The following is a 286,960-nucleotide window of genomic DNA, read 5'->3' as shown; positions in this document are numbered from 1 at the left end:
TTAATTGGGCTTGGACACGTAAATAATCTCTTTGATTTGATGTGGGAACTTACACATCCATATCCCACCATATCCCATGTCCAAATCAGAGCATCCCACCCACCAGGATAGTGACATATGTCTTGGTGGGTCTCCTCTCTTGGAGCTGTTCTGTGCAAATAAGAAAGTGTTCATTGGGCCAAAAAAAAAAAAAAAAAAAAAGACAAAGATGCTCTCCAAGGAAAAGTATGGGCACTCACCAGCAGCATAGGTTCAGCCCTTCGTCCATCTAGGAAAAGTAGGTACAATGGTGGCAGATTGGCTCCCTCCTTTTCCCAGTGAGTTTATCCATTTCTCAGAACAATGAGTTCTTTACCTCACCTGGTTTTTGGGGTTGAAATCAAAACGCACCACAGAATAAAATCTTACTTGGAGAAGCCAAATGCAGGAGTCCGGACAGGTCTGTCTCACTTCTGAAGTGTTGTGGTCCGGGAGGAAGAAAACAACAGGGGAGGAAGAAAATTTAAGACAAGACCAAAACAGTTGGCCTGGAGGCTCAGAAGTCTTCTGCGACCATCAGTAGCTTCTGCTGAAGTCAGAGAGCATCTTGTAATAGCTAAAGCCTGACTTTGGTGTGTTTCTGATCTGAACTGGAAGGCTTTGTCTACAAATGGTCTATGGGTAAGCACAAAAATGACAACTACTTTAAAGAGAGGGAAGGTTAATTCCCTACAGATGGTGGCCAGCACCAGCTTATTGCTCCTCTCACTTCTCTAACAGAGGCTGCCAAATGAAACCCTCCACAGGGATCATGTGTGCAGATTTAAAGCATTTAGCATACAACCAAAAGAAAACATCCCAGCACTGTTTGGGGAATGACAGAACACACAAGTAATAAGAAAGGAAAGAGCCATATTAAAGCAAAGCACAAGGAGGGAGTTAGTGGTATCTCTCCAATCAGCATCAAAATTTCTACTAGCACAAGAAAATGAACTTAGGCTGACTGTATAAGTCATAGCTGAGTGAGATACTTAAGGCAACAGGCTGAACACCTCCAGCAGGATCCCAACGTGATCTTCTTTCCCAGCAACTGAGTATGTTTTGCTCGAAAATTGAGTGTTTTAGGGGCATCATTCCTGACCAGCCACTCACAGTGGGGTGGCTGGTATAAACACTGTATTAAAGTTGTGAACTATATGGTCAAACATTCGGAAATGCCCAAAAAAACATAACTGAAACTCCAACAGAGGCTGAAAATAGAAGCCTCCCACTTCTTCCCCAGCTGCACCGTGCGGTCTGACAAAGCCCATCTTTCTCAGCCTTTGTTTCAAGATTCGCTTGCACCGGGGAGGTTTGGAAGCAATTACAATGGCTTTCACAAACCTGTAATTTTTATATTTAGAGTTCAGATACTGATAGTAAGTATGACAAAGGGGCAATAAACCTTTAAGTAATTCAAAATATTGCAGTGCTCAGAGTAAGGGAAACTGAATAAGGAGCCAGAAGGATTCTTATGCAGACCGTGTTATCAGAAACATTTACGGAGACTGCATTTATAAAGGAAATTCTTACAGCCAGTTATTAGTCAATAAGTGGAGCAGTTCATTGGCAGAGACACAGTAATACACAGCAGGCTGCTGCAGCTCTTAGGGAAAACACAATTAACTTGATAACAAAATTAAATATAGTAGAACTATAATAAGCGCGAGCAGCTTATAGTAAACCCAAAGGGAGTATTAAGAATTCAATCCATCAATCATCACAGCACGTAACCACCTCTGGACAACATTTCTGAAAACCCGTTTGCAATTTTATGCCTGTTCCAGTTACCATGCATTTGAATAAAGCTGATCTTTGATTTACCTGCTACAGCTCCTTAAACTTTAACGCGGAAATGCTCCTTCATGTTCATCAGTTTGATATTCTCAGTCTTCATATGCGTGTTAACTGATGCAGTCTACAGCTATACCACCGGACTGTTTTTTTAACAAGATTTTCACCAAAACGTAACTGTCTCCATCTATAAGGTATGAATAATAGCATTCCCTTCACTTATGAGTTGACCGGAGCCCTAAGGCTGTTTAACAGAAACATGTTGGTAGTGCTGCAGCCAAGTCTCCTTTAACTTAACCTACAGCAATCATGAGTAATGCCATGAACTTATTGAAGTTATTATGGTAAAACCCCAGCATGAGGAAAGACTGTCTCCAACCATTCTAAAGAAAATCAACAAGAATATTATTGCAGCTTACAGGAAACAATCTGATGTAAAGAATTGTTGCCTACCCTGTCTTACTATGATAATCACACTTAGGCTCTGCAGCGGTGATTTGAATTTACAACACGTCCATTCAACAAGCCATCCTTCTTTGCAGCCGCTCCTCACAGGACTTGTGTTCCAGACACACCACTATGTCTAACAGAGTTGTGGCTTTCAAACGTTATGGTGATTTTCAGAAACAGCACCTGGATCACTGACCACGTCTTCTCAATGCTCCCCTACACGACAACATCGCCCACTCACTGCTGCTTTCACCTCCCCCGGGACTCCTGCCAGCCCAGCCATTCACAGCCCTGGCTAAACTGAATTTTTCCATGAGTTTCCCTGGAAAATATAATATCTTCTTCTTCTTCCTCTTCAAGATCACATTACCCCAATTAGTCAAAAGCATCTTTAAGTGGAAATCTCAAGACACTGGCAATTGGTCATAAGACCACCTTGTACTTCTGAAGCTCTCCTGAGGTGGACAGCCCTGGCACATGCTGGCTCCCTTACCCCTAAAACGGCAGAGAAACCTCAGTTCCCAGGAATTTACACCAGGGCGGGGAGACCTTGCAGGACCCAGGACCTCCAAAAAAGCAGGGAGAGGCAGAAAGACAGAGCGTGCATTTGTAAGCGGAGGAGCGCTGCCAGTGAAACGCTTGGGGCGAGCCAGGCCTGAGAAGCTGCCGCTGCCTGCATCCCCAGCGAAGATGAAGGCCGACTCCAGCTAGAACAGAGTGGTGGACAAGGATTGCCTCCAGCACACAGCTTTCCCTTCCCCAGGGGAGACAGACAAGCAACAGCTCTTGGTCTGGGCATATTTGCCCAGACCTCACATCCCCAACAACTTCCCACTGTCCTCCCCACGGGCTGCACCTGTCCTGTGACCAGGTAAAGCGCTATTACCAGGTGAAGTGAAATTCCCACAGCTGGAGCATTTTACACTCAGTTTCCACCCAAGGCAATTACAGAGGGGAGCTGTTAATCAGCATGCAGAACAGGGTAACCTATGAGAACCGTGCGATGAGAATTTGAGGGGCTGGAGTAAAAGTGTTTGCTCACACCATTTTGATTCCAGGACTGCTTTTTCCTTCAGAAATATCAATCTAAGGTGCACCTCCCAACATTTTCCCTTCTAGGCCAATTCAGCCAGACAGAAATCGCCAGAGACCACTAACCGGATCACCACCAAGGAAGGGCGATATGAAAGCCACTGTTAACTTCAGAAAACACGGCATCAGCTTTCATTTTGCTTCCGCTCTCAAGGAGCACTTATTCAAGGGCGGAGGCAGGATGGGTCAGCACATTTGCCACGAGCAAAGGATGGCCAACAACACAGAGCCTATTTACAGCTGGTGATGGAGAAGTTTGTTACCTGGCTGTTCTCCAGAGTGCAGCTCAGGTGAGGTACTCGAGCAGAGCAGCCTTTCACGTTTAGCACTAGCAGCTTAATCACCGAGGAGCCCCTGGGCCCTGAACATGAGACATTCTGATTTAAATAGCCCTGCTGCCTGGCTACAGAGACTTACAGATGCTCTTCCTCTCGCTGCTGGCCATAAAGCTGGGAAGTGCCAGCAGAGATAACTCACGTGCATGTGGGAAAGGGGGATGCACTGCTTCAAACAGGCTTTGGATCAGTCCATGAATACGCTTAGTTAAGCTAGCTATTTCATTAAATCACCGTGCCAGCACATGCGTGCATGGATCTTGACAGCTTAGGAGAAAGATATTAATTTTTGATGTGGAGCTGCAGCTTCATCAGCGGAGAGCCATCTGTAATATTTAGCAGCGCCGCCATGCTGCAGCTCCCCAGTAAGGCATTATGTGGGATCCCGACACCAAAAGCTGCTCCCCGTCTTGCGTTATTGCTCTTTTTGTTGTTCATTGCTGGCAAGTTTGCATATGCCTAGTGCAAAGTTCTCAGCCCTGTACAGAAAAGAAAGCTAAAAGTGGGAAAAACTCCTCATTAAAAAGTTTATTTACTACTTACAGTGCATAAACCAGAAATTCGTTTCATAGAAAATAGAGGCTGTCCAAAAATTCCCTGAATAAGACAGAAAGCTGCATGGGTGTTTCACAGGTACATCTACATAAGGTCACAAAACGTTGCTGCTCGCTGGCTTCAGAGAACAGCCATGGTGCTGCTCAGGGCTTGGGGCTCTCCTGGTCCTGGGAGGGCTTCTGAGAGCAGCAGCTCCTGCAGCCAGAGCAGATCTGCTGAGACCTTCGGCTGCTTTCAGCCTTCGTGGAGATGGGCCTTGCTCTCCTATTTGCAGGAACCGCTGGAACTCACAACAGGAGAGAACAGGATCTCAAAGGGAAATTAAAAGATGTTCTTCCCCTGAGTTTGGTTGTGTTTGTTTTTTTGTTTGTTTGGGTTTTTTTTTGTTTGTTTGTTTTTTAAGCTTGCAATGTAGGGGCTGGAGAAAGTTTTCTTTTGATTTTTAAATATTTTTGGTGGGCCAAACAGTCAGCGTGAAGGCACTTATTCTTTGTCAGGCTTGAGATAGAGATTGGTTTATGAAGAGCTTACCATGGGTTTAAAAAAAGGGAATTTGTAAAAATCCACCTTTGTTTGACCTGGAAACAGAGGGACCAGCTGTAACTCTTCTCCAGGGAGGGCCAGGCACTGGCTGCATCAGTCCTGAAGTCCTGTGCTTCTTCAAGCACCCTCCTTTAAACCAGCTACAGCTGAGGGAAAAACAACCTGCCCCTAAAGCAGCCGGGACAATAACACCCAGCTGGGTCTCTGCTAGTGTGAGTTGTGTCCACTCCACCACGGCTGATGGAGCTGTGCTGGTTAATGAAGCGTGAAGGGAGCTGAGGAGCCTTAGTTCTGGTGAGCTTTGGTTTTTTTTTTTTGTGAAGAAAGGCGCAAGTGGGATGGGGGCTGAGCTACACCTGGACACGTGTGGGAGGGCAAGCAGGGAGCCACCAGCTGGTGGCCACGCGACTTCTTATGGCCAGACGCAGAACCCAGCTGAGGTCCTGTGCCCGCAGCCCCTGCTGCCCAGGCCCCCGGTGCATCACCCTCCTGCCCAGGCAGCCTTCTGCAAGGAGCTGCAGGCAGAGGACATACTCCTTCTGTCAAAGTCCAGGGCACAAATCCAATTGCCTTCAGAGAAGGCACATGAGTATTTATTTTAAAGAATTAATATGCATGCTCTCAGGGCTTATCAGCCGTCAGAGCAGGGCAGGTCACAGCAGCGTTTGATCTATAGGCTCTACCAGTGGACAGCATGTTCTTTACGGGCAGCCAGATGCCTCTTTTCGTCTGTGTCAAGCAGATCTTTGCACTTGCAGCCATTTTTTCTTCCCCTTTAAGGACTCTGTGCTTTTAAATAAACCATTAAATTAATGACTCAGGCCCCAGCATCACCCTCAGTGGAGAGATGTGCTGCAAGGGCAGCGTGAATGGCACCTGTGGCTGCCTCGAGCCGTGGCAGTGGTTTGCTGGCGTCCTGCAGCAGTGTCCCCATCCCGAACCAGAGCCTGGGAGAACGACGGAGCAAAAGGGTCCAAAACGGGGGGCAGCTGATGGGCTGCCATCAAATGGGGGAGCCGAGGCTGTGTTTAGGCACCAGGTAGATCTGTCTGCCAATGTGTCCACCCAGGGCTGGAGGGTTTTCCCCGTCGTTCAGGCAAGAATTCCCCAGTTTCTCCTTCTGCAGAGGACAGCTGTGTCCACTGCTTCCCCATCACCTCAACACCACGCTGGATCCCAGATCGGCCACATCTAAAAAAAGGCTGGGATCCCCGGCCGGGAGCTGCCGTGGAGCGAGGTGGAGAAGCAAGGGGCAGATCCGAGCTCCCCCTCTCTAGGCAAGACCCAGCAAATCTGAAAGTCGTGCTTCTGAGCAAAGGAAAGGGTCTCGCTTGCCTTGAAGCGGTGGGAGCTTAGGTTTTGTTCAGCCTCTCTCTTTCCCGTGAAAAGCAGCTGGTGGTAGAGGGGAGCTGGGGGGAGCATCAGGCAGAGCCATCACAGCCACGATCCTCCCGGCACTGGAACCGCCGCGTGCCGGGAGGGTTTTCCCGTGCAGCCTGTGATGTGCTGTTATACCACATGAAAAGGACAGAAAATGTCAAGTTTAAAGCAGCTTGGCTATTTCCAGTGGATTAATGCTGTTTTGGCTCTGAGGTGAAGCGTGGTGCCGTTCCTTGGGCAGGCACACTTCAACATCCAGCCATGGGGCGTGCAGCACCCGCCTGCGGTGCTGCTCCAGGACATCACTGCAGGGCTACTGAAGTTATCCTCCTTTACTCAGCCCCCCCCCCCCCCCCCCCGTCTTCCCTACGTGCCCCCCTCCCAGCCTCCAGGCACCAAGGGAGCTGCCCTTTGGGGCTTTCAGAAGAGCTGCAGATGTGGGACTGTTTAACTGTAGCTGCACCAAAATCAGTGCCACAAAATCGACAAAATCAGAGGGAGGGACGGGCACCTCCAAGGGGCAACTGGGCCCCCCGATATGTTGGAAGGAGTCTGCACAGAGCAAAAGCTGGAGACCTGTGCTTAGAGAGGGTCAATGCGGATCACACGGCATCCGCAGCAACGTGAAGAACTGAACATTCGTCTCCTGCATCCCAGGTCAGTCCCCAGCTTCCGAATCATCATTTCCCCGTGAAAGGAGCTCAAAAAGATCCATTGAACCAGCTCCTTTGTCGTCCTTTATCAGACGATCCCAGTTCAGCTTCCAGCTGCTCAGGACACCAGCACTTCAACAACTTCCATCTCATCAGGGATATTATTTTAAAGGGCAGGATAATCAAAAGTCGCACACAGCTTTCCCTTGCAGCATTTGAAAAGAAAGTCCCTTTAATCTGAGATATAACACATCCTGATCAGGTACAAGGAAAAAAAAAAAAAAAGCCACAACAAAACGGATCAGAGAGATTTTGCTTCCATGTGGCTCCAAGATAAATCATCGTCCAGGGCACCAGGCAGTAATTGTAACTCCCCTTTGAGTTTTACAGAGCATCAGAGGTCTGCAAGGGCTGAGATTGCTCGATAGCTACCGCTCCTTCCAGGCTCCAATTACCCTCCTGGCTGCTTCCAGTATCAAAAGCAAAAAAATTGCTTTCTTCACGCTAAATGATCCACGGAGTGGAACCAGACAGGCAAAGGGACTTGGAGAAATTACTGCGGGCTCTGCTGTGCCCAGGTCTCATCTGTTGCTCCAGCTCCTGTGAGACGAGGAAAGGCTGCGCAGGAGATGTGGGACAGGAGGTGCAGCTTTCTGCACATCTTGCTCTCCCCTGTGAGCTGGTCATGAGCTTTAGGCAAAAAGAAAATTCATCTCTGCTCAGGGTGTTTGTTGGACACCTCAATATATCAGAGAGGAAGAAGCAAACCCTGGAGAAAAGCCATTCTGTCTCCCAACGCTGTGTTTGCACTCAGGAGCAACGCCTGCCCTGCAGCAGTGACCGTCAGAACTCCACGTGTGAGCCGCTCTCCCTCTTAAAGAGGGGAAACTGAGGCACGAAGCTGGTGAAATGAATTTGCTGGAGCCTCACCAGCGTGTGAACAGCAGCCTGCAGTGGTCCCAGCCCGCTGCTCTCCAGGAAGCAGAGACAGCCCCTTGCCAACTCACCATCCCCAAACGGGGTTCCCCCCTCCCGTGCAGAGCAGGACCTGCCAGGATGCTCAGCCTTTATCCAAATTGCTGTCAGGCATTGCTACTATCAAGGACACATCCTTCCTGTCTACTAAACCAACGTACAATGAATCTGGGTGCAAGCTGGCTTGGCTTTCAGCCCCCCTTAATGCTAGCTCCCCCCATAGCAGTCGGTGGTGCTGTTCTGGCCTCCAGGCACCTCGCACTAGCAGTGCCTCCTGCGTACGCACAGACACACAAATGTTTCCCAGCACCACCAAAAATGCTGCTGCTCCATTCCGGTGTCCTGCGTTTGGTGGGCCCAGACTTTGGTTAACCGGTGGCATCAGGCAGTACGTGCAGCATTCGGTTCGCTTGCAAAATCTGGGCAACCAGCAGCCTGGCTCAGAGCATTTTGCTTTGCTGTAAGGTAAATGGTAAATACGAGGATGCTTTTCGTGTTTCCTTTCTCATGAAAGTCCATGCTTGGCCATCCAGATGTATGTTACTTTTGGCTTATTGTTTCCACTGCCTCATCTCCTTCCTACACCCAATGTGATCATTTCACTGTTTCAGGGCAATACCGTATATTTTTAATCCCAGTAAGCTGACTGCAAAACAAATATCTAATTAAAGCTCATTTTTAATAGATACTGTACAGCTTGCATGCAGCCAAATCCCTTTACTACCCTTCTGTTTTTAATGCTATTAAACTACATACTTTGGTTTCACTTTTAGAGGAATGTCTTTAGTGCATCCACCAGCATATCCACCACCACTGAGCATTTAGCAATTCGCTGCTTTGCTGTAAATAAGGACGGACTTGGGTTACTTCTACTCAATTTTATTATTATTAGTTTTGTTTTGTTTTTATTATTATTATTATTTTATATATTATGTATTTGTTTATTTTTCCACCCACATGGCATCAGGGCCACCACCTGTTCCACGGCCTTATCCCACTCAGAGACCTCAGCGATGTGTCACTGCCAGACTCCCCAGGGTAACAGGGACGGTGATGGTGACACTCATGTGACAACACCTCCCAGAGAATTGCTACAGACAGAGCAGCTTTCTGCTTCCACGCGGGTGAAGCAAGGCATGGGGTTTTAAGCATCTTCCTCTTCCTGTTCAAGTGCCTGGGGGAAAAGCATTTGCCTCCCAGCCATATTTATTTATTTGGCTTCATTATTTCTGGCCTATTTTGGTCACCTGCTGGGATTTGGGTGCCCTCAGCTTCTTGGGCTGTTCCTGGATGTCCCCTCCGGCCTCCTGCATTGCTGGTTCTCCTGTCTCCATCCCTTCTCCCCTGACAGAGACAGCACCAGCACGTCCTCACTGCCCCAAATTTGTCCTGTCCTGATCTCTCCTGCAGATCCGGCACCACTGATTTATGCACCGATATCCACACCGGCACCTTCTCTGCAACCCATTTCCCACCTGCAGGCCCAGCACACGGACGTGCCATCCCTGTCATTATTCCTCCCTTACAGCACCCTGGGGCTGTAAAGCAGCTGCATCCAGAAACCCATTTAGCACCTGAGTATATTACCCCCCGTAGAGGAGATTAAATGTCATTCTTTAGATTAAGTTTGGCATTAAAAACAATTACACTTGGCAAGGCAGGTTACAAAGTGCTTTTATCCCGCACTGCCTACAGACAAGCTTCGCTTGCCTCTTACAGATAGGATTGTGGTCCTTGAAGACACGTCCAACAGCCCATACTAACAGCCTTCAACCACCAGTTTTGATGTAACTCACCCAAACACATGGTTCAGAGAAGCCAGAGACCCAGAAAGAAATTTTATGTACCCAGCACAGCTTTCTCTCACCAGAGCCCTGACGTGATGCATTTTACTACGGTTGAGTTTCAGTCTGTATCCAAGTGAGATTTAACCTGGCTGGAGTGAAACAGAAAAGCAATCAGGTGGTGGATTGGAAAAGAATCATATGCTATTTTTCAATATTAAAAATGCAAAAGGTAAATAATCTAAAAAAAACTACATCGGAGGCCCTGAAATTGGCTAAGCGCACATAAATGCAGGGTAAGTCATAGAATCACAGAAAAATTAAGGTTGGAAAATATCTTCAAGATCACCTGGTCCAACCATTCCCCTACCACCAATGTCACCCACTAAGCCATGTCCCTAAGCACTACGTCCAACCTTTCCTTGAACACCCCCAGGGACGGTGACGCCACCACTTCCCTGGGCAACCCGTCCCAACGCCTGACCGCTCTTTCTGAGAAGGAATGTGTCCTAATTGTTTTAACTGTTGAAGAGTAGTGCTCTTCGTCCAATTCTTTGTTTTAATAGTTGAAGAATAGGGGCATGACGTTTCCATTTTTCCACTCGCCATGAACATCGCCCGACTGCCAGGACTTTTCAGCTATGATGGAGAGAGGCTTGGCAACTCCATCAGCCACTTCCCTCAGGACCCTGGGATTCATGTCATCAGGTCCCACAGACTTGTACCTGTTTAGATTCATCAGGTGGTCTCGAACGTGCTCTTCACTTACGGTGGGTGGGACTTTGATCCCCCAGCCTCCATCTACGGGTTCAGGGAAATGAAAGACTTAGGAAGCCCATCTACCAGTGCAGACGGAGGAAACGAAGTTGCTGAGTACCTCAGCCTTCTCCATGTCTGTCGTTACCAATTACTCAGATATAGAAACTATCTCTTAATATAAGAAATTAGCCACCTATAATCGCTTACATGCTACTATTTTCACCCCTCGGTCTATTTTAACAAATGTTAAAGGCGCATGGTGGCCCTTGGGGGGGACTCCTGTCACCCCAACGCAGCAGCCCGAAGGGAGCTGGGTCCTCTCTTGTGCTCTTCCTCGAGGCTCTGTGCAGAAGGGCTGCCACCTCTCACATAAGGGCTGGCGGATGGGAAAGAAGCACTCACACAACCCCCGAAAATCGGCAAGAGTTCTTTATTGCCGGGTGTTTGGTGGCTCCAAGCTAATGCCTGGGATGGAGCCTGAGCGACGACGAGTAGGGAGCTCGCCGGGCCCTGCTCTGTAGCTGTCGGTGTTCTCTGATGGCGCGGAGCAAAGACCTGCCGGGGTAGTCCCAGGTCTGATGTGGCTGAGGTGGATCCACTTCCATGGGTTCCTCCGCCTCTTCTTGTGGACCCACCTCCATGGGCTCCACGGTGTTAGGCAGGAGGACAAGCCAGTCCTTGCCTGGGACTGCCCACACGGGATGCCTTCCATCAGGTATGTTCTCCGGCCAGGGTGCCGAACCAGGGGGTCGCCCAGTTCCACGTTTAGGTCCCATGCCACTGTCCAGTTCGTTTCCAGGGATGGATTCAACGCTGGCGCCTGTTTTACGGCCACGGCTGGGTCCCTCGCTGCGTTCTGGCCGATGGGCACGCCTCTGCTCCCCACGGCTCCCCGCCTCACGCTCCCGCCTTCGCTCCACACCACCACTGCACCGCTGGCTAGGCCCAGGCCCCCTGCTGCTGGATGTCTGAGGGGCCGGCCTGTTCGCCGCATCGCTGCGGTGCCAATGATATCTCCGATACGTGTCTGCGGGCCGGGCACCAGACGTCCCCCGGGCACTGGTGTCTCTTGTGCCGGAGGTGCCTTCCCTCTGCCCACGACACATCTTCCTCTTGCTAGCTGCCATCCTTCTCGGTGCTTCCTCAGACCGCTTCGCTGTCCTCACACCGAGGAGGGCTGCCGCTCGCCTTGCTCTTTTCTCTGGCCTTCTTCCTGCCGCGTGCGCTGGCTCTCAGAGGACCGAGTCGCTGAGCAAGTGGCGGGCCAGCTGCAGGGGGCCTCTTTTATAGGGCCCGGGGCAAAGGCGGGGCAGCGGTGGCCACTGTGACCTCAGCAAGGCTCTGTGATGCCCAACATGAGTGGCCCAAAGGTGGCTGTGCTGGGAGCAGCCTGGAAGATGCCCTCACGTGGAGGAAGGAGGAGGGTTGGGGGGGCTGAGGGCCCTTTTTCTGGGGCTGGCTCTCCCAGGCCCAGGCAGGGAAAAAGCAAAACTCATGGGCACAATCTCCAGAGGCAAATAAGTGAATGTTAAAGGGCGTACTGACCAGTGGGAATGAAACTTAGAAAAATAACTAAAATAATAATAATAAAAATTCTAGTCAATCGATTATTCAAAATAAGGTCAAATATTCAAAATAATTCAGCTTCCACTTTTCAAGCATGATTAAATCCAATAATGAATATTTAGACTGCAAAATCCCAAGTCTAAATTACACCCTGACCCTGGCAAATGATCTCATCTAGACTTTGCTTGTGTAATAGCAGCTGTTTTAATTTTCCTGCAGAAATTTGTGATTTATTTCTTAATTTATATGAATAGGGGCACATTTTTTGCATTGTTGTTGTTGTTGTTTTTAACCTCTTTTTTTACCATATTACCAATTTGTTCTCTGTTAAAGGAAAAACTGAAGTGCAGAAAAACTCTGTTAATATCAGCTTTTTCCTTGTAGCTTAATTCCGTTTTCTTCGCTTCAGGTGAAAATGAATTCATTAGCAATGATCCTCAATGACTGCAGCCCCTGCAGCTCCAGACATTTTGAATGAACGCAGTCCCAGTCATTCTGCATGTAAAACCCGGAAAATTTATCTTGAGTGAACTCCCACCTGCCAGTCCCTTTCCAAACGCCCCTGGAAATGTATTTTCCTGCCAAGCCCATGGGCTCTGCTGTGAGGATGCTGCAAGCAAGAGCTGCAAACGCCCGTGGAAAGGAGCCACCACGTTCGCCTGACACAGCACCCCCCTGGATCTGCCCCCCGAGCACTGAATTTGGAAAAAAACCTTTACTGGGTCCCTCCAGCACCCTCATTATACATCCTGCTGAAATAAGAGCTTTGCCAGGAATCCCTGGCAGCCTCCGGGAAGGGTGGGCGACTTTGCAGCCGGTGCTTGCTTTGGATCCCTCCCGTGCCTCCTCCAGCAGCTTTCTGCGGGCAGTAAGCCTTCTGTTAGACGTGGGGTAAGTCTGCTGGGAGCCAGACTGAGAGAAGGCAGAAGGCAAAGGGACTCGGGGTGAATCACAAACCCCTCTGTGATCTGGCAGGTGGAGAATGTGTGTCACAAACTCCATGCACTTATGTGTAAGTATAGCCCACCGGTTAAACTTCTCTATATCCATATATATATTAGTACCTATGCACGCCAATAACAAATTGTGTTCCCAACCAGCCATGTGGGTGCCAGCCACAGGGCGCCCAGCAGTTAGCGTTGTGAAGGGACTCCCTGGTGGAAACATTTCTGCTGGGAAATGCCCCTATCGCCCCCGCTGGCTCCCTGTGCCAGCTCAGACCAAATCCTTTCCTTGCAGACAGCGGCTGTCCTGCTCCCGAGCCCTTGGGAGAGCATCACGGGGCTCCCGAGCCCACGGGAGGCTTAACCAGCAGAGCAGGGAGGCAATGCCTTTTGCTTTGTCCTTCCAAAACACATGGATTTAAACACCCCCAGGCTGGGCTGTCCATGCTGCTCTGCACTGATCGTGGCCTCACACCCGACTGCGTGCTCGTGATTGAATTAGACCCACTCCAGCGTGACCTTGGGCTTTACTCAGCCCCGGGGAGTCCACACCAGCAGTGCAGGGGAGGTCCAGCTCATCCCCTCCACCAGGACACATATAACCTTGGTCATGTGTTTTTTTCTGTGGCCTCAGAATGGCTCTGCACATGGTTTTCTGGGGCAAGAGATAAGGGGGCTGTTTTAAGATGACCTATCCCCTCAAATCCATGGTTTGCTAGCAGTCAGGGGCATTAGGAGACCTAATGGATAGAAAGACAGAGGCTTACAGCAAAGCAGTGTGATCACAGAGTCATTTCCTTAGGGAATAAACCTATGGGAAAAAAAAATAAATAAAAAAGAACATTGTCATTGTTTATCTTCTTTCAGCAGGTTTTGTTTTTTCATCGGAAAAAGTCAGCAATGCAGCAAACAGCTTCATGAATACACAGATTGCTTCTGGCAGCTACCAATTAACAAAGACTGGGCTGGTTCAATCCCCATGTGGCCACCTCCCTGGGAGTTTCTTGTTTTGTACAAGCCATTTTTCATTACAGAAAATACACACGCTTCACCCAACAGTTCTGGCTGGCTCCTGCTGTGAGAGGGAGCCCGATGTGGGACGGGCAGCGCCAAGGGCTGGCTGCGTGCCCCGCTGTGCCCAGCCCTAGGACCTCCATGCGGGACCATAGGACGTGTGTCTGGCCCATGCAGTGAACAAAGGTGTGCCAGGACACCTGCAAGCAGGACTGGGAAGGCCACTATGAACCCAGCCCATACACCTCCTGCTCACTCTCAAGCCTTTCTGATGCTTCTGCAGTCAGCCTGTGCTTCTATGAGCCATTGCAGCACCTACACGTGAGACCCCAGACTCACCTGTGCCATAGAACTGAGGTTTTGAAAGGTTTGTGCACAGACCTGTGCTCATGAGTCAAACCAGGGAGGAAAAGTGTCCTGGTATGGACAAAGAAACTTCTGGCTATATGTAAAGATCTACATACACACATCAGTGTTGGGTCCCATTACAGCTACTGGAAATCCAGCCAGAGGAATTTGGGATGTTATTCATTGTAGCCTAAAGCCGACACCTACCTCCAGGTAAACGTCCTACCCAAAATGTCCCAGAGTGAGACTCCTCAGTGTGCCCCACTGCAAGCCCAGCAGTAGTCCTTGCACCAAACATGGAAGAAGAAATGCAACATTTGAGTCTCCAAGCAATCACTTTACAGCTTTACCCAAGAGACAGTGCATGCAATGAACCACAGATCAGGGAGACACGGTGCTTAAAGTCAGCTATGATGGACAGCTTTTTATTTTCCAATGTTTTCATTTAACAAAGTGCTACATTCCATAGTTACAGTATGAGGAGTTGGTCTCATCCAAAATAGAAAACCACAAGAAAGCACAAGGACTGCTAATATCACTCTATGGAAGCAGTGCAGTCCAAAGGAACCTCACCCAGGGTGAACATCTGGCCTTGGAGACACCTTTAAAAACCAGCAGCTGTGGGGTGCAGGACCACTTCAGGGCAAGAACTGCGCCCCAGGTGGGCTGGTTCCTCCCGCTGGAGATGGGGCTGTACATGCTGAAAGGGTGGCGCGACACCTACAACAAATTCTGGCTTGTGCTATCAGGAAATCCCAAACTGGGCATCCACAGGGAAACAGAGGCGAGCTGCTCATCTTGTGCCAAGCCAGGAGATGGTTATTGCTGCAGCACAGTCGGCGTTGCAGCTGTGCGGGACTCGGGCTGCATTAGCAGTGGCATGACCCACCTCTGTGTTCAGCATCTCATGGGTCACCCAGCACGGAGCACGCAGGGGCAGAGGGCACTTCTCTGCTGATTTGCTTTGTCCTCTGTTTTTCAAAGGAATCTGCTTGTTTGGCTGTTAATTTTAGAAATGCGGAGGTATAAATTAAACAGTAGAGCTTTAAGAGACCAGAGGCTTCAGCTCCCACCTGAAACCCTCTCCCTGCCCCATCAGCAACCTGACAATTTCAATCAAATGAATCTAACTCCAGGAACTGCGTATAAAATATTTTCAAGAGCCTGGTCCAAAGTCTACTGGCCATGGATGAGAGGAGAAGGAGCTGGGAGATGTTTGTGCTTTAAGGACCTGCAGAAATTTCTGACGTCAGGGGCACTGCAGAAAACCCTGTCTGTGCTCCAAAAGCTCCTACATGTTTCACTGGCACCTACAGCTGGTTTTGGCTGTCCCTCTTGCCTCCACTCCAAGGAGAACTGAATTGGAAGATGTGGGGAGCATCCAGGCTCTGGGGCAGATGCCTAACCAAAAGTAACTATTAAACACCTGTACTTCAAATGGACGTTGGTTGGAACTCTCTGCACTGCTGAGATGCCAGTAAAGTTGGCCAACAGAAAAATTCTGCCAACCAGCAGCTCCCAACCAAGCCACCATGCTCTTGGATAACAAACCTGGGAGCGACGCCACGGCACAGAAGTGCTCAGAGCCACAGCCAGGCCTGTGAGTGAAGCTGGACCGCAAGCAAAGTCTTTGGGCAGCCCTCCCAGCCCACAAACTGGGCTCCAGCACAGATCACAGAGCCAAGAGTGAACCGTGCGTTTGGCTGGACATCCCTCTTGGCTGCAACTTGCCCAGTTCATCCCACCGTACCCACAGAACAGTCGCTCAGATAGCGGCAACGATGTCAGCCCATCCGTGGCACAGCTGATGTCCGGCATCACAGCCACCCACGCCATGTCCTCGCTCTCAGAGACACCAGGACAGCCAGCCGATGCACCCAGACGCCGCCTTTGTCACCCTGATAGGCAGCACTGCCTTTAATTTCAATTCGTTACGTTGGGGAGGGAGAAGAGAGAGAGCGAAACTGATTGCCACTGTGGAAAGTTAGCGTTTCCCAAGCTAAGGATTTATTAGCACAACGAAAGGCCGCGGTGCCTCCCCACCAGCCTTTCCCATCCATCAATTTGACAACCCGCCCAAAGAGCTCTGCCAGGGCTGCGGTGTTTGCATTCAGATCAGCGCCTCGCTCAGCCATCCCTCCTCCTCGCTGGCCAGGAGCCGGGCGTCTCGTCGGCCATTAACGCAACATGTGCGGTAATCACAAGCCACACAGGCACGTTACCCTTAGCAGGAAAGCGAGAGGAGGCCGCCCTTCACGGGCTGCTGCTGCACCAAGCCCCGCTGATTCCCAGCTATTCGGATCTCAGTGGTACTATTTGGCAGCAACACCAGCAGTTCCTCTTTTCCAGCGTTAGCTCAGGTCTCTCCTTCAGGCTGCAGTTGTACGCAGAGGCCTCGGCCCCCCCAGCTCCATGACAGACCCCCTCACGCAGGCAGGGCAGCGCCCGTAGCCACCGCGTGCCCGCCCAGCGTGCCGGGCCATGCTCCCCAAAGCACCTTACAGCTGCCTGCATGGCCTGGCCTGCTTGGTGCTGTACCTCATAAGCTTTTCTGGAGGTGATCTCAAGCAGAGCAGAACCAGTCGCTCTGCCTCACAACCCCTGTCAGGAACAGGTCGTCAAAGAGCCCAAGGGAAAATGTTTCCTGGTTCCCCAAATCCCAGCTGCCAAGACTGGACAACAAGCAATGCTAACCGGGCTGTTAACACCTCCCAAGCACCTCCATGCTCCAAGAGATTTAGAAATGAGAAGAAAACAGGGAGAGATAAGTCCAGAAGGAAAGCTCTTAGCCTGGACCTTTGTTGAAAAGAAGAGGCTTCAGCTTTGGATTGGGGCACCTGGATTTAACGGCGGGCTGCCAGTCAGTGGTTGTTGGGAGATCTGGGCTGCTTTTTGCAAGGCAAAATCCTCCTGATGAATTTTCAGGAATGAGAAGGTAGAGAGGAGAAGGGAGCCCTGGCTGGGAGAGCCTGTCCTAGAGGGACTGGGGAGCGGAGACAGCCCGGTGTGCTGAGGGACGGCTTTGTCCTCTGCCTCCCCCAACCTGCTCCCCACGCGCTCGATGGGATGGATGTGAGGGCCTTGCACAGCTCCTGGGCTGGAAGACTAGCATCGGTAGCAGCACTTGGAATACAGGTGGTCCCACCTGGCCTTCTCACTGGATGTGAGGAGCAGGCCTACAGGAAAGGCCCTGGGCTCTGAAGAGCGTTGCTTGTCTGGAACCAAACATCCATCTGATGACTTAATGCCCAAGAGGCCCTGACCCTCTGAAGAGAGAACTGAGCTTCAGGCTCTTCTGGTCTGGTCTTCTGAGTGTTGTCTCTACCATGCAAACCCACGAGACATTTGCTTACCATCACCTACATCTGTCTTTGCAGCCTGACAGGCCTCTTCACCTTTACAAAGGATGAAGCCCTGCGTGGGTGCTCCTCAAACACACTTCCACCTCCTCAGAGGCTCAGCGGGACTTGTCTCGGTACGCATGCTGTCTGACCTTTTTTCTTTAATCAAGTCTCCTCTGGTGACAGCCGCTGTTCCTTGTATGAAGGATGGTTCCCCACAGAACAGTGATTTCCACCTTGGAAACATGAATATTTTGCATAAATGTAAGATTAAAGAGTCATTGCACAACAGGCGAGAGAGAGAAAGAAATGCAGCCCTTCGTTTTTAGCTAATTTGACTGTGCAAAGCACCATTACCTTCCCCTGCTTGGTTCCTGGAAGGTAAGGCACTGACTGTCCCCCTCTGCACCCTGGTGCCGGCAGCATGGAGGCTTGCCCTCACCCCATGCTTCACCTCCACAGCCTTCTGCAGCTGTCCATCCTACAGCTTCATCTCTTCCCCCACGTTCCCACCTCGACCAGATCCCCTGCCCGGAGCAGATATTGCTCCGGCCGGGGCAGCCACTGCTTTCCAAGCATCCCCTCATTAGCCGTGAGTTCCTCGGCAGCTCAGCCACCTTTGGTGCCTTCCTGCATTTGGTGGCACAGAGACGAGACCCGCCAGATCTCTCAAAGGTTTCACGAAGCTTTCAGGGGCTGAAAACGCAACTCGCAGTTGGGAAAGGAGGCAGACGCTCCGCTTCCACCGCTGTGTGAACGCAGCCTTGGGTTAGGGGTGAAGCAACCACTAGTGCCTACGGACAGGGGGCAGAGGCTGAGGCAACCTCTGCCCTGTCTTTCCTTTTACCTACCTGCACACTGAACAAAAGCTAAGAGATCCATGCAAGACTACCCATCAGTACGTGAGCGCTGGTATTTATTGTGCTGTAACAGACAGTGCTGGTTGAAAATGGACTAAGATTTTTGTCGTGAACCAAGTGTTGAGGCCATTCCCGTGTGTTTCCAAGAAGCGTGGAGCAGAGCTGAAGGGAGGGCTTGTAAAAGAAGGGGCGGGAATCGGGGAACAGAGCGTAGAAATGTGCTTCAAACTGTATCGACAACACGGTACTTGGGCACTTCTCGGGTGACGAGGGATACAGTTCAAGTGGATAACTCATTAATTAAGCAGAGCAGCTAATCTCAGCACTAATGAACTCTAGCTCAGGTAATGTAACATTTAAAATTAACAAATTGGACAGAAGTCATTCACAGCAAAGATTTCCATTCCCAGTTTAGGTGAGAGCTATTGTTATGATTGGATTACTGCCAGCCAAGGACCGAAATAGTACACCGGGGTAATAGGAAAATAATCATCCGTACAGATCAGCTCCCGCTGTAACAAGACGCGCTGTGGATCTGAATGAGGCGCCGGGTGCGAATGTGAAATCTCACTACGGTACCAAAACAAACATCACTGCGCGGTGCACGTAGAGCATAGCATGCCTGGTTCGCCGGGGTGGTACCAACCACTGCTTGGTGTTCGGGGTGGCTGAGAGCAGCGATGCAGCAGAAAGTCCTTCCTTCTTTTCCTCCCCCTCCCTCCTTTTAAAAGTCACTGGATATCACAAGGGCACTGCAGTTCGATTCAAAATTCATCTTCGGAGCTGTCGGCTAAGAGCATTACTCGGTCTTGCATGCTGTTAAATTCCCTCTGCTAGGGGAAGAAAAGAAATGTTAAAGAGCTCAATATGCAAACCAAAATGAGCAGCGTCTGGATCCCTCCCCCAGTACTCCAACCAAGAAGTCCAGCGCACGTCAACCCAGAGAAACCACTCTCCATAACCTGATGGCGCTTACATTACAGCCAAAACAGTTAACTGGGGAGTGGTGGGAACAGGCCGGGGTTTTTCCTTTGCAGTTGCTCTACCTTTCTTTTATGCCTCTTCGAGCCATTTCTCCTCCGGCGATTCATAATCTTAATGCTGTAGAGCGCTCCGAGGATGAAGAGGGCTCCAGCTATCCCGACTCCTACAGGAACCAGCATCCCCGACATGTATCCTGCCTGCGTTGGAAAGAGACAAGCAGAGCAGAACTCACAACAGCGTCCTTTCAGAGGTATTTTCCACTACGCCAGGTGGAAAATACGGTTGGACCAGCTGATCTTGGAGGTCTTTTCCAACCTTAATGATTCTATGACTGCAACACAACCCTACGCTTTCATCAGACTTTATTGTATTTGAGTCCTTCTCCCACCTGCATAGGATGGGATCTACTTCCAGGATTCCAAAAAAAGCCTCGAACCAGCCCCACTGCAGGACCTGGATGGCCACCACAACTGCTCACTCACGCTCAGCTTTTGCTAACAGATACTTCTTTCCAATAACAGAGCTCAGCATTTGCTCCCTTTGGCATGGAGCTGCAAGCGCGGGGGTGACGTGTCTGCTAATACACTTAGCAGCATCTTCCTGGCTAGCTCTTATTGCTAGAACATGTCTTGCCACAACCAAACTGCTAAATATACCCTGGTTGAAGAGATTTACGGAGCTCCCATGCTCCCCAAACAGAGACAGGTGTCATGGGAGAGCAAGTACCCCGGGACCTGCCGGAGCCCCCTTGGCTTCATACTCAAAATCTGTGAACCAAACGCTTTTGTTTTGCATGGGAAGGAGGCACTTTGAGCAGGACAAGGATGCGGGGGGGCACTCGTGCCTGCAGCCGGTCTTGTCGCAGATCAGATGCAGATCAGCCTTAATTCAGTAGTTATGATCCATATGTTTGCATTGCCAAGAGTTTAAAATGCCAATAAATATATATATAGCACGAATAATTTGCAAACATTTAAAATCCTTTCCAAAATCTTCCCAAGTGATTATTACTTTACTGTTTAAATGAAAATTAAGCCAAGCTTTAAAGTGCCAACTTGCTCCAGCATCCTCGCCTAGCTCAGGCTGGGGTCTCAGTGGAGGAAGGGCAGCAGGTACGGCTCCCCCAGGTCACTGCTGCCTTCATTCACGCTGCAGCAGCGCCGTTCTCTGCGGCTTTACCCTTCTCCTACACACCCCGAATCAGATTTTACACCTGCCGAGGGACAGATGCGCGATCCAGAGGATTACCAGGCGCCTCTTAGCAAGACTCAGTCCAGTGCTCGCAACCATGTTCATCTGCATTCCCAAACTGCAAGACGACCTAACAACACATGCTTACGCTGTAATTGCTTTTCTTCCGTAATCCGCTGAGTGGGAAAAACAAAGGCAGTCAGTGCGTGCTGCCCTGGCTTCACAGGCTTATCCGGAGAACGAAAATACCTGCTTTCACCTGGGACAGACACAGATGAAAACGAGGGCTGTTTTGCCTCACAAACCCCTCCAGATCCCGCTCGGCTCTTTAAATAGTAACATCTTTGTGTCTGCATTGCAAAGCTGGAGGGCTCAGGGCTTCAGCTGCATCCTGCAGCTTCCCCGCGATGCCTCCCAGGAAACCCAGCCCCGCTCGGCACGCGTGCTGGGGGGAGCTGTGTGTGGCACCCGCGTCCCCAAAAAGGAGGTTAGTGAGAACACAGCTAAAAGGCTGCATCTCCGCGAGGCGATTAAGGTGCCTTAATTGGGTGACCTAATTAGCGCAGCGTGGGTTGTGCTATTTCTGGAACTTTGCTGCTGGCACAGGCAGTGAGGGGAGGCTGGCAATGCCTTTTTAGCTGCTGCCCCGTTGAGTTTCCATACCAGAAATCGCTGCCTTTAATACAGTGAATTCTCCTGTCTGCCCGTGAGCCCTTCCCAAGCCTGGCCAGCAGATGCCCTTTTGCAGCATTTCCCCCCAGGCTGGGCCATTGGTTTATACCCCAAATGCCTGTGATGTGAGCCAGGTGCAGGACCTGTCCTCCCAGCCCTTCTGCGTCATGTAGCCCAAGCTGTGAGGGCTTTTGCACTTGCTTGATACAAAATCCCATCTCACAGGCAGCTCCAAAGCCACTTTTTTTTTACCCCTTGCCCATGGGGAAGATAATGCTTCTTTACAGACCCTAGGGATGCTTTTAGTATACCCAGTCTGTCACTGTGACCTTCCTGGCTCTGCTGGATGTTGAGATAACAGCAATAGAGGACTTCAAAGGAACTCATGCCCATTATTTTCTATTCCTAATGCAACATTTGCACAGCATTTGCAGGAGACGGGACATACATACCAGCTCACTGCCCCATGCTCCTGGTCCCACACTCACCACACAGTCCCCTCTCAACAAGGAAGATGAGGAATCGGGGTGAGCAGGTTAATCTGTGAGTGATGTGAGTGGGTTTTGCTGGGCTTTTCTAAGAGAAAAAAATGATTAAGGAAAACGAGCAAGGTGAAAGATCTGCCTCCACGTGTCTGCCGTACCCTGCAGGAGGGAGACGTCTCTCTGGTCAGAGGACACTAGGAGGTCCCTGGTTATACCAACCCCACAAGAGGTTCAGACCCTACAGAGCAACTCCGCTGGCAAGTTGAACATGCACCCCGCTCATGGGGAAGGAAAGAGGTGGCCAACAAGATGCCAAAAGGGATGAAGTGAAAGCTCTGGCTTCAGTGAGAAGACGCCCGATGCGCCCAGGCTCGTGTGGTGCTGGCAGGGTAGGCCCGGCGTGAGCGGGTGCCACGCATGCATGCTGCATGCACCCCGGGCACTCTGCCGGTCTCGGTGTCTGCTTGTTACCTTCGTCAGGAAAACCATTCTCTGTCCTTTCAACGCTCGCTCTGGCTGAATCCCAGGCCAAGATGCTCTGCTATGAGCAAAGATGGTGCTAGACATGCCTCCTTCCTAGTGTGGGCAGAATACCAACTCAACAAGGGCTGGGCAGAAACCCTCCTCAAACCTTCCACCCCCCCGTCCTTGAAACAGGTGCCCAGAGCCCTGCTCTCTTTTCAGACTTGGTGCTGCTGAAATTTGGTGGGGGTGATACTGGAGGGCTCTGCTCGCTGGGTGACAATCTGCTCAAACTTAGCCGTGTGTTTTTAGGGGCTGAAGTTTCCTATCGAGTCATCATTTCTTGAGTTTTTGTTTTTTTTTTTTCCTATATTAACTCTAGTCCTATTCAAGAGTTTCTAAGCCCCGCTGAATTACAAAATGTTCTTGTCTTAAAACACTCCTGTCACCTCATTTCTAGCTTCACTGCTTTGCCGTCGTCAACATAGCATTTGGAAGGTTTCACAACCATTTCAAAATGTTAATATTTGCCCTAGGGTAGCAGAGCCTGAAAATCCATCAGAGTCTGTGCCTGGTACAACTCCTGATTCCATGTACCCTCGCTTTGTAATGTCAGGGAGAAAAGATCAGGAGCTGGTATCTTTTCATTCTTCCTGTGTTTGCTTTTTGTCCTTCCAGGAGCTTGCAGCTCCTCCTGCACGGGGGGCAGGAGAGGTCTGGCCCAGAGGCGATGCACTGAGATGCACAGCCAAGTTTTGGGCTTAAAGAAAAGGGGTGAGGGCAAATTAGAGGGCAATAAAAAAATGTAACTTGGGTAGTGCAAAGAGAAGGCGACTTTCGGGTGCAGAGAAGACCCTCAAACACCCCTGTCCCTCGTCCTGCTCCCAGCTGCTACTCCTCAGGGATGTGCTGTGGATTTACACCAATACACGCAGCAGCAGCATCTGGTTCACTGTATCCTGGAGAAAAATTTAAGCCCCTTCTCAATCATCTTTGTAGAGATAATGAACTGCACTGGCAAGAGCTTATTTATTCCTGCAAGTAAAAACGGTGTTGCTTTTAAAGTCATTGAGAGAAACACTGAGCCTCTTACCTTATCTTTCAGCTTCTCCATCCAGCTTCTCACTGAAAAATAAGACAAAAAAGCTGTAATCATGTTACTTATACTAATTAGTAACAAATGATAATGATAGTATTGAAATAGACACTAATTAACTTGACAAGCTGATAACATTTTTCATTAGATCTCCTCTTTTGTTCATGAAAAAGAGCAAATGCAGCAAATCAACAAGAGAAACTCTTTATGTGAGTTGGCAGGCAAGAAGTTTGCTTTTGCCTGTGCAACCCACATCTTTGGAGTGATTAAAAGAGGAAGATGTGAAACAGGATTTCAGGTTGGGGGTTTCGAACCAGTACTTCTCATACACACACCGGGATGGCTGATAAGGAGATCACCTTACGACAGGGCCATCCCCTTCACTGGCCAACTCTACGTCAATATTGCTCTTTCTGTTAGGCATAAACCTGTACAGATCCCTAAAAAAAGCAGTATTCCCTGTCTTTTATTCCCTTCCTTTTCTGGAAGCAGCGACTGCCTGCTCGGGGAAGTCACCAGGTACCATCTGAGGACGGGGAGAGCACTGGAGGTGCTACGCTACTAAATCAAGGAAAATTGTGCTGCCATCACAGAGACTTTCAGCTCTAACAGTCACTTTGAGTCCCATGAAATATGGTACCCGAGAGTTAAACGTCTTTAATGGCATCTACTTGGGGATGAAATATTAAGCTGATCTCAAAGAACTGCAGGCACTTGGCAGGGATTCCAACAGCAGCTCTGCATTTGCCTGCACTGCACGGAGGACCAAACGCTCGGCATTTAAGGTATCAGCTGTTGTTTCCAGCAAAGAGCTGAAGGTATCAGGGCTCAGCAACTGTGCTTTAAGCCCTAAGCAAGGATCCTTGGTGCTCCAGGGGGACAGCGCTACAGGCACGAGGGGGATCTCGGCTACACCAATGTCTTTCTGAGGGTTATTTCTCCCAGGGTACATCAGATCCCAAACGTAACACGCTGTTTATGGTGGGAGACCCATTTCCAAGCCTGCTTTCTTACAGAAGCTCTCTTCAGAGCTTTTGTTAGCAGCATTAGAGCCTGCCTGTTGGTGTGCCACTCAGGGTGGCCATTCTGCAGTGACAGCGTGGCTGCGAGGGTGCAGCTCCAAGGCCGTCAGCAAATTACCTTTTTATGTCTCTGACACAATATTGAGAAGCACAGCCGTAAGGAACCAGTAAGACTCGGCCCAGACATCAGCACCACTGAACTAAACTAAGAATTTGAACAAGTTTGAAGGGATTTGAATACTCTCTTTTTTAACTGTCAGTAGCATGACACTTTCCAACCAGAGGATCCTAAATTATCTAGAGGTGAAAAAAGCATGAAACAGGCAGAGGAGCATACACACAAAGTCAGCTAGCTCTGAAGGTAACTAAGAAAAAAAAAAACTACCAAGGAGACATACTCGGACACCCACAACACTAGAAGAGGACGAGAGGACTTCTGTGACCAGCTCTTCCCACCGGTTGCCCTGACCTGCATGGACTAGCCCGTGGTGGTACAGAGGCACCACGCAAACTAGGAGGGTTTAACTCTGTTGATGAAGATGCCTTCACCGCCATCCTCTGCCAGGCCAAGACTGCCAGCCTTGGATTTCACTCCCATGGGAACACCAAAGAGGGAGGAAACGCATGGTTCCCCTGGGCTGGGTTTCTCAGATGGGTTTCTCAGCATAACACCAGAACAAACATGGTTTAAGTGTCACATAGACTTCAAGTCTAAGTCACTCATAAGCCCCAGCTCTGCTGCCTTCCTGACTGGCATGGGAGAGACCCAACACCGGGAAAATTCTGCTTAAAACCACAAATACCCCAAACCAAAGGAAGCCATCCCAAAACTCTGGCCAAAGAGCCTTCTGATGACTCTCAGTTTTTAATGATGCTGTTGTGCTGTATTCCAGGCTCCCAGGAGGAGCGGTGACGGTGACTCAGGGGCACACAGCAACAGCCACAGCTTCAAGACTGCACCGCATGTTTGGAAGCTCTCGACTGATGTCCTCCATGCACACGTACGGACAGCTACACGTGTACAGAGCCACCTAAAGCTGCCACGATGCCCACTTGGCCCCAGCTCAAGCTAAGCACAAAGCCTATTTTTGTGCCTTTCATGGTAACTGTGTCGGATCAGTGATTTCATCAATAGCCCACCCACTTGCTCGTCGCTGAACAACAACAGTGCCTCTAAAGCAGCAGTTAACTCCGGAGTAGCTCTGACAGTTCACATGTAGGGCTGCTATTTCCACCGGGGAGATGATCTCATAATACTCTACTCCCCGCTTTCAACAAATACAAGTTCTGGCTTCATTCCCCTCTGCTCCACAATACGACAGCAGCACATCTGTTGGGACTGAAGGACACTACGGTACGAACCCAAACTTGCTGTTTATACAATCGCCTGTTATTAAAACCAACCTCATTTTCAGCAGGGTAGAGCACGTGTCGGATGCCTTCAGGAATCAGCCCAAAGCACCGGGCTGGCCGTCTGGATCTCGTGACAAGTCAGTGAGCATCACATCGAGCACTTTACAAACACTCCCAGTGCTGCTAAGGCACAGAATTATTTTAACACCTTTGAGGAAATGACAAAGCGCTGTGCCATTAAAACCGGGCACTTTCTGTTCCAATTATTCACATATATGAGGACACTACATGTGGGGAGGAAATAAGGCACTTTTTGAAGTTAGGCTTGATATCCATGCTAAATGGCTACCATCAGTTAAATCTGGACTGCAGCCTGTCATTAGGGATAATTATACATAATTAATATTCTGAACTTAGTCTTGGAAGAGGAACACTGTGGATAGCATCACCTCAGAGAAACGAAACACTCTCCAAGAACACCAAGAGACTTGCCAATGAGGCCAGGCAAATAATCAGTAACAAATACTCCATTCCATGTGTTTTTCATCATCCCCCTTTTTTCTTTCCTTCCCCAGACGCTGAATGTCCTGAACAAATGGCAACAGCCTCAGGGTGTGAAATTACTAACAAGGGCCTGCAGTGCCAGCCCCTATCCTGTGGCATTTTAAGGATCACAACCAGTACAAACTCTGCCTCAGCTTAATTTTGAGCCCCGGGTTTCAGAGGGAGCTGAGTTAGACCAATGTGGAGCCCTTCTGAAAACCGCGTGCATAATCTGACATTTCCTCAGTGATTTATACAATGTCTGCACCTCTGCAAATTAATTTTAAGTAACACACAGCTTAAGATTACTGACACGGGTCAGCCTGAGCACTGAGTTGCACAGGGGGAGAAACGCCTGTGCCAAACACAGAGCACGTCTGGAACTGCCATCGGAGCAGCCCGGGATGAGTTCAAACAGTTACAGATGCACGGAGCTATTTTTAGTCATTTTTACCCCTCAAAAGCGTGCAGACAGCTATTAAGAAGCCACGGTGCCAACAGCAGGGAAGTTACGCTCACTAAACGAGGTCCAACAACCCCTTTCACCACTGGGCTTTGCAACGCTACGTATCCAAACCAGCCCTTGTGGGAGATGGCTCTGGTTTCTGCATCAGAAACCTGAACGTCCAGGTGGCCTGGGGTGAGTTGCTCTGCTCTAGTACACGTTTTCTAACTGGCCTTCAACAAGTGGCTTGCAGCAGAGCAGCTCAGGTAAACGCACCGCACCTCACCCATCAGCTACCAGCACCTTTTCCCACCTCATCCCATGTCTTGGCTCCCTGGAGAGGGCTGCAGCTCCTTGCGCCTCACCTGAACCTCTGGACTTCCTCCCACTTATTTAAGCTGTGGTTTCAGAGGAAAAAACGAGCAGTTTAAGACTACAGATTATTCTCTGCCAAGATATTTCTGGCTGTGTGTTCCCATCCCTCAACTTCCCGTGTCCTCTGCAGTGACTCCCGTGGCTACCACGCATCCCCACCATGGAAAAAAGTGGGTCCATAGGTACAGCTAATAGCTGGGCTCCCCTTCCCTCAATCTTATGGGTGGCCTTTGCTCACAACCTCACTTGTTGCTGCTGTTCAGAGGACTGTTCAACTTCGAATATGTTCTTCTCTGTTGGTCAGGCCTTCTGAACCTCCATTTATTCTCACCTCAAACCCGAAGGCTGCAGGGTACCAGGGCCAGGCTCTGGGTTTCCACCCGCTGTAACGCACTGCCAGATCTCACCAGAGCCTTTTCCTGCCCTCGGGAATCAGGAGCACAAGTCCTCCAGGCTGCACGCTTTGTCAACTTGTTGTAATCCTTGCTGCCTAATTATCCACTCCAACGCAATGATAAGGCTGCTTAATGATTCTGTTCGTTCGTTCATTCATTCATTCTCTCCCTTCTCCAGATAAGAAAATGCAAAAACTGCACCTTCTGGTGACGATTGTGATCAATAATTTGTGCCCTCACACCATCAGTTCCAGCTCTCCCTTCCTCTCTTGGAGGCCCTGCTATTTTATCTTGTCACTTCAGTTTCCATCTTCTTAGCTTGTTTTAATCGTATTCCTTTTTTTAATCACCATCTAAAGCAACTCTGTTTCTCCGTGACAAAATGGCACATTATCCCTCTGCCCGGCACACCTTACTGCATTTTCAGATCCAGCGTTTGCATTTTCATCCCAGAACCGCATGTTGATATTGATCTGCACGTCCAGCACCTTCTCTTTCAACAGTTCTCCATCGTGACCACAGAGACCGGTTCTGAAAACGCAGCACCCAAGTTCCTACATACGCCCCAAAGGGAAATTCTGTCCTTAGGACAAAATTCTGACCTGACAATTACATCTGTACCTCCTCAGATGCAACAGGCTGAGAGACCTGCACAAAGTTTAATTCTGAGAAATCAGAAAATATCAGCCGCTTGTATTCTGTCAGGGCATGAAACGATTTTGCTCCAACAGCTACCGGTAATTGCTTTCACCTCTGTCTGAAGTCAGAGCGCAGGCCTCCCTCCCTCACCCAGCTCTTTTTATCAGCTCACAACCCAGGTACGACATTTCAGAACAAGACCCCTGCTGCAGCAGATGCTGTAGAGAACAAAATGACCAGCTTGGCATATTTGCAAGAATGTGGGCTTTTTAAATGTGTACTGGTGTGTGTCACTGCAGGGGAAGAATTCACTGCGCTCTGCAACCGATGCAGCTCATCACAACTCTACCAGCACTTTTTTCTCTAAAACAAATGCATTCACCTGTTCCAGGTCTGCACATCACCCTGCTCTTCCTCGTCACCAGATGGCTGGGGTTTGGTATTACTCCTGGCCAGGGCTAACAACGGGTGGTGGGCAGAAGGAGCAAACCTTGTCCTTAACGTTAAGACTTTGCTACGGAGACCACCCTGGCAAAATAGTTGGCTCATCTGCAGTGAGAAAATGGGATGTTACAGTCCCCTAAAGCACCTGCAACACCTCCATGGCATGCACCGGGGCCAGCAGCTTGCTGTAGGAAGCTCTCCTCCTCCCTCCCTGACATACCCAGAGGCACACACAAACCCCAAGCTCCGCACCTCGTTCCTCTGCAAGAGGTATAAAAATAAAGAAAAAGATTGATTGCTTTAAATCAGCCTGGAGACACCAGGCAATCTGTCCTATTACGTTACAGATTTCATCTCTTTCAGGTAAAACTTTCTGGTAAATGAGGCTACAGAGAACGATTTTGCAAAAAATGCTCCGTGCTTCGTCTGCTCAGCTCTGACAACTTAATGGCACAAGGCTGCACCAGCTCCTTTTCCTTAGGAAACACAATGGCCAATTTACTTACTAGCACAAATAAATAACACAGAAAATAGCATTTTGCTGGGAGGCAGCGTATTTTTAATTCCAGAAGAAAAACTATTTCTACTTGATGGGAAATTTGATGAATGCTTTTCTCTCCATGCCCGATTCAAAAAGACTTGAAAGGCAGATAATCAGAGTCAAATCAACAATTACCATTTATGGTTTTTGGAAAAAAAAATAATAATAAACTTCTCCCAGGCAAACTTTGAATTGACCAAGGTAACTTCTACAGTTCCCATGCAACAGTCCATTTTTGCAAATTAAAACTGAATGTCAGGAGGCTGTGATGGGGGGAGCGAAAAAGCCAGACATGCTGCAGCTGGAGAGAGCCCCACGCATCCTCTCTCCTCTCTAACAGCATCCCTCTGCTGCTGCGGGACGGCAGCAGAACAGGCAGTGTTATTGGGCCGAGTACCTTCAAAATCTCCAGCTGAGGCCATGTGTTCCTCCTGTCTACGGAGAGGAGAGGTCGTTTGGCCATGCTGCTCCTCAATCCACCCGTTCACCTCAGCCTTCTCTAAATGCAAGCCACATAAACTCCCATATCTTCCTCACATGTCCTTAGCTATCTTAAAGGATCAGCAGTTAAACAGAGAAATTTACCTCTGTACCTCGGTTTAAGTCTCATACTCATCAGGTTCTGAAAAAAAAATCTTGGCTTGTTTTTTTTTTTTCCTTCCATTTAGAGCGAATGACTTTTCAAAATCATTTTTCCTGGGGACGCTGTATGAGTGATCTGTCCGCAGCAAGCAATACTGAAATGGGCTACTTTCCATTTTTGTATTTAAGACAAATAACGTATTTTTCTTATTTTGGCTGGAAAGATGCAGCGCTTGTCATGAAGTGACATAAAGATCAATAAAGTACTAAATGGCTGGAAATAAAAATGATGGAGTTGACTTTCAAAGGAAAAAATAGATATCGAACTCTGTTTTCAGCAAACAATTATTCTAGTAATTAAACCACAAAGCCCTGAGCATCGATTAGATGCTAGAAATAAAATCTGATTATCTCAGAGACTCATGTTCATGCAAATACTACAGAACATCAGCAGACTGCGCAGCGTGCAGCGCTAATCACAAAAGGAAGATGTATTTGCCTACATTTGCTAACAAAAAAAAATCTGATTGCAAACTCCTCGTGCATCAAGAACCGAACACTGATTCTCACCGCGATGCAATGCTCTTGGGCTGCAAATAGCCAAAGAGGGGCTTAAGGTTCCTGGTTTGAACACCGGTTCGATAGCCTTGCAATCGACTTCTTGTATAACCGCAGGCAAGTAAATTAATCTCTGCTACTCCATTTCCCATCCTTACTATGGGAATATTACAGGCATAACGGATAATGTTTAGTTTGTCTTTTCTGTTTCTCTTGCTTGTGTCAGACTCTTCCTACATATTTTAATGGCCTTTACTGTAATATCGCCATCTTGGTGTGGGATGTTTTAGGGTTTAGAAGCTAATACAATACAAATAAATCTACCAAATAAATCACAGTAAGACAGTGTTATTCAGAAACAAATGCTCTTTAGGAGGCCATTAGTTTGAGTATTAAAGTATCTAAGGTGCTAAGGAAAAACAAATATATTGACCTTTCCCTGTTCTCATTAGCATGCGCTCAGGCAGAACATGGTAGTACTTATTCTTGAATGCAAAACATGCAGGGAAGTTTTTAACAAATGCTTGCGGGGAGAAGCAAACTGTCTTATAAATATAGGACCAAAGAGAGAAGAACTTTGCTGCTCAGAAAGCAGCTCTGCACATGTATCAGTGACAGTGCTTAACTGAGAAACTGATCCTGTCCTCACTCCTGCTCCAGGAGGGGGATAACAGACCAAACTCAGCCTTCTCCTAAGTGGTGAAACTCTAGTGAATTCGGCAGAGCCGCATCATTTCTACCACAGGATGTGCCCTGTCCAGGTGTGCTGCCACATTTTTTGCCTGTAGTGTCCAGCGATACCTGCAAATAACCGAAGCAGAATTCTGCGTGGCAGCAGGAGAAGCCCAGCTGCAGAGAGGAGGTGATACACAATTGCTACTCAACGATCTGTGCACAAACTTCCTACCTGGTGCTAACGAAGAGTCCACGAAAAGACGCTGCTTCATTTAATTCACGTAGTGCCTTACCTGCTCTCCACTAAGGTCAACACGACCCTGACTGAAGACCATATATATATGGTCTTATATATACCTTATATATTAAGTCCCAAATGGTCAATACCCATCTCCACTTACGGTAAAATTCACAGGTCATTTAAAAAGGGACAATTAAATAATTAAGTCAAATAAAGGCTGACTTTTTTAATTACTTTTTGCTTGGAGCCTTGATGGGCAACTCATCCCTGCAGAGACTTAGCAATCACTTAATATCTCTCCAAACAACTTCTCTTTGAATGCGACAGGAGGATCACAAAGTGCAAAAGGGAGAAAAAAAAATAATGTAGTGCTACAATTGTACAAAAATTTAAAAACTTCTGATCCAAATCATAAATAACTCAAAGGAGCACCTTGAGCCCTAGGAAAAAGGAACACCTTGCTCAGCAACCTCCTGACATGCAGAAAGGGTGCCAAACCCTTCAGCTTTGCTGTCGCTAATCGCCACCGCGATGAAATATCTAGCAACGCCACATGTCAGTATTACGTTTTCAAGCACTTTGCCAAAGGACAGCAAGGAAATTATAGCGCGGAACAAGCAAACCTAGGCACTGCTGTGTCTCAAACACCATCCCGCAGCACGGAGCTGTTGCACCTCCCTGCTGCTTCCCAGGCCAGCACGAGCTGAGAGCTCAAGGCAAAAGCAGGCAGCACCCCTCGGCCAAGGCTCCTGCTCGTGGTGTGCTTTGCTGGTGACTGCAAACTCAAAACTGACCCGAGAGGACACAGCTGTAAAGGACTTGCAAGGGGGAGACAAGTCTGGTGGAGACAACACGGAGGGCTACGCGGACATGGTCTGACTGTCACCAAACGTTCCTGCAGCGAGGTCCCATCACAGGTGCTACCACGCTGCCAAGGAGCACAAGGGCAGAAGATCTTTCCCTGCTCTTCTCCAAGCTGGGCCGGCCGTGGGACAGGTCTCCTTGGTGGTCAAGTCCATAGAGGTGTTTAGGGATGTGACCATTCAGAAATTAGGTGCATGTAAGGGGAGATCAGACATCGTCCTAGGAAAGCTGAAAAAGGGACAGGCCCTAGGTACAGTCACAATTTCTAAGCCCACTTCTGAGCCAACTGCAATTGCTGCAGCACTGCAAATGAGCACTTACACCAGTGTAGGCTGAGCAGAAAACACTGTGGTGTTTGAACACAGGAGGAAATGGCTGGGATGGGGGCAGGACACAAGTCCTCTATCCCAATTTGTGTCCTAGAGCCTTACTGATGGCATTACTACCAAGGGGCAGAGTTTCCCTCTCCACTGTGAGATGAGCGATGCTGTCTCGAAACAAGCAGCTCCAGGACATCCAGTGTTTGACCAGAAAAGCCGAAGTGGATCCAAGCACCAGCTGTAGGACCTGCTCGAGGCTTTCAGCAGGGACACGACAGCAGAAACCCACACATCCATGCCCCCCTCCCTGCACCTCAGCACTCAGCATCCCCAAACGGGGGCAGTCGGAGCTGTCACAGGCAGGCACTGCTGCTTGTTGCAGGCACTACGCTGATGCCTGCCTGCAGTTAATGCTCTGGCAGCTCTTACACCTTGTCAGGCCTTCCGTATTTCACAGGCTGCCTTGTGCAGGGAACAAGCCTGGGTTGGGATAATTGAAAGCGGAGCCCGCTGATTTATTCTGCTTCAGACACATTATGTGCCATCTCCTGGGCCCTCAGCTTCCTATCCAAAAGGCAGGAGCTTAGAGTATGGAAAGGAGTGAAAGTTTGCCCCATTTTGGGAGTTTGGAGGGAAATAAATCTCTAATTTATGATATATCCTGACATTGAGGATCATACCCTCGCACTCTGCACTGGAACATCTGTCCTGAAAGCTGAGCACGTGCCTCTGGCCCATGCGATGTGCCAAACCCTTATGATGTTTGTAAAGCATCTCCTTGTTGCTGGTTTCCCATGATCTTTCTCAGAGAGTTGCATCCACGTTCCCTAATGGGCAATGAAAAGCCACATACAGATGTCTGTAACAGGCTCAGATGGTCTCAGTGCTAGGATGCAAAAGCAGAAACACTCTTAAAAAAAGTAGAAACACAAGCAGCTTGGCTTATTCAGCCATAATAAAGACTGAAAAGGAACAGCATGGAACAGTGTTAACTTCTTTAAGTCCATCCTGCAAGCACCAGGACAGGAAGAAGAGGTATGGAGAAGAGGTAGTTAAGCTAAATAACCACGTTGCTCCAGAGATAAAGGGACCATGGACACTCGAGACTGGAAAATGAAAGGTTTCTCATGACCAGAATAACAAAGCTCTTTTCATTTCATTGGCCAATTCTCAAAGTGGCTCTGAGATGGAGCTTGCCAGCAGAGGAGAATGGTGTGGGATGGCTGCCCATCACAGAGAAGTGAGGTGGTCACCAGCATCTCAAGTCAGTGAGCTGGGACCCCTCCCTCTCATCGCTGTACATCAAAGCTTCTCCGTGGTGTGGCAAAATTGCCTTTTGCCACCCCATGGAGAGAAGCCCAGAAATGATGAAACTTTCCCATCTCCACCAATGGGAGTCAAACCTAGCCTTGATCAAGCAAAATGAAGAAACAGTCTCAAGTTGTGCCAGGGGAGGTTTAGATTAGATATTAGAAATAATTTCTTCATGGAGAAGGTGGTCGAGCATTGGGACGGGCTGCCCAGGGAAGTGGAGGAGTTCCCATCCCTGGAGGTATTTAAGAGATGTGGGGTTGTGGTGCTAAGGAACAGGGCTTAGTGATGGGACTCGGTAGGTCATGCTGATGGTTGTACTTGGTGATCTTGAAGGTCTTTCCCAGCCTAGATGATTTTCTGATCCTATGATTCTGAATTTTCTGCAATATGCCCGTGAATGGGGCTTGGGGATCATCTTTGTGACTGTGGTAACGTCTGCTATATCACTGACCAGAACAAGCCTGGAAACCTAGTTAGAAAATGATAGCTTATTTGCCATCAGCACAGTAATTATATCTAAAACTTCATTAACATGGAAAAGACAAATAACAAATTAGAATCAAGCATCTACAATTAAGCTAAAAAGCCATAGCAATTTGTTGTTCTTTGCAAGAAATCATTTTTCATACCATTTACTGCGAATGAGGTCTCATTACGTTACGGTATTTAGCTCTTCCACCACTTTTCGGCTTTGCAGCTCTATTAATTGCATTGTCAACAGTTCTCTAACATAAGCAAGCAGTGTTATCTTCATCTACCAACTGGGAGTGCAGACCTGATGGAACCAAATACAGGATTTGGATATCTACAGCCAAAAGGAGGCAGGAAGACCCAAGGCCAATGGAGAAAGCAGGGCCAAAATCTGCAAATAACTTGAGCACAGACATAATCCTGTTCCAGCTGAGAAGAGGAATTTCCATTTCGACACCAAGAGGTTCAGACCAGTGCTGAGCTCTGCCAATCTCACCCAAAGCCCTTTTTTTACTGTCATAACAAAATTACCTAGATGACACTTCCCATACAGCTAATAGCAAAGCTTCTTATTGCAAGTTGGGCCATATGAGGCAACGAGTGCTCAAAGTCAGTGGGTATTCCTCAGTAATAATGACTCATACACACGATGACAATCACCAAAATGGTTTCACTCAGCCTGTACTGGCTGAGGATAAAGCAAGTCTGACAGATGAAAACTCTGCTGGGAGGCAGAACGTGACAGCCTGATGACGGGTTATCCAAATGAAGGAGCCACAAATATATTTGGTAGATAAAGCTGGAGAAGGCAGCTCCCTTTTCATGGTGGGAAATGCCTGATCTCAAACACGTTCACATTGAAAAGTCTCTGAAAGGGAGTGCATTGAGGGAAAGGAGCAGTTTTCATTTCTGGCTGCACTGGCAACTCCAAGGTATGCACCTTGGGAGGCTGCAGCTTTCTTTATTTGGCGTTTTGAACCAGCACGAGGCCAAATTCAACCCCCAAACATGCAGGCCTGGTTCCATGGGGCTGATGGTGGAAGCCCCTTCTGACAGGCCTCGACACTGTGCAGGAAAGCGGTACAGGGCCTGGTCTTCCCTTGGGCCCAGCATCTCCTGGATCCCCCTCAGATTGCACCTACGTCCCACAGAGGTGGTGTTTATTGGAGACAATAAACTCCAGACCAGGCACCAGCCCTACCTCCCCATCCTTCTGGCCTTGCATCCTAGGCCTTATCCTAGGTCCTCATATACAAAGTTAATTGCTGCAGAGTGGAAGTTTCAAGGGCTACGGAGAAGCGAAATCTCTTTTCTCTGCACCTCCCGGCCAGCTCTGCATGTTCCTATAAGTGAAAGGGTTAACTTATCCTCAGATTGCCTGTTTTCTGCATTTTCCACTTATTTCACTAATGGCACAGAGCACTGTTCCTGCCCAACTGAGAGGCTACATTAAAGTCTGGGTGACTCCGTTCTCCATGGGGTTTGCTGCTGTGGCACACAGTTACTGGTGCTCCCTCTGGAGAGCCCAACCTGAATGATGGCAAACCCACCCAGCTCCCCAGAAAACACGTTTCAGAGCATCAAGATGTGCTTCATAACACCGAGAGATGCAGTTTTAGCAGCAAGGCTATCTGCAGAGCACGCCAGCTCCCCTGGTCTTGCCCATGCCTGCCTTTCAGAAGAGAAAACCAGGAGGACGGGGATACAGAAAACAGGAGAGGATGCTCCTGCGCTGTTTACATCGATGGTGGTGTCCTTGGTCTTCAAAATGCCTCAACACAAAATCCGTGAGTTGTCAGAGGATGCTTTATGGCATTTTCTGCCCCAGTCCTTCTGCACAAAAATGAATGGATCTGGTGTTTCTCCAAGCAGATTAAGATAATCTCTAACAATTTACTTACACTGAAAGGGCATTACCTTGATTGGAACTGGTCGGAGACCACTCTCTGATGAGGACAGCAACAAGGTGAGGCTCTAAGAAGACATTTTGGAAAATGAACATCCCTGAATAACTCCTGATTTTGCTGCCATCATCTGTTCAAATAACAAGGAAATGATTTGATATGTGAGAACCTTCATGAAATTATCTGGATAAAGCTCAGAACTTAATCTGCTTTCAAAGCAGCAGCAAATGGTTATTGTCTAAACGCTGATGGCCACTCTGTGCAGCTCAACGTGAGACAGAACAAAGTTTTCTGTTCACCTGACAGGTGTATCAGGGTCTGATCAAGGCTCCCTCCTCCTCCATGGCCCCCTGCACCAGGCAGGTCTCATTCAGCCCGCGCTGATCCGGTGCTTCGTGCCCACCGGGTGAGACTTGAAGAGGGGCAGAGCTCAAAGGGGGCTTCCCTTCTAGCTGCGGGGCACGCACTCCTCCTGAGACCTCCAGGTCCTTGTCAGATGATGGGATGTATCCTGCTCATGTGCTCCATCACACGCAGAGACTCACTCATACCCTGCTCATAGCGGGGAGACCTTTGTCTGAACTCACCGCGGTCAACTCTCACCTCCAGGCTGGAAGGTCGGTCGGGCACAGCAACACCCACCAGGGGAAGAGGATGAAACAAAGGTCAGAAGAGACAAGAAGCAGCAGCAGGGGAAGGCACAACGAAATATTGAAAGACTTTTGCCAGGATTCTGTGTCTCCTGGCGTGCAGATAAATCTCCACATTACATGCTAAAAGTAATCAGCCTGGAGAAAGACACAGGCATTTCATCAGGCTTCAAGCAGGGGGCTGCTCGCTTATCTTCCAAAAAGTCTCGCAAAATCCTGCAAGTAAGTCAGTGAGCAAGCTCTAATCTCAAAGTCAATGCTAATAGCCTTCCCTCAGAAAGAAATTATTATCCAACAGCATATTTTAGAAATACACAAAGCCTAAAAAAAAAAAAAAAAAGGTTAGTAACCAGAATTTTCTTCTGGCTGTTTTGGAAGTATCACAGCCCCTTGGTCAGGAGAGCTCTGGATTGCATTTTCTTTTTCTTTTTTTCATTTAAAACAGCAAAGAATATGCACAGGGAATTTCCTGGGGAAAGATTTCCTTTTCCACAGCATGAGCAAAACCTCTCTGGATCACCTAAAATCTGCGATTCTTTGTAGGTACAGAAAGAGTAAAACCGCAGAGCACTTCTGAAATGTAATTCTACACGTGAAAGATAAATTACTGGCCTTGTCCTGTAATGCTGTGAATTGGTTGACAGATTCAGGCAATTACTGATCAAACCCAGTTAGAGGTTTGATCGACAGACCAGGTGAACTGTTGACTCAAACCAGTTCATCACAACATCCTGATTTATAAATCCGTACACTTACTGAGAAATGCTATTTGTCCGCATTTATTTGAACTCCCCCTAGGCATACAGGAGCTTAAGTTTCATTTTCGAAGCCATTTTCTAAGAGATAACAAACAGATCCACGGAAGCCAAGAGCTGACAGACCACACGTCTCAGGATGAGCTTTTGGACCCACAACCTAGGCAGCTGTGGGAATCCACAGGCATTTTATGCATACAAGAAAATTTCCATCCAAATATCCATGACAGCAAACAAGACCCTGCAAAACAGAGCAGAGAAAGCCTACCTGGTGGCTGAAAAGGCCACTGCTTTCTGTGCTAGCGCACCAGCTTTTCTGCTTTGAGGACTCGAGACACGATCCTGCCTGTGCTGCAAGGGAAATTAGTTCAGCCCAACAGTTGCAAGCACTGCAGGCAGAGCAGCCAAATACAAAAATGAGTCCTCAGCAAGGGAAGGGGACGACGAGAACTCACACTGATGTCTGTACTCTGCTGCACGTCTGGCCCCTGAGCTAAATTATCAACAGGCTCATGCCTCTGATTTCAGAGTAACAATGCTTTATGTGAAGCTCTGTGAACCTGAAAGACACTGCACAACAAGAGCCTAGGGAGGTGCCTTGGGTTACTGAGTCACGTCTCCCTGCAGCGAGCAAAACCAGCTGGTTGCTGGGGTTTCTGTCCTTGGAACAAGGCTAAGGGCTTCAGGGCAAAGCTTGTGCCAAAGGAAAAGCACATAAGAGTGGCTGTACGGGATCAGCTTCATGACATAACCCGTCCCTGACCGCTCACTAGACAGCATAAAAGCAGGGCAAACTCACAGTGACACCTGCCTGGCTCGCTCTCCAGCCCGTGGCCATTTACTGCTGATCCAGGGGCCACGTTACCTCTTCAGCCAGCTTCAGCACACGCTTTTGTCTCAGCAGCTATCAATATTTTTGTTTATCAGCCAGAAATAATACAGAGAGGAAAGGAAGGAATTTCTTGTGAATTATTCCTATCACTGTAAGCGCTGAAAGCCCACCTGAGATGCTATATTCATGTAATAAATGCTCTATAAACTCATAAAGAGAGACGGTATCTGCTCTGAAGAACCTGAATGAACAAACCACATAGAAGCACTGATACCAGCCCGTTTATGGATGCCAGGACTCAGGAACAGGAGAAGTAAGGGATTTGCTCAAGGTCACATAAGAAAAATGCAGCACTGCTTCTTTCTGAAATTAAGCAGAGGAGACCAGGCTATCTTTTGGATTGCCTTTTGGTTCTTGTTCATCTTCCATGTACCTTTTCCAGCTCTCCTACATCCTCATCTAGATAGGTAGAGCAACACATTTATGGTCAGAATGACGGCTGTTATTCTGCCCTCTGTTCCTTTGCTCCCCCCATCCCACCAGGCCAGTGTTCTTACTGTAACATCCTCCTCTTCCTCTCAGGAGGATCTGGAGCAGAGGATTTGTTTTAATTTCTACTCTCTGCCAACCAAGTCTCCAGATGATCATCCCAACTCACTGTTACAGTGGTAGGACTAACAATAAAAATAACTCTCAGCTTAAATTTTCCCCCTGGAACTTGACTGTCCCTAAAAGTTTCTCAAGGATCTGTTTCGGAAACATTCTCCACGCTTTCCTCCTCACCCAAGCATAAATAAATCCTGTTTTCTTCCATGATTCAGCGAGGAGCAAATCAGGTTCCAGCCGGGCTCTGGAGCGTTCACGCCTCATTTGTAAATCTCCCCCGTTACCTGCCAGCAGGACCACAAGGTCGCACACAGAAATACTGAGCCCATGACACAGTTCTTCTCTGTGCAGGTGTTGGTATCTTCAGAATGGGATACGAGAGTGAACGCTGTAACGGATGCCTTGAAGCAGATTCAGAATACATGAAGAATTATGAGTTCCACTGGCTTTTCAAACCCTCATATTCATCTTCAGAGCCCACACATTAGTGACTACTCGGTGCTTAATAACTACTCATTGCTGCTGTCAGTTAGCACCACTGAAGCGTGCTTTCCCTGCAGCAGGTGATTCAGAGCTGGGGACGCCAGCTCTAGGCAGCAGATACCTATCGGAGGACTATACCCCTGCCCACTAAGCCCCAGAACATCTCCTAAATCAGCAGCATATTATTTACAACCAAGTGAAACCCACCCTTCATAAATAGCACCCCCAGGAGCGTGTTCCAGCTACGGAAGAGCACGTCTCCAGAAAGCACTGCCTCATCGGGGCTCTCCGTTCACTCTAATGCACACTCGACCCTCTATACAACACTCCCTACAACCAAAAAATAGAAAGAAACTGCATTTAGCCACTTCTTCCAGATACAAGAAATAATAACGCCCAAGAGGACGGTATTTTCCTGGCAGGCTGTCACCTGCCGGGCCATACGGGTGGTGTGGGGAGAGGGAGGTGACCCAGAGCCCTCTGAGATCCCCCATGGGTGTTAGAGCACACCACAGAAAGAGCATCACGACCCCAGGTGTGCAAAACTGGTCTGTGCAAACACCTGAGCAGCCAGAGGGAAGCAGGGGAGGTGTGGGGAAAGCAGCCTAGAAAAGGAACAAAATGGAGAAAACTGGGAGAGCTCCTGGGCTCGCTTCACGTTAATAAATCCTCAGGCACTGATGGCATTGCCAGTATATTAAAAGAAATGATAGGTTATTGGGAACAGCTTTGCTGAAACCCTTTATTACATCCCAGGCTTGGATGAGGCTGTGATTAGAGTTATTCAAACACAAGGCAAAAAAAATAAAAGCAAGCAAAAGCCTCCAGTAATTCTCACCGTATCGACCCCTCTTGGTGATTAATGCTGATACACAGCGTTTTCGCAAAACACCAATTGCTTGCAGTTTGAGGTAATTATTTTATTGTCAGTCAAAATCCGAGCAATTTACTTATTTCCAATACGTGTCCCTAACTCGCTCTCAGGCAGGGCAGGATTTATATGTTTATCAAGAGAGCACCCTTCCAGGAAGGAACTTAGATCTCCTTTGATCCTCAAGTCATCTGAATCTGAACAAACACCAGCGGGGAGGCAAGTTTAGCATCAGTCATCTGCGGCTTGCACTGCCCAAGCGGACAGAGAACATATCTACTTTCTCATTAGAAAGGAATATTTTAGAACCATCTTCTCAATACATTACCACCGCTCTTTCTGGTACTAGTCGCAACGAGCTCTTTTCCTCCATTTTTCTCTTATCACTCTGCGATCGGAGGCTGCATTTTAACCCAAAAGATCAGGCTCTGACGCAAATCCCCAGAAGAGGAGAGGAAATTCAAGGCCAATGAACCTTCACATTCCCTCTCTCTATTATTTTTTTTTTTTTGAGGGCTGAAATGTCATGATAACAGATTTTTTGCACTGTAGTATATATGTATCGCTATTAGAAAATAAATCTGATTGCTCCAACGTAAGGACAAGTCCCGTTTTACGAGGCGAAGGCCACCTAGACAAGGACATCAAGCGCAAATTAATAACTCTGGCCCAGGGAGAGCTGCTAGCCTGCCTGCGTTCTTCAATCAAGCTAAGTGATTGCTGCAGCCCAGTGGGAGAGGGGGCTGAAAACCATCTCCTCTGCCTGAACGGAGCCGGGATTTCTGACATATATAAGCCGGAGGATAGAGGGCGAGGCAAAGCACGCTGAAATGTGACACAACGCAACTGCAGACTTGAGAAGGAACCGGATTACTGCAGATTAAAAAGACAGCTGAGATACTCGGGTTTCTGTTACAGCGGGGCTGACAGACAGCAGGATGGACAGACTGTGCTCAAAGTCGGTGACAGCCTCAAACGGTGCCAGCCTGACAGCCCCATGCAGGCACAGATGGTGCTGGGCTGGTCCAGCCTCTGCAGCACGGAGCAGTGCGCTGGCTAACGGACCCTACCCCTTAATTCAGGAAAAAAAAAAAAAAAAAAAAAAAATCAGATAAATTACCTGGAGTAGTCAGTGCCAATCCACATCAGAGACATCTTAACTGTAAGAATGCCACTAATGGATGGATGGAGCCAGACAGCTGGAGGTCAAAATGTCCAGCTGCTGGCGGGATCCCACACTTTTTGTGGGCAAGGAGAAGGAGGGCAGAGCCAAACCTGGCCCCACACGTGAGCAAAGCCCTCTACACCTGCCCCTAGCTCCTGGAAGCAGCCCTTGAGGACTGATAACGAGTAGGCTTAGCTAATCTTACCCTGAGATGGTTTTAACCAGAGGCATAACACTCATGTCAGGGCTGCTATTTCAAAGTGATGTATCTGAGGCGACAGTGCTGCTGTTTCTCAACATATGCCAGCAAAAACGTCAGGGCTAAAATATCAGCTGAAGCTTCCTGCTAGAAGTTTCTGTGTAGCGAGGCCCCTGCTGCCTTCCCCTTCCTTATGATAAATTGCAGGCACACTTTCTTTTACCGTAAGCAACAGCTTTTTTTCACCTGTTTCTGACAACTGTTTGCTTCCAGAGCCAGGTATGAGCGACCAAGTCTCATATCTTCTGTTCCACTCATTGCTGTTCCCTTCTCTTGGTCTTTATTTCTGCTCTGAGGACAACGTCTGAAGAGCTCCCAATAGGAAGAGCGTGGCACTGCCAGCTTCTCACCTTTAAAACACGCAGGCTGCATTGGCAGCGGCACATTGGTCTTATGCTGGACGTAAAAATGCAGCAGACACGATCCTTAAAGCACCTCGGGATGAAATTTGACAAAAAGAAAAGGCTGACTGATGTGAATTATTCTCTTTTGGGAGCTGCTCTGTCATTATAAAAGCGTATGTCACGACAAGCCGGGAAAGAGGATCGCTGTTGCTGAGAGGTATTTGGATGCAAAATTTCCCTTGACAAGGCAAACCTGACTGAATATCAGTCTGCTGTAGGATTGAGGTACAACCATGAGCAAACTCTTAAAACAGTTAAAAAGAAGTAATTCCAAACAGTACACATCCTTATGAGGAACAGAAATAAGAGATTCATGCACAGGCTGATGATGGGAGCTTTATTACTGATTTGGAGAGGGAAGGGAAGCTGCTGGGGAGCATATGGAACCGTATAAATTACTTGAAGCACCCAGGAAGACAGTAAAAATAATCTATATTTCCGAGACTGCTCATTTAAGTCTGCAGCCGTCTGGAAGACAGACCTCGCGTGGCCAATGCTGTGCGCAAAAAAACATCAATAAACACACACGAGGCAAAGCTAAAGAGGGCAGGACTGCTGCTAGGAGCCACGCTTTGAACAAACACACCACAAATTACAGCTGCTGCTTATCCTGGCTCCTGTCGGCCACTCTCATCTGGGACTCCTGCAGACCCGGTCCCTTCTGTTGTAATGGTGGCTCTGTCTTATCAGTGCTTTTTGTGCCGTGTGTGATCCCTGGCACTTATCCAGGGAGAAATGCAGGTGCAAAGTCCTACCTCAGGCACATCAGCCAGAGAACGGTGATGCCCAGGCATTGCTTCCTTCACCTGAAACAAATCCCTGCTCTGCTAAAGGCTCCCTGTGAAACCGCTGGGGTCACTCGGCCTCTCCGTGTTTTTGCTTGGCACCTGTAAAACATGGATAACCTCTCCAGGGTAATTAAGAAGATAAATGCATTAAAGATTAAAAGGCACTCTGATATTCCAATAACGCGAGCTGTAAGAGTGCCTAAAATAGATCCGTTTGGGGCAGCAATTAAAGAACACACTACTAACTTCTGAGTCTCAGATTCTGTCTGCCTAATGCTGGTTATTTTTGCCCACAAAAGCATTAATCCCGGCTTCCTGTAAAAATGTCATTTCAAAATTTTACCATCTTGCACTACTCTGCTGCTGCGCCTTACCACCACTAATCAAAGTGATAGAGGTTACATGGTTTATGTAGTATAATTTGCAGCCACAGATCTGCAATACGGCTATTTTCTGTTAGTCAGAGCTGAGAATATGTTTATCCCTTAAAAAAAAAAAAACAAAACACATGCTTCCAAAAGCGTGTGTTTATTAGGTAGCGACAAGGCACTTGCATAACGGAGACAGTTTTATGGCTTTCCATTATCGTATGAACCAAGATCATACACTCAAGTACATGAAACACAGACTGGGTGTATATTCTGGAAACTGCATGTTGAGAATGATGTTGACACTTCATAACTTCTTTATAACTCTGCTGATTTTTTTTTTTTATATGTTTAATTTCCCATCTACAGTGATGGTCCAAACTCCACCGTGTACAATACCTACATGGGTAGATGGAAACCAGTAACGCGTGTTGTGGAATCTAGCAACTCATGGGACTTCTTATGGGCTACAGCATGATCACACAGCCCTGTAACGTGGTACTGCTGTCGCCTTGCTACGAGGTTGTAAGGCCTCAGGACGGAGGCTTGTCAGTCTTTCTCTGTCTGACATTTCCTTGACCTACCTACAGCTTTGTTTTTCTTGATTTAGCTGCAGCAGCATTTTTTGTTTCTAACTGATGGTGCCTATGGCTATTGTGTTTTACTTTTGTTTATTTTTGCACAGTACTGAATGGTTTTAGGACTCTAACATAACGGTTCCATACGGGGAAACACATGCCAGGTATGATAACAGAATCCTCGAGCAATGGAGATACACTGCTGAGTACTGCCATACGACAGGACAGTGCTGGCACTAGAGTCCCCGTGTCTATAAGCAACACACCAATGGTCAGTTAAAGAAATATAGACCTGGACAAAAATGTTTTTGGGTAAAAAAGAGAACATAAATAGTACCTAAAATACATAAAAGCCACCATAAATAGCAAACTGAGATGTAATATGGAGCTGCAGATCGATAAAGAAAGGGCAAGGTGAAAAATTGTGTCAGTAAACACATAAAAATGGCTTTAAGTGTATCCTAGAGTGAGGAAGAAGAAACTATCATGAACATCATATTTCTCCCAGCAAAGGACTCCAGACTATGATGACCCTACGCTAACGAGCCCACCACCAACCCCAGAAGGAAGCCACCGACCTTAATGCTAACAGATGCAAGGGAAGGATGAGCCTAACACCAGGAAAAGGCCCAGAAACTAAGAAGTGTAGGTACAGCAACTGTATCAGCACAATTATTTCCTCTTTTTTTTCTGTTATAGTAGCTATATATAGACTAATAATAATTAGATTTCAATTATATTAGCAGTAAATTATTGGTTTTAGGTATAGATGCGATATGCCTTCTCTTTGCACATAAAACAAGATTTTGAGCATAACAACAGGTTCCTCTGTTAAGATTTCTGGCTCATATCAGTTTCTCCTCTGTTTACTGTTATCTCATGTTAGCAGTGGCTTAGGATAAGCAACTCTTGGGTTTTAGTCAACGTATTGAAGAACCAAATTCCACCATAACCCTTTATGTAGACGATGTGAGCCATACATTCAAAAAGTCACAACCCTGTAAGCCTCAAAAAGCAAATCCCAGTGTTGCTCCAAACAACTGCATACATTTTGAATGCACAGAACAAAATAACTTTAAGCCCCAAAGCAGCAAAATTAGAGGACTAGCAAATTGCCCTGGTCCTCCTCCCCCTACCTGACAAAAAATGATAAATTTTCATTCATTCCCAGAAAGCCCAAGTTTCCTGCCCCTCTGATGTTCTCCAAACAGTTTGTGTTCACCTGCTACATGCCACCCCGGTACAAATCCAACAAGCGGAGACAGGTCATCTCAGGGGGATCCCAAAGTACTGCCAACATGTCCTTTGCTAGCAACATCTGAACACAAAGCATTTGAACAGGACACCGACAGAGATCCCAAAGCATATTCAGACCTTCCTTCTCCAGAGACACATGCCAACAGAGCAGCGTTTGGAGGATCAACTTCTATTTTTTTTGTCTAAATACTGCTGTTTAGAGAGTCAGCCGACTGACTGTAAAACTGACAGCCTCATTACTGGTGCATATAAATTGCTTTTGCTCAGCTGGAGTTAATGTAGGACCATCTGACTTCCCAGAATTGACATTTTTAATGATTCTCTTTCTCTGGCATGTTTTCATTGACCACTACAAAAATCCAAACCGTCTCTTGCTTTGCCAAGCTGTCTGTGGATCAAGTCACTCGTTCTCTATGGATTTGGGGCACTCAGCTATCAGACAAAGTAAACTCAATAATAACTGACCTGAGTATAGCTACTCCGATACTTCTGGACTCTTCTGTGCTACAGATTTTAGAGTTAAATCTCAAAATTCTGAAGGCCAGAGGACAGATGCACCCCAGGAGAAGGATGTATGTGCAAAGAATTTACAAAATGGAAGATGCCAACTGTAAGTCTGATGCTTAGGGAGCAAAAAAAAAAAAAAAAAAAAAAAAAGAGAATCCAGAAGAAATAAGCCCATTCCTCTTCTCCATTTAACAGAACAGTGACAGAAACAAACACAGGTAGAAAAATTGACTGCCGTGTGTGTACTGTAATTTACTCCAACCGAAACATCTTCAGTTATCTCCTAGAGAAACCAGCCGTTAATAAAGCAGACTGCAGTAACTTCACAGGATCTGTTGCAAGCTATTGAGCCAATAATGTGCAAACTAAAGCATACAAATTCATGTTGTCCTGGTCACAGGACTGCATTGCCCTGTCTCTTCTTGTGCCCTTACCTTGTACCCCACTGGGTGCTGTCACCTTTCTTCAGGACTTCCTTACTGTGCCATATCCCAGGTTAGGCAGAATAACCTCCCCTCTAAGCCATATTTCATTTGCAGACAACGGGAAGTTCTTCACTCCTCAGCGCTGTTTGTGGATCCCAGGGAAGAGCTCTGCACCTCCCTTCCCACTCCTAAGACTCACCATGGGCTGAGACAGGCAGGTGGCACCATGCCCTGGCCCAGGTGGATTCACAACTGCAGCCCTCCCTTCTCCAGAGCAGTGACTAGGGACGTACAGTGGTTATGAAGCTGTCTTAAAATGAAAGTCGAGTTAATTTTAGCTGTAGAAGAAAAGCACTTAAAGGAAATGGATTTCAAAGAGCTACCTTTGGAAGAAAAGCACTTAGAGAAAAAGGGTTTCAAAGAGCAATAGTCTATGCACGTGTCCAGCACATCTGAAGTTTTACGAGCCCTTCACAGTACATCTGGTCTCTCCACACACTCCAGCAGAACAATGTGGGCAGCTCTTTTGGCCTCTCGTCAGGTTTGGGATACTTCTTTTCCTCTTAACAATCCTCCTCCTGCTGGCACAAGCTATACACTTTTTTCCATCCCGTCTGTTCTCCTTTCTGAGCACCCCTGTTAACACACCCCGTAAAGAAGCATGTAACCAGGACCAGGTGCAGACAGAGCAACAGCTCAGGCTGTGCACGCTCACCCTGGACAAGGGACACAGGACAGAAACCCCCAGCTGGCACAAATGGGAAGAAGGAGCCCAGGGAGGGGAGAAGGAGCCCAGCACTGCTCACAGCTGCCGTGGAGATGCTCCAGCCTTGCTGGCATCTCCTGCTCCCCATCCACCCCCAGCAAAGGACACTGTGAACACCTGGGTTCAGTTCCGTGTGTGGCCTCGGGTTTTCCAGGTGAGCTCATGCAAGTCCTTGTTTTTCTTTGTGCCTCTGTCTAAAACACAGATAATTTCCCTTCCTCTTAGGAGCACTGCAGATGGGGAAGATGAGCACATCAGCACACTCTAGATGGGGAAGGAGCCAGTATCAAAGAGACATTTAGGTCATCCAGCCAGAAAAAGAATAAATGGCTCTTTATGACAGTGTTTACCTGGTAGAATAAGAGAGGTGGGTCAAAGTCTAGAGACTGATCCCACCGCTCCCCCTCCTTTCTCCCCAGCATCTCAGCACAGAAGTCCCACCCGGCCCCTGAGGACGAGCTCTGCTCACTCCCTCCCTCGTGGCTGCTTGCGCAGACTGCAACAGCTTCAAAATGAAGGCAGGCCAAACTTTTTGGAAGCGGTGATGCACAACCCAGTCGTTAATAAGGCACTTACAGGGAGAGCAGAAGTTCACACCTGCCCGGTCCTTCAGGTGCCTGGGCTTGGCGCTTTGCAGCTGGACTAACGCGACAGACCTCACAGCACGCTCCTCCAATTTGCGTGAGGGTAAATAAAACACACGTGAGGGACAAAAACCTTGTGTTTTGCTGCACAGTCAACTCATTCCATGTCTGAAATTTTTGGAAAGACAACCTTTCCAAGGTCTAAGACTGAGAGAAGGTGGTAGAGGATGAAGGCTGCACGATGCAGTAATAATAAACATCAGAAACAGAACTGGGTCCCATATGTTCAGAAAAAGATACCGTAAGGAGCATCCTGTTCTAGGATAAGGATCCCTCATAACAAATAACAACACAAGGAGTGTTAAAGCTACGTGTTGTTTCATAGCCTAGGTCTACTTATTTTCTGTGCATAGTTATTACAGTCTCTCCAGGCAGAGAGGTTTGTCGCACACCAGGGCACCTTCAGCCTCTGGCCACTGCTTATTCTCCTGCCTCATTACCAAGGTATGTGACAGGTACCTCCCACCCTGAGCCTTCTCCTCCAGCAGTGAAGGTGGCAGGGCTGGAAACACAGCCATGACCCCCCTCAGACCTGCATCAGCCTTGAACACAGCTGTGCCTGATGCCTTATGCAGAACAACCTCCTTCGTTGCCTCCTGCTGAGGATATGAGGATATTCCCCATGATAACTCTGTGTTTCCTACGCTTTTCCTCCTAGCACTGCCACTTATCTCTCTAATCCAGCTTGTCAAGGCCTACCAGAAAGCCACTAAATACTAGAATTATTCCCCTCACACAGCTCCTGTCCAGCCTGGTGGGACAACAGGACATGTGAACCAGATCTGACATGAACCACCCGAAACAATGCTTTTCAGGCACGAGTTAGCGGGACTGGGAGATCCAGACCCAATGCAAACTCAGCCTGCAAAGAGCAACCTTCCCATGGGGCTCTTGAAATACGTTCTTTGATTCATTTCAAAGGAAGCAAATAACACTCAAGCGGGCTGAAAATAGGACTACATAGGGAGAAACACCAGGTTATGTCAGAATTAAAAATCCAGAGGAGGTGACAGTTCATATAACTCAACATATAAAAGAGTTTTGGGGTTTCTGTGTTTGATGAGCCTCTCAAAAGGAGCTAGATCACTACTAGTCACACACAGAGACTTTCCCTACAGATGTGGTTCAGCTACCACTGATTTACCTGAAAGGTTCCCACTGCTTTTGATGGAGTTTGGCTAGGAAATTGAATTTGCTACAAAATGATCCCAGTACTTTTTCCAAGTAGCCAAACTGGGCAAGTTTCCTTTTAAATTCTACCTTGTTCCACACCAGCTTTGACTTACATCAGATGGACAGCACACATGCAAACGTGAATCAGCTAATTCCAGGCAGAATAAATTAGGCCTAGCCATAAAGCACAGGGTCTATACATACAGTGGGAATAAACTATATAAAGCTTTATACAGGCCTTGCAGGTCTGTCTTCCTTAACCACCACGGGGTCCCACGCCTGGACATGCAACACTGAAGAAATGTCAGAAAAATGGCACAAGAATGCTGCTGCACTAGCAATGGGCTGATTAGCAACTACCCTATTTGCTTCATCCTCGTGGGACTTATATCCCTGCACCAACCCAATTCAAGCAAAGGGCCCTGAAATTTCCCCAGGACTCTCACTTGAGCAGTATTTTTTTGTCCACCCTCTGAGCCACGCAACACTAAGCTCTGGGAATGAAGGAACAGGTCTGGAGTATTCAGAAAGGCTCTCCCCGAACTAAAACCTCACTCAGGGCACATCACCTGGGACCCATCCCAGTTTGGCACTGGGGGACGGGGTTTCCTCAGAAACACTCCCGCTCTGTGTTTAGCAAAAGATCTTGAAGGCCAACCCATGAGGCCTTCAGCATGACGGGCTGTCCCACACAAAGCGAAGAGCAGGAGACGTGTCTACCATGAGGATAAGGGAAGAAGGGACTTTTCCTCTTACCCAGACCCTGGTTCTGCTGCTCCCACTCGATGGTGTCGGGAACCTGGTAGGACACCCCGGCCAGCTGGGCCGCGGGGTTTTCCAGGCCAGCTATGGGCTCCTGGGAGGTCTCGCCTGGAAGCGTGAAACCCGGCAGCTCCGTGTCACCTTCCAAGCTTTCATCCATTGAATCTATGTCTTTGTCCTCTTCATCTTCCTCTTCCTCCTCCTCTTCTTCCTCCTCCTCTTCATCCTCTTCCTCTTCCTCACCCTCTGGACAGGGAAAGACAAAAGCAACATCAGGAAAGGTCCCACAAGGCAGAAGGTTCTTACATCTCTACCAGCGAGCACCAAGACGGCCCGCTGCTACCACCTCTCCAAAGGCTAAGTTGTGCCTTCCCTTTTAGTTATAAAGACTCAAGGACTTCTCAGGCCAGAAGTTTTGTCCCAGCTATTTAATAGCTACAAAAGAGAACCACCCACTGTGAAAAAACAGTGCCTGGAATAATGACATAACTGAATTTTCAATGGTTAATTTTTCAAAGCCAAAAAATAATGCATAATATTCAAGCGCTTTGCCTAATTTACATGATGCTCTGCTCAGCCCTTTAACAAAACTCTGTCCTGGTGTACCCAGCCTGGGAGAGCCATCACCCAACAGCTGAGGAGCTGGTTTAGCTGGGGGGCCGAAGACCACATTAACAACTAATGACCCAACCAAGGTAGTGCAATAAGTTGGAGCAGCTTGGGTAGGACACTCCAGGGGCTGGATGTGTTGTACCTGTTGTAAGCAAAGCAAGCTGCACCTTAGCAATTGTGTGATGTTTCACCCTTTTCCCTTCTGTTCTGGGATGCAGTGGCACTCCAGAAAGGCTGCTCCCCAAAATAACCAAGAAAACTAACTAGGGAACTTTGGGGAATCTATTTAACTGGTGGTTATCCAGCTTAGTAATTAACGGGGGGAGCTGGCCTCTACTTCAGAGATCAGAACACCTAGAGGAATCAATGTACATCATAAAACCAAGGCGTTCACAGTGCTGTTACATAGCATTTCCTTTCCTCCCAATTCAAGGATTTGCTTTAAAGCACTGCATGTTTTTTCCAGCTCACGAGACAGGACAATTCCTCTTGCCACCTTTCAGTTTTAGCCCTGCATTTCATACAAATGAGCTGCTACTTGAATTCCGCTGCATCATTCTGCTACAGCATGTCTTTCGGTATTTGGAAAGGAATGATCACTCCTGTAAACAATTACACCATGCAGAGCATCTAATGGAGCCTACAGGGATGTAGTTCGCCACTTAAATTCCCATTACATTTTACAGACAGCTTTTGTCTTATAACGTGCCCATCATTTCAAACCAACGTCAGAATTTTCTCTCTCAAACTACATGTTTTCATACAAAACACACAGCCTCTGTACACACAAGAACAGCAACCAGAGAGCACTTGGCAGGAAACCTGCAAAGACAAGTTAAAATAGGTCTTTTGCCTCTGCTGAGAGCAACACAGCTATAAACAAAAGATTTCCAAACTTCAATAGCAAAGATGCTAAACAGCCAACACAATGGAGAACAGGACCACGAACGCATTTTCCCTAGATGGACTGGATGAAAAAGCAGTCAATAGAAAACAGGGATCAGATTTTCTCTCTGAAAAACTACCTTGGAACAACGTTTTCAGAAGGTTCTTGTGATTTTAGCAAGCTAATTGGAGACACCTGCCAGGAGCTAATTTTGAAGAAGCAGATATCCATCTCTGCACCTCCAAACTCTAGCAGGCAGTCAAGCTGAACACCTGAATCGAAGTGCCAAGACTACTTATCACATCTGAAAATCACCCAGCCACATCGATCATCCCACAGCCACAGCATAAGGATGAGAATAATGTATAGCCCTCATAGCACAGCTGCTGCGAGGAGGAAAAAAGGGCTCTTGACTCGCTGCTTCTTCTTCTCTCCAGCTCATTCACATGTCTGAAAACAGCTTTTGAACCCCCATCCCAAAATGCTAAGAGTTTGCCTTCCTGCAAGGTGCAGCACAGAGCACCACTTGGTGGTCACGAACAGGAATTTATGCTTCTAAAGAAATGCAGACTTCACGAATGTCGGATTTCAGGTGCGGAGGCACACCAGGAACCTGGCAGGCATGGACATAGCACCCAATGGTACCGTGGGATAGGAAAGGATGCACACATCACACGGCTGAACCCCAAAAGCTGCAGCTTTGTGCCTCGGACCAGAGCCTTTTTACAAAATTACATTTCTCCTCCTAAACCACCCTGCTTGGACATTCAGAGCTCTCAGTGGCTGCTTCAAAGATAAGAGACTGAAAGGACCAAAACTGCAAAGGCCAGCAGATTCAGAAGGCATGTGGGTTTCCACATGCATGTTCAAATCCCTTGTGAATTATTTTGTGTAGCATGCTTGTATATACTCGTAAGCCTTGGCTAAGGTTCTTCTCGCAAAGGAAGCAAGATAAATGTACGATGAAATGTATCTCATGGTCAAGGCACTAATTCTAACAAAAAAAAAAACATGTAAGTATGGTTTTCCTGGCTGCATGTGAGTCTATCCAAACCAGGCGCTTGGGTATAGCCCAGGTGTTTGAGCTCTTCTGAACATCTGGCACTGGTCACAGACGTCCCCTTGCCCACTAGAGCAGACAGGCACACCGCACACAGCAGCTCCTACTGGGAGCTCTTTGCTCCACAGATCTTCGCAGCGTTATGCACAAACTTTATTTTCTTTGCACGCATCAAATTCTAGCTCTTACTTGTGACATGCAACTTGAATCTAACAAAGCCCTAGAGAGACGATATCCCATCTCCTCTCCCTGCAACCCCGTGGCTTCAGCACCAAAACACAGTTCAAGATGCCCGTAGTTTCTACTCTAGTAAGGAAAAGGTATAAATAGGCTAGGAGTGAATTAGCATTATCTTCAAGAGTGGAAAAATGCAAAAATCGTCACCCTGACAGACTAAATAAGCAATGTATTCTGTAACAGGGGCTCAGTTCTTCCTTCTTCGACACATGAAGGAAAAAAAATAGAGATATTTAACACCTCCCTGCTGTGATAACAGTGCAACCTAAGCAGCAGGAATCCCCATAAAAATGAGATTCCAGCTTCAACTGTCAAAGATTTTGGTTTTAAAGGACCTGACAACCCTGTAACAGGCATTGAAGTGTTTGGTTTTGGAGAAGGTGTAAGAGAGCACCAAGAAAACACATTTGAGAGAATAAAAAGTTTTTAGGAGTGTTTTGGTGAGTTGCTACCTTTATTAATAGTCTGCAGAAACAGCAATGGCTGGGCTTTATCATGGGGTCAGGGGTGATCCATCAGCACCCCTGCTGAAATCCACAGCATGGGATTTATTAGTGGAGGCTAGTAGCCAAAACTCCCCTGTGCCCTCACAACCCCTGGGCAAAGAGGGCTGGGGGCCCAGGGCCCATCCCAGGACATGGGGAAGGGGAGCATTGGGCCAGTTCTTCCTCCTGGCCCTTCAAAGTGGCAACAGCCCCTTCATTCTTCACAGATAGCTTCAGCCAAGCTTTGCATTTCTTTGCAGTCGTCATACAGCTGCAGAAAGTCCTGCTCCCCCTGAGCAGGAATAGATCCATATTATTCAGTGTTACTTGCACAGGGCAGTAGCTATAAGCCCAAGCTGCTGGCAAGCACCATGAGCAAGGCACTGAAATGCACCACCAGCCCTCCCAGCAGTAGAAACAGGGTTTGGGAATGTGCTACAAACAGGCTGCAAAGGCAGTGAAGTTGTTTTTTTATTTTTTTGTATAATGCCATGTAACAAGCTGGAACAAGCTTGTCATAATCCCACTGAAGTCAGGGAAGTCAACGTTTGAGGTGAAGAGATGTGCACTGAAGACAGATGTTTAGATATTTTCCATTAACATTTGCAAATTGTTTTATTCATTAGAAGACTTAGGAAACCATTATTTGTCAGAGTTTGTGCACACGAGAAGTATTTCACTATGCCCTGAACAGCAATACTCACTAGACAGTGATAGTCTTAGGCTGCAATTTTATCAGGTACCCAGCACCATGGGGTCTGAGTGCCTGAGAGCATCTAACAAGTGCCAACTATGTTGTGATTAATCAGGAGCCACTGCTAATTGGTTTCCAGCTGTGAGTCCACTTTTCACATGACTTCTCAGGAAGGTGGAGCCCCCTCCTGTGCAAACACCAAGCAAAGCAGCCCAAGAGCTGAGCAACTGCTGCAGAGAGCTAAAAAGGACCTAGAACAGGGACCTAGCACCTACCTGCACAAGGTGCCTGAGAAGAACACATGCCAGGGAACCCAGGGGCTGCTTTGACATCTGCAACTGCCCCAAAGACAAAGGCGGCATGGACCCCACAGCTCATTTTCTGCCCTCATCCACTTCCATCCACACGACAGCACTGGGCCTCGGTCACACACATGCAGTATAGGAAGCAGAAGTTTGTAAATAAGGACAGGGTTAGGGAGGCCCACAACTACCTTCTCTTGCCAGAACAGGAGGAAGAGGCATTAAGAAGTCTCCGCCAGCTCTTCTCTTCCCATGTACTCGCAGTATTGGAACACGGCTCATTTTCTGCACTGCTTTGATAATCACAGCTGACTGTCAATCCACGAAGACCTTTCTAGGAGAACTTTCATTATTAATCTGTTGCTTTCCTGTGATCAGTAATAATGTCACCATCTGATATTTCCAAAAGGCTGCCAGGAACAATCAGTTGTGACAGAACCCAGCGTGGAAGGGGAGGGCTGACAGGAGCTGGGCTCTGCCCTGCCCAGACAGCTTCCTGAGCAGGGCAGGGGCGCCCAAGCCCGCAGGGTTTTTATCCTGATAGTTCAGCTAAACCCATCTACTTCCAGTGGAAAGCTGTCGAGGGTGCCTGCAGACTCATTGCAGGACTGTAGCCTTAAATGTTTTGCTGTAGACGAGGTGTCCACAGGAGGAATTCAACACCTGGCCTGCTGAACAGATAAGGAAAGGGAATACTGGGAAGAACACATCTATCGAACGGGATCCTATCTCACAAGGCAGGGCACTAACCCTACTATCCCAAGTGTCAAGAGGAGAGGAAACATTCTAAGTTTTTCTGTAAAAGAAGGATGGTCTTGCTACATCTAGGAGAGGGAACAGGGCAGCAGTGTTGAAGTTCAATGTTTCTTTACGAGCCCCAGGAGGTCTTCAGCATCTACCAGCCAAAAACCAGGCTCTGCAGAAACTGGTCCCCAGCAGAGGGCTCTGTGACATTGCAGAGATGGTAAGAGGAAAGATTTGGGTTCTGATCCTAACCTACCCCCACCCAAACTTGAGGGACTTCACACTTATATTCAGTCCTGGCTCATCTCATCGCAGTGGAGCTGAGGCACTGAGGAGCTCTTGAGGTGGAAAAAAGGCAAAAAAGGTCCAGCAGGGACCATGGGTCTGCTTCTGTATTAAGATCAGAAATGACCATTCTTAAGAGCTGTATTTCCAGCAACATTCACCACAGAATTGCTTTCACTCTGAGCCAGGCTAAGAAGTAGATTTAGCCATGCAATGCTATTTTTTGAGAAAAAAATGAATACTGCAGAATAAAACAGCACTGACTTTAACAAGAGAGCTCCATAGTTTGCTGCAGTAGAGCTCCTATAGCCTGGGGTAGGCAGTTGCTGAGCTGCCGTTAAAAAAGAAAGGTGATTTAATAAATTTTATCAAATGAGGGTATGTGAATCAGTCCAGATTTAACTACTGTGACCTGTAAGTGGATAGACCGGAGGAAGACAGATACAGAGTTTACTTCTCTCAACAAAATGCTTTTATTGTAAAGAGGGCTGTGGGCATGGTATCCCCCTATCCCCAAAGGGGTCTCAAGCAGAAATATTAATCACACTTCTTAAAAAAGTTTTGATGGTGTCTCTTTAGAAGTCTCCAATTCAACCACACTACCTGGGAAGGGAGCTACTAAATGCTTTCTCAATTCTTGGGCTGTTAAGCTTCATTTTCTAGGCAAATCCACAGGTACAACCAGCAGGGATCCACCACAGATAACATGAACTAGGGGCTGGGTCTGTTATTATGGGCAACAGCCTCCAGGATACTAAAGTTAACTCAAGTCCTATCCGATGCCAGAAGGGAGGATGACTGCAAGCCCACTCAGCTCATTTCTAGTCAAAGCTTCACACCACTGAGCATGAAGCTCTAGGATTATCCTGATGGAGGCCATAAACTGCCTTGGAAGTTTTGAGAGAGCTAAGCCAGTTCAGTGTGGTTTGCCTTGCACCTGATGCCCAAAGCTCCACACAGAAGCCTCATGAGCAAGCCTCCTACTTGTGCTGATGGACCCCAAGCATTAGTGGCTCCAGAGAGAGATTGCATAAAAATGTTCCTTGCAAAGCCTTCAGAAGAAAATGCCATATACCTGCTTACCTGAATCCACCTCCCTAAAGCTGTGAGGGTGAACTAATCCCCAGATTAGAAAACAAGACGTAATTAAAAACTTTCACCCACACACTCCAATTACCTCTCAATAGCAACTGCAGGGGGGTTGTCATTTTTGTTCTAGCTGAAAGATAAGCATGGGAAAGCTACAACATTTAGCTAATGTTTAAGTGAACTCCCATTTTTTGGACAAAATGAGAAGTCAGATAAAGTTAAAAGGTTTCAAGCATGGCCTGGCCAGAACAGCAAGCAGAGAGGATCAGACTGAACCAGGCCACCTAGGCAGCAGGAGGCAGAACAGTGGCAACCAGGATCAGGTCAGGTCTCTAAACATATGAGAACGAACACAGTAACGAAGACACTTTTTCCTCCTCGAAAGGAGACTGTGCAGCTTATTTCTGCCAGAGAGCTGGGCAGACACGTGCTACCTACCAGACATCTGGGAAAAAGCAGTGACATTAAACCATTCCTAGCAATTTTTACAGGAGTTGCTGTTAAACTATGAAGCACAGCAGATACAAACTTCTTGTACTTGGAGGTACAAAGCCCTAAAGTGCATCTCCTTTGGCATACCCAGTCACTTAAGAAAGAAGAGATGCTGTGGTTTTAGTTACTCCAGGGCTGCCAGCACACCTGCAGTGGAGCAGGACAGCTGGACTCATGTCTGCCTCCCTCTGCAGGGAGTCACCAACAAGGCATCACACAGCAGGAGTTTCCTTGCTCTTCTTCTAGCTATCCTTCAACTAGCCTAACACTCTCTTAGCTGTTTACCTAAGAGTTTCCAACTTTAAGGGCTTGATCACCCTCTACACCCCTTGATTTCATGAAACAAAACAAGACATCACCAGATCTGGACAACATTGCTGGTGCTTCGGTCAAACAATGTACTTGGGGTAAACATTAAAAGGCTTGGTTTTGATTTAAAAAGCTGTCACAGCTTTTTCTCCTCCCCAGGTTTTCACTACAAAGGAGAAGCAGGGATGAACTACCATCTACTGTGAAAGACATCAAGGTCAACATACAAAGGGACAGTTCTCATTTAGTAGCAACGATAAACTAGAAGCAATAGGATGCGTGTACTAAAAACATTTAGTTACTAGTTTATCTTGCATGGGCTTTGTCTTAAATCTTAAGATTCTTGCCAATTTAGTTGATATCCAGATGATCATATCAGGCTAGTTAACATGCTGGGCTAAGTACCCTTCTTATTTACACCCCTGCAACCTCATTTAAATTTTTAATGGGGCTGCAGAAATTTAATGAGGCATGCCTTAATCCATGCAATCATGATCCACTCAAAGCCTTAATTTTCATTAAAAATTCTTCTTCACATCCAAAAGAAGGTTCCATGTACTGCAACACAGCTCAGAAGTAAGTAGAATGAAGGTGTTTTTTTTTTAAGATGTAAAAAACTACAAGTTCTGAAGTATTTTCCTCAAATAAAGGCAACTGCTGCCTTCACTTCTAAGTATTATGCACAGCTTGGATGCCTCTGCACAGGAGTAAGACCAAGTGGAAGCACAGAACTGCCAAAATAGGTAGAGAAAGGGGAAGAGTACAAGAGCTCTTACTGAGATTAGCTAAGCCCCAATGTATGGGGGAAGGATAAATACAGGTACACAGGTCAGAGCAAAGAATGACAGGAACCACTGAAACCCAAAGACCAAGGGGGCATCATTAAAATATCATGAATATGGTAAGGTCAAAGTCTAAAGCTTCATACTGACCCTGTTCTGGAGCAGCCTTTGTTGTAGACAAAGCAAAAGAGAGTTAAACCTGCAGCCAAGATTCAGCAATGAGGTGCCCTACAACTGCTGGACATTGGATTTGCTAATCCCAAAGGCAGGTCCAGCCCCTTGTCTCAGGACAGCCAAGGGACTTTGCAGCCAGATGTGGCATTAGGCAGGCGTACAGCAGCTCACTGGGAACACTGTGGGCTGTCCTACACAGCAGGGACCTGGTACTCGTGAGATGGTTGATCCAAAAAGAAGCCTACCAACTGGCTGGTGATTACCTATACAGGTCAGAAAGCTTTTAGAGCAGGTTGAGAACAACACTTTCCTTAGTTTTTGTTACAATGCCCATGAGTGCAGCCTCCCCATTACTCAAGACAGGTTCCTCAGTCTGTAACTGGCTTCTCTTGTGGCTACCACCAGTAAGGGGCTCTATACAACAGACCCAACCCTACTGCTCATTGCACTTTCACACCAGCACTTGCTGGTGTTAGGAACTGTGTTTGATGCTATGAAGAGCAAGGTGAAATTCCACCCTCAGGCTGTTGTTACTCAGCCCTGACTCACAACTGAACTCCAATACTTACACATTCAGACTCACCCAACACAGCTCTTGGCTGAACCTTAGTTTCTCAGCATGCCTTCCCAACCCTGGGATCACTCCTCCACACTGTTGACAAGGACTTTGCCAGCTACGTGGTGAGAGCCAGCCTGATTAATCAGGAGCACCTCCTATTCAAGAGCTGCATGGCTAAATTCTCCTCCCTCTAGAACAGAGAATTTCAGTTGCCTATTTTCAGAGATGTTCCTGACACTATACAACAGGCACTAAGTAGAGCATCTTCCAGAAGTATCTTCCCCATCCAGCAGCCTACGTGAAAAGCTGAACTGCGAAAGCAGCTCAACCCAAGCAGCTATACTTGAAGCAGCCTAGGTGACTGAACAGAAACCAGCCCGAGGGCTTACACACTGCTGTAGTCATTTAGACTTCTTTTTGAAGGAGTGCCTGAAAAAATGCAATGGACATATTAGCCTGCAGAAACACCTACATAAACAGACCCTTCTTTTTAATTACCTTTAAAGCCCCCATGGGAAAATAGTAAGAACCAGATTGTGTCCCCCCTTCCATCCCAAAATTACCACCACAAGTGAACATCCTCTAAATCCCCAGTTAATACTGAAGTGGGACAAGCTGGAGCTTATTCAGCTGCAGGAGGTGGGCAGCACTGAACTTGGGCTGGTTTTCACCATTAAATTTAGACATAACAAGGGTGGGACTAACATGCAGGAGCCTAACAGCTGAAGAACTCCCAGGGACTTGCAAGTTAAAACAGCAGCAGCCTAGGAAGGCATTGACATGTCTGCATCTCCAAGATGTTAAACTTCACACAGTCGGATGAATATCAAGACATTGCCACCTTCCACCCTGCATGTCTTGCTTCACAACCCCCCCCAGCTGCCTAAACAAGGTGGCAGCATGCAAGAAAACCCACCCTCACCAACAGCCACAGGCAGTGGTGCTGCAAGCTGTGCACACTGAACTGTTTTTTGGATGCAGGTTGTGACAGGCAAGGCATTGCTCTTAGCAGCAGGCTAGTTCTGTACCTGCTGGTTTAGGATTAGTACGGGATAACATGACCTACAGAGTCCTCCTAGGATCTTCTGCTTAGCTTCAGTGCATCCCCAAGTCACATCCAGTGACAAAAGCTGCTTGATGAGTTGAGGGGCGCCAGCTGATGTTGTGCTCTGTCCACAAGGCTTCAACTAAACACTGCAAGGACCTTGCAGAAGAGAGGATGTGACAGACTACTTGCCACTTTATGAAGTCATATCTGCCAAGTGCTGCCATGCTGAAGGAGTACAGCATCCCTGCACAGGGCTGATGTTATGGCCAAGGAATCTAGTCCTAAAGTAAAATAGTTCGTTTTTAAAAGAGCCACTTCAAGAAGTGTGTTGGGAGGTTTACACAGTGCTCCTGAATAAGTAAGTTAAACTAGATTTTCTCTTTGGACCCTAATAGCCCCACAGAGAAAGCTGAAGTGTTAAGCTTCCCAGAGAGATGCTCAAGTTCTGGGCACAGAAACAAAATATAGAATTAAGTCTCCCAGACAAGTAAGGCTCATCCTCTGATGTGTCCTGTTCCCATACCCTGTAATCTCTTTATAGGATTTCCTTGGCTAAGAAGGGCAAGTAAAACCAGTCTTACTGCACAGTCAGGATAGGAAGATGCTCGTTACTCAACTGATCTCTCCAGAATCCACTAGAGATGAGGATAAGCTCATCTAGAAAGCTATTCAAAGCACCTCATGTTTGTCTGTGCAACTTTTTTTTTTTTAAAAACAGTTTTGCATCCAAGCCAGGCAGGTGAATATACTGAGGCAATTAACTGCAAGCAGTTTAGCACAGATGGTCCCCAAGAAACCACACTAGCTGCACAGCAGGAATCCATATTTAATGATGAACCAGGCAAATCAACAAGCCCCACTGAGGGCTGGGAGGCCAGCTGATCTCACTCAGCTCCTTGCACTTCTTTCATGGGTCAGCAAGGCACAGCCTCCCTGCAGAGGGCCAGGACCTCTCCCTGGGGACTCCACTGTACACGTGCAGCAGTGTCCAACCTCACATCCCCCAAGAGCCTGGGCTGGAGCTCCATAGGAAAGCACTCCCAAGCATCTCATCTCTGGCAGCACAGATATTTGAGTAAGCACTAGGTACTGAAATTCAGGAGGGAACAAACCAAACTTCCAAACACCACTCCACCATGAGAGGGAGGTATCCACTAATTGCCATTAGAAAAAGAAATATTAGAAAAAAGAGTTGCAGCTCAAAAGTTTCCTCTGTACTTAATTGGAGCAGTAGCATCCCCAGGCAGTAAGCCTATCCCCAAGTGGTAGTTGTCCCATTTTACAAGATGTAGATTGGTGATGATCCCTAACACCAGAGAAAGTTCTGGCTCACTGCACTAAAGTCTAGGTTGTTACGAAGAGTTTTTTGTTATGAAGAGCTTTAGACCACAAGAACCTGTGCCAGTTGTAGTTGTCAAAAGAAACACACAGCATGCCAAAGAGCACCACGTACCTTTGATGACAGGCACCTACAGAGCCATGCCTCTGAGCCAAGAAACCCACAGGCTCCAGTTAGAGTCGTCATTTAGGAAAGCTGGTCCTAGCCACAGCCTGCACCTGCCCTTGCAGGGGCTGGGGGCTTATTCAAGAGCAGAGGAAGCAGGCCTGCAGCTGCATAAGAAAGCTTAGTAGGAATACAAAAAAGTTATATTCCTACATATGAGAAGTTTTTTTTAAAGGCTATGCAGAAAGCCTCATTAACAGGAGGACCAGTGTGCAGTTAAAACAGAAATCCTCTTATCTTCTAGTGCAGAAAACCAGGCTTCCAGAGGAGATCCCAGAGGGCTCAGGAACTGTTTAGCTTCCTGAATCACACAGCTCTGGCTAAGCAGGGACTTCACTTCCCAGTCTGAAGATCACATTTTCTTCACACCTCCCTCTCCCCCTGATGCCACCATCAGGGACACATCCCTGCATTGCTGGATGCAAGGAAGAGTCATCAGGGCACAGAGCATGCGCTGTAATTCCTGGCAGGTTTCAAAGAAACACTGACAAAGGGCAGGAGCTGCAGCATCTCACACATGCAGTGGGGAGGGCTCCCTGCTTCTGCTGCCCTCTAAACTTAACAGGAGTTAGAGTTATCACTTCACGTGGAGAAAAGATGCTGATTAGCTGTTGTCTGTGGCACCCTACCTCTAATCAGAGGAAAAATACCATCTGGCATGCCACCCCTGGAGGGCTGCCAACCTTTGCAGTAAAATATGAAGGCAGGAGAAGGTCAAGATAAAGGAAGGGGAGCAAAACAGGCAGAAAGATTAATCCCTGCCAGGTGGTGTCAGCCCAGACATTGGAGTACAAAATTGTAGATGGATGAGCAAGCAGAGAAGAGTTCAAGTAGGAGAAAGAGCAAGAAGCACAAGCGAAGAATTCCCTACAGGAAAGTTAAAAGTGAGCTGAAGAAATATCAGGTCTGAGTTCCAGACAGGCTCCAGAGTAGAAATCACTTCAAAAACCTGCCTGTCAAATATTCATCAGGAAAGAATTTGCATCACTGAGTTTCGAGCACCTGAAGGCTAGCAGACAGGGAGCTGAGACTCCAAGCCCAGCAGCGGGCAAAAGCAGCTTAAGAGAAGGGAGACCAAGGGGTGAGGTATGACTAGAGGAGCCAGGGGTGGGAGAACAGCTTAGCAGGCAGTGCCAAGATGGGAAAACATGTCAAAGGGGTTGCATTCTTTGCCCCTCCCAGCACAAGGACACGAGCACAAATATTGTACCACTTGCTCTGGCAAGGTGAGATCCAGCTGAACACAGGCAGCCATCTCATGCCAAGCATCCTGATTTGGGAATAGGGCTTCAACAGCCGCGTGGCAGGGCCTCTCCATCTGTCTGAACGTGTTTCTGTGACTGCCTGCCTGGTACAGAGGTTCTGCAGTGGATGTGCACACCAGCAGTTAGTGGTGCACAGACCCAGACCCCACTGCAGCTCCTTCTCCAAGGAAAAGTCCACCCCTCCCACCACAACCACCTGAATTTCAGATAACTTCCATGACACTGTTCACTGCTAGCCTCCTGTACCACCTGGAAGGGGACAGGTTGTCCAACAACTTTATTAGGAACACTAACATATGTGCATAGCTGTGTGCCAGACAGACCAACCGGGGAGCCCCCGCTGTCAAGGGAAGCGTGCCTCCCCACACGAAGCCTCCTGCCTTTTCAGCTGGGGAACAGCAGTACCTTCTGACTCCAGCCGGTCCAGCCCATAGGTTACAGCAGTACTGATCTTCCTCACGGCTGGAAGAGCTGTCCTCCTGACAGAAGATGCCACTGATGCTGGAGTTACCAGGACCACCGTTCGGCTGGATGGTTCTTCCGTCTGTCCAGGCTGCGTAGCAGACAGCCCGCCAGGAGCTGAAGCAGCCTTCTCACTGGTGACCAGGATCACGTCCGCAAAGTCTACACGGGACAAGAAGCAGCAGCATTTTGGCACAACACCATTACGAAAATCACCATTTAAGAACAAGCTCCTTAATGAAAACTTACTTAGAAGCTCATCAAATGCTTGCATCTTTTGATGTGACTCTACTGTAATGAAAGCTTTTCCTCCAGGACAGCCAGCTCAGGAGGTTCCCCCTTCGCAAGAACTCAGCTAGGATTTACTCCCATTGCTTTGAGGACTGCCAGTCACCACCCCACAGAAAGGTCAGAGCACTGAGACACTGGGTGAGTTCTGAACCAGTGACAGATCTAGATGTTTATCACAAAAGATAAGAATTTATAATTAAATCCCAGAAGCAAATTAGTGGTAATTGCTGGAAGAGCCTTCCCTCCCCTGCAGAGCAACTCTACTTCAAGGGATACATTGCAAGTGGATTTCTTCCTTTGATGCACTGCAATAAAAGAACTACCAGAAAAGTTGCCCAGCAGCTGTTTCACTGCAGTGGGACCTACCACAACAGAACTAATCTCAGTCAGTTTTGTGCCAAGGGAACCCTTGCTATGCTCCTGTCAAGGCTCCTACATGTACCTCTCAAGGTGACACCAAGCTAGTAGGCAGCAGCTGGAGGAACATGACTGCTTAAGCTATGTCTGTATGAGCTACATCAACTCTGCACACAACAGAATCAAGAGCTCACTATTGCTCAACACAAGCGGCTATAGTGCAGACTTCCCCAAAGGCTTGCTAGATTCTCACAAGAGAACCCCCTTATACCACTTCCATATTCTAGCCTAGCTAAACTTCTTTGCTCCTTTGGATTGAGCATCAGCAAGCCAGAAGTAATCCCTCCACAAATAGGAGCTGGCTTAAACGATTAAGGCCAAAAGTCAATTTGTTAGCAAGAATAGATGTGGAGTTTTGCTTGGTCATTTGTGTTCTTTTTTTTTTTTTAAGATCTCTACTTCACTGTTATTTGGAGCAAAAATTCTGCCCTGCTGGTGTATTTCAACATGATGGATCTGCACAGTCAAAGAGCAGTGGCAGCCCAAAGCTAGATGCAGCCTGCAGAAAGCTAGGGAAAAAAAGCAAGTTTGAGTCTGGATGCTGTGTGTTAAGACTTCAGTGTCTAAGCATCGATACTGATTTCAGACGCGCTGTTGTGTCTTATGGGGGAAGAAGCCCGCAGAGCAGGAGGCAGAACCCTACCTTCCACATCGGGAGGTTTCGCTGTGGAGCTGCCAGCTGCTGTCAGCATCTGGGTGGCACCAGGGGCAGTTGGCATCTGGGTGTCCTCCCCACTGGTTTCCTGGGGCAGGCTTGAGGCTCCTGTTCCCTGGGGAGCAGCAGGTGCCAGCGTCACAACTGACAGAGCAGCATCAGCCTCCTGGGCAGCAGTTGTCACCTCCTGAGTAGCACCTACAGCAAGAACAAGCATCAGCACCAGCTCATAGGACAGCTGCTGGTTTGTGATCAGGCAGGAACAGAATTAACACTCGCAGGATCTACCCCATGCATTAGCACTTCCAGAGCCACAGTACAAGCATGTGCAGCTGTTTTACAGTGTAGAAACAGAATAGACCCCCGTATAACAGAAGAAAAAGCACCAGAATTAGTCCTCACTTGGTTAGCCAACCCTTAGGGACACATGGACCTACAGGCGAGCACAGCACTGCAGGCCCATGGTGAAACACCCCTCAAAGCAAGAAAGGCTGCCAGAAGGGTACTTTTGGTGGCCAGTTCTTAGAGCTAGACTTAAGCTTTGTAGAAGGGTTTATTTTCACTATACAAGCCTTATTGATAACTGCTGTTTCCCCAACACCTGGGAATAGCGCAGGGGAACCTGCTGACAAGTCAAGTGGTTATAAATTAATCTAGAAATTAATCGGTCTATTTTCAGCACCAGCATGCAATTAGCTTTCCATCTTTTACAGCAAGAGCTATATTTGCTGGATGCAGCAAGGGGAAGTCCGCCCTTGCTCTTCCCTTTGCCCCTGCAGCCAAATAGGTGAGATCAGAGATGTTTGGCAATTAAAACAAAGTCCTAAGCCACAGCTCATGTCCCTCACCAGCCTAGAAACACATTACTGCCCCACAATTGCCCAGACAAACATTTTTCCCAGCATTTTAAACACAAGTGGAAGTGTTGTCAGTGGGATGAAGGTACCATCTATATGCATGTAGGGCAGCACAAGCACTGTAGAGTCAGAGCCTGGCCACAGCTTTTCTCTAGGGCAAGGAGACAGAACCAGGAACTTTTGTTACAAAAGACAAAATAAGTCTCTGGACAGATCATATAATCCACTCTGGTCATCCTTGTATTGTCAAGGAAGACCTCAGTCACAGGCTGCTGGTACAGTTCGCCTATTCCTCAGCTTAAGAAGCATCTCCAGCCGCCTCCACACTGACATGTGCTCCCTTTTCCTATGGGAGGACTAAAACTGAAGGCCCTGCTTTAGGGGGTATGCCACACATGCAGAGCTTCTCTAGGTCATTAAAAATAAGCTCTTTAGCAAGCACCAAGTCATTAAAAATAAGCTTTTTAGCTAGCACCAAGTCTCTGCTGTGAGATAACTCTGAAACCTATTCAGACATCCTATATTCCCAGCTGCCACAGCCTTTCGAAGCCCAGCTTGCCTGTTTGGTGCTAAAGCTGTCCTCTCAGCTCAAGGAGAGGGAGAGCAGGCAGCTCAGAGCAGTGGCTTCACATCGCTCAGGGCACTGTACCACCCAAGTGACCACACCAGCCTGTGCTCTGGGTGTAGGAACACCCTACACCAGGAGCAGGCAATGGATGCAAGTTACCCATTCAAGCTGTTACCCCCAGACAGAGGTTCACCTCTTCTGCAAGTAGGAAGATCGCACCTTTCACTGCTTTATCTCCACGAAAGGAAGCACAGGCTCACAGGAGCATCCCTCCTAAGCCTACACATAAAATCAAGTGCCTGTTAACAAGCAGGTTTTACCTTTCAGTGAGCTTTCCAGAGTAGAAGAGAGATCAGATGCATCTGTCATCACAACAGCCTCTGGCTGTGATGGAGGGATGCTCTTCTCCTCTGCTGTGACCACATTTATGTTTTCCAGAGAGTTCAGACCAGCAGTGTCTACACCTGGCAAGTCCACTGAGAGGGGAACATTGCTGCTGGCTGTGGAAGTGACCAGCACACCATCCCCACGCACTGCTGGAGCTGTGCAATTGCTCTCCTTGGCGAGCCCTGGAGTTGGTGGAGCAGATGCTGGGGATGGCACCACTCTCATCACATCCTCCTCCTCACTTCCCAGTGGGGTTTGGGACGCTTCCATTGCCACTCGGTCCTCTCCCACCTCCTCATACAGCATGCTTCCCCCTTGACTTATATTCCCCGGTTTTGTGTCATCCCAGTCAGGCAGCACGGAGCCGGTAGGGTGGCTGGTGACGGTGCTAGCTGTGGTGGGCAGCTCTCCTTGCCCAGCACCCACATCTGCTTCCAGATGGACGGAGGCCTCAGTGGTCACAAGGGGGTGGCTTGCAGCAATGGTTCCTCGAGCAGACAGTAGCCTCAGTGCACTCCCTGTGCTTGTTTTTAGTGCTCCCACCTCAGAGCTTGCACTTGAGGCCTGTGGAGTTGGGATGAGGTGGTCACCAACCGTCTCCAGGCTGGGAGTGCCAGGGTGCAGCGTGGGCACCCGCTCGCTGTGGGGTTGGGGTGCCACAGAGGGGTGCAGGCTGCTCTCTGCTGTCCCCTCCTCTGCTGCAGCTGTCACCGAAAGGGGGCTCGCCAAGAGGCTGGCAGAGCCCTGCCCTACCTCACAGTCCTCCGTGGTGGCCTTGCTGATGGGGCCGCTGACAGATTCCTCCTGGACAGAGGGGTTCAGCGTGGTCACAGCTGTGGTCAGCATGGCCTTGAACTCTCCATTTTCATCCAGCTCTGACTTTGCGGGGCTGAGCTCCTTCTCTTCCTCGGCAGCCACTTCCCCAGCAGGGGTGCTAACACCCAGGCTCTGGCTGCTGAGGGAGACATGGCTTGGGCTTACAGGCCGCGTTTCTCCTCCTGCAGTGAAGGCTTCATCTAAGGGCATCCCAGATGGCTTTGCTGACACTCCAGATGGCTCTTCAGAGACAGTTGGCTCAGAAGGACCCAGGTTATTTAAGTTTGGCATGCTCGTCCATTCATCTTCTACCCCATTCCCTGCCCACAGGCCTTGCTGGACCTTTGTCATGTCGCTCTCCTCCGGGAGCGGAGAGGCAAGGCATGGTGGCCTGGAGGACAGGAGCAAGATGCAGCAGGTGACCACGCAGATGTTAAATCCTATTGATCTACTCATCGCTGAACAGAGGTGTGTGCAGAAGTCCACAAGGCTGACAAGTCCAGAAACCAAGACCTATGAAGGGGAAAAAAGAACCCAGATTACACACATCTATGTTTGGAACTTGTCATCCAGTTATTTAGGGCATGGGGTCAATAGATGGTTATGGAAATCCATGGTCAGTTTCGTGCAGATCCCTCCCACACATCCCAAGCAATGGATCCCTGTGTCTCATTTTATTTTTCCTAAAATACCAATTCAAGGTCTTACATAGGCAAAACCAAATCTCAATCTGAAGATCAAGACAGACCTTGCCAAGCTCTTGCCCCCATGGAGTGCTATGTTCCACCCAGCAGGCATCAGACTTGCAAGTAACCATTGATGATCAGTTTGTCTTTCTGGACTTGGTGAAGGGAGACACATGAGGCTTGTCAGGGCTGACCTGTTATGGCAAATCCTGCCTGTAAGAACTACTCTTCCCTTCAAGCTGCAGGGGGATAAGGGATATTAGGAAGGAAAAGCTGTGGCTGTCAGAATCACCCCCTGGTTCTCATTGAACTAGGCAAAGGTTACCTTTGCTCATGGACACCAGGATGAGTCATCTTGCCCAGCTTGCTATACTCCTCTTTTCCACACACAAACAGTATGTAGGCAAATACTATTTACATTTCAACACAGTACAGTAGCAAGCTGCCTAGCACTGCTTTGTTGCACAAGGGTGCCTCATCCCTCCATACCCTGTCACACAACCTTGTGATGCTGTGACAGAGGCAGCCTCTGCCACAGGGTGAAGGACTTCAGAAATACCACATTAGTGCTAATGCATCCAACACAAAGACCCTGAGCCCTGCTGTTCATGTACATTTGTCTCCTCTCGTGGAAAGAGTTATTGTATGTAACCAATCAGCTAAACACAACCAAGATACTAGAAAGCTTATTATAATAGGTCACTCAGCTCTCTGTGCATTTCCATCATCAAGTGTACCTCTTACTCCACACAGATTCCTCCAGCTGAAGGCCCCCACAAGGGCTATGCACCTTACAATCTATACACCTGGCTGTAGCATATGCAATAACCTCAGCATTACCAGCCTAGAGACAGGTCATTAGAGTTAACTACTGCAGGCTCCATTATCTGATTGAGCCTCCTGGGCAGAGACATTTTCCCCACTCTCCTCACAGCCCTGTTCATCAGGGGTTGGAGCTGCTGGAGTAATTTGCTGTCACAGGCCACACACATGCACCAGGTGCTCAGGCTCCAAGCAGAAGCCACCAAGAAGCTGTCCACCAGCAGCAGCACAGATCTCCCACAGCACAGGTCTCCCACCCTTTCAACAGCTCTTTTCCCTGGAGGATGGGTGGCCACCCCTCCATCTCCTCTACCCTGAAGGGAAAATAGTTTAAAACTGACAGCATGCAGCAACTCTTCCAGGTTAATCCTTTGTGCTTTCATAATTCAGAAGCACTAAATATATTTTGCAAATTAGTAGCGCTCAGTAACATGCATCAGCCTCACTGTATGAATTTAAGTGATATTCACCTCACACCCCTTTAGCAAGTGCCAACTGAGATCAGACACTGTGAAATAAAGACGTGGTTTTTTACCCACTACATGGATAGTGCTCAGTACAAGCCTGACAGCCCAGTTCCTGGGGAACTTCAGACAGCCTCATGCAGTTTCTCCCAAGCTGAAAAGTGCTGCTGGCCACAGCTCTGTATTTGTAAAGGGTAGAGATAGCAGTGGAAAGTTATTTGCTCAGGAAATCCACAACATCTAGATCTAAGCTAACCTAGACCTCTGCACTCAATAAGATCCAGAGACAGTGGCACAGAGCTTGCTGCAGGATAATGGCACAAGTTCATGCTTCAAAGAAGATTAGTCAGAGCTTAAGATCTACTTAACTTTAGGAAAAGGCTGGATTACAGTGTATGAGCAGTAGTGACCTAGCTATCTCCTTAAACAGAGTTTAACACCTTGCTGTAGTACTTCCACTCGATACAAGTGATCCAGGATTTAGCAGCTGGCTGCAGCAGCCTGTTACTCAAGCTGTTGGGCTACACATCTTTCCTCCTGTCTGGCTGTGTAAGTCAGCCTGCTCTAAACAAGTAAAGCAAGCTGGAGCGTGCTGCTTTCACCCAGCACCTCTGCTATAGTGGGCTTAAGGCATTTCATTTCTAGCTTGAAGCTGGGGATAACCCAGTATTTCATGCTGCAGGAGCTCTTTGTCCCCAGATTTCACCTGCCATTCTCCAAGCTAAAGCCTGGGAGGATAGCTACCAAGCAGTGGTCGGGCTCTGGGGAAGTCTAATCCTTGCTTCAAGTAGGAAGCACACCCAGGGGGCAGGGGACACCACCAGCTACTTCCCTGCACATAACACATCCCAAGAGATGCAGCTCCCCTGCCTGCAGAGGCAGCACAGCTGCAGAGAGCCAAGCAGCTTCACCTTTAGCACAGAGAAAAATTCTTTTTAACTCCTGGTGAGCTGGAAAGAAGCACAAAGGGCTGCTAGGCTAAGAGAAAAAAAAAGGTGCTGGAACTGAGCATCTCTGAAAGATGCCCTTCAGACAAAGAACTGCCTGCTATTGTTGGCTAGTCACCAAGCCGGGGGACAATAAATACAAATGCTTCACGTGGTGACAAGTCTCACAGACTCAGCTAGATCTTCCTGAACCAGGCTGCTTCCTTTCTCTATACAATTAGCCTTAGCAGTAGCTATTTAACCATCAACTCCCCTCCATCAAGTTCAGAGAGCCATTTGTAGAGTCAGCCCTCAGGAAGCCTGACACAAGCGAGCTCAGGAGGAACCCCAACCTGTTATTATCGCTCCAACAGCAGGCTCGAAGGGGACAAGCAGAGATTCATCTAGTTCAACAGCTGATCCTGACAGGGAACAGCAATCAGTTAATGCACACTGCAAACGGACTAAACTTCCCCCTCTGCCCAGCTGCACACAGCCGTTCCCTAGGATGGCTTCCTAGGGTTTTGCCCAGTTTACTTGATGAAACACAAGAAAACCGTTTGCTGTTATTTTCTGCTGTTGGAAAAATATAGCCAGAACTTGCCAAGTTGTTGAACCAGCAAGAGAAAAGGATCAAGCTTTTAACTCACTTGAATTAATAACCCTGTTCTGGCAATCCCTCTCCCACACAGAGAGGACACTTGTACTCCAGAGCTGAAGAGGCTGCATACATCACATAGAGCACAGGAGATTAACAGGTCAGCTCCAGACACATCGCTGCCTGTGCAGAACACAGCCTTTCGCACCTCCAGTACATGCTTGGATACACCAGCTTTGGCCAGCTGAACAGTTGTAGATGCGCTCAGCCCTGCAATTCTTCCACCAATTGGTATGGGAAGTTGGACAAAAACACTGCAAATCTTTTAATGCGAAGATTTAGCCAAAATGTCCAAGTCAAGCAACTGCCAGCAATCGAGTGGTATGTTACTGGAGTGCTAATGTATGCTATCCAAGCCTTATTGCTTGAGCTGAATGCAAAAGCCAGCAGATAAATGATCCGACACTGCAGAGCTCCAACTCCTACTTTTGTGCACAAGCTGAGAAAACTGCCTTCATTTCATCTTACATTGTCCTCATCCGGTTGAATCAAGTGAATTGCAGACCGGTGCTCTTAGAGCACATACTTCAGATAAACAGACCTCAACCACCTCCAGCAGCTCACCACAAAACCCCAGCAATAACCACCCCACACCAGCCGCTAACACAAGTCGGATGAGCAAAAACCACGCAGGCACAACTGCTTACCACTCAGAAGGGCACATCTTCCTCTAGCTTTGAGGACAAATTGCTATAAGCAAAGAAACGAGATTATTCTGTAGAGCCAGCTTGCTGCCAGCCCTAGCGAGGCACCTTAATACATAATACATTACCTCCACTCGGAGCATTTGTGTTCCAGCGGCAGCTCTTTGAGAAGTGAGAGACATGGTTCAGGCATTATTCCCCCCGGCCATTAAGCGACGGCTTTGTTCAGAAGGGCACAGACCACCTATGTCAGTCCCCGCTCGGATTTGTGATTAAAAGCCATGCACTTCTTTGGGGCTTCTGACCTGTGCCAGGTCCCCAGCACCACACAAGTCAGAGGTCTGCTGAACTGCAGAGCGATTAAAAGGACCGGGAGGAGGGGTGTTTTAAGGGTGAGCCCAAAGGGTGGAACAGTTTTCAAACAGCAAAAGCACGGAGATGTCACTCTCCAGATTCACTGGGACCAGAGAGGTAGCGTTGGGGTTCCAGCAAGCAAGAAACACTCGGAAATTTCAGTGCCCAGCTCACACAGGCAGCGAGCCCGCACAATAGACCGCAAGTCTCTGCGGGTGAGGATTTTAAATACGAAATACACCCCGTCTGGCCCTTTTTAGGGTTGATCTGGCTCTTCGGTGAGGGAACGGGATTCGGGGTGGCTCGAGACCCGATGCCACCGCCCGCTAGCTGCGGCCCCGTCCCATTGTCCCCGCCTGCAGCCGCAGGGCAGCGCAGAGCCCCCCGCCCCAGCTGCCCACCGCCGGGGCTCCCCGGGACCCCCCCGAGCCGCCCCAGGAGCGCAGCAGGGGGGTACACACACACACACACCCCTCAACGACGACTGGGCCACCCCCGACCCCCCCCCCCTTTGGGCTTTCCATACGGGGGTGCTGCTGACCCCCCCCCCAAACAAAGCGAGTGCAAGGCAATCCCAATCAATTAAAATAACTAAAAATAAATGAACACAGGGAAAATCCCCCCACCCCCTCCCCTAGAACAAAGGGGTTTTTATTTAATAATTTTTTTTTTAGGCACCCTCCATCACCCCCACCCTCAGCATCACAGCCCCCCCCCCCCATGTCCCGGGGCTCACCGGAGCTGCTCCGCCCGGCCCCCCGGCGCCTCGCCGCGCTCCCCCGCAGCATCCCGGGGCCGCACGGGGCCGGGGCGGGGCGGCCGCGACACCGCCCCCGCTTGGGGAGGAGGAGGATGGAAGGAAGGAGGGATGGATGGAAGCAGGGAGGGATGGAGGGAGGCCCGGCCCTGCCAGCACCGAGCCGCGCAGCCGTCGTGCTCAGGTCCCCCCCCAAACCCTTCCCCAAGGGGCAGCTGTACCCCGCCCAGAGCGAGGGCTGGAGGAAATAAGGGGAAAAAATAAGAAATTATTCGCTCAGGAAGTGGGGAGGCACTGGGAGAGGCTGCCCAGAAAGGTTGGGGATGCTCCAGCCCTGGGGGTGTTCAGGAGCAGGTTGGATGAGGCCCTGGGCAGCCTGGTCTGGTGGGTGGCATCTCTTCCCCCTGGTTGGGACTAGATATTTTTAATTTTTAAGGTCCCTTCCAGGCTGAGACATTCTATGACTGCTTCAGGAAATCAAGCAGTGGGGGGTTATTCAGGGCTTGCCACCCACACAGGTGTGCTCCAGCATTAAGACAGGGGTCTTAGGGCTGCCTGCACCCCTTAAGGCAGCTTGAGAGAGATCAGCCACTGCCCATCTGCTATTCACTCCTTGCTGAAGGAAGTTTGCATCCAGCCTAGCAGTCCACACCATGCACAAACCAAGCACTGACTTGATTTCCAACTCCTGTGCAAGAGCCAGGGTCAGAACCCAACCAGGCAGGCTCCCTCCCTTTGCAGGAGGCTTGCAAGAAAACCTAAAAGCAAGGCCTGCAATGCTCTTAGCAGTTTTCTATCCATTAGAGATGCTCCCCCACGATCTTCAGCTTTAGAGGTCACCTTCCCCTAACATTCTCTCTGCAGAGTTTTTTTTTTTTTTGAAAACAATACCTCACCTACACACATATTAGAAAGGGCTTGTTTCATTTTTTGTTGTTGTTTTAAACACCTATTTGGCTAGGGAGAAAAAAAGAGTAAACAATTTTACTCCTGCTTTATTCCCAGATGTTTTTTCCACAGGGATCCCTGCAGCTAGACCATCACCAGAAATAGAAAACCTTTACACCATCAGCTCCCAGGGTATACATGCTCACTTCATCAAATAACGGAGAATTACTGCAACTCAGAATTCCATACCTTGTCTCCAAAAAATGAGGAAAGCAGCTTCTCACCTTCCCTTCAGCTAAGCATCAGGGGCACCTCAGGGGCCCAGCTGCACTCCCAGGATTTTATACACTCCTGGGCAATGAGTCATTGGAAGCGGTGCTGCAGCAGGTGCAAGCCCTTCTCGTTGGGCAGGGACAGGTGAGGAGAGACGAAAAATAATCTTCCAGAGGAAAGGGCTAGGGCAGAGAGGCTGGGGGGGGATAGCTAGGAAGGAATAAAGAAATAACGCAGGAGATGACAAAGAAAATCAAAATCTTGACTTTGCTGTGAACATGAAGCAAATGAGCAAATTCCTCTGTACTTCCACCTATAATAATCTATAAAATGAGGCTCCGTTTTTCAGGTGGGGGTGAGATTTCACCTGCTTGCACCTGCCAAACGCTTGACTCTCCAAATACATAACAGAGAAGAATTGATGAAGGAAAACTGAGATATTCCTATTCCTATATTCAATAAATCCTCTGGTTTTGTTTATTGTTTTTTCCTGTTTGTTGTGCTACTGGAAATACCATTTATATCAGTGGTTTTTTCTCTTTGCTACACTCACCCCAATGCTTTACCTATCTAATTTTACACAGTGTTTTCTACTGGAAGGCAACCAAACTGGAAGCAACCCAATTCATTTTGCTAGCATTCTGCATCCAGTATTTAAACTTTCAGAGACAGATTTGTTGTAGGTCAGGGCAATTTCTTCCAGAGTAATATTGCTAACCTCTGCATAAGTTGAAAATAAAGTGTAAAAATGCCTGTATCAGCAGTAAAGACAGCCATTGCAAAAAGGCATCAAAAAGAACTCCGGAGTTAGGCTTGGCGGAGCTAACGGTCACACAAAGTGATTGGAATAGTCACTTCTGGCTTTCCATCTATGAGTTGTAAAATCTGGGAAGGTATTCATGAATTAATATTTCTAGTGCTGCAAAATCTTTAATTTAAAAAAAAAAAAAAAAAGGAAATACGTGAAAAGAAAGGATGTTTACTTTCACCTATAAGGGAGATGGGGAAAAAAAAAAAAAAAGGAAGAGACAAGTTTTGCATTCTTGTGGCCATTTTAAACACCATTAAACACCAGATTAGGGATCCAAAACTTTCTGCAGGTTCAACTTCATTCTCCTCATTTCGTTTTGGCTGAGGGCTCTGCTTCAGCAGAGGGGATAGCTCGGACACAGAGGAGGCACCGGCTCTGGAGTTACCGGTGTAGCAAGACCTTACAGCAAGCTGAAATCAATGAGGGCTTATTTTAAAACACAGAAGTGCATGTTGTGGTGGTTCAGGGATTGATTCGCAGGCAGCTCAGTCACACGTGTACGGGGAGGGGGAGATGCCCCTTGCAGACAGCAGAGCTGCCGGCGAGGCCACCAGGCTCTAGCCAGAGACTTGGCATCGGTAGCTACAAAATTCACACTCAGTGTGAACCTGTGAGTCCAAAGGAGGGGTTTATATTGAACCCATTCCACTTTTCTTCTAACCTTTAAAGTTATCGGGACAATGTTAAAATTGTAAAACACGTGTAGCTGGTGCCCTGCTGTTCTCTAAAGCTCTTACCAGACTGGAGAGGATTTTCCTTTCCCCTTGTTATTCCTCTGGGTAACTGACTCCGCACCCGGATTGTCACTGTGTACTGTCAAGGTTAAATATCTCACTGATAAACACTGTAACCAAAATAGCTGTTTTTCCCCCATCTGAAATTGCAAATTCCCCATACACTGCAAGTTTCTCTACCCCGCATAACCTGCCAAAATCATGTGTTTCTGCATGATCAACAAAAATTCTGCAGACTGAAACGTGATGGAAGGATGCATGATGGAACAGGCAGAATTCAGCTCAGAAAGCAACGAAGAGCACTGTTTTGTTATTCATTTCTATGGTTTATTAATTGGAAATGCTATTTTTTTAACTCAGCTCAGTATGCTGCAGAGCATACACATAACCAAGCAAAACCCACCCAGCTTCCACAGCAAGTTAAGAAATTTCCATTCCTTCCCCTTCTTACCAGTGCTCTGGTTTGAGACACTTCAGTTCAAGTCTCTATTTATTGGTCTCATCCTTGAGAGATTTCCCACAGGCTCAGGTGAAATTCAGAGGGATGTAAGCTGTTTTGTTCTTCCATGCGGGTAGCGTAGCTATAAAAATAGCACGGGACTCCTGTCCCATCCCTGGCTCTGACTTGTTAGATGACTTTCAAAACTCACCTTCGTCGCTCTCTGCCTTCATTTCCCTTTCTGCAAAATGGAAATGGCAATACGTAGTTTTTGTCAGAGTCCCTTGTAAGATCTGCATATTGTTATAATTGCAACCCCTGTTGTAGGAAGCAATAACACAATGCGGTAGATTTCTTCAGAAGGTGATATCCCTGTTGCAGCCTTATTGCTCAACCCAGAAAGTTTGTACAAAGAACATGTCCTAATTAAGAGACTGGGTCGCCTCAAAATTTACATGAAGACACATTTTGTATGCGTATGTACAAAATGAACTGAAACATCATTGTCCTGACATCAGAGTACTGCACCTTACAGCGCAGCTCCTGGCATCTGTGGTGAGACACTGTCAGGTATCCTAAGTATGTCAGGACATGCCACAGAAGGTAAAGGCAATTTTAAAACAGTTAACACTAATTTCTCTGCTGAACGATGTTCCCAAATTGAATATTGGGGACATTCAGCACTCAAAGCAGCGCACACCTCCGTCTGTATTTTTACTTCACAATCCACCTTTATGTCAGCTGGTAGCACCTGTTTAAGGGGACCTGCTCTGCCCATTAAACAGGAGTCACTGGAACAGAGCAACAATGAGTCTAAATCAGGCTGATGTGAAAGTGAGAACAGTATCCCCATCTTACAGGCAGGGAGGTATGCGTAAAACAAGCCCACGTTGAAAAACATGAGGAAGTTTATGGCCAATCGATGGTTCTGTTTGAAATGTGATCATCTTACAGATGAAAAGATTTTATTTTATTTATATTTTGCCTCAAACTGCAAACCCAGTAAATGCGATCTGCAGTCAGAACTGAATCCACAGGATCCCCTTGGATCCCTTTCTTCCACGCTCATCACCATTGGCACTAACAAAAGCTGTGCAAGGCCTCGCGATGCCAGAGCAGCCCCACTGCTGACTGTAATTTATAGCAATCCATCCTACACGAAGGCTCAGGATCCAGCTTCTGCTTTCCCAGCTCTTGAGATTCTGCAGTGCTCAGGGAGCAGGAAAGCCGTAAAAAACTTATTTTTGTCACTAAAGTCAGCAGATGTGACTTGGAGCACACGCAGCGCTCAGATCTGCTGAGTAGGAGAGTGCCATTTTTACACAGTCACTTTTAAGGGCAGAACCACGATTTTGCTGACTTGTCCAAGGTCGCTGGAATCAGTCGCAGTTGCTCTGGGAATACAGCCCAGGAGGACCAGTGCTCATGGCCATAACTGAATGTTGTACAACCCTCACTCTTCATACCCTTTAACAAAATCAATGCAGTTAGTGCACTGCCTGTTACAATTTTCCCAGAAATAAAGTGCTGAAGAAGCCATCCCCATGGATATTGGAGCCTCAGCTAAAACGTGAACCATCTGTCAATTCCCTGTAGCGCTTGGATATTTTTTTCCCCCGTCCTACATACTCCACTATGAAATTAGGCTGCTAATAAAAAAAGCAATTGACACGCCACCCCAAAGCAAGCTAACCCTAAGCAATGCTCTGACTTTAAACTCCCTGCTTCTTGATAATCTTAAACGGAGTCACTTTGAGAACTTCAGCTTTGTTTTGCTTCCCAGAACTTGAGGTTACACCAAGAACCTGCATCCCCAAGTTTTAAAGACCTGCAGCCTGAGTTTGAGCCCTGCCACCCCATCCCTTGGGGCACAGCCCTCACTAAACTAACTCAGAGGGGCTGAGGCATGCAACCGCAAGGACGAACAGGAGCTTTGCCATGGGTAGGTTGATGGTGTCAGGGTGTCTGGGTGGGAGAAAGGCTGTGTTTTAGTGAGAAACCACAGTTTCAATCCAGACACCATCAGTGTTTTCATTATTTCCCCTTTGGGGGATTTTTAGAGTAATGCAGACAACTTTTTGGGTGGTTATGAGCAAAATATATATATATATATGTTTTGGAAATTAATATTCAAAACAAGGTGAAATCCTACAGCAGGAACCAGTTCCAGCTGTTCACAAAGCACCAAGCAGTAGAAAGACTGCGGGGTTTCTTCCTCTTTCCCTCTTTGAAAAAGAGATACGTGGATCTCCATCAATCCTTGTGCTGGGAAAAGTTGAGGAAATGCGAGCTCCAGGAACTAAACTAGACCTCTGAGCAATTGCTTTTTTACTGTGCTTAAAGCTGCCTCTAAGTATGCAACTATGTGATTTTGTGAGAAAAAAATGGGTACGTGACTCGGTTAGCTGGTATATAAGGATTAAGAAGGCTTAAAGGCAAGCACACAGACAAAGCCGTCCAACGAGGGGACACAAAAGACTGTTTATTTTGTGTCCAAGAAAAAATTATTCTTTGCCAATGAAACATGCATAGGGGTTTACTGAAATCTGAGTCTCTGCGGGGGTCCAGATAGGCATTTCTGCACTAAAGGCAGCAGAATATTAGTTGGGCAAGGTGCCTCCGTGCTCTACCCACTTGGGCCCGCAGTGTTTATGCTGGAGGACACGTTCCTTTATGTCTGCAATGTTTGCAAGGGCACTGTGGGGATTAATTCATCCAAGAGCTGCCGTGTTTCAGGACTCATACAGAAAAGTCATTTTCTTTATGAAAACTGCTCCCTTTTAATCCTCCGGGGCAGTTCTTGAGCTGCCACCTCGAGGCACCAGCTTCGCTTTCACCACCGCTCCCCGCAGACGAGCGCACAGCGCTGCGTGTGACAATAACTTGTCTGCAAGATATTCAAAAAGATTATTTCTGCCAATGGCTTGAATACTAACAGAGTCTTAAAAAACTGAAAAGCACTCCACTAGCCAAAAGAAGTATCTTATATATTTGATATAAACTGGATACTTGATATTTTCACTGATTTCAGTAGACTACAATTCATTCCCTGTATTTTTATATATTTATGCAAGCTCTTCCCTGCGTATCAGAGCATACCACTACTTAACAAGAGTTATAGGAGCCGGCTGCATTCAGGGAACATCGTCTTACTGCGTTAAGGAGATCCTGTGTTTTACTCCCCTCAACCTCCTGCTTAGCAGCAGGCTTAATTGTCCTACCATCTCCTTAGATTGTGAATAATTATCTTCATTTATATTGTTATCTTGAATGTATTTATAGCCTGATTCTTATGGGTTAGCATCACCATCTGTTTCTTCAACAGTTACATATTCGGGATAGCGAGCGCGCTTTCCACATTATTATGCAAGCAGCTTCCTTGATTAAACCAGCACGATGTGGATAGATTTTGTTATGAAACACTGGCACACTTCTAGGCTCTCTGGCTTCTATTATCAATAACTGCTAGGCTCTGGAAAGACCATCCATTAAATTAAGCCACTTCTAAGCTGCAGCTTGCATTTCAGAGCTCGTGTTAACTGTGATTGATTAATGTAATTTAAGGAAAGATTTCCAATGGACTATAAAGGCAGTGATGTGATTAGCAGCAAGCTCTGATCTTTCCTAACCCAGCGATAATATGTTTAGGAGAAAGCAATGGGCTATATATTTCAAGTAGGGCCTGTGACCTCTAAAACATATCCAAGTAATTTTTTTATTTAAAACATAAGTGTGATGTAGGCATAATTATGACGCAGTAATACACCATAAAAAGGTGAGATCTGGGGCTGGAAATGGTCATGAAAACATCATGCTCAGATTTGACATTAGTCATCAAATTAATCACATATTATTTAATTTTTTAGTCCAAGTTTCAAGAGCCTCAACATTAAGCATGATAGGTTACATCTTTATAGGATCCTTGTCACAGAGATATGCAGGAGCATTATATGGAATTTAAAAGAATGAAAATTCACACATCGGCGTGAGCACATTCTCAACAGGCCCGGCAACCTCGTGAGCTTCCTCCCACTGTCCTCAGAAGAACCCAGGGCAGCAGGCAGCACTCAGTACATGAGCTTGGGAATTCCAGGATCGTTTTCCTGACAGGAAGCCCAAAGAGAGAAAAGCATCTGGCAGGGATAATTCTAACTGAACGTGGCTTCTTGGTACACTGGGGCATTGCTCAGACATGGTAGAGCTAAGGCTCCGTTGTGAGAACGACATTTTAACATATTTTCAGGCACGGTTGTTTGCATATGCTTTAAAGGTCAGCTGCATTTCCATATTTTGGAAGGGCATATAATACTAACTATAAAATATAATAATAAAAAACGTTAATAACATAAAAACACACAAAATCAGAAGGCAATTTGAACTGGGTCTTGGAGCATTTAATAGCTAGAGGGTTTTGTTTGTTTATTTTTTAATGTGTTGGCATCCTCCTCTGCTGCCTTGGCAGCGCTTCCTCCTACTCCAAGAGCCTACTGGTTGTGTGCTGGTCCCTTTGCTGTTCCTGCATCCCACATCACCACTACAAGCTTCTTCCTTCTCCTCAGTTTTCCTCCGCAACAAGAAGGAGCTGACAGGATATCAAAATGGCGATGGGTCGTATGAAGAGTGCAGGGGCTTATACTGAATTATGGGACAGAGTTTGAACAAAAGATATACAGGCTTTATGAGGAAAATACAGGCTTTGCGAGGAGTTTCCCCTGGGTTTGTCACTGCAGAGTTCCCCTTCTTTACACCTTTCTTGCACTCCCTCTACACCGCCTGGATTCCTTGTGTTTCCTCCAAATATACAGAGCCCTTCCAGGATGCTCCAAGTGCTTCGACTCCTCAAGTTTCCAGTCCTCCTCCACACACATGGACTTTCTCTTCTCAGCTCTATATTCCTGACTCCACTTTGTGACCCAGTTAAATTTAGGGAGGCCAGAAGCGGGGGCAGGTGACAGGGCTGTGACAGGAGCAGAAGAGCAAATGGATTTGCAGAGCCGCTAGTCCAACGACGGGCTAGTGCTGAGGTTTGCTCAGGCGATAGAGCAGATGGTGGCAGCAACAGCTTTTGGTGTCTCACATCACTCCTGTTTATCGTCCAGCTCTACCACACAGCTCCACCTTCACAGATCTGAAATAGAAAGTGTGGATGTGGGACAAACAGCACTCCGGCAAAGTACGTGAAAAGCATCTAGAAACTAACAGCAGCTCACAGCTCACATAGCTTGCGTTTGGGGCTACAGAGCACACCAGTATGAGCCCTTGAGTTCACTGTGACAACAGCCTACATTGAAATCTCACTTCATTGAGAGCCCTTGTCTGGCTGCACATGCACACTTCAGCCTCTTTGGTTTGCCTATCCGGCATGAGCAAAAACACAACCCACCAGTTCATAGCTTTTCAGTATTTTTTTTTGAATATTTATTTTGTTTCCCTGAAAAATGAAATGGGTCCCATGCATTCCTTTGGTACAAATACCCTACAACAGATCTTTTGGGGATGTGATTATGCGTGACACTCCTGGGCATGCATAAAAATGCCTGAAAAGCAGCTGATTTTATAAGTCTGGTTATTGTGGGGAAAGGAGATGATAGGCAGGGGAAAGGAGGTTGTTGATGGTAGTGGGATAAACGTTGCTTTAGGAATTTCTTTCTCAAGTGATCCCAGATTTGCCTTACACTAGCCAACATCTGTTATAAATTCCCTTTTCTCAGAAAAGGAATCAAGTCACAGGGAGTCATATATCACAACCAATATTCATTAGAACACCTTTTATTAATTAAGCTCTATTTATAGTGCCAGGCAGTTATTACTAATAGTAGATAACTAATGACACACTTCACTCGCATGCACGCATGCTCTCATAGGTTTCCAGTTGGATCAACAGTTGGAAGGACCAGCTGTTTATCCAGAAAATGACAGCTTGTCAAAGGACACCTTCTTTCTTCGGGTATACAGATAATCCTGTTGTCTCTCTCAGCACAGAGCAGCCTTTGTGGACGCTGCTGGATTTATACAACCCACTGCTGATGTTGGTGTGTGCTGGGGGCCTTGCGCAGATGCAGCAAACTCTTAGTGTCCTGTGTTATTTCTTGCAGATTCACATTGCCTTTCAGCATGTATTTTTCCTCTCTTTGGTCTGTTTCTGGGTAACAGCTCCTCCATCCACACTGGTAGGTACCTACAGAACCCATTCATTCAAACACACTAAGAGGCTTTCATGACACGGCTGTTACCAACCAGAAATGCCAAGACCGTCAAAGCAAGGCTGCGTATTTCAGAGACGTTAAGTAACTTGTAAACAGAAAGTGGTGACCGAGCTTACCTACCGCAGAGCTGGCATCAACCTACAACACAAAGATTTAGGATTATTTAGAATAACTTAACATTTCCTAACCTTGATGGAGTTAAAGCCTCAGTACTGTGTCAAAAATATTTTATTATATATAGTTATATACAAACTTGCACACATACAAACACAATTTTTTATTTTCTCCAAAACTGAGGAAGGTGTTGGTTTCAATGGCTTGTCATTTTGTGAGGACTTGAGGCAATACAGGGTTCCTACAGATTCTGCAAAATGCTGATGTGGCTCTACGATTGAGGCTGGACAGTAATTCACCCCTTCAAAAAAAAAGGCTGATGAAGGTAAACCCCAACTGTACTGGCAGAACGATATACTTTCATGAAAGGAAATAAAATAGAACTAAATCGAATTACATCTTTAGCACATGGGTCCTATCAGTCAGCTCCCACCAGAGCTCACCGCCATCTACTTCTGACCACCAGGCACAGGCAACCCAGTCCTGGATGCATGGGGTGGCACGGTGGCGTTTGATATTTCTACCCTCGGGGTATTTGCAAGTTATCTTCACTTCCTAATGGTCATTTTCTTGGGGTAAAGAGGTATAGTTTGTGTTTTTGGTTGGTTGGTTGTGGTTTGTTTTTGTTTGTTTGTTTTCCATGAGAGATCTCTTATAGCAGTAAGGAGGTATGGTGATTTTTATTTGCTTTTTGTTGCTGTTGTTTTTCCATGACAGACCTCTTATTTCTGGTGGAGAGCAAGGCTGTTGCATCCTAAAGGGTTACACCTACCACTTTGGTATATTTACATGTCATCCTAATAGCCTCCGAAGCGATAGCTTCCTATAATTTACTTCATTTATCCCTGCCCACGGCAGAGGGGATGGATCTAGGTATCTTTTAAGACCCCTTCCAAACCGTTCCGTGATTCTCGGATTTCTCCTGCCCTCCTCCGCCCTGCGCTCAGCGGCACAGCGCGCCTTGCTTCGCGCCCCGGCCTCCATTTGCAGCTCCCGCCCCTCCGCTCCCCGTGAGGGAGCCGCAGGCCGCCACGAGCCCTCCCCTCAGCCTCCTCTTCCCGGGGCTGACAGCCCACGGCCCAGCGGGCAGGGCTGCGGGGCGGAGCGGCGGGGAGGAGGAGGAGGAGGGAAGGAGGCAGGCAGGAAGGAAGGAGGCAGGGAGGCAGGCAGGAAGGAAGGCAGGAAGGCGGCTCCGCCATTGTGAGGCCGCGGGAGGCGAGGGGGAGGCCGCGATGCCGCTCTACGAGGGGCTGGGCAGCGGCGGGGAGAAGACGGCCGTGGTGATAGACCTGGGCGAGGCCTTCACCAAGTGAGTGGCGTGTGTCGGCGTGTCCCCGGCCTGTCGCGACACGCCGGGGAGTCCGTGTCGCGACCGCGGGGCGGACCTGGCGCCGGGCGGTTGCTTCCGGCGTCCGCTGTCGGGAGAAATAATTAGTAAATAATGAGTTTGGTGGTGGTGTTTTTCCCCCCCCCCCCCCCGCCTCTTTTCTATGGCGATTTGCTTTGTGCAAAGCTGACCGGAGCCTTGCTGTCTGATCTCGTGTTTTGGGTTAAAAAAATAAAAAAGCGACGTCTCCCATGGGTGTCGCAGAGCCGCGGCCCCCCGTGTCCCGGGCTAGAATAGGCTGCAAGTGCCCCTGAGGTTTCAGTAGCCTTGCACAAAGGAAAAACAAACAAACAAACAAACATTACATTGCAACAAAACCGTCTCTTACTAGTCCCCTGTCTGTGTTCTTTCGGGGCATTTACCTGCTCAAAACCCTGGTGCTGTCTCTGCCCCCCTGATGAGGCACACTTGAAGCAGGGTTTCTTGCCCAAATGTGTTTTTGTGTTTTGTTGTACTTGCTTTTTTTTTTTTTTTTTGAAGTGACTGTATAATTACACACCAGCAGCCTGGCTTTGTTACCTGGAAGTCACTGGTTGTGGAAAGGACTTAATAAAACCCAGCCCAGATGGAGACAAGTAACTCCACGAGTGGCCTCCTGTGGGTTTGCCGTGTCACTGATCACCAGCTTTTCCCAAATTTGGGATGCTTTTGTACTTTTGTCCCGTGCTCTCACACAAAAGCGTTTCTCTTGAATAGCATGCTTTTAGGCTCTGTTTCCAACCTGCGTTCTTATGGAAGTGGTGGCAATTTCATTACCTCTGAGTTACCCGTCCTTTTCTAAGTATGACTGAAATTAACAGGAAGTTCAGAAGTCATTAGGATGACAGGTAAACACAACCACGTGTACACGCTGGGACTTCTTCAGAGTTTTTCTGAAATGATCTGAAGAAACGTGTTTACAGTTGCCAAATACCAGAATAAATTGTTAGTTGACCTTTTGTATTAAAAGTTCTTGAATTACACCAGTTTCAAGCTTTCTACTAGTGTCTTCTACCATAGTTTTCTTCTGATGTTTGTACTTAATCAAATCTTGAATTTCTTTTGTTTTTTATTTGCTTTCTTCAATCCATGCTGCTTATGTGTTTTAGGGTGTAATCTATTTATGAAAACCAAATAGGTTTCCAAGAATTTTGGAGTTGTTACTATTTGTATTGTTGTATCTAAATTGGATGCCGAGTTCTCCTGTTTTGTCAGGAGTCCTGCAGCGGTGACCAGCCATCAGGAGGCGGTAGTGCCTAAAATCGCCCAGGATACCTGTAAAGGGAGTGCATTACAAAGTATAAAACAAGCTGGAAAAAAGAGTCCATGGGCCAGTGCTGGTCAGCAGTGAAATGGGCTGCAGGACCTTTTTGATTGCGGTCGTCAAGTCTGTCTTCTGTTTCTGCCAAATGTGCAGCCAGCAGGGCGAGGGGGGGGGGAATCTAGATTAGCTATTAGGAAGAAATTCTTTACTCTGAGGGTGGTGAGGCCCTGGTGCAGGCTGCCCCATCCCTGGCAATGCCCAAGGCCAGGCTGGATGGGGCTGGGGGCAGCCTGGGCTGGGGGCAGGGGGCCCTGCCCATGGCAAGGGGCTGTGAGGTCCCTTCCAACCCAGACCATCCTGTGATTACATAAACATGACAAAAAGTGAGGATCTAAAGAGGACATAGTGACTTGGTGCTGCCTGTGTTTACTGAGAGCTTCAGTGAAAGCTGGGCTGGTATGGAGGATGCAGGAAGGTATTTCTCTGGAAATTTAATAGGCGGTAAGAAAGGTTGTAGGTGGAGAGTTGTCAACAGAAAGTTGTATTCAGTCGAAATTAGGAGGCACATCAGAGTTGAGCTTTACAGTCCTTACAGAAGCGAAGAAACCGTATTTCACTTAATGCAGCTGAGAGGGAGTCAATAAAAAGGTATACAGTGTTTCTCATTCAAAATAACTAGATAGAAAAGTCGTATGTAAAACATCTCCTTGCAGTTACAGAAATACTCCTAATTAATTACTCTGATTCATAGGCTTGTCTGCTAATAGTGACTTCCAATGATAAAGTTTTCCATGTTTTCTTTTAGGTGCGGTTTTGCAGGAGAAACAGGACCAAGATGCATTATTCCTAGTGAAATAAAGAAACCTGATGTCCCCAAGGTAAACTATTTTAGCTTTGCAATGTTTAGTATGTTATAATTTTCAGGGGGAATTTTCAGATACATCTTCTGTTCATCATCAGCAATTTTTCAACAGCTGCTATTAAATATTGTAACTAGATACAAGTAAGTGTGATACCAACATGTATTAGTTGGTACTCATTGCTCACCCATCTTATTTTGGGGGCATTTATTGAGACATTTCTTTGTCTGTGCTCTTTTTTTAGTAGAAAATGGCAGCTTTGGAAAACTAATATTGAGATAAGTTACCAGTATGAAAAATTAAGATCAATAAACTCTAAGAGTTTAGTTATAGGGTGAATTATGAGGTACATTGTTAAGTATATATAGCAAAACAGGCAAAAGTTAGTATTTCTTTATATGTATCACATTATATATATTCAGATGTATGATAGGAACATTTCTTTTTATATTATCACTGTTTAATATTTATGCTGCTGATGGATATTTCTTTTCTTTACAGCCTATCAAAGTAGTCCAGTATAATATTAATACAGAAGAGCTATACTCGTATCTGAAGGAATTTATTCATATGTTGTATTTCAGGTAAGGGATACATGGATGTTAATTATTCGTGCCTTCTTGCTGGAGAAATTCAGTGGTGCTGAGATTCAGGTGTTATTACAAAGACTTGGTGGCCTGCAGCATTAGCCTCTCTCTAGAAATAAAATATATTTTGTAATTTGCCTTTTAACTATGCAACTCATAAAGGACTCGATGGAGAAGCTGAAGGAGAACCTGAGGAGTTGTACTGATTTTGGCAGGGCTGAAGCTCATCCTACATCGGTGCAGAGCTCATTGCCACATGACCATGGTTATAAGGAGGAATCTTAACATATAGGACACTTTTGCCTGATTAATACATCTTTTTGTTGTATTTCTAGTATCAGTGAATAATGAACTTGGAGCTGGTAATTTTCTCTTTATTTCCAGTCTGTACTTTTATGCAGCAGAAAACATTGTTTGACCCAGGGCAAATGAGTACTTAATTTCTGTACCTCAGATCTCCAGCGTTGGGTACTTTTTTGTGTCCTTTATCACTGATTTGTAATTGAAATCAGGACATTTGTATCCTCTCTTTTATGGATATACTGTATGACACTGGACAAGCCATTAATGACTACCGTGCATGCCTATTTTTGCATTTCTTTATGTTGCTTTAGAAATGTATAACGTTTGTAGCTACAGGCTGCTGGCGGAGAGCTCTATAACTTGCTTTCTGTAACTTGATTTCCTAACTTTCTATTAGGAATTTGTTTTTTATACTTTAAATTTGGGAAGAAGACTGAGATCTGCCATGGAAAATGCTATCTAAATGCAAATTATTAGGATTTTCAGGTAGAATGGAATATTAAAATAAGGTAGGGCTTGTAATATGTGCATAAACTTGCCAGTTTTGTTTTACACATCTTGCCTTTTTCAGACATCTGCTGGTGAATCCCAGAGACCGTCGTGTTGTTATCATAGAATCTGTCCTCTGCCCTTCACACTTCAGAGACACACTCACAAGAGTCCTTTTCAAGCATTTTGAGGTATGTGTTTCGCATAATTACTGTAAGCGTAGCACTTGACAGTAGAACTCTTACTGATGATCACTACCGTGTGTGGACAGACATGGAAATAATGCCAGAAGAATGAGAGAGACATAAAGAAGTTGGAAAAAAATCTTACTGGTCATTTGGGAAGGTGGGGCTTGGAGATCAGACTAAAGCACCTTAAAGGCTGCAAAAACCAGCAGCTATTAAGAATCTGAAAGGTTTCTCTGGCTTGTATGAAACTACAGCTCACATCATCCTGTTCCAGACAGATCCAATAATTTCTATTGAGCACTGCCGGAAGCCAAAATTTATATTTAAACACTTCTTAGTGCTCTGTCATCAAATCTCATGACTTCTGTCAGAGTCAATATCTTTGTCTAGCACATGATCTAACTTTCAGCTGTACTCATTTAGAAATGAGAGCTTACCAGAAATTCATTATCTACTCAGCTTAATCAGTCTTTCTGGTAGAGTCAAATAAAATCTGAAGCTAACTCTTGGTTAGTTCTAAAGTAAAAAGTATTGGAAGGTGGTTCCATAACTTTTTCAATTCAAATAGAACAAAAGTTGAAGTTCTTCTATAAAAAGCAGTGAAACTAGTTTGTCTGCAGTCCTACTCCACTATGCTTCCACAACACAATTTAACAACTGATCTTGAAATTCTGCATAATTCTTTCCTATGATAGATACAATTTTCTGACTTGAACTCGCTGAAATATTTGTGTGTTTTTTTGTCCCAGTCCCTCCACCCCAAATCCCTTCCTGGGGGAAAAAAATGTCTCCCAAAAAAGCACTTGCATGCAGAATTGGTTGTCTAAAGTGACTCGTGACTTGGAGAATCATATTTTGATGGAGAGGCTTTGTAGCATGTTAAGAAGCCAGTTAATACTGAAGTGAGGTTAATTCCCTCTGGCTAATACTTCCATCTGGTGCAGCGCGTAAGAGTGGCATTTTAATACACGGTCAATATTGTAACTTGTCTCTGGGCCAAGTACCAGTAATGTTGCCCTTTAATGCAGGCTTTATTGAAATTGCTTCTTTAATTCACGCTTCAAGGCATGATATTCGGTAAAGGAACAGTCACAGTCTAGGAAATTTGTTTTGCAGAATTCTAGGGGAAGAAAGTAATTCTCATGTAATTATGACCTGAGTTTCCACGTCGCTTTGGGAAAAGCATTATAAATCGCTTCTCCTGTGCGGTTGTGTGCACAGCATGTTGTAGGGCACACTTTCATGGTTTTTCTGTCGCCTTTAATCACATCTTCAAATCTTTATGCAGCATTCCAAGTAGTCGTGTTTGTTTCTTTAATTTCTTTACAAATGACAATAGGAAATCTGAACTATGACTGAAGATTAGTTCCGTAATTGCCATTTTTCTTACGAGTCCATTCCAAGATTAATTATTACTGAAATGCCTTGCATGTACCATAAATTAGACGAATGCAGATTTTAGTATCCTGTTGTATTTTGTTAATTACTACACTACCTTAAAAAATAAATTAAAAATTGATAAGATACAATTGTTTGGATTTTGCTTTTAATATAACATTTAGGGAAAGCATCGTTGTTTTAGGTGTTTTATGGGTTTTTTTGTTTGTATTTTTCCCTCTCCTGTCAATTGCCCTCTTGGTTTCCATGTAGGTACCTTCTGTATTGTTTGCTCCAAGTCATCTGATGTCTCTCCTGACACTTGGGATCAATTCTGCCATGGTGCTGGACTGCGGATATAAAGAAAGCTTGGTGCTGCCTGTATCCTTTAATAATACAGAATGAACATTTTCAGCAGTAAGGCTATCATGACAAGCTGCTATTTTGTAGGCTTTCAGGTGTGATAAAAAGCAGTAGAAACAGATCAGCCAATCCAGCTTTTAATTATAAGATATCATCACTTGGGGAATCTCTTCACAGCTGATATGTTAAGTCCGTGTTCCACTGAAGTTTGGGAAAGGTGGTATGGGATTCTTAGGTGGTTCCTAACTCCGTTGTGTATATATTAGTAATTAGTTTTGGAGAAAGGCAGCTAATGTAAGAAAATGTTGAGGAGAAGAAGCAGTTCCAGCAGTCTGAAAATTCGTGACAACAAAGGAGAATTTCCTGATCTTCGTGTAGATATATGAGGGAATTCCGATTCTGAGCTGCTGGGGTTCTCTGCCGTTGGGAGGAAAGGCTATCCACAAGTAAGTTCACTGTTACACATCCCAGGCTACTGTCAAGTGATTTGTGGAAGTTACGCTTTGATCAATGACCAAAGATTCCTACTGAACATTACTTAAATCGTAACTGTTGCTATGCCAGAATTCCATTTTGAAAGTTACCACTTTCTGGCTTTTGTTGATGCAGTAAAAGTTGTGGAAACCCGATCTACTTCAGCCTGTATTTAAAAGAATCTAGCTGAAGGGGGTAAATACTGTCCCTTAAGCATGATACAGAGAATTGTCCTGAGTTAATAGCTGCCTTTACCTAACTTAATTTGCAATGTTCTAGGGAGCTGGAATATCAGTTGTTGGAACAGTGCACAGTTGATACAGGATTAGCCAAAGGACAAAGCCTTCCATCTGTGATGGGTAAGGTCTGTTTGCTGCAGTGTAAGTGCTGTAAACTTCCACTGGGGAAAGGGGATTAATACTGATAGTGAATGAAAAATATGTATATAGTATTCATCATACCTTACGTGATCTTCTCTCATGATTTCTTTCCGTATTAAATGAGTATATTACTTCAAAAGTAAGCCACTTAGTAAGTTTAAATGAAAGCGCAGATAAAAGGTCAGTAGTATTTTTTCGGTCTCTTTTGAGAGAAGGCTTCTTTCTGTAATATTCTTCTACTTAGAAATCTTTAAAAGCTGCTGTCAAAGTGGAACTGTCCTAAATGTAACTCAAAGTTAGTTCAATTGTTAAATTCTCTTTCTACTTAAAAAGTTTTTGCTCTAACTGATTTTGTTGTTGCTGCAGGCTCAGTTCCAGAAGACATAGTAGAAGATATAAAAGGTAAAACTTTCTTTTTTATGAAACCCTAGTTTATTAAATTGTGCAGTAGAGGAGAGAATGATAATAACAAGCATGCAAAACATTGTATTCAGGTACTAATTTTGGCTTCTCTGTGTATCGTATTTCTCAACCTACCAGAAGAACTTGCCTTGTTCTCCCTCTCTGAAAGCAAACCCAAAACAACGTTGAAGTTCTCTTTCAGGTTTAGCCTTTGTGCTGTCAAGACAGCTCGTATTTTGATAGAACAGTGCAGTAGGGGTGTTACATGTTACACTATTGCATATATCCTATGATCAGCAGGTCAGGTTAACTTGGTGTTGCATTTTTTTTTTAACTACCAACACTTTGTGTATGAATGTGTACAGTGTGTACTGCAGATGGTAGAAAGTTAGCAGATCTAATTTCAAAAATTACTATCATAGAAATATTTTGCTTGTAAATGCAGCATTTAAGTAATTTTAATATCATGAAATATGAATATTTTAAACTGATTTTGTTTAGAAATTAACTACAAAGTGTCCATTTGCCTCAAGATAAACTTTGCAAAAAAAAAAACCAAGTGTGTATAAAAGAGATGTTGATACATTAATTAAGTAGGCAGGAGGAGTTGAGGGCTACATTTACACCAGAAAGAAAATAGGGTATCTCTTTAGGCAGAACTTAAATGGGCTCCTATGTTATGTTTCATGTGATATAAAAATAGATATAATTGCAGAAGATAGTAACTAGTATCTATCTTCTGGACCACATTAGGAAGAAATCCATCAGTGAAATGCAAAATAACTGAAATAGAGCTGGTGCTTTGTCAAGTGGAAGCTCTTTTTCTGATTCCTGGACTTGGATCACAGTTTCCTGATTGGTTCTGGTTTTGATGCAATCTCTTGGCATCAGATACAATGTGTTAGGGTTGAAATTAGGATTGCTTGTGTATTAAGGGTTGTTCCTTTGTAACAACCATGTATGAAGAAGATTCTTATTATATGCATTATATTATTATTTTAATATAGCAAAAATTAATTGTAGTAGGCATACAAATAAAATTGTGGTCTGTCAGTGCTGCTTAGAGGAAAAAAAAAACTGGATTTCTTAGGAAGCTGAAGAGTTGCATTAGGAAAAATATTTACATGATCAGTGATTGTTTAAAAGAAAAAAAAATACAATGTCTTACTTGAAGCCATACTGCAAGACCAGGAATGGTGTGTTTGACAGTGGAATTCAACCTCTGCCACCTTGTGGTAACCAAAACCATGATTGATAGCATCTTTTGTCTTTAAATCTTATGTAGCTTGTTTGAGAAAGAAATCTTGCCTGTTCTCACATAGTTCTGGTGTCATTTTCATTTAAATTTATGATCTAGATACATCTGAATTCAGATGGAAGTGTAGAGGCTTGTGTTGTGTTTTTTTTGTTTGTTTGCTTTTTTGTTTTGTTTTGTTTTCTACCAGCAGGGCCTAAAATGTGTTCTCTAAGTTAAGCAAAATTGTCTGTTTTATTGATGAAAGGGTCCAACAGTCTTTCTTCTGTCCCTTCCTTTTCTTCTATGAAGTTCGCACTTGTTTTGTGAGTGATCTCCAGCGTGGACTGAAGATCCAAGCAGCCAAGTTCAACATTGATGGCAGTGCTGAGGTGGGTGGAGAATGAAACTTATCCTGGTCTTTTGGAGTGGACGTAGCCGTTTTGGCCTTTAAAACAATGCTCATGTTTTTATTTCTAGCGTCCTCCGCCACCTCCAGATGTGGACTATCCTTTAGACGGAGAAAAGATTCTCCATGTAGTTGGCCCCATCAGGTGAGAAATACTGTAGTGAAGTGTTTGTCTTTAGGAGGACGTATTTTCAACTCTGAGAGCACGTACATTTTCGTAAAACTGAATTGTAATGAAGCACTTGCATTTTTTTATGTCTCTTAAATAAAGCCTTTGCGATAGGCACAGCGCAAGGCCTATAATAAGAGGTTTCTGCTTCCCCAAATTGCTCACAGTTGAAGACGAGCCAGCAGATCAGAGGGGTGGGGGAAAAGAGAAATGGAGTGTGAATGCATGATGGTGAGACAGGTTTAAGTGGAGTGAATGAGGCTGTTGCCTCCCCTTTGGCACTGCCTGGTGCATGCGCTGCGTGACAGAAGAAGCTGTGACGCTGTGACGCTGTGACGTTGTGCTGTCAGCAGGAAGTCTGTAGTTATTTCCAGCCCCGCTGTTAGCTCACGGGGTAGCATTGCTTCTCATTAACACTCATTTCCTGTCCTTTCAACAGAGACTCAGTTGTGGAGATACTGTTTGAACAGGATAATGAAGAGACATCTGTTGCCACTTTGATCTTAGATTCGCTCATTCAGGTATCTTTGTCTTCTAAACAATTGCTTGCATGTCTCCAGAGTTAGGGAACCTGCTCTTAGAAACGTCTCTTTTCAGAGTGATGCCCCCCTGACTGCAGGTTACAGTTGGTTTCAAAATCTCAGCACAGCATGACTCCTCGCGTTCTGCCACATGATGAATTACTGTGGGGCAGCAAGTCACGGTGTGTCATCCGCTCTGTGATTGTTTTTGTACTCCTGGGTGTACAGCAATTTATTTAGAGCAGTTTTCAGTCAAGAAAAGAAGCAACACTGTGCGTGTTCCTCAGCAAAAGGGAGAATCCAGCTGCGTTTATTTTGGTAGTGAAGCTCAGTACATACATATATGCGTACATACAAAGGAGTAGCTAATGCTTTTGTTGTTATAAGAATTACACTGCTTGAGCCAAAGTAATAGGTATTCTATTTCTTCATTTTAAAGGTGTTTTGCTCACAGCTAGACTTTCTGCATCCTGCAGACTGTTTGCTTACCTGAGGTAGAATAAAATTAATTTGGACATCTCTATTACAGGCAGTATTTTAGAAATAGTGTAGAAAGTTTTCTTGGCATATACAAACACTTAATTTCTTACTAGGTTTAAGAAAAAAATTATTAGAAAACCAAAATAGATGGAAATTTTCATTATGATGTGGTGTAAAATTCACTTCCTTCCTGTAGTTACTAATGTTATTTAAATTAGTTTGCTGAGACATATTTTATTGGGGAGTGACAGACTTAGATGGCATGACAATCAGTTACAGCTCCTGATGTTTGACAAGATCTGTTCCTGGATCTGTTCCCTCCCCTCTCTACCTCCAGGCCTTTACCTCACATCATTCTTCGGCTAGCAAAGACAAATGTTAAATTTACAAACGTCAAAGAGTGTCCAGTGACTTCTGCTGGACAAGAGGAGCACAGCGCTCTGACAATAGATTTTTTTTTTTTTCAAAGGGGTACCACAGGTCTGCTTGTTGAGGGGCAGAACTGACAAAGCTTGGTGTTCTTGTACCCTTGTGTCTTCTTGTTAGATTATCTGGTACCAAAGGCATGCTCTAGCTTTTCTGCCACGGAGGCTTCTGTAGCATCTTTCTCCTGTATGAAGCTAAAACAAGTCAAGCTCATATTTAACAGTTTTCTCTCTGAGAGCACTGGTTGAGGTTTTGTGCGTCTCTTCTGGCACATCTTCTCCCAGAGCTCAGGGGAATTAGTCACTGATACCTCTGTCCTCTGTTGTCTTGGCCCGTCTCAGCTACAGGGCTTTACAGCGACTCACGGCGTGCTCATGCAAGCCCCAACTGGGCACGTCCCTGAGCCTGGTTTTCTTGGGAAGTCTGGGTAAAAACCGATGTAGATTATTTTTCAGAGAAGTAATAGAAAACGACGATTGACATGCACAGGAAAACTAGCTGAATTTTGAAGAGACCTTTGAATGCTCATACATGCAATTCCAATTAGTGTTGGTTTTTTTTTTAATTTTTTTTTTATTTAATTCTCTTTTGCTTTAGTGTCCAATAGACACCAGGAAGCAACTGGCGGAGAACTTGGTAGTTATTGGTGGCACTGCCATGTTGCCAGGATTCCTGCACAGACTCATGGCTGAAATCAGGCACCTGGTAGAGAAACCAAAATACAAAGAAGCACTCGCCACCAAAACCTTCAGAATTCACACTCCGCCTGCCAAACCCAACTGCGTGGCATGGCTGGGAGGTAAGAACGAAAATGATTAAGCACAGGTACAAAGTGGGAAAACAAACTTCCCAGGTGGGATTTGTAATGAATAAATAGCAGTAAAATTCAGATGAAGTATTGAAAGTAAGCTGCACCTGAGCTCTGTGGAATTGTTCTGCCCTCCTGGAAGAAATCTTGCAGACCGCAGCTCCCTCGGGGACACTTGGAGGGCAGAATGGCACCGCGGTTTGTGGGAGCTTTAAACAGGTGCAATTTGAACCAGCGCCGAGTTGACTCGAGTGCAGTGCATGGCTACTGCCATGGGGTGGCACCAGTGAAGAAATTGGGGAGAGCAGAGACCTGCGGCGTGCCTGAAAATCGCGTTTGAAAATCAAGGAGCTGCTGGCTGCGGCGAGGCTGCGGGCTGTTACCGCGCTGTGCTGCTCCAGGGTGCCAATAACAAGTGCTTCAAATGTGCAGTGGAGTTCGGATGCAATACAGACAGGACAGGGAAAAAGGGTGGTCCAGAAGGGCTTTGCGTTGTTAGGAAGTCTTTCCAGGAGGATTCTCAGGTTGTAAAGAATTGTTGCTTCTCTAAACTTCTGGCTGGTAAGCTGAGACCATCCGATATGTATGAGGAACTAATTTTAATATTATTTCTGTATACTTTTGGTATGTGTTTATCATATTTTAGTTTTAAAACTTTCTGAGTCTCATTTTAGGATTAGCGAACAGGGAATGACTTTTATGCACCAAGTTCTCTGACACTTACTTTCACTGGCAGCGCTAATCAGCTGCTGTGCTCTAAATCTTCTCACAGCTTGGGGGAACTTCTTGTGCTGCATCCTTTTTTGGGAGAGGAAAACTCCTTAAACACATGAGGATTTGTTTGAAGTGCTTAAAATCAAAACTTGTAGAAGGCTTATCATAAGAAGGGGGTCAACTAGGCCAGTTTTGTTCTCAACAGAAACTATTTTTTCTTGTTTTCACTTACTTTCAAGGGACATCATTGGAAGCAATTTGAGTCTAGCTACTAAAAAGGAAAGTGACTAGATCCTTTCATTCCTTTGTTTGTTTATTTTGGACAAAGCTAAAAAAAATTAAGATTCTTGACGAGAAGTAGGAAAAGAAGTTCAGTACACCAAATAAATGCTTTTTGTTTTTTTTTCCAACAACGTAGGAGCCATTTTTGGAGCACTTCAGGACATCCTTGGGAGCCGGTCTGTGTCCAAAGAGTATTACAGCCAGACAGGCCGCATACCTGACTGGTGCTGTCTCAATAACCCTCCACTGGAAATGATGTTTGATGTTGGAAAAGCACCCCCACCGTTGATGAAGAGGGCTTTCTCTACTGAGAAATAAGCACCTAAATGCTGCGCAAGGATTCTCCTCATCTATTTCAAGTACACACACACACGCGCATTGGGAACTTTTTTTTTTGTATTAAGTAATTTATGTAACACTTAAGTATGACCAATGTGGATGGTTTTGGGGAGTAGCATGGTATGTACTAACACTGTATTTAAAACCGTGTCCAGTAGTTCAAAAAATTAACTTTGGCAACTACTGCGCTATTCTGTCCTCTTCTGATAAAATGTATAGTGATGAGATGTAGCTTACTGAGTTTTGTTGTTTGTCTGTACACTAAATGACGTGGTTGAGATTTGTTTTAAGATATTTTGGTTTAAAGCATGCTCAGAAGAATGACAGTCTACTTTGGGAAACATCTGTGAAAGCTTTTCTGCCACATTCTATATGAAGTATTCCACCCTTGAATCACCTGTGAGGACAGTTAGGAAATGGTTTGGGGCTGTTTAGCAAAGGTGCTGGAACAATATTTCCCCTGCACAGAGAGTCCTGCTTGCAGAGTTTTAGCAGAGAACTCGTCTGCCTGTAGTTCTCACATAGCTCCCCCAGTGCCTCTCCTCCAAGGAAGGATTCGGCTATGTAAGGATTATAAACAGGCGGAGGAGGAAACCTTGAACCTGTTACTGAAATGCCCCGTTCAGAAGTCACTTCTTTGCCCTCCTTCCCCCCATCAGAAATATTAAAACCTCATTGTACTGCAACAATATGTATTAAATGCAAATGCACTACAAAGTTCCTTGCTCCGGAAAACGATGTACATTTTGACATGAACACTGCATTTGGGAAAGATGCTTTTTGAGGCCGATTTCCCCATGATGTCTGCTAACTACCTGCTGTGGTTCTCATAGCACGTTTCTAAAATTTAAGCATATGTTAAAAGAAACATTCTGGTGGTGAAACTTAACACGAGGCAGCATTTAAAGAAGCTTCTGCATGACTTTGCTGTTCTGTTTCAGATATTTTATTTTAGCATGTTGGGGTTATTTGACACATGGTAGATGTTTCTTTTTATCTTATTGTTTTTGAAATTAAAAAAAAAAGAAATCATTGTTTGAAGTGTTATAGTCTGTCACGGGGGAGATTTTGCTGATTGGTAACAGAGGTCTGATAAGCATTACAACAAATGATTTCTCTCCGGTGGTGTTGGCAGGTGTATTTTTAAATCGCCTTCTTCCTACTTCAGATGAGCTGCTTGGCTGTTGTACAGGAAACAGGAAAATAAACAGACATCGCTGTGAGCAGTTCTCAGTGCTTGTTGTGTACTCCCGGGACGAAGCTGTTTTTTAGCAGTGATTTCTCAGCCCTTGGAGCACGATGGGGCCTGGCCGCTGCCTCTTTGAACTGACGTGAGAGTCTCCAGTCCAAGCAGTGGGTTTCCAGGTGAAGCAGTTTGTGATCACCACGCACAGGAGTTTTTCCGTGGCAAGCTGAGGGCAGTACTGCTCTGCTGTGACGGAAACAGTTCTTCAAAATACAGTGTGGGGTTTTACCTGTCAGGCCATAGCCTGACATCATGTCTGATGTTTAGCATTCTTTTATTTCTTAGGCTTCTTGCTCCTGTAAACCTCCAATCGTTTAATGGTTTAATATCCTTGGGGCTGCTTGTTGCTGAGCAGATCCTTGAAATACCGGCATTGCCCTCGTTTTCCTACGGGTTCGGTACCTTCGCTCTAACTGCTCTTGTTCCAGCCTACCAACCCCTTTCTCTCCCTCCTGCGCCGACACCAAGTACACTGGGTTGCACACGCGTTGGAGAGCATTCCCTCCAGCAGGCCTTGCTGCGCCGCGTGTGGCTCTGCCCTAACCTCGCTCCTAAAGCGTGGTGCCTGCGGGGCTGGCTGGGAAACTCCAGGATCTGACGGCTTCTGGCATGGAAACTCGGGGTGAGAGCTGCACGAGGGAAGAACTACTGAGGACGTGAATTTGAATTTTCCTAGCCTTTAGCAAGTATTTGGGATGTCAGCAGTTTTCTTGACTTCATAAAGCATGTCTGATTGCAGCAGTTATGCTTAAAAAATAAAAAGCACAGCAGTAAAAAATGCAGTTTTTGGAGAGGTTCAGACCCAACTTCAGCTCGTTTTCATTTCCAGCGTGAATAATTGGGATGCGGCTCCGTGACACAGGTTGTGTCCTGCCCGGCAAGAACTGAGGCAGAGCCTCAGGCGCTCCACAAAGCTGCTGGGTTCTGCCGCCAGAGCTGGTGGGTTCTGCCACCTTGTCTTCCTTCTGCCCGCTCTGTCCCGTGGTGTTTCCGATCACCGGACGGCTCTGACGGCGCTGTTCCAAGCGCACAGCCCGAGGTAGCGCGTCCCGCCTTACCGGCAGGTTTCAGAGCAGAGCCCCCCCGCCCTGTTCAGGACAGAACCAAGGCTTCTTATTTCATCCAAGGGGTGAGCTAAGTCTGTGCTCTGCTTTTTAGAACACCTAGCCCTGGGGAAGCCCTTCATGTTACCACGTAGAGAGAGATTTGGCACTTTTTTTTTCCAGATTAAATGTTTTAATCCTTCCTCGGCATGGCAGAAAAATTCGCAGTGTAACTTGCGTTAGTGACAAACATGAACCACAGCAGCACGGCTGGGCTGTATTATTTTTCTTCCCCCCTCTGAGGTTCTCGGATCTTTACTGGGTGCCATTTTTGACGTTTTGCTGTAGCCGAGTGACCTGCCTGAGCCAAGCCAGGTGCTGGTGGAGCAGGCACCGATTGCCAGTGCCGTGCTGTGTCTGGGGGCGCGACACCAACACTGGTGGCTAGGGCAGGGGTCTTAGCAGCTTCCTGTTACCCAGGTTTTGCTGTAGCACAGCGATTATCGCGATAACCGACATAATTGCACGCCCCGTGCCCGCACCGCCCCCGTGTGCTTTGGCAGCCCCCGCAGCACACCCCGAGCCTCCGCCGTCGGGGTCGGAACCCCAGCAGCGTCCCCCCGCCCGGCGGCTTCTGCGGGGGAGGCAAAAAGCTCCCCGCCCAACGTGGGGCTCGAACCCACGACCCTGGGATTAAGAGTCCCATGCTCTACCGACTGAGCTAGCCGGGCGCTGAGACAGCGCCTCCCGCCACGTGCCCTTCACCGCCGCACGGGCGCGTGCGCGCTGCCCGCGGGTGACGTCACCACCCCGCCGCGCCTCTCCGCCCGCCCAGCCCTCCCGCAGCGGCGGCCAATGGGAGCGCGCCTTGTTGGGCGGTGGGGAGCGCGAGGGGGCTCCGTCGGGCTGCGGCGCCGCCATGAGCTCCATCGGCACCGGGGTGAGCGGGGGAGGGGGGGCACCGGGGGGGGGCGGCGGCGGCGGTGGCGGCGGCGGCCGCGGGGCCCCGGGGCGGCTGTGAGGGGAGCGGGGGCCGGGCCGGGAGCGGCGGGCCGGGGCCGTGCTGAGTCACGGCTGGGCCTGCAGCTCCCCCAGCCGGAGTGGGGCCGGCCCCGGGGCTGCGTTCGGTTTGGGGCCCTCGGTACCGCAGGGACGGGGAGCTCGGGTACTGTGAGGGGCGGCTGGGGGGGCTGGGGGGGTTGGGCTGGGGAAGAGGAGGCTCAGGGCAGACCTCATTGCTCTCTGCAGCTACCTGAAAGGGAGGTGTGGGGAGCTGGGGGTCGGCCTCTTCTCACAGGTAACTGGTGACAGGACCAGAGGGAATGGCCTCAAGTTGTGCCAGGGGAGGTTCAGGTTGGAAATGAGGAGACATTTCTGCTCAGCAAGAGCGGTCAGGCGTTGGGACGGGTTGCCCAGGGAGGTGGTGGCGTCACCGTCCCTGAGGGTGTTCAAGGAGAGGTTGGGCCTGGTGCTTAGGGACGTGGTTTAGTGGTGACATTGGTGGTAGGGGGGTGGCTGGACCAGATGATCCTGGAGGTCTCTTCCAACCTTTGTGATTCTGTGATTACTGCACTGCACGGAATGGAGCAGCCTCCTTATAGTACCTCCTTATAGTACTTAATACCCATGGATGTCCCACAAGTGACAGTCCTACATTTTTAAATAAATAGACCTGTTCTGAAAATAATGGGATGCTGTAATAATGCTCTCTTGCTGAGTACCATGTTTTCTTCCTCAGTATGACCTGTCAGCTTCGACGTTCTCTCCAGATGGCAGAGTGTTTCAAGTTGAATATGCGATGAAAGCTGTGGAGAACAGTAGGTAAGATACAACTGCCTGCATTTCTGCTTCTTGGATGGCCGTTATTAAAGCGATGTAATTGGATTAGCCAAGCATGATGGCATTGCAGATGGAAATAATTTTAATGTCTTTTTAAGCAACAGCGTCCCTAGCTTCATTTTACAAGGCTTCAAATTAAGCATAAAAGTAGTATAACAGCTTCTGCTTGCTTTGCAGTTTGGTGGAAATTGGTATTTTGTGGAGAATGCAAAGGCAGGCAGTAAAATCACTCATCTGTGTTAAGGACAACAAAATCTTCTGCTTTGGGGCAAAATCTGGATGCAAACTGAGTCACTGAAAGCCTGGCATGCTCAAAGCCTCATTAATTTTTGATGACTTCTTTGCATTCGTGAAGAACTTGAGGACATCCAAGTTCTCTGAAAGCTACTTCAGCTTCTCTGAGAGCGTCTGTCTTCCTTCAAGTATACACGAGGCAAAGCTGTAAGGCAAAAACCCCAACTGCGCTGTAGCAACGAGAAGCTGATGGATTAGCAAGGCATGGGCTGGATCACCCGAGTGCCAAATAAGGAGCAGTGAAACGTTTGTGTGGGGACTTGTCAGCCAGCTCTGCCTTCGTCTGAGGAAACGTTGATGTGTTTGGTCTGCTCTGTTTTCCCCCTCCTCCTCCTTGTTGTCTTCAGTCGTGGGGTTGTAACTTCTGTGGAAATAATGTCATAGTTTCTAGTATTTTGCCAGTTCTTCATTAGTTACACTATGGTTCAGTTCTGTGTGAGAAACTTCCATTTATCTTGTCTTTCAGTACAGCAATTGGGATAAGATGCAAGGATGGTGTCGTCTTTGGAGTAGAGAAACTAGTTCTGTCCAAGCTGTACGAGGAGGGTTCCAACAAACGTCTCTTCAATGTTGACCGACACGTTGGAATGGTGAGTTACAACTTCTCATAGCCTGAAAGGGACTTCCTGCTCAAAAGTAGAAATATATAGACCTGAGAATCACTAATGAAGAGTGTAAGTAAGTTATGCTAAGATTTGCGTGTACATAGAAATGCTATAGAATTTTTGACTATTTTTATGTAATTTATTCTCGATTGCACACACACAAAGTTCTAAACTTAAAATAGAAGATATGTACACATTTTGAGGCTGCTATAAACTTCATGGAAGTTTTTTCAGCAGTCCAGTTGCTCAGACTTGAATATGAATATAAACACGTCCCTTTTTTGTAGTAAACAAATGAGGTGTGTTAAGAGGGAAAATACTGCAATAGCACTTGAGTACAAGATTATCTTTTCCTTCTTAACAGTCTGAGAGTCAACTGAATTCTGTCAAGGCTGACATCAGTTACTGGCTAATCCGTACCAGTGATGTCAGGATGACACCAAGCAGTGGCTGCTGGGTGACAAAAGTGCGTGAAACTGTATTTACTGGTGATGTCACCGGTATCAGGGAGAGAACTGGATTTTCTTGTAATCTAAGCAGCCATACAAAATGGAGGCAAAAAAAGGACATCGCTATGGATCTTTTGTGAAGTGTTACACGAAGTATTACACCAAACTATGTGTCATGTATAATACATGACATGTTCATAACTAATACTCATGTTATGAATACTTCATATGAAATATCAAGTATAAAATATGAAGTATTGCTTGGATTAATACAGCCCTGGCAAATCAGAAGACGCTACTTAAAATGAAGATAATTTCAGTTATTGATTTTTCCTAGAGAAAAATTCTATACCATGTTAATATCTAATCATCTTGACGTGGCTTGATTGAACTCACCTGTAATAAATAATACGTAGAGTTCAGTAAAGATCTCGGTTAAGTCATGTGGTTAGACTTTTCAAGAGTTTTCTGTAAGAAACGTTTGGACTAGCTGATGGTCATTCTTATTTCAGGCAGTAGCAGGACTTCTGGCCGATGCTCGTTCTTTGGCAGACATAGCTAGAGAAGAGGCTTCCAACTTTAGATCTAACTACGGCTATGATATTCCACTGAAGGTAAGAAATGGGCACGGCTTGTGTAGGGTTCTTTGTTTTCTTAGTCTTGATTCTGAGAATTAAATTTTACTGCTTGAGGCTTGCTTACTTCTTCAAAAAAAGACATTAATTTTTGTTTCCACTTAGCATCTTGCAGACAGAGTGGCCATGTACGTGCACGCATACACTCTGTACAGCGCTGTCAGGCCTTTCGGTTGCAGGTAGGTCTTTTGAAAACGCTTGTTTGTAAGGATCTTGTTTCACACCTGCTGGAACTAGTTAGATCGGCTAAAGTCTCTTTCAAATTTGGTGTTAGTAACCTAGGAGTCATTTGGTAAACAGATCCCTTTTTTGTATGTGTGGAAAAACTTACGGGATAAAATTCATGTTTGCATGAGAGAACACCAAGCTTCTAGGTGGATCACATGCCTGTCCCTCAGTTTTAAAGCTGAGGCAGTTTAAAGATTTAAATCCGGGGCAGTTCTGAAAGCAGAACTTTTCCTCTGTGATGATCCTGCTTACCCTCATAGCTAAAGAAGAGGGTAGAGCTGCCATGCAGCTACAGCACAGAAGGACTGATAAGCTGAGATCTGCTGTCTAGTTACAGATCAAGCACAATGTTTCTTGCGCACGCTTTGGTGTCGTGATCACGCTAAGCCGTTCAGACAAACCACTTAATAGAATGTAACAGAACAGTAGGAGTTAGGCACCAAGAATGTAGGAATCCTGCTTTAGTCTTCATAGTTGTGTGTGCATCGGTAGAACAAATGTTTTTAATTTCCCTTTTTCTCCATCAGTTTCATGTTGGGGTCCTATGATAACGATGATGGCGCACAGCTGTACATGATTGATCCGTCAGGAGTTTCATACGTGAGTGTGTCAGAAATATTTCCATCTTAGCGTAAGTTCCCCCTTTAAAAGCTCCTAATTTGGAAACCAGTAAGTGCCATTCCAGAAGTGCTCTTAATTGTTGTTCTCTTCCCCTGGGAAGATCTCCAGTGAATCGTTGCCTAAGATGAACAGAGCTGTTTTTTTTTTTTCTTTTGCATGCCTTTGTTAAACAGACATTGTCTATTTATTGGAAGTAGCGCAGTCTCCATGAAACTAGTTTTTTTAAGCTTGTCTCTCAGAAATTTGGGAGTTCACTCCACCTGATTGTATCCAGTGAAAAGCCCCATATGTTACCCCAAAAATGTGAGTATTGTAGTGATGCCCCGTTCACAAAATACTTTGTGTAAGAGAGAGGTTTAGATAAACAAGGGCTGCTACTCTGATGCTGGCTGCTACCAGCAAGTCAAATCAAAATGGGTACTTCTGTTTGTCTCTTCAGCTTTGTGTTACACAGGATGGTCCTCTTTTTTTTTATTTCAATATGTCTAATACAGTAACTCTTGAGGGAAGCAAAAGTGCTCAGTTTTTACGTGCTTACACTTCAATGTATTTTCATGGTAGGCGGGGCTTTGGGCTTTTGTGTTTTGTTTTTTTTTTTTCCCCTGCATGGATCCTCTCCAATTCTAGTTTGCTTTTCTTTTGTTTTCAGTTACAGTAGATGATCTGTTGCAAGAAATTGAGCAGATGCGTTTCTGCCCAGAGGAACTACTGAGTGCTTATCTATCAATGGTGGCAGTATTTAATCTAGTAATTGGGTTCTGTTCTCCAGTTTAGGAATCTTACTTGAAACAGAATACCAACGTTTACTGTGCATTTGCCTTATTATTATGGGATTTGGGGGGGGTTGTCATATGTAATGGTAAGAACCGTAGAGGACATAGTATTTAATTAAACTTTTTGTTTCTTTTTTTTTTTTTTTAGGGTTATTGGGGGTGTGCCATTGGTAAAGCCAGGCAGGCTGCAAAAACAGAGATCGAAAAACTTCAGGTACGATGTTCCAGTTCTGTTGTGTTGTTTCAAGGCAAATATTCCTACGTTATAGTACTACTTTTTTGGATGCCTAAAATATGTAAAATACAAGAGAAGCAGAAGAAATGTTTTGTAGATGGTTTTAGCCTCAATGATAGTATTTCTGAAGTCTTGCCCCTGGGCAACGCGTAGTCAGTAGGGAGTCCGTGTTTTTAAAACAGGAAGCATGAACATATGCTGCCACGCATGCCAGTAAACAAAGTCATTGAATTCATATAAAAATGTCATAAAGTTTTTTTAGTTGTGAATGAAAGCCTTAGGGCAGCATTGTACAGGGTGGTATATCTATTTTTTCCCAAAGGTTTTAGATGATCCTTTTCTTAAAAAGTTGAAAAAAGCTGGTCTTGTTAAGGACAGTGAGTGAAACTGCAGAATACAGAGTGACCACTGGAATATTATGACTTTGAAAATGTTAATGGAGAAAAAGAAAATCCTTGCTAGCTAAGACAGTGTTTCTCAGCTAGCTGATGTTGAGGTACTGTCTCTTTTCCCTTTCTGTCTTTTCTCCTTTTCTGTCTTTTTTTCTCTTCTCCTTTTCTGTCTTTTCTTTTCCTCTAGCTGCTTGTTGTTGCTGACTGTAATGCACCCTCCAAAAAATCTGTTACATCTGATGAAGAGCACTTTAGTGCTGTGAATGCTAGAGGGAGTAAACTGTATGGCATGCTGTCACGGAAAACAAAAAGGGCAGTTTTTGTTCAGCATTTCTTGCTTGCGCAACACTGTAATTAATTTTGTGAAGTGTTACAAGGAAGTTCTGTGGATGCACACTGAGAAGTTGTTTCATAGCCTTCTGAATGAGCGTGTAGACAGTTAGCTGTGTGAAACTGGTCCACTGAGAGAAGCTGACCGAAATGTATCAGCGTGCCTTAAGCTGACTTAGAGTAAGGTTAGAACCCTGGAAGACTTCTGTCCTTCTCTTGGGTTGTAGTGTTTGAATCACTTGGAACCAGAGACAGCATGGGGCAGCCCTGCTCTTGGCCTGTTTGTTGTAATTCTTACTTTATACTCTTCTTGAGTGTTATTTATAGTTTTGATCTACAAAAGTACATCACAGCTGTTCATTGAAAAACTCAAGTTCATCTGGTTGTTAGACTCTTAAGAATAGTCCATTTATGGTGGTGCAGCATCACATCTGAAAAATTACAGGAAAATTGAAAATATTCCTAGACACGATTCATTCAGTCTTGAACGTGGTCAGATGCTTGAACACCAAATCAAAGGTTGGAGTCCTACGAGATGATCTGATCTCGATATTGAAATCTTGGCGTCTGAGAAATCATCATTTCAATTTCCACATGTGCAAGCTGACATAAAGATAATATGTTGAGTAATAGATAATTTACTGAAAAAAAAAAACTTCTCTGCAGTTCTGGGATTTTCAAAACCTTTATTGCTTGCTATTTGTGCAGCTAATTAGTATGTGTATTGCTTGAGCTGTACAGTAGGGCCTATGAAGTGTAGTACATGGGAGGAGTGGTGTGCCACACAGCACAACGGCGTTGATTTATTCAATGGCTTGTTTGCAGAATGCCGTCAGTAAGGCGTATGATCCTGTCAGAGCAGTGTGAAGCAAGCGCAGTCTTGCATGCTGATGCTTTTTGTTAACCGTAGGCTGGGCAGGTTCCCAGGGCAGAGTTAATTTTGCTAAGATGAATTTCTGATCGAATGACAAAACTGAAGTGGGAAAAAGACAGAAGTGCACAAGCTTTTGTGGGGCGATTTGCCTGTCGGGGCCTATTGACTAAAACTCTTACCATGGAAGAAATGACTACAGGTGGGAAGAAAGAGGCACGCATGTAGGCATAACCTGAAAACCTGCCTTACAGGTACTGCGGAGCAGAAGCTGTATCTGGGAGGGGACGTAGCATGCGAAACCCTCGTGTGCAGCTTACACTGCAAGTGAAAAACACTGCAGGGATCACATCTGTTGCGTGTTATGCAAACACTTCCTATCTTGAGCTGCGGGGAAAACTTGTAGTCACGTGGAGAGGATTTGAATCTTCTCATCTCTTCTGCAGCGCTTCTCACGCATCTCCAGATACTATTTAAAATCTTTTTGATATATAGACGTAATTAACCCTTGTGATAAACTGTTACGGTGTTTCCTATTGTTGTCTGCAGTTAACATTATCTAGGATGGGAAAAGGATCATGGCAAAAGATAAACTTAACCTCCAAGTTTTGACTTGTAAACACGCATGATGGTAACAGAATCACAGAATCATCTAGGTTGGAAGAGACCTCCAAGATCACCGAGTCCAACCTCTGACCTAACACTAACAAGTCCTCCAATAAACCACACCACTAAGCTCTACATCTAAACGTCTTTTAAAGACCTCCAGGGATGGTGACTCAACCACTTCCCTGGGCAGCCCATTCCAATGCCTAACATCCCTTTCGGTAAAGAAGTTCTTCCTAATATCCAACCTAAGACCTTTGGGTTCTCCTGGTTCACTGCTAAGTTCATACACGTAAACGTACATAGTCATTTAAATGTTCATGTGACACAAATTGTACTTGTAAATAGCAGCGAGCGTCAGCGGCTGCGTTACGGATTAAGTGTCACAAACGTAAGGGCTGGCACAATGGGTCTCTGTTTAGGAAACTTCTTGGAATGCAAATATGATGGCACGTCTGTCTGACCAGGCATGTTCCTTTCCCTGCCCATTGCTTACTCAGGCATGTGCTTTACGCCTAGAAAGTGCAGTGAGACTCAACATGAACAAAGGACTGTTGTCATCTTAGTTTTGAGCCATGGGTGAAGGACCTAACTTCTATACTGGGGCTTAGAAAACTTTTTGAAAATCTGACAGAGATGGTAAACTGCATAATTAGTGGGTTTTACTCTGAGCTCAGTGTAAATAATGGGAAAAGAAAGAAATAATTTTGAACTTGAAAATCACTCTATGCTAGGGAAAGTGAAAGTGTTAGTAAAATGTATAACATATTGGTCTGTATCCTGTGACTGAGGGCCCGTTGGTTTCAATTAATAACGGCAGGTGAGTTTTTGTGAGTGATAGATCAAAGGCTGATGTTTGTTTGTTTGGTGCAAATGAAACATTGAGAAAGTAGGTAAGATTAATCTTGTTTCAAACCTGCATTAATGAAATACAGTGGTCCAAAAGAGTTGACTGGCAAGAGATTTGATCTGCAAAACTTGAGTTTGTCACAGAAAGTGGGATGAGACTTCATTCTGATTAACTGTGAAGCTGTCAGAAGACTGAGATTTAACAGTGGAAAAAATACAAAATGAGTTGCTGATACCTTGCTCAGCCATGTAGTTGGTTGCTAACACGCTACCAGTATTCCTCTCTTTAGGCATCACTTACAAGTCAGACTTGCTTGCAACAGTATGTTGGTAAGAGCTAAAGTATTCGTATGCTACCTAGAAAGAGTGTGGATGTTGTATGTGAAAATACAGTGCCTCCTCCATACTGTACGTGTGGGTATTTTTACAGTAGTTTATCAGAAAGCATCTAAGAATGAGTCAAGCTTTGATGATGTTACAGTTAGCTGTTCAGTTTCTAGGATTCCAGCTGGTAAGTGCTTTAAAGTGGGGAGTCTTTCACACTGACACTTTATTTAAAGAACCATTCACATATAAAATTCTTCACTGGAAGATGGGCTTGCATGTAGTAGGATGAGCAAAAGTGAAAGGTGCGTTTGTAGAGAATAACAGCAAGCTCATCAGGTATGTGCACCCTCAGTTTCAGGCCTTGTGGAAATGGAAAACTGGACGTTCTCTTACGCTGTGTATTTTTTTGCCTACAGATGAAGGAAATGACCTGCCGTGACGTCGTTAAAGAGGTTGCGAAAATGTAAGTCTCCAACCTGTTTTTCCAACTTGAGAGAAATTGGTACTGGTGAACTTGCTATGGTTTCAAACTGAGACTGTTCCTTTTATATTAGGTACCAGGTCTCACTTCTCTTAGATGCGTGCTCATGTTGACTCTAGTACATTACTATTTGTCCTCTTGTGAGGTGGGATATGCTACCCAAACACTGCAAAATGAGAAAGGATGCAAAAAATACACTCATCTCATCTGCTACTCATTAAAGGTGCAGTTTTGTAGCAGCAGTGGGTTGAAGCTTAAAATGTCTGAACACAGTCACTGGTTTTAAAATATATAAACCAAGTGACAGGTGGGAGAAACTCATTGTCTTGGTCCTGCAGAGGTGCATACTGTGTTGTGCAGATCGAACAATCACCTGGGGCTTCAGACATGAAGTAGCAGGCCAAAAATGAAGCTGAGGTCTCTGACCTAGCTTTCCTATTTTCCTAAAAGATTCAAGTGCTTGGAAAAGAAACACGGTATAACTCCTTGTTTAAAGAGGCATATAGAATATAGCTGTTTTCATTTCACTGATTCGGTTCGTACCACATGAAGATACAGGAAATACTGAATTTGCTAACCTGCTGGGCGGTTTATTTACTGATGCAATTTAAGATGATGCATCAGTGCCCTAATCACCTGAACTTGCTAATGCCATCCCACAAACTCCGAGTGTAGCTTGCTGGCTGAGTGGCATGATGCAAATCACATACTAGTAAGGGGAGAAAAGAGACCAGGAAGACTTCTGCTAGGTAGAGCATGAATTGGCCAGTAGTAATCTTGAAAATACTTTGTGAATTTAACATTGTCAAACAAATACAAGTATCCCTCAGCTACCTACAACACTTGATGTTTTCCAGGGACATTTCTGTGCTTGTCACATCTGATACTGATCTCAGGTGTTTTATGGCTATTATTTAGAAGGTTATAAAGAAGGAACAAATGTTTCCATCGTTGGTGTTGCAGCCTGTGAGTTTATTTCAGAGTTTGTGTCAGAGGCTATGGTGGTAGCAGCTAAAGGAAAGAATGTGTGGACTCTTCTTTAAACCTAACAAGGACCGATTCTAAAACTACAAATGAGGCACAGATTCTCAAGTGCTCAGAAGCCTCCTGTTCCTTAATTCAGCCTCAGCTCAAAACTTAACAGCAATTCTAGATACAGTTCTGTTTTCTTCTAGCTTAAGGCTAGTCCCTAGTAGCATTTAGCAAGATACCAAACACTTTAATTATTTCTTTAAAATCCTAAAGTACTTGCCAGAGTCCACAGTAATGATTTCTTCAAGAGCTTGTAGTAGTACACTTTATATATATATTTTTATACAAGATATGTTCATATTTAGTCTCAAGTGTAAACTAAAGTAAGACTTACAAGAGAAATATATGATGCTGCTGTGACTGATCCAGCAGGAGCAGGCCATGATGCCTTGGTTCTGCAGTTTCTGAATCTTAAATAACACTTATTGTAAAGGTGCTGCTGTTCTGTTTAAGATATCTCAAGCATCTCAACTAGATAAATAACTTGCATCTTAGCTGTATTCATTTAACATCCATTTATACTAACAACCCTAGAATATTCTCTGGTGTGCTCTTGGTTTTGTGGGGGATACACATAAGGGAAGGATAAGGGAGAAAGCAGAGCTTGTATTAACTATAAGAACAGTATTTCAACAGAATAAGAAATCTGTGAAAGGAGGAGAGTATATTTAATCTGTTGACAAATCTGTTGTAATCTGTGTTTCTTTACAGAATCTACATAGTTCACGATGAAGTAAAAGATAAAGCATTTGAGTTGGAACTCAGCTGGGTCGGAGAAGGTAATGCATTTCTAAACTTCTATAAACACTATATAAAACTTCTGAGTTCCTGTAACTGAAGTAAAATATTTGCTTCTTAACTTCTTTCTTTATATGAATTCTGCTTCATATGTACTTTTTATTTGCAGTAACCGGTGGAAAACATGAAATCGTTCCCAAAGACATAAGGGAAGAAGCAGAAAAATACGCCAAGGTAAGGTCCAACATCATTGTTGTCATCTCAGGGCTCACTTGACAAAGCTGGAATGGAACGAATCACCAGTAGGATTCCAGCACTGCAATGGCTGGAAAATGTAGAGTCACACATCACTTCGGTAGTAGCTGATATTATTCTGAAGAGAATTGTGAGTTTCTCAGTGTAATCCAGAGATGACTCTTACTTTTAAAAACCATACTTCAGCAGGTTTGCACAGTTATCATTTCTCTTTAAAAAGTAAACATATTCCTCTTCAATAATGGTGTAAGTAGGAAAGGTAAAATTATTGCAGTCAACATGACTTATTAAAGACAAGCAGCTGGAGAAAGTTAGCCCTCCAGCATTTAACAGCTTTAAATTTGTTTTAAAAGTAGTAATAGTGCTCAGTGTTAAACTCCTAAAAATAGGAACTAGCCTGCTGAATACCAACCTTTGTACAGATTGAGAGGATTGTAAAGCAACAGCAGAACTCCCTTTGCTTGTTCCAGGCAAGCTGTAGAACAGATATTAAACCATTCTTTTCATTAATCTTTTTTTAAATAGGAATCTTTGAAAGAGGAAGATGAATCAGACGATGACAATATGTAACACATTGTTACTTCAAGACAAGTTCAACTTTTTTTTTTAAACTTAGTACAAGTTTGTTTATAATGTATTAAGTATGGGATGCTACTATGTACTTGCTGGAAAAACCTGAGTGACCAACTTGCACTAATAAATTTTCCATTTTACTGTCTGCTAGCTGTTATTTCAATATAGTACAGGTCAGCATTATCAAGAGGCAACTGTGTTCCAAACTGTACAGTACTTCAAAACAGCCACTAGAAGGAAAGATGTTATCAGGTTGGCGTTGCTTCCTCTCACTTTAGAGTATTGAGCTAGGCTAAGTACAGAAGAGTCATCTGCCTAGAAATCTGACAAGTCTCCTGCTTAGTTACCTAGTTTAGTACATAGTAGAACTTGGTTATTCCTGCAAATCATGATGTTAGTTAATCAAGTCCATCTGTCACCATAGTCCCTGATTCTCCTTGGCAGGAGACAACCTACCTAGCTGTAAAAAAAAAAAAGCTGGCTGCCAGTTTTGGTGATATACACAGCTGACAACTTCAAACAGCCTATGTAACAACCAGAAACGCAGGGGGAGAAAAAACTTGAATCTGTAGTATTAAGACCACACTAGGAAAAGTGAACAATATGAAGCACTTGAACAGTGCTTGTGTTAAGTTGTAAGTCTGAGATCTACTAAGCTGTGTGACTGGAATAAAAAGAAGTTCAGTTCAAGTACTCAGCTTTATTCAGCTGTGGTTTCTCAAATCAGTTTTGAATCAATAGTTAACTTTCCCAGGAGCTGCAAACCAAACAAAAAAAACTATTCCCCGCCTTTCCTAGGAAAAGGGGCAGCATCTAATCTAGTCACTTCAAAGTCTGAAAAGATAAAGTCTATTCACCACTTTAAAACTTCAAATGCAAGTCTTATACATTGAATTAAAATTGAGGTCATTTTTAATCTAAAATGCACACTTTCCTCCTAACAAATCAAATGCCTCAGCTTTAGTACTACATATTAGTAATGACAAGCCCATTAAAAAGTTTCCTTCATTTTCTTTTTTTTCTTTCCATGCTTCTGCTTTCTCTTTTCTAAAGGGATTACAGGATACAGGTAGTGTTTCCTTTTCTTGGCAAAAGAAAGAAAATAGAGATAGATGGGTCTGTGTCAGTGCTTAATGACCATCTCAGCTTACGCCTCTGCTGCAGTCAAGCTACATGAACCCTTGCTTCTCCAGCTAGGCGCAGCTTTCAAACTCTGCTAGAACTGTCAGGCCTCCCTGCACTGACATGAATGGTGACCATGATGGATAGCTTCAGTCAGCATTGTCTTCTGAGGCAACAGTGCAGTTGTTACACTGAGTCAGGGCTTAGTTCTGTATTGCATTCAGCTGGAATTTACTACTGAAGCTTACTGCTGATTCAGCTCTTTGAGTCAGTGAGAGCCAGTTAGGAAACTAATCAGCAGTCTAAAGCATTTGCTGAGGGCTGAGCTTCCACTCACCATATGTAACAGGACTCCTTGATTCTCTTCAGGCTGTCTTTATTCTGCACCTGAAATATCACTAAAGGAAAATTAAAAGCCATCCTTATGTGGCTACAGCTATCCTGCTAATCCTTTCATTGAGAGCCATTCAGAACTAGGCCCAGGCAGTACAGCAGTCGTACAAGTTAGGTTTCTGGGTTAAGTGAGAAGAACAAGATCAATCCTGCATGAGAAAAATATTTCACCATGTTAAGATATAGGCAGGAACATAGCTGCCTCCTTTCTTACTCGAGTTTCAAAGCAGATACTTATCAGAGAACATGACAATCTAAGAAGTTCCTTTGAAAAAGCATGCTCTGGTTTGTTGCTTGGTGTGTAAAAAAGCCCAACAAGAAGCAATTTAAGAGCTTACACGTTTCCAGTGAACTTACTTGTCATGGCAACATTCAGTTAAACAACACCAAGCTGAGTGTTACTGTCAGGTTTTAAGTAATCGGAGTGTGAGAACTGACCTTCACCTATAGTAAGGAAAAAAGCCACTCTTATTTTCATTGGCTGCCGATGGGGAAAGATAAAGAAAGCAAGAATTAGAAGGATCTTTTTTGGGGGAAGAATATTTGCATTTATTCAGGGGTGGTAAAAAAACAGGAGGAGAGGTAATTACTGAACAAGCTATTTTAGTACTGAAGTTTTCCTTAGCATTTAAAAGGGCAACAGTAGAAATCTAGCAGGCTTCCAGTGCATTACGAATTGCTACCTTTTAGCAATAAGACTTGTGGAACTTCAGAACTCATTTCTGCACTAGGAGGATCCTTATTTCAGGAGAGGAAATGGTGCAAACTCATTACAGCTACTGTTGTAGCCTTCATCTAGTTGCAGAAGTGCCCACTGGGATAGCCAATGAGACAACCATTCTCAAATTAATAAGGTATTAAAGTGCAAAGATGTTACTTAAGAACACATTTATATTTGCGCAGTATCACTTTTCACTAATTTTAGTCTACAGCTGATAGGCTAAATGCCAGCCTTTGTGAATTTTGCTGCTAAGAATTAGTGTTGCTGTGTCAAACAGCAAGTTGATCACGGGAAGAAGTCTTCCAAGAGAAGGAAAAGGCAACACCAACTACATAAAAACTTGCAAATGCTGTAGGACAGCACAGCATCATTAAACTTTGATTAAATGAAGACTGTGTCCTATTTCTAAACATACAGAGCTGAGGCAAATCACTTGGTTGGAGCTAAGCTTGAGAAGGGCTAAAACTAGATCTGAGATCACCACGTACACAAGGACAGGATTTGTTACAGAACAAGAGAGAGGAATATTAAAAAGAAAAAAGCTTCCCTTTAATAGGGGCCATTTCTTAAATACAGGCCTGGAAAAAACAAGTATCTAGCTGTATTATAGAACTCAGTGAGAGGCCTGGAAGTGGTTGATTGTAGTTTGAGTTTAACATTGAAATGTAAGAGTACATTGCAAGGCTAAAAAAAAAAAAACTTGTCCTTGGTAAGGTAAATTTCTGAATCACAGGTTTAAGCAAGAGACGATTCTTAGCACTCATTTTGAGTATTTCTGCCAGGAGTACTGGGAAGTTTCAGTTCTGAAGATAGCAGAAGAGCCTAATTAGCCCACACCATGGCAGCATTTCTTGCTGCGGGCTTAACAAGTAACCTTCTTGGTCTGGGCTCTGGCCATTTATGGGAATACATAATAGAGCAGAAAGTCAGATACGCATTTGGAATGCATAACTGTAGTTCTTGCCATGCTGGAACACGACTTCGGAGCATTCATGGCAAATACTGCTGCTTGAGACCCAAAGCATATGCCCTAACAGCACAACAGAAAAGAGACTGTACAGACCAACTCATTTCTTAGCTTAAAGTCATCCTTCGCCACGGAAGGTTTTAGAAATACACAGATCTAGCAATGAACGAGGAAGGATGTACATTATAATCCTTCCTCTTGCGTCTCACACACCCACTGATAGTTATTCAGCACCTGATGAATCACTGCTCTGATATTTAGTACAACTGGGTACGTCACATTCCCTGTTACAATCAGTCAGCGAGTCCATGCGCAGAGGCCTTGTTTGAGGAAGTTAAGGGGACTGCAGGTGACAAGTTTAAAAGTAATCCTTCCAGTTTATATTTATCTCCATGACTGCACCAAAACAGGTTTTAGAATATGCAAATTCACTTGAAACGTTCAAAAATGAGATTTAAACTGTAGCATCAGGGTAATCAATTATTTGTACTGATTTACATGGCCATTAAAAAAAGTGTTTTCGGTATTGTCTTCATTAAAAATGACTGGTGTTGCTGATTACACAAAGGTAAGATTGAGCTGTTTGAACATCTCCGAAGTAACCCATACATAAAATCCAGCATAGCAGATATACATATCTCCCTAATACCTATTACTGCTCCATAGTTGGTGTTGACTCAAAAGAGCACTTGAAACAATTAATTCCATGCAGATCTGGAGCGTGCCAAGCATCAGGTCATTTGTTACTTCTCATAACCAAAAATAGCTTGATGGCCTAAGGTTAAAAGCCCCCCACGCTGCAAGTTTTGCTGTCTGTACAGACACAGTAACGCTTGAGATGCTATTTGGCTCTGCAGTCCAAGTCACCCTTAAGGAAGGAGCTTTGGTCTAACTACGTAGGTGATACTGCAAGTCTCTTCCTTAAGACAAACTGTAACCATACAACAGAACACCAAACAATGATTTCCACAACATAGCTTAAGCATTTATCAGCAGGAAGGCAAAATAATCGGACTTTTAAGTGCAGAACTTCAAGATACTGAAGAGAAAAGTAGCATTAGTTGTCATGAAAATTTTGAGACTGTACCACCACCAAAAATTCAGTAAGGAGTGTTCTCTCCCCCTTGTTTTCTTCTTTCAGTTGCCTCCGAGACAAGGACTAGTTTTTCCTCCACCCACCAGTTTTTCAAGTTACATACAGCAAGGAAGTTACTTTTACCTAAGAATTGGGAGCTATTTTGAGACATTAACTGCTCCTAACTTTCTATATTAGATGATCTTCTACTTACACCCTATTATAGAGCTGCAGAAACCACACTGCAGAAGAGGTAGGGGTGTAGCCTTGCTGTCTATCCAATAGATAGATGTTGGTATTTGAAAACACCAGACCTACAACCGAGTTCAGACCAAGTCTCCCATTTCCAGGAGGCCTAAACCACCATGCAGTGCTCTTCATCTTCAGCACACTGCTATTAAAGGACTCTGAAACAGTTGTTTAAAAACAGTTCTTACAAATTGCTATGCCAACCAAAAATGGACAACTAGAATAAAGCAGGCAGCAGCCAGGCATAGTTTATAGTCCAAACATGTGCATATGATCAGATACAGAAGAAAAAATGGAATCCCCTGAAGTTTCCCCTAAAGACAATATAAGAACTACCCACCAAAAAAAAAACCAACCACAAACCACCAAACACATTTTGATTGACACAAGATGAGACAAGTAAGAATTTAGAAAAAGTTTTGTTTATTGTTGTATAAAGTTAGACATCATCTGATATTACATGTATAGCCTGCAAGCCCCAAATGCATGCATTAAGAGTCCACTTTCAGCAACAGATTGCTAATCCCCCCATGGGAGGGTGGAATCAGCTCATCTTTAAGACCCCTTCCAACCCAAACCATTCTGTTACTCTAAGGGTAGGTTAACTTACAGTGAATTCACCCAGAGGCTGATACATTCTGAACACACACAGAAAGCAATGCTTAAATTAACACCAGGAAGCTTTTGAAAGTTTTGTTCGCAGAGCTTTTAGAAAATTTAGAAAAGCAGGAATCTGCTGCGTTCATTATTTGGGGTAGGAAGGAGACTACGTTAACGGGTTCCAACAGCAGCAAAGGAAGTTTCAGGTGAATTTAACAGCATGCTTACATAAAGCGCAATTCCAGCTCTCTTTCTGCGCATTTCCACACTAAAAAGATGGCCACTTTAGGAAGCTGTTTTTCCCCAAACTCATTTCTCTATACATCAGGAATAGAAGAAATCTGAAATGCTGTCTCAGGAAGCAGAATGAAAGCATAGCTTGATGTGTTTCCAGTAGGAAAGTCAGTTTAACAAGCAACTATTTCACCCAGCCAAATGCTTCTTTCCATTCTCACACCAGTTTGTCACCTCATTTTGCTGCTCGCAAGGAAGAGACCAGTACCACACTAATAAGACACATTTCGTTGACCCAAAATAATTAAACTCACAAGAAGTCACACATTTTGTTCCTTGACAGTTCTGTACGTCAACACAACACAGCTCATCTCAGCAGTTCTGTTTACGCTGTGCTGGTGTAACTAATGGGGTGGCAGAGTGCACAGCAGAACTGCAGCTCCTGACAGGAGAAAGCTCATCCCTGAAGGTACCAGCAAACAGCGCGATCTTGCAATTAATTCACAGCTTAGCTGTGCTAACACAGTGCTGGCTGGTCAGCTAATTCCCTCACCACTTGGAAGTTAACTACCACTAATATCCTTCAAGCAAAATACACAAAGGAGAAAGTAGCTTTTGAAAAAAGGCCTAAGCAGGAGGAAAATCAGAAGGTAATCACTGGCCAAAGTGATTCTCACTAACAGCAGCTACTTGCAGCTAATAACATTTAATTCAAAAGACTGAGGGCATTAATGCTTTTAGAACAGAATCAATACTGACGAACTGCAGTCTTGTTAGCTGAGGCTGAAAAGTAAATTAACCAGAAGTGATTAAAGTAATTTGGACAAGTAAAAGCCCTAGAAGAAAGGGCATAACTACTGCCCTCACAGGCTTTCTTTTGCTGAATATCCCTGCTTGCACAAGTAGTTTTACTTCTTTCTGCTGGGCTGCATACTAATAGTGGCATACGCATTGCTTTCTGGAAGAGTGACAAGGAGAGAGCATGCAGCCCTAGCCCTAAGCCAGCTGGGTGATGGTGCTCGACAGACTGCATCTGAAACAATCCCCCATTTTAATCAACAGCTCGTCAGTGCTGACAGGCTTGGAGGGGACACCTGTGCTAGCAGGTTGACCACATCCAAGGACTCACCTTCAGTATCAAAACAGTATTTTCTTTCTCTGCAAGTATGGAAATGTGTCTTAGTAAAAATCCAAACTGAGTAAGAAAAAGGCTGTGCATATGAAAACACAGCTTTTAAGTTTTATTTCCTCTTATACTTTTTAAACTACTCCTTCTGCAGACGGAAAAAGACAGTCAAGATGTAAACTGGCAACAGGTAGCATGAGCAAGGAGGACTCTTACTTCAGATTGGCTGTGACAAATCACTCTGAAAATTACTTTAAGAACAAAGAAAAAAAACAACACTATCCTGAATATTCTAACACAGGTATTGAGAAAAATAATCCAACTAGAGTTACTTCTCTTTACCAAAAGAAAAACAACTGATTTTAGCTCTCCAACTTCAGCATCAGTCAACATCTTAGATATGAACAATGTGGACACACATTTAATGTATGTTTACTCCCAATCTGGTTTCACCAAAAGCTGAAGAAGTGAATCCATAGTTGCTTCCAACCAGGTTCCAAAAGTTCAGTATTTGAGAAGGAGTCTATTCTACCAGAAATTTAACTTACTTGGAAGATTGCAGTAGGATTCTTCAAACACAGCACGCAACCTCATTTAAATGTTTAAGTTTAAATTATGTAACTACAACTCCCCAAAGTAGTTTTTGCATTCAAGTTTCACCCCGCATGTTTGATTTAGATGGGAAGCTACTCAAGCACTACTATTTATAAACAAGATTTGACTCTGTTAGGAAGAATTAGAGTTAGGAGTATCTAGAGTTTCACATGGCAGTTTAAAAGTTTTCAACTTGAGTTTATTTCAGGAACACTAAAACCATATTTGCTCTGTAGACTAGTGACTGACTATATTTACAGAGAACCACTCTTCCAATCCCATAGAAAACATCTCTTCTCACTTTGAAAGATCAAAAATTGCACAGGTAAACTGTTTAGACCAACAATAAAGCCTACACATTGGAGGCCAGGCAAAAAAAAAAAGCTGCATGCAGTAGAAATGCTTTGGAAACCAGTTAATTTTATTTTAACTCTGTGCTCATTAGGTTTACTGTGCTAGAATGGTTGATGCACTTGCACAGCCCACGTGGATATACGCACTGGATACATTTCTAGTACCAAGTTGTGCCTGTTGCAAACAAGTTACATGGAAGGCTGAAACAAAGTTTGATGACACATGAATGACAGCTAGATCTAGTCTTTCACCTTTACTCCTGGCATTTAAAATACCAGTTAGCCTGTGAAAACGTACGTAAGAATATTCTCCTTCAGCAGCCATGTGAAGTAATGTTACCACCCAGAGCAGTAACAGAATCCACACTTGATCTCAAGCACTTACTTCAGGTTTTGGAGGACAGACTGATCACTTGGTTCCAGGTGATGGCAACCAAAGCTCTCCGCCACACTGAAACAGCAGCTGCTACACAAGTCTTCAGCTTCTAGGATGAAAGCAGCAGTTCCATCAGTTGAGAACTAAAACTTCTCTTGTACTACGCTGCTAATAACAGATCGGCTGATGCGTCACTAGTTTCTGCACACATCTTATAGCACACAGGATCGCATTTACAAACTGCAGCCACAAGCACAACAAAGTCTGGATGTAGTTTATTCAGGAAGAGCAGGACCATTTCTCCCTGGAGATCTCTGAAGCCACTAACAAGATACCTGCTCAGCTTGTCAGAGTGTATCAGCACTTTACTCATGTTACTGGAAGGAGAAACTGCAAAGTGAGTACTACGGCTAGGTCAGAGCTAACAGGAAAGCTGACTTTCAGATTTTTTCCCCTCTCCCCTCATACAAAGTACTATGTTAGAAGCATTTTCATAATTATTCATATCCAGAACTTACTGCACTGGTGTAAAACATGCCTCTAACGGGTTCAAGAAACCAGTAGTAAGACTTGGGGAACATAACGCACTAATTCAGGTTGAAGGGTTGCTATGCTTTCTCCAACAACACTCATAATGAAGTTTTCAAAGATAGCATTCACATTTATGTTTGAAAAACTGAACACCCATTTTTCTGAACATGGGAACCAGAAAGTGCCAGTTCTAGGGTAACTAAGCAGCCAGTATTAGTTTTTTTTTTTTTAAATAAAACATACACTTTTTATATCTACCTCTATTTTATATATAAATAAAAACATGAAGGAACTTGTTGCTGAGAGTTAGCAGTAAAGCACAACTTCTTCCATGACAAGGAAAAAAGGAAAAGTTTGACCTTTCATTTTTATGATGTAGCTATTAACAACTGATCCTTCTGGTGTCATCACTTTCCTGTGGGGTTTGTTCCTCTCCTTCCCCCCCCCACCCCCATTTTTTCCTTATAAAAGTATACTAAGTACTCCAGAACTCCTTGACACACTCTTTTGAGCCAGTTACAGAGAGTCAGACAGAGCTCTGTGGCAAGCACACATTTGACCTTCATTTATGCAGAAATACAGGAGTTCCACACAGACAGATTTTGAACCACAAGGCAGATGCTTGCTCAACCACTGCTGGAAAAATATTGCCTACTTACTGGCAGCACAGAAACACCAAGGGGAAGGGCATCTAAAAAAGGAGAACTGAACACTAGAAACAAAAAATAAAAGCTAGCGGTGTCCTGAACATCTGTGAAGTTTGACAAAGTAACATAGTGTTTCACTTTATACAGAGAAGCTCAGTTTAGAACAAGAATCAGTATTTTTAACACTCTTTGAATGTTTTGGCTCTTATTGTATACATATTCTGAGTTTCTAATTACATGTAAATGCAGTACATCAAGAGCAGTGTCTGACTACTGAACAGAATTAGAACACCTTACTTATCCCAGAAATCTCTCTTCTCGTTATATTCTCTTTTCCTAAGGAATCCACACTTTAAAAAAATTATATTAAGATGCTACTCATAGTACTAAGGAAATTGCAAGACACAGAAATCACTGTATTTGCCTTTTCTTATTGAGTGCCACGTATATGCAAGACTGAACAAACTTCCTGTGAATTCTGCAACTATTACACCAAAGAAATTTGAAGGAAGTTATCTTTTCTAATTTACTGACAGGACTGAGCCATCAAGACCAGTTATGCATTTAGAGTATCTTGATGCCTCAGCGTTCATTGCTCTGCACGAGCTAAGAGTAAAACACAGAAGGTGATTATTCTGTCCTACAAGGCCTTTGGTACTAACAGAGTACACATAATACAAGCGCCACTGCTTTGAACAATGGTGTTAAATATTTTTCTCTTTTAGCATGTCTATTTACAGAGAGATTAGATAAAAACCCCTACTGATTGTTTCATACTATAACTCAGAAGACAGTGTTAGCTTTGTAAAGTTAAAGCGGCTCATGATAGAGTGGCTCACACCAGAAAACTGCTGCTCATTTTTTCCATTCCTGTCGACTGTTTCCCTGTAAGAGATCACACAGTGGGGGAAGGGACACAACTGCAAGGATACAGTATAGCCAAGCTATATTTAATCCTCAAGGGCTAGTCCACACTGACATACTTTTAGATGCAAAACTTCAATATCCTAGTGCTGCTCCGAGTTTGGAAGTTCATGTTTCAATGAAAAGTTACTTTAAACCAAAAATAGGAGTTGTCTCCAGCTTGCCAGAAGCGCAGCCTTTTCATTCCATTATACCAGACATCATCCCCAAGTTGCGTGTGAATGTTTAGGCTCTTTGGTGTGCTGCCTAGCTAGACATTCTTAGGTGCTTTAAATGCCATAAAAGCACAAGTCACCTCCTCCGATGACTAACTATATAGAAAAAAAAAAACTTGCTCACAGTAGTTAGATGGATGATGTGCCAAGAACTTCCAAGGCACGCCAGCTGCAACAGATACATCCAGGTGGACAGAATTTTTCTGCTAGAAATCAGAAACAAGACTGATTAGTTTTGTCACAAATTTATTTATTGAGTGGTACTCTACTTAGTACAGAGATATAAGCCATTGCTCCAAAATCTCACAGTCTAAGTCATGATTCAGCTAGTACAATCCACAGAGATATCATAAGTTTACATTTGAAGTAAAGGCTCAAAGTTTTGCTAACAGCAGAGTTAAGTTTGATGTATTCTAGATAATTATCTGCTCTTCAGTTTATTCACTGCATCAGCTGGAACCACAACACAAAATCAAAATTCCCTCGGCATTAAAAGAAATGCCCCAAGCCTTCCTATAACTTGTACGTCTTTACAACCAAGATCCGAACATCAGAAACCTGAAGCTATGCTTCAGATTTGTTATACGTGATCTGTAGTCAATTCTAAACATTCTTTGCGTGCATTAATCCTTACTACAGATATTATACTGTACTATAGTATACTACTACACTATTAACTGGCACTTAAACCCACTACAGAATTGTCTCTTTGCCTGCTGCTTCCTAAAAAATCAAGTTTAGTTTAAAAAAAAAACTTCAAGTCAGATGTCACATGGAAGCTATGTGTAAGCTAACAATCCATTCCTTTCAGCATTAGCAAAGCAGGCTTTGTAATTACACTGATAGGTCCCATCACTGATGCTTTAAATAAGCCCAAGATACAGATGTAGCTGAGAGAAAGCTACTGAAATCAAATAGATTTTCGTTAACGTGAGGAAAAATAATGGATCTACGCCAGATCTGAGCACAGAACAGGCTTTACACACAGAGTCAAGACGCGAGGCTGCCGTTAAAACACGAGCACGGCCGTGTGTAACCGGTTCCTGTCAGTAACCGGCACTAGGCAGCACCGCCTCAAGGCGCCGGGAGAGCCGGCAGCCTGTGGCGGTGCGGACCCCGGTAACAACGAGTTACTCCTCCACATATACACACACACACACCTCCCCCTTCCTCCCCCCGCTAACCGCCCCCTACCTGCAGCCGCCTCACAGCCCCGCGGCCGCCCGTTGCGCCTCCCGCCGGCGGGGCGGCCCCGCCGAGCACCACCAGCAGAGGCACCACCGCCGCTTCTCCGGAGCCTCCCCGCTGCGCCACGGCCGCTGAGGAGCCACCGAAACCGAACCGCGAGGCGGCCCCGGGGCGCTGAGGGGGCCCCCGCAACCGCCATGTGAAGGTCCGGCCCCGCTGCGCCGCCACCTACCCCCCGCCCCGCGGCCGCCTAAAATGGGAAGGAGCCGCGCACAAAATGGCGCCGGGAGGCTGACCGCCGCCGCGCATGCGCGCCGCGCCGCGCCCGCCGCAGCCTCCCCCCTCCCTCCCCCCGCCCCGCCCTTCTCCTCGTCCCCCCGCCCCTGCGCGGCTCGGAGAGGCGGCTCCAGCCAATCGCGTCGCGCCGTCGCTGTTCCTCGCCTCCCGGTCTCGGCCAATCGCCGCGCTCGGAGACACATCCGGCTCCGCTTCTCGCCAATCAGCCGCGGGGAGGACGGTGACTTCACTTCAACTGCTACCAATCTCATCACTCCCCGGTGGAAAGCCAATCAAAAGTCCCCGTGGCTCTACCTGCGTCGACGTCTGACCAATAGCCCTCGCCGTCCTCACCGCGACCAATAGCAGCGCCGTCCGCGGCGCCCAATCCGGGCGGGGCAGAGCCCCGGGGGCGTGAGGAAGGGACCAATGGGAGCTCGAGCAGGCCGGATTCTGCTCAACAGCTTGTTATTGGGCTCGGCGCTGCCCGGCCGCTGCCAGTCCGGGCGGGCGGGCCGGGGGGGGGCGGAGTGGGGCCGCGCTCAGCGCCGCCGCTCGCGGGGGGGGCGGGGGGGGGCGTCGGCGTCGTCGCGGCGGGGCCGAGCCGAGCCGGGGGCAGAGCCGAGCCGAGCCGAGGCGGGCGCTGCCCACTTCGCTCCGACTTTCCAGGTACGAGGCAGAGCGGGGCGGGCGGGCAGCCGCAACTCCGCCGCTCCGTCCCCGGGGGGGGGGAGGGGGGGGCTCGGGGAGGGGGGCTCGGAGGAGGGGGCTGCCCGTTGCTGCCCCCCTCAGACTCCCGCAGGCAGCCCGAAGCCCGGCGGTGGGGGCGGCTCGGCGCGTCCCCCAAACTTGCGAGGGCCGGGGAGGGGCGGGGAAGGCGGCGGCGGGGCCCCGGTTCCCCCGTTCTCTCCCCCCTTCCCCCCCCCCCCCCCCCCCCCCTCCTTCCCCGTGCGGTTCCGGGAGCGGGAGCAATGGCGCCGTGACACACCGAGCGGCCCCGGGACGGCCCGGAGCGCGCCCCCCCCCCCCCCCCCCCCCCCATCCACCGCCCCCTCACGGGCAGCCCCCCGCGCCTCAGCCGCTCTCGTTGTGTTGCAGCCCTTCTCCTCCTGCCTGGCCGCGGCCGAGAGGAGTCCCGGAGCTGGAAGCCCTCACGTAACGGCCGAAGATGAAGGTAGGCTGCCTCCCGGGCCGGCCCCGGCTCGCCTCTTCTCCTCCTCCTTCTCCTCCTTCTTCTTCCCCCGGAGGTTTTCGCTTCGCTTCTGCCTCCTCTCGCCGCCAAGCTGAGGGGGGAGAGCGGAGGGAGCTCCAACCTGAAGGTCCGCACGGTGCCTGCGAGTTGTTGTCCTTCATGCTCCTGCCCCGAAATGCTTCCTGTACCAGCAGCCGCTGTTGCAAGTTTGCAAAACCACAGCTTTTGTCCTCTCTTTGCTGTTGCCGGTGTTGTTTTTTCTCCGTACGTAGCCTTAACTACTGCAGGATAACTCACAAAAGAGAGAAAAACTTTTCTTGCCTTCGCAGTCGAAGAAATAATAGCAATTAAAAAACAACAACAAAGCGGCGTCTTAATATTCCACGCTGATTTTCTGTCCTGATGGACGTTTTCAGCACGGGGGTTTTGTCCTTGTTTATCTGTTGCTACAAGCACGATAAAGTGAAACGTTAAGTAATAAGATCCAGATTAAGGAAAAAAAACATGATGACAAATATTTCTTTCTCTCAGAATGCAGAAGCGGCTGAACTTTCATAAAGGCGTTCCAAGAAAAAAAATAACAGTTAACAACTGTTTGAAAGAGCAGAGCAAATTTCTCTAGAGGCCTCCTTTCAGTCCGCAGGAGAAAAAAAAAAGTCCTATATATAGAATGGTACAGACTTAATTGTAGGTATTGGGATGATAACAGTCTCAAATGCTTTAAATAATCTGTGTCATTGAATTGCTTATAACTGAGAAAAGTGCAGCTATCTTTTGTACTGCAGTTCTGCAGCTGAAGTATTTTCCTTTTGTATGTTGTACGAGAGTAACTTGAATTAATTGTCATTCTTGCACATTATTACCCTTTTTATAAGAAGATGTTTGAAAGATCAATTTAAAAGTCTCAAAGATATTTCTGGGAGAGTAATTAGGCTGACAGAATCGGGGGTCAGCGACACTATGTGAAACAAAACTTCCTGTAACTTGTTTGTTTGTTGTTTTTGTTGTTTTTTAATTATTATGGGAAGAGCAGTCTGATTGCAGACATTGTTTATCACTTAAAGATCAATAAGTCTCAAAGTTTAGATGGAAAATTAAATATATGGTGCTGTAGCTGTAAAAATAAATAAGAACTAAACTTTCTTCCTATTTTTTGTTTCTTAATAGGCAGCGGATGAACCTGCCTACCTGACAGTGGGAACTGATGTCAGTGCCAAGTACCGTGGTGCCTTCTGTGAGGCAAAGATTAAGACAGTGAAAAGGCTTGTGAAAGTCAAGGTAGTATGCTGTGGTTGTTGGTAGTGGTATTAAAACACTGTGTTGAAAGGGTTATTAGAAAAAATAAAAATCCTGAATATTAGGAAATGTTTATCAATTTAGTAAATGAATTTTAAGAACACTTGAATGCTGGTGCAGTTATGATTTTCATGTGTTTTTTTTCATATTTTTTTTGGTTTGTTTTCCAGATTTTTGAGCTCACTCCTGTTTCAGCAGGAATGGGCTTAAAAATTACTTATTTGTGCTACTTACTTCCTGATCACGGTTGTCTTCTGTTTTGAATGCATCAGTTTCACAGCAATCAGTTTTGATGTTACGAATAGAGGCTTATGGCTTTACATGAGTAATGAGAGATAAGAGCAGATTCTTCAGAAGCAAAAATTACATTTCCTTCCAGCTGACGTTGTCAATTTTACTTAAGAGACAATGCCAAAATAAATCAAGGTTAGAATGAAAAAGATGGCAATAGCGTTTTCGGTCAGGTTTTAGAAATGTTTAGGATGATACTTGTTAGTTTTGAGCATCTTGCTGCCACTTCTAAAGTAGTGTTCTTTAGCTGTAGCTGACTTCCTATGCTAGTGTAGAACTGGCACTGAATACTCATTTACATTTACAGGTCTTATGCCAAAACAACCAAAACAGAAAGTCATTATTTTGATGTTGTAGTACTGTTGTTAATGTTAATGTGGGAAAACAAAAATAAAACCTAGTTAAATAGAAGTTAAGGATGCAAAGTAAATATAGAAGTCGTTCTTGTACTTTGTTCTCTCAAATTCTTCCCACTTCGTACTTTCTAGTCTACTGTCCAGGATATGTAAATAAGGCACTAGTGACCCAATAAAACTTACCACATAGAGATGAAAGCTTCTTTTTAGAATGCATCTAAGTTTTCACGTGCTTTAATGCTTAGATCAAGTAGAACAAGCTATCAGTCTCTTCAGTTACATATATAGATCATATCACTTTATCAGAGTTTTTTCATGATTTAAAAAGAAAAAAAAAACTATTCAGATATTTCAGTTTTTCCCCCGTTCTTAATGAGTACTTCTAGAAAATTGCAATGTTCTTTGAAATCTGTGTTAATGAGGTGCTCTGTAGGAAGCAACGTGCTCCCTTTCCTCGTGTGATATCCTTGATTTTTGTATCTATTTCTTTGGTCTGAGCATTTAGACTGTTCGTGGGTGTGAGTTTCTTTTACTCTATAGCTTTTAAAGCATTTAATATGCTTTATTGCTCCACGGAAAGACTTATAAGTATAGGAGGCTGCTCTGACTTGGTGGAAATTCTTGTCACTGTATCTCAATTGTAAAATAACAATTGAAGTTTTAGCAAGCTAAGCCTGATATTGTAATTAAGAGCGTGCGGGCACACCCCGGCGTACTTCCCAAGTGCAAAGAGTCCAGCAGTCTCTTCCTGAGTAGCAGAACTACCTGTATTTATCTCAATGCTGATAAAAAAAAAATGCAACTAAAAACTGCATGAACTGTGTTATTGTTTGGAACTCATAGTACTGCAAACTGCATGTTGGCATGCAGCTGCCATGTAGGCTGTGGTTGAATGATATAAAGAGGGAGCTGGATCACTGGGAATCTTTATAGGTAGAAAGGAAGTTCCTTGAATTTTTGGATCCTGGAAAGAAGTAGGAATTTTTGATTAAAACATGTTCGACACTTAAGTAGCTCTTTTTGCTATAGAAAATGGCAGAGAAACAGTTAATAACCATTAACATTAAATATTTGTTTTTAATGTTTTCTAAATCCGAGTCTTTGCAAACTTAGGGATTCAAATTGCATAGGCTTATGTTGATTCTGTGTCATCAGTATTACTCTCTCAAACACAGGATTTTAAATGGAAAAACATGGCTTACTTACAGTGTAGCTGGTCCTTATTTTAATTACACTTTTACTGGTTCACATCTTTACCATAGAAACTTTCTCGTGTTTGAGATAGCAGAAATGGTGGTATTGTGGTCAGTTCAAAGATTTTTTTTGATATGTTTTAATATAGAGAGCTTTGTATTTTGGTTGCAGTTTAGTACTCAAATGATGTGTTGTTAATGAAGTGCTACGGTTAGAGAGAGAGAGAAAAAGCCCATTAATCTTCTGGTCTGCAGACCCGGTTCCAGGTATACCCTGGATTGCATTGATATTCAAACTCCCATCAAAAAGTTGATATACCTGGTGTTTGATTTGCCCTTTTTTTTAATTATGATATTTCAGGTTGAGTGTTAAGTGTGGTACTTGGGGCTTCCTGTGAGTAAAACCATCCATGCCAAAGGTTTTGCGTTCAATAATGTTTGAGTACATTTGATTGATAAAGATCTTATTTTCCAAATTATAATTACACTTTCATATGCTTTTTATCTACCATTAAAAATAAGATACGTATTGAAAAGTTTATGAATATCTTCCAGGTGGTTCTGAAGGGGGATAACTCAACTCAGTTAGTGCAAGATGATCAAGTGAAAGGACCTCTAAGAGTATGTATACTGCATGCCTTTTTTTTCTTAATCACATCGTTGATTCGTAAAATAGAAAGTTTTGATGGTGTTTATCTGGGTACCTGATCTACAGAATTGAAATCAACAGGAGGTGGCCCATCGCTTTCAATCAGATTGATTCTGAATAGTTAGCATCAACTCTTGTAATGTTTGGAGGCTGTTTATGCTTCTCTGTAGAATATTTTGTATGCAAACAATATCGCGCACACTGATTTTTCTAAACTTCTCATAAGTAATGGAGATCTTGATTCCATGAAGCTAAATAGAAGCCTGTTAGATAATAGCAAATATGATTGTTCTAAATGTGTTTTTAAAGTAGTTAATATATTTTATATAAAAATGCGTGTTGGTGTGTGTTTTTATGATACCTAATAGTTGTCTGCCAGAACAGCTGTATTATAGAGCTCTTCATAGATCACCTTTTTTTGTATTTTTCTTTGTAGCTAATGCAAGAACACCAGTACATGTTGTAGGCTGATACTTAGATTCTGATCTAGTTGACGGTACAACAGTGAATAAACATGTTTGAATTTAGAGAGAATGGTATAAGTGTTTTAAAATATAAAAACTAGTAGAGATTGTATGCACATCAATAATAAAGTACCAGTTACTTTGATTGAATAGTTGAATATTTATTTCCAATTAGCTTTCTATTATTTCTTGTAAGTCATGCTGAAATTAGATGTTCCAAGTTTTTTACTGCTTTACTGTCTACTTAGAGTTCAGCTTTCACGCCTAGGAACCTTTGTTCGTACCAGCCATGTAACTACATTTCACAGAGTAACATATAGCTAAAATGCATCTTAAACAAACAAACCAGCTTAGTGGAAGAATTAATGCTTACATGAGTTTTACCTCCATTATTTGAGTTAGAGATTATATGTAACCTTGAGATGCTCCCTTTCACAGGTCGGTGCAATGGTTGAAACAAAAATGCCTGACGGATCCTTTCAAGAAGCTGTTATCAGCAAGTTGACAGACGCTAGTTGGTATACTGTAGGTGAGTAGCCACATGTTTTAATTTATGGCCTCTAATCTTTGAACAATGTATTTCTAATTATAGATAATAATGTAAGTAATTATATCCTGTGTCGTAAAAGCTGAGATTTTGGAGGGGACTTTGTCTTCCAGGTCTTGTTGTCCTTTTCCTTTTAAAATAGGATAGTAATTATTTGACGTTGAGGGAGGCTGTTGCAGAGATAATTGCAGAGCTCAGCAGTCAAGTGTTATTTGGCACAATGTCTGTATACTGAAGCTGGTTTCACTCATTGGAATTGAGAGAGTTTTTGCCAATTTTAAGACATAAACTTCAAAATTCCAGTTCTAGCTGAAAACTCGTGACATGTAATGAGTGACTGACATGCAAGCATTCTTTCACTAGATGCAATCTTATAAACATGAAAAACATTACTCCTACCAATAGCTTCTATGTCTTCTGAAGTTATTTCTCCATTTTGTGTAGAGTTGAGAGTCATGTTTTGTATGAAACGACAGCAGAAAGTATTTTTTTTAAGGAATTGCCTTTCAAAGAAAAGAGGATGTTCTTTTGTGACTTGAAATTAACCATTGGTTTAAATCATTAGCAAGTAATGAGTATATCTAAAGTAAAATAGAAAACAACTTTGCCTCTTGTGCTGAATGCTCATGCATTTCTCAGTTACTGAAACAAACCTCAGAATGCACTGTCAGTGAAATTTCAAAGTTGAATATGGATTTATTGCAAGAGAAACTTCATTATTTTCCATAATTAGTATCGCTCATTATGATATCTAGATTTTTCTGCAATAACTTTTAACAGTAGAATGACAACAGCCAGCAACACTCAAGTAATAATACTAGATAAGCAAATATTTAAAACCACAGTAATTGAATCAAATAGTTTTGCAAGTACCTGGCTGAGAGGAAAAGCTGTACATGATAATTTAGTCCACTGCTTTTGAGATAGGTACTTGTAAATTTAAATTGGTATTTGTTTCTTCTTACTAGTAGTGTTATATATAGAATGTATTCAGGTTTTACTGCATATGCTTCAGTACCCTGCTGAGGCATCCCATATAGCATGACGTGTCGATTATTTTGATTCAGTAGCCCTTTTTTCTTTTCCTAAAGTTAGAAGGAAGGTATTTTCAGTAATCCAACCTTTCCATTGCGGTAGGCGAGACTGTGTAGTCTTTGATGGGATCAGGATAAGACTCACAATCTCAATAGAAGTAATTCGGAAGGATTTATCACTACGTGATTATTATTATTGCACACTTTAAATGTAAGCCAGTTCACTTACCAGTTGACAAAGCCCCACTGCTCTTTGCATATTCATATCATCATATATCATTATCTCAAATATCAGGAAGCACTTCTTTACTGTGCAGGTGAAAGGGCACTGGCACAGGTTGCTCAGAGAGGTTTTGGAGTCTCCTCTTTGGAGATCTTCAAAAGCCTCCTGGATGTGGGGTCCTGCGCACCCATTCTCTGGGTGGCCCTGTTTGAGCACAGGGTGGGACCAGAAGACCTCCAGGCCCGCCAACCTCAACCATGCTGTGATTCTGTAATTTTCCTTCAAGGATACACCACTACTATAAAATTCTAGATTTAGCTTTAAAATTGTAGTGTGTGTCAGGTCAGGGGGAAAAGGCAGGCTTATTTTGGAGTGCAGATTTTAAACCTGCTTGGCTTTGCACTATAATGTAACATACTTGGTGAAGAACATTGGACCTTTTCTATATGAGACTTAGACTTTCACCGTTCAGATCCAGAAGAGATAAGAAACACGTTTCTTGCACTAATAATTTTGTGGTTAATGAATTAGCATTTCCATTTTGAAACTTCTCCTTATTTTAGTTTTAAATAGCATTTTTTTTGCTAAATCTGAATTTGAACTGGAAAATTTAAATCAGTAGACCAACCCTCCACATTCCCACTTCAGTGATTAAAAATTATTGATACAAATAATTAAATTTCTATGCCTTTTTACATTTGACAGGTGAACTTCAAATCCCATGTTTTGGGGGGGTGGGTTTTTGTCTGTTTTCTTTCTTCTTTTGAGCAGAACACTTCTGTCAAAAATCTTTACTTGATGAGTGGATAATTTGAAGTGTGAATACATACTTTGCCTTGTTTTAGTGGATTGTTGTTTAGATTTAACAACTTTTTCAACACTCTACAATAACAGATAAATCATGCATGTCGTGATTTTTACCTTATACATTTATTAACTGCTGTTTCTCAGAAACTCGAAAGAACGGCTTGATTTATTATCCCTTTTTTTTCCCTGAAGAAATATCTTTTGACAGCTAGAATAGAGAAAATAAGGTCATATGTTTTCCCTATGCAAATGTATTAAGACTGCTAGGACTTTGTCAAAATTTGTAACTGTTGGGAGTGGAAGGGGATTTAAGTAATTCTATGGTAAGTTAACATGCAGTACTGTAGTATGGCCCATAAAAGTCTATATACCTTTGACTACAAAAATACAATTGTAGCGCACTGGAATTGTATTTAGATGTTAAGAACATTTTTATGAGCAGTATGTGGTGGCAGGTTTATAGGTATTGTAAGCAGAGGTAATATTGTCCAGATTAAGCAGATTATGAAATACCTGTATCTTAATATCTGAGTATCTTAATAACGTGGTTACTTTAACTTTTAAAGTTGGGGAAATGCTCTAGCTTGAGTACAGAAACACTGAGGTGTGAAAAATAAGCCTTGTTTTTAGCCCGTTTCTCCCATTGTATCCTTGTAGAAAGCTTTGGATAGATATTGAGTGTATGTTTATGTTGCTGTCAAGTAAACAGAGTTGAATTGGTTCCTTTTTAATAGATGGTGGCCATACTGCTTGGCAGTCTTATTGATGGATTCAGTCAAAGCTAAAAGCTGAAAGGAAGTGGATTAAACAGCTTTTCCAGTTGGAGAATGTTTTCTTGAATGCGGTCAGGCTTGAGTTGGAAAGCACAAGGGAAAGCTTGCTTTTAAGTAGTGCTTTTCCTGTGCTATTTATTTTCTGTTTTATGTAGCATCTCGTTCTCAGTGATTTAAAAGTAGTCTGATGAGGATAGAGAAATCAGTAATAAATACTCGTTAATAAATAAATAAATAATTTGCTGTGGTTGGCTACTTTGTCACCAACATAACAAGAGAGACACAATGTCGATAAGTCTATTTTAACAGTACATCTCCTGTCTATTACTGGTGTTCTGCCCAAAATAAATCAAGGTTTTCTTTCTTTGCTAGCTGCCGTGGAATTATTTCACCTATTATTACATAGTAATGGTGTTTCTGTAGCTGTTTAGTCATATTGAAATTTTCAAATGTGATGTGGAAATACCTTCAAAATCCAGCTCTCTAAGAGCTTAAGTAGGTACAGAAGTATAAGCAGGTAAAGAAACAAAATCTGTTTGGAGTGAAAGTTTAACGTCTGGAAAACTCCATCACGCGTCTCTGCCCTCTCGTCTGCTCAACAGAATCTAAAGAGGGATGACAGTAATAGCAGTTTAAGTTCTCTGAGTAACAAATGGCTCAGTTGGATGTTTTAATCTTTTAAAACTTAATTATTTTAAATGAACTTACTTAAAATTTTTGAAGTGCTGCCTTGATGCTTTTGAAGTGCTGAATATTTTACTAGGTGATAATTATACAGCATTAGAACAGTCCATCAGATCTGTTTTCAGTGGAGCCATGTTTGAATTGCTGCTCGCTTAGTGTACCATCTACCCGATTCTCTGTTAATCTGTAAAATGCTGCGGGTAAATACTGCAGTAATGTCTGAAATAACTTTAAAATAAAAAAGAAAGAAAATGGGCCACACCTAACAGAGTGCATGGTTATATTTTCCTTCCTTAACCTTCTCTGGAATCTTAGAATTGTTACCATAAGTTCAGAAAACAGAAACCCCCGTGTGTAAGTTTGTTAAGGAAGTACTTTTATAAAACCTTTCAGAGGTGAAAGCAATGCGGTTTTTATATAAAAGTGCAAAACAGTATTTTCAGGAAGCATCTGAAGAGCTGCTGTTAAATCAACCCTTTTTTCTTGTCTCATCAAAACAAGTATCATCTTTCTTTTGACAAGGCTAAGGCCAATAACGTGCGTGTGCTTAGATCTCTTGTTGAGGATGTGTAATTTAACCATACCTACAACTTTAAATGGAAGTAAAAACAGACCAAATCCGTTGTATACAACAAGCCTTGTGCCTTGTCTTTTGAGAGATAGTCATGGAAAAGTTATTCTGAAGAAAGAGAAAACGTTAGTTAAACGGTAGTTAAATCTCAGTTATTTTTCCTCTGAAATGAAAAGGAAATAGGAAATTAAAAATATTGAGGGGCTTTTGCAGTTTCTAGCAGACCTTGCTGTCCGTAGTAGGGCTTATATACTAGTCAGAGTGCAAGAGAACATGATGTCTTATTTCTTTGAGAACTATGGTTTTCAGGCAGAATATTTTATTATAAATAGTAAATTATTTCTCTCATTCTTTTCAATACCACATGAGTATGCAAAGCCAAAAGGGTTTTCCTCTGGCTCTGGTGCCGTGTTGTACATCGACATGGCCCAGCTTTAGGCTGGGCACCGCTTCTGAGACCTCCGTGAGCCCCCGGCTCCTGCTGGCGCCGCTCTCCAGGCTCGTGTGCTGGTGGTGGCGGCGGCTTCCTCGTGGCGTGTGGTCGCTGCAGGGTTCGCAGGGAATGCTGTCGGCTGAGGGAGTGAGTGTGCTGGGAGGAGTTTGGCACCTGATGCTCGTCCTTGTGCAAGTGGGGTTTGGGGTGGCACGAGTTGCTGTGGAAATGAAGTACAGCGTGAGCCACAGGTTGTGTCACCCAGGGGTATCACGCTTAGGAGGGCAGGTGACAGAGATGTCAGGTGCTAAATATGTTCTGTGGGTTTTAAAAATTCCAGTTGACAGTTCTGAAAACATTTTTCATAAAATGAGCTGTGATGTCCTAGGACTTGCAGTAGCAGGAGAAACAGGAGCTGTCTATCTGTAGTATTTTCCTCACCTGTTGTTGAGTGGGGATACTTCTGCTTAGAGGAAAAATTCACTTGGTCCTGTCTCCACTACAACTTGAAGCTCCTAACTTGCCCTATTCCTCTATGAAGGGTGATAAAAGCTATCAGAGCCATGACAGACACTTGATTTTATCCATGCCAGAGTCCTGCTAGTTTGCCTTTTTGTAACATCAACAGCACGCTTCTCGTAGTTATGTGCACAGCACAGGTCATGTTTGTGCGGCTGGTTCGACCAGTCCGTCTTCCCTGCATCCTGTTGAGTACTACATCCCAGAAGCATCACTTCATCCTCTGGCTGTGTGTGTGTCATCCCGGAATCCTAAATGACAAGTGTGGCAGGGAAACTGTCCGGTTGTCCCCACCTAGCTAGTGCTCCGGACTTCTCTCACCCACCGTGAGTTTGCTCTTTCTGTCTCCAAAATGTTGCTTGGGTGGATTTTGAAGAAATCCCATATTTACCTGGAATCCTTCTGTGGGGCGTATCATGAATTTAGTGTATCCGTGGCACATATAAAACTGCATTCGTTGCTTTCTGAAGAAGCCGAAAGGAGAATAGCAGCACCATGTTTTGTACTGGGACATGTTCAGGAGGTAGATTTTTTTTTTTTAAATCTCTTTCTGTGTTACAATAGTAAGATTACTGTAACATCTCAGGAAAGAAGAAACAGTTTCAGGCAGTAGGTTTTTGTGAGGTGATAGTTTTATATGAGTACTCTCCAAGTTCATTCTTCTGTGCCTTCAGCTGTATTTCTATACGTTTCTGCAAAGGAACTGAAGCTCATTTAAAATAGTTTTCTTTAAAAAAAAAACACAAACAGAACACTGAATTCTGTAATCTCTACGGTAGCACAATACTCTGCAGCGTCTTGTTACAAAGATGAATCATTGATTAGTGCAATCCTTGGCTCCAAGGTCATTCAACAAGTATTGCCTGAACCCTGGTACTTCCTATATTGTTTCCACGGTTGAAAAACAAAAACTACGGAGCTTTCACAGGTTTGTGGATGCATTCTTGGATAGCATCTCTGGTAGCTCACAAACTATTATTTTGTCAGGCAGCAAGTGAAAATAAGTAAGTGTGCGCAGTGGCACAAGAACAATTCCTACTTGTTGGTGTGCTCCTTTGTTGTCTTGGTATACTTAAAGGTTTTTCAGTGGGAGGGGGGAATGAGATGAAAGTACTTGCTATGCTGTATAGAACCTCTCCTCCTTTGGGCAACAGCAGTACCAGAACTTGTTGGATTTGAAGTCAGCAAGCAGATGCAGCCTTGAGGGTTGTTTTCCATATTCTCTCGTCTATTACAAGACTGCCTTGTTCTGGTAAGACTGATGGCTCTATGTACGAGTAATATTGTAACTCTTATGAGGATGTTATCACTAGTCTCCTGCTTTGTTCTGCTTTTTCTCTCTCTCTAAGTAAAGGAGAACAGATGTTGAGACAGCATCTTGGTGAGAAGAAGATTAATATTATTTTTGTTAATGGCATATGTAGGCACATACAGGCCTTCTACACTGCTCATCCGTAGCGTGTGGAAAGTTACACTGTTTAATGCATTTTGGAGGTACTCAGTTTTTAATCAACTGAGAAGTACTCATCCTGGTACTCCCTATATTTTTTGCGCAGTTGAAAACCAAAAAGCTACAAAGCTTTCACGGGGTTGCGGATGCGTTCATGGATAGCATCTCGGATAGCTCACAAATTACTAGCATTTTGGAAGCATTGCATTGATTCCCAGTGGAGAGTTGTGTTTTTCTGTCATAGCTTTGGCTTGCCTAGGCTTCCACAAGCAGGAAAAAAAGATGATTTCTGTTAATTTACTATTATTATTGACAAGGGATGCAGTGAAAGTTTGTATTTTTCCATTTTGTTTCCACTGTTTAAATATGCTCTGTGTGGAGCATATTGAGTTCCACATAGGGCATCTTGGGAATGGAATTAGAACAAACATTATAACAGGGACAGTTCCTCCAGGCTGAGCTGCTTAGTCATCTTTTTTTTTCTTTTCTTCCTTCTGTCGGTGTTCCTCATTAAATAACACGTATTGGAAGAAAGGCCTCTTGTCCAGCTTTTCCTCTTGTCATCCCTACTTTGTTAGATTGACTCTTCAGTAGTAGGTTTAGGTTCCTGCTCGTGTGTCGTTCTCTCTCCAGACGTACATGCTGCTACACCCCATCGCCACAAGTACGTGCCCGCTTCGTGGTTAGGCAACAGTGGTACGTAAAGGGCTTCTGCTTTTTCTTACTTGCGTCTTTGGAAGGACAGGATTGTAAGTTCCTCTTCTAAGATAAATATTGTGGCCCTGTAAATACGTCCTCTGATGACTAAATTACATGTGTATGGAGAGAGAGCTCCCTGTCTTCCATCCCCGTTTCCATCCCTCCTTTACACAACTGATTCTGTTCAGTAAAGTCTTTCTCATGGAGAACAACCTGTAGAATTCCTGCTGGCAGAGAATTTGGAGTTATAACAACAACTTCTTTGGGAAATGATAAAGCATTAATATTAATACAATTAATTTTATTATTATACAATATATACATATTGTATAAGAAACTATATTGTATATATATTGTACAATATATATAATTGTACAATTAATACAGGTCATTCAACATTAATTTATCATTTTTTTTAATTTGTCTCTTTGTTAATAATAAGCATTTTAACTAGAGTTAAGCACTTTTACTTCTGGGTGTGGTTTAACAGTGGAAGGAATTTGGAGCTTATAGCATATCCTGAGCGCATTAAGTTCTGCCACGACTGCTGTCAGACTGTCAACGTACTGAATAGCCAAAACCACTCTGCTGTCTTACCTACTGCTCCTATTCATGAAATCCCTAATATACCATCCCATACGTTGAAAAGACAAGCACCTCGGACTTGCTTTAAAATGTCGTGCAAAAGGTGGCAGTAATATGAGCGGTACTTCTTGTAAAGTAGAGTTTTCATAAATAGCAAGTGAGGTGGAAACCACAAGGCCTTTACTTAGTTTTGGAAAGGTATATATATTAAAGGTGCTAACAATATCGATGCGTGGTTCTGGTTACCTTTTAAGTAAGACTTAAATACTTTCACTAGAAGGGAGGGAAGTTTAAAGTAGCTACAATTACAAAATATTTCATTTATTGCAGTTAATTTGTGAGACTCGTTTTGCTTCACTTTAGAAACTCAAATTATATTTTTGTATGGAAAAATGGTTCTTTCCTTCCTCTGTTGACACTTCATAAAACATGACGGCTGATTTGGTTAAGGAATTCTTGCTCTTTCTGATTTTCTATAATGTACATTGTTGTTCTGCAAGGATATTGCCTTGCTCTGAGTTGTCCAACCATGTGGTCAGTTGCATGTGCTGTTGCATGTGTCCACAACATAAATTGCTGTAGAATGAGCAGAGAATTTCTTAGGTATCTAAAAAAATCTTGTATGGTCAAAGGAAGTTTCATTTTGCCCTTGAAGCAATTAAATAAGTGTGGCTTTGAAACATGAAAAATGTTAGGGCCCTCTCATGCCTTGTCCTCATTTTGAAAATTGTTTCAGTTTATGAATGGTTTGCTTGATTTCTTCGTATACTATACTAGTTTTAATTAAATAGAGCTTCTGAAAGTGGGGAGAAACTATGCTGATTTTTTTTCTTCGCTGTCATGTATCAGATTCTGTTTGCGGTTTCCAATAAAGTTACCTGTTTCTAATCCCCAGACTTCTGTCCCCTAAAATTTGTGAAAAATGAGTTCTGAACGTGTTTGGTAAAGGATAATGATGATAATCTGCTTTTAAACCTCTTTAGACCAATGAGAAATGACAAGCACTGCAGGGTCCATAAAATATTTTTGTTTTGTTTGCTGTTTTTTTTGAACACCCTAAAACTTAAAATATCCTGATGAAATATTGATATCAAAGTATACGTAGAGAGATCATGAGTGATACATTTGGATTGGGTAATGAAACTCAAACTTCAAAGGAGTGGCACATATATATATATATATATATATACACACATATATACATATATTGTGTATATAGTGGCATATATATATATATACACACATATACACGTGTTAATGTACAGTGCTGAGAGGAAGGCCTCATATTTTGTTTTCCCTTTTAGTGCAAAGTGTATCAGCGGTGGTTTCCTGAAGCTGTAAACCGAACTAGAGGATTTTGAGAGTAGTGTATTGACACTGGGGTTGACAGGTCTTTGTGGTATCTCTGTTTTAAAGTTTTCGAAAAGATTATTGACTAGTATGGCTAATTAGGCTTATAGCTATCTGCTGGTTTTAAAATATTATGGTTTTGGAGGGGAAAAAGTTACTTGTTTCATGTTTGCTATATTATGGTTTAAGCCATTAAGATTATTTGGTAGTGGAACATGTCACAGCAGTATCTCTACTCTGAAGATCTAGGAACCTTAAAGCTTATCTTAGCTTTAAGGTCCCTGTAAGTGGAACTGAATCTGTGCTCATACCTTTTTATATAGCTATTATTGTAGTATTATTCCAGTCTAAGGATTTAATCTCAGATTTTGAGAATGTGGCTATTCTATTCTTTTTTTTTTTTTTTTGACAAATAAATTAAGTGTTTTTCTTGCTGTAACCAAACCGTTCCTGCTAACAATACCCATGTATTCCATGTTCCTGCTAGATCATGGGATTTCTTATTTTTTTTTGCTGGAAGTCAAAATTATCATATTGATAAGCACAACAATCTTTAAACTTTTTTTTTTTTTTTTTTTTTTTTTAAAAAAGAGGTTCACTACTGGACAAAGCGTGTTTCAAGTAGTTTAAATACAGAATTGTATTCTGCACTTTGACCCGGACAAATAAACTTTTACCTTACTGGAATGCCAGACTGCAGCCACCTGGTCTCTGCTCTCTGCGAAGAGCTTGTTTGTGTGGCTCAGACAGAGGGGTCTGAACCAGAACCGAGGGATGTAGGACTGCCAAAACATCATGTGCATCTTAAAATACAAACTCTTTCTGTGACTTACTTAAGTTAAAAGGAATATTATTGCTGACTACAAATTGTAGGTACCAAACCATTTAAAAATCTTCAAAATAAAATTTGGGGTAGGGGTGGGGAGGATGGGGAGGGGATTAATATCTTTTCTTTCCTTCTCTTAAAAGAAATCTTTGTGAAAATGTTTTATTTAAACCTACTAAATAGTAGATGTTTCTTGGCCAAAACTCGTTGTGTCCTAGACTTCTTTTGCTGCATGTTGTAAATTAATGGAACTTCCTTTGACTTACCCTGTTCTGTTAAAACTCATGTTTGTCTGACTATTCTTTCTATACTTTTTCTGAATCGGTTAGATGTACAGTTGCAAGTTTGTAGTACTCTCAGGCTGTTGGTAGCACAGTACTGACAGTGTAGCAAAAACTATCACACTTGGAATTCTTTCCATTGATTTGTCTTTTTGAGGAGTCGTTTGTAGGAAGAGAAAGAATTAAAATGAAGAATGTATGGAATAAATGGATAGGCTAAAAACAACAATCGTAAAAAAAAAAAAAGATTGTTACGTAATAGTAACTGGTGTGCAGCCAATAGCTATGTTACAAAGAAGTGCAATGTATTGATAAGTAGGACATCTAAATTAGACTGAGACTGTTGCCTCCAAAAGCCTTACTTTGAACTGACTTGAATCTCTTTGTGAAAATGTTATCTGTTCTGAGACTGAATCTTGAATACCACCCTTCCTTTTGTTTGTGAACCAAAGAAACATTAAAATGAAGGTCTTTGAAATCATGTTTTAGAGAATATTCTAAATCGTGACATAAATAGTAGCTGACTTGTTTTGTCAGCTTGGGAAGGAGATCTGATCATCTTCTGCCATTGCGTTTTCTTGACTTCATTCTAGTTTTTGATGATGGTGATGAAAGGACCTTGAGACGAACTTCATTATGCTTGAAGGGAGAAAGGCACTTTGCAGAAAGTGAGGTAAGACAATGATGGATATACTTTGAAAGCTAAGTAGTACAAGCTTTTTTTTTTTTTTAATATAATAAGAAATTGCAAATTAATTTTGTTTTCTCTTTATCCATGTAGACACTTGACCAGCTACCACTAACCAATCCAGAGCACTTTGGAACCCCAGTTATTGGGAAGAAATCTAATAGAGGAAGGAGATCTTCTATTCCTGTGTGAGTAGTGCTCTGTTGCTTTCTTTTCCTTTAGAGTCCTTTGCTAAAACTGTAGTAGTACCATTGAAGCTGTAAAGGTCTGAAAGCTTTATCGTGCAAGCTGCTTGCACACATTATGGACTTAAGTAATTCAGTTCATTCAGATGTGTTCATATCTTAGCAGTAATAGGGAATTGATGTTTTTTTTCCCTGTTAGTAGCCTTCAGAACGTTTATACTTCTTTCATATAATAGGAATTTTTGTCAAGATATATAGGATTTTTAACCTTCTTTATACTGTGCAAAGTAGGAAAAAAGATGCTTTTAAATTTTGAGGGTAGAGACTATTTATCTTTGTTTCTTATCTATACACAATCAAACCTGATTCATGCCTCCAATTCCAACATCTGCTCTTGCAAAATGCTACTTCTTGGAAAGAATTTCTACCAAATTCCTCTAAGTAAGATCACTTAATATTCAGGAATATTTCAAGCAATTTCAGCTCTTAAAATTCTGCTTGTGAAGCTTTGCAGACGAGCAAGAAAGATCTGGCTGTAAGCTGTATTTGCTCTCAAATGTTAACTTCAGTTGAAAACTTTAAAATACCGTGTCTTTTAATAATTCAGTACCGAAGATGAAAAGGAAGAAGAAAGTAGTGAAGAAGAGGATGAAGATAAAAGGCGTCTCAATGATGAATTGCTTGGCAAAGTTGTGAGTGTGACTTGTAATTCTGAGAAGTCAGACTGGTATCCAGCATTGGTAAGTGATTTAAAGCGTTGACATCTCTAATGTCATACTACTTAATTTATTTTATTTTTACAAGAATGTCATCTTACTTGTTGCACTGTTCTTATAGTGCTTTTCCTGGATAGGAAAGTTTGCAGAATTCACAACTTTCATAGCGAAGTTGTGAATGCAGTCAGGCTAAACTCTGCTGCTTGTATTCTCTAAAAATCCGAATATTCTGCAGTATCTGTGAACAGTAGGAGAGTAAAGATGATCATTTGTGTATAACTTACAGTTTAATGGCTCTTAAGTCTTTCAAAACTGCACATAAAATGATTGGTATGCAAAGATATTTTTCTACTAAAAATAGAGTAAGTTAGGACTTGCACTCCCAGGCAGTTAAAGAGCAACTAGGTTTATGAGTCTTAAGTGCAGTGGAATTTTTATCTTTTTGTGTTTAATGATTGCCTTTTTCCTTAGACTTGCATTTTAAGTTGAAGTATTAGTTCCTTTCATCCTTACATTTACGTGAATCGCTAGTTTCTCTAGCTCTAGAAATTGACAGTCAAATAAAAATAGCAGTCAGTGTAGGATACAGATGTTCATTGCTATTGCTAACAATAAATATATTTTGAATAAATTCAAGTGACTAGGCTTGTACTGTAAAGACAGACACTTGGAGATTGCTTGTAAACACAAAAAAGTTTATAGATATATATATCAAAAGTTGCTTTCTTTAGTAAACTTTTAGTAGACAGCTTTAGTATTCAATTTGTTAGACAAGCTGAATATGCATCTTCTGTCATCCATCAGGGATGTGCGTATTTTAAATTAAAAAAGTACTTGGAATACTAAACAGACAGCAGGTTTCGTTCACTGATTTTTACAGATTTCATTTATGTAACTGAATATACTATAGTCCTTTGTTTTGAATCTTGATTTCCTTAGATGGAAAGGGCCTGCCTTTATAGCAATCTTCCAACTTAGTTTAACATTTTATTCCCTACATAAATCTAATATCAAAAGGTAATGAACTAATCACTGGCTAGTGGTCTTCCCTTCCCTGAGAGAACATAATGATGTAATGTAGGGTGAATAGCTGACACTGACTTAGCCAACTATACCACAGTTAAAAATGTGAAATGTGGTATTGTTACAAGTGTTCTCGTTGCTGTATATCCCTTCACTAACGGCAGATTTTAACTTTACATGGTTCCAGGCAGGGGATTAAGTTACGCAGAAGCCGTGTACCTGCTGTGTTCTTTGCTAGCTGAGAACCGGTAATGTCTTGTCGTGGTTTGGGGATGAATTCTGCCTCATTGGAATGGGGTGGCACAGCTTCCACTGAATTCTGGTAGATCAATCTGCATTTCATGGTTTTTGTCCATACATGGTGTAGAACAGAACATAAACGTGTTTGTGGTAATACAAATACTGCAAACACATTTTTATCACATTTTTAGACTTCTGGAGATGATAGTGCTGTGAAATAATGAAATCTGTACTGGTTTACATTATTCACACCCAAGAAAAAATTGCTACTTAGCTATCAGTTTGAGTGCTTAAGATCAGATGCTGGTATAAAATAAGTGGGTTTGTGACTTTCCATTTTAAATAGATGCTTTAAACGGTTTTTGTACGAACACGAGAAAAAAGCTGAGTGCATTAACAGGATTCCGTGTTGTCACCCCTGTAGAGTACTTTTTGAGTTTACAAATGAAATAGTAAACTTTTCTAGCTTGTACATGACAAGTAGAGTAAATAAATAGTTTGTGATAAACTGCTTCTTGAAATTTGTTATTGTTGGCTTTAGTAATGCATATTGTAGTACGTTTCTTTTCTCAGAACTGGTAACTATGATAGAAGAAACAGGAAAACAGCTATTTTCCTGCTGTCAGTCCTTTCAAGATAAGCTTTTTTTTTTCTTTTTTGCTTAAAAAAAGTGTTTTATTTGAAACTTCAGGTTGTATCTCCCAGCTGTAATGATGACGTCACTGTGAAAAAGGACCAGTGTTTAGTTCGATCCTTTGCAGATTCCAAATTGTAAGTAATAGCTAACTTTTATTAGACTTATCATTTTTTTATAAGACATTACTTCTGAAGACGTTAACATTTTTTTTTTCCAAAATTTCCAAAAGGGTGCAATTTTGTATGTTGTTGCTTGTAGACTGTTGCAGTTTCTTAGTGAAAAGTGCAAGCAAATGGCTTACCACTTAAGGGCTAGAAATATTGTGTGGTTTGAGAAACACACCTGGTTAATGACTGATTTCAATTCAACAGAATTGAAATACTTTTTTTTGTTAACCCTTGTCATTCATAGTTCAACTATTTTCTTCTTCTGTGTTCCCCATCTTACCCTTTACATTGTGTTTGTATTACAGATTGGTACAGTTTTGGTGTCTTTAAAATTAACAAATTCAAAAAAACCAGATGTTAACCTTAAGTATTTCCTGTTCTGTAATGTGTTTGTATAATTTGTGCTTTGGTTCTAACAATTACCCTGAAAGTCTTAGTTATTACAACTTTACAGGCCCCTGTTGCAGTAGTTTCAATATCTGATTGTCCCATTACCTTGAGTGCCCAGATACACATTGCTATTTAAATGGCAAAAATAAAAAACTTTAAAAAAAATCTACTTTTTTTTTTTTTTTTAAAGTAGTGAATGTAAAGTAACTGTTTAATTAAAATGTTTATAGAATCTGGACCAAGAGTTCTGGGAAAAGAAAGAAAGGTCCTTTTAATCTTACCTTTTCCGTTCCCTCTCCATCCACCCACCCCACCCTCCAAAAAAAGGGTGGGTGGAAGGAGGAAAGAGAGAAAGAGAGAGATGCGTGTTACTTAAGGAATAACAAATTCAAAAGAATACCAAATCTGTTTTCCAAAGCTGTTTCCCCTTATTTGTCATCTTCTTTCTAAAGCATTTCTAATGCATCTGTCTCAACATATTGTAACTAACATCCTTGGTGAAGGCCACCTGTCACCCCCCTTTCTCTCTTTCAAAGTGAACAAGTTGTGATTTTTAATAGTCTTCATGTTGACTAGCATGTGAGGTTTTGGTTACTGAAACACGTTTCAGGTAGCTGAAGGCTTTATTCAGTCTGGCCTCTTAATGTAGACTTGTATCATCAGCCTTCTAGATTCGTATGGTTCCTTAAATACCAAAGGTAGAGTGTTATTGGAAAAACATGCAGCCTTGCTCTGTTTTACTTTTTTCCCATAGTATTATGGCTTTAACTTCAGAAAATGGTGGCCTCTAATTCCTGAGGTTTTACTCCAGTTTTTCTGAATATAGTGAAAGAAGAAAAAAATCTTATTATAATAACTCACTAGTAAGGCTTTCCTTGCAGGTTGGTTAGCATTTCTATTGTAGTAATTCAGTAACTGAATATTTATTATAATTTTAGAACAAAGCAGCTTCCGTATATTTTGCTATAAAAGCACTTTTTTAATTTAAAAATAAACATCAACCATGTATCAGTGCAGATATGTGAGTTTGGCTTCACTGTTCTTTTGTGCTACTCGAAATGCATTTTGAAAATGGAGGGTTTGGTTCCTTTTAACTCAATTGCTATTTTGGGTAGCAGCTGTTGAATGGTGTGAGCATTTTAAATCTGGAAAGTGTTTTCAGCCTATGTCGGGTATTTTAACTTTTCAAATTTGTGCAATTTTTTTTTTCTTTAGATACAGAAACTTTACAAACTTTTCTTAATTTTAAGAGTTCTTTTAGTGTCTGAATTTCAGAGGAATGTTGGAAACTATCCTGGTTTTGAATCTTATATTGTGGCTTACAATGACAAATGCCCTACACATTTATTTGTTAGGAGCTTGAAAGCGAATAATACATTTCAAGAATTTTTAGAAATTGCTATTTTTCGAAGTCAAACACTTGCTTTACTGTGTTTGCTTTACTGTGTTATGAAAATAACAGAACCTTCTTCTTTTTTCAGTTACGCAGTAGCAAGAAAAGACATCAAAGAACTAGATGCTCTAAACTTACCAAAATCCGAGTCCTCCCCTAAAAAAGGTAAATTAGAGTAAATTCTAGATTTACAAAAAAAAAAAAAATCATACAATAGTAATTTACCTTTTGCAAATTAGTAACCACATGTTGTTTTGAGATGAATGCTCTTGGATATTTCGTAAACAATTTTAAATGTAACAAATTAGAGAAACTGTGGATACAGCTGCCTTATCAATAGAGCAACTAGTAAAAGTGTTGTTTACTTGATTTGACTTTCTTCTTTTGTTCTGCTCCAAATTCATGCAAATTGAAGAGAATATTTTGAAGGTACGGTATTTGAAATGTCATTAAACAATGGAATATTTAGTTACCTCTCCTAAAACCACAGTTTTGTGCTATAGCTCAAAATACTTTGTCTTTACGTGAAAAATACCCAGGCATCAAGGTGTAAACTTTATTAGAATAGCCTCTGTGAATAGCCTGTGATTAATGTTTAAGAGTATAATTACAGAGGTTGGTTTTTCTGAATGCTTGGATGATGTGACTACAATACTCATGTTTTTAGTGAGCTTGTAAAAGGCCAGATTCTCACCTTAATATACATCATTCTTAAAATTTTAGTGCTATTCATTCCAGTCGCACCTCAAAACATAACATTTTTTAAGGAAAAAAACTTAAAACATGTATTAAAAAAAACAAACCTGCCACCAACGGTTCCTCCATTTTGAGTCAAGGTGTGGAACAGCTCCTTTACAAGTAAGGATTTAACATAATTCAAGTAAGACAGTTTGAGGTGGTTTTGATTAAGATTTCCCATATATCTTACTAACTATTTCAGAATACCGGAACTTCAATGCAGTCAAAAGTTTAAGGTAAATTGAAGAAAGGATTGTGTGTTTTGTTTTTTTTTTTTTTAATGCAAAACACAGTTGGCTGTGAGGGACATTGAGAAATGAAATGTAAAAATGGTTTCAAGAAGAGAGCAGACAAGTTTGTAAAGGCTACTCTTTATCAGCAGCTGTTGAATATGCTGTTAAATATTTTATTCTCCAGCAATATTGTGAATGGTTCATTGCAGTATGTTCCTCTTTTGGATGCTTTTCTGATTCTTCTTCATTAAATAATTTGGGGTATTCCCATTGAAATATGATATATATATATTATATATAATATAATATTGAAAAATAATTTGGGGTATTCCCAAGTTTGACCTCTCCCCATAGCATCACTTCCGTATTCATTATTTTTTCTCTGTTCCAACGCAGTTCTCTTAAACAAAGTATCTGTATATCTAAACTTTAAGATGCAAATAACTTGTAAACAACAAAGAAATTTATGGTACTTTAGCTGTGATTTTTTTTTTTTCATAGCTTTATTCCAGTATTTGTTACTTTCATACAGAAACAGAACAGCTTCACAGTTGCACAGAACATATGTGAATAAGTATAGGTGATTGTCTTTGCTGTGTAAATAAACAGGTGTAAAACTAGTGTTCATGAGGACATATGCCTTGAAAATACAAATGGATATTCTCGATCTAAGCTCCTTGACTTACTGGTACTTGATTTTTAAAATTTGACTGTCTTGAAATATAAAGCATGTAGACTGATCTTTTAAAACTGAAGTACCTACTTTATCATTTGGTTTAAGTTAACATTGAAATGTACAAGAACATGAAATTCAAAAATGCTTTGTGATTATGAATACTTTGGATGAGGTAAAAACAGGGCCCTTTCTTCTGCAGGGCTACAGGAAGCAAGCACGTTTCTCAACACAAAGAGTGTTCCTCGGAACTGGAAAATGGACATAAGTGAAATTATGGAATCCTCTAGCAGCGATGAAGAAGGAGCTACGGCAGAAACTGATGAGGAGGAAATAAAAAGAGAAGAGAAAAATGAAGAAGTAATGGTAAGTCTGGACAATTTCAGTCATTCCTCAAAGGTAGTAGAGTAATGTGCATGTCCAACATTTTACCCTCAGACTTAATCACTTTGTGTTTTTAAACCTATTCATCTTCCCTTTGCTCCCATCCTCTTTGTTGGTACTTGTGAACAGTGGCAGATTTCCTGCTGTTATCTGCTAGGTAAAGAAGTATGTAAAGTAAAGAAAAAAAAAATCAAGGCGGAGAAGAGTGATAGAAAGAATCTGGGTGAAAGAGAAACATGAACAAGAAATTGACGCTGAGCCAAATAGTAGTAATTATAGTATTAAGTAAAAGTAGCTTTGTATTTTTTCTTCTGTAGTTCATATGTAGTTTACATAAAAAGTAGCTTGTTTCTGAAAATTAGTTTGATAAAAGGTCGAATTAAACCACTGAAGCAAAAATAGAAGCTTGACAAAGAGTGAGGTAGTGCATAATGGCTGTTAAAGCTATTTGCTTTCTAAGACACTGAAAGCAGTGCAGTACTTACCTTTGTAAGTGAGTCACAGTGGGTTTTCTTCTGAACATTACAGGTTATATTACAGGTTAGGAATGGGACAAAGTGGATGAATATTCTGGTTAACGTTCAGTTGAAACTTATGGTAAAATGTTTTTCTGTGTTGGAATATTTTGAGTTGTTCCTTTCTCGTGAAGGTTTCATGTCAACAAAATGTATTTGCATATTTTCCTTTCATTTCTTCTACCTGTTTTTAACCTTGATTTTAAATTTAGAAATAAAGTGTGTGTGGAGGGGGGAGGTGGGGATGGGCAGGGCATCCTCGGTTGCGTCTGGGTGCGTTTTTTCGCGTTTTTGGTGATTTTCACAATGCGCTTGGCAACGTTTGGTTCTTTTCTCTAGAAAAACACGGCGAAGTTTGTCTTCCGAGGAAGGTCAAATATCGTTTCCCTTTCACTTCCCCTGTAGTATGCGGTTTGTCACAGCGAAAACAGAATGGCTGTTCATACTTGGAGGCTGCCTACGGTGTTGCCTCAGCAACACTCTGTTGGTTTCCAGTGAGCATGCTCGCCCGGAGAGGGAAGATTTAGCCGAGCCTTGGCCGCCCGCCAGGGGAGGCTTGCCAGATGCTTTGAAATGGGCTGTCTCTTTCTTTTTTTTTTTTTTTTTCCTTTCATGTAATGTCTGATTTTTTTATATGGAAGAGAATGTAAGTAATGCCGTGTAACTGCGGATGCCGTGCAGTGCGAGAGAAAGCAAGCAAATATTTGGAAGGCAGGCTGAAATTATGTCCAGGCACTGGGCAGATTAGATAGAAAGGAAATAAAAGCATTTTTACGTTTGAAAGAATGCAGCTCATAGGTAAGGACGTTGTGTTTTAATCGGTGGTGTTAACATTTTTGTTGAGAATGGGGGTTTGAGGTAGATTTTACAGCTTTCTGATCTGTGAACTGTCTGGTGGAGCATGCAACCAGGGTAGATCTTTCCACGTAAAAAAAGACAATAAGAATCTATTTTTGGTGCTAATTTTATGCCTTAATAACAGTGTTCTGCAAAATGGAGTGGATGTCTGTATGAAAATACTGGTCTGGTTAGATAAATGTAAGGCTAAATGTGTGTAGAATATAAAAAACCTTTGGGTTTTTTCCTCTGTTTGCAGTGAAAAGGACTGAATAGGCCACATTTTGCAGGGTGTGAACTGTTGCAGTCTGTACTGGTCTGTTTGTATTAACATTGGCTAAAATTGCAGAATATCAGGCACTAAAAGTCAGGGATTGCTATACTGGTTTTCTAGTATTCGTTTTTAAAATCATTTTTCATGGCTATTGCATAAAAGTGCTGTGTGTTTCAAACAAAGAAGGGGGAGGGGGAGCTTGGTGGCTTTTTTTTAAAGAAAAAAAAAAAGCATTTCTATAAAAGAAATAGGGATATTTTTAAGGAATAATCTAAAGGTAGAGTAGTGAAGCGAAGGATTCCAGACAGGTAGGTGTGCTGATAGGAAAAGCTGTGGAATCCATTAATTCCAGGTGACAGGCAGAGATATAAAAATAAGGTGAGCATCTTCATGCTGAAGCTATGTAGCAGGGGATAGATATTAATCTTTATAGACTGTCAGAGCAGAACTGTCATTCTGGCCCATTCAATCAAATTCCTGATTCAAGTGTTACCATACATAATCTTATTTTAATTGTGGGCCAAGCTAGATACTGCAGTTAAAGATCATTTCGAGAATTTTGTCATAATTTCCTTTTTTCTTTTCCCTTAGAAGGGCAGTGATATCGGTTGCAAAGAGAATTGACAAATGAATGATAGTGCCTTGCCTGTATTTCACTGCAAATGTTGAATTACTCAAATTTTGCATTTACCTTTTGTAAAGTTCCTCCTTTATTATCAAGGTCAAAACAGCTTCTGTCCATCCTCTGCCAGAATACTCTCAGCAAACCTTTTGTTTTAGAACTGCAAGGTGCAATGTAGCTGGAGATGTGACGGAGAGATTTCCAAAATGCTCTTTTTTCCTCCACGCCCTGTGCTCCCACCGTCTGAAATGCACAGCAGCTTTGCTGTCAAGGCTTGGCCTGCTGCTGACCAGCCACGATAGGCCTTCATCACATCAATCAAACGGACCCAGGCCTACTTAATATATAATGAGAGCATAAAGTCAGTCAGAAGAGCCTAATTGTGAGAATGGAAGGGATCCTGTTTTTCGGGAGTAGAATCTTTTATAATGATAATGGAGCAGAGACCTGCTGTAGCTGGTGATAATAGATCCTACTATTTTTCCAGTAGCTGGGTTAAAATCTGTAACTTTGTTTTGACAGAGACTGTCTTTCTAATTATGCTGCCTTCCACGAAATATGCAGAGTGTGGTAGAATTAGCACAATTAGAATTATTATTTTCAGGGTTTACACGGTTGTTCTGTGATGTCTTTCATATTCTGAGGAATGGGAACAATATGGTGGTGGTGGTGAGATGCCAATCCTCGTTGCTGGTAGCTGACTTGGGTGGCCCAGAGTTGACTGTGACGGAGGAAAACGTGGAAATTGCTCGTCATCGGCTTTACCAAGGGCTGTATTACAGTGAGTTGCTCAGCATGTTCAAATGGCTGGATTTTTGGCAATAATTGCAACATATGACGCAACTCAGGATTACTTTTGATTCACAATGTGAAGTTTGAGTAACAGAACAGATGTTGCTTTTGTCACAAAAGATGAAAAATGAGGAGGTACTGTAGAAAAAAATCTTTAACAAATGGAAGTTTTTAAAAAATCACTCTATTGGGTTGACTCCAGATAAGAATCTGGATATCTCTTGGTTTTTCTCCAATTTTCAACATGGCAGAATAAGAGGGATGGCTGTATTTTCAGGGAACGTTTGGTAGTCAAAGAATACACTGCAGTTAGAAGGAAAGAAAAAATCTGAATTCCAGCATCTCCACATGGAAATAGAAGCTTTTGGAGTATTACTTGATTTTTATTATAAATCCTATTACATATATTGCTGTATTTGTTTCTACTTTAGTTGTTCTGTCAGGGAAGAAATTATACCTATTTGTTTCTCAGGATTAAGTAATTAAATACTTGCCATTTTACAAGGGAATATATAGGCAACGTCTGGTCCTCTTAGTCTCCCTGTTGTAGGCCTTCCCGTTTCTGAAGGAATCAAGATTTCAACCTACAGTTATTTGAAATATATTTTCAGTACGTGCTCTTAATAGACCTATTTACGTAAGATCAGAATGAAAGTAAGGAATTTGTTCTTTAGAGTTTGAATTTTGCAAGTTTCGAAACTGTATCTTATAACATCATGAACTGGAAAAGGGGATTTCTGTCTTAGTTGTAGAATTAGTTATAATACCATCTTTGAAAGACTTCCAACTTGTTGCTTTAGTACAGTTTTTTCTTCTTTCACTTTATCCCCTCCTAATTGAACATGCCTAACGTGGTCAGAAAAAATAATCTAGCTAGCTTATCTCCATGCTTCTCTTGCTGTTGGGGGGAAAAAAAAAAAAAAGAGTTGTAGCACCTCCGTGTGTGTGCTTAGGGGATTTTTCTTTCATTCTTCATTTTGACTGTCACCTGACAGACACACGTGTAGCAGGTTTAATAGTGTGCATTAACTTAAAGTGTTTAGGGTTCTTCTATCACAACAGCAGTCAGAATTGCTTTACGTTTTTGAGCAGGGAAAATGCCAGAAGAAATTCCAATGTAGCCATTCTGCAAATGAGCAAGGATTTGAGTTCTCACGATAATCATTATCATGTATTTCATGAGCACTAAGTTCATAAAAGAAGGATGAGTGTATGAAATCCGTGGTGTGTTTTAGGAGCCTTGAGAATCCTCCAAATGACCAGTGGTGGTCATCTATTAGTTATAATACTTAAGTTTCACTTCAAAGTAGTTCTTGGTTTCCATGTAGCCTTTTCTCTTTAAGTGACCAGGTAACACCTTACCTCAATTGTGCGTTTCTGCTGCATCCTATGTGTATGTAACAAAATATAGAAAAAGCTAACTGCGTACAGAAATATTGTAACTTCAAAGTTAAAGAAGTCTGGCCTTCAGAAAGAAGTGGTCTATGTATTTAAAAAAAAAAAATGAACTGGCATGTGTAGGAGTTTGGCTACTGTGAAGCACGGCCTGTTATACCACGAGCAAAGGTTCTTAAAAAAGAATTTCTCGCTCCCAGTGTCACGCTAACAGCCATTCTCAGAATATTCTTCAAAGGTGAGTGAAAAGGTTACAAACTGAGGTGTAGCTCTTGGGAGAGCCACTGCTGAGGATGATTGGATTCTTGGTTCTTATTGATAGAAACGAACATTTTAAGACTTCTCTCATCTTCACATGGTATAAAGCTGTTAACTTGTTGCAGTCAGTTTAATTCTTTTCATTTCCTTAATTAGCATTCAAACTCAGTATCAGAAAGCAAATATGCAAGTGACAAAAACGTAATTAAATACTCTGAAGCAACAGAATTACGCTGATTCTGGCACCTTATCTTGATGGCATACTGTTCTGAACTCCAGATCCTGCACACATTGTTCTTCCTCTTTGATTGCATTTCTTTCACACGAGTTTATGGTATTGTCAGCCGTTAATAACATAAAAGAAAGATCTGTCCCTGGTACCTCGGCTCAGTGGTGATTGAGTATATCATGTAGGTAGGGATTCATTCTTTGTTTTATAAAACAAGCTGCTGCTTCCTTTCTGCTCCCACTCAGCTCCACAGGTTAGCATCCACAGAAGCTTTAACAGCTTCCTGGAGAGTAAATGATGAGTCAGGGTAAGAGAGCTGTATTCTTTTTTAAAATCACACTAAAGATAGAGGGAAAGCTCCTGGTAAATAAAGGGGCTTGAAAGTAAATGAAGCAAAGCCAATTACAAGTTTTCTGCAAGTTTCAGTGGGTTTTATGTTGTGCTTATTTTGATACCAAGAACCACCAAATACTTTTACAAGATACTTACAAGTGCTATTAGTATTAGTTGGAAGGTCATATGAAATGGAAATTTGGAAATCCATTATACAGAGATCCTGTTTTTATTGCTGCTCTCATTTTTCAGTGTTTACAGTATTCTCTAACTGATGGGATCTGCTAGTTAGAAAGGAAGAACAACATCTCAAGCACCCTAATTTTTTTTTTAATTGAAAATGGACATTTTGTTGTTTTTGATGAAATTCAAATGTGCCTTGCCCTGAAACAAAACAAATATTTTCATGTTGCATTTAGTTATGGATATTGGATGAACAACAAAAAGGTCTCACTTTTGAACTTCTGCCACTTAAAAAATTCATACTGTTTTGCCTCTCGCTAGAACTTACCTTTGGGTAGTGCCTCTCTTTTTTCAACATCTATATAGGGAAAAAATGAATGGAGAGACAGAATGCTCTAAAGAAAACTAATTTTGAAGAATCATCACCGTGAACTTACTTATGCCCAACCTAAAATGGGTATAAGTGCCTGGATACAGAAGTGAGTTTTGGAGGGGAGAAGCGTTGCCCCAGTGCTTGCTGGAAAGACATTTGGGGAATTGTAGCTCTTCAGTCCCTCACTGATGGCAGGTTGTGGCATCAGTGTTTCTCAGGGGTTTTCTTCACTTCAGGTGCAGCTTTGAAGAATGCTGATTCACCATCTTGGATGATGGTTTGTATAGTTAAAGAAAACATCAGACACTTCTGGGAGGTCATATGCCCAGTTACAAATACGAAACAAATAACCTTGATGAAAAAAATGATCGCTTAAAAAAATCCATGTGTCTCAATGTTGCAATAATAATGCATGTGAAGGGTTGATCTCTCTAGTGAGTTTCTCATCTCTTTCTCTTTTTCTTAAATACAAAATTTTGGTCACTAGGGAAAAAAAAAAAAAGTCCATGACTTATTCCTCTGGGGATAGCATTCAGGTCATATTCAAGTCACCTCTCAGAAGGAGTCAGTGTCTTCCCTGGCGTGGGCACCAGGCACGAGTCAGACTCTTGCTGTCGAGGGGTGCCAGCCTCGCTCGTGCTGTCACCAGAGAGAAGGAGGTGCAGCAGTCAGGGTGTCTCACGTGGATGAATGAATACTGCAGGCAGGTTTTCTGTCCTGCTTCTATAAGAATGTAAAAGCTTTTCATCCTTCCTTTTTTGTTCTTCTTCAGGTGAAAAGTCATGGTGTCAGTGAAAAGGTTAACGTTCTGTCTGCAAGAATGCTATTCCTAACCTCCGTTTCTGCTGTCTGACCTACAGCTCTGGTTTGGCATTATGCCCACGTAAAAGAAATGGTTCGAGTTCAAGTATTCAGAAATATTTCTGAATGTTTACAGTTATTTAGATAGATTGAGTTAGTGTAGTGTGAGTTGTATTGCCTTCAATCGGTAAACATTACAGTAGCTGTTAGAAATTTCTCGATCGTGAAGTTGGTTCACAGTCTAGATTGTTAAGAGGAAAAAAAAGCTGTGGTTTCTATAGCAATAATTCATTGCTTAACCTGGAAGAACATAATAATTCTTGAGATAACTGTTTCTCTTTATGTAATCCCTATAATACACAGCATGAGTAAATGGTAGATGATACTGTGCAGTGTTCTGATTCTTCATTTAATTTCCTCAAATTATTTCACAAGAAAAAATGGGAAAATAAGAAGCAGATACCGTCTCTGCCTGACTACAGGTGATCCCTGTTGGGCTTTGAAGCTTAGAATTCACTGAAGCAGAGAGGGCTGAGATTCACGATGCTTGGCAGATTGCTTTCTGGTTAACAAGGCAGTAGCATATACATTTACATTTTACTGCATATCTTCCTGCCTCGAAGCTTAAAGTTTATAGAATGCAGAGAAGGCTGAAACTGAAGTTACTGTTCTGGTTTCCTTCTGGAACTGCGTGTGACTTTGCTGTCATTTTTAATAATGTAAGGGTAAGATTTTTGACACGTACTGTATGTCTTTCCTTTCAGACAGCTGCAGTCTTCCCTGAGCAAACTGCCTTACCAGCAATCCCTGTGATTGCCAGGCTGGCAGGAAGAATGTGGCATGCGTAAAGTGTTGCAGGGAAAAGATATATTTTTTTTTTTGGTCTCTTCTAGAATCTCAGAATGCTGTTGAGTTTATGTAGATACGTGGAAATTATTTCCTCTTGCCTTCTGTCTTCCCCCCTTCTCTCCCCTTCCCAAATGTACTTTATTTTCACAATTTTCACCTGCAAAGAATAAAATCTTTGTTATACAGTTTAGGTTCCTTCCCATAAAGTTTGTAAGAGTTTCTTTGAGGAGTTAAGTTTTAAAGATAAGATCCAGGAGTTTATAATACTAAATTATGGAAGATAAGTGGTCAGAGAATTGTGGAAGTGACTGTAAAAGCATTTCCAAATATGAGCTTTGAGGGGAAAAAAAAACAAAACCTAGCATTCCTGTGAACTGCTCTGGTCCTGTAAATAAGAGATCTTTTCTGTATTAGTATCAGGTATTAGGTATATTTTCATTTTGAGGATCACACTCAGGCTCTTTCTGTCACGGATTGAGGTTTTCTCTAACCTGCACTTCCTTTTTGTCCTCTTGAGGTACCCACTTCAGTCTCCTGAGGAGATTTTGTCTTCTGGATGTTTCGCCATCCTATGACTGTAGGGCCAAGTGGAAAGTGGTTTTGATTTAGTTTTTGCCATTATGCTTTTATACAAATAAATTGTTGCTTTGCATGCTTTGTTTTCATTATGACTGCATTTGTTTTCACAGCCTGAGGAAGAGCTTGATCCTGAAGAGAGGGACAACTTCCTCCAACAGCTTTATAAGTTTATGGAAGACAGAGGTAATAGCAAATTAATTATTTAAAACAAACAAACAAAAAACTTCAGTCCACGTTTTCTAATAGCTTTTAAAAAAAAGTATAGCTTTTTTTGCTCTTGAAATGTAATGGATGTTGTTATGAGCATATTCTCACATCAGTGAACCGGGGTAAGAGCTGGTCTGGTCAAGGATAAACACTTCTCATTTTCACATGTGGCAGATCTACTTCAAATACTTTGAAGCACAGTGCACAAAGGAAACATAAATCCCCCCTGAGGTGTTCTGGTTTTGTTTTGCTTTTACAAAACCTTTTTTGTGTTAACAATCGCTGTTAAATAAGCTCTTGGTTGATTTCTTGTTGTGACAGCCACGGCTGGGAATTCTGCTGCTGTTAATCTCAGGCTGGAACCTGAGGCAGCTATTCACGGATGATGAAATTCAACCAGCAGATAATAGGAGATGTGCCATCTTCAGCTCCTTGCAGAGCTGTCTTAATCATGATACTCACCTGAAGAAACAAAATTCTGCCTTGTCCAGTAGCTAGAACAAGAAAACAGTGTATTTTAAATGCTTTTCTTTACAGAATTAGGTGAGACTGTTATAAATTGGAGCAGCTAAAGTTGTGGGGTAAGACATCCATTGGTAGTACACATGCAGTGTACAGATAGAGAGCAGGATGTACCTGCTGACTTGGGAGGACTGTTACATAAGCTGTTCATATCTGAAGTTGTGATGAGACTGACTCTACAATGAAATGTATGTAGCGTCAGAATATTTCTCCTTTATTTCCTTTCAAAGTACATTTTCTTGGGTTTAAAGTGAAAATAAAAAATCAGGTTAGCTTTGTTAAAGAGGCTCTGCATCCCTATGGATGAGGTCTGTTCTCGACCACTCAATAATAAAAGAAGAGTTCCAAGTCTGTTCAATATTGCCAGGTGCTTATCACAGATCGTGTATTACAGCAGGGTATACTGCAGTACAGCATTTTGAGGCCATTTGTGTAGAATCAGTGTTTTTAGAGACAGCTTGTTATTCTTCTGAGGCAGGTTATTTCAGGGAAAAAAAAAAAAAAAAAGAAAAGAAAAAAAAAAACCTATGTTGGTTGTGTAAAATCCAAATTTCTAGTAGGCTGGTTCTTCCCCCTTTTCTGTTTTCCCTGCTCCCTTTCTTAAACACTCTTACCAAACCTACTACGAATCAAGTAGAGAGATGATGTCAGTGATCTGCAGAGGAGAAAGAAGTGTTTGTGCACTGAATTTGAAGTCCCAGTCTAGAAACTGTTCTTTAAGCTAGCATGTTGAGTGAGCAGTATGCATGTCTTCTTCAGGACTGGGTCTTTCTCCCTGCCCATCTACGTTTTTTCCCCCTGCTCTTATAGCAACATTTGTTCCCACCAGATTTGTTCTACATTCTCTTCTCTCACTAAGAATATTTTGATTCATATAATCATGTCAGCATTCCCAAATAAAGTTATTTTCAAGATTCCAAATACAATTGCGTGAAGATGAAGGATGATGACAAGCAGCAGGGAAGAGTTTTGATACTCCTCCATGCTGGGATGAATACCATCTACACAGGCAGCTGCTTTCCCCAGTCACTTGGTTTCTCCTTTTGAAATTATTATTTTTTATATAATTCCCACTCATCTGAGTCAAATTCTTTCGTTTTCTCAGAATTGTCCCAAATATTCACGTCCTGTTAGGACCATGCTGTTTCACATCCTGCCTGTGTATCTTTTCATAGTTCAGCATTTCTGCTTCTTTCACATTCCTTTCAGACCACAGTGTTTTGAGTTACTGTCTTCACACATTGCTATATTCCAGCATTTATCAGGCACTCTGCAGAGTTTGCTGCAATTCTGGCTGCCCCCACCCTCAAGAGAGGAACAGTGGGATGCAGCCAGCTGGATAGGGATTATTGCACAAAACTGGAAAGGAGATCAAGAAATCAGAGTTATCAAGCAGCTGGTGGCAGTATGCTAATAAACCACCCAGAAATATGCGATGTACCCAAAAGAGGGGTTGGAAACTACTAAACTGAAACATACAGAACTATTAAATAGAGATGTTAGAATGTAGAAAGGTGTCAAGTGTGAAGAGTGTGTATCCAGGTAGTCAAGTGGACTCTATAGGAATGGAAACAGCAGTTTTCTGTTCTGTGTGATAACATTTTATTTCTATCTTTGTTTTATTTAGGTACTCCTATCAACAAACCACCTGTTCTGGGCTACAAGGACCTTAATCTCTTCAAACTTTTTAGACTGGTATATCAGCAGGGTGGGTGTGACAATGTAAGTGTCGTATGTTTCCTAAACTAAACATGTCTCATCGTTCTTAAAGGTTGTGAACTGTGTCTGTGTTAAGTGTCATTCCTTAATGTTCTTGGCTAACAAAACCTGAGAACTTACCTTTTTTTTTTTTTCTTTTTTCCCCCATCAAAGATTGAGAGCGGTGCTGTATGGAAGCAAATTTATATGGACCTTGGCATTCCTATTTTGAACTCGGCTGCTTCCTACAATGTAAAAACTGCTTATAGAAAGTAAGTTCTCCTATTGTATAATGGTGAAAACATTCTTAGTTGTTTGTTTTTTTTAATAACTTGAACAATATTAAAACAATTTTTGATAGTTTAATGAAACAGTAGTTGACATTCTTCAGTTAATGAGGAGTTTTGAGCGTTTTCCAGTGCCAAGGATTGAAACAATGGAGAAAAGGAGGAGTGGTCAGGACTGGATAAGTTCTTGCTGCTGTAAAACAGTAGAATCCTGCTCATTTTCTTATCAAGAAGCATTTATTTTCAGCAGGTGATGCTGCCATTTCAGAATATAACAGTCAGTTATTTAGGAGCAAAAAGGTTTGGGCAAATTCAGCTTTGCAATTTGTGGTTATTGATCTCAGTCGCATGCTCTTTGAAGCCTGTAGATGCTGCATGCTGTGAGCAGAATTTTATACCAGTTTCTTTAACTTCCTCACACATGTTGGTAGACAAAGATGTGTTCCAGGCAGCATGTTTAAATGTCATCTTTGTGTGGCGTCTGTAGAGTAATAGCTTTAGAGCATAACCGATGTACATTGCTATGGTGATGTGACGGTATTGAGTAGCAAAATTACTACTGTAATTGAAAATGCGTAACACTTTTTATTCTGACCCCTGGTTTTCAGTGAGGCTATAACTGTTGAAGTGGAAACCTTTTAGGAATTACATTTTTCAGTCTCGTTTTCTACATAAAGATTATTTTAATTATTTATTCTCCTGAAATTTTGAGCGAGAAACAATCGGGCTTTTTGAGTAAAAGAGAAGAATGAGGTTCTCTTGACTCGAACCTAAGGAAATTTGGCTGATTGAATAGGGATTGCTAATGACTCAACTCATGTTAATGTTGATGAAGTTGAAAATATTCAGACTATCTTCAGTGGGATTTGAACCGGGCACATGTTTAAGGTCTGTATTTTACAGAGAAGAGTATGTATGATTAAAAAAAAAAATAAATGTATGCAAAGTTGCTATTACAGTGGAGGTAATGATGTTGTATGGACACATGATGGTGTGTTGTGATTTACATATTTATTCTTTGAGGGATAAGCTAGTTCATACTTCTCTCACCTGTAACTGGATTAGAGTGTGTGCACAGGCAGTTACCAGAGGACAAGTTGATGCACGACGATTTGTTACCATGTGGTAACTTGTTTGTATGCCCGTATTATAATACTGGGCTGATCTTAGCTGTCAGTGTATGTTTGCAAAACAGTGTACATATTCGTAAGCTTTACTGTCATGAGTTCTTAATTGGACAGAGATGAAGTTAAATGTGTGAGAAGCACCTGTGTGTACATGCAGAGTTTTCTTTTTCGCTGCTTGACTTGTGTGCAGAACTGTTTCATTTCAAAACCTCCTCTGGCTTTTTTTTTCCTGAAGTTGCTACTCCTCCTGCTCTTCCCTACAAGCACAAAAATAGTTTTTTTTGCACTTCAATGAATTAAAAAACAGAAGGTGAAACGTATAAATGAATCTTTATTTCTACCTGTAGGTATCTTTATGGTTTTGAAGAATACTGCCGTTCGGCAAACATTCAGTTCAGGACCATCCATCACAATGAACCAAAAGTGGTAGAAGACATACAGAAACACGAGGAACCAATGGAGGAAAGTGTGAAAGAGGAACAAAAAATGCCTCCAACAGAAGTAAAAAAAGAAGCAGAAGAAAATTATTCCAGCAGTGAGAGTGAAAAAGAAGAAATAGAACTAAGATCCCCAAGGGTAAGTAGTTCGAACTGATTTCTATTTAGTACTTAACAAAACCCCTTTGTATACTGAACAGTTTACATAATGAGTTTTCCCTTGTGGAGCAACTGTACATTTGAATTAATGTGCTTGTACGAGAGTAGGACAACGTTCAGTGAACGAGTTGGTGTTCAGTTGTTAATTACATTCTACCTGTGAATAGAATCGGTTTTCACTATTTCTTTGTGTTCTAAACCATCCATGGGATTTGCTAAGGCTGTGTTGATGTCAGTCATGTTTCTATTCAGGGATAGTTTGAGAGCTACTGAGAGCTGTATATCATCAGAACAGAGAAACCCAGCAGGACAATCCTGGTGGTGGGTGGGAATTTCCACAGGCACATGGAATTCAGAGCTGTGCATCAAGAAGCAAGGATATCGAGGGACTGCTACAGCCTAAAGAATCAAAGGAAGTCCCATTTTGAGTTGATTTTTAACACAATATCTCTTTTAATTGAAGAAAACATACAATTTTACAGCACATAGACAAAACAGGAGAGGGAAGATATCTTTTTTTTTTTTTTTTGTCTTCCTCTGTCTTTGAATGCTGTATAGGTGAGGGTTGTGTTAGTAGTTACATAGATAAGATCAGTGACCCATCAGCTGGTGGAAACTGAACCTGATGGAGAATACAAGGATACTTTTAAGGTATTTGAATATGACTGAATTAGGGTGCTGTAGTATTCCTGTTGGATCTTTTAAAAAGTCATTATGTGCTCCTTAAAAGAGAAATATTACTGAAGGACAAGGAAATGCAACTTTTAAAATCACTGAAGTTGTAAGCATCCTGTTAACTAAAATGTAATTCTACTGAAGTACCTCTTGTAAATAAATTTTTCAAACAAGGATATAGCCTTTAAATCAGTAGTTGAAAGACATAGTGTAAACATAAGTTTAGATTTGCATTATGTATTCTATTTCTATCTAAAGGGTTTTTTCCAAACCTATCAGCCTTGATGAAATTCCTGACATGACACTAGCTTTGTTTGTTTGTTTTACCTTGACAAACTTTTTGGAGAAAATTAGTTCTTGAGATGATAAAAGAATCAAAGATTTTTTTTTTAATCGTTTGTTGTTGATGTTAATTTGACAATAACTAAATATTACTTGATCATATATTTTATTACTTTATTAACCCAGTCAACAACTGTCTGTTTATGAATGATTTCAAAGTATTTACCGATTTACTGTGAATCATAATTATAGTGCCTTCACTACTGTTGTCTTCGGATAGCCTCCAAATAACTAACCTTGCATTCATAATGTATTTTAAATGCTCTGGTTGCTATGCAATGTCCTTATCAAAGATAATTCTAGTAGTTAGTAAAATTGTTAATCTGTACTAGACCCCCAAGAACCTGTCAACAGTGCCAGACACCAATTGACCAGGTACTCAAAGTACCTTTTAAAAATTTAGTATTTCTAAAGCTGACAGATTTGTTCTGTAAAATCAACAGGTAGCTATCCGGACAGAAGATGCTAAAAGGAGGGTGTCAGTATTAAACAGATTTAAACAAATTTTGTTTCTGTTCTAGGGACGAAGAAGACTTGCCCGTGATGTAACCCCTGCTAAAAGAGAGAGTGAAGAGGATAAAACACAAGATAAATTAAAGGACAGTAATAAGGAAAACAAAGATGTAGAGGAAACACTTGAGAATGCAGAAAAGAAAGAAAATGAAACTCCCCTGGGGAGAAAAAGTACACCAAAGCAAAAAGAGAAAAAAATTAAAAAACAGGAAGAGTCTGATAAAGAATCAGATGAAGAGGAAGAGAGGCAGAGGGAGAGGTAAGAATTAATTTGTAGCACCTTCTTAGGAGTATATCTGTGTCCTGATAGAGCCATACTCCAAGCAAGGGTAGCCACAGAGCTGGAGATCTGACCAGTTTTTAAAACGTGAAAATCAAAGACCTTAATTCACTCAGCCAGACAGGAAAAAGAAAATAGTATTTCAAGCTTGGAGAGTTTACTATACTTTTAAGGAGTGACCTTTTTCTGGGAGATGGCAGGCAGTATTTTTCACTTCCATTTCCTTGAAGGTCCTGCCAAGGTTGTCTTTGTGTTTTATCACCCTAGTACGTATAGGTGCTAAGTAGAGCAGGCTGCTATACGGATGGTGAGCAACTGGGCAGTTAAAATACAGGTGGAAAAGAGCCCCTCTTCTTCTGTGCTGAATGCTGAGCACTGAACCTGCAGCTTGCTTGGTTTTGTTGTTACTTAAATGTATTGTAGGTAGGTAGGAGAGGATCTGCCAAGAAGGCAAAGGAGGGAAAAGGAGTTTGAATGAAACCTAAAGACGGGTTGAAAAGGATGGCACGGAGATACGTGGCAGGGCAACAACAGAGTGACTGAGTAGTGGATGGGGGAGGAGACAGCAGAGGAAACAAACCATCTGCAGAGGGGTATCGGGTCTGGCTGGGATGGAGGTAACGTTCCCTGCAGCAGCCCCCGCAGTGCTGTGCTCTGCACCTGTAGCTGGAACTGCACTGGTATCGCACCAGTGTTCTGGCTGCTGCTGAGCAACACTGGCACCGCATCAGGGCTCCCTCCAACCCGGGGTGGGCAAGAGGTGGGGAGGGGACATCACCAGGACAGCTCGCCTAAACCAACCAAAGGGATATTCCATGCCATATGGTGTCATACGCAGCAATAGAAGGTGGGAAAGGAGAAAGAGAGGGGAGACTCGTTATGAAGATGTCTGTCTTCCCAAACAACCGCTACGCCTACTGAGGCCCTGTGTCCCAGGACATGGCCAAATATCGCTTGTTGTGGGAAGCAGAGAATCATTTTTTTCCTCTCCTTGTGCTTCTTCACGGCCTTTGGTATTTTTTTTTTCCCCTCTTCCTTTTCCCTTTAATTAAATTCTTCCCCTCTTCTTCTGAGGGGGAGTAAGAGAGCAGCTGTGGTGGAGTGTGGCTGTCCAGCAGGATAAAACCACCACACGAGGGAAAATTGCGTCCAAAGTCTGACAACTTGAAATGGATTTACGTTCCTGGTTAGAAACAAGCTGCGATCAGGTGTCTGAGTTTTTACCAGAGTAGACGTCTTCTTAGCTAACAGCTTCTGGCTGTGGTCAAGGACAGGATTTTAATTGTTTGAGCTGGTTTTCCTACCTGTTTTGCTGGTGCATGTGGCCAAGGTGTGTGGGACACAGTTGATAATGAATAGGATTTGTTGAGTTAGGGGTAGGGATATTGCATCTTTTCTGCTAAAGAGGTTTGAGGAGTGGAGGCAACGCACAGTTATTTTAAAGAAAATGTTACTGTGCAGCCCAAAGAGAAATCTTGCAGTAGACCGTAGCGTGCAAAAATGCCTCAAATGGAGGTACAGTGTGGGTGTGTAGCAGGTTGCAGGGGTATGTCAAGTGACTAAGACATCAAAAATAGTTTTCTTTTAAGTGATACAGGTGGTGCTTGTCATCTTTGTTTTTCTTCCAACTATTTGCTACAACAGGATAGTTCATCCTTCACTGAGGGCCAGCAAAAATATTGTATTAAAAGAAATCCACAGTCTTTCAGTATTTTCTTTCCTGGTGATATTTTTTTTTTAGTTTAACTTTTACATTACTCTTAAGTTCACCCTAAAAATAGGTTAGACTGTGATTGTTGGAACAATGTTTTGATGCTGTGTTTAAATATTGGATACAGCTAATAAGATGTAGATACAGCTAATAAAAGCTGCGTAGACACTTCTGAACTTGGTTAAAAACTGTTGTAATCAAGGTTTGTTTCAGATTTATTCACGATTTGTTAGAACACCATTCCATGGTGTTTCCAACCATGAGAGGGCCACTGGGATGGCCATCCAAACTTCCATACGCTGTTAGTAAACTATAATCTATTAAGCAAAGTGTAGATGAAAAAAAAATATTTCAAAGTAGTGTGTCAAAAGCAAATATGTTTTAAAAACAGCACAGGATGCAAAAAATTAGAAAATTTTTGACACAGCCTTCTTCTTTGTAGTACCTTGGCTGTGTTAGTTAAATGTTAAAACTTTGGTTGCCACTAATTAGTGGGTATTTTGAATATACTTCACTGCAGGGAGGAAATGGAGAACAAAGGAGAATCAGAAGGTGAAGAGGATGAGGAGGATACAGAACCCTGCCTGACTGGAACCAAAGTAAAAGTAAAATACGGACGTGGAAAGACTCAAAAAATTTATGAAGCCAGTATTAAAAGCACTGAAATTGACGATGGAGAAGTTTTATATTTAGTTCATTACTATGGTTGGAATGTAAGGTGAGAACACATTGCCTTTCGCTTCTTGTTTTGTTAAAAAGATTATTACTTCCAAAACAGTTTTTGTTTTTAGGAAAAAAAAAAAAAAAGAGAAAGATAGTCGGTGACTTGGCTCTGAGTTAAATTATCAACATGGTAACAGGATCTGACTCTTCTTTTTTCAATGGTAGTAATTTTGTTCATGGTATGACGCCGTTGCATTGAAATCTTAGAATAGACTTGTATGTTTCCAAGTTTCCACCCTGCTTGAAGTGAGTAATCCTCTCTCCTCACAGGAGTATCCCTGTAATTTATTGTGTCAGCTAGCGTTAGCAGCATCAGACTTTTAAACAAGAGTCACTGGGAACGGTGAAGACGTCTGCAATTAGAAGATTATCAAGCACTGAGATTTTGGCAACAAAATTTATTCTTGCGTTCAGTGTTAACTGTGATTATAAAGAACGGTTGTTACATGTAGAGAGGGTAGGAGAGAGCTAAGCAACAAAGAACTACAGGAAAAAAATTATCAAAAGCTTCTCTTGGCAGCCGCGCTAACACTGCTGTAGAAATCGCCGGGGTTTGTTGTTTTTAAGAACATTGTGATTATATAGGCAAACGTATCACAAAAGTGATATTTTTTTTAAAAATAAAACACTTCTGTTGTATAACTTGAGACATGATAAATCCGTAAGTTTTTAAGTAAATTAAGCAAATCTATTTTCGAGGCAACATTAAGTTTGGGCGGAAGGAGAGGGTGGTATTCTCCCAGGTACTTACAGGTTTCCCTTTATCTTGATAATAAATCAGGAAATTTTGATAAGCACTAGCAGTATATTTTGTGCTTTTCATAATCTCATTCTGTCTGTTGCTATAATTTAAAAACTCAATGAAAGAAGGTATATTTTGTTGTTGATGCGTGATTTGGTGAAAATGGACTTTTGGTATATCATGTGAAATTATTCAGAAATTGCGTAGCTGTCTCGTTTCCCTGACTTGTAGTGCTTTGCTAGCAAGAGACGGGGAACTTTGTACCTCCATTCCCCCATGCCTCTGTTCATCACAAATTTTCTTAAGATCTTAGAAGGTAAATTTTTAATGGCAAATTAGAAATTATTATTAGAAGAAAAAATAATAATAATAACATTTATTAGAAGTTTAATCTTTCTAATGGTAGATACTGCGTGTATTTGTAAATACATGCTCTACTCTTCTACCTTCCCTTGATAAATATTTTCTGTAATTCAATCTTTTAAATATCATATTGCAACCAAGTTTTTATATGCCATAATAAAAGTATGCTGATGCGTGCTTTCAGGTATGATGAATGGGTGAAAGCTGATCGGATTATCTGGCCTGTGGACAAAGGAGGACCAAAGAGAAAACAGAAGAAAAGAACAAAAGTAATACTGATTATTTCAATAAGTTTCTTACAGTACCTTACTTTATGACTATGATTGTTCCTAATTTAAAAAAAATAAGATTATTTAGTCCATAGTCTAGCTTTTTAACTGATGTATAGGGTAAAATAAGAAAAGGTTTCACGTTAATAAATACCTAATTCTCTCCCTCAGAATAAAGAAGACAGTGAAAAGGATGAGAAGAAAGAGGAGGAGAAACAAAAATCAAAGCGAGGGCGGCCCCCTCTGAAATCTACTCTTCCATCAAACACGTCTTTATCCAAAACACCTAATAGCGAAGGTAAATCAGGAGCCAGGAGTGCACGGAACAACTTGTCAGATTCCTCACCATTGCCAAATGGAACAGAAGGTACCTCTGATACACTCTTGTTCTGGCATGGAAGTGCATGTAAACAGTGATGTAATGCAGTGCATTAACATGACAACTTCAGGGAACAGAGTGCTTTCAGCAGCTTTGAAGTCCTACTTAACCAGTCAGTGTGCAAGCAATAAAACAAAGAATTCGGTGCAGATTTTACTCTATAAAAATTAATATTTTCGATTTTGATTTTAGCAACACCCCGCAGGCAGACGAGACGTAGCTCAGGAATGTTTGATTCTGATAGAGGATCAAACGGTGAGTGATCTCAGTCCTGTGTATGTTTTTCAGGTTTTTTTAGTACCTTTTTTGAAAAGAGGTTTTTATTTATTTATTTACTTTTCCTTCCCCTCCTTGTGAATTTTACTGAGGAAGTAGTTGAACTGAAACTGCTGAAGAGCACAGTTTGCTCACAGGCAAGCTATGGCATGGAAATGACAGTGCAAGTCATCCTGTCTTCTTTGGCCAGAGCCTTTCAGTCTTAATCCTGAACAGACCAAATCTAGGGGTATAATAATAGTTTTTGTAATGGCAATTATGTCCTCAGCCTCAGTAGTGCATCATCCAGTAAAGAAGTTAATTATATACAAATTACAACGATATTTTTGATATTTCTAAGCCTCTGTGAACAAGAACTGAAGTGAAGTCAACATCTTCTTTTAGTACAGGTCCCTTGAATAATCTTCTGGTAACATAATAGTGCTTGTGTTGTAAATGGTGTGTGATGGGCGCAATAGTTTAGCAATGGACTGTCCATATTGTGGTGTGGGAGGGATGTTTGTTTTTTTTTTTTTCCCTGACTGGGGGGGTACGTGGAGAGGGGAAGAGGGGAGTTATGGTTTGGTTTGGCTGTTGGTTGCTTGGTTTTGCTGATGCCAGATAGGGTGACGATATCTACAGGTCATGCAAATACGTAAAATCATTTTTGCTAAACTCATTTGTTCATACCGGATAATTTGGGGAATAATACTTCTACTAGTACAGCAGTTAATAAGGATTTTGAGTAATAATAAGACCTGTAATAAGTGTGTTCATTAATACACATTTTTGTTGTTGTTGAAGTTTAGAATTGTTTATTTTAAATCGATTTTAGTAGCATAGAATACTGGTAAAAAGGTTTTGTGTAGTTGACAAAAGTAATTGTAATTGATGATTTAGGGTGTTTTTCCATTCTGTTTTTTTTATTTTTATTTCTGCAGACTCTGGCTCATCTGACAGTGAAGCAGATGAGTCATCTGAGAAGAATTTGAATGAAGAATTTTCTCCAGAAACTTCAGAACTGGAAAAAAATGAAAAACTAAATGATGAGAAGCTAGATGAGGAAAGCCCAAAGATTCCTCATGCACTGAGAGAAAATGACAGGAGTCAAGTGCAGCCATTAGAAACACTGAAACTGGAAGTTGAAGAAAGCGAACAAATTGTTCAGATTTTTGGAAATAAATCAGAACAAATGGAAGAAATCAAGAGAGAAGCTGAAAAATCACCTAAAGGAAAAGGGAGGAGGAGCAAGACAAAAGATCCCTGTTTAGAGAATGCAAAGATTTCACCAGGAAGTCAGGAAGATGTGGCAAATGAATCTCTTACAGAAACTGAAAGATTAGACATGTCTTCCTTGGACTGTAAAGAGATTTCCAGCACTACTGAAAGTGAAATGGAGCCTTCTACAAAAGATAAGAAGCTTTTGAAAAGGAAAACTTCGGAGCAGGCTTCACCTGAGAAAAGGAATCGACGGGAGAGTGAGATGGAAGTCCCAAATATTGTATCTGATGAGAGGACCAATGAATGTACTGGGGCAGAGGAATGTAGAGGGCTGAATGCTGAAGAGTCGCTCAGAACTGAAAATGAAGAAATGCCATCCCTGGTGGCAGAATCGGTTCAGCATGGTCAAGAGATGAGGAATGAGAACTTTGAATGTCCATCTGAGGAAAATGATAACGTTCCCTTAAAAGATGAGGATGATGCAATGCCTCAGATTGGTCCGGAAACTTTGCTCTGTCACGAAGTAGACTTGGATGACTTGGATGAAAAGGAGAAGAGCAGTAGTGAAGATACAATATCAGAAAAGCCAGACCCGAATACTTCAAATTCAAACCCGTCTGCCTTACCCCCAGCTGCCCAGTCAAGCTTTTCAGTGGCCTCACCTCTTACTCTTAGTCAGGATGAGTCCCGCAGCATCAAGAGTGAAAGCGACATGACTATTGAAGTCGACAGTGTGGCAGAGGAATCTCAAGAAGGGCTCTGCGAAAGTGAGTCTGCTAACGGGTTTGAGGCCAGTACTACGTCAAGCAATTGTAGCATAGCGGTGCAAGAAAGAGACATCGGAGAGAAGGGTGAGCGTTTCCTCTGACAAGTCAGTCTAATGGTTTCTGAAGTCATCTTAAGTCTGGCATTACTTTGCTAAAATTGACTGGTTTGTTTTGTCTTCTAGCTTTACGTTTCTTTCTTGCTTATAAAGAGTTTGTAGCAGAAATATTGGAGGTGCATTTTTTTTTTCCCCTCATGTAGGTCAAAAAAGACCCAGTGACAGCAACAGTGGAACACTGGCAAAAAAACAAAAGCGTACTCCAAAGCGATCAAGTGCTGCAGCCAAAAATGAAAAGAATGGAACAGGTACGTTCCTGAGGGGGGTGATGGGGAAGGGTGTGCTGTCATATAAACATCTATAGGGCCCCCTGCTTTCGTTGTTACATACAGATTATTTCTGTTAGATGGAATTTAGGTTTCTATACCTCAATTTTGGTAATCATTGTTACCTTGATCAAAATTTGAAGAAGCTGAATAGAATGAGTCAATGTATTTGGGCCTTGTGAAAGCTTTGTCATTTTTTTTTTAAATATCAACCTAAAATAGTTAATTATCTGACATAGAATATTCAGACATATTTTCCGGCTAATGTAGAATATTGCGATTATTGTGTGAATCTAAAATGTTTGCATACTCTATAGCTTAAAATGTTCTGTTTCTTGTTAAAGCTTCTATGCCATTAGTTTCACAAGTGTTCTTTTAGGTGTTTGAAGCAATTTAGTAAATGTATAAAGCAATATACTGTATATCCAGAATCATGTGTTAGCTATCTGTATTAATACAGTCTTAATCTTTAAAAAGGGAGTTCTAGTGTCTGCTTTGTATTAGAACCCCAAAATATGTGACTTAAGATAGCTTATCATTGTGCTAATGTCCGTATTTTAAAATAAGCTTCCTTATTACTTCTGTAGAAAAAATTGATTATTGCTTCTTAACTAATGGGCCTGGTCAGCCCTTGACTCTGCTGCGTTAAAGAGCAGTTCACTTGAGAGTTCGGCGCATGTTGTATCTGATTGTTATGTAGTGAATCTGATGATTCAAATTTTCCTGTGTGTATTTTGGAATTTTCCGAGCAAGAAGGAGCAGTTCTTTCTTAATCCTTTTTGTAACTTTAACATTTATATAACATTTTTAAAATGCCAGTGTTTTGTTTTGAAGTCAAGTACATTTCTCTTACTGCAGGACAAAGCAGTGACAGTGAAGACCTTCCTGTCCTGGACAGTTCCAGTAAATGTACTCCTGTAAAACACATGAACTCTTCCAAACCACAGAAGATTTCTCGATCACCTGCAAGAGTGATGTCACCTCACATCAAAGATGGAGAAAAGGATAAACACAGAGAGAAGCACCACCACCAGAATGCTTCTCCTAGAGTACACAAATGGAGTTTTCAACTCAGTAAGTTGTTGTTTTTTTTGTGGTGGTGTTTTTTTTTAGTATCATCTTAAACAGTGAAGCATAAATTTTGAGGCATAGGATCTTCAATATTTTAGAAAAGCTTCAGCAAAGTCTTCAGAGTGAATGCTTGAATTCCATAGCTGTATTCACTACTATTTCTGTACTTTCCAGCTTTTTTTTTTTAATAGACAGAAATTTGATCTCCCCCCCCCACCCCACCCCACCCACACACATCACTCACCCCTTCCTCTGCTTGTTGATCCCAGATGATTTGGGGCGATCTTCAGTAAATTTTGGGGTTGTGAAGCATCTGTACACTACAGTCCTAACTCTCTCATGTTCCCCCAAGAAGTGAATGTAGTGTGAAATCCCCAGTTTTTGATGCCATGGTCAAAATATTAAATTAAAGTTCAGGAGTCAATGCTGCTAAAATTGAGGTTGTGATCTGAAGAGGTGGTGATTGGATGAACAGACTGATAAGCAATTATTTGGTGTATTTTATCATGCTTTTCTTTTGTTTCTCTCACCTGTCATTTAAAAAAAGAAACAGCCTAAAACTAAGGAAGATAAAGAATTTTTTGAGTGTTACTCTTCCCTCCTCCACTGATGCCTTGTTGTTAAAGAAAGGTCTTTCATTAAGAGTGCAAGGATTCTGGAAAGGATAGTTGAATATCTAACTTTTCCTCATGGGCAGCATGACTCTTACTAATGTTGTCTGCCTGATTTAAGTGACTTGGATTAGAGGGAATTTACAAGAAATTTTTTTCTGAAAGAAAAATATGTGAATTCTCATATTCTAAATCAGTCACAGGCCTTTTTGGTGTAGTGTTACGGAAGTGATATCTTTCACACTGCGTCTTGTATATTCTGAAAGTTGCATTCATTTTTCTAAGATCACCTTAATGAAGCTTTTATTCCTTTTCTTCCCACTTTTAAGATGAACTGGACAATATGAGCAGCGCTGAAAGGATCTCTTTCTTACAAGAAAAACTACAGGAAATCAGAAAGTACTACATGTCTCTGAAGTCAGAAGTAGCAACCATAGACAGGAGAAGAAAGCGATTAAAAAAGAAAGACAGAGAAGGTAATTTTCAAGTTTGCTTTATGCTTCCCCTGAGATGTTCATTTTCTTGAAAATACAGAATCTGAAGCAACTAAAGTTTGACAGTATTATTTTTTGGGGAAAAAAAAAGTGTTATCTGCTTATTCTGTTCATATATATGTATTTAGAAAGAGCATCTGTGGCTTTTCAGAACTTGAACCTAACAAAAACATTTACTGATTTATTTTTTTTTATAATTGTCCATTGAAAATTTGGACTTCCTAGTTGTAAGCATGGTCTGAGTATATCAGTTTCTGTGACATGCCAAATCTTTGAGGTCTTTTTAATATAATAACTACAGAAACCTTCATTCTGATACATACTTGGACAATCTGATGCTGATAGGTTCTGTATATTCAGTGTCTCATACAGGAGCGTCTATGTCATCTGCTTCATCAGACACTGGAATGAGTCCGTCGTCGTCTTCTCCTCCCCAAAATGTGCTTGCTGTAGAATGCAGGTGATACACATTTCTCTGCCTTGCCAGCAACTTGCTGCCACGGACTTAAATCCTGAAATTCAACCACAGAAAGCACTCAACTGGTTTGACATTGCCAAGTATACCCTGTACACACTTCCACTGCTGGACTATCTGTTCTACCCTCCTACCCTCCTTTTTTTTGTTGTTTGTTTGTTTGTTTTTTAATTTACTGTTCAGAGAAATTAAGCTCATTGATAACTGAAGGTTTGTAGGCACAATGTGACATGCTTGTCATTGTGTGTTTTTTTGTTTGCCTTTTTTTTTTTTTTTTTTGTTAATTCAGAGAAAGGGCACTTATCAAATTTGAAAAGTTATGTCCAATGAAGCATTCAGGTGTTCTAGGGAAATCTTAGAAGAGCAAGTGCACCAAGTAGACATCAGAATATTATCAAAATGAACTGAGAAACTGCTGCACTTTCACCGAGCTGTATGTTAACTCTTGGTGAGTAGTTCCTCTTTGTGGAAGCACTTGCTATACAGAACTGCCAAAGTATGTGTTCAGCAATGTGCCCAGTTTTAAAGATGTAAATGGGACAAAATAAATTGTGAAAGGAAGTGTAGTTGACTGAAAACTACAGTTGTAATAAGTCTTCCACTTTTTATAGGATTTTTGAGCACACAATTATGCAAATATTTTAATGTTTATTAATGTTTACAGTGGAATTGTGAATAGGTTTTCAGTGGACTATCTTATCCCTTGACAAAAATATTTTGTCTTTTTTCTATGTAATTTCAGAGTTTTTATTTTGTTACAAAAAGACAAAAAATGAAATATATAACAACGATGAAGTTATTTAACAAGATTTCTAAAGCTGAAATTTTTGTGTAAAATAAGGTATCTTGCAACTTGTTAAATATATTTATTCAGACATTGGATGTTGTATTTTTATGTATTTTTTAAAATATTAATAAAATTGGAAAAAAAAAATCTAGGTTAGTTCACTCTTTCGGTAAAACATACCTATCAGTTATGGCTCTTACAGGAGGTTTTATCCAGTGGCCATGCCTGTATTAAAAGTGGGTCCGTCGATGTGTCCTCTACAATATAGATCTGTAAGCGGGCATCTGGATTAAACTATGACGTTATTTGGAAACTTTGGCAGTCCTAGTACTTACCTTGTTTTGAGGAACAAAATTTTTTGGGTTGCCCTTAAGATCCTTTGTCACAAGTTCTTGTGTTTGCTATACTGCCGAATGAATTTATATCTCCCGAAGTTGAGATGCAACAATAAAGTAAAGCAACTGTGTCTGCTTTGTCTGTGGATTGTCCCACAGACAGATACATTTTGTAAATAACTCTTCCAAAACCATGTATTTAAAGCAGTTTGCATATACATTATGTATAAAAGTGATTTTTTATCAATTTTTTTATTCATGTTTGTACATTGGAGGGGGTTCTTAACCCCTTTTTCTGTGTTTAATATGCTGTAGAGTAATAACATAGATGCTCTAGACTGTATATCAGGATATTCTGGTTCACACAGCAGAAAGTCAGAACGAAACACTAGTGATGGAGTAGCATTACTAAAATTGATGTTTCTTGAAATCTCATTTTACAACATTTGTCAACTTGTGATTCCGATTCCTTCCATTTTCGCAGAAAATTAAAGAAAAAGTACTCTTGTAAATGCACTTTTTCTGTCTTTTCTTAAGCAAAGCAGAACTCTTTCAATGTAAGATAAATATGGAGCTCACTAGACAGCATTAATAAAGGCTATGTTTTAAACATAGGCTTTAAATTCTATTTTTATTTAAATGATTGTTCTTGTAAATGTCCGGACTTCTCTAAATAGGGAAATTATTCTCCATGAATTGTTGTAAAGGCTCTTTTTTCAAAGTTAGCTTTCACTGTTAACCTCACAGTAGCTGTGAATAAAATAGCAATACTCATTTTAAAGGAAATAACATGGGTCACGGGTTATCAGATTATCTTCCATGATTGGTATTTATAGAAGTAAATTTTAAATTCAGCAAAACAAGATTATATTTTATGCAGATATCTAACCTCTGTCTACATACTGTGTGAAGGTTTAAACAGACATATACACACTCAACATGCATAAATGATGGATGAGCTCTCCGTTTTGGCATTGATATTGACTGTATGTACACTCACTGCTTCTCCTTATCTCTTAGGAATGTTTAAAATAGTGCATGGAAAACTTCCATGAGACGTGGAAATCCAGTCTAACAGATTGCTGCTGCTTCATATAAAGAAAACTTTCTTCCCCGTTCCCTCTTTCCACCTGTTTACCTCACACTAGTACTCATCAGAGCCCTGGAATAACAATTAACATTGTTATCCTGAGAGAAAGTTAACCAGCAAGAAAAGGTGGACGAGTTTCTGCCAAGTCACCAGCAAAACCTCTCACGTGTCTCTGGTTTCCTAGTTCTGTCTTTTTGGCAAGAGGTATATCAGTTAGCCATGATTATTCAGTAGATTTTTAAAGTAATATTTATTAATGTCATAAGAAACTATAGGGAAAAACAGATGAACTATGTAATATGGGACTATGCTGCTCTAAAATCGAAATCAACAAGACCCTAATAGGTCTTTTATTTCTTAACTGTTATAATCCATTCATTTCTATTTTGTTGCCATAAAGCGAACCCCAAAGTGCCTTCTAATGCCTTGAGTTAAAGTTCATACTGTTGAGGACACAGTAATTATGATTACACTGAATTGGGATTTTTTTTTAACAAGAGATTACATATCATGTTTGCAGGAACAATCAAAAATAAAGCACCCTCTTGGCAGTCTTCCCTGTTCTGCCTTCTAATCTGCAGTTTTTGACAAAATGATACACACTATTTCAAGCTTAGTTAGGAGGTAGCAAAATTGCAAAGGATTAAGGGATCAAACTTAACAAACAACTACTAAAAAGAGCAGGTCTCTTAAGAAAATTCAGACCTTCCCCTCCCACCTACAGCTGATAGGAAGAACTTTCAGATTTCTGGCAGACTTATTAGTTTAGATTGTATCAGTAGATAATTCGAAAGTTAGAAAACAAAAATTTTGCATGCAAGGACAAAGGGTAAGAAAAGGTTCACTTCTTTACTTGAGTTTTTACTGTCTTTTCATGAAAGTGTGTACCAACTACATGTATACTACTGAGTTTTTATTTTATCTCTAAGGTGTAAGTTAGGCAACACCCGGTTTAATCTCCTTGTTTCTGGTTCCTCTGTCAGATTGCTTGTGTTCGAGAACCCACTTAATCACTTTGCTTCTGCCTGATCTGTTCGAAGATGTCGGAACAAAATAACAAAGCGTTATTTCAACAGAAGTCAAACAGGCTTACAGTAATAACTGGAAGTAAAAGCACGAGCAAATAAAAGCGTGTATCTTCATGAAACATAATGCATTTGACTTTCACAAGGAGCAGCAAAGACCTTTAATTTGAAGGACGGCAGTAGAGGAGAAAAAGTGAAATCAGTTGCTCGTTTTGAGGTATTTCGTACAAGTTCCACTGAGATTCTAAATTTATTTTAATACATCGTAATAGATTAATGTAGGCAGCAGTTTTTGAAGTGGATTCATATTCTTATTTTACATGGTAATGGATACCAGAATTACACAGAATGTTTTTGGTGTAGAGCTGGATGGAGAAGTGGGATCTTAGGATTCTCAGCTTGTGTCTCAGTCAGACTATCCACTCGACAGTGCCTTCTTTCTCCAGATAGGTTTGTCAAGAAGATGGCATTTCACACAGAAAAGTCAATGTTAAATTCTTCCAATGAAATGTTCTTTTCCCTGTTAAAAATGCTCTTGGATATCTGAGGTGGTCAAATGAGTTTTCTGGGCAGCATTTACTGGAATTCTTTTACAGCAGTAAGTCTAAGAAACGCTGTTGTGCTCTTTTTTAAGAGCATGTTTGGTTTGATCACTTGAAACAAATCTGACAGTTGGACTAGAAGACTGATTCACAAGTTGAAACAGAAAATGAGTGCGTTAAAAGTATGTTGAGCTGTTTATTTCACTGTGCCCTTGTGTTTTGCAGATATTGTGCACTAAAACCTTGTTTATTTTTAGTTCTCTGTACTTGGAATTTTATTATTTGCTACAATGTGGAGGATAAAGACTACCTCTGAAGATGTAAAACACGACAGAGCAGCATAACCAATGGGGATGTTGCCAGAGACTGACTCACTTTAATTCCAGGGCTTAGGGAAAAAAAAAAAAAAAAAAACTTTTTATAATTAGCTCACACTCCTACCAAGCTGTTGCCCTCAATTTTGGGGAAAATCTGTCATTCTACCATGTTGTCTTCCTACAGCCTGATGACAAATACTCACTGCACTGTCATTTAAAGAGAGCTGTAAAGATAAGACAATCTTAATTATGAAAGCAGACCACTTCTCAACCTTTCTAAGAATAGGACTTTTCTGGCTTCCTCCTTGTTTTGAATTATCTCACCCCTATTTATGCTGTTATTCCTCCTGCTTCCCATTTCCAGAGATCCCACTTTCTGTTTTGGAGTGGGACTGTGCTGGTTGGTTCTGCTTTAGGTCTCCAACTGCCTGCTATTTATATTAGTACTACCATTACGCTGTTGCTTGTCCTATAGTAATAGCTTTTGAAGGTGAAAAAGTGTCCTGGTTTTATGCTATTTGGCTTTAATTTACCGATACAGCTCATACATTGTGACAAAAAAGCAAGTACTGTGACTGTTACTTACTTTCTCTATATTTCGTTGTTTGCCAGCAAAGAAAATCGGAACTAGAGCTCCATTACAGCTGTGAAAACCTGCAGGATGTTTATCAGCAGTGCATTTGCTTAACTCACATTGTGAGCCTTGTTCTCAATAGACACAATTATTATGTGTTATTGGCTCCGTCTCTCTATTTCCCTGGTTTTCAGAGTAGCCCAGCAATATTTCCATTCCAGCCCTGTCAGTTTCTTCAGCTATTTCTAAACCACTCTGTTTCTAATCCCTCATCTGGGTACAGCTTGACCTAATTTGCCACGATCCTGCCAGCTATGCCAGTTACATAAGGAGGGGCAAGATGTGGAATTTGTATGAAATACATTGTTTGTTTCGCACAAGGGTGATTATTTCTTTTTTTAACAAGCCACTTGTTTACATCTATGGCCAGCTTAAAACCGTATCTCTTGATGCTCATTCATTTTGTGAAAATTACTTCCTCTTGGGATTGGTAAGGTTTAAAGCTATTTTTGAAGAAGAAAAAAAAACAGCTTGATTCCTTCTGCTTACACTCAGCACAGAGGAGTGGGGGGGGGGACTATCTCAGCAGCTTCCTTTCATGTGGGGTACAGCTTTTCATAGTGCAGCCTCTGATCATCTTCTCTGTCTGCCTACGTCAGGCCCAGTCTCTTAAAACTGATATTTATTATGCTGTTCATTCTTTTCCCTTTCAGTTTATTGCCCTGTACACCCAGCAGCTCTGCCTGTGCTGCCTTTCCTTGCTCCCTGCTCTGCCCCCGGGGCAAGGCCACCACACTCTGTCACCTGCAGCATCTCTCTGCCCTCCTCCCTACGTCTCTTGAAGGCAATAAAAAGCAGTATGAATGTATTTTTATTATGCTTTTCCTCACGTACTGACTGCAGGACCTTTCCCCTGCACAGGGAGGCCCCACCGGCCTGCAGCACCTCTCAGGCTCCACACGCATGAGGGGCCAGTTATCAGCAGGGCTCCCGCCCTTCCCTCAGCCTTGCCATCGCCTCAGCTCCTGCCCAGGTGGTGTTTCAAGGCCTAAATGGAGGTGCAGGAGCTCAGATGCGGTGGCTGAGGCAGCTTTAACCATGGCTAAGGCGGCTTCAACCACTGCCTCCGAGATCAAACTGCCCTGAGGCGGGCGGGTGAGCCTGCCATGGCGCTCCAACCTCCCGCCTGCTTCCCACAGGGCAGAGGCGCTTTTTCCTGAAGAGATAAGCAGGCCCCGCTGTGCAAACATGGTCGGAGAGGCAGCCAACACCCCTTTCCTTACCGATAAGGTGGTTACAGTGCGCCCTGTGGCTGAGGAGGCTTGAAATCCTGTCAGCAGTGGCTCCTGGAATGTCCCTGGAGCCACAGCGCGCACAAATCCATCACACGCTTGGGCAGAAAGCGAGGCAAATGGGTGTTTAATTCCATACCCCAGTAAGGGCAGGATCTGTCAAACAGAGAAATAGCTACCTACTGGATTTCTGCTTTGATTATTTAAAATTCAGATATTCTCCCCTTCACATTACATAAAGAAATGACAGTATAGCAAGTATGCTACCTTAGTAAATATTTACACAGTAAACCCAGCTTCCTCAGCGTTCCTCTCACTTTCCCTTAGAGAGGACCCAAGTTACAGAATAATAATAAAAAACCAGCCATGGTCAGTTCAAGCATTGTGTGATATTATCCATGAGGGTAGTCAAGCACTGGAACAGGTGTCCTAGAGGTGGTTGATGCACTCTGGGTGCCAGGGTTCAAAGGACCTTTGGACAATGCCCTCAGTAACACACTTTAACTTTTGGCTAGCCCTGAAGCGGTCAGACAGTCGGACTTGATGATTGTTGCAGGTCCCTTCCAACTGAATTATTCTATATTTTTTGCAAATGTAGACTTTTTGAAGAGCAATTAGTGTGTTTCTTGTGTCTTTCAGTTGCATCTGTTTCTATATTTGAGACATCTTGAGCAAACAGACTCGCCCCTCCTTTTACAGTCCTAGTCCTGAACTACAAAAGCTTGAATGCTGCCTGCTCTACTTAAAGAAAGAAGAACCAAACACCAAAAGGCTAAGGAGTATGATGTTAAGGTGAAATACAATTTTTTTTAATCGTGATATTTAGTAGAACTGTAACAATTTAGAATCCTTTTGATGCTGTCTTGAAATTCTGGGTATAAACACGGTGTAATTTAAGTGTCAGATTTACAGATTTTACAAATTGGGCCAGACTCATTCAATAAATTGGGAGCCGAACTGAATGGCCTCCCCAAGATTGGAACGAGATCCCTCAAGTACTGTGTGCTGACTTCCTAACCTAGCTAACAGAAAATGCTGAGAAGAATTGTTGCTTAAACCCCATTTCTCTGAGTTTCAGTATTTAAGAGTAGAGAGGAATGCCTCCGTGCACTGAAGCCACAGCCACACTCCTCTTGGCATTATTGTTTAGCCCCCACTTTTCTTACAAAAGATGGCTTTTGCATCCTTTGCCTCCCTTCCAGCTAAGAGCTCAAGCACTCAGTGGGGGTTACAGAAATTAGGACTTTGCTCCCATCCCTGAAAGAACCCAAGGACCTGCTATTATAATCTTCCAGATGATTGATCTGATCACTCTGCCAGTACCGCTGATGTACAGGGCATTCTGCAGCAAGGCTCTTATCTGACCTTTCATGTTGAAATTGTTCCATTCTCTGTGGGCTGACTAGTAATTGCATGATTTTCTAGCCTTTTGGTTCAACACTCATCTAAAGAGGAAGGACCTGTGTTCCTATCTGTGCTGCAATGAATGTCACCTCCAAAGGAGTGTCCATTCACCAGCCCAGTCTCATCAAATCACTTTTAGGCAGACTACTCAGCTGTTGCCTTCTGTCCCCTCCCATCTCCACTCTGGCTCCTTTTTTCAGTTTTCTCAGTACTCCCTCCTCAGCACCGCTCCATTTTTCATCCTTTCTCCTCCTTCCACCAGGATTGTTTCCATTCCTGCACTTAAACTAACATGCTTTGTCACGGTGATTCACTTACCCTCCACACTGCACCTTACCTTTACTCTTGCTGCCTTTCAGTTAGGAGCTCAGGTAGGAACCAGAGACTATGCTGTAGTCTCTTTTTTTTATTATTATTATTCTGATTTAGGCTGTGCATGTCACTATCCTGTGCAGAGCTGAAGCTCTTCAAAAGGAGGGATGGAGAATATATGTGATTAAGCTATGTCATGGAGGTTTAAATACTCTGCTGGGAGAGAAAACGTGGATTAAGTTCCCACCAGCAGAAACAGGATCTCTGCTCATTGCACTTAATCACTGGGATAGCTGAAAAACCTGCACCTATCATCCATATGCAGTAGGCAAGCCCCAAAAATGCATACCAGATAATCTTGCTGGCAGAATCCTACCACATTTAGGTACAAGATAAATACCAGTGCTATCAGAAGCTAGGCAGTTAGATATATGACTAGCGATACGCTTTATCATTACACACAGAAGTGTATTGCAATTCAGTGGGCATTTTGTGAAAACCAAAGGAGACAACTGCTAGAAATCTAGCCTTTTTTTTTTTTTTTTTAAATGTTTGTCCCTTTGAATATCTTCCTCTTTAAGAGAGGCTTGGGAGGTACAATACCAAAAGTAATTTAAATGAACTGTTAGTTAATTATACTTCAATTTAATTCTATCCTTTAAAGACTAACACATGGTTAAATCCAAAGGTAAGGCTTTGAGTCAGCAAATCTGTAACCGTTGCAGCAGCTCATCTTCAGGTTATGAGGTTCTGACCTGCTAGACGTGATGAAGGAGGTAGGGCAGGACTTGTTCCCTTAAATGATAAACTGTTGATTATGAGAAAAAAATTTAACCTAGCTTGCCTTTGTAGACATTCCCAGCCTTCACTGTAGGTATCTGTCCAGGCACTCCTGAAATACTGATTTTGTCTTTGCAGCTTTTTGAGAAGAGTACTGGCAGCAACCTGGTACCGAGGAGGAAAGAACAGCTACAGCCCTTTGCTAATACACGATAATAAATACATGCGTAATGAAAAACATGTTACTAAAATGTATGCAAGACACTGAAACAGAGTGACTCTTTTAGTGTTGTGGATCATTCTCAAGCCACAAACCCAGTTGACAAAGGCTTACGGGATACCATTTTCTGAATAACATCATTTAAGCTGTTTGTCAGGTAATGCTGCCTCACCAAGGGAGCAAAGGGAAGTCAAAGTTCAGCAAAACAAAGTAACCTTTTAAGAAAATTTTCACTGTTGCTCTGTGCGCACCACCCCAGTGGCTTAGTTACATTGATGCACTTTATTTCCAAGCTAAAATATATTTGTATCATCATCCTTGGGTCCAGATACCTGGATTGAAAGAGGTGGAAGCACTGCAACATCCACTAAAGGAACCGCAGTCGGTATAAGCATACTGTTCCTGCTGCAGTCAGTTTTTATCCAGGCAGGATCATTTCAGGGTAGCAGCTATCAACAAAACGTTCAATCAGCGACACTTTAATCCCCTGTTTGCTTAGGGAGCATGGGGAGGGCGAGGCAGGGAGAACTGGTGCCTGACTAGATTTTAAGAATGCATGTTTTCCCTGGATAACAGGGAGTTAAGGTGGCTTTAAAACTGGAGTCCAAGGAAACTGGGGAACCTGAAAGTAATTTATTAACTAAGTCTCTCTAATACTTACCTAACCTTTAGTACAATAAATCTGTCTTAACAAATATTTACACATCTTCCTACCCCCAAAACCTGAAACACGAGGGAAAAAATATGTATTTTTTTAATCCTCCTCACTTTTTTTTAATCCTCCTCACTTCAGCCTCAAGGAAATTTGCCCAAAAGATACGAACATCCTCCAGTCCCATCACTTAAACTCTTAAATCACTCTTCCGAGTAAGTGTCTTCTTTCCACACTAAAATGCGAGGAGAAAATGGAATAATTTCAATTATGTTACCTTAAGTCTTTTTGTTAGATATTTAAAGGAAAGCCTTAAATATTTAAGATGGATACATTGCTTCTAAGAGCCATAGAATTTATCATCTAAGTATAGCAAGCAATCTGGATGTTATTAGTCTGTTATTCCTTTGAAAAAACCTGGACTTTCCAGTCTTGCTGCCTTATTTGGGCTATTTTTCAGCCTTTACCATTTTAGAATTAGCTGTTAGCCATCTCCAAGGTAACAAGGCATGGGCTATGTAGGAAAAAGCAGTGATGTGGATACTACAAAACACGTCAGTGAGAATATACGAGCATATTTGTTTCCTCCACCTTTGAAAGGCATACAAACAGATCTCTGTGGAGAGCTGGAGCAGCTTTAAACAGCAGCAAGCAGAGCAGTGTCCAGTGGAAGGGGCAGGTGTACTGTGCTGCAGTCAGTGCCCAGTAATCCACAGCCTGGACAGCTGAGAGTTATAGTAGTAAAGAAAAAAAATACGTAATTTCCTGCCTTTCTTTTTTTTGTTTTCAAACTGCTGATGGAATTCAAAACCTACAGACAAGCCAACAACAACAAAAAAGCACGCAGGCAGGCCTCCTGCCATTTCTGTTCCTTGCTGTTGCCTATAGAAGAAGAGCTATTTCACGTCAGCTGCCAGGTTCTGTGTCAGTCTTCATTGCTTGATATCTCAACGTATATACTAATTCTGACATTCGTTTCCATTTGTCACTGTGTTTTATTGCTTAAAACTAAAGCAAAATGTGCTTGCTAGCTATCAGGACGTTACAGTGGTTACTGACGAAAGTGCACTCTATTTTTTCTCTATTCTGTACTCCAGAACGCAGCTATTTGATAACGAAACAGGAATGAGCTGTCATTCGACTGTACTAACAGTCTGACTACAGAATCTCAGCTATCAGGAGCCTTTCAATGGAGCACAGTTTTTTTCCCAAACCAAAACCACATCATCAGAACAGCCTTCACAGACTCCTCTGTACGCATCCAGCAGCAAAAGAGGCACCATCCTGTGCTTACCTTGTACTTCAGTTGCGTGAATGCCACCGGAGTGGAGCAACCTGCCAGCAAGCTCAGTGCTCGGAGTGCACCACACCTGCATCAGGCAACGAAGCCAGTTTTACAGGACCCCTGGGCTTCCCAGAAGGAAACGAGGAGAGCACAGAAGCTGCCTTGGGCACAGGTGCTGCTAATGACACACTCATGTTGCTTGTCAAGGAACGAGCTGGTGAAACATGAGGCAAACATAACCTAGGGATAAGCTGGCAAAGCATCCCTGCCTACCTGAGCTCATTAGTTGCAGCAGTTGACTGCCATTTGCAATAACCCTCGGCTCCATGCTCTAATAATCACCAGCCAGCGCTCCAGGAGACTCCGAATGATCACAGGGCTCTGAGAGGGCGGCTGGTAATGAAACAACCGAGTTCTTCCTGAGTTAAGAGATATAACGCATCCACAAATACCTCCCCGCTGAAACGAAGTTATCAATCTGGTTATCTATCAGCAGCTTCAAGCAGCAACGAATGAACGAGACTCCGTGAGAGAGGATGAGGAATAAGGCTGCAAACGAAATGCGGCTCCCAAGCAGCGTCCTAAAAAGTGTCTTTGGAAAGAACATACATACAATCATATGGGTTCATTCATTTTACTTGAATTAAATAAAAAAGTGCATTTCCATATTACACTTTTATTTTGCCTCTGAATCAGTCCTAACAGAAGAAATGCAACTTTCCCAACCCCCCCCCAAATTTAAACATACCAGTCTGTAGGCCCTGAAAGAGGTTGTATTAGTATTATGTTGTTGTAGAGTGAAAAGGACCTCTGAAGCAGACTCCATTGCCAGCCAACACTTGCTAACTTCATGCGTAACCCTTCATGGTTTCCACTTTCCAAACAGCACCTAGAACTCTCTTCGGAGTTGCTGGACATGCAACTTGACAGTAGAAAATCCGAAATGTGTTCCTGCCCAACGAACACTGGCACTGCTTACAAAGTCTGAACAGAGGGCTCTTGTCTAACGAGGCTGGCCAAGCAGTCCTGCTTTAGCTGCCAGAGCTTCGTTCTGCTGAATATGATACTCCTGGAATCTCATGGAGATCCTCTGTGTCATTTTTAAATACTTCTGTAGGCAGTGGTCTGAGCAAGTCATCTGAAGGAAAAGGAAAAGAGAAGGCTTCAAACAGCAAGTCAAACACCTCCCCAAACAGGACCCAGAATACAATCATCTACAGGGATGTAAGGTTCAGTGAGTGCATCTCATGCCTGTGTTTAGTCTCAAGCTGAGGACCTAACTGGTCACGGTCTCTCTGTGCAGTAGAAAACAGTAAGTTTAGCTTTCAAGGAATGCCTGAAATGTCTTTTAATACTCATTCTTAATAAAACATCTTAGATCTAGGAGATATTACCATTTCATCCTTGGACCACTCTTGTGAGACTTAAGTATATAAAACATTTTATTCTGCAGTAAATACTAAATCTATTTTTCTGTTGTTGTTTTCCCTTTTCCTGAATTTGGTTTTACAAACCCCTATTTTTGACAGCCAAGTATGGTGCAGTGTGTTAGCTCAGTTTAACCTTTTTTTTTGATCTTGTTCCTTTTAGCTTTATCATTCTTCTTGTACCTGCTTGGTTAACCTTCACAGAAGCAACCAGAAACCCTCTGAAGCTCTGTCAGCCAGCTAGCTGGACAGGGACAGGAATAACAAAGCCTATTCCACTGGTACTGTTATTTATTTTTTCCCCTTTCTCTAATTGTAGAGAAAAAGCTATGAAATCTATTCCTGAGCTCCAGTTCTACCAATCAGATATTCTGTGTCATGGTTGCAAACCTTGCTCTCACTGTCAAAGTCAACAAACTCAGATAAAAAGGAAAGACGACCTCTTTGCACGCTTACTAGAAAATCAGAAATTGCTTTGATTCTGCTCAGTATAAAGGGATGTGAAAAGCAGACGGGCTGGAAGCGAATGAGACAAAGAACCTGCAACTAAACACCCTCTCAGTTCCACTCTTCTCTCTCTGCCTGACCTGGCACCAGTTAGAGCAAAACCTGCTAAGCAGGAGTTAAGTCTGACTAGGAAACAAACGCTGCTGAATTCTGGAACTACCCCAAGCCACATCTTCCCGAGGGCGTGGTATTTGTGATACGGTGCCTGGGGAAGTCTGGACTTGCACTGGAGACTGCTGTAAGGAAAGAGGTCAGGAGCTGCTTTAACAAACGCAGACTCTCAAAGGAAATTCACGGAGGTATTTGTCTTAACTATTCAATAAGAAACTACAACTTGAAATAGGACATTAGGATTAGATCAGACCAGTGACCCATCTAGACCAGTCTGCTGTTTCCAGCAGGGGTCACAGCCAGATGCTTAGCAAGAAAATCCATAACAGATAAGTATGGAACAAGCTCCCCTTCTGAATGTTTCTTCCTAGCCTCCACTCTTAAACAGATGGCTCTTCTACAGCCAAACACGGCTCCTTTGCAGATCATAGAAGGGGAAGCAAAAAACAGATGATCAGAAGCTAAGAATATATTTTTTTGGATGAGCTAAACAACCTTTACAATTAATTCCTCTCCAACAAGCATTCTTTGGTTTTGAATCCAGGTCTTTAACAAAAGACGATACAAACCCGTATTTTTCAAAGAAATCTTTGTAACTCTTTAGCAAAAAAAAAGAACTTCAATCTTCTAGTAGAAATCAAATGCCATCCCCCCCCCAAAAAAGAGGTTGTGCCCCTAACACTTCTGTCACGTCTCATACAATTCAAAGCAATTCCAAATGAGCTGGTAAAAGACAGTGACAAGACCTTACTCAGAACTACTCTGATCACCTGTAATCAAGAAAAATTCCACTAAAGCAGACACTGAGATCAGGGTAACAAGAAATGTGTCTTGGAAAGCTAGGAGAGCTTCGCTTAGTGCAGCAAAACAAAAGCTGGAAGGAGCCATGATTTTTGCCTGCACCGAGGGGCAGCTGTTAAACTGATTATTAGACTTGTAACCAGCTTAATTAGGAAATGCTGGAACAGCCTCCCAACAGGAGAGAAAAGGTAGAAAACACACAACTCATTTTATCCAGAGCCTAATCTTTTTTGCAGGTGACTCTATGACGGAGCTCCCTGCAATGCAGAGAACTGGATTAAGCAGCCAGAGTTCTGAAGGCCTGCGTTTCTTCGACTCTACAATGCAGCAAACGTGGGTAGGATTCTGCCTGTGGGGAAACGGGTGCAGACTGCAGAGGCAAGCAACTTCCACGCCCCTAAAGCTATCATCCATCGGCACAAGAACTTCCTCTGATAGCTCAGGGGATAAAATGCACTGAACTGCACGAAGCAGCCACTGCTCACAGTGAGACCAGGAAGGTTGCCTCTGTGTACATACACTGAAGAGAAGACAAGGAAAAACATAAAGAGGCCCTGGTTCATTATTTGTGTGTAGCTGATGACGCAACACAAGGAAAGCATTTGGCTTTTTCTTTTTGTTTGTTTTGGCTTTTTTTTTTTTTTCTCTACAGCAGACCGTTAGGGTGCAAAGAAATATTGTTATCACCTTTGGACGTGTTTACAAAAGCAAAGCTACAGACAAACTATTTCCTTTCCTTCCACTAGCATGCTTCCTTTCTCACTTGGAAGCTGCACACCACAACACCTACACTCCTCCAAAGACTGCTAGCTTGCTTTTTAGCTAGTTGAAAGATCAAAACCTTCTAAATTACTTTTGAAACTTGAACATTAAACAGCAATTCTACCAAAAGGTAATTAAAATCATAGGAAACATTTACATACCTCTTCTGGTTTAACCTCTCTGCTAGTGAAATCCTTTACACAGTCTAGGAAGCAGTTTTCTGTAATTTTATTGTATGTTCCCAGGAACTCCTTGAACTACAAATAAAAATTGAACACACAATGAGTGTTTAAAAAAAAAAATCTACATCAATTTTTCTTGCACACAGCTTCACGAGCCATCTGGTGACATTAAGATTTAAATGACAAGTCACTAGAAAAGATCTTACTGTCAGTCATTAGATTCGGCACAAACTGTTGTTAGTGCTCAAATCAGATGTTACGCAGTGACAGTGGTCAGACGTTTAAACGTTGGTTGTTACAGAACAGATCTCATCTCAGAAGACAACTGAAAGAACCTTGTCTCCTTCTCCAGGCCCTGTGACTTCTACTCTGTGTGACAAAGCAACACAAGACCTTCAAAGCCACTGCTCGTGAATACAGCATCTTACCTGCTTGATCTGATCAGATTCAGATATTTGTCCAGCCATATTCTACTGCCTGCGATTCAGTCACCTGTTCTGAAGACAGAAGTTGAGTTTGACATGAGAAGCACACATCCCGACTGCAGCATCTTACAACAGAATGGAATTTTATACGTTCCCGAAATGTATTTACACGCAACGTTGGTAGCAAACTTTCAAGCCATCCACTTGAAGGAAAGTTATCTCCTCGAGACATATTCAAGTTAAAAGAACATCCGAGATAATTCCAGATACTGAATCTTCACAGATTCACCTCGAACTGCTGTCCTTTAAACACTTTTAAAGCATTTCAAGCAGTTAAAGTGATGATGCAGGGAAGAGAAAAAAAATCACAAATGTTTTCAAACACAAAGTAGAAGTGGAGTGGGGGAGAAGCGAGCAATAACACTATCTAGCCTTGTAATTTCAGTGACTTTAGATGTCATTTGTGACAACTGTAAGGAGAAGTATAAAACTGTAACAACTCTGAGTAGGTCGGCATGGATCAGAGAAGCAGACAAACTGCTTCTGTGCAGCTGCATTCTCACCAAACCCTTTAACCAGAGCAAACGTGCCGGTCTTTTATACAGCAAGTTAAATGCAGGAAATCATACAGGAATGAGAACAGCCTTAAATGAAAACTAACAAATCAAAATGGAAGAGTGAGCAGCCAGGGATGCAAGAATTTAAGCAAGCATCCTTACGGAAGGCCCACATTCCTAATTCAACACCGTAAACAAGTTAAGGCTTGAAAGTGAACCTCCAGGCTTCCTAGAATAGTGAAACCTAGTCTTCGTTTTCCTTACTTTACAAATTATCCAAGCCCTGTCACAGATGATAATGAAAGTTAATATTACACCTTGAAGAGAACAAGCTCCTTCAATTTTATTTGCATTAACCAGCGGAAGAAAAATTAGTACCAAAGTGTAATTTGTGAAAAGAGTTCATCTAGCCCTGTAGCAAGGGCAACTTGTGATTATTCTTGCATTATGCATTGTCAAATTTTGAGCCAGACGTCCACGTTTTAGAAAGCTTAAACTATTCCAGTCCCTCAGCAGGGGCAAGGGAGACGGTAAGCAAGCCTTCTGAAGGAGCACAAAAAGACAAAACTTCTACAAGAGAAAGAAAACCAAGCAACTAAACAGCGCTATGGAGCTCTTGCAAGCATGCAGTCTCCCTCCCCCTCCCAGTAGCGGAATAATTATGATGTTTGCCTGTTAAAATTCCACTTTATCACTACATAGGAAGTACGTGGTGATAGAATTCAGGGACTGAAGATAAGGAACGCACATGAATTTTGGATTTAAGATACCTGTCCCCATGACCAAGAATTACCATGGGTAGATAAACTACACAGGCTATTCTTTTAAAAAGAATCTGCAAAATAAAGTTACTGAGAAGAAACAAAGCTTTGCTCGGGTTAATGTAACCTCTAACTTGTTTTAAGAGAAGAGGACACGATTGTCATCTGGGACAACTAGTGAAAATGGATGGCATCTCCACTCTCTCATTTCTCAGTCTGTTACAAGAAAAAAAAATAAACAGAGACAATTCTGGCAAGTCACTTTAAGGAGATTATTAAACAGGCAACTAAAACACACTGAGAACAGAGAAGACTTTTGTCCTCTCCCAAGCACAGAGAGTGAAAAGCTTCAGCTCCTGTCAGTGCCGTTTTCTCACGCTGCGTATTGCTTCACTGTTTGTTTATAACAAACCTGATCTTTTGTTCTTCTGTCACTGCTTTGGCAAGCTTAAAGTTCCACCAAGCTGTCACACTTGGGAAACAGCTCTGATTTGAAGCAGCCCAATGGCACTATCTGATTGTAAATGTCTGAAGCACTAGTCCCTCTACAGGTATTTTACACTTTCTACACCGCAGACAGTGGAATTGTATGGCTGTAGTGCACTTCTTCAGCATAGCTACAAATTACAGGCAGTTCCCTTAACATCTAAAAATGTGCTGCCCGCGTATTTCCAGAAATGTGCAGATCTGGTTTATTCTTAAAGGACGTTAAATGCATCATTTCAAGTTCTCCCGTTGTTTGTTCCTTTCCCCCTCCAGCCTGTGAAACACCAAAAAAGCCATCCCAGAGCCCAGTGAAGGGCTGGCACCTTAACTAACTTTGCACCCAGCTTCCTACCTAGCTGCCCAAACAGCTCCAGCACGCCTCAGGTTTAAGCCCACGTAGCCTGCACTACTTTCCTCTGGGATAAATGCAATTTCAAAATTCAGCATTGCACTTTTCAACACCTCACACCGAAGGAAGCAGACGGCTCTGAAGGACAGTGGGTGATGGTGTAAGAGGGCCTCACGGTCCGTGTGTTCTGGGTCACGGGGAAAGCAGCAATAGCTGGGGGGTCTCCCTTCTCAAAGGGCCCTGGTGCTCCTCCAGACATGTTTTTACGTACAAGAGAGATGTACTTTGAAAATGAGACTCTCTGAGCCAGATTAACAACTAAGGAGAACTTGGGGTTCAGCCCATTTAAACCTATTCTCCATGAAAGCCAAATCCCAGCTCCCCGCCCTGCTTTAGAACCTGGAAAGCACTCCTAATATTTCCTTCTGCTGCTGCCATGGAGACTTGAAATCAACAGATAGTCACAACTTCTCTTTAAAAAGGTAAAAGTACTTTATTAAACAAAAGCAGCAGTTAGGATAAGGATTGCTAGTCAGTGTGGGTCAATCATCTACCAGGAGCCAGAAATACAGATATCAGAGCTCTCCTAAAATTGCACACGTGGGAGCACGATTTCCCCAGCTGTATCTGCAGACTTTTAGAAGCAGAGGGCTCACAGACACAACTCCTAAATGATAATAACCAAAAGCTGCGTTCCAATTATCATTACTGTACAGCTGAAGAGCCTGCCTCCATTTAACAGCCAGGCATTCCTACACACGAGACGCACGCTGCAAACTCCATTGAGGAACTTGTTGTTTTTTTTTTTTTTTTTTTTTCCCCCACTGATGTAATGAACATTTGTGCCAATTACCTAATCGTGAGTCAACAGGATCCTTCCCATGGAAACTAAACAAGCCCAGCGTTTTGATTTTGATTTTTTTTTTCCCATCAACCTTTTTGCTGGGAGCTGAGCACTACTGGGAAAGGTTGGATGTGGTGCTTAGGGTCACGGTTTAGAGGGTGACATTGGCAGCAGGGGGATAGTTGGACGAGACGATCCCGGAGGGCTTTTCCAACCTTAATGATTCTGGGATTTTACTGAGGGCGAGATCCAAAGACAACGTGAGCGCGGGGCGGGCACCGCACGCACGCGGCTCTAATTTTATTTTTATTCCGCTCTCTTCCCCCTCTAAGCACACAACGCCGCGGAGGCGCCTCGGCACGCGCATAAACGGGACAAAACGGAATAAAACCCCACAAACAGCGGCGGGGCCCTCACAGAGACCCCCTCCCCATTCCCCCCCCGTCCCCTCACCTCAACGCTCCCCCCTCCCCCCCCCTTCCCGCCGCCCGCGCGCACTCACCCGCCCGCCACGAGCCGGCCACGCGGGGAGGGGAGGGGAGGGACAGCCGCGGGATCCGCCGATTCGCCACCAGGCGCGGCGAATCAGCGAGCGCGGCCCCGCCGCCAGCTTTACCTTCCCGGCCCCGAGCGCGGTGCAGCGCCTTAATGTGTCCTCCTCCCGGAAGTGGGGCGCCATTACGGGCTGCACCGGGCGCTGTTGCCATGGTGACCGGGTGCGGGCTGCGGCCTAGGCCCGGCCGTGCCCTGAGGGCCGCGGGTTGTGCCCGAACCCGCTTTTAGCCTCTATTTCTAGGCGTAAAGCGCCGAGAGCCGCGCTGCGGGAGCCTCATGGACGGGGAAAGCGACTCCAGCGTCAGCCAGGGCTCCTCGGGCAGCCTCACGGCCGGCGACGTGCTCGTCCGCTCCACCAGCGTCCACCGGGAGCAGCCCCTGGGGGCCGGCGGCCGCCCTAAAGCAGTGACGGTTGCTGTGAAGAAGCTTCGCGGAGTGGCTTCTGCCGGCCCCGGGGCCCGCGCGGCTTTGGGGAGAGGCGGAACGGCGGCTGCTGCCCCGGCCTCGCTGCCCGGCAGGGCTCCGTGCGGCCGGCCAGCTGGTGCCGTGGCCGGCAGCGCCGCACGAGGTACGGCTGCGGTAGGGACGCTCGGGTTAGCTTTATGACAGAATCCTACTGCATTGGTTCCAGTTAGATGGCTCTTTATAATTTAGGAAGTCATTTCGTCTTCTAGTCCTGTCGACATCAGCGTATAGAGGTTGGACTAAGTGATCTCAGAGGTCTCCTCCAACCTAAATGGTTCTGTGATTTCTGCAGCACTTTTTCAAAGGTGGTGTTTGTTTTCTCAAACTTTTGTAACTATAACCGTGTTTCCCCTGTGGAAGGGGACTCCTGCAGGGTCAGAGCTCCGTGAACTGAGCTCCAGTCCTGACCCTGCATTCAGAGTCTGTAGAGATGAAGCTATCTAATCAGAAAAATCATGACTGTAATCAGACCATCACATTTCGCAAATGCCTTAGGCAGGAAAGGTGTTAGGCAGCATCAGAGGGTAAAACAGTGTGTGTGTGCAGGGACCTAAAGACGAAACTTAATCCAGCTCAACAACTTAACCCAATTCAACCCTACCACCTTGGCACAAACTACATATACTGATCAAGTGTCTGTACCAATGAGTCTTGTGTAGATGAGGTAAACAAAATCAAAAAATGAATTACGTCCTCATCTGTAACTTTTTAAAACTATTTGTGCTAGTATTAACTAAAGCATTCAAATTTCTCTTTTTTTCTTTTTTTAATAAAATCATCTTTTTACCTTTTCTTTGTTACAAATTTTATAGTTAAGATGTCACATTCCCAGCATATAAGAAGCTGTAATGATGTACCTTGTACTCCTCAAATTCAAAACTGACGTATACGGTGCTGCTGGATCTAGCCAGCTAGACTATTCTTTTTGTTTCTTTTTTTTTTTTTTAAGTCAATTACAGTCTTTAGAGTTCAGAAAGGATTTTGTTGTTGTTGTTGGGTTTTTGTTTGTTTGTTTAGGCTTTGGGGGATAAGGGCTCAAGCAGCTCCACCAGATGTTAGTTTCATAGTGCTAGGAAGACAGACTAGTCTGACATTAGTAAAACGTGTACTGTACTCGGTGTCATTCTGTAAGATGTTGACGTATAAGTGTCTCTCTAAACAAGTAATTTTCTGTGTTCCTATGATCCTTAGACTTGATTTTTCACTAGTCATTGTTGATTTTTCAGATACTCTGTCTCTTCAATGAGTTTTTAATGTACTGTAGAAGAAGCCTATAATTCAGTTTCACAGAGTCTGTTAACATTTGTAAGTTTCACGTTGATGACTGTGGTCATTTGTGTTAGGAAAGTCATTATATTTGGGTATTCAACGACACAGAGAAAAGATTGAGATTTGAGTTAGGGGACGATGAGAATGCATTCAAAATTATTGTAACTACAGTAAAGTTGCTTTTATTTTAGGAGTCCAGAGTGCTAAAGGACACCCAGAACATCTTCCTTCAGTAGAAACTGCTGCAGAGCCCCTGTTTGTATCACAAATGGTAAGAAAAGTTACTGTTGCTTCCTGCAATCTTGGAGTAAGAGAGCAGTGTTTTTCTCAAAAAGTTGTAGCTTCTGTAAAAGCTTAGCAGATCTTCATTCTGAAGCATTTGGAGATTTATTTACTGCACTGCTACCCGTTGCATGGTTAATACCCAGGTATGGTTTTAAATGTTAGTGCAATTCCTCCTTTGAAAATGCTGTTGCACATTGCACAATATTTGTTATAAAAACCTAAAGCTTCTTGTTTTGTTTTGTTTTGTTTTTGTTTTCCTCTTCGTATCATAGGTGTTGAAATGGACATCAGTTTATATGGAACTCTTTAACGCTTATAATTAAAAGATTTTTTTTTTGATTCATTTATTGTATCTCCCATACAATGGAGACTTGTCTAGAGGGCTTCCATTCAGTAGTGAGCATGCCTGAGGATAAAATTAGTCTGCACTGTGAAAAGATTGCAGCAAGGTCCCTGCATGGCTCAGTAGACTTAGTAAGTTGAATAAAAGTTCTCAAAAGGATGGTGCAGTACTGTTTTACAATGCAACACCATCAAACACAGTTAAGTAAGAGATTTTCACCTTTCTAAGTTGGCTTTATGACTCCTCAGAGACTCTGATTAATGATGGTTTCCAGTTCAAGGAAATTCATCTCTGTCCCTTCAGTTCCACAGTCAGTGGCACGTGAGATTAGTTCTGTGAGCATGGCTAATCCCGAATTGTTTGAGATTAGGTACATCAGGTACAAAGCCTGAACATACGTAATTCCGCTACTACTTCTTTAGCTATAAATGAGGAAAATACCTTTTTTTTTTTTTAAAATCTGCACTCAGAATACATACTTTTAATTGTGTTTGTACTTTTTGTTCCTAAAATGTCATGTGAGTTCTTGACTACAAAGCCCACATGGCTCTATGGTAGAGGTAAGCCTTAACGTACCTTGTTCCATGACCAGGTGTTACTGTACTGTGGAATTGCTTATACTTACGTATTCAACAATTCCACCTGCTTGTAAAATTTTGGCTACTGTTACCACAGGCTTTGACGTGTGCTTTTCTGCTCTTTTTGCTTTGAAGGATTATCCTAAAGAAGCTGCAGTACAAGAAAATCGTTCAGTGCTACCAGAAGATAGCAGAAGCCCAAAAGGTGAGACAAGTTGCTGTACTGCGACAGCCCTTTTTTCATAAGAAGATTGATTAGAGGGAAAACAAGCTTTAATTTTAAATTGGATATTCTTCAATATAGAAAACTTTGACTGCAGATATTCAGAGGTGTCTTTGCTAAAAATGAAGGTAATTGTAATTTACATTTTTAAATGTTGCAACCACAAATGCATGTTTTCTGCAAGCAACCTACACTATAAAGAGTATATTTTTAACTGTCTAGGAAGTCTCATTGTCGATGCCTTTCCCTTGAATAAGGGAAATTTCCCTTTGGTTTCTTGGATATCTTTGTCTGGGTAGAGAAAAGGAACAGAAATTGTTACCTCTGTTTAAGGCCAAGAAGCAGTATTTTAGTTTCCTCTTCTATGACTTACAGAGGTAGCATCTGGCTGGCTTATCAGCACGTGTTCTAGCTGGCTAATTAGCAGTAATGAAACAACGAACCTGCTGCACCTTGGGTTATTACCTCTGCTCAACAGACAGTAGATACAGGAGAGACTGCAAACTTTTTAGCATGATTAATAACTATTAAAATATTTTGTTGTTATTCATGATGACTGTGGGAAAATACTTGTTCACAGTTCTAAAATACTGTTTTAATTACATTTATTTCAAGTTGAAATTTGAAGGGTTTTACTGAATGGGTAGTCTGAGCTCAAGCTAACATTTATATAGCAATCTCTTTCACATTTTACAAAGTTAAGGTAATGTCATTGTCTTTTTCAGAGCATACCAGAATGGGTTTCAGTGATAACGACATTTGATACCACGTAAAATTGTGTTATGTGAAGCTTACTGCCTACCTGTTATTTCAATAACACTTTGTGTCTACTTCTACACTAGGTGCTTTGTGTCAGTTAACCTAACAAAATGGTTTTTGTCCTTCCACACAGATGATGTTTTTATTTCTCAATATGCTACTGGCCAGAAGGAGGCTTTGAGAGCAGTATTAAAGCAAAAGTAAGTCCGTGTTGTTGTGCTGTTCTATTTTTGTCCATACAGTACATAACTTCCTCAGTTTCTGCCCAAATGTATAGCTGGTAAGGAAAGAGTATTTTTTTTTTCTCTGTTAGTATTTTTCAGTCTATAAAGGTGTTTTCAGTTTATTTTATCATTCAGAGGTCACTGAAATATCTTGTTTATTTTCTGTATCTTTGTAATGTCTTTAAACTACTTGAATTAATGTTTTCATGATACAAGAGCCAGGCAAGATTTATTCCGACAGAAAAGCCATCTAGTGCCAAACTCACACAGGATGTTTTTATAGATGTATAAGAATATATGCTGTTTATCCGTAGGCTGGAAATCTTCAAAATCAAAAATTATTTAGGAAGACTACGCGAAGTACAACCTGTAAACACATCCTTCATTGTGGTTGCAGTCATCACATGGAAGTGCTTTTTATACTATAAACCATAACATAACCTCAAGAAATTTCTTGTGCCATACTAAAACATCAGAATATTTGTTTTTTTCTTGGACATCAAGGAGAAGGAAATGAAGGAGAAATGCTTATACGTTTAGTGATTCCAGGGCTAAATGTGGGAAACCATTTGCTTGGAGGGCATTTTGATGCTTTCTCATTGCTTTCAATGCTTTTTATAGGAACTTGTTTATTTTTACAGAACTCAGAATACTCCTGTATTTAAGGAGGTGAAGGTACAGCTCTTGGGAAATGCTTCCACTGAAAGAAAGGAAACTGTTACTCAAGACACCAGGCCAACTCACAGGGAAGCTGATTCTGCAACAACCATCGCAGCAGCAACTGCTGCTGCCATTGCTACCACAGCTCCACTTCTCAAAGTAAGTAGCTTGCGGTAATATTAATTCTTTGTCCTCTTTAAAATAATAGATCTTCTAAGGAAGCTTGAAGTGATTGGTGGTAGAACCAAAGGGAACTGAATGTCTTTGATGTTTTCTGTGCTAGTGATTTCAGACTTACCATTACAGCAGAGAGAGCTAACTTGGATTTGACTAAGTGAGATTTGGCTGCTTATGGACAGAGACCATTTAATTTATCCTTTAGAAGAATTTCATAGTATGGCTAATCCACCAGACATTATGGCCAGCTGGTATTTTTTTGTGTATGTCTTTTGGGAAGCAAATCCGTCCACGATGATGAGAAGAGTGTTTTGCTGTCTTCACGCTTGCACAATTTTTACAGTAAGGTTTTTTTTTTTATTTATTTATTTTTCCTTAGGTTCAAAATGATTTGGAAGCAAAAGTTAACTCGGTTTCAGCATTACTTCATAAACTACAGGAGACCGACAGACAACTGCAGCGTGTTGCTGAACGGCAAACAAATACGAAGACTCAGTATGAGAATCCCCAGTGTCATGAAAGAGTTGCTGAGCTTGAAAAACAAATGAATACTTTAATGCAGCAACGGATTCAGCATTTGGAAAAGTTACAGGAGCAACAAATGAATATTCAGGTATCTGTGTAAAATGGCAGAAACTCTTGCTTATTTCTTTTGTATCTCAGTGTCAATATTATAACCATTTGTTTTTAAAATTTGATTTAGATTTTGATTTGATTTATTTCTGGTTCTGGAAAATCAATAAATCCACCTGTTCCAGATTGCTGTTTCCTCTCCCTGCGCCTCCCAACCCCAGTAATTCTTCTGTCTGCAAAAAGTTAATGCAAAAATTGTGGGAACGAGAACATTTTCCTAAGAAGTTGGTTAGACCTTTGCTAATTGAGGGAACTTTCATTTAGTAACTAGCTGGTCACACTAAAAATCTAAGGAAAATTAGTTTGTTTCTTTGGACGGTCTTGCATGCTTCTTGGAAAGGAAGAGTAACGTGCAAGCATGTTTGTGTTCTGAGACTGTTGTAAATGCTTTTTTTTTTCTCTTCTAAGTATCATGTCAAAATCTGATTAATATGATTACATGACAAGTGTTCCTGTTTAAAGTTTTATTGAGAAGCTAATGCGTGTATAAGAAATTCATTATAATTCTTCTCTTTTAGTCTCATCTCATTAGCTCTGCAGTCAACGTAGGTGGCTTACAGCAAATTCGCCTACCATCTTCCAGTCTCATGACAAAACAGCCTGAGAAGGCAGAACAGCAATTGCTTACTAACAATGATATGTCTTCATGTCAGAAGAATTTATTTTCTACCAGAGGTCCACCTGTCCCAGGTGAAGACAAATTCTTAAGATCTTAATTTCAGTGTTAGTTCTGCATTGATTTTGTTTCAGTTAGTATTGGATTACACACTGCAGTAGCAGTGAGTAGTAAACATTTCTTCTGTATAATTGGTTTTATGACATAATATACTGTATATCATAAAACACTTATTCTGAAAATGTTCCAGTTTAAATGAAAGTGAGAGTTTGGTACTTTCTAACTGTGTAGTCTGCACCAGTTTGATTTCATTTGTGAGGCCTAGATTTACACAAAATATTTTTACTGACAAACTGTGTGAAAGCTTGTATTGAGCTAGCTCATAGTATTAGTTAGTGTTTTTTTGTTGTTTTTTGCTTGTTTTGATCCTTTTATAGTAGTACTTGGAAATATGACATTTTCTTCCTGTTTACTTTTTTATCTAGTTCTGTAATATTTCACATTTCTGTGAAAATTTCTTAATGTTGGCATGCATTTTTTTCTCCAAATTTGTTTTCATATTAAGAGAATTCTTAACATATTTAAATAACTATATATATTTTTCCCCCCTCTGAAGCCTATTCAAGTCACTTCCAGAGTAGTGGAATTCATACACAAAAATCTCCTCTAAAGACACCAGTTCCTCGGAGTTATGTTCCGGAACCTGTATCAAAAAATGTGAAAATTTCAAGGAAAGAAAACCCTATAACAGAAAAGGAAAATGTTCCCAAATCCACACATGAAGGTATGGTGAGTAAGTTACTCCTGTCTTCCACTAGCATGAGCAGTATGATCTGGGATTTATTCTGTGTGTTCCTCCCTCTTCTGAGGTGTTGTGTTGCTAGTATGTAGATACTTACACTCAGAATATTGGAAAGTGCGTTTGGGAAAGGTTCATGTTGGAAATGTCAGCTACTCGTAACCACCTAAAGATTTAATGACAGTACCATGCTATCCTATCGCTTTAGACAGAATTTGTCACTGAAATATATTGTGACTTCAGAAGTTAAAGACAATAACTACTCGTTGTCAGGTTTAAAGAAGATGATACAAAATAATGTAAAATGGGAAAGCTACTCAATAACTTTGTTATCACTGGCTGAATTTACTTTTTTCACACAAATGTATCCACAGGGTCTCTGGGTTACAGCAATTAAAATAGTATGTGCAAAGCAAAATGAGTCATTTTCTTTTACTACTTGAGATCAATTTAATGGTGTGAAACTTGGTTTTGAACATTTCATCAAAAAGTAAAGCACCTTTTTTAGTTGGTGTTTAGGAGAATTGCTTGAGGATCTAAGACAGAAGAAGACCATTTAAAAGATCCAGGCATTGTACTTGTAGCATCACGGACAAAATGCCGGTTGGTGTCTTCATCAGATTTTTCTTAGATGTCTGCTTCTGTCTCTCTTTTTTTCAATGCTGTCACTTTGTTCTCTGGGCCAAGAATAAATGAAGCCAGGTGAAGGAAGAAGAACAAATCTGTGACCCTATGGACAAAATGTTCCTCTGTGACTCAGTTAATTGCTTGTCATGGTTTCATTCATCTGTTTTTTGACGCTGCTAATAGAAAGCAATCACAGTAAGATAGATCAGTGTGAATGTTTTCATGTGACTTGTCATATCTAAAGTAAGCATTTATTAAAAAAAAAAAAAAAGGCAACATTATTTTTACTGTCCTTGTTGGGTGTTACAGAATAATGCAGTATTTGGAAAGGAAAGAAGGCCACAAAGTTGATCAAAGGGCTGGAGCACCTCTCCTACCAAGGCTGAGGGAGTTGGGTTGTTCAATTTGCAGAAGAGAAGGGAAGACCTTAGAGTGTCCTTCCAGTAACTAAAGGGGACCTACAGGAAAGCTGGGGAGGGACTCTGTCAGGGAGTGGAGTGATAGGACAAGAGGTAATGGTTTTAAACTAAAAAAGGGGAGATTTAGGTTAGATATAAGGAAGAAGTTCTGTACTATGAAAGTGATGAGATGGTGGAACAGGCCGCCCTGAGAAGTTGTGACTGCCCCGTCCCTGGAAGTGCTCAAGGCCAGGTCGGTTGGAGCTTTGAACAACCTGATCTAGTGGAAGGTGTCCCTGCCCATGGTGGGGCTGGAATTAGATGATGTTTAAGGTCCTTTCCAATCCAAACTATTCTGCGATTCTATGAAAATAAAGTATTATATGTATTGAACAAACTTAACAGTACACGTAACTGTTTCTTCTGTTCTGCTGTAGGTGGAGGGAGACTTCTTGAGCATATTCTGAATCCTCAAGAAACTCTAGTGAGACAAAGGGATTCTTCTGAGAAGGCAACGTTAAACAATAATCAAACGAGCTGGCATTCCAGGATAGACAGGTAAATAAATGCAACAACCCTAAATTGAGGAACATTGTTTTTTGTTAATTTTAATGAGATTGATGGTGTAATTGAATCACTGGAGTGGTTCTTGAGTCTGATAAAGCTGTGCTTGAAGTAAAACACTGGAGCCCAACTATTTCTGTGGTGCTTTTGCATTTCTGTCGTACTGAGGGCAGATGTAGGCTAGTTGGTGGGTCAGGTTGTAACGCCATTTTCAGAGGTGAGGGGGTATCACTCGGAGTGCTTTTCTGCCTTCTGAACATATTACTTCTATCCCAGTGGCTTGGGCAGTAGTGTCAGGAAGCCAGCTATGCAGGCACTGTGTTAAAATGGAATTCTCTTGTCAGTGAGACTCTAAGCTATGTACTTATTGGAGCTATATGAGAACATTTTGTTGGGAAGGAGCAGCATCAGTTTCTAAGGTTTAGAATAGGTCAAAGACATTTTCTTAGCTATCTAGTCTGAAACACGTTTTTCCCCAGGCAATAATTGGATATCATAATTTCAGTAATATAATGAAAAATGCCTAAAGATGTACTGTCTTATGATAGTATGAACAAAAGTATGATTTTTTTTTTTTCAGATGGACAGGTTTTCAAACTTAAAATGCTGCTCTGCTAGATCTGAATTTTAAATGTAGTTTCACTGTTCAAAATGCAAGCATACAGCTCAAGGTATTAAGCAATAAACAGAGATCTCAATAACCTGTCTGTAACCTCAGATAAAAAAGCAAATTCTGTTTTGCATAAAGGTTTGGTAAGTGCATGCGCAGTGTCAGTCAGCTACTTTTTTGGGCCATGTGAGGAGCCATGAAACTTACAGTAACAAGTATTTCTTCCATCAGGCCTACTGCTTTGCATGTAGACTCATGCCCTGCTTTTGAAAGCCCCTTCCAAAATTGCAGTTCAATTGAGAAAACGGTGAAAAAAGCAGATGATTTACTTGAAGATCTTGGCCAGTTAAGAAAACAAATGCACAACATTGTACAGGTAAAATACATAGTGTTAGAAAGTCCCAGAGTTTGAATAAGGGGAATAAAAAAATGCTGAGAAAAACTTACAAGACTAACATTTGTACATTTGTTCACAATGGCATGAAATAGTGGTTTTATTTTTTTTTTTTTTTTTTTAATGTGGAAGGGATTTGAGCCTGGGTAATGGTGTTGCAATGGGTGTGCAATAGCCTAGACTGTAGAGAGTCTTACTTCCATTCTACCATATATAAGACAGTGAAAAATAAAAAAATATTTATTCATTTTATTGGAAGATATTTGCATATTTTCAGTGCTTGTTTTCTGCTGGCACTCTTCCCGTGATGTTGGAACTACAGAGCTGATGTAATAGTTCCATTAGGGAAAGCTCAATGCACTCGTGCACTTTAGCACTAGGGATGATTTAAGCTAATTCCTTTCTCATTTTGCCATTTCTTTGTAAAGTGTTGCTGTATATTCAGAAAACATAGCTTAATCTCATTGTATTGTACAGTATAGCTGATACATTTGATACCCCATTTCACAGATTTTCGTAATGTGTTAGTGGATGGCATTTTTAACTTTTCGTATTAGTAAGAGAGCATATGTCACGTGCCCCTTTTACATCACAAATATTTGCATACCACTATTGCTAAAAACTTACATTGAATAACACCCTGGGATGGACAACACAACAGGGTGAGACAGGAGAAGCAAAGGTGGGTAAGAAATTGCAGAAGTAAATGGTTTCAAATTTTTTCTTTATTGAAGAAGAAAAAGTCACTAGGAAGACAAAGATGACTTCAACAAATGTGGGGTTGAGTCGACTAGGTACTTAGCTAATGACTTCTTATCATTGCTTGAGTTCTGTAGAGTTAGAGAATAAATGCTTGGGATGAATGACCACTAGCTTACCATGAGCAAGTGGAAGGTCTGAGGTAACTGAGATCGGTGGAGATGGAACAGAAGGTGGTGCTCTAACCCAAAAGAAGTGTTTTGTGAGGTGTAGGTGTTCACAAGAAATTCATTGTGCCCATTGAAATTGATCGAATATCCACTCTAGATTTTACCTTGACAGCTCTGTCTTTTGTGTACATTTCAAGATCTCTTCTGTCTTTTTAGGAAGCAGATTTATGGAAATCAGACATGAATGATCTTATTAAGGTATACTTTGAATTTACTTTTTTTAAGAGTATAGTACTGAAACTGTTTTGAATAGGCTTGCAATAAGATAACACTATGGTAACTATTGCATATCTATTTTTTTTTTTGAAAAAAAAAGTTGCTTATATGTACAGATTACGTTACTCAAAGTAAGATGTAACTTGTTCATTGTCTTGTCTTATTCAGTCTTAATGAACTGTCTTGAGGGAATGATGCAGAAGTCAGAAAGTTTCCTCCTTGAACAGGCATGGTGTGGAATGCTAATTTAATTGCCATTTCATTCTCTGGGTCTAATTGGCAAGTCTACATCATTTTAATTTGAACGTGTATCTGTATTTCTTAGGTGAAATTCATAAGAGTACGTAAGTAAAAAGCTGATAGTTGCTTCATTGTTTCTTAGGAAAATGAAAAGACAGCAAAAGGGAGAGGGGATCATGGTGAATGTTGAGATGTGGTGCTTTGCTGTTAAAACTCACATATTTTGCCTGGTGTTTCTTGGGACGGTGTTGCCAAATGAGTGCATGTATTTAGTGGACTTTGGTTTTTACTATGTTTTTAATTATACTTTACTGTTACATGGACAGAGTTGCATGTAGTACCTCCTGCATATACCCAAGTGCCATTTTTTCACATACTTACTAGCTTTACGTTGTTTCTCTAAGTTGGTACGTTATAGATTAGCATCTGAGTCCTTTTAGTTCTCGTCCCTCTTGACTTTTAAGTGTATTTGCAATCTACTGAAAGTTCTTGAGTAATTGAAGCTGCTGATAGTACATGTGGACAGTCTCTCATCTGCTGGGACTTGAACAGAAATTCTGATCAGGGTGTAGCAAACTGAATTAAAAGATCTGATTAAAAGGTAGTGGTTCTGTTTCAATTTCAGTCAAAAAACCCTGCTATTGCATCAGATGTTCCTGAAGATCATCAGCTCATTAAACCATCCATCCTTCAAAATGTTAAAGCACCAAAATCTCTACTGAGGGAAGCTAAAAGGATTTTGAGAGGAGTTCAAAGCAGTAAAAAAGTTCTTGAAGAAAATTTGGAAGCCATTATTCGTGCAAAAGATGGGGATGCCATGTATACGTTTATTAATGCATTGACAACGAACAGGTTAGACCCTATTATTCAGTGCTTTGTGTGTCTATTCATTCCACGTGCTCACCTTTCATTACCTCTCTTACAAATTTTTGAATTCCATATATTGAAGAACTAGTGCAGTTCCCTGGGGGAAAAAAAAAGTATTTATTGATTGACTCTTCTTAGAAGTCACGATGTGATACTTTTGAACTTGAAATGTTTTTTGAACCTTGTGATGTGAATTGAAGTTTTTTGATAGGTACCTGTTACTTCTTTGGATGTTCTGTGCTCCAGAACTTGAAGCTGAATTCTCACACTAACAACTGGACAAACTGTTCAGCTATTGGTAGCAGGGACTAAAAAATTCACTTAGCTTTTTGTAGACAAATTTGCAGTAATAGGAAGACAAAAGAGTAACGTCATCATTCAGAGCTGAAGAGGCTCCGTAAGCCTGTAAATGTTAAAGAATTAGTCATCACGCAGCAGATCTTTTGGTTTTTGAACTTTTGCTTGTCAACTGTTAGTCAATTGTGTTAAATACACCTACTTCAATCAATCATAGTTTTCCAACTGAAATATTGAGCAAGGTAACTCTTCATGTAAAGATCTTCCAGACGTGATATGTGCTATAATTATCTTTTAGAGGAAGTGATAATCTTTGTCATCTGCTTTTTATCTTTTGAGTAGGAATGTTTTTGTAGTCCTGTTTTACCAACTTCTGATCGAAATAGGAACTGACACGTGATGCCACTTGTTCAGAGGTCTTTGTAATAATGTTAGCACGTATCAACAGGACGGTTTTTGTAGGTGGCATTATGTAAGACCAGATTTAGGTTTAGGAAGTTCAGGTAAAGCATGCTCAGTGTCTTTTGGAGACTGTAGACATGCATAATCTTACTTTGTCTGTGTTCTGGTTTTTTGTTTCTGTCATGTTTCGTAGAAAAGGCTGCTGCATTCCCAGGAATGGATCAATGCAATTTAAGAAGCATTGTCCTAAAATATTTCCTTCTATTTCAGAGATATATCGGAGGAGATTCGTATCAGAAAGACCGTGGATGAGTGGATTAAGGCAATCAGTGCAGAAATCCAGGTATGGCTGGGGAAAAAATGAGTTCAGGTTCCTTGCGTTATGCTTTTTCATCTCACATTGCTCTTTCATGTTGACAATTAAGCATGATTCATTCACAACTTAAAAACATGAGAAAACTGCTTATTATTACTAGCATGTAGTTTGCTATAACATAATATTTGCCTCTATTCTAAAACATTAATTGCTTAATGAAAATCACTTGGTCACAGTTGCTCGCTAACATAAAAAAACACCGGCCATTTCTTAGATCTTCAAAGTTATCCACAAACTCTTCTGATAGCCTTGAAGATAAAATCTCCTTTTGCTATGTTTGTTTTATCTTTAGGCTGAAATGGTAAGAAATGATATGGAGCAAGTGAAATATGATCAAAAGGTCCCATGGATCAGGAGAGCCCCGAACATGAAGGCTATGAAGACCAATAAAGAAAGTAAATCAAAACCTCAGAAAATTCAAGGATGCTCAACAAAGAAGCTTTTATCTGTAGCTAAGCCGTTGCAGAAGCAAGCAGAAGATAAGATGAGCAAACAGAGTTTTAGAACTTACTTTTCTTCTGAAAGTTTGCAGGGGAAGGAAAAAAGGGCAGATGTGAGTTCCCAAGTAATTGTTTCCTTTTTGGTAATGACTGCTTTGCTTTAGATTGTAGGATTTGTGTGAAGAAAAGCGTTTGTGTGACTAGTAATTTTAAATGAAAATGATGGTCCTGTCCGGTGTTTTTTCTTGTCAGAATTGTCTTTGCATAACAATGTAGAATTCATTGTTATGTTACAAATTTGGATTATCCAGAACCTGCTATTGCATCTGGCTGTTCGTGTTCTGTATGCAGAAGTTTTAATGTGTGCATGCAATGTCTTCTTGCAAAGCTTCTTACTTTTGTTTTAATCCGTAGGCTTTTTGTAACACTACTGTTGTTTTCAAATTTTCATACGTTAAGAACTGTAAACTTTTTTTTTGTGTGTGTGTGTGATAGGGACCTGTTGGTGGAAGTGCACTGGTACAAAATGAAGAGTATCTCAGCCAAGTTTATGGAAAACCAGTTTACCAAGGCCATCGTAGCACACTTAAAAAAGCACCATATCTGAGATTCAACTCTCCCTCTCCCAAATCTAAAATTCAAAGACCTAAAGTGATAGAGTGTGTTAGAGGTAAGTAATTCCCAAATGTGAACGTGTTCCTTCCCTTTTTTTTCTATTAGGAATTCCTTGTATTCCTTGTGTTTACCTGCTCGTTCCTTGTGTTTCCCTGCTCTTCAATTTAATGCTTAAGTAATTGCAGGAGGGTTGTAAGATACTCCTTTCAAAACTGAACAATAACAGCAGGTCTTCAGATTTGTTTGCCTTGTACCTCACTTATTTTGGATTGTCCAGTTCATACTTACACTACTGTTAAGTTTAGAAATATATTTATTATTGCACAAGTCTTAAACTGAATTGCTGAAAGGAATAGAAAGTAATTACAAGAGTGCCTGGAAGTTGAGTGTGTTGAAAGACTAACCCAGCTTTTGATAAAGGTTAGTGAGGGATGTGTATTCCTTGTGTAAGGTTTATCCAGTCATGTCATTTAATTGACTTAACTTATTCAGAGTTAAGAAAACTTCTGAGATTTGGAAGATTAAAGAAGCCTGATACTGCTGTTCCCACATCTAATATGTGAATTGAGAAATGAAAATTGAAATTCATTGGAATGAAGATGACATCTATTAACCTGTAAAAATTGAAAGACGTTAATCGGAAGCATTGGTTCAGTTCACTAAATAGCAATAACTCTTTTGTTACTCAAGTCAGATTTAAATGCAGAGTATAACTTTTTTTTGTACTAACTTGTTATTTAATTGATGAAGGTTATTAGTTGATAATGAATTTTATTCATTAGTTATGTACAAAGTGTTAAGATCAGAAGATTCTAATTTTCAAACCTATTAGGAATGTTAAAAGAAATGAAATTGTATCTGGCACAGGTAAGTGTAGATAAACTTCATCTTGAGTTAGTAGAATTGAATGCGTACTCTGGTAAAATTCATCCATTCATTAAAAATAGTCTTTATTTCGGTTTTTAAAATTAATGTTTTTAAGAATACTAGTTTTCTTTATTGAAAGTTGTTTTACACACTGTTAGGAGGTAAAAAAAAAACAAAACCTTGCAAGATACCAACAAAACAGTGAGGACTAGAAAATCAAAGCAAAGGAAGCAATAGTAGAGTAGAGTGAAGTAGGAAAACAAATTCAGTGTTTGCCTAGGTATTTATGTTGGAGGTATGGAAAGTGTAGGATTGTATCTGAAGCAGATGTTCAGAATATAAGTTCCTATTTTTCTTTGTTTCAGAGGCCTTTTGCTCTGAATCTTCTCACAATTGATACCTTTATGGAATTTTCTCAGTGTTTTTTGTTGAGTCTTTTACAAATCATTAACAGTTTGAAATTGTACATCTTAGATTTGTCTGTTTTAATGGGATCTGTTTTATTTTCCAGTTATCTTTTCAAAACCTACTGTTTCTTACTATGGTGATTAAGATTAATCTATAATAGATCCATCAGAAAAACTAATGTGTAGGATTAAGGGGAGACTTAGAGGTCATTACTACTGTTACTGTTAATAACTAGAATGCTTGTTACGAAGGATGAAACTTAATCAAAGAATTTTCCGAAGTGGTTGTACTGTTATTTTCATTATGACTGAAGCAATGGAGGGTGACTGCTCTTCTTCTCTATATCTGTACAGAAAAGAGTGTAGTCAAGATACTAGTTTCTTTAATTGAAAGTTGTTAGGAGGTAAAAAAGATTGCAATCCTAACACATTGTTAGGAGGTAAAGAAGATTGCAAGATACCAACAAAACAGTGAGGACTAGAAAATCTCAGCAAAGAAAACAACAGTGGAGTGCAGAAGGAAAAAAAACGACAACAAACAAGGACTTTTAGTTTCTTCTCTCCGCATCAGAGAGCGAGCAAATTACATGATAAAGGATCATCATCAAGGGAAATACTGTATTAAGTTTAAGAGGCAGTTAAAGTGGTGGTGGGCACAATCAAGATTATAGGGTGAGCATCAGTGGAAAAAATGTGGAGGATTTGTTAGCTTTCCTATTCAGTTCTTGTTCTTGTGCTGATGGCACTCATGCAGGAAAAATACACTTGATGCAGTCTTAACTGTCACTTCTTTTTTAAAATAGTGTTTTCATTATAACTGTCAAAATATTATATTCTGTATGAAATAAGACATTAATATGACAAAGGCAGCCACTTAACGAGACCATGTTTTTAGGCCATAAAAATGTATGGTATAAAACATTGAATTTATGTCCTTGGAGACTAATACTGCTATTATTTTTTTCAGTTATGGTGTACATCCATAGTGTCAAATCCTCAGAATAGTACAAGAATCTATTGTTAAGCATAGTGTAGTCGTTAGGTGATTTCCTGGCACTTTTCTTATGACTGCTCTATAACTCAGTTGTGATCCATGAGGAAAAAGTGTTACTGGTAGGAAGTATTTGCAGTTCTCAAAACTCCCTTGAAAACATGTTGTGTAGTCTTGGTAAAGATCAAAAAGACTTCTGAAAACTGAATTTATTTTTAACTGGTGAAAACTTGGTATGTGAAAACAACCTGCCTTGTTTTTAGAAATGACAGGGTGCTCATTTGAAGGATCAGTATGATATATCACTCTTTTTGACTCTATTGGCAGTGCTGCACACCTGTAATTTAGTTTATTCTGTACATAATTTTTTGAATGAAATGTGTGTTAGTAAGCACTTAAGAACCTCATAGTTAATGCTACACTACAGTGACCTCAAAGATTTGGACTGAGAACAGACACTCCTTTAAAAATATTGAATCAGCAGTTCTACTTTTGCTGAGTCCTGAATGACATTTTTCATCTTGATTTATAGGGTTCTTGTCTTTTGGAGGTCACAACCTTTCCAGGGAGCCCAATTTTATCCTTTCAGAAACAATACCTCGTGAAGAGACAGGACGAGTCTGTTGGGTGTTGTCCCCACGTCCCTGCCCACACCCCCACATAAATCCAATTATCCTAAGAAGTAGTTCATTTGATCTTTTGACACTACGGATGTTCTACTGCTGGCATGTTTAATTTGGTAGTGGCGATGAAATTTAAAGGTGCAAATTGCATGCAGTTGTAATAAGCTGCTCCTGTGCTTTAGCTTGTTTTCTGTTGGAGGCAAATAGTAAATGAAAGAGAAAACTAGGTACTGGATCCATGCTGAATTTAATCTTCCAGGTCTCCTGAATGTGGCAAATACAGTTTAAAAGGTATTTGCTTGAAAACAGAATGAACTCTGGATAGCCTTTACCCAAAGTTAATACTGTTCCAAGTCATTAAGTCATACTACAGCAGTGCAGCCACATGTGTGTTTGCAATAATAAAGCCATCATAAAAATCATTTCTCCATTTCACGTCAGATTGCAGTTACAGAAAATTGCAGTTATTTTATTTGCTGTCAAGAAACAAAATAAGGCACCCTTGTATCCTTATCTAAGGGAAGAAAGGAAGAAGATGGAATTTCTTTGGCGTGTCATTTACAACAATAGTGCTCCTATGAATATTTAACCTATTTCCAAGTTTTCTAACTTTGACGGCTTTAGACTGAGGACAGCCTTTGTTTTGATACTGGCATTACTTGACTTTGACTTTTATATGACAGTTGGTCAGGTTGCTTAACTTTTGTGCTCTCCTGCATCTCGCTAATAAAATGGAAAAGTAATGCTTCAGTGTTCTACATGAGTCTCATGATGAAAAAGTTGTTGGATGTTTTTGTGGACTGCTATTCTGAAAGAGGCAGTTACAGCAGGAAAGTATAACTAATAAAATTAGAAACAGATCCCTACTCCTCTATAATAAAAGTGTAAATAAAATGAAACAAAATTGAGTAAGCACTTTAAAGCATGAGGCTCTTTAAAAAATCTTGCATGTATTAGACATGGTTAGTTTTTGCCTTCATGGAATTGCACCCAGATATTCCCTTCCTGGCCTTGATGTACCAGGTGATAAAAGGCTTTAAAATTATTGCAAGTAGTTGGCCTTGAGCTTGATTGGTTGGAAAATCCAGACTTATTAAATGACTCTTTTTTGTTAGAGCAGTCCACTGAGCTTGTGTTAAATTACTGCTAGAAATTACTGCTAGAATAAGGATGTTTATTTAAGACTGAAATGGCCATCTGGAGAGCCTCTTTTCAGTCATTTTATAACTTTCTCAACCATTTTCTTTGCAAATAAACTGTAGTGACTAGTGCTGTAGTGCTTGGTTTCTTCTGGGAAGTTAGGAAAAAAATCCAGCTATTCACACTTTAATGAGCAAGTGAATTTCTTAGAGGGAAAAAAAAAAGCTGGAGTTGTTTTCTTACATAATTCGAACTAATAAATATATGTAAACACCAGGTTTTTAAAACTAAGTTTAATTAAATGTCTAGTTTCTGCCCAGTGCAAATAAACTTTTCAGGGGGAAATGAAAAGTTGAAAGCAATTAAAATGAGGTGCTGCGTGTATACAGTACTTAATCATTCTTACTGTGAGAACCGTGTTTTTACAAGTTGGCGGTATTACAGATACGTTGCCAATTTCTGTTTTTACTCAAAAGTTCAAGGCCAGGGGAGACTGTTAGATCATGTAGTACGACCTCTCCTAAATCACAAGCCACTGAACTGTATCTATTTATGTTACTGAGTCCAGTAATTTGTCTTTGACTAAAGAATGATTTTTCTGGCTAATCTATGCGTGAAGAAAGGCATGTGTGCATCATTTAAAGACATGAGAAATTCTGCCCTTAATTACTTTTTCCTGTGGCTACAAGTAACCTTATGGTTCAAAAGTAAATGGGACACTTTAAATTTAGTACCTGATCTGTAGTGAGTGTTTGGATTCAGTTTACAGCTACTTCAGTTTCCAGTTGACTTCCCTAAAAAAATTAAAATGGTCTTTTAATGCCCAATCTATTTTAATATTTACAGAGATACAGGGTTAGAACTGAACGCTGTGTTGTCATAGATGGAAGTCATCTGCTCCACCTTACTTCTGTCTTGTTGAGATATCTGAGGACTACGTTTATCCACTTCACCACAACACTGTATTCTGTTTTCTCATTGCTTTGTTTATCCAACATGACCTTAACGCCTTTTTCAGACACTTCTTTCTGATCTGCATTTTCTGATTGAAGAGTTATGACTTGCTGTTCTTGTTTGTACGCTTATAACCCACAATCTGTGTGCACTAAAAGGCCACTCTTTTGAGTGGATTGGCTTACTTCTGTGTCTGTATTCTTAAAAGTCAAGTTATCAATCTTTACTATCCCTAAATGTTGACTTTTATTATTCAATTAATTAGTAATACGAACAAAGCTAAAAAGAGTGTTTATTGACATGTTAACCGGTCATTTATATATGAAGGGTGATGATTAGTAACAACAGAGGTCTAAGATATTTTATATATATTTATATATATATATATAATACAGATTCAGCTACTCAAAAATTATAACTTTAACTCATTTACTAATGCCAATACTAAGATACTTGACATAGCACCATTAGATTCTGCCCTTCCAGTCTTGCACCCTCATTCCCTCCATATTCCACAGCAAAAATTTGTAGCTGTTTCAGTTGAAGGGTTATTTTAGTAGTGTGTGGTGTTACTGTGTTTGGACATGCATTGATCTGTGCAATTTACCTGGCTCTTGTTTCAGGTACAAAGGTAAAGTCAGCAAGAACACAGACTTGTTCTCATGCACAGAAGGTAGTAACCAGTCCCAAAAGCCAGCATCCTTTATATGCTCTTTCTCAAGAAAATCAATATCTTTTTAGTCCAAATAAAGATGTACCAGCTGGCTGCGGTCCACTTGAAGGTCACCTAATACCTATGGCTATTCCACTGGGTAAGAGCAAATAACCTGTAAAAGGGATGTGTGTAGGTTAATATGTGCTGTTTTGTGGAAATGCAACTTCCATCTTCTCAAGTCAGTGATTTGCCCTGGTCCGTGAGATTTACATCTGCCTTTCTTTTGGGAAATGTTTGTGGGAGAACATTTGAAATGTGCTGGTTCTTTTAATTCTTCATGCTGGCTATCTGGCTGCACCCTGGCTGAGGTGTATATTATTTGTATAGCTGTACATACCTTCTTTGGTATGCTTTCCATTTCTAGGGCTCATGTTCTGGCTTCAAGTTTGGTATCTGTGTAAGTAAGAACTAACCATTAGGGCTTGAATTCAACATCAACGATGACTTCAGCCCAACAATTTCAGCAGGATTCTGCCAAACACACTAATTCATTTTCATGGCTTCAGTATTTTTGGACTTCCAGTAGAACCTCTATACAGGCCTTGTTTCAGGAAAGGTTACTATTATGTTAGCATTTAAATATGATATTTATTAAATAAAAAGTAAGGAAGTCTCAAATCAAAATTTGATGGATACTAACCTAAGTGTAATAGTATTTTGAATATAGTTAAGAAAATGTGAGGGGAGGAGGAGCATGGTACGTAATTTTTGACTGACAAAAACGGTGTAGTTATTCTTATTTTCAGCAATAGGTGTCACCCTAGTCAAGTAAACTGAATAGTTGCAAAAAATGGCTGTGGCAAGTTTACAGTTTTCGCTCAGAAAGTCTTAAATTTACTTGGTGAAGCATAGTGCTTTAGTCAGTTGTAGTGGGTAAAATACAGACTTGTTCTGTAACAGTGCATGAGATCTTAGTCTGTTTCATGTAAAACACTGATACAATTTAATTTTACTTAGTTTATTAATTTACAAATTTGTTTTAAAGATTTTTATTTATATATATAAATATTTTTTAACACTTTTCTTAGGTCAAACCCAAATTAGTGACATCTCCCTGCAGCCTGCTGGAGTAGTTATAGGTAAACCCCATCCTGTTACAATCACGACATCTCTTCCTCAAGCACCACCAAAGCCTCCAGTTGAGATAAAAAAACCAAACATAGCTGTGATAGAGATGAGATCAGAGAAAAAGGATCCACCTCAGTTGTCTGTGCAGGTATGTATCAAGAATGATGGTTATTTGTTTATTTTAACAAATGAATGCTAAATAAAGACAGTCTCATCCACCAGTAACTTACTTCGACCTCAGTGGCTGATTTTTCTGTAAGCAATAGAAATGTGTAGAATGGTCCAACAAGTTGTCACATCTTAACAATGATTTAACCAAAATAGAATAACTGTTTCTTTTGTAAGTCAACTATGTGTTTGTAAAATAGTTCTATGTCATGTAATATTTCACTTTATTTTTTTTTTTTAATGAGACTTTCAAGCCAGAATAAACTTTGTATAAAAAGTATTAAAATAAATGACAATTTTCTTGGAAGGGTGGTTTGACCTGTAAGACTTCTTTCTCAAGCATGACATTGAACCCAATAATTTCACTCCTGATTAATCAACCATTGAAGTCTTTATCTAGTCTTTTCTTATTTTCACATGAGTCTGTTGTCAAGGAAGTTAATGTTTCTTACACATTGAGTATCTTGGATTCAAATTATAGAGAATATGTACATGCCTATCTGCACCTTTCAGATACAAATGATTCATAGAATAAAAGCTAAACACAGGCAGAGTATGGCTTTTGTCCTCTCACTGTGTCACTGGATTCCACTCTCATACCTTTTTCCTGTTAATTGACCCAGTTCTTAAATGGGTATGGTGATTTTTTTTAATTTTTTTCCCCCCGAAGAATTAAGCAAGTATTTAAATTTTTGTTCTTCAAAAAAAGTTTTGATGCTGTAATGGACATGCCTTTATTACAAGATATATTGTAATAGAATTATCCCTTTATTTTACCATACCAGATATATGACGATATGAAGCCAACAACCATCCTTACACAGTGGCTTGTAGACCAACTGAAATAAATTGCACGTCAAACACATGTGCTATGTGAATATTTATATTTACCTGTCATCACGTGCAAGACGTAGTATCAGGGAATTAGAGGACAGGAGAAATCAGGTAGCATGACAAAAAAGGATAATATTTCTGGGGCTAGGTTGTTGGTTTTGTTTTTTGTGACTTAATAACAAGAGGAAGATAATACAAAAAAGTGGAAGAATATAAAAAGTTCAACAATAGCAGCTGAGCTAATACATAGTTTTTCAGACTGGTTATTTGTTCTGTCCTAGGTGTTACCAAATGTAGATATTGACAGTATTTCAAGTGGCAGTGGCAGTGTAGACCATGTGCCTTCAGGCTCCGAACCTGCGCTTCCTCCTGTTGATGCTGTAATCCAGGTATTGATTGGTCTAAATGTGTGCGTGAGTTGAATTTTGTTAAAACAGAAAAATCAGTCAATTATGTTAAATTTCTGCAACATTATCTCATATTTTGTTAGAGAAATATGTTTATGTTTATATGTTATGTAAAATATAACATAAACATTTAATGTGAGGGGTTTGTTTAAGGAAATAAAAAATTGTAGCAAGATGCTCTTCCAAGATTAAATCGCTATCGTGAAAACCTGTGCCTTGTTAAGAGCTGTAATTGCTTATTGGCCAATGTAATGTCTTAATGTCTTATCCTGGTTTCAGTGTTTCCTCATGAAGACTGAGGATGTTCTTCATTCCTCTGTCTGTTCCTTGGCCATATTTGAGTGGTTAGTGACATGCAGGCGTAGCCTGTCATTAGTATTCTAATGTGTGTGGATAGGTGACACAACATGGTTAGGCTGTGGAGCTGACTGGTTCCCTCCATTCTCTTTCCACATACCTTTTTCAAAAGTGTTTTTAATATAATCTAAGCAGTAACGAAGGCTTTTGTTCAACTAAAACGTTTACTGCTGTGTGTTGCAAGATAAGGTTGTAAACTAGGGCACATATTTGCAGGGTGGCACGTTTCCAGTGGACTTCTGTCTTGTCCATTGCACAGACTGGACAGTGTGAATTGAATAAGGCACGGAGGTGCACTGATTGTTTCTGTTTAGTTATTGTACCTTCTGTTTTCTCTGTGTCTCAGATGCCATTTTGACTTAAGGAGCTAGGTCCTCTGGAGTCCTATGGTCATGATATTCACAGCATAGCACAGAGACCAGTGGCGAAAATAACAATGATTATTTTAAAATTTAATTATTAATTAACACTGTAAAATTGTACACAAGCAAATTGCTTAAGACACTTTCAGATTTTTGCATGCTATGTTTTGCAGTAGTTTGTGTTACTGATGTTTTTTAATAAGTTAGAGGTATTGCCCTAGAGCTCTCGTTGGTGAGATACTCCATTAGATTCAATATCAGTAAGGTTTAGTTGTCAGCGTACAACAAGGAGCTATAATAAGCTCTGTTTATGCTATGCAAAGAAATTTCTCTTAACTTTTAAGATAGATAAAGCACTTTTCCTGGATTCAGGCTGTTGACAAGACTGACAATTTAACTGCATTCTCGGCATGAAGTTTTTCCTGCTCATGCATTTTTTTTCTTTTCCGCCAACATGAGATATCTAATAATTTCCATCTGTCTTTATAAATAGACTCCAGAAGATTTACATAGTGAGGAAGAAGACACAAAGTTTCCAGGAACAAATTTAATTGATGTTACCGATGTTATGCAGGTAATTATATTGCAAAGATGTCCTTTCCTTCTAAATGTTTTTCTATTTGCTTTATATTATTCTATCATAATGGAAAATGCAATGTAGAAAATGAGTGTGCTTTATGAGCAACTTTAAAAATACCCATTGTGAGCAGTACTGAACTGTTCACAGTGCCATAAACAATATCGCAAATTCCTGTATGTTAGTGAAGGACCTTTGAAGAATTACAGTAAAAAATTAAAATTGGCTTTTATTTATATGTGTTAGAATCCACTAGAAATAGAAGTAGTCCTCTAAAATCAGTGGTGATTATAGCACTTAGATTTCACAGTTTCAAGCTCTAAATGTAATGCATATATAAGAGGCTCTTACAGATTTTAAGTGAGATGATGGAAACTTTAAAATGTGAAAGTATTTTCTGAGGTTCCCATTTTAGAAAATTTTAGTATAGAACAATTTGTATATGTTTCGGAGGTCCTAAAACACGTTAGTATAATATCTCATTTTAGTCAGAAATTATTTTCATGTTTTTTTTTGTTGTTTTTTTTAAAGCGATATAAGTATGTAACGTACTACTTACCTCATTGGGCCCATTAAGAGGTGACAAGATTTTGTTTTGCTCGATGTCTTGTCTTGTTAGGATGTCTGTGCATATTTAACAGCATTGATGTTTCTTGAATATGATGGCATGGATTTATTGGAGATATTCTTTTACAGTTTAGTCTTTTTAGGTAACAAGTACTCTGCTTGTCAGTCAGAGTGGGGGCTGACAAACACTGGAGTCTGGTGAACCAGGCTGTATTTCACTTCTCTGGATTAAGAGCACAAGCAGAAACTCAACAGTAGCTGAGAAAGGCTGCCTCCAAAGGCAGCAAGGTGCTCCTACCCAGCTGTTGTGTAGTATCTTGCCTCTGTGGAAGATGGCAGCTTTTGTCTCCTGCTGCGTTTAAGTCTAAGTCAAGTCATCAGGAGCTTGAAAATGTGGTCCTTTGCTAGTATCCTCCTGATATGTTTTTTCCTCAAACTTCTTTCTGGTGAATAGACTTGCTCTGTTCTAGTCAAAATCTACCCCAGTTGTTTTTGTTGTTTAAACCCGTTTTATGTGCTCCTGATCCCAGGATTAGAGCATACATTAAATGTTAACTCTGTAGCCTATAGGCGAATACAGTAGATTTTATTTTTAATATTTATCATTTAAACTTATCAGTTAGTTAAAACATTTTTAAAGATGTAGTTTTTCTTTCAAAAGTGGGGAAATGGTTTATTTTTTTATTCCAAAATTATCTTTTGTTATTGGAAGGGAGGAATTAAATCTATTTGGACAAGTTTCTCTTATTGGCACAGCAAAAACTGTTTAAGAAATCGCAGTCACAGAATGACTGAGGTTGGAAGGACCTCTGAAGATCACCTCATCCAACCCCCCTACCGAGCACGATCACCTAGAGCACGTTGTGCAGGATGGCATCCAGACAGGTTTTGAATATCTCTAGAGAAGGAGACTCCACAACCTCTCTGGGCAACCTATTCCAGTGCTCTTTCAACCTCACAGTAAAGAAGTACCCCCTCATATTGAGCCGGGACCTCCTGTGCTTCACTTTGTGCCCGTTGCCTCTTGTCCTCTTGCTGGGCGCAAGTCCCACACAATTTTTTAATGTGAATAACAGTTATTTGTCCTTTATTTTTTCGTTTTTCTCTTGGATTGCTTTTATCTTTTATTTTTGGCAATGGGATATATTTTAATCACAATACCAAAAAATGTTCCAAGTGAAACATATGTTTGGCTTATGCCCATACAGACAAAGTTCTTAAAAATGTGCAAGGCAAACACAATGTGGAAGCATAAAATCAACCTCTGGAGTGGCAGGAGTACTTAAGACATCAAAATAACTCTTATAACAATAACTTTGATTCAGATGCATGAAAGAATGTGCACAAAATGCTATATGGGAAAATAACTTATTGTTGTGTCCCCCCCCCTTCTTTATGGAAATTTAATTATGTTAGAACTGAAGAGAGTATATGTTTGCATGAATTTTTATTTATTTTTACACTGATGGATGCCACAAAAAAGCTTTAGGACCTTGGCACAGGCACTTCCCTTTCCTAAGCATTGCTTTACCTTTCCACCCAGAAGGTACACACATTCAAGAGCTGCTTAGGAGCTGAAATGCCGGTTGTTAGGGGATGCCAAGCGGGGCAGCCTGAGAAAAGGAAGGCTGCTGCAATGCCTGTTCCAGGTCCAGCCAGTAAAGAGACTGAGCATGTATTGCCGGTAGGCACACGCACAAACACAGGTGTGCAATACACAAGTGCACGTATACAAGCACACAGGGGTGGCTGCACAGATCAGCACTCAGACAGCACCACCGGGCTGATCCCGTTCCCTTCTCCAGCAGCTCAGGATGGACTGACTCTAACTCTTCTAACTTGTGCACACACGTGTATCCTGCCCAGACGTAGAGCTGTCCCATACCTGGTTCCCAAACCATTTGTCCTGCCTGATGGCTGCTTTGGATTGATACTTGCTGGTGCTCGCTGCTGGCACCAGAAGCACTCAGGCCCCAGGACCTGTGGGCTGACTCCAGTTGCTGGTGCTTTGACCTCCTTACATTCACGCATAATGGAAAGCCCCTTTATGGTTCCTTCTGGTAAACAATACAATTTGTAGTGTCCCAAAATATTCTTCCCTACATCCTTTAGTAATTCTCCCTCTCCCTACTATCCCAGAACATCCCCATGGAGCCTTAAAGGATCTCTGGAGGGTCAATCCATGAACTGGGTTTCATGCCTGGATATTGGGGCTGATCCCTCACCTGCAATAGCCCTGGTAAGGGGTGCTTGGTTCTTGTAGGCAGATGCACTGTGTCCCAACTTGTAAAATGCAAGTTCCGCCACAGGCAGCGATGATGGATGTGTGTTGTTCCCCCATTGCAACTTCACCAACTGCGTCTGAAGACCCAGAATTACATTTTCCAGAACAGTTGAGTTGGGTCCTCTTATTTCATACTAAGACAATTCACCTATGGAATAAAGCAAAAAGGGTTGTTACAGCTTTGCTTTACACACTTCTTTATTTTTAATCCATGGTTGTACCTACGTGAGTTCTTCAGACTGTCTGCACAGAAGAGATTTCATAATGCCAACCTTTGCATGGACACTGTCTTGTTCCAGAGTGTGGTACTTGTTCAGTTAACGTGAGCCCCAAATGGACTTACACATTTATTGATTCTAGCCTCCTGAGCATGAGCAGCCACAACTGGCAATAACTTTGACAAGTTTACAAGGCAAAAGCCTTGTAAAGGCATCAGCCAGACACCTTGCTCTTTCTAAACGTGCACTAGTTGCAAGGTGGGGACGTATTTCTCAGTATTTTTGCTTGAATACTGCCCCAAAATGTGTAACCTGCAGAGATTATAGAATCATGGAATGGCTCAGGTTGGAAGAGACCTTAAAGATCATCCAGTTCCAACCCCCCCTGCTGTGGACGGGGATGCCACCCACTAGATCAGGTTGCCCACGGCCTCATCCAACCTAGTCCTGAACACCTCTGGGGATGGATCAGAGTAAACATATTCACCTTAACCTCGGTTTCCAAGAAATGCTCTGTGGGACAGTGTGATTGTGATTTTTTACACATACAACTCTTCAGGTGGAAGTTCATAGATGGCACCTGCAATGCAATCTGACCTTGCTGGGAGACGTGCTTTAGAAATCTGTGACTAAGTTTTGGATAGCTTTCATAAAGGTCTACACATATACGTGCTTGGTAACAGAACAAAATTAATCCATACTACCTAATCATCTCAAACATTTTTTTTAATTATCTGAATGTAATTTGGGAAATATAATTTAAGCTTGATACTTTGTAAGAAAGTATAATGATTAATATTCCAATCGTATCTGAAAGACTTTCTAATTTATGCCATATTTTGATTGGGAATTGTGATAGATATTTTCAACAGTCTCCGGGGAGTTAAAATGCAGACTTGAGTGCAGATTACTCAGGATTGGTCTACAAGGTGATATATGTGCATGTTCAATCTCTATAATTAAATGCTGATTTCTTTCATTTTTTAAGAATTTCAGCAGAGATAATATATCACCCCCAAATAAATATAACCTTCTTTTGGATTTGTATGCCATTAAATATAACATATTTTGTGCTCATAATTTAGAAATGCAGGAGAACTGCGAAACTTCGTCAGAAGTTACTAATTATATGCAAGATTTATTGTATGTACTTGGTTTATTTAATCCAGATGTTTGCATCTTGCATACTTTCAGAAAAGATTATATTAAATAGGCAACATCAAAGAAAATTTATGGAGTAGTGCAGTCAGAAGAAAATGCATAATGAAACACTGGGCAAAGACATCTTTACGTTTGCTGTCAGCATGAGTTATGGTTATGAATACATACATGCTAACAGAACGAACTGCTTATCTGCTTGCAAGTCATCCAGTGCCATTCTGAGTTTAACTTTACTGTCTTCTTTCTGAATGAATGCATAGAATGACTGTGAGATCTTTGTTTGCGATTCCCCAGATATACATATTCTATTTTGCCTGCTTTGTAAGTTACAGCTTTTATTTGAAAAAAAGATTACTTTCTAAACTCATTAAAGATCCAAAAGTTCTCCAGTAGCTATTTGTTGTAATACTCGTCATGGAAATCTGTCTGACCTTTCAGTTTTAAAGTATGTTAAGGTAGGAGAGAAGCATTTTAATGCTGGATTGGGGAACGAGAAGGGAAACTGTTAGTCATTTTTTTCTCTTCTCTCCTTTCTTTTCATGTTAAGTAATTTATTTATTTTTTTATTGGTTAAAAGTAAATTTATTTTATATAACGGAAAAGAAACCCTTTTTTTCCTTTGTGTGTTGGAGATCATTCTTAATAAATGTAGATTTATAGTGAGCTTTTTTATGCACCGTAATATGCTTTTCACTCGTAACTTGGGGCTCAGCTCTTCATCTCCTTTCAGCATGCCCAATCTTTGTAGAGAATTATTTTAGTTTTTGAGATGTTTGCTTCTAATTTTATGAGAGATGGATACAGGTTCTCTTACATCAGGGGACACTTAGTACAATGCGATGGGTTGGTGACTGTTTTTGGGGACTTCGTGCTGTCTGTGCACACAGGAGGAAAAAGGAGGGTGATATCTTTGGAAACACATTTTAATGAGCACAGAGTAGTACATTAAGGTTAAATTCAAAATGTCTCTTGTAAATTTGTTGCCCAGAAATGTCTCCTAACTTTTTAGCAATCTAAGTTAGCTTAATTATAAACGTATATGGAACTTACGTATAAATTATTAATGTCTTGCTTCAGTGATGGCAACTTTATTAGAGCTTTGAATGACTGCACGCTTGTTCTGCACACTTCTGGCAATGTATCTTTCAGCCAGGCCAGAAAGTTTAATTTTTAAAAACAAACCAAAACAACAACAAAACCCAGCAACAAAACCCACTAATCCAACAAGTGACTGTAAAAAGTTTCCTAAGCTTGCTTTATTTTTTAAGGAGGTGTATTTCTCAAATACGTATTAAAAAAAAAACAGTTATGTCACAAGTTAATTAATCCAGTATTAGTATTACCGTTGGCTCCCTGCCCTGTGTGAGAAATAAAAGCCCAATCCTGTTATTTTACCCAGCAGTTCTTATACCCTTATGCCTCTGCAGATTTATGATTTGCTAGGTTTAGAATCGTGTCAATTAACTGCAATATAATAAGAAGGGAGAATGTAGTTTGTGTTCTGCGATATGCACATAACTGTTTCTTGAGGAAAAAAATCTGATGGTTACCTCAGTGACACTGTCTTCCAAAAATACATTATAATTTAATTTACTAACTATTTTTTAGGATCAGGAAGAGGAGAGGGATGAAATTCCAGAATTCACTGAGCCTCTTCTAGAGCTTAATGGACATTTTAAAGTTGCCTCGCCAACATACAGCGGTCCTGTGTTTCCTCCAGTGGCATCTGCTCCTCAACAGTCTTCTGATGTTTTGGATAAACTGATTGAAAGGAGAGAAACTATAGAAAACAGGTTGATAAATTGGTGAGTTGCAGCATAACAAAATATCAGAATATATATGAAAGAAGGAAGAAATCTGTAAGAATACTTTCCCTTTATTCCTCACCCTCTCTTCCCTTCTCTTTCCTTTGAACTTCCTTATATTTTGTGACAAGAATACTCTTTTGTATACTTCGAAGTGTCTTGATGGTTACTGATAGTTATACACATTTTATTTTTGTAGGGTGGAACAAGAAATAATGGCAAAAATTATCAGTGAGATGTACCCAGTTCAGAAAGAAACAGTGCCCAGTGTTAGCACATCAGAGGGGGAAGACAGCGAGAGTGTAACCTCTGACATTGGTAAGTAGGAGTTAATGTTCTCAGAGGATGGATTTTCTCAAGCATAGGCTAATTTTAACAAGTTCTCTAGATAGCTGTGCCCAAGAGCAGATTATGCTGTACCAGTGAAACTCTTAATATACAAAAGAGCATACTTTAATTTGAGACTGAACAAGTGTTATTAGACCACTGAAATTAAAAAAAAAAGCACAACACACAAAATGCACAAATCATTGTGCAAAAATTGGCCATCTAAATTAGATTTTGCATGTGCATAGCATTTTGCTGAGCTTGTGATGTTTATTTGCTTTTTTTTAATAGATATGTCAAAAATTATTTCCCTTATAAAAATGTGATAATGAGAGATAAATGCATTTTTCCTATGATGTCACTGCTATTTACTGGCTTCTTTTGTGACCCTGAATTGCTTTTCTTTTGTGACCCTGAATTGCTTCTCTAGTGTTTCTTTCATCTACAAAGTACAAAAATCACTTTCTTCAAAGGAATGTTTAAAAGTTCATAGGGGATAAAATGCATGGCTGCAGTATAGTACACATTTTAAAACTGAGGCCTGTGTGTGTGCTTTGTGTTCCTTCATTTTCAGTTCAAGTTGCAGGTGGTGGAGGCTTTCAACTCTTTGTCAATGCTGGTGTATCAGTGGACTCAGAAATGATTAGCCATTTTGTAAACGAAGCTCTCAGCGAGACAATTGAGACCATGCTGGGTAACACGCAGGCTCAGAAAGCAGTTGCTGCTACAAATATTGTTCCAAGTACAGCAATTATGACGGTAAGAGTGTTTTACTTAAATTTTCCTACTGAAGTTCATAGAATCATAAGGGTTGGAAAAGAACTCCAAGATCATCTGGTCCAACCATCACCCTACTACCAATGTCACCCACTAAATCATCTCCTAAGGGATAGTTTCTTGGTAGGATGGTGGTACTGATACGTACAAGAAAAAGACTGAAGCTGAACGTGTGTGATTTGCATTTTCTGATTATTCCTTATTATAGCCCAACAAGCAACAAGACAAAAGCTTTCTCACTTTGCTGAATATAACATAGGTATGGTACTTTCTTGCAAAGTTGCAAAAGTAAAAAATAAACTGATCCGATTGATATTTTTGGTCTTACAGGCTGGCAGCCTACAGTGAATATATGTAAAAACAAGTATTAATTCTTTCTAATTTTTAAGTTCAGTAGTTTTTAGTAAGCACTTAAATGATTAGTAGAGCTTCCTGTAATAAAGAATATTTTTTTGTGTTCCCTTTGATAACTAAATGACAGCTGTCTCTTATTTTGATAACGGCATGGCTGTGCTACAATCCCGTGTTGTATAAGGTCTGCATTCAAAGGGCTCTTCCTCACTCCATTATGGATTAAAGAGGGCTGTTCTTTGGATCTTGTTCTTCTGATACTCAGAAACTTCTCTCCTCATTACCATTCTGAATTAATTAATGGCCCTTTCAAATATTCCTATTTCAGCACCAGCTTAAATTGAAATGTCCTTAACTGAAATGGTTGTTTTCTCTTTACTATATATATTCATTTACTTACTTCTAGTGATTAGTTTTGTCCTTTTTGGCCTTTGTTTGATTAGGCTAAATGAAACAATCGTCCATACAGGTTTTGTTTTTCAACTCGCGCTGATGGGCAGTGCTTCTGTGTTTTCCAATTTAGTTTGGTCTTGACCATGGGTAGCACTTATATGTTAATACACATTTTTAACAATAATAAAGTATTCAAGATGGGGTTTCCTTAGTGCCTTGTGCCATAGTAGCAATGGTCTCCTGCCTTAATTGCAATCTCAGGTAGCCTTCTTTTTTATTTTTGTTATTTTTTAAGTTTTTTCCAACAGTCTGGTGGAAACTGTTAGTTAGAAACAGTCTGTCTAACAGTTATCCTTTGGCTAACTTGTACATTCGTAATTTTTCTCTTCCCCTTTTTCTATTTATGCTTAGTTTATAGCAGAAGTTCTTGAATATGTAGTTGTGTGTTCTTGATCTACCCATTTTTTTCTGTGAAGTTTATCTAGAACTTAAGTCTAGCTACCAGGTTCTTCAGTGTTCATGATTTCATGTGTTTGTGTGTGAACTGCTAAATGTGTTAGCATGTTTCATTTCCCATAAGAGTTGTTAATCATCAGTTTGAGGATTTATTCTTCAGAAAATAGCTTGGAAGCCTTCCTTAGCCTGATTATCTTGTTTTCTTTATGAAATATCAGAAAACAGAACTGGAGAGATCCATCACGTTCCTCTGTAGCAGGCTGAATGAGAACCAACATCATACTTGCTTGTCAGATTCATCTCTATCACTGATTTTTTATTTTTATTTTTTAAGAACTGTTTAAGAACAAGTTTCTGTGCTTTTTTCAGTGCTTCACCGTCTTGGCAGTTGCATTGTTTGTAATCTTACCTTTAACTGATTTCTCTTGTGGTAAATATATTGATTCAATTTTGTCCATGTAAGGATGTATTTTCTTACTTAACATTGTATCAAATGCTTTCTTAAAATTCTTGTAAGATAATAATTCTTGTAAGATAATTTACTGTTTGTTTGTTGTTTTTTTTTTTTTTTTTTTGTAAACTTCTTTTGTCCAGGCAAATAATTTAGCCTGGTGCAACTTTATGTTTAGATGGAGGAGTTAGATCTGTGAAGCACGTGTCCTAAAGCAATGACTGTTCCTGTTTAGAGATAACTTCTTTCTCTCTCCCTCTCTCCTTTTCCCTCCCCAATGCTGTACTAACTCTGGGGATACTTGGAAGATAGGAGTTTTGCATTGAGATAACAACTTCATTACATTTTTCAATTTTTTTTTTTTCCACAGGAGTCTCTTGTGCCTACTCCATTGCCAACACCCCAGGCCACACCACCACAAACCCCACCTTCAGAAAAAGAATTGCCTCCAGTCAAAACTCCAGAGTCTTCTCCATCTATTACAGAAATTGGTGGAGATGTTCATGAACAAGAAAAAATGAAAGAAGCAGGTAGTGAAAATAATAATTGAACTTTAGAAGGAGCAAATATGCTTTAATCTACTGCCTTTAATTTTCTTCTTCAAAGACATGTTATCTCTCAGGATAAACATTCTTGAGGCTATGATTCAAGTGGGGACTCATGTAATACAAAAATTATGAGCTAATTTGTATAAAAAGCAAACATCTATCTGGTAACAGTTCTATTTTCAAACTTCATGCACATTGTGATTTCCACTCCCCTAGTCCCCCCACCTTTCATATTAGAAAAATAGCTGTCTTTTACTCCTTCCTGTGTTCCTAATGTTATTTGAGCCAAATTTACACTCTCCAAGTAAAGCAGCATAGTTTTTAAAATGCAAAGCAGTCTCCCTTATTAAAGGAAGTAAACAATTGAGATTTTATTATAGCTCTTTCAAATGCCACCACTGTACTTAAAAGAAACTAGCCTTAATCTAGTCTATCAAAAAGATACCACAAACATTACAAGTGCTACTTCCTGCTTTCCTTTCTGATCTGAAATTTGGCTTCACACATGCAGGAACTGATATTCCAGCTGCTGCTAGTCTTGTTGGCACACCTGTGATCACTCCTATCAATACGCCTCCTAGAATAGCCACGCCAAGTTCTCCTGCCTCAGAGTGGGTCTCTGAAGCTGCAAAAATGGGGAAACCAAAGCCTCCAAACCCATGGGATGATGCAGAACTTCCTCTGGAAGAAGAGAAACCCAGTCCTGTAGCTGAAGAACCAATCCATCCCAGGGCTGTGTGAGTTTAACAGGCTACGTGGTTTTCTTGTTTATTAAGAAATAAATATATCCTCAAAAAGCCAGTAGACAGTACTACTCAAAGTATATTTAAGGAGGTATTGAGATAAACCAGCATTCTTTTTCTGAAATACTTAACTTATATTTTGGGAAAAATGTAAAATGGGGACTTTTCTCAGAATGTAGGTGTCCTTATTCGCTGTCACACTGAATATGAAACTGATAGTGTAACATGTCAGGAATAAATGTAGTGACAATTAAAAACTGTATTATTAGCATTTTGTCTTTTCTATTGCCTCAATGGGAACGCACGTGGTAATTTTTATTTATAGCTAGAAATTCATTGATGTTATCTAAGCATGTTGATTCTTAGACTAGACTGTAAAGTGCTGCACTCTTCCATTTGAAAATAATACTTGCAAATTAATTTATTTTCAATATTAATTTAAGTTTTTACTCTGTAATGTTCTGTGCTTTTTGGTGTGTACATGGTGTATATTCTTACATTTTAGTGAGATGTCAGTGGCTAATGATGAGGAACCAGAAGCCTTGATTATTCCATCTTGGCAGTCATCACCGAGGCCCGTTGAATCGCTTCCTTGTGAACCACAGGTTCCATCAGCCGCATCTACAGTTAGTTCTGAGCAGTCCACGCAGGAAAGTAGTCTTACCCTCACAGAAACAGAAACTGCAGACAGACCCATCTCAGAAGGGGAGGTCGTGTTCAGCTATGGCCAGATGCTGGCTGCAAGAGGTAACTAATGAAACAAATTTGTGGAATTATTTTTTTTTTTGAATTTGGAATTTTTTTTCTTTATACAGTTCTCATCCAGTCTACCGGAATTATGTTTCATACATTATCAGATAAAACTACAAACCTGACCTTTAATTTTCACTTCATGTTTTTGGATGAATTTAAAAGATGACATTGCTCTTTTTCAACAAAAAAACAAAATGAACCTGCTTACTAATGAAAAAAAGATTAAATCTGCTGCTGAGTCATAAAATCAACATCGAAAATAATTTGGACTGTCTTGCACAAGTCCCACATGGTACTAAATTTTTATTGAAAGCAAAGTGTAAGAGTGATTTTCTGGAAGCTGGAAGTCTGTTTTTACACTACACATCCGGTAGCAGCAATTTCCAAATTTACTACAGCACTGTGTTGCAATGATTTGAAGAAAGTGACATAAGCTTCCTTTCATACAAGTAATATGTTTTTTAATATTTCTAATTTAAAATATTTTCCAACCTTAACAGAAGGAGGACTGCCTCTTCCAAACGTCACTGAGAGCTTAATGAGTACTTTACAAGATGCCAATGAAATGGTAAGGGAATGGATTTAATGTGGTAGTCTGCCTCGAGCAGCTTTGTAAATTGGAAGACCTTTAAGCATTTTCATTTATAAACTTACGCCTTAAATTTACACTTTTAAACTGTACACTTACAAATATCATTAGAATTTCATAGCTCCTAAAAGCCCATTGTACAAACTAATTTATTTAAAAAAAAAAAAAAAGGAAAAAAAAGTTGAATGGTTTATATTCTGTAGGTGAGAGAGAGCTAATATGCATTTTCATTTCCAGTGCTTTTAACTTCAAGACAACTTAAAACAGAGTAGAACATGGTTATGCTCTACTGTTTCAGTTTTGAGCCATCTTTTAATTGCTCGTGTCCTTAATTTATTAAAGTAGGTTAGCTGAGACTGGAGTTAGTTAAAGCTGCTTAAAACATCGGTAGAGTTTTTTTTAATCTGATGTCTGGTGGTGTAATGCTTTGTCTTGGAAGGTTCTGAAGTCAAAGTATTCTCCACTTTTTTAACTGTTCTCTGGACTTGAAGACTTAAAAGACCTTGTCCTTCACAAAGTATTGCAATCTTAGGTATAAAGCTTTTTAAAGACTTTGCATGTCTCTAGAGTAAAAGAAGAAAGCAGTGTGTCACTTTGCTTACTTTTAGATGCCTGGATTATCATGACACAGGTTCTGAATGTGGAAACTGTAACAACTTCCTTTGTAAAAGAAAAAAGCTTAATTGTGAGCTTAAGTAAGAATGATGCAGATTCCTACGGGGGGAAAAAAAAAGTTCAGGATCAAGGATTATATGGATTATGTTTCTTTGTTTCAGGATTATGATCCTCCCAGCGAAGGGCAGGTGGTGAGAAGACACCATAAAGGCTCTCACAGGGATCCTGTCCTAACCCTTTTAGCCAAATTAAATCAAGCACCTATTGCTGCACAAGGAGGAATGCACTATTTGGAGGTAGTTTAATGTCTTTTTTTCTTGCAACACAGAAGTGAAACACAAGCACCTGAGGTGTGAAGGAAACTATTTTACTCAAAAGTAGACAAAATCTTAAGTTTATGAAGTTTCAAGCCTATCCTTACTGTTAAGTTTGTACACCTCAACCCCTGCTGGAAGTGACCCCACTGCCATTGTCTCTTCTCATGTAAAACTTCTAAAACCACTGAAGGTTACACATCTGTACAAGTAAGTTAGCTGTACATAGTGTCACACATACCTTGTTTTCTAGGTGTGTATGTGACTGTTTCAATGTATCAGATTTGTCCTTTGGAACACCAGGGAAGTGTTTCATCACTTCAGCAATGTAGCTGGTATGTTTGGCATTACGGGTTCACTGTGCTTACCTGCCTAACACGCTCTCATGGCTGTTATGAAGAGTAACCATCAGCAAATGTTTTCATGCACTTTTGCATATGCTGTTGATACTGATCTTGGAACAAAACCTCAAAATATTCATATTTGGTTGGCAGAAAAATCAGGCTAACAGGAAAAAATACAACTGCATCACAAAGGGCAAACGTCATTTATTGTAACACATCTAGGTATCTTCTATGTGGAAAATAATAGTTTGGATTGAGTGTTTATTCTAAGTGACAGCTGGAGGAATGTTTAAAGGAAGTGAACTTTGAATACAGCAACACAGTTCATGAGCACCTTTGTTTAGGACAGATCTTGCTTTTTGTGATTTTTACTGATGCATATGCAGTTTCTTCCTTCTGTCTTGGTCAGTTTAGTCTAAATAATTACTGACTTCACTCGCCTCCTTAACTGTTCATTTGTCTGTCTTTATTTTGCTTAATGAGCTCTGGTGGATGAACTTAGAGAATAGCTTTCTGCAGCGTCAACTCTGAGCCTAACTGTAATTGTAATGACATTTTCTCATCAGCACTGCCAATTAAAAATGCATCTCTGATTTGGTTTTTGGCTTTCCCATAGCTACAGACTGCTCGGTCTGTCCATACAAGACACTAATAAATTCCTCCACAGATTCTGGCAAGGTGTGTGCAAGCATACCTTCCTGTATACAAGGGAATCTCTTGTAGATGTTGCTAGTATTGCGTTAGAATGATTCCATGCATGTATGTGTATTTAGCCATCTTTTTTTCCTGCATAGAAGCAGGTTAACTTATTTTTCGCTGCAGCTTTGAAAGTCAGAATCCAGAGAACCATCTGCATTTATGCGCAATTCAAACATATTTTAAAGTTTTTATCTGACATGCTATACAAAGACATTCAATAGCTTTTAGGTGCTTCCAATGTTACAGGCAGTCAACAGTGGACATATCTATAATATTAAAGACTTCTGTGCCAAAATATAACTTAGGTTCTTATCACATTGTGACATAGCTAACAAAATAAGTGGTGTTCTTCAGCTCCAATTCTTTTCAGTCCAGTGTTAATAAAAGTATATCTTGCTTTCAAACCCAATTAGATGATAGCTTTTCAGTTTTAGCTACCTTTATTCAATGCTAGTTGTATAGACTTAAGTTTGCCTCGTTTTGGAAGAAATTCTTTTTTTTTTTTTTTTTTTTTTTTGTCTACCCGATGTTCTGATGCTGCTGTTCTATGCAGGATTCTGATGACAGTGTTGGGGAGCTCAGTGAAGGCCAAAGACCTAGGCTGACCAGAGCAGCAGAGAGAATCCTAATGGGGCACGCAGTTAATATGGACCATGCAGCTGCTCAGACTTCTGAGAGCAGACCATACCAGGATTTCCGTTCTCTGTCACCAGGGCAGCTTGCCCAAACTGCAGGTATGATTTGACTGTTATTTCAGAAGAGAAGGCTCCGGGAAGATCTTGTAGTGGCCTTCCAGTACCTAAGGCAGCCTACAAGAAAGTTGGAGAGGGATTCTTTATCAGAGGGTATAATGACGGGACAAGGGACAATGGCTTTAAACTGAAAGAGAGTAACTTTAGATTAGATATAAGGAAGAAATTCTTTAGTCAGACAGTGGTGAGGCACTGGAACAGGTTACCCAGAGAAGTTGTAGATGCCCCATCTCTGGAAGTGTTTAAGGCCAGGCTGGGGCTTTGAGCAACTTGGTCTAGTGGAAGGTGTCTCTGTCCACGGCAGAGGGGTTGGAACGAGGTGATCCTTAAAGGTTCCTTCCAACCCAAATCATTCCATGATTCTATGATTTCTTCTCTGTGCAGAAATTTTAGAGATTGTGTTCAAAATCCAATATTAGAAATGTAAAGGCAATTGATGCAGTGAAAGAATTAGCATTCTGTTTCTGAGAACTGGATTGGGTTGACTTAATTCAAGATGTGTCTTCACTCTTCTCCATCTATAATATCCTACAATTTGAAGAAAATCATGCCAAGTACCCACTTGTCTATACAAAAGTAGACCTGTAGAATACATATTTTGTTCTTTCAAGTCAAATTCAATTCTAAAAAAAACTTAATGATTGTTTATTTTTTCTTCCAAATGTTCTGTATCCATTCACTGGTTTGTGAGATTTCATGTCCTTCAGTCTAATGCAAGTCAGAACTATGTGCTATGTCCCAGTAGCCACAACAATTAGGGTGCAGGTCCAACATTTCATTTGAGAATTGTTTTTAGGGATGAAATGAAGTAATTGTTGTACCAATATATTGTTTACATATTTCAGGGTGTCTGTCTCTGTACATACAGCCTTGTAGTGGGTACCTAGTTTCTTTGTCAGAATGAGTCACTTACTAGCAGATACATCTTGTAAGAATTCTGGGGATTGTATGTGTATGGCTATTTTCACTTTTGTGACTTTTTTTTTGTATCGTGGAAACAATGTCCCTTTGTAGGATGTTTAAGGTGTTGCTTATGTAGGTGTGTAACAGCATCTTGATGAGCAGTCTTTCCTTTTTAAATCCTTGTTTTCAGTGCTTGAAGTTATGGATATAAAAACCAACATGCAAATGAGAAGTGGCACATGTATTTAAGCTGAACAATAATTACAGTTAATTAAGCAATAATTGTAGTTAATTAGACTTAGAATTCATTCTTTGGCTCTGTATGATAGCAGAAGGGTAAAGTTAGTTCATGATCTGTCAGTATATTTTTCATAAAGATGCTTTACACACTTGCAGGCTGTGAAAGCGTGATAAATGCAAGATTATACAGCAAATTACCCCTTAAAAAAAGAGTATATACAGGTTTCTTTTCATCCACACAGCAGAGTGAGCAGAGTGAAACATTTTCATGAAGAAGCCTTTCCAATCTCTTTCCTGTATGTGTGGTAAAGTGCATTAAGCCCATAATGGTATCGTGAGCTATACATCTCTGAAGCTACAATAAATGCTTGCCATGTTAGAAATCTACAGGTGATAAGGCTGATTTTTTTCTCTGATCTCCACAGAGATGCATTTCCTTTTTCTTTTCACCCCACAAGGACAAATAGATGGATATCCGAAGCACCATGTAAGGAGGGAATCATTCTCTTTAACAGTGCATGTCCATTGTTGAAAAGGCTCCACATCTTGTCACATGAGCAGTCTGGGAGATTATTGCTCCAGCTCATCAAGGTTTTTTTTTCCTTAATTATTTTTCTCTCTCAGCAGAAACTCTTGGAGATGCTGATACGAGCCATGGTCCAATGCTTATGGCTGAACTGGAATCGCAACCCGTTTCAAAACGTGTTCTGCAAGCAGCCCAACCAGACTGCAGCGTGACATCTCTCTCAAAGGGTTCCTCCCAGGTAAACTCAAAGAATCTTTTCTGTCACTAGTTAGAAAGTGCAAAATGAAACCTAGGAAAATAAATGTTTAATTTTCATGTTTAGTGTGAATAATCACAGAACTGATGTGTTTGAAGTGACACATTCAGCTGAGAAGCTGTATGTGAGGTACACGTGTGTAATAAAAAATGATTTTACTGTGACAGAATCCAGCAATATGTTTTCTGTTAGGCTCAGATCCCCTTTTTACCTTTTCCATGCTTCCTCGCTGCTTCACCGGTCTCACAGGACCTGGTAGTATACATACTCAGTTCAGATGGGCTATGCCAGTGGTGGAGGGACACAGTACTTCAAATACAGAAAAATAACACATGGAATATACAGGAAAGGAAGTAATAGTAGAGGTTCAGCCTCTCTCGTTGTAAACCAATGATTTTAGCATTTCAGGAGCTTTGGCTGAAATAGTAGGGGCAGGGTTGGATAGGCAGTAATGGTGATGTACCTTAGGATACTTGAAGGCAGAGAAAGATCCTGTTGATCTCTGCTTGAAGCCTATAAAGTTAGTCCTTTACTACTCTATTAGTGTGTGCTGTTACCTAGAGATTTAGTTACCTCACTAACTAAAGGTAAATTTAAATGGCAAGTGGCAAAAGCTATAAATGAGGTGGCAGATATGTTAAGCTTCACAGTGTGTTTAAAAGTAATGATGTACTTACCATAGTTGTTATGTTCCTGGATGCATTCTGTCCTTACCTGATAGTCTATATTAAGAATAGCCCAAAATATCTTATATTTACCAATCTTACATTGTGTTGTTGTTGTTGTTTTTGAGGCTTGATATGTATTGTGCCATTGTTTTCTGAGCAGTTCTTAAATACGTCATCTGATGGGATGTGTTGCATCTTCAAAGAGGTTTTTAAATGGTATATACCTCTTTCACTTTGAGGTCATCAGATTATATTATTTCTTGGAGTGATTGTTCACGGACAAGACTGGATTCTGTTAAATGTCAGTGTCTGTTGAGGTGAAGTTTGTATCCTTGCTATCCTTTCACTAGCCAAAAATAACAGGGGCAGGGAGTGTAAAGGGTGTGTTTCCTTCTTTTGGTACCAGTAGTTATGATGAAGAACCCAGTGATATCTGCATCTCATACTCTGAAGAATTAGCTGATAGAATTGATTTTTGTGTGCCAGGGTACAGGCAAATGGTAATGTACCATGTGTAAGATGACTCCATGTTACATAGTCTCACCTATACAAGAAATGTAAAGTGATCTGACCCAGTGTCTTTCATAAAGAGAAAATATACATACAGATTTATGTATATTATGTATATATATGTATATCTCATCTTTAGAAACCTATTTTTGCATCTGAACCCTTAGTGTGGTGGGGTTTTGTGTTTGTGTTCTTTTTCTTTTTCGCCTGCTGGCATAAAAAACTCACCCTCCCTCCAAACCAAACAGACAAATCCCCAAACTTTGTGTGTGTGGTTTTGTTTTGTTGTTTTCCCCCAAATAAAATATATTCTTCCTGCATGTGGGTGTTCCTCACATAAGACTCTAAATCACATTTTCTCATGGGCTAGATTTTTAGCTATTCTATGATGTGTATACCTATAAGTGATAACCAGAGTAAACATCTGCCCTGCATGGTGCAAAGCCACGCTTCGTGAGATCCTCCGCTAGATCTGTGTATCCTTCTCTGAAAAAAAAAACTCGGTACCAGGTAATTTGAAAGCAATTTGAAACAAGAGGTACTCAGGCATTCAGAATGAGTCATTCTATGAAATGTTTTAAGGTGATGATCACTTTAAACTTCTTAAAAGATTTCCTCCCCAGTTAGTTATTGACTCTGACTGACATCAGTCATTTCAAAATTTGTTTTTCATCTCTAGGCATTGTTTTGCTTTCTTTGAACTAAAATTCTATCGGCTGTGTATGAAGCAAGAAGACCAATCCATTTAGGAGCAAAACTAGGCTTTTTAATAGTGTTTGCAGAGAGGCTTGAGAAAATATTTCAGGTGGCGTCCAGCTGGGCCTTGAGTTCTGTAGAGCTTTGTTCTTATTTAACTGGGAAGGCACCTTGTGGATGTTAGGATTTATTACGGCAAAGCCTGGGTGGGTTTTTGTAACCTACCTGAACAGGATCTTCTTTTCAGAGAGGTTGTGGGCAGCAGTGTGGAGCTGCCATACATGTACTGCTTGTTTGCTCCCTCTCACAGGTGTCTGGGCCAGATTCTGACCAACAGAAAGAGCATTGTGTTTTCATGGAGGGCAGGAGCAAATGCCTTCTAGTCACGAGGAGTGAAGTCTGTGTGGTCACTCCAAAACGAATGACTTTAGTCATACAGGAATTTTCTTATCTACCCAAATTCCTCAGCTGCTCCTCCATTTCTGGCATTGGACTTCTGTGAGATTTATATGTGCTTTTAGCCACTGTTAGACAGAATGCCAGACTAAATGCATCTTTGGTTTGACCCCTTCAGGCCATTCTTGTGTAACAGTATAGGAATGAACTGCTGCTTGTGGCCACTTTACCCCTATACTCGTACTCTAAGAAGCAACAGAGTGACTTGGAGGAAGCCGGGCTCCTCCTGTTCTAGATAAATCATTGTGCCTTCATGGGAGGGTTATGAATGTTGATAATCCTAATTGTGTGGCTAAACATTTTGAAGATGGTAAATCTAAATCATTGAAAGTCCCCTATTCATTGTTAGAAAGTCGGTTGCAAAATATTTTCATAATGTTCTTGTACAAGTCGGAATGTTTTTCTACAATCAACATTTTTTGAGTGGGATTGTCACTTTGGTATTCTCATTAGCTTTCATTTTTGGTATTTCAAAAGACATGTTTTCTTTTTTAAATCCTCCAGGAATGCATAATTGTAGGTTATGAGTCTGTGTTGTCTCTCAACTTCTGCTTGCACCTCAGTTAAGTTTAATTTTTTTTTAGCTTGTCTTATTTAAAAAAAAATAAATACAAAGAAACAAGCAAACAAGAAACAAAACACAACAAAAACACCAAACAAGACATTTCAAATGGACTCTCACCGGTATACCTCTATGCTTACATTTAATGCCCTGTAGCACTGATGGCCTTCCATCACATTTCCATGAGACTTACAGCTAGACCTTTTCTGCTTTCAGCAAATCATTTTAAAACTTTCTTATCTCGTCAGCTTCAAATTGTGAACAGAGTAGGTCAGCATCATGTTATGTAGAGGTGCCTGAGTTTGTGCCAGTCCTCATCGGTCCATCCAAGCGCATACTGCCTTGAGGAGATGCTAGGTTGATCTCAGGTGCATGTATATTCACTTTGGTCAACCTTAGCTCACTGCTATGCCGGTGAGGTTGTGTTCATGCCTGTTACAGAGATGACATGCTACCTGCTAGTGTAGGCTTCTCGAAGCCTTGTTCACTGGGGAGTATTAACTTGGCCATGCAGCCAGTGAGGAAGAGAGTGACTGAATGGCTTACCTTTTTGTTCCTCCTTGATTTCTGCAACACTGGCTTAAGCAATCACTGAGTACATAACAAGCATTATCATTACTGTTGAGATGCCCCTTATTCTAGGAGATGGTTGTCAGGAAGCCCTGATTGCATAGTTGGCATCGTGTTTATTGTGTGACGGACATATATTTTCTCCTTTTCATCTGTATTTTTGGCTGGCTTCTGTTTCACTTGTGGCTTCTGTTGTGGAGAGTTTCTCTTGCAGAACTAAAGTATACTTTTCTTCCTTGTTATCTGTGGCGGAGCAAAATACTGCTGGTACTTTGTCATCAGGTCTTCAAGATAATACCCATGCTATTGCTTCTCAGGGCATATAGTCTTCCCAGAAGTCAAACAGCAATTCTATCCATAAGTTCCAAATGCTCTATAATATGCAAAAAAAAAAAGTAATCTTTTTTAAGAATCTCCATTAAAAAAACTTTTATCTATGGAATCGACAGAATAACTAATTAAATCAATTTTGGCTGTTGTAGAGGATGCCTGAGTTTTCTAAGTCTCCACGCATCATTCTAAGTCTTACAGCATCATACAAGCTTCTACAAAGAAAATAAACTCTATCCCAGCCAAAATCAGGACAACTCTGTTTTGGACTTTCCATCTTTCCTATGTATATGTGGTGGAATGTTCTTGGGTCACAATTACTGTTCCAGACAGTTAGCACACAAGACAACTGGCATATTTGGCCAATGTGCTGTCTCTCTTTTCAACGTGCACTGTGTTTGTTGCGTCTAATTAACTGTTTTCCCATAGGCATTGATGCAGACATAGATCCTCATGAAAATTTAAGAAAGAGAGGAAAATTAGTTTAAAAACATTGTCAGGGAAATACATTTTAAACTAGGCATGCATTTTCTAATATGGGTGCTGAAATGTTTAGTTGGTTTTTTTTTTGTTTGTTTGTTTCCCTTTTTATTCAGTAGGATAATACCCATGGAGAAGTCCTGGGTATGGAAGAAAGCCAGAGGAATCTTATGTTCTTTCTGCCACATTCTTCTAGCAGGAGTTAAAGGTCTTCTGTGTCTTCAGGTCTAAATGGCGCTTTGCCATACCTACTTCTGCCAGGATGTTAGTCGAGAGGAAATAGAGTTGCAATAAGCTAATTCAGATCTGAATTCTTTTGAAGCTGAAAGGAAGCAGCACAAGTGCATAACCTTTAATGAATCTTTAAAAACCTCTTTGAATGTTTCCTGAAGCCTCACATAGTTTTACTGTGCTTTTAAATTAAAAATCAGCTTTCTGACATGATTTTAATGTATGATATGTAGGAGGAAAGCCAAGGAGATGCACAAATTGTGAGACCCCGAGTAATTCATGTGAGAAGGAAGTCTGAAGAGATGCAGCAAGAAGGTAAATTGTCAATAAGCAAACATAGTTCTTTCAGTTAAGCACTTCTAAATGTTGTTGTATACTCATGTATACTAAAGATTTGGTTTTTAAATTTTTGTTTTTATTACTATGAAATTCCCAAATTTCTGAATGTTTGTATGCAGTGCAAATCTGTGTACATACTTTTGGTAATAGCTGGGGTGCACCAAAAAGGTTGGAAATGCATCTGTCTGTATATGTCATGAGAATCCTTGCAGTTAAGGATTTATTTACATTTTTATTTGTCAAGAGCTTCACAATGTGCATATTATGTAGTCAACTGAATCATTAATTGCTGTTCTGCAAACAAAATACTCATAATGTGGTGATAGATGGCAGTAGTTCACACATATGAAAAAATGCAGGGGTACTAGAGGAGAACTGAAAGATAATACAAAGTATTAGGATCGTGCAAAGGTGAGAAAAATAGAGATTTTCAGTGTTAAAATGGCCTGGGTTAAGATGGGTTTCAAGCTAGTGTGTAACAGATAATACTATCTGTCACAAAAGAAAATCACTATCTATGCATAACCATTCTATTTTTAGAGATTATTTAACAGTGTTTGTTAAAAGTATTAATGATACTGCATGAGAATTTTTTTGTTTATTGTAGTTCAAGGCAGTGTTGGAATAACATGAACTATGCATATTACTGCTCTACTTAGTTACGTTAGCAGATAATAAGTTTGTGGAGGTGACAGAATGAGAAATAGCAATTTTAATCTTAAGTGCTAAGAGCAGGAATCTAAAAACCTGCATGTGTACAATATATGAATTATAATTGCTCCACCATAACATAGACAAATTCTTCATGCAAGCCCTTTTAAAAATAATTCTTTGAACTTCTTCCATTCCATTTTTTTTTTTTAAACATGTAATTGAATTCTAATTCAGTTGGAATTATTATGCTTCAACTATTTAAAAGTGGTAAGAAAAACCCTCGGCCAATGTTATGGTCATGGGACTTGAAACCTAAATTCAAAACCATGGTTTACGTATAAAGAATAAAGTTACGAGTAATGTAAAACTTAGCTTCAATGCGCAGTTAGTGGAAAAACTTACAGAGGTGGCATACTTTAGTGCATGTACAATTTTTGTTGTAGAGACATTTATCAATGTGTTTTTAAGGTGGGTACATATAAAAATAAATTTGATTTATTTTTATTTAATAAATTATTAATAAAATAAATTTATTAATAGAAATAAAACCTCGATTTTTTTAATATTGGTGGAAGGTATTGCAATGACTCTTTCTAATAGGAAGAACTATATCTTTCCTCTACTGTTCAGAAAATCAGAATTGGAATTGAATTTCCAATAAATTATGACCTCTGTATTGCAAAAAAGGAAATTATGTACCAGTTCTGCCTTCTAGGATGATTGACCTTTCCCAACATGAAAAGCAGTCTTCCTCACTAGTGGTTATATCTTCCTTTTTTTTCCTTCTACCTCACTACTTCCTAGTAAGTGTCAGAGAGGAGGAAGAAGGGCGAAGTAATCTTCCTAATACTACTTCAGGCTTTCACACCTCAACTTTGGCTCAAAGTCTTAACAAGGCAGCACGTCCGGTCTGTATCATCGAGTAAAGCATTGGAGACAGCTGGAGTTGGAATAAAATATTTTTATCAAATCTGTTACTTTCTAGAGTATTTATCTTAAAATAAAATAAGGTATTACCCATAGTGTAATACAAGGTATTTGAGCACGGTCCAAGAATGTCAGATGAAAATGTTTGGCCACAAGATGGCAGTAGTCAATTTTCTTTGCGAGGAACTCAAAAAAAAAATGATTTATATACAAGGATAATTTAAATCTCATTCATAGTATACATATTTAATGAGCCAATAAAAGTCTAGAGGATTTGCAAATGGAAACAACTGTCTGTCAGTTTTAAGCAGAAGGTCTTGCCTGTATAAGCTTTACCACATTGAACTTAGTCAAAAGGTGGAGGGTAAAAATTAATAAGAATCATTTGAAAGACAAAACTTGCAACTTGATAAGTGTACATGGGTTTAAGTAAATACATTTGAAAATTAAGCACATCTGTTACGGTAAGATCAAAGCACCCTGTTTGTTAAACTTCATGTCAAACAGTTGTCTTTACTGAGATAGCAAGGGACAATGAGCACTCGCCTGAAAATGGAGAAGCATTCCAGAGGCAGAATCATTTAGGTATTTTTTCAGAGTTTCAAGGATAAGTGGTTTTATCAATCGTAGAGCTCAGATAATCTGGAGCCCTGATACGAAGTGCGAATTCAGGGTGTTGTGAGAAAAGAGAAATTGTTTTGGACTTAAAATGGGATGTAAATTAGTCTTTGCTTTATTTAATTGATAAATACATGACAAGACTTGATTTATCTTTTGTCTACAGTCATAAATGTATATACGATAGAACTTTCTTTTGTTGTACAAGAATTTTTTTGTGGTTTGCAGTGAACATATGTTTTTACTGAAAGAAAGTTGATTGATGTCCTTTAATGAAAGTTGAAGTTCAGTAGGACTGTTACAATATCATGCCTGAAAGGGTAATGTCTCCTGAAAGTTACAACTGAAAATAAAGCCTGAATGTATTATTAATTGAAATGTGTGCCTTCTCTAGACATAGTGGAGACAGTGGTTTGAAAACATATATTTGTAGTGTATAATATACATGCATATGTATTTTTGGCTTTATAATACCCTTTAATCTTTAAACCACTCTTTCATACATCTTCATAAATTTAATATGATAATAATTGTTGTGGTTGGTGAATGTAGATATTTCCAGAATACAAGCGTTTTTAAGGTTTGCATTAGCGTAAGTCAGAGTTCTTAAAATAAAAGAACAGGTGACAATGCTTGACTGCAGAGCATTTTTAAGCTTTAATATGAGCAGCTCAGAACCAAGAGGTAGATGTTCTTCACTTAATTATTTTTCTATAGCACAGACTCTCAAAATGTACCTAGAGAGCATAACTCCATGATAATAATTCCTTTTTATCTCTAGCTAGTGCACTATATTCAGGCAGCCATAAGTACATGGGAAAGTAATATTGGAAGACTGAGCAATTGGCTTTATTGCCACAGAGAGATAGCACAATTGCTTGTGAGAGGAGATGATCTGTGCAATAAATGAAAAAGAGGGCAAGAAGCCCTTAAAATAGTCTCTCTATATATACATATATACGTAAAAACAAACAAAAAAGAAAAGGAAACAACAAAACAACCAAACTTCCAGAATCTTTGCTTGGTTTTAAAAATGGGCTGCTACTTTGTTCGCATTGACATAATGTTGGATTGAAAAAATAGATATAACTAAATATTTTTCTCTCTTCTTCAGCCAGAAATTGCTCTGAGTTAGGTTTGGGGTTATTTTTTTACTTAAAACTTCTGTGGCATGAGGCAAATATCTAACAGATGCTTCAATAGGAAGGAAGAAGATTAGGATAAGGCTAAAGGTCTTTTTTTTTTTTTTCTTGGAACTGGAACTGTTTTGGTCAAACTCTTAACAACTATTCTATTGAAAGTTTACTTTCTCTTTAATATCCTGCTGTTCCTTTTTTTGGACCGAATCTCTCCCAAGACTTTTGCTAAAGATTGTCCAAAGCACCCTGAAAATGCAGCTAGTGAAGCAAAACAGAGCTGTTCTTTCACACTGTAGGCAGAACACCACCACAACCTGACAGGTAGGAGTAGTTTGTGTAGCCTAGATTGTTCCTTGAATTGGACTAATTTCTGAGAGAGAATCCTGGAAATTGAAGCCATGAAATCAATTAGATACAATTATGGCATTTGACAAGCAAATGTTTGTTCTGTAGAGTTTTATCTGATTTTTTTTTTTTTTTGCTGTGCTTCTTCAGAACTCTCATTTCTGGATTATTTTGACTCTGGCTTTCCTATGCAGTTACCTCCACATGATATCAGATGGCCCATTGACATAATTCAGTTAATACATTTTACATTCAAGCAAGTCAGGAAACACAGAGCTGTGTTTCCCACAGAAACTCTGCCTTTTCTCTAAGTAGCTTTTAGGTGATCCAAGTGCTCAGAACACCAGTTCTCAAACAGTACTCATTTGCTTTTTCTGCATGAGCGACCATAGCAGTTATATGATAACCCATGCGTTAGAAAACATGCATCTCAGTAATAAGAATGCAGTTTGTATAATATCCCCACGTAAAATGTTCAGTAGCCACACTTCAGGGTTTCTACTTTGAATTACTGTAAGTCAGTATGTAGCTGTTACAGGACGTTTAGAACAGTAGATTAGAATTTCTTGGTTTTGTAAATATTATTTATCTGGTACGTGTCATTTATACCTGTTTGTTTTTTTTCCCCACCGAATCACCTCAATTATTTTTCAGAAAAAAAAGGCACCTTAATTAACTGAAATACAAATAATCAGATGGAGAAACAGAAAATCAAAAAAATGGTTTATACTTAAAGAAAGCTGAGCCAAACATTCTCATACTGCCTTGCAGGATGAGGATCTGCTGGAGACTGACATGCTCAAGAAAAAGATGCTCTCCTCTCCTCTGTGTTCATTTGCACACCATGTATTTACCTGGCCCTTTTCATTTTTGATTTTCATGTATTAGGTTTTTGGTCACTTAGCAATTTCCTTCAGCTTCTCAGAAGTTGAAAGTAATTTCTGAGAGTTCTCCTCTTACTGCATGCCTCCTTAAGTGGTACAGAGGGAGACAGCACTGCCTTACTACGAAGTATTGCCAAGGCACTTCTGACCTTGTGCTGAAGCTTTTGCTGTGAGAAGGGTGTGCAAAGGCAGAAGACTTCCCCTTTCAGTCTGTCTTTGGTGCCTGTGCAGATAATGCCTTACACCCGTCAAGAAATCTGCATTGCTTTATCTGTGTTCAGGTTTCCCTTGTACACTCCATGTGAGAATCAACTTCTGCTCCATGCTGGATGTATGCATTGTTAATTTTTGTATTTTATATTTTTGATAAAGTAATAGGAATGAAGTGGGAAACCTTCCAGTGTGGGCTTAAGGAATTACTCCTGCTCAGAAGTCTTAAGTTCAGGATGTTGGGCTGGCATCTACAGTGCCATAGCGTAAACAGTTCAGAATTGCTTCATCCTCCCTTCTGATCAGATCTTTGTGTTTGACGTACGCTTATTTCGTTGAGTTTCGTGGTGTGTTCCTCTACTAAGTCACTCCTTCAGTCTATGCACATAGAATAGAGATTTTCACTGAAATTCCAGCACCAGTTGGGTTTTTTCAGCAGAAGGGGAAGGAAAAACTCATTCATACTGACATTGTCACTAATTAAAGGATTTCTTCCTCTGGAGACTGTGAAATACTTGGATTTTTACTCGTCTTTTTTCAGATTTACTGGGGCTCAAGTTGAACATTTAGGAATTCTCATCTGATTCCCTCCCTAAGCTCAGATTTTAAAAAATTGCAGGTGATCTAATCCAGTCACATGTGGCAACCCTCAAAGCACATTTTATATATCATAAACATGAAGTGCAGAGCAGTAACAAAAATAAGCTTGGTACTTGATTCATACATGGGGTTATGATGTGCTAGTAATGCTGGACTGGTCCCTTTTTCATACTGGGAAACTGAAAAATCCATTGAAATACTACATCAAGCATCCAGTGCACCTTCTGGAGTTTGCATCTCCTTTTTGCCTCAAAATATCATACGATACCTGGTGTGGCTGTCTGCATCTCATGGCAGAGACACCAGAGGGTTCTTCTGTTCTAAAGTTAAGTGTTTCTTAATAATGTGAAGGATTTTCCTTCCAAGTTTACTGTTTTTTTATTATTTTATTTTATTTATTTATTTTAATTTGTAGATTCATAGTTACATTTGCTTTTTAAACTCTTGTGGCTACCTGCTGGAACCAAAGTAGTCCACAGTGTCAGGCACTTCTGCTAAGCTGCACGTGACACCCCCTGCTTTATCCTTGCAATGTGGATTTCTCTCTATTTTTCCTTTTAAAAAAAAAAAAAAGTTTGTTTATTCTTTGGTTGTTTTTTATATCTTGTACCAGTGGCAGGGCAGATTCTAGGCAGAATTCTCAGCACGAGGAGAGAACCTCTTGCTGCTGCATATAGACTCTTAAGAGAATTGTTACATACTAGCTGAGAGCTTGAAATTGCTATTTCCACTTTGGCATTCTACCTTTTTCTTTTTTTTCTTTTCTTTTTTTTTCTTTTCTTTTTTTTTTTTTTTTTTCCAGTTCCACTTTCCAGTTGTATAAATCCACCTACTGTAAGCCTGTCTGGTGGCAAGAGGGATTTCATATAAGTAGGTTACAGCAGCGTTGCTACTTTCCCTGATGCTCATCCAGCCAGGAGCTAAGCACCAAAACTAAAATGCAATGCTCTTTCTTTTGTGTATTTCTTGTGCTGGTGAATCCATTGGAGGTGCTGTGCATTGCAGGCAAGGTATGGCTTTGATAGCAACTATCAAATACAGGCTCAGATCTCCTGGACACTAACACACTCCTCACCAGGCTGTCCAAATAGTTGTGCCAAAGCAGCCTTTCTCACAGCCTGTGGAGGATTTGTAAACACGCTGGGATCTGACTGAAGCAGCTTTGTATTGTGTATTATGATTTGTATGCACTTTTACAAACTTACAGTAATTGCTGTTGCCTTCATTGTAAAGAGCAAAAAATAAACACACACAATAAACCTCCTAAATGGGCACTGGTCCCACTGGCACTGATCTTGAGTAACTCTGAATAAAAGCAGATGGTAGCAAGCCGACGGGGCTGACCTGCTTTCCCCTTTCATGCAAACATTGCTTATATAAATGGGGGACACACACAAAAAATTAATGGGCTTGGGCAAGCCACCTAAGGACAGAGACTCCCCACGTACTTCATGCTTACATCAGCCTGAGGGCTGTTTCCAGTTAGCTCTTCTCTGGAGGGAGAAGTTTCTCACAAATTAGTGGTTCCACAGCTCTGTGCCATGGTTTATAAGAAGGAACTGGTGTGTGGCTGGGAAGCGAGTACCCTGAGCTGCTCTGTGCCGTGTGTGTTGCAGCGGGTCATGGTAGGTATCAGAATAGTCTCTCCTGAACGTGCTGCTCAGTTATATAGGGCATGAAGTCCCTTTACACGTCGTCTTCATGGTAATGTAATCAGCTGAGCAGCAATTAGTACCCGTCCCAGCCATCTCAGCTAGACTGACTCCAAGTTGGTTCACTCGGTGGGTGCACTATAGGATCTCTTAGGATGAACATCCTGGACTTGGGTTAACAGGCATTTCAGAAAGCCTCTTATCTCGCATTTCCTTTGTAGTGTGAAAGTTGCATTTCTTTCTTAAAAGGCACTGGTATCAGACCAGGAAGTCTTTGAGGCTGGTGACACGTTGTGTGGATACCGAATGGTGACTGAAGGAGACAAGGAGCATTACAAGCACATATTTCATCTCAAAGAAACATTTACAGCACAGTAATAGGAGAAACGTAGGCTTTCCATCCTCAGTATACACTGGGTTTGTTTTATTTTTTTGGTTGGCAGGGGAAGCAGATGTTGCCCTTTATAATTTAGTGCCTTGCATACATCTGAGAGAAAAGCACCGGGACGAACAGCTTCTGCTTTCCTGGCTGTACTGATCCTTGGGCAAGGGCAGCTGGACACCCTTCAGCTCTACCTGTTCTTCAAAGGCTCTCGGTTCAGCTTTTTAAAGCACTCCATCAAAATCAGAAGGAGCCAGCTGTTTGTGTGAGGAACGCCTGGGTAGAAGAGAAATTACCAGGACAACGGTATATACACCGTGTGGAGGTAGCTTAATGTGAGCGATGAATAATCCACAGTCTTTGCCTGCAAACCTCTTTTATAAAGGGAATGAGGGATTTACAAACGCTGTCATTCTCAGCCATTAAACTTGTTTCTTTTTTCTTTTTTAATGCCTTGTATTTTTTTTGCCCTACTAGCCGAGGCAAGGCATAGCTGTGAAGTTGTTCTTAATAAAAACTAACTAGCCAATAAAGATGGATATTTAGATGATTGGTATCCACAGTCAAATTGTAACATTATTATTTTTTTAATTTTACTGCTTATTATATTGTGAGAGGGCTTGACTTACAGGCAATTCTCATGTTCTTGAACAGTGTAGTTACCTACATATTTTATTTTACTCATTTTTCTGGATCCTTTAGGAGTAAGCAGACCTCCTATTTTATGCATTGAACAGAGGCCAGGTTTTTCTATCACCTTCTTCTCCATACAGTGATACAAAGACTGCCCGTAATGAAATATTAAATCTTTGCAGTGCCCACGTTAAGATTTACCATGTCGAGGTTAATTGCTTAGAGTTAAGAGTAGAGAAAACTTTCAAAAAAGGCCCTAAAGTAAATGTTATTTAGGAAGTTTTCCGAATCAGGAATACTATATAAATAATTGCACTGCTACTCCTTGATAACATGCTGATTTGGAGAAAATGCAGTCTGCCAAAGTAGCTTTCTTCTTCAAAATGGGGTAAGAACTGCTGAGTGAAGGTTGAAGATGTAATGTGTGACCTGTTGCTCTCTGCTGAGGTTGCATGTGGGACTCCATTTTATAAGGGTTGAATATGTGCAGATGTAAGGCTTGGCTAAAGTACTTTTTATCTTCCATAAAACTAATTTTGAAAGTAAGATACTAGAGATTCTCGGCTCTGAAATACCCGCTTCAAGTATGCTTTTGGTGGCTGCATTTGCAAGGAACAGTAGTAAATAATGGAGATGGGTTACGTTTTGTCTGTAGGCTACTGTGTCCTGGTTTTCATCATGAATGCTGTCTTTCAGGAAAAAAAATAGAAGTATACCTAGCAATTCTTAATTTAGATTTAGAACCTTTGTATCTCTTGTCACTTAGCGACTGTTTTTCTTCTCTAATGTAAAACTCCTGGTTTGCTTTTAAAGCAGGAAGAGCTGTTTTTAAGCACACTTATAAACAACTTGAGTGTAAGTTGCTGAGTGTGACACAAAATTTGTAGCAGTTCTGTAAAATGTGTTTTTCCCCAATGGTTTAGCTGCAGCGAAGTGACTGTTTCTCTTTGTGTACAGCACGACTTTGACTTTCTATTAACACTTGCTTTTTTAGTGTCAGATAGGCACACGTCTGTAATGCAAAATAATACATCATCAACCACAAGCAAACAATGAAAATGTGTATCTCACAGGCAGCATAGAGTCTGGTAAAATTACATTTACGGTTTGGGTCAAAATTATGTATTCAAAGCAGGTTAGGCTTAATCCGGTGTGACCTGCTGATCTGCATCCTACCTCTTGTTGTTGCAGTAAAGCAATAATCTCAGCGTTGCATACTGTGGCCTCGTTTTATGCACCTATTGCAAGACTTAGGCAGAGCTGTGTTTGGTTTAAAGACAGCACAACAGCTGCAGTTTCTGTCCCTGGTCAGGCCACTGTATCTTCAGTGGACGTACAAGGCATGGAATTTGCTGGCAGTTGCTTCATTTCTGTTTTTTTTTTCTCGTTTGTTTTTATAATCCTAAAACCGTAATTACAGATCTTGAGAAAATTGTTTTATTTACTTAACAGCTGCCATTGTGCGCTGTTATGTAAATCACAATTAATAAATGGGAAATATTTACTAGCTTGTGTTACAGTGTAAATACGCGATTAGCTTCTTTAAAGTGCATGTTGCTTCTTTCGGTAATTGGAACCGATCCTAGAGGCATGCAAGCAGGGAGATTACACAGGGAATGCTTGTTTCTGAAGATGAAGCTTCCTTCCTGAGTTAAAAAAAAAAAAAAAAAAAGAAAGAAAAGAAAGAAAAGAGGGGGGAAAGAGTTTCCTGTTGAGAGTCCTCACGTTAATGGACGGCCAGTCGTGCCTCCCCCTGCTCCAGCTGGCCTTTACATACAGCCCTTTGTGGAGGCGTTCTCTGACTAACGCTGTCTAAAACCATTTTTACAAGAGCTAGAAGCATTGGGGTTTGCCTGTGCAGGCAGACGTGGGATTTAGAGAGATTTTTGCTCCTCTCTCATCTGCTTTTAAACGCGAGGCTAAGACAGGCGGTATCTCTGTGGTTAGAGGCTGATAAAGGCCGTTCTGTTCCTGGGGTTCCTAATCTGGAGAGGGCCTAACGAAGGGACTCAGGCCAAAGTTTCAGCTGTACGTAAAAAAAAAAATGTGTTCTGACCTCGATATATATGATGTGCAAAATGAATAATAGCAGCACTGCAGGCAAAATCCTCGCTGCTACGATGTGACAACCCGCCCCTTCATCGGAGGGTTCAAGAATTTGGCTGCGCTTTTGGAAAGGAGCCTCGTGGTCCTGCTGGAGAGCTGTCTGAGCTCAGACAGAGCGCAGCACACAACGGCTTTGTTAGAGTGTTGGCTCCGTGCTTACGGCAGGACAGTGAAGGAAAAATGTCCTTTTCTACCTACAGTCTTCTCTGAAGTAAAACCGTGCTCACGGGCTCGAGCTCCCCAGCCGCTAAAAGTTAGAACCACTCAGGACAACGGCGAGCCTCTGGCCCCGTGCTCTGTTAATTCAGTAAGTCTTTTCCTCCGTTTTAGGACAACCTCCCTAGCTCTGGCTATCCAGTGCTGGCTGTTAAACTAGAGCCATACATTCAACTCTTTAACTCAGCTCTTTTTGCCAGTCTGCATGGGAAGTGGAGCACTAATAAAGAAGAGGAGTCTCCATGCGTACCTGTTGTAGGCTGGAGTAATATATTTAGGAGATGTTTACTTCATGCAACGCTGCTAGCTCAGAAATCCATGAATCAAGCCGTCTCCAGTGATAGTGAAGCTCAGGAGATGTGTGGTGGTGTGCTGAGGCTGACGGATCCCAGGACAATGGGATTTCATAAGGCATCCAGGGCGTTGTTCGTCACCACATTTTGTAGGTACGCTTGCTTGGGTACCCCGAGGATGTGCTGTCCAACCTTACGTACCGAGCACTGCAGCGTGGAGCTTGCCAGAGTGAACATTTTGAAGTGTATGAAAAGAAAGTTCAGATGTTTTCAGTCTGAGAGTGAAATTGCAGAAGGCCCTTAGAGGTCTGACTTATTGTGCAATCTCTGTAAGTAATTTGTAATCAAAATACCTTTGCACATGTCACTTTTATATTTCCTGTAATAAAACAGCAAGAGCAATTAAGATTTTGGACCATAATCTTCTACAAACATGCTTCTCAAACTGAAAGGGTTGGGGATTTTTTGAGTTATGGCTGAAATAGCTGTTTTTAAAATTTGTGATTGTTTCCAAAAAAGCTTGATAATAGCTTTTTTAATAGACTTTCCACTGTAGCCTGACAAACAAGACTGTTATGTGGTAACATAATCTATCTGAAGTTTACTTCTGAGAAAGCAAAATAAATAAAAACACAGAACTCTTCACTAAACTGGAAGACATCTGTATTCCAGTAACTCAGCATGTGACCTACTGGGCTTTATTCATTTAAAATCGGAACGAATCGGTAAATATACTGCTGTATTCATGCAAATGTCTCAGAGTTAGTGTGCCTATATAACACGCTGTGTGCTGTTCATCTGCAATGTTGTTCTGACACAGTTCAGAAAGTTGTCTGAGGTCTTGGCATTCTTCAGGAAACATTAGATTAATACAGCCTTCTTTGTCATGTAATTTTTTTCTGTTTAAGTAGGTGTGTGAAGGCTGGTGCTACATAAATGAATTACACGGACGACTTTGGAGGAAGAGGGTGCTTGTAAACTGGACTGAAATTAATGAATATAAGAATTAGAAATCAAAACTTTATGTTTAGTCTGAGGAGAAACAATTCCTTAAACCATAACCACATGGCTGTTTCTTGTTTGCATCAACTCTGGTTGACTGTTATTGTCTTCTGTTAATTCTCTGGGGCAGTGGCCTGACTTTGTTGAATGAGCCAATTGTTTTCCTTTGTGTTGCCCATCAAGTAAGTCCCCATCTGGTTTGTATCAGACTGTTTTCACAGCCAACAACTGCTGCCTTTTCTATATCCTGACACTTAAGGGCCCCATGCTATCAAAGCATTGCTGTGATAGCCTGTCTGGCTGGGCCTATACAGCTGTGCCTTGCAGCTTGAAGCTATTACCCAAGTAATGGTAACTTAGAACTTGAACTGGCTCTTATTCCCATCGGTGTCGTGTGTACAGTGAACAGAATACATTTTTGTTGAACTCAGGCCTCGACAAAAAATTCTTTAAAGCTCTTACTTTGGTTTATATGATTGGTGAGTTTTTATTTTCCAGCAGCTTCCTGTATCTAGAGGCAGTTATGTGCTCTTCTAAAACATTAATGAGTACAAGACAAGCGGTATTTATTTAAGGCACTGTTGTTATTACTTACTTTTATGGTACATTAAAGCTCAATAAGTGAAAATTAAACAAGCAAATGATTCTTAATGGGGATTTTTCTTATCAGATTTAGAATACATTTCCAGCAGTAGACAGGAAACTTTCTGGGCATGATAAATGTAGGTTGTATGAATAATGCCGCACCTTGGCTACCACTCTACTCGCTTTCAAAGTAGTTCCCTGAAAATATAGAGCAGTGAACAGTGAGTCTGCATTAACTTGTTTATTTCTCTCCTGAAGGAGCAGGGGAGGACTGGACAACTCACTGTAACCTGGGCGGTAAAGCTGTGCTGCAGTTTGCATTACAGAACCGTGAGAGGCTCCAGGTGTGATCCAGGCCCGTTTCTGCCAGGCTTCCCGTGTCGTAGGAGACAGTCCTGTTCCCAGAGACCTTGCAGCCCATGCATTCTCTCTCCTAAAGATTAAAAAAAATACATATCAAATAACAGTGACATTCAAATATTGTTCTCTAGTAAAGATGTTCTTTTCCGCTCTTGTGTAGGCAGTGCAGCCATATAGCTCTTAGTGACAGAATAGTCATGACTTAAATAGTCATACTTAAACCCAGACAATTGATAAATGGATTTCATTCAGGCTGCTTACAAGCTATATTAATCACGCGGCCCATGGCAATGAAGAAAGCTGTTGGTGAACTGAGTGCGAGCCAAGTTTGGCACCACCACTTTGGACTGGGAAAAGCAGCTGTCAAAGAGAGCAACACTCTCTGAAGGAAGTTGGCACTGGGCAGTGAAAAGAATTACCACCACCAGTTAGCCCAGCCAGCTTCTTTGAAGTTTCAAGTTTTGTGTGTGCGTGGTTTTGGAGGTGAAGGACACCTGCCCAGGTGAGAAGCCAACGTACGCGGTTATGTTGATGTCTCGGACGGCACTGCCGGACTGCTGCTGCTCGGGGATTTGTGCTGAGCAGCGTCTGGGTTGCTCGCAGCAGTCCTTGGTTTCATGGCTGCTGTTGGGACCCTTGGGCAGTGCAGAGATCTGCGAGAGGCACGGCGCTGCTGGGGGCACCTGCAGTGTTTTCCCTGCTTCTTACAACAGTTAGCAGAGATGGAAGGGTGTCATTAAAAATAGGTAGTAAAGTGCATGAGGGAGTTAAGAAGGTGAGGGAGTATGCTACGTAAGCTGCGTAGCTGTAGAGCAGTGTTTCTGCAGTTCAATGACTTCACTGATTTAGAGCTATTTGTGAGCTCTTTTATAGAATCAGGATGGCTCGGGTTGGAAGGGACCTTAAAGATCATCTAGTTCCATCCCCAGCCAGTCAGATTCACCCAAGTATTGTAAAGGGATTTTGTTTATATCCTTTCCCACGTAACAGGTTCTTGGGTTTTTGTTTCCCTCTCCTCTTCTCCCCTCCTTTCCTTTTTTCTTTTAGGAAGAATGCTCATCTCTATTGCACAAAGTTTAAACATTTTAGACTTTAACAAATGTCAAAGTAGCAGAGTAAAAAAAGAGGTGTTTGCTGTCAGACATTTCCAAGTCTCCAGTCCAGGGCACAAGACTGTAGAGGCAGTGTTACTTGTCATCACGTTGGTACTCATTTCAAGAGAAGGCTTAGATGGACTTTGTAAGAACAGGGTCTGGACACTTGTGTATTAAATGTCTCCCAGCAGATCTTCCAGTAAAGACATTTAATGTTTTCCTTATTTTAAAGTATGTCTACTTACGTAGGTTAGTATGGTACCCTTTTTGAGCTATAGAAAAATTATTTACCTCCTTAGGCTTCCTCGAATTGCGTATTCCCAATATATCTTTCAAAGTTAATTCATGGGCATAAATGGTAAGATCTTCAGTGGCCATCTTCTACTGTTTAACAAATGGCTTGAAAGGAGGTCTTTTAACTTTGACTTTGTCAACGTGCATGCTAGAAATGTATGTGTAGAGATGTAGTGTTTATTGAAATAAATCACCAACAAATGCTAACTGTATAGGGCTGGATTGGTTCTGCCTTGCTTTGCTTTGTTTTCCTGGGGAGGGAGAATAATCTTTTAAAAAGGTGCAATTACAAAACCTGATTAATTGTGCTGTAGGTATAGGCTTTTTAATAAGCCATGTTTTTGTAAGGGTAATACAGTAATGGCAAACTGTTTCTATATGGAGAATCCCATGACTTTGAAAGTGAAAATCACCAAAAAAAATGCATGAGGTTGTGTGAACGTGTAAATATTCAGGATAGAGAGCTACAACGAGATGAAGTGGTCATCTAGAAGAAAAAAAAAAAAAGGTTGTTATTTGAACAGGTTTTTATTCTGAGTATATGTCTTTTATAAATTTTTACGATAAGGATGCATTTAGTGACTTCAGTACATGTGGAGAGTGACTTGCAGTGAGGAAATTCTGCCCTGCAGCAGTGCCTGAGGGGCCGTGTGGTACAGAAACTTCTCTCTTTTCTTCCTGATGTCCATCCCAGAGCCTTCATTGTGACCCGGGTGTGCATTGCTGCTGTGGCTGCAGGGAATGTAACCTCCTGCCCAGGAAACCCTCTTGTCTGTGTGAGAGAAAGAGCGCATCAAGGGCTCCCATCACATTTCAGGTGACAGAAAGCAGCTTGTGACTTCTCCCACATTCACTGAAAGTTGTTCTCTTACATTCCTAACAATTGTTTTAATAGTCACGTAGCTGAGGAGTTAATAGAGCATGCCATGTTTAGTAAGCACATGCAGTGCAAACACCGCTGTGGAGAACATGCTCGGTCTTGACCTGCGACGTAGGGAATCTGTCTGATAAGTAGGGATCGTCATTTGCCTTGAACACACATCCCAAGTGCAGGGACACCGCACGTCAAAGGCTGCGTGAGACCAATCCTACCGTTGGTAACCTCGTGCCTGGGCCAAACTGATTTGAACAAAAATTCCAAGGCAGAAACAGACTCTGGAGTAACCCAAAATGTGTTCTGGGCACTATGCGAACTTGTAAAGGGACTTTATTTACTTAGGGAATTCCCTCCCTGGGACACCCATCGTTCACTATCCTGGAAGATGCTCGTTTTCAAGCCCACTGCAACCCTGATTTATGGTGAAACATGATTGCATTTGTTTGTTCAGCTCCAATTGCACGTGTAAATTACTGCTTAATTATTTTAAAATAAAAACAAGACGTGTAATTTTTAAGAATTAAAAAGGTGCTTTGGTTTTTTCCCTTGCCACTCCCCATGTAGGCTCTGAATGCTATTATGTCTAGCGCTGTGGTATGATGTAGATAAGCTGGAGGCAGTATTGCTGGCAGTATTACTGCAATTAATATGTAAAGATAGGAGGTCTCAGGGGAGCCAGGCCTACTGCTAGGACTGTAGTGAGTGATTCTGCATCCTGAGGGAGGTCTGCGTAAGTTCATTTTGACAATTTGCTCTGCATTCCTGCTATCGATCATGTAAGTCCGTTTTCTTTTGAGCTTCTTTAATTTGCTTCAGCACCTGGCATTAAAATGTCTTTTGGATCCCCAAACATGAAGGTGTTAATAATGGAGCTAAATATATTAGTTTTATATAACCATACTTTAAAATTGCCTTCCCATCCACTTGCCCGTTAGGTTTTGCAGAAAATGAAAAAAAAATAGTATCTAGGAGATATTTGGTTTTTAATTATCACTTGTCAGATTTTCCCAGTTCCACCAGCTGTTACCTAGGTTCTCTTGTGGATTTAGAGATAGCTCTTCCCCCCCCAGCCTTGCACAAGCTACGTGTTTTCCTAGTGTTTTTTCAAAGACTCTGGACAAGTAATGGGCCAGCTTCTTCTCCTGTTTGTTCATTGTCTCTTTTACTTTTGAATAATTACAATTTTTGAATACCTGCTGCTTCAAGGTTTACTGCAGTCCCCTCCTCTCCTTCTTCTGCAAGAAAATGGTTGCGATCAAGAGCAGCAAGGCAAAAAAGTTCCAAAATGATTGTTTGTTTCCAGCCACTCGCATGTCCAAAAAACCACAGGCTTCCATACGGACCATTGAAGTTGACTTTCAATATTTCTTCTTCATATTAATAATTGTTGTAGTTATATGGAAAGATCGTTACACAGCTTTTGGAAGTGGTTTGCTGGGAAACAACAGCAAGAGATATGGCTAGGGAACCTCATTGTTAAACAATGAGATATTCTGCAGAGCAAACTATGCCAGATCTCAGGGAGTAGAGGAGATTTTAGTCACCAAAAGGAAATATTTATTTAGTAAACTCTGCAATCTCATTCCTAGATGTTTTTGGAGCTGCTTTCTGTCTGCCCTTCCCTACCGGTCTCTTGCAACTGTATTAGGACTTTGAAAAATCTGGTTCTAGTTTATTTTATGTATTTCTAGTTTTTGTTCTGTTTAGTGTTGCTGGTGGTGGGAATATAACATGTTTTGGAAAACCACTGAACCTTGAACTCAGACTTGAGAGGAGGAAAAATCATTTTCAAGTATTCTGCTTTGAAATATTTGTTAGCTGCTTAGCCTGGGTCCCACCCTCCTTTACCGACTTGGGATCTGATTTATTTTCTTTTCAACAATGTTTATAGCTAGGATATACATTACGGCTTAAACAAACAAACAAAAAAAGAGAAGTGTGTGTGTGTGTGCGTGTTTATTCTCTGTGCGTTGTTAGTACACACGGTTTCTGTAAGTACATTACACCATGTGTAGATGGAATTTGCCAAGTTTAGGTCAAAACTTCGACTGAGCTCATGCTATATATTTTTCTGTCTCCTCTGGTGGCTGTAGCCCACTTATGGGGTTTATGAGTTGGCTGAAGCCTCTGAGAATGAAACTGTGTTTTTTCAGCTCAAGCAGTCGACTCGTGCTTTTAGATCCAGACATTTTTGGCTCCGGCCCTACAGATGTCAGTCCATTTTTGTAGAGTAACTGATGGGTTTGAGTTGTAAATCTGTCCCTTTCATGTAACTCAGCCCTGGAAATTTGGCCTAAGTTTGCCTAGAGTCTTTCCTGTTTGTCGTGAAACTGGTTAAGCTAGGGATAAGCTGTATGGGGGATAGAGAACAGAATTGCCTGCCCTTGCAGAGCATCTTGTGCTCTTGCCTTTTGTGTTTCGGTCCTAGTGGGAGCCAGTTGTCTGACCTGCAGTCAAGGACCATGTGCTAAGCAATGCACTTACACGAGAACAGAGGCCCTGCCCTAAAAAGCACACGTGCTTAAACATTTTCTCTTCGTTTCTGGCAGAGCTGAGGAAGGACATCTCCATAATAACATAAATATGCATATGACTTCAAGGTGGAAGCGGGCCAGGGCTGGAAGAGCGGAGGACCTATCGTGTCTAATGAATGGAGAATAATTTAGTCCAAACGACCGGGTTATTTGAGAAACTGTTGATGGTCGTGCTCATTTCTGAGAATGTTGTATTCTTTGCCATCTTGAGGCCGTGTGAGCAGTCCCTTACCATACCAGGTTTCAACTGTGTAAGCCATTAAATTCCAGAAGCCCTGAATTATGTAGCCAATATACGGGGTCTAGCTAGACGCGAGTCTGGACTGGAAATACTGCTGCTTATAATTAGTAACACGACTGACACTGGAGTGTATTTTCTCTTTCACTTTAGCCTTCAGAATTGCTTACATCAAAATATGGCTGTTTCTTATCAATATACGTCAGCCCAGCAAGTCTGGAATAATTTGGATTTTGCAGAAGATCCTGCTTCTTGTGTTGACGTACTGGGTAGCTTACCTTTATGAGCAGGTACAAAAATGAGTGTGTTGCTGGTTTTTTTTTGCTACCCTACAGAAATCCATGGAGAAATAGACTGGGGACACAGTGGTGTCCCATGTACGTATCTCACATCTTTAATTACAGTTAAGAGGAGCAGATGAAGTGTTTCTACTGGTAGTGGTTCCGTTATCTTTGGGCTCGTAGATATTCTTCTACTTATCAGTCATTACCATAAAGAATTTTTGACATCTCTGTCTTTGCAACTATATCACAGATGTAGAACTATTTTTTGTAGGGAAAAAGCAAAAGGAGGAAAAAAAAAATATTAAGGCACTTCATTGGAGGTTTTAAGATGCTGAATTATAGATCTGCAGGTGCTCTGCTGTCCCTGAACACTTGAGATAATGCCATCTGGAGGAAGTTATTTGTTGGGACAGGACAGCATTTGAAACTTTGAAGTCGGTAATAAACAAAGTGAAGCAGCTGGAAGCTGGCAGAAGAAGAAACAAGCCATTGAGATTACCCCGCGCTGTTAAAGGAATGAGAGTGCTGCATTAACGTTGGCTTTTTTCATGTGCTTGGAAGTTTATTCTTGCTCAAGAAGTTAGCTGCTTCAGTTTTTACATCAGATAGAGAGTAGAGGGAGGGTTCTGGGGGGTGCTGATTGTTTATAAATTTCAGGAAGTCATATGCAGGTAATTACAGTAATTACAGCTCCGGTTTTATACCGAAACAATAACCTGGGTCCTGGTCCTCCCTATTCATTGTCTGTGAAGATAGCACTCATCGTCTATGAGATAAGGGTCTGCTTTACCTCCCGATAGATTAAAATTGAAAGTTTTATTTAACGCATGGACACCGACCTTAAGGAGTTAAAGCACATGGTTTTTATTTGGCTTAAAAGTCAGACTTGTTTAGTCTTTTTATTTTGCCAAATAGAAAAATTTAAAAAGAAAGATTTAAACATTTTTCTTTGTTCTTATTGTTGCCATATGGTATTGGTAACCAAGCCTCCCTTCAGTGTGTTTCAGTTCCTTTTCCATTTGGCACACATTCACAGTGCACTTGTACATAGCATGCTCGCTGTGTGACGGTACGTCGTAGAGGAAAAACTCCCTTCACAGGTCACCGGATGGTTGACACACCATTAATTTTTATGTTTCTGTTAAACAAAGATCTGGAAATTTAGTACCGTACACGAGTTTGTTATAGATTGCCGAGCCCGGGACAAATCCCTAATCCGAAACCTGACCTTTTCCATCCAAGGGTCACCAAGATGTTTCCAGTCACCGCTGAGTTTCCACCAGCCAAAGACCCTCGCACACTCAGGAGGGGTGTTGGTTTTCACAGTTTATATGAATGTATCCCATTAGATGGTGACGATGAATTTGGAGGAATGGAGGGCACCTTAGGTCCCGCGTTCCACTTACTGGATTTTAACAAGGAAAATTTTTATAACTACATCGACGTACGTGATTACAAAATTGTATTGAGTACTTCCAGAGCTTCCAAAGAGGAAAAAGCTGTGAAGATTGCCTGTTGTCCTGCCTTGCCTTGCTTTGTAAGTGGAGGAATTTTCCATGCAGTTTTATGGCATATCAGGAGATTATAACCATTGCTATTTGCATATTTGCGGCTGTGAGAAGTTCAGTGTGTAAGAGGAAACCGACTTCGTATTGGTTATGAGCTGTTCTCTGATGGGGGGAAAAATAAAATGGAATATCACGGTGTTAAAGGAGGTGCTGGCCAAAGGCTGTACAAACTATCACTGATGTACAGCAAAAGCCCACTACAGACATCAGTATATATGCATGCTTAAAAACATAGATGTAAGCATAAATATGAGCATTTAAACGTGTGCTAGCATTTGTATATTTATTTACAGAGACGTCTCTATGTATATGTGGAGGTGTTTTTTAAAACGTATGCACTGTGCATGCCAGAGGTTAGATTAAGTGAGAGGTGACGATGATAAAGTGCACATGAAAGTAACGTAATAGTTGCGTCTTTGAGCCCACGTAGAGCGTAGGACTAGCAGCTTTCTGTCCTGGAAAGTTACAGTCATGGAGTAGAGTCTGTTGAGTAGCTGAAATGGGATACCCATCATTTTTTATAGTTAAAGTGCTGAAAGTTGTGTATTTTCTGCGTGTATCTAACAAAGTCAAAGACTTCAGATTTCTTCCTTTAGAAAAAGGGAAGTGTTTACTTTGGGTATTTTTTTAAGCTTATCTTTAAGGGTATTTGGATAACTTGGGACCTGGTGGTTTTTCAGTTGAGCAAGTAGATGGAAATATTCTGTTGATTTCTCTGTCCCTTTAGCATTTTATATCTATCATAAAATGGAACTATACTATATCTGTAAAATGAAGTAGAGTACGTGTTAAGAAGAATGTAGACTGATATGATGTGGTCTTTCAGCACCCCAGAATCAAATGCTTGTGAAGTTCCTGCTGCGCCTTGGGATAAGGATATATATATATATATCTTCTTATACCTCCCACCCCCTTTTTTTTTTCCATAAACCTGAAAACAGCTGTTGAAACAATGACCTCATGGAATGTGACATGACCGTGGAAATTATGAACAAAGTCAAGCTTTGAAAGCATCACACTCCATATAGTGACGGAGGGTTGCTTTAGCGTCTAGGATGATTTACAGAGCTTCCTTGGGCATTACACATTCACATCTTTTACTGTGTGTCAGCTTCACGTCTGACCAAATAAACCCTTTGCTTTTCTTCTGTTCCTGTTCTGAATAACCTATTTTTGTCATCCAAGCATGGTTACAGACTAAGCTCATGGAATGACTTCTGGAAAAAGCAAAACACATATGTTCCTTGCACATCTTTGGGGTGTTACCGTAAATGTGCTTTTGAGTAACGTTCAGAAGATGCTGAGTTCCTCGTGGCTTCCTACTGCCCACGTGTTAATTTGCTCGGGCCCATGCCAACACAAACTCTGGGGAGGGTTTCAGGCTGGTAATGAAGAAGGCTGTCCAAAAAGTGAGGGTAGGCAGTGAAACTGTGGACGTTGCTTCTCGCAAAGTACGTACGTCGCTGAGGCAGGGAGGTGACGTGGTGGCTCCCAGGGGATGCAAAAATACTCTGGTGCTCCTGCTACCTCTGCAGAGCCTCCCTGTGCCTTGGCTGGCACAGCTTGCTCCATGGACTGGCTTTACCATCTTTGGCTTCATTCGTGTTTGACTTCCTAGGCTGTTGGCAGCTGCTCGAGCATGAAAAACACCCAATGAAACTTTATTTTTGCAGTGGGGTTTTGTTGTTTTAATTAGTCATTTGAAGCGTGCTTTGCTACAAGTCAGATGAAAGCCGATTACTACTACAGTGACAGAGTAGATAATTAACTGGGGTGAAAGAACTTTTTTTCATTGAGAAAATAGTGTTTTAATTACCTAGCCTATCATAGAGGAAGGGAGAATTATTATAGCTTATTGGAATAAGAACAAACACCAGGAGAGCCTTTGCTGTTGAACACAGACTCATGTATGTTTGTTTTGCTAGTAGATGCTGCATTTAAAATAAATATCCCAGGGACACCTGAAATCTCCAAATACTCTTCCTGTAGCTCTGTGAATGCTATGCTATTCATCCAGTGCCATTTTTCCTGCCCTGCTTTGTACCGTTTCTGTAGCCTGATTTACGTCTTGCTCCTTCAGCCCCGCAGGTTGATGCATCTTGTCTCCTTCCTGTGGCTAAACGTAGGAGCTTTTGCCCGTCACCCTTCTGCCTTCCCACCTCTGGTGTCCTCCATAAGCAGTCAGGGAAATGGGTTGGAGCTGGGAAAAGCTAAAACAGCTTCTTACCTGTGTTTTGGGCAGCCGAAGCACTCACAGGGTGTTTTTCTTCATGGGACTTGTAGCCAATAGCTTCAACCTAAATTGCTTTGCTTTTTAGGATTGTATAAAGCTATGTGGTATTGAACAGCCTTAATGTTTTCTAAGGTTTGATGCAAACAGACATACACATATTGATGGATTTTAGAGATGCTGTTAGTGTCTGCAGATCTCATTTGTTTTGTTTTGTTTTTTTCCTATGGGATGCAGTATGTGTGTTTGAAGTTGTTCCATGCCTATTGGAGATTATGTATGTATTCGTGTGTGTGTACACACGATGTATGTGTATGTAAATACAACACTTTCTGTGTATGTCCAGATACTCATCCCTTTATTGTCTGATAAAGAGAACTGAGGTGGCTGAACTAGCACATTCTGAAATGCCCCAAACCTGCGGGCAGCGAGGGGTCTGTCTCTTTGTATTTCCCTGAAGTGATGCAATACCGAATTGACTCCAGTAAAGTTGTACCTGTTATAGACTGCAAATAATTTGGTTTTGTTCTGCTCTTCTTTTTTTTTTTTTTCTAGGAGAAAATGTTGTCCCACATTTAAATTCACATGTTTCTGCAGCAAAGGTGTCGGTGAAGCTGCCTTCCATGAATACAGATAACCCAACACAAAGTACGAGCAGTGTACACGGGGACTCGGATTCTTCAGGGACAGATACGTTTTAAAGCTTGACAGTCACTGTCTGAAGGTTTTGTTTGGTACGTTTGTCTGCCTGGTGTGATAGTCTGGCTGTTTCATCACAATACTGTTTTTTCAGTACTGCTTATTTTGTACTGTTTTTCTTACAAATTTGTTACGATCGTGATTGTAAATTTAGGCAGTGATTCTGCTTGTGAATATATCCGATATTTTTAAGCAAATAAAATAATTTTTTGGAATCATTGTGCTAAGTCAATGATCATGAAGGTCATTTAAGTATTTATTGTATATACAAATGACTGTGGAAGGGATCAGTATTAAAATCCATGGCAGAGGTCTCTCTCAATGATGGGGAAAAGAATGGTTGGCTCAATACAGTGTCAGTACTATTGAAATGTGGAGCCAGAGGAAAATATATGCAAAATCAAAGTCTGCAAGAAAATTGTTTCTGGATACTTGCAGAGCTTGTTCATCCGTAGAAGACCGCTCTCACAAGATAGTAATTCAAAAAGTGTATGTAAAAGAGACCTTAGGGTTCGTGTTGTTACTGCGAGACACTTCTATTTGTAACAACCGCAGGGTTTTTTCAGCATTTTGATAGTTATTTCCCTAGAGATGATTTGTCTCGTCCTCCTTGAATGGAGAATGTTATTTGTTTACATTCGTTTTATGTAAATTCCTTCTTCTCCTGGGACAGAGCTACTTGGTAGTCTCAGCCCTTCGGAAGCCCGGTGATCTCTAGTCAGAGCTGCCACGCCGTGATTAGCAGCAACGCTGCCACCACCAAGGGACTGCTCAGTTTGCTCACAGCAATGCGGCCAGTCCAGCAGTGGGGAGAAAGGTAGGATTGCCTGCCCCAAGCAGCATCTAAGTGAATCAAAAAAGAGGGATGTGGATGTGCTCCAGCAGGAAAACGAGGAAAGGAGCTTTTCTCCAGGCAGGGCAAACACAGCTTTTGCCCTGTTCCTTGTCCAGTCTGAGCTTTTCATGGGGTGCCTAGAAAATCAGAGACACTGTGGCACTTTCAAAGACATGGGACATGCAAGCAGCTCTCAAAAGCTAGGGAAAAATACTCCTTTTTGGTTGACTTGCACCTTGTTGTGACACTGGAGCATATAACTTCATCTGCACAGCTTCGCTGCATCGCTTAATGGGAGGCGCTTTGTTGTTGCAGATAGTCATAACCGTGAGCAGTTCCCATTACTCTTATTTTATGGAGCCTGCACTGATTTCATCTCCCTGTAACTGAGAAAGATTAAAAGTTCCCATCGGTTGTATTTTGATCTCATTGACACGAGGTTCGGTTGATTTGCTGCAGAATCTGCAAGGGTAAATGGAAAAAGAGAGAGCTTCAAGCATTCAAGGTCAGTAATATCCAGGGGATTCAATTTTAAAGGAGGTCTCCTGAGCACGTTACAGAGTTGTGTTCTTGTCTCTCTTGACAGACATGAAAATAGCACATCTGGGTTGGGGGGAAAAGCATGGCAGGCTTCATGCAAAATGCAACAGAGCTTTAAAAAAAAGCAAAGGTACAACTGTGAGAGCATTACTAGGAGCTGGCTTCCACCATGCAGTGTCACGAACGTGTTGTCTAGGGGTGAAGCTGCTTCTGGACGTCCTTATGCCGTGGGGGTGCTGACACCGCTGGCTGGGGAGCTGGGCCTTCAATCAGACCATTGACATGATCGATGCTCTGAATGGCAGCTGTTTTTGGGAGGGTAGGGACATCCTTTGTCCTGTGTCAGTTTGCTTCAGCACAGCATCAAGGAGCTGCACTGGAGCTACTGATGGGATAACGAAATGCAGTGGAGAGGGGGGAGAGTCTTAAACCAGCTTCCCAGCAAGAGAAAAACCTTTATCAAACTACGCTCCAAGTGCTCTATTAATCTGCCAGGCTTTTTAGGATGCTCATATATAATTTAAGCTCCCTTTGTTGCAGCGTAAACAGCAAAAGAGCCCGGAGCTGTAGGATCAGGACAGCACTTTGCTGAACAAAGTTCAGTTACAGAGTCAAGAGCAGACAGACAGCTGCCAAACAGGGTGAGACGAGAGATGGCAGATGGATGGACACACGGCGAGGAGAGTGCACAAGGAGGCGACGGGACAGTCCCGGCTGGTGGGGGAGGCAGTTGTCATACCAGGAAAACAACCGTGTCAGGTTTTACTGTCTGCAGTGTTGAGCATCATTTATTTATTTATTTATTTATTTCTCTTCTTTTTACTCTTCTTGGGGACAAATGCCTTTAAGTCAAAGGTATTTTCATTGACTGAATCACAGAATCACAGGATGGTTTGGGTCGGCAGGGACCTCACAGCCCATCTAATCCCAGCCCCTGCCATGGGCAGGGACCCCTGTCCCCAGCCCTGGCTGCCCCCAGCCTCATCCAGCCTGGCCTTGGGCACTGCCAGGGATGGGGCAGCCACAGCTCCTTGGGGCAGCCTGCGCCAGGGCCTCACTGCCCTCAGAGTGAAGAATTTCTTCCCAATATCTAATCTAAACCTACCTTTTTTTAGTTCAAAACCATCACCTCTTGTCCTCTCACTCCACCCCCTGACAAAGTCCTTCCCCAGCTTTCCCTTAGCCCCCTTTAGGTACTGGAAGGAGTAGAGCCGCGTGGAAATGAGCTGTGTTTTTAAGCAAATATGTCAGAAAAGGCCCAGTGCAGACCACTTCCAATTGGTTTTGAAAATTGCATCTGGAGTTATGCTCTGTTCCACCTTGGCATGACTGATGTGTGGTTTTGGAAGCCTCTGGATGCCTGGCGGTGTGATTCAGGTGGTGCTGGTGGGGATTACGCTGTGGCAGTGGGATGTCCTAATCACTCACCCCACTGCAACCTCCACTTACCGCTCAAAGAGAATTGTGAGGGTGGAGGAAGTGCAAAGTATTTGCTTTTCTTCCCCCCAAACATACCCCAAACAAAGTGTCCTGCCACATAAACATAAGGGGACCTCTGTAAATCCGGCACCCTGTGCACAGCTCATGTTACAAGTCAGTTTTTATAGTCCTAGGAACAAGCTAAAGGCTGTGGGGGGGTTGGGATATTGCTTTGTTTTTAATCAGCCTCTCCATTTTTTCCTTTGAAATGGAAAAAAAAAATCATCTAGAAATTTATCTATTTCTTACTTTGGATTCAGTCTTGTATTTCAGATTCCTGTAAATAGTTTTCCGGAGTTTGAAATGGTAAGCACATGTTCGGTGAGCGCAGCCAAGCTGCGATAAGGAATTCATCTGTCTGCGTCTCCAAGTTCCATTTTGTTTCTACAGCTTTTGTGATTGAAAATGCACATTTCTCATGGGCACTCACAGAACTGAAACAGCGTGATTTGCGAGCTTGCTAAATGGATTTCTTCCAAGCAAGTCATTGGGGTATGTCATCAAAGCTTAACGGCATCAAATAGAATTCCATCCAGGAAAAGTATTAAAACCCCACCTCTGTACGGCTCTATTTTTCAGCAGCAGAGAGGTGGGGGGAGGAGGTTGCTGCTCTATTTCAGGATTGTAGCGTGGAAACCAAAACCCTGGCTTTATTTTTTGGTTCGGCTGAATTCCTGGTGAAGGTGGCCGGAGTGTGACACTAGGAAGGCACCAGGACAAGGGTGTTTGCTCACGGATTGGACTTGCAAGCTATGAAAGTGCGAAGCTGAAATGTCCGAAGCATTATTTGCTGACCATCATTTTCTGATTTTGGTAAATAAAATCTGCAGTTTGGAAGCGAGGTCCTCGGAATCTGATTCTGGTAAAGTAAAATCTGGCAGTTTGGAAGGGAGGTGCTCGGAATCCAATTTCTTTCCCCTCCTCTCCCACACACCTAAGAAAAAAAGAGATGCCGTAGGATGAGGGCAGCAAAAATAAAGTGACTGATCCACAGGGACAGCACGCAGCTCCTGGCACAGGCAGGAGCCCCTTGGGACAGGACTTCAGCCACGAGCTGGTTTTTGGCTTGTCTGGTGCCAGCAGCACCCTTTCCCCTACCCAGCTGAGTTATCCTGGCTTTCAGTATATAGGAAGCAGAGCACTTCATGTGCACGATTAATCTTATCTGAATTGTGGGAAATTGGATAAAGTGAAGTTTTTATTACTGCTACTCACCTTCGTAGCTCAGGGATGGAAGTTGTCAAAATTAGCTGCTGAAAACATGTGCTGACCTTCCAAGGTGCTTTGCAGATCAATACAGGATAACGTTTCTGTCCTGACTTGGTACAGATGTAAGTGCCAACCTTCTCCCCGTGAATTAAGTACTCACATGTTTAAAATTACACATGTGCAAAAAATTGCTGGATCTCACTCTGAAATGTATCCGTTTCAGAGAGGGAACCCTGCAGCTATCTAACAGCTCACTGTTAACACTAGACACAAGAGTTTAAGACAAGAGGGCAAGAAGGTTGCATCCTACTGAATTGATATGACATGAGAAATTCATCCTTTCTGTACAGGTCCAACAGGGTTTTGCAAGTGGGAATGGAAGCTACTTTGTGAGTTTGTAGTATTTGTACTGGCCAGCAGGTGCGTTCCTATGGATTTCTGCTTTTTTTCTCTCTTTCTTCTGCTGCACTCCTGATTTAAATATGTCTTTCAAAAGCTGTCTCTAAAATATTCATTGTTAATGATCGTGTGGTGACAGCTCCCCTACCTTCCAGGACTAGGCTGTGATTTTGCCTCGTGGTCCTGCAGGTGTGACCCTATCATTTACCCAACCCAATGCTGTAGCATCTTTGAGCCACACCATTGCACGTCTTAGCATTCTCTTATTTCTATCAAGGCTAGTGGTACAGTTATCATGAAACGATTAGATAATGCCAGGAAGAATTCTGGCCGCTTCTTTATAGCTTCTTCAGCCAGACAGTGCTCTTCTCTGCTTCTCCAGGGTTGTCCTTCTTTTGACATTTCATTACAGAGGCAAGTGAGAGAGCTGCAACAGATGCTTTTGTCAGAATTCCCCAAGAAAAAAATGGAAATCTCACAACACTCGTGTGGCCAGTTATGCAGAAGCCATAACAATGCCCTGCCCCTGTGAGGGCAATAATACAAACCCAAAATTCTCTGTCCATGTCTAGAGCTTTTGTTATATCTTGGGGAAAAGGTGGAACCTGCTGTTGCCTGTTGCTCTCATCCTCTGCTTTGAGAGATGAGAAAGTAGCCTCTTGTAGTTTGGGAAGTATTTTTTCCTTATACATTGCTTCATATTTAGGCTAGAAACCAGAAGGTAGGAGAAAAGTCAGATCAGAAGTCTAACCAGGAGCATGTGAGGCGCTTTCTCCATGGAGGAGGCCATTCCCTAGTGCTGTCAGTCGAAGAAAAGGCTGGGGTATGGGTGCTTCATCACCTGCTCGGGGCAGGGAGGCATCATTCTCCTGACCAGATGGCACCCCCAAGGCCCATAGGTCTTTTGATCTGACATGTCCTGTGCTGAAGGTGTTGAGAAGGGATACATGAAGCCCGTGAAATGGCTTAAACTAGGAGCCAGTGGGCTTCTCGCCTTTGTAGTTCCCATTGCAGGATGAGAGCAGTTTTCAAAAAATAGTTGGGAAAAAGAGAAATGCAAAAATTGGTCATCTGTGAGTTAGTTTAGTGGGTGCTGAGCAAAAAAATCATGTGAAACTCAAAAAGCTGAAGCCATGGCCAACTCTAGGTAGCACCAAGCAGAAAGCAGCAACCTTGCTGCTGCGTTCTGCTTTGCAGATAAAATTAAAAATGTAATAAATAAATAGCAGAGCTATTTAAAAGCTTGCTGTCAGGCAGGTGACACAGCGATTTGGGATCTCCAGGCCCTCCCTCGGCTCTGCCTTTTGCTGGCAGGAGTGCCCAGCCCTGCAAATTAGGATTGCTAACATTTCATTTTGCCCTGAGCTGGCCACAGGCAGTGCCCCCTGTGCAGGGATGTGCCCCTGTCACACCGACGGGGTCGTTCCCTGCTCTGCCATCTCAGCGCACTCATTTCTTACCAGCCCCTGAAAGACACTCCCCTGATCGGTGCCTGTTCCTTAATATATATAAATTTGTACTGATTCTGCAGCCTGTTATCACCTGGGTAGCTCGCTGTTTGATCGCTATGTGTAAATCTTGCCACCGTAATGATGACTTAGAGCTTATTTTTAATGGGTTCCAGGAGACGCTTCTTGCAGTGACTGGGGATTTTGCTGGCTGAGTGGCATCCTGTCATTTCTCCCCCTCCCCTTCTTTTTATTCTGTCAGCCTTGGAAATTGTGCTCTTCCTGCGTGATGTGCCCTTGGAGAAGGGCATCCAGCATCCTGCAGCTGTCACGTAAATGCCGCCTTCCTTCCCTTCCGTGCTGCAAAGCCGCGGCTCCCTCCCCGCTGCGTTTCCTTAATCAGCACCTGTGGCACCGAGGCATGAATCAGACGTGGTGCTTACTTGCTGTGAAACCCAGCGTCTGCTTAAAACACCGCTTAAGTCTGTTAATGCCAGTTGTTTAATGCAGCTTTCCAGGCAATAGGATGCCAGGTAAGGGATTCTTCTGGCCCATAAACTTTGCAGCTCAAAACTGATGAGGATTTCCAGCTCTGTGCCCCTCTGTGCCAAACTTTGTTGACTGATTTTGTTCTTTTTCCCCGGTATGGCTGGGAGGGAGGGGATCAGTTAGCTACAACCATCTTTGCAATCACTGTCCTCTTTTGGTGCACAGTTACGCTGCTGCCTCCTCTAATTTTCGTGAGCGTGTTTTTCAGGGTAGGGATGCAGATGGTTTTGTTCAGGTTCTTGTAGATTTCATTGGGAAACAAAATTTTTGCAGAATCTGGCTGGTTTCTGCAAGTCCTGCTAAAAGCAAGAAGGCACAGAGGGATGAGAGGGGGACCTCAGCACCACGAGGAGTCCTTACAGACAGCAGGGTGCAGGAGCACAGACAGGAGGGTGACAAACCCCTCCTTGCTGCTCACGGGAGCAGATCTGTACCTTCTTGCTGTCCTGTTTGACAGGTAAAGATCTTTTAGGGAGGCACTGTTTTTTTTTCTCTGCACTGGGCCAATCAATAACAGGAAAGGACCATTCATCCCCCCATACTTGGGTTATTTTTGCTGTTATCTTAATTGCTTCATTCTCCCAACCCACACTCAATCTTTTGAGGGAATCGGAGCCTTAAACTTCATTCCAAGAACTTGAGGAAATCTCACGTCTCCCTGCCATTTCCCAGCACTGCTCATCTCGGAGAACAAACCCTATCTCTCCTTGCCTGATGCAGCCTGAATTTCCTCAGGGATTATCTAAACAGTGCCACGTGATCCATTTCTCTCAACCACTCTACAAATGGGAAAGCATAAATCATGTGTCCCTGCAAATAAACACAACTGGCAAGATGTTATTTTTCTTCATCTGAAGTAACACCAGCTCTTTAATCTGCCGCCTCCTGCAAGCATGTCTGCTCAGAGAAAGTACAACCACTACAATGTATACACAATGTTCTTCTGCCACTTTTCGTTGCGAGCTATAATGGGAACTCTATGCCAGAAACATTTAAAGTAAGGCAGCCAAATGAATACCTCTTACTGTTTTTGCTTCTCTTCTTCATCTTGGCTTTGAAAGCAGAAAGCATTCCTGCTTGTAAGGAAATGAACAGCCCAGCTACGAAAGGGAAAATCCTAACCGTGAAATCCTGGTGTAGCTTTATTTTCAGACCTGCGACTTTCTTTCAAGCATCGTGTTATAGTTAGGGGGGTGTTGGGACATTATTAATTCTGAAAATATTCTTTGTAAACTGAAAAAAAGGGTGAGTTCTTGCCTTAACTAAAACAACTCTGAGCTGAGCACTTAAAAATGCTTCAAAAACTGGAGATGTTTTTACAGTTAAACCTTGTCTGGAGTTCATTTAAAATAATCATGTTTACATGGAGGTGAATTAGTGCGCTGAGCTCTGCCAATGCCTCACTGTAGCTAAGAGTGCACAGCCAAGAACTATAACGGCGGTGGTTCTGTCTCTGCGTGTTGCACTGCAGGGTGGCTGCAGGAATCCAGGGGAAAAAAGCCCAGGTTTGGAGGGGGGTGGAAGCTGAAATCGCTTTAGTCAGTGACGAACCTCATAGGAATATTCCAGGGGGAATAAGTGCTGGGTCCATGCTTTGCCTTGCTATTTTTTGTGTATGCAAAAGGCAGCCAGTACAGAGGTCCCAGTGACGGATGGGATTCAGTTTGCTGGGCAGTGAAGATCACAGAATCATAAATCATTGAATCACAGGATGGTTTCGCTTGGAAGGAACCTTAAAGATCTCTAATTCCAACCCCCTGCCATGGGCAGGGACACTTTCCACCAGACCAGGCTGTTCAAAGCCCCCATCCAACCTGGCCTTAAACATTTCCAGGGATGGGAAAATGTCCACACTTCTGCTGGCCCTCTGATTCTCCTCATGGCTTTTGGAACAGGCCTTTTAGGACGTGAGCTCTGCTTTTGGAGACATCTCCCAGGTGGGGTAAGGTGGCTGTTCCCCTTCAGTGGCTGGAAGGGAGCCTTGGTGGCAGGGAGCAGGGGGTAGTAGAGGTGAACCCACCCCCAGGGTCACTTTACAATAGCACCGTTGGCCTGAAAGCCTCATCTTGCAAGCTTTCTTTGTGGAGTGTTGGGTGTTATGTGTGTGTTGGGTCCCTGAGAATGTGTGGCCATTCCACTCCTGCCCTTCGGTTCTGCTGCTCCTATTTTAGGGGCTGTCTGCTAGAGATTAAAGCATCCTTATGAAAATAGTTATGTATCTGATGCCTGGGGATGTCTCTGTGCTGTGTGGTCCTTCCAGGAGCCTGAGAAAGCATTTCTCTCCCTAAAATGTTCAGTGCCAAGGTAACTTCCCAGCTAAGGTCTGTGAACAATTGCAGAGACCAAAGCCTTTCGGTTTTGCTTTGATGGTTGAAAACGCAGTTGCCTTGAGTGTCACCTGATAGGAGAAGGAGTTTTATTTCAGGCAGCCTGCACTGTTGTTTTCTGTTACTGAAGCTCATGGTGGTTGCAAGCCCCCTCCTGACCCTCAGCTCGTCCCCTATCTCCATCTGCTGATACCGAGCTGTCACCAGAGATGCTGGTCCTGCTGGGCTCTCAGCCTGGTCCTGGCAGACTGCACCCATCGGTGCCAGGCCACCTGGCAGCAGGGACACATGGACGCGGGGACACATGGCCTGGCAGCTGCTGCCTGCTGGGGACTCGGCCATCACCGCCTGCCACACTGCTGAGCCCGTCGACATCCCACAGCGCCCTGTGCACGTGCCTCAACGAAACCAAGCTTTCAAATGCAAGCCAAAAAAGGTGATATAAGGTAAAAGGGCAAGAAGCAGGGTTTTAGTTCATAGCAAAGAGAGATGAGACAGAGACAGGCAGGGGATGTGTGTTGTCAGCAGAGCGGCTCTGTGCTGGGTACTTGCTGGATCTGCATGACCATGGGAGGGGATTGTCCCCCTCTGCTCAACCCTTGTGAGACCCCACCTGGAGCCCTGCACCCAGCTCTGGGGCCCCAGCACAAGGACAGGGAGCTGTTGGAGCGAGTCCAGAGGAGGCCACGAGGACTCTCAGAGGCTGGAGCCCCTCTGCTGTGGGGACAGGCTGAGGGAGCTGGGGGTGTTCGGCCTGGAGAAGGGAAGGCCCCGGGGAGACCTCACAGCGGCCTGACAGGGCCTGAAGGGGCTGCAGGACAGCTGGGTAGTGATAGAACAAGGAGTAATGACATTAAACTAAATAAGAATCATAAAATCATAGAATATCCTAAATTGGAAGGACCCATAAGGATCATCAAGTTCAACCCCTGGCTCCACACAGGACCACCCAAAAATAAAACCCTATGTCTGAGAGCGGTGTCCAAACGCTTTTTGATCTCCAGCAGGTTCGGTGCTGTGAGATCCCTGGGGAGCCTGTCCCGGTGCCCGACCACCCTCTGGGTGCAGAACCTTTCCCTCACACCCAGCCTGACCCTCCCCTGTCCCAGCCCCATGCCGTTCCCTCGGGTCCTGTCGCTGTCCCCAGAGAGCAGAGCTCAGCGCCTGCCCTTCCGCTCCCCTCGTGAGGGAGCTGCAGGCCGCCATGAGGCCTCCCCTCGGCCTGCTCTGCTCTGGGCTGAACAAACCAAGGGACCTCAGCCGCTCCTCATACATCTTGTCCTCCAGACCCTTCCCCATCTTTGTAGCCCTCCTTTGGGCACCTTCCAATGTTTATGTCCCTCTTATACTGTGGTGCCCAAAAGTGCACACAGTGCTGGAGGTGAGGCCGCACCAGCACAGAGCAGGACAGTCACTTCCCTCAACTGACCATCAGTGCTGTGCTAGCCAGGGTTCAGCTGGACCTTTTGGCTGCCAGGGCACGCTGCTGATTCATGTGCAGCTTTCTGTTGACCAAAATCCCCCAGATCCCTTTCTGTAGGGCTGCTCTCCAGCCTCTTGTCCCCCAGACTGTCCATACAGCCAGGGTTGCCCCATCCCAGGTGCAGAATTGCTCTTGCTCTTGTTAAACTTCATGGATGGGGCTTGGAGCAACCTGATCTCATGGAAGTTTCCTCTGCCCGTGGCAGGGGGTTGGCGCTACATGCTCTTTAGGCCCTTCCAACCCAAACCATTCTGTGATTCTATGGCTAGAGGAACCTCAACAAGATCAAAGGGAGATAATTTCATTACAGTGGCTGTGAGTTCCTTTTTTGTGGGTATTGTTGCCACTTAGTGTAGGGGACCAAATTATTAGCCGATATAAATCTGGATGTGGCTTCATTGCCTTCTGCGGTGCTACAGCCGTTCACAGCAGCTTGTGACTTGCTGGGTTTGCATTAGCATCCCGCTCGGACGGTTCCCAAGCTGTCATCTGCAGACAGCCACCACCATGGGGACGTGGCTCTCAGCTGTATGCAATCACCTCCAGAGCAACTTCATTTAAAGACTCAATAAGGAGACTGCCTCAAATTCCACGATAAATTTTGTGTGTTGACAGTGGTCTGTGGTCCAAAAGCTATGGATGACACTGCTATAAGCACTTCTTGCTAATGCATTAGTTTTAAATTCATGTAAATTTGTGTAAAGATTTATTTTATTTTATTTTATTTTTTTATTTTATTTTATTTTATTTTTGTCGCTTGTGTGACTGAGGAAGCTCTTTTCCAGTGCTGGCAGCTTTGCCCAGAGATTTGCTTCTTCAAATAACAAATCTTGGGACCGGCAGCTGAACCAGGACGTGCTGCCATTTTAATGAACTGTAAATTCAGGGCATCTTAGCACACTTGGAAAAAAACATAAATCAGAGGTTACTCCTGATTTTTTTTTTTCTCATTTCAAAAGTGCACAAGCAGCCAACATTAGGTTTCTTTCAACTGTGGAGGCTAATTGTTTCAAAATGGGGCCGCGTCACCGTCAAGCGCTGCGATGCGGGATCAGCCTGAACATCTGTTCCACGGAGGAGCATCGCCTCCAAGCAGAGATAAGCCCCTTTGAACAGGATGTGAGGGAACCTTGCAAAACTGAGAAAATTGCTGTCATGGCAGCTGCGAAACCCAAACCTCTTGGAGCTGCAGTCCAGGAGCATCGCTCTTAAACAGGAGCACAGAAAGGCAGAGCGGGGAAGCATGGCAGGGAAGCACAGATCCCTTGAGAAACTCTTATGGCCATTGCTTCTTCCAGTTCCTGGCTGCGAAGTCATTTTATGAACTACAGGATGGCTTAGAATGCAAATTTCAAGTGAGATAATGAGTTGGAAATTCAGATCATTTTCAGTAAATGCGATACAATTGTCATAGATTTCTTTTTCCTACTGTGGGCATCTGCTGGTGGCCACGACCAGAAACACAAAGCAAAGCTCAGTGGATGCAGCACAGCTGTTATGCTTCTCCAATCTGTTATTCTGTTATTTTCATAGCTATTTCTGTGTCTTGTTAGGTATCTCTGGCAGGGAAGAGGATTTTTCCCCCCTTTTTTTCCTTTTTTTTTTTTTTTCCCAGTATGCGTTTGGAGTAACAGGGATTTTTAGCTGTGGTACTTAGCTTTAGCATGGCAAATGAAACATCTGAAGAAAACAGTGCTCAGAAATTGAATAGTTTAAGGGGTGCAAAGCTGAGCTCATGCAGCAAGGAATAAATCAGAATAAAGGTGATGCAGACATTTCTGACACAGTCCAAGGACCTAATCAAATGTTGCTTTTCCCTTACTTTCTTTCTAGGAGTATTTGAGTTGCTGGGGCTGCTGCCGCTGCTCGTAAAACTGACACAGTATCCACACAAAATGGAAAATTTTCATGTGCAAAGATTTTGAGCAACATGAAAGAAGCTCTGAAAGGAGTCGAGCCTGGGACAAGCTCAGAAATGTGAGAGTATTTTGGATTACTGTGCCCAAGCCTCAAATTTATAAGATATTTAAAACACATGCCTGCATTTAAACATACAAATACTTGCACTGACTTCAAGGAGACCCTTTTCTAGGGTAAATTTAGGCACAGGCTCACTAGCCTCACTGAAAGAGAAACATAAAAGGAATCCACATGCTTCCTCCTTGGGTCCCAAATAGTCACAGTGTGAATGTAGAGTAGATCCCAGCTGAGTACATGGAGCAGATGAGTGCGAAAACACGGTGATAAATCCTACACCAGTCCTTAAATCTCACTGACCACTAACATGATAACCTTCCTCTTTCTGTCAGGCTGATGTGCATAGGATTTTGGCTCTCAGCCCACACACTGGCACATGCAGAGCATTTCTCCCACTCCTGCTGCTGCCCTGGCACAGCCGTGATGGGTTGGGGTGGGCGGTGAGCCCCCTCCCCATGCACCTCCCAAGGACCACAGTCAGAGCAGGTGGCTCAGGAGCTGCTGGAGCAAAGCCACTGCGAGTGGGGAGCCCTGGTGCGTGCAGCAGCACAGCCAGGTCCTCGCAAGGAGGATTTCGGAAGAGCCATGGCTCCAGTGCTGTGTTGGACCTGGGCACCTGCAGTTTCCAGAGCTCTCCCTAACTGGGGGCTGCTCACGGACCTGTATTGATCCACTCATGCATTCAACGGGGCTCATTTGGCTGCACCGGCTCCAAATATTTCGCTGATACCACATTAATCTGCCTGCACAATCCTCTCCTGGCTGCTTTGCAGCTTTGCCCGGGGCAGGAACACGTTTCTCATCTTCCTGCTGTATTTGCAGAGCTGCGGATGCCTGCTCACTGCCCTGGCTGCAGCAGAGAAGTTGCTACCTTTAGGTGGGAACCCAAGGCTCAGTTGGTTTCTCTTGTTTTGCTGATGGGCTCAGTGCTTGGGCTAGTGCTTGCTAGTTACTGCTTTTGTGCTGGGCCCTGATGTCTCTGTCATGTTCCCACAAGACGCTGGGATCTCATGTTCTTGGTGCACGCCAACAGCTCAGGGAGGGGTGAGTTGAACCAAGCAGATTTCTCACCTTCGGGAGCAGGGAAAACGCTGAACTGTTGCATAAATCATATTTATTGTGTTTATTTCTCTGAAGAGAGCTGGCAAAGAAAGGCTTCTGCCTCTGTCTTGCTGCAGGCCCAGGCACTTTGCTGGGATCCCGGGGAGTTGTTCGGGAGGGATCGTACTGGCCTTGTGCTCTGCCAAAATGCTTCTTTGCTCCTGAACAAAGAAACCCCTGCTACTCCAAAAGAAACGTCTTTAAGCAGTTACGAGGCAATAAAAATAAATAAATAAAACGTTGGGAGAAATTTTGCAGATCCTCCAGTGGCCAAGGATGGAAAAATGCACTCCTGCGGCTTTTGCCAGCGCATAGCTCAGGTACCTGCAGCAGTGCAGCCGGACCTGCACGCAGACCTCTGCTCCTGGATCCTTTGCAGAATGGGAACCAGGAGTGTCCTTTTTTTTTTTTTTTTTTTCCTTTGTAATTGCTTAATTTTTGGTGCCATTGCTTGTGCGCGTGCTGCTGAATTGATTTTTTTTTTTTGACTCATTGTGCAGCAGGTCCTTGGCGAGAGGGGAGGTGGGGGCTGCACAGCCACGGCAGGGGCATGGCAAGGATTTGGGGCAGGCAGAAGTGAGGGTGCTGGAGCTGGGTGGGACCAGCACACCCCTAGTGCCAAGTCCCCATTTCAGCCTCTCCCCTGGCCCCCAGCAGGGAGCGGGGAAGCCTCGCCTTCTGCACCCGCCTGCTCCTCCCCTCGCATTGCAGCAAGGGCTTTTTCCCCAAGGCGCAGCTGTAAAAAGCAGGGTTTAACAGCAGCCTCTTTATAACTTTTTACGCAGCCACATTCTAATTAAAAAACAAAACTCGCCAGCAGTCGCTTTCCAAAGGACTGACCCCAAGTGGGGACCGAGGGCTTTTGCCGTACAGCAGCCAAAACTTTTTAAAATGTTGTTTTGGGAGTGCAACAACTTCAGCCCATGGGAACTGGCTATTCCCTGCCTGAGAGCGCTGAGCGGTGCTTTGCTGAGGACAAAAAAGTCTTGAACAAGTGAAAAAAAAAAAACAAAAAACCTTCAGCTCAAGGGTTCAGTGCGTGGTCATGCTGGAAGTGAAGCATCAGCAGGGAAAGATGCTCACCGATGCTTTGGTTGGATGTCAGCGTTTTGGAGATGCAGCTACCCTGCAGGCCCAGTCCTGGTGGATCCTAAAGGTGTCAGGACACTCACTCCTCGGTGGTCTTTCAGGTCTCGTGCATCACAAAGCAAGCAAGGAATAGGGTGTCACCCCAGAAAAAAAAAAAAAAAAAAAAATGTGTATTACTGGGACGAGAAAACCATGCCCTCTGTAAGGACAGATTGCTCATGCTTCTTGTTAGTTTCTGGCACTGCAGGTCATGGAGCCGATGTGCTTCCAGTGGTTTCCACCCAACAGTCGTAAGAGTAAAGCGTGGGAGCTGGCGTGAGATGCTCTGGGACTGGCGGCGATGCTCTGCAGCAGGGCTAACACGGTTCTGTGATGTCTGCGTGGCACCAAGCGACGCTGGTTGCTCTCCGTGGCCAGTGGCTGCTCCAGGGAGGTGGTGACAAGGTGGTCCTGGGTCAGGACACTTCGTTAAGGGCATGGTGGCACCTTGATTTTGAAGCCACTTAGTTTGGAAGGGTTTCTGTGAAAGACCTTGGATACCCACGTTGCATGGAGTTTTAAGGCACCACGCACACACACACACGTACGTACACACACACATATCTGTATGTTATACATAGCAAATCAGCCTGCCCACAGGCACTTTGCAAAATAGGCTGTCCACCTCTCCCTTGGGGGGAAAAAAAATTGAGCCAGGCTCTGCTGAAAAGAAAGAGAGAGGAATATTGAAGTCAATTAAGAAAATTAAGAAAAGAAAAAAAAAATTAAAAGGATTGATCTGTGGCTGGGGATGTGGAGGCACGAACTGCTTTGTTTTCCTCCTGGTTCCTTGCCTGTGGCTCTTGCCTTGTCCCTTCTCCTGCCGGCTGTGCCTCCTCCCTGCCCAGGCTCCCTCCCAGCTCACCCCACACTGTGGCCCCGTCCCACCTGCCTTGTCCCCCTCTTGCAGCCCCCTTCTCGCTGCCCCTGTGCTCGTCTGCAGCCCCTTGCACTTCTCCAGTGCTCGGGAACCCCTCGCGAAGCCTCTGCCCAGCCCTAGCAGGGGAGCAATGCGATCCGTGGGGCTGCTGGCGGCCGGCGAAGCAGCTCCTCTGGCCGGGGAGCCAGCACGGAAAAATCCAGTTGCAGACTTTCTTGAGCCCCGTAAGCCCTTCCTGCCTTCCCTCCCACGACTGTTCCCATAAATCTTGCCTCCTGCTCACAGAGCCCCTGCCAGCACAGAAACGAGAGAGCATCAGCCGTGAGCGTCGGCAGAAACGGCCCCAGCAGAGATGCTGGGTGCTGCTCTGGGCAGGCTCGGGGCGCGCAGAAATGCTCTGAGCCTCTCTAAAAGTGGGTGCTGAGATGGGGCAGGGAGAGGCATCAGCCAGGCTGCCGGCTCAGAGTCCCCTTGCTGGGGGGTTGAACTAAAATTTTTGTTTGAAACGTGTGTTTTCCTTGCAACAGAGGCATTTTGCCCAATAATAATAATAGTAGTGGTAATAATAGTAATAATAATGGTGATAGTAATAACAATGGTAATAGTAACAGCAATAGTAATAGTAATAGTAATTACAGTAGTAATAATAATAATAGTAGTAATGATAATAATAACAACAACAACAACAATAATAAAATATGAAAACAATGATATCTACCAACTACCTTTTATTTTCTGTTCCCAGTCCAGCCCGGAAGAATTTAGATCGATTCCATCTCAAACACAGAACTGTGGGGAAGTGCTGTGTCCAAGCGCTGCACGTGTGATTTTAACGCAGCCAGCCCCTGGCCTGGCCTGCTCTGTGTGGCCGCACTGAGCTCACCCCAGAATTTAAGCCCAAATGTTGGGGAAAACCCTTCACTTTGAAAAAACCTGCGCTTTGATGATGGCAGCATTTCTCCCGGTGGGTTCATTTTCAAACCAGGACCGGACAGGGGCACAGCTGAACCTGCAGGAACCTCATCCTACAGCGGAATCATTCATTTTCTTCCCTAACTACTCATTATACTCCCTGTTCTTAGGGAATACAAACTGTCTCCCCATGCTATTGGCAGCATCGGGCCTGTCGGTACGACTGATGCCACGTTTTTGTTCCGGTCACCGAAATTTAATCTCGGGCTCGGAGGGAGCTTTAGCAGCCACCTGTGCGGGGACACACGCCGCTCATTTTATTGCGGAGCAGAGGGAAATGCCTCCCGCGCTGCTGGGCCGCGTGCTTCCCCCAGCCGATCTATTATTAACGATGCTCCTGCCACCGAGCTCATTAAGAAAGACTTTCCCCAGCTCTCTCTTGCCCGGTCCTGCCTCTTTTAAAATTGAACCTTTTAATTTGGATGAATCTTTAATTTGGCTCCATCTCCTTCTGCGCCTCTCCCTGTGAAGAGCTATTCTCCCAGCTGCTTAGGATGAGGAGCGATTTGATCAGGCTGAAATGGGGAGGTGTAGCCGGGGGATTGATCTGATTTTGTTGATGCGGCTGCGGGATTTCATTGCCTGCTCATTGCGGGGATGTGCAGTCATAAAAGGGCGGGAGGGGGGGAAGTCCTGGGGTTTCTTCGTCTGCTCCACTCTTCTCCGATGGATTTAGCACATGGAGCAGCACAGGGAAGGGCTCACTACTGTATTGCTTTCCTTGGTTTCTCTGGGGGATGCTTTGTTTTCAGCTGTGCCTGGTTTGTGCTAGAGCTCTCCGTGCAACAGGATGCTGGGAGGAAGGGGAAAGGGGCGAGCGGGCTTAGCAAAGAAAATGGATCCATGAAGCCTTTTTTTTTTTTGGTGGGGGGGGGTCTAAAGGCTACTTTTAGGTCCCGATCCTATTTCTGCGAAGTAAACAGCTGTAGGGTTTGGAACTTTTGTCCTCGGAGGAATGACCGGAGCTGGGGAACAGAGCCAAGCTGGAGCGTGGCTCTGCAGGTTTGGGCTACAGGTGGGATGTGTTGGGATTGACAGGCAAAGCCCTGGTCTGGGCAGCCCCTGCCTGCTGTGACAGGGATGAAATCCCTCCCCTGGCCAGACCCCGGCTCCTTCCAGGAGCAACATCAGCCCCGGCTGTGTTTGTACCAGGACCAGCAGCGTTTGCAGTGCTGGGAGGACGGGGGGGCACAAGGCAGTGCCATGTTCCCAAGGGACAAGGACCATGCCTCCCCAGGGGGTTAAATTACCCCTAAACCCCAGGTGTGGTTTTGCGTGTGAATCCCACGAAAATCCTCATCTGCCAAAGAGCTTATTTTCCATTCGGGGTGGACAGCACGGGGGGAAAAAATGCAGCTTTTGTGCTGCCAGATCCCAATTGCCATCTGTGCTTAGGAGCTCAGTACTCAAAACGCAGGCGATGGGACCTGGTTAACCTGTGCCTGGGGCACCCAGGAGCACTGGCACCCAAAATGTGCCTGGGTCCGGGCACAGGGAGGTGGAGGTGCTCTGCTCTCAAGTGAGGTGCTGGTGATAGAGATAAAACCGAGATTAGGGCTGATTTAGCTGAAATCAGAGCAGCGACATCGCTCCCAGCCTGGTTTTATGCCTCCTTTCCCCTCCCCCTTCAAATGTTTTATGGATTATGCAGCTCCTGCCAAAGGATTTAAGTCTGAAACCATACCATAGCTTGGCCCGTAAAGATGTTGAATGAACGATTTAAAACTCTGAGTCATTAAAACTGTCCAGGAGAACCTAATGAATGTTATTTACTGTGCTTCCCAGCTCAGCTAAAATCTAGCCTTTTCTTCTCCTGCTTTCTTTGCTTTCCTTTTAAAACCGGCAGCCAAAATTGTCTGGAAAGCATTCCTTGCAAGAGACAAACTGGATCAGTAAGTGGAAATGTCAGTTTTTAAGAATCTCTGCTGCTGCTTTGAAGTAACTTCATTTTTTGTTTGATTGCTCCGACTCAAAAGCTTTATCTCCTAGGCTATCTCTTAAAAAAGGAAATTTGGTGGCTGCAATCAGTATTAAAGAAATAAAAAGCAGCCAAATCCTGATCTTTTGATGGTTGTTTCTTCAGAGGGCTGCCTAGGTGGGCTGGCTCCTGGGCTCCGCGCTCTCCGGGCAGCGCTGCTGGTTTGAGCGCTGCTACTCCCGGCTCCTGCCATGCCGCGGAGGTGGGAATAGGACCCCCTGCTTTAATTTCTGTTTGTGTTGCCGAGCTTAGCCTTGGAAATGGAAATCTGACTTGAAAAGAAACTCCTTGCGATTAGAGGCTGCGAAAAAAAAATAATCTAATGAGTTGCTGCCTTTAATTCCACATCTGAAAGGCAATCTATTACTGTCTTTTATCACTTCTGTCTCCTATTAGAGAAGCAATCTCATGCTGGGACTCTTTCAACACCCAGGCAGTTAATATACATTATAATTATTGCCTAATGTATGAATAGCCTGGTGTGCCTGAGCTCTCTGTTCGTTCCTACTCGGCTCCTGGAAAGCTCGTGCAGTACGTAAGCGGGGCTGGTGTAAGGGGCTCGTGAGATTGATGAGGGGTTTATTTTAAATTATTTATTTTTTGCAGTGAGCTGTCACCTCAGAGGCTCTGCTTGAGAGCAAATGCAGAATACACATGCAGCAAGAGACTGTTCCCGAGGCTATGGAGAAATGGGTAGAAGACGAAAAGGACAGGGAGGAGTCCCAAGGGATCGGTAGGGGATGGGGCTGAGTACATCCTCTTCTGTGAGCTCGGGAGGCCTGGGTTTGTGGGGGGCTTCCCACTGCTGTTACAAACCAAAAGGGGAAAAAAAAAATATAAAGGAAAACATCCCCAAAATTTCACTTCAACCCAAGGAAAAATATTTTATTTTGTCCCTGATTGATAAATCTGTGCTCACGTTCAGGCTACATAGCCTGAAAAGCAGAAGGAAAAAGGCAAAAGGCTAGTACTTTCCAAGCAACATGCTCTGTGTGCAGGTCAAAGCAAAACCTCCCCCTCACCTTCACAGGGGGTTGACTTCAGCCTGGTGCTGCGACAGCGATCTTGCTGCCAAGAGGCACTCAGGACCAGCGCAGGGCCACATTCGGCGCCCTGACCAACAGGCAATTCAGCCCCAGCCCTGCCATCACCAGGTGCCTGGGCTTTGGGACACGGCAGAGGGACGTCTGCTGCTCTGCACCATGCTGGGTGGCTCCATGGTGCTGCACGGGCAACATCTCCATTACCCACCAGTAGCCCACACAGTTTTATCCCTTGGGCTTTCATTGAACCCTCTCCCAAGGCCATTTGCAAACTCCCGCTTGTCCCCTTTCCCCAGGGCACTTTCCCTGAGGACCACCCACACCCAAGGACGATGTCAACCCCAGACCCGGTCGATAAACTGCCCCACAAACCGCCACCACCAGGGGACCAAGGCCTGGGCTCTTCCTTCCTAGAGCAGGGATGCTCGGCTCGTCCTTGCCAGCAGCCTGGCCACAGTATCAGGGCCAGCTGCAGCAACCCAACCCCACGGGATAACTCTTACCTCTTCCTAAAATTGCTCTCAGAGCGCAGTTAATTATTTCCAAGCCTTGACACTTACAGACAAGCGGACCCAAGGATGGAAGGGCATTAAAATTCCACTTGATGCTCACCAGGCCTGACTAATAAAATAATGTCCAACAAGGACATCAATTAGCCGCCGATTCGCTAACGCTTTGCGAGGCTAATGACAGCTGGGGCGAGGAATTTGAAACCCGAGTCATTTCTCCAGCCTGCACCAGGGTGCCGGGGATAAAAGGTTACTCATGTGTACCAAATGCAGCGTGAGCTCCTCCATTATTTATGTGTGTCAAACAGACAAGGAGCGTTTCAATGCCTGCAGTCGCTCTATGGTAATTTGTATTGTATAAACAGATATAATCTGGTCATTAATACACATAATTCTGAGGGAGCTGACAGTAATGAATCTGGAGTATATTATTGCTTTGACTCGCTCCCTTGCTACATAACAGTCGGTATTAATAAGCGCTGATGTCGCCAGCAGCACCCAGGAGCCTGGTGGGTTTCTTGGTGGACTCAAGCTTTGCTCTTTATCTCTTGTCCTAAAGTTTTCAGCCAGGCCATGCTACAAGCTGATGGGATTTGGCATCCTCTTTCATCAGGCCAGGTCTCTGCTCTTTCCTGGCTCGAGACTGCTCACGTTGCATCAGTCATGGCTTGGCAACGCACGCCCCGCATCGCTGGCTCTGGTGAGCTGGGTTGGGCCCATCGGCTTTCCTGTTCTCTCCCACCTCTCGGGAGAATGTTTTTGTTCGTCGTTATTAATTGAGGGTTCATTGCCGTGGTGGTGTAACAGGCGTTTTCTGGGAAAGTGGAGGTGGGCGTGTGTGGACATTGCTTCGAGTCTTGTCTGACCACGAACACGGCAGGTCGGTGCCACCCTGCGTGGTCTTCCTTCGCTCATGGGGCCCTGGAAGTGGAAGGTACCCTGCACACCTCCACACATGCACCACGACCTCAGCTATTGACTGTTGAGCCAACGGTGGGACACGTTTACTTGGGGTGATGTCAGTGCAGCTGCAGTGGAATCAGGGACAGCATTTGGGGTCGGTAGCAGGGTGGCCACCAGAACACAGCAGTGCCAAGGAGTACCAGTGTCCCCATCCTGACAAGGGAATCTGGCTGCCCTCCTGGGCTGGGAGGTGGACACCAGAGCAGTGGAAGCGAGCCCGGCTGTGTACTTATCGAGCTGCCCTGGGCTCACCCTTCCTCTGGATCTGTCCCCATCAGTAAAAGGTTTATAGGTGACTAACTCTGCCTTCCTGGGCAGCTCTGAGGATGTTTGGGGAGCTCCCAGGAGGGCTGGATTTCTGCTAAACAGCAGGGAAGAGGCTGAGGATTACTGAGTTTCCAAATTGGCTTTGCAATACGCGATCTCTGTTAACAAACCCGGATGAGGTGGGTGTGGGAGTGTCCAGCTGGAAAGGCAAGCACTTGATCCCCCAGTGAGCCCAAGCCCAGGATCTGTAGGGGAGCGTCAGCCAGATCCTGTCCCACCCAGCACCTGGGACCTTCTCGCTGCTCCGAGGGGCTGTGGCTCTTGTGCCACGGAGCCAGCAGCAGCACAGGCTCCTCACCAGATTTAATCTGCTCTTCGTGAGGACAGGAAAGAGCTGTTTGCTAGTGCTGGTACCACTGGCTGATACCTACCAGTGGAGATACGGCAGAGTTTTACTGTAAGGCTGCTCCCAGTGCCTTAGCAGTTGCGTTATCTGCTCTTACCCAACAAGCTTCTTGGCGGTGCCCCTGCATGAAAGCTCCCGGTACTGCTCGTGTCAACAAAGCAGTGATAGAAATGTCAAGGCAAAAGCCTGGTATGGACAGTTCTGCCTTGCTGCAGGTTGGATAAGGCCATTTATTTTAAAATATCAAGCCTCTGTCTAATGACCACCTTAGCTACCACCGGAGTGAAAAGTATGTCATCAGCCCCATATGATGTCTCCATGCCATCTGGCCGCTCTCAAAAGACACAACTAAAAATGGTGCTTGTCCCTCGGTGCCTTTTCTGCAGGGTTATTTTGCCCCCTGCGTGGAAAACAAGAAGTTCCCCTGTAATTAAAAAAAAAATGCTGCAATTGCCCTAATTCTTTTGGCTGTCTCCCACCTCTTGTGCCCCTCTGTTCACCATACAGACGATCTATAGGTCCTACCTTCTGACTGTATTCACTGCTGTCGGCTCCTCTTTCCCCATTTGTTTCCTAAAGGATACACATATTCTCTGCTTGAGGAAGAAAGGCTTGTTGATTGAACCCATGCGATAGTCTGTCTCCGTTGCGGGACTGTAGCTTTTGGTCAGTATAGAAAAACATTCTTAAACACTCCCCAGTTATCATTCTTGTGTGTGTTTTTTTTTTTCTTTGTTGTTTTGTTTTGTTTTCTGTTTAAATTCCTTCTCTGATCTGATTTGGCTTGTGAGTGCTTTCAGGTTTGTAGCAGCAGCCTGGGAGAGCAGCGAGGCAATCTTCCTGGGTTTGATTTTGTTCTGCCTGCACATAACAAATGTTTTCAAGTGGCAATCACTTCCTACCTAAGCTACTGTGCATTTTCAGTCCTGTGATCAAATTCTCTGTATCTGCCAAGAAAAAAGGTCTAATATACAATTCCCCCCTGTTGGATGTGAGAGTTCTTTTGAGATAGGGAATAATCACCATCATCTTTACAAACACGGAGGCTGTTTCAGCGCTGGAGGCAGCTTTCCTGCAGAACTCACTCCATGTGAAGTTTCCCCGTGACAATCTGGCCCTTTTCCCCTCCGTGCCTTTGGCAGGCACCCAGGAGATGTTCAGCTGGTGCGCAGGTTTGATTTTGTGCTCTGCTGCAGATACCAGTTGGTCTATTTTGTGCTTTCTGCTTTAGACGATTAAGCCATCAATTTTCAGATTAATTTACAACTGAGTCCAATGACCTGGATGTTCATGATCCTATTTCTAATGCTTCCCCTTCTTCTCCCCACTTCAGCCTTCCTAAAGCCTTGCTTTTAACACTTCAATCAGCTTCCCACCAGGTTTCCATCATTCCAGCTATGCCAAATTTATGCCTGTACAAGAGCGATTCCCTCTGTTTATTAGCCAGAACCTACCTTTGGTGGGTAGGTGATGAAAGAATTTCTCTGCACTTCCTTCAGTGCTTTGATTAATTTTATTCTCAGCACCTTCATTATGTGCTAAATGAGTTTCCATTTGTTCCCTCTTTGCACCTTTCCCTTTTGTTGTTTGTCTAACACCTCCTTGCCTGAAGCAGCCTGTCTTTCCCTCAGAAAATCATTTTCCAGTTTGGGAAAGAAGCTTCCAAAATCCTCCAAAACCCTCTCATGGAGAGGTGAGATAAATGCTTTGCAAATGACACTCACCTTGCCACTTCCATGGTCAGCCTTCCCACCAAAAACCTGTTTTATTTTATTTTATTTTATTTTATTTTATTTTATTTTATTTTATTTTATTTTATTTTATTTTATTTTATTTTATTTTATTTTATTTATTTTTACACTTATAGGAGAAGCAGGATCTTTTAAAGCTCTTCAGTGTACTGTGACACAGCCTAGAAAACAAGAGAGGGGCTGTGATTTAGGGGCATTGGAGCAGGTATCCAGGTGCAGCTGGGCTCCTGGATTCCCATCTCAGTGGTGTACCTGCCTGGAGCCATCACAAGGTAGCTATGGCTTTCTTTTTTGAATGGATCTGCCCCCTTGGAAAGCAGGTTCAACTTGTTAAAACAGTAGAAAATTGACTGAGGGAAACAAAAAATAAATAAATAAGGAAGCCCAGCCAGAGACCAGTCTTCCTGCAGCACCCAGACATCCTCCTGGGGCTGCCCTCTTCACTGGCAAGCCAGATTTACTTCATTTCAGCTTATATTTGAAATGCAATTAATTTCACTGGGTTTATCCCATTGATTTTGACTCCCATTCAGAAAAAATGCTTCCCCTCCCTCCCAGACTATACACATCTGCAAGCATCCTATTCACCAAGCACTCCAGCAGATGCAAAGCATCCCTTGGAAACCACAGCGAGAGCTACACACACACTTTGGCGTTCCATGGAACTGGGGCCTCTCTAAATGAGAAGAGGCCATTAGTTTTGGCTCATTAGCTTAACAGAGATGACTATTAAATCCCACTCCTCCCGCCACTTTCTGTAAAATAAACTTAGAAATGAGCCATCTTTGCAGCTGTGACTGGTAATAAATCCAATTAATTTCCATGTCTTTAGTGTTAATATATGCATTAGACGTGTCAGCTCTGCCTTCCTGTTTCCTTCACGGAAAAGCTTGTCTCAGAGATGTTCTTTTAATTAGAGTGGGAATTTGCTGCTTTCTGGATTTATTCCTTCAGGAAGCCACATACTGAGATGCAGCATCTCCAGTCTCAGGGAGTGATGTTACTGTTTAAAAAAATAAAAAATAAATGTGTATGACAGCTAGTATCACAACAAATTCATACTTCCCCTGCTAATTTAAGGGTTAAGGGAAAAGCTCCGCTTTGTCCTGTGAAGGTGTGAGCAAACAAACAAAGCAGAACCCAAACACACAGATGCGCCTCTCTTTGAAATCTGCATAGTAATTAGTGTTTACAGTCCTTCCCCCTTTATTGATGGCTCCGGTACAAAGGGTACAGTAAACAGCTGGGTGGGATTCGTGGTCAGATCCATTAGCAGAATCACCTCTTGCAGTGACAGCGAGTCTCACGCCAGTCCTTTGAGACTGGATAACAAGCCAAGAGGAAAACCACACGGGCCACCACTCCGTATTGAAGTCTTTTAGGAAGTGTTGCCCGCAGTGCTCTTAGTGATTGCAGGGAGATCAGAGACACACGGTGATGAGGGGGCAAAGTGCACAGGCTCCAGCCAAGCCTTTGAACGATTGTCAGCCCTTGTACTCCCGACCTGCCCGTAGGTGCCTCGTAGCTGTGTGTCCTGCAGGTTGAAGCTGGAACTCGAGGCTTGTAAAGAATCAGCTTTTAGTTGTAGCACACCCAAGAGAAAATCAGCCCAGAAGCCAAATTTACACACTCCAACCTCCTTTCCTCCTCCCGCTGCCCCATGACTAACCTTTCTTCTCCACCCTTACAAACAACGCAGACTCCCATTCCCTGAGCTTCCCCAGAGCACTGCGGATGCTTGCTTTCTCTCTCGTGTTACACCCAGGAGTGGCTATTTCTCCTCGCAGGGGTTATTTGCGCTTGAAGCCTCCTCCCCACGGACAGAATCATTAGGTCTCTGCTGACGAACAGCAGGTCTTTGTTCACCCCTGACGCACTGGGCCGTAAATCCTCCGAGGGCAACTGGGGAAACCGAGAGCTCGCCGCCCTCATAAATAAGCCAGGCATCCCCTGCTCTCCATGGTCTCTGTGATTGTAGGGTAGAAAATACACCAGTGGAACAAGAAGGCAGGAGGGAATGATGTTTTAGGTCAGTTTAGAGATAAAGTCCCCTGGATGAGCTGCTGGGGGTGGTTGGGAAAGACAAGGGGGTGTAACGGCCTGTGGAGCCTCTCCCCTGCTTCTTGACTAAGCCAGCGTTGATCAGCTGTGCTCCTCGTGGCCTTGTTTGCGTGAGCTAGCTGGCAAGATGCCTGCTGTGGTAAAATTAGGGGCTGCACCCACATTTGGGGTTGGTGCACCCCTGTGGGAATGGCCTGTGAGCAGGGGAGTGGTGGAGAAGGCCTGGACAGATCAGCGCAACCCAGGCAGCACCCTGTGCTCGGGATGCAGCCCTTGGGCCGAGTCCATCTGCTCCCCACCCTGGCTTTGGAGCAGGACAGGAGAGGACAGAGGATGATCTCCAGGGTGGCGAGTGACACCCAGGAGCCCAGCCCTTGTTATTGCACCAGCACTTGGCACCCGGGCCTGACCGTGCGTGGCCCTCTCAGGCATGCCGTGGTCAGTGCCTGCGTCCATCTACCCATGCAAGATAAAAGTCTTGCCTCATCACGGCGGTGTGCTGTTTGTCTCTTGCAAGGCAGTGGGGTAATTTTGAAAGCTGGTTGCACCAGGACATCACCTGTTTGTAAAGGCAGGGAAATGTGTGGCCACATCACGCCTGGCAGCGCAGAGGTGACAGCCCCACGCCCAGGCTGAGCCCAGCCGAGTGTGACAGGCTCCAGGAATGCTGCTGGGCTGCAAGGGTTTGCTGTCAATTTTTATTTTCCTTTGAGTTTTCCAAGTGTGATTGATCTGTCTCAGGAAGAATCCCTGTTTAACTGTGTCATCCAGTGGTGCCAAGGAGCCTGGTCTGGTGGCATTAGCACCAGATGGTGACAAGTAAAACTCATGTGCGTGGCCAGCTCTGTCCTCATCGCGGTGATGTAGCTGGGAAGGATGACTCGTCTCCCTGCCTCTGCTTCCTCCTCCGTAAGACGGGGTATTTGCTGCAGGCTCTGCCTGCTGCCCAAATGCAGGATGCTCGGTGTTCCCAGTGCCTAGGCTTTAGTTCAGAGCAGCCATAGCACTAAGCCAACTAACAAGGCAGGTTTAAGGCAGGGCGTTGTCTTTCTGATACTGCCCACAAGGCCGTTGTCATGCCAGTCTCTCCTTATTACTGGTCTCATGCTCAGTCTTTGTTCCAGCCTCCCCTTGCATCTCCCTGCCTGGCGAGGACAAGTGAGCCTGAGTGAGCCTGTCCTGCTCTGCCTTTCCTGGTGTTCCATGACCAGGAGGGGGCTGCCCACTCTGGGCCTTTTTTTTGCCAAAGTGGCAGCCTCTTATTGCCCTTGTCTGGGTGCTCCTTCCTCTTCTCACCCTTCTGGAAATGATTTAATAAGCAGACCCTCCTGTGATGCCCTTCCTGGAAGGTCCCTGATGCAGCTGTTTGCGCTCTTTTCTTTCTAACCAGGTTCGTTTTCTTCCTCCTCCAGGCAATGGGTGTTGTCTCTGGGAGGGCTCACATCCCCCTGCTGCCTCAGATGGCTGAGTACCACTTCCCCTGCTCACGCAGACAGCTGGCTGTCTATTTGTTTTCAGTCTCCCTAGAACAAGTCTGGCCTTTTATTCCACAGCTTTATTCTGCCCTGCCAGCAGCCCTGCAGCTCCCTCGCCAAAGCAAAAGCAAAGAGCTGAGCTCCGAGATGCGACTGGCACTTGGGAAGCAAGCTCGGATTTGGCCACGTGGCCCAGATGTTTTTATTTGGGTTTCTTTGTTTGTTTGCTACTTTACCCGATGCCTGCTGCTTAACTCTGGAGGATGTAAGCTTTTGTTATAAACAAACAAAATGCAAAAAAAAAAAAAAAAAAAGGAGGAAAAGGTGTTGGAGGAAGCAGTGACATTTGGAAATGTGTGCAAAGCAATGTGGTGATGCTTGCTGCAGTCTGCCGAAAGCTTGAAACAGCAGCTGGGAGGCTCTCGCTGCGGGGCTGGGTGCTTTCTCTTGGCTGCCAGCCTCCTGCCTTGGCTGCAGCCCCCGGGCGCGCAGCGCGCCTTGCTTGCTCCCTCTGCGCTCTCCCTCTGCAGCGCGAAGGGAATGCTACATGGGATTTTAATAATAACTGAAGTCTGAGGATTTCACATGACTCTGGGAGTTGGGCTACGGAGCTGTGCTGCGGTGGGGTTAGATTTCTGAAAGAGCTGCCAAACTGGAGGAGCTCTGCAAATCCTGCATGCTGCTAGCTTGAGCATCTGCACAATGTGCACAGAGGTGGTGGCTCAGGTTTGCCTCTCGTTAGGCGGAGTGGGGGAAAGTCTCATCAATCTCATCTATTTAAACCTTGCACGGGAACACTGGTTAACAGCTCCCTGCCTGCATTTCAATCTCTTTAATGAACATGAGCATAGATGAGTGAGGCACAAGCTGAAAAATTCAGATCCCAGGCCAAAGCATGAATGCGCCAGCGTTTGGGTGTGTAGGTCTGGGGATGGAGTCTGACTCACTTGCAAATAGGGACCCTTTGCAAAACATGGATCAAGGTTCAAATTCCTGTCCCTCCTCTAAAATTAAATAAAATCAGAAGAAATTCTGAGAACTGGGTGTTTTGGTTCTGGACCATCTAAGACGGGTGAAGTATGTGCTTAAGTGCTTTGTTGAATAGGAAGAGACTTGAGCATGTGCTTAATGTTATTAAGTGCTTAGCTGTTTTTGTTGAATCAGGGCCCCTGGCTTTTAAAGTCAATACTAACCCCTTAGGCTGCATCTGAAAGGATTTGGAAAAGAAGTGGCATCCAGATACTGCTGGATGTTTGACTGCTGAGCTCTGCATTCCTGCTTTGAAGGCTTGTTCCTCTAAATCTGCTCCCATTGCTATTCCGAGTCATCTAAATGACTTGTCCCTGGCCACCAGGTGATTATGCAAGTGAGCCCAGGGAGTTATGGATATTCAACACATGCCCCAGCGCAACTCCTGGAGAAGTTGAACTGCCCTGCAGTCTGCATCAGAGATCTCAAGGCAGCTTGGTAATACCGGGATGCTGATGCGTGATGCTGTTTCACTGGCCCAGCTGAGGCCTCTGAGGTCCTCTTCTGCTGGCCACCTTCTGCCCTCCAGAACCAGCTTTTCCTTGTGGCACAGCCCCTGCATCCAGTTTATTTAAGAGGAGAGGGTGAGTGTGGGCTAATCCTGCTCCCTGTGGATGGGTGATGTGGACTGAGGAGTGAGGCTGGTCTGTAACCAAGCGCAGGGAGCAGAGAGTAGCCGGAGGCAGTGAACTCCTTAGTTGCTGGAAAGGAGGTGTCCCCAAAAATCTGCAGCAAGAGGGTGAATACAAACCTCTTCCCCTGAAATAATGTTTTATGGTACGAGAGCTGGAGCCAGTGAGCAGCGTTTGAGAGCAATGAGAATGCAGATGTGGGGAAAAAACAACTTCTGGTGCTTTACAGGTATAAGAGTGGCTGAGTCCGGGATGGAAATAGATGGAAAACTTATGCACAGATGAAAGGCTTGAAATGAAATACATTATGCATGAGCCTAACAGTTGGAATCTGAGAGCCACTTGGAGGTAATCATCTGAAAAGCAGGAACGGTTCTGGGCAACAATTTCAGCCTATTGCAGAGGCACCAAAATGGTTACCAGAAACGAGATTTCCCTTTAAAGTGAAGACAAAGTTATAATCACAGGACCAGAGCAGCATTCGGCCAGCACACCAGACCCAGTGCTCCCTGCCCTTGGTGCTCTCGTGGGCCTGGGCAGAGGCAGGCTGACTGCTGAGCCTGCCCCGGGACAGAGCTGTGGTCCTGCAGGGGCTGGCAGTGCTGTCCCACGACTATGAGAGACAGGCTTTGATGTGCCACGCCAGCATCTTTCGGAACGAAATAATTTCTTAGTGCTGCCATGCCGTTGCCGGCTATTTTTCTAAAAATTGTTCCCGTCTGCACATCTGATGCTCATACCGCAAATGGTAATGCACAGAAGCAGCGTGCCCTGAGTCAACGGTTCAGCTGTGAGACTCAGATTAAAGTTTTGGGCCAATCTTTTCAGGAAATTGAAATGCCATTCTTTTCTCTTGCATGTTTGCAGATAGCCGGGTTGATAGAAAATGTGTTCTTCCAGGGCAAAGCCTTCGTTAAAGAAGATTAGAAATGATATTTCCTCCTAAGCCAACATTGATAACAGGATTAATACTCAGAAAATGATGGAACAATGAAAACAACAGAGATTCAGGTTGTACAGCAGGTCAGCTTGCACCTGAAGTCAAAGCCAGCCTTTTGTGTGCGGCAGGTTCTTGGCTCGAGTTCACCGCGAGGATCAGAGACTGACAGCAATTCCCTCCTGAGCGCTGTCTGTTCCGATTCAGATCACGCCGTGCACGTGTAGCAGGCTCCGTGACTGCACACCTGACCTTCCAAGTTTTATGGGACTCGCTGATGCAAAGCTGGAGCCAGTGACACCTCCCTCCCTCCAGGCACGTGCCTCAAGCAGCAGCAAGAGGTCTGTGTTTGTTCTCCCCAGCGCAGTGGAAAGGGGATTTGTTTCAGGCAAAGAGATTTATGTGTTTTTTTTTTTCTTGCTTTTTTTTCAGTGGTTCCTTGACCTGTTGTTGTTGCACACAAAATGAGACTTGCTCCTGTTAACCCTCTGAGCATGCAAAAGCAGCAGGGAGATGATGCGTGGAGAAGAAGCGGAGAATTTTAGGCTAAGTTCTTCAGTGCAAAGTTAAATTCCTGGACACAAAAAGGGGAGGAGGGTGAGACAGTGGGAGTGAAGTGAGGTACTCAGGACCAGTGTCCTTTGAGGTCTCTCCCTTTATACCTGGGACATCTCCATCTCTGGGGGATCCCATATGATGGGGGTTGCCACACCTTAACTCTTTGGCCTCTGGCACTGAGGTCTGGTGACCTTGTTTGAGTTATTTAGCCCACCTTGGCTTGCCCATATCCAAAAGAAAGTTAAAAGCATCGGCCAGCCCATAAGGCGTGCTGTTTGGTGCACAGCAGATACAGGCAGGTGGCCTCAGGTTCATGCTCACTGTGTGCTGAGAGGGGAGCTGTGATGGGCCCAAGTGAGCATCAGCTGGGGTTGGACGAACTCTTTAAAGGCTTTAGGGTTGGAGTTCGCCAAGAAAATAAAAATAATAATAAAAAAAAAAAAAGGAAGGGCTCACTGCACCAGCAGGAACCCCCCTGGTGCTGGGTTGAATGCTGAGCCGGGGCTGTTACAGAAGCACTGAGGTGGGTGCAGTGTTTCAGGTAGCAGGGAAAGCACAGACTGCACAAGCTCGCTTTGGGACAAAACATTTGGGCCGTGCTGCTGTCACTGTAACTGTATCTTCACCATTTTATACCATAGCTGGCTTGGTCAGCCCCCTGAGGGGACCTTTCCTGCCCTGCTGTGTTTTGGCCCTGATGTGGGAGGAGAGGGGAAGGCTTGAAGAGTTGTTGGCCCTTGGAGAGTTTTATCAATCCTGACAAACCCATGTTTAACCTTTTATCAAAGACATCCCATGATGGAGAAGCTTTCTATTCCTCAGACTGTGCGCGTTCCTTCTCCTGGGAAATTTTCCCAGGCTGTCTAAATCCTAAACTGTAATTTAAGCCCATCATTTCTCTTCGTCCACTTCTGGTAGCTGATTGTTCATAGTTTAACAGATATTTCTCCACAGACACCGTACTGTTGCCAGCCTGATGTGCTGAGATGAACACTGGCAGCAAGGGAACAAGAAGGCATTAACCTGGCGGATGTCCATCACCAAAGGTTAGGCATCCTCAAATGTAAATAGGAAACACAGGCCAGGAGAAGGAAAGGAATAGAAGCACAAGAGCATCAAACAAGAGATTGGGAAGGATGAATCAAAAAGCCATCATGGCAGAACTCAACTGACATCATCTGCTTGGTCATGAGGGAGAAAAAGAAGAAAAAGAGGGAGATCGAATGTGTCACTGGAGCGGCTCAGCACTGATGCATTTGAGCAGTGTTCACAGGCCTGGGGAGGGAATGCAGCAGGTAAAGTTTCTTTATAGTGAACAAGAGGGTGGCTTCAAGCTCTGTTTCTTGTCACTTATGACCTTTGAGAGTGATTCCAGTTTGTTAGCCCCATGTTCCTTCTCCCTGCGTTGTCTTTATCAGACTCTTATCCTTAAAAAAAGAGGTAAAAAGGGAGCTGATCTTGCCTTTCCAACCTTTCCATCCAATTCTCTTGCACGTCTTCCCTAATCTAGTGACTAGAAGCAAGTTTTGCATCTTTTTGTCCAGTCTGGGAGCTGGCTCAGCCCGGAGGCATTGCTGGAGCAGCGCTGCAGCACCTCGCTGGGCTCGGGGCTTGCCAGTTCCCCAGAAGTTCTGCACTGCTTGGCCTCCTTCCTGAAGCAGAAGTTCGGTTTTCGTCACCTGGGGAAGCACCACGCCATTTGAGGCAGCAATGGGCGATTCCAAGTCAGCCCTTTTCCTGGCTACGCAGATGGGCTGCTACCTCTGGAAAGGAAATGGATGTCTTCGCACGGCTCACGGCCTGACAGGGACGTCTGGAGAAGCTCTAATGTCGCTTCCCCACCAGCAGCTGTCTTCTGCATCCTCTCCCGTGGCCTCCTGGGTGACTTCTTGTTTTGCAAACAGTCCATCCTTCCTTCCACGTTCCCTCTGGATGAAGCTTTTTGCTGGAGGGTTTCCTGCTCTTTTCCTTTCGTGCGTACATTGAGCTCTGCATTCTCAAACATGCCAGTGCAACTCTTCCTCCTGAAAACTGCATCACCGAAATATCTGGGTTAAAAAAAGGAAAGAAGAGGCAATTTTTTTTAACTCATACAGGGGCAATGAGCTGTTTTCCAGCCATGGTCCCTGCACAGCTGGTGGGACAGTGATCATTGGCAGAGGAATAGCCCAATGTAGGAAATGCCCAACCAGGTGGAGTGGAAGGGATGGTGTCACTGTCCTGGTTCCAGCACATCTTCCCCTCTCTTGCATCAGATCAGGGTGCACGTGAGGGTCTCAGATCGCTGCAGGGACCCCACGGGAGGTGTCTGTCCCTCCACCTGACACACAGGCAGTGTCACCAGGGGTGAGGGAAAGCAGGACTGCTTCTTTTCAAGGGAGACCGAAGGCAGATCAGGTTAGAGTAAGGGGAAAACGGACCCTCAAGGGACCTAATCGAGTTGTCGTTGGTTCTTAATGTAGCAGTCATTAGTAGTTTCTGCCACAACAATACAAATGTGGTAATGTTCTGACACGCTGGGGTAGCATTATCAACTGAATATTGTGAGTTTTGTGTTAAGGAGCCTATTCCACGTTTAAGGCCTGTGCATCTTGTTGACAGCATGGACATGTTTCAGCACTGTACAAAAGCAAGGAAATAAATGTAAGCTGAAGGAGCCTGAAAAGAGTAAAATGAATCGTAGGCACGCAGCAGTTACCTATCACCCACAGAAATTGTTTTCATTTGACAAAAAATGGAAACGCTGCCAGGATATTTTGCTTCAGTTTAGGTTATTTGCTGGAATTGTTTGTGGTTAGTAACAAGCGCAAGGTTCACTTGTAATAATAATGTAACCATGGAAATATGATAACTCAAGCTGATGTCAGTCTGATTTGCTGGTAAGATTTATACCCCATTATATTATCCAACGCAATTAAGAAATGATTAGAAAATTAACATTAGAATAGATTAAAATAAAGTATTAGAGGCATAATGTTGGCTGTGGGTCTTTAGCATGGTCCCCAAGTGGATGTTTCTGGATAACGCATCGCCCTGCCTCAGATGTGTTGTTACAATAAGCAAAGAAAGCAATTGCCTTCGTTTTACAAACAGGGAATTGTAATGTTCCTCTTAATTTCTGCAATTTCCTGCACGCGTTTTAGTGTGGCTGGTCAGAAATTAACCTAGGAAACGTAACAAGTGTTAATCGGCCTCATTTCATCTAAACTGGATTCAAAGATCAGCAGGGGTGGAGGATGGGAAGTCAACTGCATGCATCGGGATGTAGGGGTTTGATCCCACAGGGAAGGAAATCCGTGGTGAGATGGGGGTCCAAAACTCTTCCCCCTTGCTGTCTTGGTTTCTCTGTTGGCAAAATTCACGGTAATGACCTTGCTGGCTTGTGGCTACTCAGGGCTGCCACAGTACTCAGAGACTTTGGACGTACAATTTTCCTCTGCCCAGACCTGCAGTATCAGCACTGCACACAGACTCAGTTCTTTAACCTCCTTCATCCCTCTCTGCAAGATGTCACTGTGGTAGCTCTGAAAAGCCTCTCTGGAGCTGCACCTCTGTGTTTTGGATTCGCTGCTCTTGCAGCCCCTACCTTCTCAGGGCTCCTTTCATATTACCAGTGGCTGTCGTCTGCTGCTTCTTGTCTTGTAAGCTCTGTGGGGCAGAGATCATCTCTTTACTCCCTATGTACGAAATGCCTGGTGCAAAGGGAATACATCATTGCTACCACCTAATAATGTAATCATAAGGGATGAGCCAGGATAATCAAAGAAGATGAGCCATTTCATAACCGCCTCTGTACCAGACAGAATTACACCTCTCATAACATCCTAGCAACAGAGCTCCTCAATCGCAGCCTCTTCTCCTTCCTTGCAAATACCTCACTGACTCCTTGCAGCTTCTGTGTTCA

At 42.7% G+C, this 286,960-nt stretch overlaps 6 protein-coding genes, 2 long non-coding RNA genes and 1 other non-coding gene across 22 annotated transcripts; 5 read left to right on the top strand and 4 right to left on the bottom strand.

The window, feature by feature from the left end:
• Positions 1-14,608: 14,608 nt before the first annotated feature.
• Positions 14,609-72,800, bottom strand: ARMH4 (armadillo like helical domain containing 4). Of its 6 annotated transcripts, none has more exons than XM_048066128.2 (9): positions 72,709-72,800; positions 65,378-66,773; positions 63,621-63,830; positions 62,213-62,431; positions 49,275-49,526; positions 23,299-23,330; positions 22,215-22,319; positions 19,458-19,592; positions 14,609-19,244 (listed from the first exon to the last, which is right to left on the bottom strand). In XM_048066128.2, exons 2-9 carry the CDS (start codon positions 66,714-66,716, stop codon positions 19,176-19,178), a joined length of 2,361 nt encoding a protein of 786 aa, XP_047922085.2. In that variant the 5' UTR covers positions 66,717-66,773; positions 72,709-72,800; the 3' UTR covers positions 14,609-19,175. The 6 variants fall into 6 exon arrangements, with proteins under 6 accessions (XP_047922085.2, XP_047922086.2, XP_066854608.1 ...); XM_048066129.2 differs by having other exon boundaries at positions 72,744-72,778; XM_066998507.1 differs by lacking the exon at positions 72,709-72,800 and adding an exon at positions 71,551-71,682.
• A 9,268-nt stretch (positions 72,801-82,068) lies between these two features.
• ACTR10 (actin related protein 10) lies at positions 82,069-95,694 on the top strand. The gene is made up of 13 exons (XM_048066130.2): positions 82,069-82,345; positions 84,472-84,544; positions 85,028-85,110; positions 85,988-86,096; positions 87,744-87,851; positions 88,212-88,279; positions 88,587-88,666; positions 89,054-89,089; positions 90,636-90,715; positions 90,804-90,877; positions 91,341-91,422; positions 92,926-93,127; positions 94,269-95,694. The coding sequence occupies exons 1-13, from the start codon at positions 82,269-82,271 to the stop codon at positions 94,448-94,450; spliced, it is 1,254 nt and encodes a 417-aa protein (XP_047922087.1). The 5' UTR covers positions 82,069-82,268; the 3' UTR covers positions 94,451-95,694.
• A 1,724-nt stretch (positions 95,695-97,418) lies between these two features.
• On the bottom strand, positions 97,419-97,491 carry TRNAK-CUU (transfer RNA lysine (anticodon CUU)). Its single transcript has one exon. It is a non-coding gene; the product is annotated as a tRNA-Lys (tRNA).
• Positions 97,492-97,546: 55 nt separating this feature from the next.
• Positions 97,547-109,038, top strand: PSMA3 (proteasome 20S subunit alpha 3). Its single transcript, XM_066998505.1, has 11 exons — positions 97,547-97,700; positions 98,499-98,581; positions 99,360-99,483; positions 100,460-100,561; positions 100,688-100,761; positions 101,338-101,410; positions 102,353-102,418; positions 106,231-106,277; positions 108,039-108,106; positions 108,235-108,299; positions 108,846-109,038. Exons 1-11 carry the CDS (start codon positions 97,680-97,682, stop codon positions 108,888-108,890), a joined length of 768 nt encoding a protein of 255 aa, XP_066854606.1. The 5' UTR covers positions 97,547-97,679; the 3' UTR covers positions 108,891-109,038.
• LOC106037228 (uncharacterized) lies at positions 103,789-120,922 on the bottom strand. Its single transcript, XR_007164119.2, has 3 exons — positions 120,215-120,922; positions 119,145-119,226; positions 103,789-116,812 (listed from the first exon to the last, which is right to left on the bottom strand). It is a non-coding gene; the product is annotated as an uncharacterized lncRNA (long non-coding RNA).
• Positions 120,923-121,011: 89 nt separating this feature from the next.
• ARID4A (AT-rich interaction domain 4A) lies at positions 121,012-169,558 on the top strand. Of its 2 annotated transcripts, XM_066998503.1 has the most exons (25): positions 121,012-121,153; positions 121,583-121,658; positions 122,844-122,954; positions 125,368-125,433; positions 126,364-126,454; positions 137,301-137,380; positions 137,489-137,583; positions 138,188-138,320; positions 140,251-140,330; positions 142,235-142,311; positions 143,993-144,156; positions 152,325-152,397; positions 154,571-154,665; positions 154,816-154,913; positions 156,403-156,631; positions 158,190-158,440; positions 160,693-160,890; positions 162,185-162,269; positions 162,441-162,636; positions 162,841-162,903; positions 163,845-164,975; positions 165,151-165,255; positions 166,132-166,347; positions 167,285-167,431; positions 167,810-169,558. In XM_066998503.1, exons 2-25 carry the CDS (start codon positions 121,653-121,655, stop codon positions 167,911-167,913), a joined length of 3,894 nt encoding a protein of 1,297 aa, XP_066854604.1. In that variant the 5' UTR covers positions 121,012-121,153; positions 121,583-121,652; the 3' UTR covers positions 167,914-169,558. The 2 variants fall into 2 exon arrangements, with proteins under 2 accessions (XP_066854604.1, XP_066854605.1); XM_066998504.1 differs by lacking the exon at positions 162,841-162,903.
• TIMM9 (translocase of inner mitochondrial membrane 9) lies at positions 168,165-186,329 on the bottom strand. Its single transcript, XM_066998506.1, has 4 exons — positions 186,254-186,329; positions 182,758-182,826; positions 182,309-182,404; positions 168,165-179,677 (listed from the first exon to the last, which is right to left on the bottom strand). Exons 2-4 carry the CDS (start codon positions 182,794-182,796, stop codon positions 179,543-179,545), a joined length of 270 nt encoding a protein of 89 aa, XP_066854607.1. The 5' UTR covers positions 182,797-182,826; positions 186,254-186,329; the 3' UTR covers positions 168,165-179,542.
• LOC106037235 (uncharacterized) lies at positions 176,628-182,820 on the top strand. Its single transcript, XR_001207878.3, has 4 exons — positions 176,628-176,759; positions 178,352-180,772; positions 181,622-181,722; positions 182,682-182,820. It is a non-coding gene; the product is annotated as an uncharacterized lncRNA (long non-coding RNA).
• Positions 186,330-186,443: 114 nt separating the features above from the next.
• On the top strand, positions 186,444-256,792 carry KIAA0586 (KIAA0586 ortholog). 8 transcript variants are annotated; one of them, XR_010832034.1, is made up of 33 exons: positions 186,444-186,874; positions 188,232-188,311; positions 189,382-189,451; positions 190,362-190,428; positions 191,094-191,271; positions 191,669-191,902; positions 192,441-192,612; positions 193,155-193,322; positions 194,800-194,920; positions 195,768-195,912; positions 197,016-197,057; positions 197,941-198,167; positions 199,152-199,224; positions 199,550-199,810; positions 200,193-200,367; positions 205,918-206,106; positions 207,038-207,225; positions 208,361-208,468; positions 209,699-209,779; positions 215,621-215,817; positions 216,017-216,135; positions 216,719-216,903; positions 218,943-219,102; positions 219,632-219,857; positions 220,369-220,610; positions 221,117-221,184; positions 221,982-222,116; positions 223,731-223,911; positions 225,697-225,836; positions 230,591-230,672; positions 252,977-253,155; positions 254,271-254,460; positions 255,036-256,792. XR_010832034.1 is itself a non-coding variant. In XM_066998498.1 (32 exons), exons 1-31 carry the CDS (start codon positions 186,583-186,585, stop codon positions 253,120-253,122), a joined length of 4,752 nt encoding a protein of 1,583 aa, XP_066854599.1. In that variant the 5' UTR covers positions 186,444-186,582; the 3' UTR covers positions 253,123-253,155; positions 253,794-254,162. The 8 variants fall into 8 exon arrangements, 6 of the variants coding, with proteins under 6 accessions (XP_066854599.1, XP_066854598.1, XP_066854600.1 ...); XR_010832035.1 differs by lacking the exons at positions 254,271-254,460; positions 255,036-256,792 and adding an exon at positions 245,385-245,507 and having other exon boundaries at positions 252,977-253,109; XM_066998498.1 differs by lacking the exons at positions 254,271-254,460; positions 255,036-256,792 and adding an exon at positions 253,794-254,162.
• Positions 256,793-286,960: the final 30,168 nt, after the last annotated feature.

Source organism: Anser cygnoides, chromosome 5, assembly GCF_040182565.1.
Source record: "Anser cygnoides isolate HZ-2024a breed goose chromosome 5, Taihu_goose_T2T_genome, whole genome shotgun sequence".
In the NCBI taxonomy this organism is placed as follows: domain Eukaryota; kingdom Metazoa; phylum Chordata; class Aves; order Anseriformes; family Anatidae; genus Anser; species Anser cygnoides.
This window is presented reverse-complemented; position numbering and strand designations above follow the sequence as displayed.

Bases quoted from the DNA above. Each gene is read 5' to 3' on its own strand.
- TIMM9 (XM_066998506.1), bottom strand. From the start codon at position 182,796: ATGGCTGGACAAATATCTGAATCTGATCAGATCAAGCAG. The intron at 182,405-182,757 runs GTAAGATGCTGT...TTTTATTTGTAG, and splicing joins AATCTGATCAGATCAAGCAG to TTCAAGGAGTTCCTGGGAAC. The intron at 179,678-182,308 runs GTATGTAAATGT...CTTTTCCTTCAG, and splicing joins GAGAGGTTAAACCAGAAGAG to ATGACTTGCTCAGACCACTG.
- KIAA0586 (XM_066998498.1), top strand. From the start codon at position 186,583: ATGGACGGGGAAAGCGACTCCAGCGTCAGCCAGGGCTCCTCGGGCAGC. The intron at 193,323-194,799 runs GTATGGTGAGTA...GTTCTGCTGTAG, and splicing joins TCCCAAATCCACACATGAAG to GTGGAGGGAGACTTCTTGAG. The intron at 208,469-209,698 runs GTATTGATTGGT...CTTTATAAATAG, and splicing joins CTGTTGATGCTGTAATCCAG to ACTCCAGAAGATTTACATAG.
- ARMH4 (XM_048066125.2), bottom strand. From the start codon at position 70,642: ATGTCTCTCACTTCTCAAAGAGCTGCCGCTGGAACACAAATGCTCCGA. The intron at 63,831-65,377 runs GTAAAACCTGCT...TTCTTGCTGTAG, and splicing joins TCTGGAAAGCTCACTGAAAG to GTGCTACTCAGGAGGTGACA. The intron at 22,320-23,298 runs GTAAGAGGCTCA...TGCCCACACTAG, and splicing joins TGGAGAAGCTGAAAGATAAG to GAAGGAGGCATGTCTAGCAC.
- ACTR10 (XM_048066130.2), top strand. From the start codon at position 82,269: ATGCCGCTCTACGAGGGGCTGGGCAGCGGCGGGGAGAAGACGGCCGTG. The intron at 84,545-85,027 runs GTAAACTATTTT...TTTTCTTTACAG, and splicing joins AGAAACCTGATGTCCCCAAG to CCTATCAAAGTAGTCCAGTA. The intron at 89,090-90,635 runs GTAAAACTTTCT...TCTTCTATGAAG, and splicing joins CATAGTAGAAGATATAAAAG to TTCGCACTTGTTTTGTGAGT.
- ARID4A (XM_066998503.1), top strand. The intron at 162,637-162,840 runs GTACCTCTGATA...TTTTGATTTTAG, and splicing joins ATTGCCAAATGGAACAGAAG to CAACACCCCGCAGGCAGACG. The intron at 165,256-166,131 runs GTACGTTCCTGA...CTCTTACTGCAG, and splicing joins AAATGAAAAGAATGGAACAG to GACAAAGCAGTGACAGTGAA.
- PSMA3 (XM_066998505.1), top strand. From the start codon at position 97,680: ATGAGCTCCATCGGCACCGGG. The intron at 100,762-101,337 runs GTAGGTCTTTTG...TTTCTCCATCAG, and splicing joins GTCAGGCCTTTCGGTTGCAG to TTTCATGTTGGGGTCCTATG. The intron at 101,411-102,352 runs GTGAGTGTGTCA...TTTTTTTTTTAG, and splicing joins ATCCGTCAGGAGTTTCATAC to GGTTATTGGGGGTGTGCCAT.